Source organism: Mobula birostris, chromosome 10, assembly GCF_030028105.1.
Source record: "Mobula birostris isolate sMobBir1 chromosome 10, sMobBir1.hap1, whole genome shotgun sequence".
Lineage (NCBI taxonomy): Eukaryota > Metazoa > Chordata > Chondrichthyes > Myliobatiformes > Myliobatidae > Mobula > Mobula birostris.
Window position 1 is genome coordinate 121,448,085 of NC_092379.1, and position 262,159 is coordinate 121,710,243.

Sequence of the window (262,159 nt, forward strand, 5' to 3'; positions counted from 1 at the left end):
TCCTTTACCTCCAGCTCCCTAATCGCGTGAGGTTCATTACACAGCACCCAATCCAAAACAGCCGGTCCCCTGGTGGGCTTCTGGACAAGCTGCTCCAAAAAGCCATCCTGTAGACATTCTACAAACTCCCTCTCCTGAGATCCATTACCTTCCCGACTTTCCCAATCCACTTTCATATTAAAATCCCCCATAATTATCTTGACATTTTCCTTCTGGCACGCTTTTTCTATTTCCAGCTGTAACTTGTAGTCCACATCCCGGCTACTGTTTGGAGGCCTGTATATAACTGCTATTAGTGTCTTTTTACCCTTGCTATTTCTTAATTCTACCCATAAGGATTCTACCTCTTCTGATCCTATGTCCCTTCTTTCTAGTGATTTGATATCGTTACTTACCATCAGGGCCACGCCACCCCCTTTACCTACCTTCCTATCTTTCCTATACACTGTGTATCCTTGGACATTCAGATCCCAATCACATCCATCATTTAGCCATGACTCAGTGATGGCCACAATATCATATCTTCTAACCTGTAGCTGTACAACAAGGTCATCCACTTTATTTCTAATGCTGCGTGCATTTAAGTACAGTACATTTAGGTCAGTATCTGTTACTGATTTTGCTATATTTCTATCCACAGCAAATTATCCTGCCCATTCACCTGCCTGTCCTTCTTGCCATCTTTGCTGCACAGTATCTTTGACTTATTTCTATTTTCCTCTTCCTGGACCCTAACACCCTGGTTTCCTTCCCCCGCCAACTTAGTTTAAACCCTCCCTAACATCTATATTAAACAATCCCGCCAGGATATTAGTACCCTTTGAGTTCAGGTGTAACCCATCATTTTTGTACAAGTCATGCCTCCCCCAAAATAGATCCCAATGACCCAAGAATTTGAAGCCCTGCCCCCTGCACGAGTTATTTAGCCACACATTCATCTGCTTAATTCTGCTATTCTCACCTTCATTAGCATGTTGCTCAGGCAGTAATCCTGAGATTATTACTCTGGAGGTTTGGCTTTTCAATTTTCTTCCTAGCCCCCAGTAATCTTTCTTCAGAACCTCCTCTCTTTTTCTGTCTATGTCATTGGTACCAACATGTACCAAGACTTCTGGCTGCTTGCCCTCTCTCCTCAGAATACTCTGGACCTGATCTGAAACATCCGGTACCCTGGCACCAGGGAAACAACACACCATCCGGGTATCCTTGTCCAGCCCGCAGAATCTCTTGTCTGTTCCCCTCGCTATGGAGTCCCCTATAACTACTGCATTTCTCCTTGCTCTCTTGATCACGGCACTAGGCAGAGTGCCAGAGTCCCGTTCGCTGTGGTCTTCCTCTGTCAGGTCAATCTCTCCAGCAGTATCTAAGATAATATATCGATTTCTGAGGGGGACTGTCCACTATCTCTCTATAGGTATTATCAATCACCTCCTCACTTTCCCTAATTAGCTGAATTATGTGTGTTTTCTCCAGGTGATCCAATTTCCTCCCACAATCCGAAGACATACCAGTTATTAGGTTAATTGGTAATTGTAAATTGTCCTGTGAATAGGCTAGGGTTAACTCGGGAATTGCTGGGCAGTGTAGCTTGAAGGGCCAGAAGGGCCTATTCTGCACTGTATATATAATATTTAAAAAATTAAATTATGGATAGAAACATAGAAAACCTACAGCACAATACAGGCCCTTCAGCCCACAAAGCTGCACCGAATATGTCCTTGCCTTAGAAATTACCTAGGGTTACCCATAGCCCTCTATTTTTCTAAGCTCCAGGTACCTGTCCAGGAGTCTCTTAAAAGACCTTATCGTATCCGCCTCCACCACTGTCGCCGGCAGCCCATTCCACTCACTCACCACTCTCTGTGTATAAAACTTACCCCTGACATCTCCTCTGTACCTACTTCCAAACACCTTAAAACGGTGCCCTCTCGTGCTAGCCATTTCAGCCCTGGGAAAAAGCCTCTGACTATCCACATGATCAATGCCTCTCATCATCTTATACACCTCTATCAGGTCACCTCTCATCCTCTGTCACTCCAAGGAGAAAAGGCTGAACTCAACCTATTCTCATAAGGCATGCTCTCCAATCCAGGCAGCATCCTTGTAAATCTCCTCGGCATCCTTTCTATGCTTTCCACATCCTTCCTATAGTGAGGCGACCAGAACTGAGCACAGTACTCCGAGTGGGGTCTGACCAGGGTCCTATAAAGCTGCAACATTACCTCTTCATCAATCCCACGATTGATGAAGGCCAATGTACTGTATGCTTTCTAAACCACAGAGTCAACCTGCGCAGCAGCTTTGAGTGTCCTATGGACTCGGACCCCAAGGTCGCTCTGATCCTCCACACTGCCAATAGTCTTACCATTAATGCTATATTCTGCCATCCTGTATAAATCATAAGATGTAGGAGCAGAATTAGGCCAGATGGCCCATCAAGTCCACACCACCATTTCATCATGGCTGATCCCAGATCCCATTCAACCCCATACACCTGCCCTCTCACCATGTCCCTTGATGTCCGGACCAATCAGAAATCTATCAACTTCTGCGTTAAATACATTCGCGGACCTGGCCTCCACTGCAGTCTGTGGCAGAGCATTCCACAGATTCACCACTCTCTGGATAAAAAAAAATTACTCTGTCTGTTCTAAAAGGTCGCCCCTCAATTTTGAGGCTGTGCTGTCTTGTTCTGGTTACCCCTACCAGAGGGAACATCCTCTCTACATCCACCATATCTAGTCCTTTCAACATTCGGTAAGTTTCAATGAGATTCCTAGGCATTCTTCTAAGTTCCGGAAAGTACAGACCCAAAGTTGTCAAATGCTCCTCATATGTTAATCCCTTCATTCCCAGAATCATCCTCGTGAACCTCTTCTGGAGTCTGTCCAATGACAACACATCCTTTCTGAGATATGGGGCCCTAAACCGTTGACAATACTCTAGGTATAGCCTGACTAGTGTCTTATAAATGCTAAGCATTATTTCCTTGCTTTTATCTTCTATTCCCTTTGAAATAAATGCCAACATTGCATTTGCCTTCTTTACCACAGACTCAACCTGTGAATTATCCTGGGAGTCTTGCATGACAACTCCTAAGTCCCTTCGCACCTATGAGGTTTGAATTTTCTCTCCATTTAGATAATAGTCCACACTATTGTTCCTTTCACCAAAATGCATTACCATACATCTCCCAACACTGTACTCCATCTACCACTTTATTGCCCATTCTTCCAGTTTATCTAATTCCTGCTGCAATCACATTGCTTCCTCAGTACTACCTCCCCCCCCACCTATCTTCGTATCATCCACAAACTTTGCCACAAGGCCATCAATTCCACTATCTAAATCATTGACAAACAATGTGAAAAGTAGTGGTCCCAATACTGACCCCTGAGGAACACCACTAGTCAACAACAGCCAACCAGAAAAGGCTCCTTTTATTTCCACTCACTGCCTCCTGCCTGTCAGCTATTCTTCAGTCCATACCAGTATATTCCCTTTAACAATGCAGGATGTTATCTTTTTAAGCAGCCTCCTGTGAGACACTTTATCAAATGCCTTATGAAAATCTTAGTAAATGACATCCACTGCCTTTCTTTTGTCCACTCTGCTTGTTACTTCCCCGAAGAATCCTAACAGATTTGTCAGGCAAGATTTCCCTTTACAGAAACCATGCTAACTTTGACTTATTTTATCATAGGTTTCCAAGTACCCCAAAACCTTGCCCTTAATAATGGAGTCCAACACTTTCCCAACCACTGAGGTTGGGCTAACTGGCCTATAATTTCCTCTCTTTTGTCTTCCTCCCTTCTTAAAGAGTGGAGTGACATTTGCAATTTTCCATTTCTCTAGAACCATGCCAGAATCAAGTGACTCTTGAAAGATCATGACCAATGCAACCATTATCTCTTCAGCAACCTCTTTCAGAACTCTGCGACGTAGTCCATCTGGTCCAGGTGACTTATCCACCTTAAGGCATTTCAGTTTGTAATAGCAATGGCACTCACTCCTGCTCTCTGACACTTATAGACCTCCGGCATACAGCTAGTCTCTTCTACAGTGAAGACTGAAACAAAGTACTTATTAAGTTCAAACAAGAGAAAATCTGCAGATGCTGGCAATCTGGGCAACACACACAAAATGCTGGAGGAACTCAGCAGGCCAGGCAGCATCTTTTTCCTCTCTCACCGCATCTCACTAATCAACTTCCCAGCTCTTTACTTCATCCCACCCCCTCCAGGATTCACTTATCACCTAGTGGCCCTCTCTCCCCCATGCCCCCACTTTTTAAATCTACTCCATAGCGTTTTTTTCTCCAGTCCTGCTGAAGGGTTTCAGCCCAAAATGTTGACTGTAATTTTTTCTATAGGTGCTGGCTGGCCTGCTGAGTTCCTCCAGTATTTTGTGTGTGTTATTTATTAAGCTCACCAGCCATTCCTTTGTCCCCCATTACTATCTCACCAGCAGCATTTTTCAGTGATCCAATATCAACTCTCACCTCCCTTTCATTCCTTATATACCTGAAAAAACTTCTAGTATCTCACTTTATATTATTGGCTAGTTTGCCCTCATATTTCATCTTTTCCCTTTTGTATAGCTTTTTTTAGTTGCCTTTTGCTGGATTTTAAAAACTTTACAATCATCTAACTTGCCACTCACTTTTGCTACCTTACATGCTCTTTCCTTGGCTTTTATGCAGTCCTTACCTTCCCTTGTCAGCTACGGTTGCCTAGCCTAGCCATTTGAGAACAACAACTTCTGTGGGACATACCTGTCCTGCAACTTGTGAACTATTCCCAGAAACTAGAGCCTCCTCGGTGAAGTGGCTCTGCTAGTGTCCCTTTCCAAATCAAATTTGGCCAGCTCCTCTTTGTAATTCCCTTTATTCCTCTGTAATATGGATACATCTGACTTTAGCTTCTCCCTCTCAAACTGCAGAGGGAATTGTATCATATTTTGATCACCGCCTCCCAAGGTGTCCTTAACCTAATCAAATCTGGTTCATTACATTAACACCCAATCCAGAATTGCTTTTCCTCTAAAGTCACCTTATAGATATTCTACAAATTCTAACTCTTGGGATTCAGCATCAAACTGATTTTCCCAAATCATCTGCATATTGAAATCCCCTATGACTTCCGTAATTTGGCCTTTTTACATGCCTTTTCTATCTCATTTGTTCTCCACCTCCTACCTACTGTTTTGAAGCTCGTATATGACTCCCATCAGGGTCTTTTTACCCTTGCAGTTTTTATAATTCTATCCACAAGCATTCTACACATTCCGGTCCTATGTTACCTCTTTCTAAGGGTTTAATTTCAATTCTTAAGCAACAGAGCCGTTCCCTTCCCTCTGCCTACCTGCCTGTCCGTTCAATACAATGTGTATCCTTGGATATTAAGCTCCTAACTATGATTTTCTTTCAGCCATGATTCAATGATTCCCACTATGTCACACATGCCAATCTCTAAATGCACTACAAGAACACCTAATTCTGTCTACTACATGTATTTAAATATAACATCTTCAGTCCTGTATTTATCACCCTTTTCGATTTTGCTCCCATGTTACACTTCAGCTCATCTTACTGACTGCAATTTTGCCCTATCATCTGTCCGTCCTTCCTCACGTGCTGCATCTACTTGTACACCAGCTTCCCCATCCTCAGCCCCATCACTTTGTTTCCCATCCTCCTACCCAGTTAGTAGAAACCCTCCCCGACAGCTCTAACAAACCTACCCGCGAGGATATTGGTCCTCTGCGGATTCAGGTGTAACCCATCCTATTTGTACAGGTCATGCTTTGCCCAGAAGAGATCCCAATGATCCAGAAATCTGAAGCCCTGCACCTTGCACCAATTCCTCAGGCATGTGCTCATCTGCCAAATCATCCTATCCTTACCCCCACTGGCACATGGTACAGGCAGTGATCCAGAGATGACTACCTAGGAGATCCTACTTGTCAGCTTTCTACCTAATACTCTCTCTTCAGAACCTCCTCCCTTTTCCTACATGTATCATTGGTACCATTATGCACCATGACTTCGGGCTGCTCACTCGTTAGAATGCTGTGGATCCAATCAGTGACATCTCCGACCCTGGTACTGTACCTGGGAGGGAACATACCATCTGGGTGTCTCTTTCATGGCCATAGAATCTGCTGTCTGCTCCTCTAAATATGGACTCCACTGAATCCTTTATCACTACTGCATTCCTCTTCTTCCCTTCCCCCCCACCTCCACAGAGGGCTGGACTCAGTGCCAGAAACCTGCCTATTGTGGCTTGAGGAAACAGCCACAGTGGTACTCTGCACTGGCTACCTATCCCCTTCCCCCCCCCGCCCCCCCCATCGTCACCCAGTTACTGTGTCCTGCACCTAGGGTGTAAGTACCTCCCTGTATGTCCTGTCGATTAACCTCCAACTCCCAAATGATCCGGAGTTCATCCAGTTCCAGCTCCAATTCCATAACATGGTCTGAAAGGAGCTGCAGCTGGATGCATCCCTTGCATGTGAAATTGTCAGGGACGGTGGAGGTCTCCCTGCCTTCCCACATCCTGTGAGGGGAATATTCCACTACCTTGCCCGGCATCTCCACTGCTCTAACAGTGGAACAAGAGAGCGAGAAAGAAATTAAATGAAAAAAAAATCTACCTACATCTTTTGCCTCTTCTGGGCTTCTATGAGCCAAAGTCTAACACTGGGCTGCTCTGCTTAAACCAGACTTCTTTTTGTTGGCCCTTGTCAAGTGCCTGATTATACACAATCCAATGTCTCCTTGGGAACTGTGATGCACACAGTACTCTGACTGCCCCGCTCGCTATTTGTGCACTCACCGGCTAGGGAGTCCAACGTCTCCTCTGGAACTGAGGCACGTGGAATGTCTTGAGAGAATAGGTTGAGCAAGCTAGGGTTTTTCTCTTTGGGGAGATGGCGGATCGGAGGTGATATGACAGAGCTGCATACAATTATAAGAGGCAGAGATATCACGGACAACCATCAACTTTTTCCTAGGGTGATAATGGCTAATACCCGTGGGCACGTGGCCAAGTGGTTAAGGCATTCGACTAGCGATCTGAAGGTTGTAAGTTTGAACCCCAGCTGAGGCAGCGTGTTGTGTCCTTGAGCAAGGAACTTAATCACACAGTGCTCTGTGACGACACTGGTGCCAAGCTGTATGGGTCCTAATGTCCTTCCCTTGGACAACATTGGTGTCGTGGAGAGGGGAATCTTGCAGCACAGGCAACTGCTGGTCTTCCATACAACCTTGCCCAGGCCTGCGCCCTGGAGAATGAAGACTTTCCAGGCGCAGATCCATGGTCTCGCAAGACTAACGGATGCCCTTATTAATGGCTAATACCAGAGGACATCCGTTTAAGGTGAGTGGAGGAAATATGTTAGCTGAGGAAGTTTTTTTGACTATAACCTGCAGTGAATGCTTGGAACACACTGCTGGGGGTGGATGTAGAGGCTGATTCAATAGGAACATTTACAAGATTCAAATAGACAGATGGATGTAAGAAAAAGGGAGTGTTCTGGGTTGTGTAGGAGGGAAGGGTTAGATTGATTGTGGAGAAGGTTTATGATAGTTGGCAGCACATCATTTGCCAAAGGGCCTGTACTGTTCTGTGTTAACCCTTTGTACTAATTGTCTTTCCAAAAAGGAAACTAAAGCACACATCAGACAAGACCCATGAAGAGAAAAGTTAATGTTTTGGTTAGAAATTATACAATTGAAGTTGGTGGGTGGAGGGGGTGGGGTGGGAAAACAAAGGGAGTATCTACCTATCACAGCTTGGGGCATCGGAGTTTGGAGTTCAAACCCAGCATCTTCTCTACGGAGTCTGTACGTCCTCCCATGGAATGTGTGGGTTTTCTCCGGGTGCTCCAGTTTCCTCCCACAGTCCAAAGACGTCCCGGTTAGTAGGTGAATTGGTCACTGTAAATTGTGCCATGATTACATTAGGGTCAAATCGGAGGTTGTCTGTGGTTGCTGGGCAGAGCTACTCAAAGGGCTTATACTAGGCTGTATCTCGAAATAAAGATAAAGAGAATTGACCTGTGATAGAACGGAGACCAACAGTCACACAGTGAAAGGGTGACGAGAAGTTTAGTTATATATCTAGAGATGCAACCAGAAGGAAATAAATGATCACATGGGGGGGTGAATGGGATGGAAATTGGAAGGAACAGGTGAGATTGAAAGTAAGTGCTGGGAAAATTAACCAGATCGGATAGTAACAGTGGAAAGAGAAACAAGAGCTGACATCCCAGTTCATCAGAACCAAGTACGAGCACCTGCCAATTGCCACAGTGCCCCTGGATCCACCTATCACTTGCTAGCTCTTGCTCTGCCCCTCTCCTTTATCAAGTATGCTGGCAATCTTTCAGTTCAGATGAAAGGTCTCGACCTGAAACATTGACTGTCCACATTCCCACCCACCCACAGATGCTGCCTGACCCACTGAATTCCTCCAGCAGTTTATATTTTGCTCCAGTATCCAGTATCTGCATTCTTTGTTCCCAAGTTTTAGTTTGGTTGGAGGGGAGGAAATGTAATGGGCTGAGACCAGTGTTGCCATGCTGACAGTAATGGTCAATTGATTAATTTTTGTAGTTATTGTAATAATACAAAGGAGTGCTAACCGTTGTGGAATGTGAGGGCACAGGACATGCCCAGCAGGTCGGGTTGGGCTAATGGAGAATGGAAAGCCTGTGCCAATACCACAGCCGGACAATTTGGAGAAAACGGCCAGTTCGTATGCAGGTTACCATAAGTTTCCACAGTTATCATAGAATTGAAAATAAAGTCTGACAAGTGGCAAAGCATTTGAAATGGAGGATGAGATGCTGTTCCTCAAGTTTGGAATAAACCTTATTTGATTAGCAACTTGTTAACCCGATCAGCATTTGGTTTCTCCAGTGTGGATGAGACCACATTTTGAAGACTGACAGCAGTGCAGGGTACTGAAAGTACACATGAATCGCTGCTTCAGTTGACCATTTGGATTCCTGGAAGATGGAAAGAGAAGAGGCAAAAGGATAGGTGTTGTATGTCCTCTGGTTCCATGGGAATGTGCCAATACAAAGGCACTTGATTTGTGGGGACCCAGAAAGCAAAACTAATTTCGCGACTTGCTTAGGGCACAACATATGCCATTTTCTGTTTAAAATGAAGCCGCAGGAGCAAAATGGGCTGTTTTAATCAGGACACATGGCATATATTGTGGATCTGAATGATGAATATGCAGACGTGGATGTACGCATGCTGTTAATTCGGAGCAAAGCCAACTGGCCTACCATGGAGGCACAAACAATGGTGACCACCAACGAAACAAAAGGAATGATCCCTTTAACATGCAGGGAGGGTAAGAGGTGGCAAGTGAGAGAACCTTGCTGAAGATGGTGGAAAAGGTTGAATGCAGAGGCTAGTGGGTGGAGGGTAAGGGCCTTCAATCCTTGCTCTGTCCGGGAGGAGGTGAGACATGGTGCAGGAAACAGACGAGATCCCGAGGTTTATGCCAACTTGGTTGGGGACATGCGAGCCACTGTTCAGGAAGAAAGAAAACCTCAAGCACCCTTGAGGAAAATCTACTAGAACAAATGAATGAAAAAGATGTAGCTGGAGGAATGGAATAGAGTTCTGACACAAGCCATTGTGCAAGTCTGTAACTTGTCCCTGAAAATGGAGGTAATCTAGAAAAGGAAGGGAATAGTAGGAAATCAACTTTGAAAGTAACAGCAAGGTGGAAATAGGAAGCAAAAGAATGGAATTTGAATTCTTTGTGAGGGTTGGGGTGAAGGAAAGTAAATAAGAAAAAGTAAAGTGAGGCAAGGATTGCTACGGCAATAAGCTGTGGTCAGTGGATTAGTGGCAGTAATTAGAGACTAATAACAGACAAATGGAATGAAAAAAAAATTGCAACGTACAAGATCTGCCCAGCAAGTCAGGCTGTGCATATGGAGAGCAAAAACTGAGCCAATTTCACATATGGATGACTTGGCAGCAGAAGTGGCTATTTCTGACAGAGAGAAAGGCAGGTTACTGAAGTCACAGAGTTAACTATTCAGTCCAAAAGGAAGGAAGGAAAACTGTTAGAATTGTGATTAAATCTTTGCAATCTTTTAGCAATAAAGTTGTCAGATCCACTGTAAGAGCTGAGCTGCAAGGTTTCTGGCAGTAATTATGAGCAGTACAGTGATTATGAGTCAGCAGTAACCCACACCAGATCAATCCCTGATACTGGCAATTTTTCAGTTTCTAACAGGTATGCATGTTGCATCAGTATATCATTTCACCAGTTAAATGGTCTGCTTATTCATGTCCTCGGCATCCATCCCCAATTACAAATCTCCCTCTCCTGCCCTACCCCAAGGATTACACTCCCTGTTCGCCACTCTCCAAGGACTCTGGCTACCAACACCATACATCCTCAGTTGTGCCAGGTTTGATTGTGTCATAAAGAATTTGTGTTCCTCATTTCTTCGAACTTAAATGTAAAGATTGCTTCCAGTTTCTCTTCACAGGCCTTTTCCTGCACACTCACACCTACTTTACCTTTGCTTCAAGTGTGAGGGGCTCCGCAAATCACATGTTTGGCCATTTCTGCTGAATCGCTTTCTCTAACCATGGATATTATTCAGATTTCCTCAGAAATATGCTTTTCTCATTTCCCTTTGATCTGTACTAAATTTAAAGCTTGATTCACCATCTGCTCCTGTCTTGTGCCCACCAACCTCCTGCTGGCATGTGGATGGTGTTGCTAGTTTCCTATCAGCTCTGCCCCTGGCACCCTTCTCCATGACCTCACTTTGCTCTTCCCACCATCCACAGCTTTTCTCTTGAGCATACCTGATCTCGACACTACGTTTCAAGGCTAAAACTGGCAGGTTGGGTTTCTGCTAATACCACATCACCCTCCAACACGCTCTGAGATGGGAGGGAGATGCTCCGTCTGTGACTGGTTGGGTAAGAGTGATCATGTTTCGCAGTGACTGTCTTCTCCTCTCACACTCAGTTGGAAGCTGCTTTAATTTTTCAGTCAGGCAACGGAAACTACGAACACAAGATCAGGTCATGTGTACACTCGTGCAGCCAGACTCTTTACACCACAGCTCTCAATCTCCTGCTTGCAGCTTAGTCACCTCCCTGTCCAGTACTGGATAAGTAAAATTGTAGTCTAATTAAATGTGGGAAGACTGAAGACATAGTTTTCATTTCCCATTACAAACTCTATTCCCGACTTTATGACTCTCTGAGAGTGGCCAAGGAAAGGGGTGGAAAACTCTTTCCCAACCTTGCATCCCACCTGGAGGCTGGAGGCCAGAGACTTCCTGTCCTGAGGGTTGGAGGATTGTATGTATGTGGGTGGTGGGTGGGACGGAGGGAGGGAGAGAGGAAAGGGGCTTGTTTTGTTGGCTGTTGTGTTCTGTATTGTTCTGCCGAGCATCGTGGGCATGCCATGTTGGCACCAGAATACATGGTAACACTTGTGTGTTGCCCCCAGCACAACCTTGGGTTGTGTTGGTTGTTCATGCAAAATGGCGCACTTTGCGGCATGTTTCAATGTACATGTGATAAATAAAACAAATCTGAACCTCTACCTTCACCCTGAGCCATTTCCAACTTCACACCATCTCTATTGTCACTTAACTGTGTAAAATTGCTTGTCTCAGTAAGGATAACCAAGCTGCTGTAAACAATGTCCTGATTTGATCTGAAGGTAACTCCGGATCTCTTCTGCTTCAGTTTGTCAAAACCACCACCCTTTTATGCTCTTAAACTTATAAACTCAACTAGCTCTTGCCCAGCTATCTAGCTTCACACCCTTCATCCTCCATAACTTTTATTTAGAGATACAGCACACTAACAGGCCTTTGCGGCCCAACCAGCCTGTGCTGCCCAATTACACCCTTGTCATCACTTAACCTACTGGCCTGCATGTCTTTGGAATGTGGGAGGAAACCCGTTGGGTAACGGGGAGAATGTACGAAGTCCTTACAGAAAGTGGCAGAACTAAACCTGGATCACTGCCACTGTAATCACGTTACGCTGTACTACCGTGAACATTCGAAACCTGTCTGAGGTCCAAATTATGTTGAGCTGCATAACACCAAAACAAGCATCTCAAAATTTCCCATTGTGATTGCAAAATCCCTCTGTAGCCTTGCCCTCCTCCCTATTTTTCTAACCAGCTGCAAATTCCTCAGGATTTCTTCACTCCTCTAGTTGTGGCTTCAGAGCAGCCCTGATTTTCTCTGAGAGCCACACCCTCAGCTGCTGAGGCACCGACCCTACAGGCCGTGACTTGATTAGTGCCACATTGGTGTTACGTATGTTGCAGGAAGACATCAAATTGAAAAATGGGGAACCACAATGGATGGAAATAATTAATTAGAATAACATGCAACACTTGTAAATTAAAATATTTTTGATCAGAGTAAGTTCTTGATCTTCTCTAGAAGTTAACTAAAAACAATCCTCAATTTTCCTGTACCAAGTACACATTTTCCTTAGTGGAATTAATTGCAAGATTGGAATAGTGTATTTCAAAAAAAATGCTGTACAGAGGTAGTAGAAATGCCAAATGTTAGATCATCTTCCCCATGATGTGTATAAGTTTGCAGACAAAATTGTAGATTCTGTATAATACCAAATGATGTGAAAAATACTACAATCTGTAACATTTGTTATTAAAACACTGATTTATGGCTTGAGATTGATGGCACAACTAACAAGGCAGTTATGAAAATGCAAAACTTTTAATAACCAATTTTCTATAAACATAGAAAGCAAACTATGTTTAGAAATATGTGGCTTGTGATAAAATGCTTCCAATAATAACATAAATTTCACTATGCAGACATAATTGTAAAAGCAGCAGCTTGAAGTGATTCTTTATTTAAAAACTACACAAGTGGTAAATCTCACTTACAATATGCGACATTCTCCAAAAGTAGCTACAAACTTCCTTTTTCCCTATAAGTCTGTAAGTATCAATATTCTATTTTAAAATTTTCATTAAAAAACATTCTAGTTGAGGTACACACCTGACCAAAGCCACAAGTATTGGATGCCAGTGAAATTTCAGAATAACAAGACAACTGAAAACATCTGTTTGAAATATTAAAATATAGCATTGTCATCATCACACATTTTTTTTCTGGCCCTTGATATTCCCTAGCTAAAAGCAGTAAAAGGGAAAGTCCTGGAAATAAATACCTCTAAGACATTCATCTAGTTTTCAGTTTTACTGACTAGATGATTCCAAGCAGTTCCTTGTCTCCCTGAGTTGGCATATCAGTACTTCTAAAAGGTTTACAGATATATTTAAGAAGGCCACATAATCTTGAAGCTATTCAGCAACTTTGAAAAGTATCTTATCAAAATATGGGGGGGAGGAAGCAAAACTTAGGTTTTTTTTTACAGCTTCTAGGGTTAAGTCCTCTTTCTCACCCCAACCCCCGAAATATCATCTCAACACAGGCATCCTTATTTTGTGGATTTAGTTGTGTCAGCCATAAGGCCTTTGCACAAGTTTCCAGCTTCTGTTGTGCCTTTAATATTACAGAGAGATCACACTGTGGATTTGGAACATCTTCAGTTTGAACTTCCCCGTGGGGCTATAAAAAAAGCAGTGTAGAAGAAGCCATTTTATAAAATGTACCCCAAAGGCACAAATCCATTGAAATGTAAAATGTCATCCATTCTCTACCAGTCATTTAGGCATTGCAAAATTCACACATGGTTTTTGACTTCTCAAAACTCAATTTCCAACTAATGCCTTAGTTTGCAATTAATAGTTTCAAATAGTATTACATTGATACAATTTTTTTTCTTAAAAATCCTGAATCTGGGTTAACTATTTAAAAAATACAGTTAGTAGAGCACAGGTTCTAGAGTGTATATTTCTGATATTTAAATCCCATTTTCCTGAGATAGGGATTGTTGTATGAGGAGTGATGTGAATAAGGAGTTTACAGGCGATGTCAATGACTCTGAGGGAAACAAAGGGACAAAACTCAATCTGCGGAATTGCATATTTAGGAGACAGTCTCAGGCTTTGCTATTTAGGAGACAATCTCAGATTAGGCCATTTGGAATTGAGGAGAGGTAAAAATTTCCAAACACAGAGAGTTATTAATTTTTGTGATTCTAGAGGGTTAACCATGTTTAGTCACTGAGCTGATATTCAAAATAATTTTCTACATCAAGGACATCATAACCAATATGGTGACCAGGCTGGGAAGTGAACTTGAGGAGGTGGGCTTGCCATAACTTCATAGAATGATGGCAAAGGCTCAAGGAACCTAAGGCTGATTCCACTTATACTTAATATTTTCTCATTGTAGGAAAATTACATGGCAATGTTGAAACTTAATGGCTTATTCCCCCCCCCCTACCCACCATCCTTCCCTTCTGAAGGACCACTTTACAATTAACAAGCATTTTTACTTCAAGAACTAACAGCCCTCTGAGGGTGAGGAAGCCACTTTAACTGAAGAGGGCACCTTGGCCTAATCTGTTCGCTCATCTTTACAGTACATATAGCACAGTGATGAATCACCTCTAGAATTTCCTCTTATGGGCTTGAGGCTGCCAGTTGCATTGTGTCATTGTTAACAGGGTGGAAATAGCACAAACTATGTATCAGATGCAGAATTGCTTTATGTGCAGAAAACATGAAAAGTGAATGAAGCCTTCACCCACTAAACCACTGTCTTTTGAAGACAGTTGACCATCAACAAACCAGTGTCAGAAGATTAAAGTCCCTGAATGATGGAGTGGGCCTAACACAACTCGTTTTGGGAAAGTTGCTTTTTTGCTAATTCCAGTGAGCTGAAATCCCACCTGGAGAAGAGGAAAGGCACCGTCTCAGATTCTAAAATGCTTTCCACTGCATTCCTAGAGAAGCAGCGTTAACTAACTATCGAAACATTCTTGTGATAGACTGCCAGAATCACGTAGTGGGAAAAGGAGGGAATAGCAACACAGTGATTTAGTGGCAATTTCAATACAATTTACAAGCCCAATCACAAAAAAAAAGCTCCAACATAGTAAAAGAAACAAATCAGTAAGGGAGAATTTAATAATAAGCACAATTTAAAAATATCAATGTACTTCCCACCAAAAGGATTCCAACTCAAACTTTTTTTTTCCTGTGTATTGAGATAAGTCATGTTAACTTTTGATTATAGTAAGAAATTTTAAATTGCTTTCATGAGGAATTATGTTGTACAGGTGAAATGGAGGGGAATAAGATGCTGGTTAGCTTGTACTTATGCTTCTTCAAGTTATCCACATCACTGAAATAAATTATCACTGCAAGATATTTCCCCACATTGAAAATGAGGCTTCTTTTTTAAAAAACCATTGTGCTTATTCAATTTGAGCATCAGCAAAATTCTAGAAATGGGATTTTTCAGGAATACAAAATAAAACCCCTTAGAAATTTGCACAGATGCCTTCCTTGCAATGAAGACTGATACTATTTGCAGCAGATAGCCAGTCAGATGAATAAGAAATGAGTCAAACACTGATTATAACTCAGCCTCATTTCTTTCAGTCTTCTCATTGCATGTACCATAAAAATATAAAACAAGGTCTAAATGACATTTCACTGTATCAATAAAACATTAAGAACCTTTAGATTACATATGACAGCTATTTTAAATTTGAAAGATGTTTTCCTGTTAATGCAGTGGGAAATCAACATGATTTTGGAATATGCTTGCTGAGCTGCAGACCAAGGTTTACTTGTCTGACCACGTATAAACCATTTTAACAGGTACATCAAATTTTTGATAACTTAAGCAACACATCAAAGCACAAGTGACCATCATTATTAAACAAAAATGGATGAAATTTCAATTTTTAGGAGGAATTAAATGCAGCAAATGCATCTAAAACATTGTTTTCATACATGTAAAATAGCACAACCCATCTTAACGCATTTCTCTCCAAAGAATCATCTGGGTAACAGCATGTGGCAATGCGAGGCGGAGCCATCGTCTTTCCTCACAATATAAGTATTTATGTAAGTTCAGCAACAGGCAAGTAAAACTGGGTGCTGAGAGACAGTGCATTAGGTTTTCAAATGGGCAGCATGTACTCAACTTGCACATGCTCCTGGCCAAGTCTTTTTTTTTGTTGGGACATCTCCCGGGATGGCAAGCAGAGCGGAACAAACTAATTCCTTACAGTAACAGCCATCACACATCCTTTAAGGCCAGGAAGCAGGTTGTCGGTGCAGGAATATGATCAATACAACACATCAGTTGGAAACAAAATTAATCAGTGATGGAAGAATTAGGAGAGTTCATGCAAGTTGATTGCAAATGCCACCACCTTCCACATTTGAACTCTGTGATCTTGCAGTATTCTCAGTTCTATTTGAGTAAACAAGCTTCATTCATTTAACTGCATGGATAAAAAGTTAATATAAATAAACAGAATCAATTTTTCATCAATGTTGTTTACGAGTCAGACACAAGTACGTGATCCATCTTTTTCAAATGTACAAGCAAAGATATTTGGGTGGGGATGTTCTAGATACAACACTCGCGACTGAGGTAATGAATGGCAATGGGAAAAGAGCAAAGTATCTGGCCCAGTATTTTCCCTCTATCTGTCTCTGAAACTTGTTTTGAATGACAACTTCCCTTTTTGAACTTGCTCATTTAATCTGAAATTTTAAATCTCTGTGCACAGCCACTTTCATTATGCATTACAAAAGTATAAAACTATTTCAGATAAAGCTCCCTTAAAGCTCCTGAGTCATTGACTGCAGTCAACAAAATATTTTTAAAAAATCCCCCTTTTAGAATCTTCTCTTTTCCAGTTTCTAACATTTGCCTAAGAGATGTACATTTCTGGAGAGCATTTGCTGCATTGATTCAAACAAATTTCTTGATTGGCAGCTTGACCACATCCACCAGATACTTGCGAGCAGGAGCAGCGATGTAGAACAGGAGAGTGACCAGTTTTCCGTGCGTCACTGTCATCACCGTTTGATGTCCCGATGCCCAGATCCGATACCAGGAGCTGTAGAAGGGGTCGGATATCGCAGGACAGAGCATGTTGTTCAGGTTAACCTCCGTGACCTTAAAATATACAACAAAATAGTCAAAACTTACACTTTGCCATTAAACGGTCCTCAAGGCACTATGGGCCATTTTATTGACAGCATTATTTGTTTGTGGAGCAGGATTTTATTTTACATCTTTAAACAGGTATTAACACACAGTAGTGGATTTACGCCTGCAACAGTTATTTGGAGTCATCAGTCTTGACTGGAACATTAACAGAAGCAGCCAACCCAGTAAGTATAGCTTCTATTTAAAGACATTTTCCTCTATGACAAAAATACAAGTGACCTTTTTTTAAAAAAAACACTTCTAATGCCTTGCTTTTTTACGGCCCTGCCAACTTGAGATTGTTTATTTTATAGCTGGGACATGGTGTCCTTGGTGGTATAAATTCTGGTCTACAGACGAGAAGTAGCAAGTGTAATCCATTATCCCACAAAGCAGGAAAAAAAAAGATTCTTTTGAAAAGGAAGGGTGAGACATTGCTGAGTAGGGAGAGGAGGAAGTATTAGGAAGTGGGAGAGAGGGTAGATGGGCTGCCCCCCACACATCCTTCGACTTATCTATTTTTTTTATTTCAAGGCACAGTGCAGAACGGGCCCTTCTGGCCCATCAAGCCGTGCTGCCCAGCAACCCACTGACTTAACCCTAGCCTCCCCAGAAGACAACTTACAATGACCAATTAACCAACTAACTGGCACATCTTTGGACAGTGGGTGGAAAGCAGAGCACCCAGAGGAAACCCACGCACACAGGGGAATGCCATACAAACTTTCTTACAGAAGATGCCGGAATTGAACTGCAAATTCTGATGCCATTGTGCTAACTGCTACGCCACTGTAGCGCCCCGAAGGAACGCTGTCAGGAGTGGGTTGTGTTGACACATTTCATTCTACACTTCGACAGGTATACGAATCTGAACCCGACTAGGGAGAGAAGACTGCAGAGAGAGTGTGACAACTATCGTCGAGAGTGGCAGAGAATTCAAAAATCAGCTGCTTCACAATTTTTAAACAGGCAGCACAGATACAAGTAAGTTCAATAATTAATGCTAAATTTGTTTTCTACACCAGAGCAATTCTAGGGGAGGAAGGTTCCATGTTCTTGATTCTCCAAACAGCATTAAAACTATTAGGGGAGCCCCCAAGGTTTTAGCCCAATGGTGTTTCTAAGCTCCATCTACATAAATTCCTGATACCGATCCTCTGAGCTAATGTCTGCCTTCACCGTCACATTCATCTCCTCTTTTACAAACACCATCTCATCTCTTTTTCTTTGTTCATTTTCCTTCTCAAATACTGAATACTCCAGGACGTTGAGTTCCCATTGTCAGTCGCCCTGGAACTACGTCTCCAACAGCACCAATATAACTCGATGTACCTATTTGTTCAACAGGTTGAAACTCCAGCCTGAACCCTTGTGACTTCCCACATCACATAAGGCTTCCAAAAATTGTAACATACATGCTTCAGAAAATTGAAACGCTTTTGGCTGACATCACAAAAGTTGCACTAGTACATTAATTAGCTACAGACTAGTATATATATAGGTATTTTTCCAACCAAGTTAATTAGTAAAAACAAGCTTAGTAAGAACTCCCCCTTGCTATTCTAGTTTAAAACCTCTTAACAGACTAGGAAGCAGCCCATCTCTCCCAACATAGCCCAAGGACCACCCGTTTGTCCACCTTCCTCAGTGGTCCCAATATCCCAGGAGTCAGAATCCCTTCCCTAACACCATCACTCCGGCCACCTACTGATAGATACATAGTCCTGCTCTTGCTAGCACATGGCACTGGATGTGGCTTTTATTTCAAGAGCTATTTATTTCCTGAAGCTCAAACATCTGATGTTGGGGAAACATTCTCTTCACTGTTTTCCCTGCCTTGATGGGAAGCACTCTGACACTAATCAGAAGATTGTGGTTTCAAGCTGTGAGAACAGAACACAACAACTGAAGCTAACATGTCAGTGCAGGACTGATGAGCTGGTACTGCTTGAGATGCAACTGTCTAGATCTGAAACTAAAAGTCAAGTTTGCATACTCAGGTTACCCTCTTCCAAAAAGGATCAGGAGAGTCCTGACAAATATTCACCAAATGAAGCCAAGAAAAGAGTCTATTCCATGAGTATATCACTGGATGTCCACATCTCAAAGGATTTATCCTGGGCCCAACACATCCATGCAATCATTTCCTCTATTTCCTTACGAATTTGAGAAGATTTGATATGTCACAAAAGACTCCAGCAAACGTTTACAGATGTATGCTGGAGTGCATCGTGACTGGTTGTATCACAGCATAGTATGGAATCTCCAATGCACAAGACTGGAAAAGGCAGCAGAGGGTTGCAGACACAGCCAGTTCCATCATGGGCATAAACCTCCCCACCACTGGCTCTTCAAGAAGGCATTAAAAACCCTCACTATCCTGGGGTATTACCTCTTCACATTGCTACCACTGGGGTGGAGGCACACGAGCCTGAGCACCCACACAGGTCTAGTTACAGCTCCTTCCCTTCCACCAGCAGATTTTGGAACCATCCAAAAACCCATAATTACTATCTCATTGTACAAATTTTGCACTATTTATATTAGAAACATAGAAAACCTACAGCACAATACAGGCCCATCGGCCCACAAAGTTGTGCCGAACACGTCCCTACCTTAGCAATTACTAGGCTTACCTATAACCCTCTATTTTTCTAAGCTCCATGTACCTATCCAAAAGTCTCTTAAAAGACCGTATTGTATCCGCCTCCACCACCGTTGCCGGCAGCCCATTCCATGCACTCACCACTCTCTGAGTGAAAAAACTTACCCCTGACATCTCCTCTGTACCTACTCCCCAGCACCTTAAACCTGTGTCCTCTTGTGGTAACCATTTCAGCACTGGGAAAAAGCCTCCGACTATCCACATGATCAATGCCTCATCATCTTATACACCTCTATCAGGTCACCTTTCACCCTCCATCACTCCAAGGAGAAAAGACCGAGTTCACTCAACCTATTCTCATAAGGCATGCTCCCCAATCCAGGCAACCTCCTTGTAAATCTCCTCTGCACCCTTTCTATGGTTTCCACATCTTTCCTGTAGTGAGGCGACCAGAACTGAGCACAGTACTCCAGGTGGGGCCTGACCAGGGTCCTATATAGCTGCAACATTACCTCTCAGCTCCTAAATTCAATTCCACGATTGATGAAGGCCAATACACTATACACCTTCTTAACCACACAGTCAACCTGCGCAGCTGCTTTGAGTGTCCTATGGACTCGGACCCCGAGATTCCTCTGATCCTCCACACTGCCAACAGTCTTACCATTGATACTATACTCTGCCATCATATTTGACCTACCAAAATGAACTACTTCACACTTATCTGGGTTGAACTCCATCTGCCACTTCCCAGCCCAGTTTTGCATCCTATCAATGTCCCGCTGTAACCTCTAACAGCCCTCCACACTATCCACAACACCTCCAACCTTTGTGTCATCAGAAAACTTACTAACCCATCCCTCCACTTCCTCAACCAGGTCATTTATAAAAATCACGAACAATAAGGGTCCCAGAACAGATCCCTGAGGCACCCCACTAGTGATCGAACCCCATGCAGAATATGACCTGTCTACAACCAGTCTTTGCCTTCTGTGGGCAAGCCAGTTCAGGATCCACAAAGCAATGACCCCTTGGATCCCATGCCTCCTTACTTTCTCAATTAGCCTTGCATGGGGTACCTTATCAAATGCCTTGCTGAAATCCATATACACTACATCTACTGCTCTTTCTTCATCAATGTGTTTAATCACATCCTCAAAAAATTCAATCAGGTTCGTAAGGCACGACCTGCCTTTGACAAAGCCATGCTGACTACGCCTAATCATATTATACCTCTCCAAATGTTCATAAAGCCTGCCTCTCAGGATTGCCTCCATCAACTTACCAACCACTGAGGTAAGACTCACTGGTCTATAATTTCCTGGGCTATCTCTACTCCCTTTCTTGAATAAAGGAACAATATCCGCAACCCTCCAATCCTCCAGAACCTCTCCCGTCCCCATTGATGATGCAAAGATCATCGCCAGAGGCTCAACAATCTCCTCCCTTGCCTCCCAGAGTAGCCTGGGGTACATCTCATCCAGTCCCGGTGACTTATTCAACTTGATGCTTTCCAAAAGCTCCAGCACATCCTCTTTCTTAATATCTACCTGCTCAAGCTTTTCAGTCTGCTGCAAGTCAGCACTACAATCACCAAGATCCTTTTCCATAGTGAATACTGTAGTAAAGTATTCATTAAGTACCCCTGCTATTTCCTCCAGTTCCATACACACTTCCCCACCGTCACACTTGAGAGGTCCTATTCTTTCACGTCTTATCCTCTTGCTCTTCACATACTTGTAAAATGCCTTGGAGTTTTCTTTAATCCTGTCCGCCAAGGCCTTCTCATGGCCCCTTTTTAAGCTCCTTCCTATTAGCCTTATAATCTTCTATATCTCTAACATTACCTAGCTCTCTGAACCTTTTGTAAGCTTTTCCTTTCTTCTTGACTAGATTATTACAGCCTTTGTACACCACGGTTCCTGTACCCTACCATAACTTCCCTGTCTCATTAGAACGTACCTATGCAGAACTCCACACAAATATCCCCTGAACATTTGCCACATTTCTTCCGTACTTCTCCTTGAGAACATCTTGTTTCCAATTTAAGGTTCCAATTTCCTGCCTGTTAGCCACATAACTCCCCTTACTCCAATTAAATGCTTTTCTAACTTGTCTATTCCTATCTCTCTCCAATGCTATTGTAAAGGAGATAAAATTATGACCACCATCTCCAAAATGCTCTCCCACTGAGAGATCTGACACCTGACCAGGTTCATTTCCCAACACCAGATCAAGTACAGCCTCTTCTCTTGTAGGCTTATCTACATATTGTGTCAAGAAACCTTCCAGAACACACCTAACAAACTCCACCCCATCTAAACCCCTTGCTCTAGGGAGATGCCAATCGATATTTAGGAAATTAAAATCTCCCATCACGACAACTCTGTTATTATTACACCTTTCCAGGATCCGTTTCCCTATCTGCTCCTCGATATCCCTGTTAATATTGGGCGGCCTATAAAAAAAACACCCAGTAAAGTTACTAACCCTTTCCTGTTCCTAACCTCCACCCACAGAGACTCCGTAGACAATCCCTCTATGGCGTCCACCTTTTCTGCAGCCGTGACACTATCTCTGATCAACAGTGCAACCTCTTTTGCCTCCCTCCCTCCCTGTCCTTTCTGAAATATCTAAAACTCGGCACTTGAAGTAACCATTCCTGTCCCTGAGCCATCCAAGTCTCTGTAATGGCCACCACATCATATCTCCAAGTATTGATCCACACTCTAAGCTCATCCGCTTTGTTCACAACACTCCTTGCATTAAAATAGACACATCTCAAACATCGGTCTGAGCGTGTCCCTTCTCTATCACCAGCCTATCCTCCCTCACACACTGCCTACAAGCTTTCTATATTTGTGAGCCAACCTCCTCTTCCCCAGTCTCTTCAGTTCAGTTCCCACCCCCCAACAATTCTATTTTAAACTCTCCCCAGTAGCCTTAGCAAACCTCCCCGCCAGGATATTGGTCCCCCTGGGATTCAAGTGCAATCCATCCTTTTTGTACAGGTCACATCTGCCCCAAAAGAGGTCCCAATGATCCAGAAATCTGAAACACCTGCCCCCTGCTCCAATCCCCAGCCACGCATTTATCCTCCACCTCATTCTATTCCTATTCTCACTGTCTCGTGGCACAGGCAGTAAACCCTTTGCCGTCCTGCTTCTCAACTTCCTTCCTAACTCCCAGGACTCTTTTTTTCAGGACCTCTTCCGTTTTCCTGCCTATGTCATTGGTACCAATATGTACCACGATGTCTGGCCGTTCTCCCTCCCACGGCAGGATATCTTGGACGCGATCTGAAACATCCTAGACCTGACATCTGGGAGGCAAACTACCATCCAAGTTTCTTTCCTGCATCCACAGAATCGCCTGTCTGACCCCCTAACTATAGAGTCCCCTATCACTACTGCCTTCCTCTTCCTTTCCCTACCCTTCTGAGCCACAGGGCCAGACTCTGTGTAACTTATAGTCATTTTTAAGTCTTATGCTGTACTGCTGTCACAAAACCATAAATTTTATGACATATGGCAGAGATAATAAATCTGATTCTAATTGCAAAGTGTGGCTGTAAAGTTTACTGGAAAGCTGCTATATATTCTCTTTAATAAATAGGCATTCGTTAGTCTTGTGAGACCATGAATTTGCGCCTTGGAAGGTTTTCCAGGGCGCAGGCCTGGGTAAGGTTGTATGGAAGACCAGCAGTTGCCCATGCTACAAGTCTCCCCTCACCACATCACCGATGTTGTCCAAGGGAAGGGTACTAGGGCCTTTACAGCTTGGCACCAGTGTCGTCGCAGAGCAATGTGTGGATAATTTCCTTGCTCAAGGACACAACACACTGCCTCAGCTGAAGCTCGAACTAGTGACCTTCAGATCACTAGACTGAAGCCTTAACCACTTGGCCATGCGCCAACACTCTAATAAAAAGGAGCAAAACTATTGAATAAAACTAATGTTCTACTGATTCTTCATAGATCAAAAGAACATTAGTGATATTTGTATTCAATTTCACAGATCTTGAGATTGTATTTAGTTTGTTTTCATGGGAAGTCAGCATCTCTGTCAATGTTACATTGATTGTCCATCCCTTTTTGCTCCTGGATTGGCAAGGTGGCGAAGAGATAGTTCCACTAGTAGGTCTGCCAGATTTCTTTCTGTGGAAATAGGAGGTGTAGGCCACTTGACTCCTTGAGCCTAGCCCCTTCACTTAATAAGATTACAGCTGATCTGACTACATCTGAACTTCACATTTCAATCTCCCACTGGTAACCTTCACTCTAGTTGCTTATCAGGAATCTATGTAGCTCTTTCCTTAAAAAAATTAATTTTTTTTCGTTGCAAGACTCATGATTGACAAAGAAAAGGGTTACCACATCTCAGTGGAATGCCGGAAGACTTTTTAAAGAAAGTTCCCACATATATGCTGTATAATCGGTGTCTGCTCCTTGTGAGAACTCCTTCTGACTTTCTAATTATATTTTTGACTGTAGTGCATTGGCCAGACTTAGTTCTTTCCCGCAAAAGGCCACCCTGCCATGAAACTGGAAATGAATTATTCTACATTCCATCCCACATTTGAAGGGCTAAAATGGAATTAACTGGCCTTGCAATACTCATCCTCCTCTACAGAGATAATTAATATCCACTTGAAGTCGGAGCTCCCTTTGGAGAATGACAGCTGCAACACACCATGTTATTAACATAACAGCTTACAACAATAATTGCCCTTTCTGCTGAACACTGTCTCTCAAATGAGCAATCCCATACCCATGCTACATGGTCATGCATCCACGCAACTAAAAATAGCTCCAGTCTCTAGCCTGCTTTTCAATTTCTTTACCTTCACTTTTGCTCCAGTTAATGTTTAGAGGCTTTGGAAAATATAAAAACCCTACTAATTTACAATGACTCACTGCGAAGAGCCAGTCAAAGTGTTAAATAAACCTAAGTTTCACTTTCATTGCGACATTAAAAATGAAATCCCTGATTAGGGTTTGCAGATACGCATCACGTACGCAAACACAGTACTGCACCAAAGCCTTAGGTGTATATGCATCTAGGTACCCAAGACTTTTGCTTAGTACTATAGTAATTTTATGTATTACGCTGTAATGCTGCAAAAAACACACAAATTTCATGACATATGTGTGTGATGGTAAATCTGATTTTGATACGGTTCTATTGTGGACTGAGAGTGGGAGGGGGGTGGGGAGACAGGAATTGTGGTTGGGAAAAGGGGAAGGGAGAGGGTGGGGAGTGGGATGCACCAGAGACATTCTGTAATGACCAAAAAACCAATCAAATGACTTTTACCTGGTGTCTCAGGGCTGGGTGTGTCTACACTCACGCGACTCCCACCCCTGGTACTCCTCTGCCACCTGTCCCACACCCCTCCCATGATGCTCCACCCTCACCATTCCCAGCATGCTTTGCTCCTGCCAGATTTACAAACTTTTCTCCGTTCCACGTTGACTAATACAGTACTGTACTGTTCAAAAGTCTTAGGAACCCTAGCCATATATATGTGGCAAAAACTTTTGTACAGTACCGTATATTTCCAAACCCACTATGTTTAACTTGCTGCATACAGCAATAGATCAGTGGGTGCGTGTCCTATAAATATACACGTGGTCCTAGAACAGCTATAGTGACAGAATATTTACTCTTAACTCTGGAAGATACTTTGAGTTAATAAAGAACTTCATGTGTACTCACTTTTGCAATGAAGCAAAACAAAGCAGCCAATTTGTACAGAGCAAGTAACAATGAGGTGGTGTGATAATGACCAACCATCTACAAAGGTCTATTTGCTAAGACTGTCGGTACACCTTCCTTGCTTTTCTTCAAATTATTAAACAGGTTAACTGGCCACTAGAAATTATCCCCAATGTGTGGAAAAGTGGTAAAACTTGAGTGGGAAAGAACAGAATTAGTGTAAATGGGTGCAGTTGGTTGATGAGTGAACCAGTGGGCTGAAGTTTGTTTCTCCGATGTATCATCACCATGGAGAACCTTCTACAAATACCATGGAGCGCAGTCGAAGCTTCAGTTAAACCTCATCTTCAGATAGCAGCACCTATGCTGCAGGGAAGGAAAATCACAGCGGCCTTTCTCGAGATATTTGCTTCTTTGTTCACCACTGGTGAAGTTCCAGAAGACTGGAGGGTGGTTAATGTTGTTCCACTGTTCATAGAGGGTGGGAAGGACAGGCCAGAGAACTACACATGGTGAGCCTACCTTCAGTTGCAGTTATTGGAGGTAATTCTGAGGGACAAGATCTACCACCACTTGGCTAGTCAAGGTCTGACCCGGAATAGTCAGCATGGTTTTACAAGTGGGAGGACATGTCTGAGGAATCACTTGATGTCTTTTGAAGAGGTAACTAAGGAGTGAGATGCAGATAGGGCAGTGTCTGTTATCCAAATAGACTTTATCACGACCTTTGACAAAGTCCATGGCAGCTGATCTGGAAGATTAGATCACATGGGATACAAGGGAGGTGAGTAGATTCAGAACTCGCTCGATGATAGGAAGCAGAAGATGATGGTTGAGGGTCCATTCTCCAACTGGAGGCCTGTGCTGAGTGGGAAGCCCCAGTAGTCAGTGTTGGGGCCTTTTATTCATTATTTATATAAATCATTTGGATACGAATGCATATGGCAAGCATGCTGATGGTACTGAATTAGGGGATCTTGTTGATAGTGAAGGATACAATGAATTACAAATTGATCTTGATAAGTTTGAGAGATGGGCTGAGGATGTCAATGACAGGACATTGACAAGTGTTGTGAAATGGAGCGACCAGGGAGTACAAGTGCACAGCAAACTGAAAGCATCTGTGCAAGCAGGCAGGATGCTGAAGAGCGTCTTCAGCATGCTGGCCTTCATCATTCATTTCTCCAGGGTTGGGAAGTTAAAAACTAAACAGCATAGCTACAAGATAATAGGGAGGCAATTTTACAGAGACCTGCAAGGTAACTTCTTTACACAGAGTGTAAAAAGTACATGATCCACCATCTTAGACCGTAGGACCTGAAGATATAGGAACAGAATTAGGCCATTCACCCCATAGAGTCTGCTCTGCCATTCCATCATGACTGATTTATTCTCCCATTTAATCTCATTTTCCTGCCTTCGCCCCGTAACCTTTGGTGCCCTTACTAATCAAGAACTCATCAACATCCACTTTAAATAAACCCAGTGACTTGTCCTCCACATTATGTGACAATGAATTCCACCGATTCACCAACCTCTGGTGAAATAAGATCTTCCTCAACTCAGTTCTAAATGGACAGCCTTCTATTCTGAGGCTGTGCCCTCTGGTCCTGGACTCCACCACTATAGAAAAAAAATCCTCTGCTCATCCACTCTATCTAGGCTTATCAATACTTGATAGGGTTCAATGAGAAATGCCTCCCCCCCCACCATTCTTTTAAACTGAGTACAGGCTCAAAAGCATCCAATGCTCCTCATACCCTTCCATCCCCGGAATCATTTTCGTGAACCTCCTCCGGACCCTCTCCAATGCCAGCACATCTTGCCTTAGAGAAGGGACCCAAAACAGCTCACAGTACTCTGGGTGGTCTGACCAAAGCCTTATAAAGCCTCAGCTTTTATATTCTAGTCCGCCGGAAATTAATACTGACATTAGTCTTCCCTACCACTGACTCAACCTACAAATTAACCCTTAGGGAGTCTTGCCCAAAGATTCCAAAGTCCTTTTGCACCCCTGATTTTTTAATTTTCTCCCTGTTTATTCCTTCTACCAAAGTGCATGATCATACATTTTCCAACACTATATTCCATCTGCCACTTACTTTCCAATTCTCCCGATCTGTCTAAATCCTTCTACAGACTCCCAGCTTCCATAGCACTACCTGTCCCTTGATCTACCTTTGTATCATCAGCAAACTTGGCCACAAAGCCACCAATTCCATCATCCAAATTAGTAACATACAGATTAACATGAAAACAAGTGGTTCTGACACTGACCAGTATTATTTCATCAAAGAACTCCAACAGATTTGTTAGGCAAGATTTCCTTTAAGGAAACCATTCTGACTTTTGCCTATTTTATCAAGTGTATCCAAGTACCCCGAAATCTCATCCTTAATACCACACGGAGTACTGTGAGCTGTTTTAGATCCCTTCTCTAAGGAACGATATGACTGTCAGGGAAGGGATGGGAAGAGCTCAGATAGCAGAGAGCACCCCTGTGGCCGTCCCGCTTAGCAATCGTCATCTCATTTTGGATGCTGTTGAGGGGTGACCTGTCAGAGGACGGCCACGGCAATCGGGTCTCTGGCACTGAGCCTGGTTCTGTGCTGCAGAAGGGAGAGAAGAAGATGAGGAATGCGGTAGTCATAGGGTATTCCCTAGTGAGAGGAACAGACGGGGTTCTGTCAGCCTGATAGAGAGACCCGCATGGTGTGTTGCCTCCCAGATGCCAGGGTACAGGATGTCTCGGATCGGGTGCAGAGTATTCTGAAAGGAGAGGGTGAACAGCCAGAAGTCTTGGTACATGTTGGTACCAATGACATTGGTAGAAAAAGGGAGGAGGTCCTGAAGAGAGAATTCAGGGAATTGGGTAGGAAGCTGAAAAGCAGGACCGCCAGGGTAGTAATCTCAGGATTGCTGCCTGTGCCACGTGCTAACGAGTGCAAGAACAGTATGATCAGGCATATTAATGTGTGGCTGAGAGACTGGTGTAAGGGGCATGGCTTCAGGTTCCTGGTTCATTGGGGCCTCTTCTGGGAGAGGTATGACCTGTACAAAAAGGCTGGGTTACACCTGAACACAAATATCCTAGCAAGCAGGTTTAGTAGAGCTGTTAGGGAGGGTTCAAACTAATTTGGCAGGGGGGTGGGAACCAGAGTGATGGGGAAGAGGAAGGGGAAAACAGAAATAAGTCAAAGATAGTGTGCAACAGAGATTATAGAAAGAACAGGCAGGAGATGAGGCATAGTCACAGCCAATGGGAAAAGAGGTGTGGTGCAGTTAAAACGGAAAGCAACAAATACTGGACTGAAAGCGTTATATTTGAATGCATGCAGTACAAGAAATAAAATCTTGAAATTTAGCTACAGATTGGCAAGTATGACGTTGTGGCCATCTCTGAAACTTGGCTAAAAATGGCTGCCATTGGGAGCTGAATGGAAAGAAAGGTTAGTAGGCAGAGGGGGTGGTGTGGCCCTGTGTATAAGAAATAATATTAAATCAGTAGAAAGGGATGACATTAGATCGGAAGGGGTAGAGTCTCTATGGGTTGAGTTAAGAAATGGCAAGTGTAAAAGGACCCTAATGACAGTTGTATACAAGCTTCCAAACAGCAGTCAGGATGTGGATTACAAATTACAGCAGGAGATAGAAAAGGCATGTCAGAAGGGCAATGTCATGATAATTGTTGGGGGTTTTAACAGGAAAGTGGATTGGGAAAACCAGGCCAGTACTAGACCTCAAGAGAGAGAATTTGTAGAATCTCTAAGGGATGGCTTTTTAGAACTTTGAAATTTGAGGAGGAGAAACTAAATTCCAATGTGTCGGTGTTTCAGTGGAATAAAGGAAATAACAATGGCATGAGAGGGGAACTGGCCAAGGTTGACTGGAAAGAGACACTAGCAGGAAGGATAGCAGAGGAGCAATGGCTGGAGTTTCTGTGAAAAATGAGGGAAGTGCAAGACAGATATATTCCAAATAAGAAGAAATTTTTGAATGGAAGAAGGACACTACCGTGGCTGACAAGTGAAGCCAGAGCCAAAGTAAAAGCAAAAGAGAGGGCTTACAAGAAAGCCGAAGCTAGTGGGAAGCTTTTAACAACTTTCAGAAGGGAACTAAGAAGGTCATTAGGATGGAAAAGAAGAATTATGAAAGGAGCTGGTGACTAATAGCAAAGAAGATACTAAAAGCTTTTTTAAGTATATAAAGGGTCAAAGAGCATTGAGGGTAAATATAGGACCAATAGAAAATGATGCTGGAGATACTGTAATGAGAGATGCAGAGATGGCAGAGGAACTGAATGCGTATTTTGCATCAGTCTTCATAGTGGAAGACATCTGCAGTATATTGGACATTCAAGAGTGTCAGGGAAGTGAAGTATGCGCAGTGAAAATTAGGACTGAGAACGTGCTCAGAAAGCATAATGGTCTGAGGGTGGATAAATCTCCTGGACCTGATGGAATGCACTGTCGGGTTCTGAAGGAAGTAGCTGGAGAGATTGCGGAGGCATTAACAATGGTCTTTCAAGAATCAATAGATTCTGGCATTGTACTGGATGGCTGGGAAATTGCAAATGTTACTCTGCTATTTAAGAAGGGTGGGAGGCAGCAGAAAGGAAACTATAGACCTGTTAGCCTGACATCAGTGGTTGGGAAGTTGTTGGAATTGATTGTTAAGGATGAGATTACGGAGTACCTGGAGGCACATCACAAGGTAGGCCAAACCCAGCATGATTTCTTGAAAGGAAAATCCTGCCCGACAAACCTACTGCAACTTTTTGAGAAAATTACAAGCAGAGTAGACAAAGTAGATGCAGTAGATGTGGTGTACTTGGATTTCCAGAAGGCCTTTGATAAGGTGCCGCACATGAGGCTGGCTAGCAAGATAAGAGCCCATAGAATTACAGTTACTAGCATGGGTGGAGCATTGACTATTTGGCAGAAAACAAAGAATGGGAATAAAGGGATCCTATTCTGGCTGGCTGCCGGTTACCAGTGGAGCTCCACAGGGTTCGGTGTTGGGACCGCCGTTTTTTAAGATGTATGTCAATGATTTGGATTATGGGATTAATGGATTTGTGGCTAAATTTGCCGATGATACAATGATAGGTGGAGGAGCAGATAGTGTTGAGGAAATAGAGAGCCTGCAGAGAGACTTAGATAGTTTAGGGGAATGGGCAAAGTGGCAAATGAAATACAATTTTGGAAAATGTATTGTCATGCACTTTGGTGGAAGAAATAAACGAGCAGACTATTATTTAGATGAGGAGAAAACTCAAAATGCAGAGATGCAAAGGGACTTGGGAGTCCTTGTGCAGGATACTCTAAAGGTTAACCTCCAGGTTGAGTCGGTGGTGAAGAAGGCGAATGCGATGTTGACATTCATTTCTAGAGGTATAGAATAGAACAGCAGGGATATGATGTTAAGGCTCTAAAAGGCACTCTTGAGACCACACTTGGAGTATTGTGTGCAATTTTGGGCTCCTTATTTTAGAAAGGATACACTGACATTAAAGAGGGTTCAGAGAAGATTCACGAGAATGATTCCAGGAATGAAAGGGTTATCATATGGGAAACATCTGGCAGCTCTTAGGCTGTATTCCCTGGAGTTCAGGAGAATGAGGGGGGGATATCATTGAAACATTCCAAATGTTAAGAGACCTAAAAAGATTAGATATGGCAAAGTTATTTCCCATGGTAGCGGAGTCTAGGACAAGAGGGAACAATTTCAGGATTGAAGAATGTCCATTTAGAACAGAGATGAAGAGAAATTACTTTATTCAGAGGATGGTAAACCTGTGGAAGTTGTTACCATGAGCAGCTGTGGAGGCCAAGTCATTGGGTGTATTTAAGGCAGAGATAGATAGGTTGTTGATTATCCAGGGCATCAAAGGGTATGGGGAGAAGGCAGGAGAGTGAGGATGACTGGAAGAATTGGATCAGCCTATGATTGAATGGCACAGCAGACTTGATGGGCCGAATGGACTGCTTCTGCTCCTATACCTTATGGTCTTAAGGTCTTAATAATAGAGTCCAACATCTTTTCAACCACTGAAGTTAGGCTAACTGACTTATAATTTCCTGCATTCTGCCTCCCTCCTGTTTTAACGAGTTAAGTGACATACGGAGTTTTCCAATTCTCTTGAACTATTCCAGAATCTAGAGATTCTTTAAAGGTCATTACTAATGGCTCTGCAATCTCTTCAGCTACCCCTTTCAGTACCCTGGGGTGTAGTCCATCTGGCCCAGGTGACTCCATCTACTTTCAGACCCTTCAGTTTCCCAAGCACCTTCTGCTTTGTAATACGACACTCACTTCTGCCTGCTGATACTCTTGAATTTCTGGCATCCTACTAGTGTCTCCTTAAGGCTTTTCTAGTTGCCTTCTGTTGATTTTTAAAAGCTTCCCAATCCTCACGCTAATTTTTGCTGTATTATTTCCCTCTCTTTTGCTTTTATGCTGTCTTTGACTTCCCTTGTCAGCCACGGTTGCATCCTCCCTTTAAGATTCTTATTCCCCTCTGATGTGTCTATCTTGTTCCTCCTGAATTACCCCCAGAAACTCCAGCCATTGCTGTTCTGCCATTATCCCTGCTGGTGTCCTTCTCCAGTCAACTTTGGCCAGTTGCTTTCCCATGCCTCTGTAATTCCCTTTACTCCACTGTAATACTGATACATCTAACTTAGCTTCTCCCCCTCAAACCGCAGGGTGAATCCTAACAGATTATGGTCACTGCCTCCTAAGGGCTCCTTTACCTTAAGCTTCCTAATCACCCAATCCAGAACTGTCTTTCTCCTAGTGGGTCCAACCACAAACTGCTCTAAAGAACAATCTTGTAAGCATTCTACAAACTTCATCTCTTGGGATCCAGCACCAGCTTGATTTTCCAAATCTGTCTGCATATTGAAATTCCCTATAACTATCATAACATTGGCCTTTTTACATGCGTTTTCTAACTGACATTGTAAATTGTACCCTTCTTTCTGGCTATCGTTTGGAGGCCTGTATAACTCCCATCAGGGTCGTTTTACCCTTGCAGTTTCTTAACTCTCCACATAAGCATTCGACACCTTCCAATCCTATGTCATTTCTTTCTTTCATTTCATTTTTTAAAACATCAAAGCCACTCCACCCCCTCTGCCTACCTGCCTGTCCTTTCAATACAATGTGCATCCTTGGATGTTAAGCTCCCATGACCCAGTGATGCTCACAATGTCATACTTGCCAGTCTCTCACTGTGCTACAAGATCATCTAACTCATTCCCTATTATACATCCATTCAAATACAAAACCTCCAGTCCTGTATTCATCACCCTTTTTGATTTTGCTCCCATGTTACACTTCAACTCATCCCACTGACTGAAATTTTGCCCTATCATCTGCCTATCCTTTCTCATAGTCACACTGCATCTACTTGTACACCAACTTCCCCATCCACAGCCCTACCACTCAGTTTCCCATCTCCCTATAATATTAGTTTAAACTCACCCCAACAGCTCCAGCAAACCAGCTCACAAGGATATTGGTCCTCCTCAGGTTCAAGTGTAACCCGTCCTTTTTATATTGGTCATACCTTCCCCAGAAGAGATCCCAATGATCCAGAAATCTGAAATCTTGCCCCCTGCACCAGTTCCTCAGCCACGCATTCATCTGCCAAATCATCCTATATGTACCCTCACTGGTGTGTGGCACATGTAGCAATCCAGAAATTACTACACTGGAGGTCCTATCCTATTCTGGTTTCTGACCCCGGAGTTTGTACTCCTTCCCCTCCCCCTACCTTCTTAGTCTGGCTTTTATCCCCCCTTTATTTCCCGTGCTGGTGATGTGTCTTGGCCCGAAATGTCAACTGTTTATTCCCCTCCATCAAAGCTGCCTGATTGGCTGAGATCCCCCAGCACTTTGTGTGCATTGCTCAAGCTTTCCAGCACCTGCAGAATCTTTTGTGTTCATGATTTGTTTAAACTTACTTTTTATAGCTGGTTTCAGAGTTCACTATAAATCTCGATAGAAATCACTGTTGTAACTGGAGACATGCTTCAGGTGAGACATTAGTCATTGACCATAGCCGGATTTAAAGACCCTCTGAGAAAGGGTTATAACCTGGCTATTAGAATTCCCTTGAACAACACCACTATTAACTGGGTATCACCAAAGAACTTGTTCTGTGAAAAATGGATACTATATACCAGTAACTTGAAAGTAATTTGATTCTGTACAAGATCTGTTACGATGTCCCTGGCAGATGAAATAGAGTGTAACACAAATTAAAAAGTGCAGGCAGAATTTATATTTCAGGCAGCTGTTATTTGAAACTTGCTAAGATTTTTCACATCATTGGATTAAAAGGCAGGATGCAACCATATTCTATTTAGCATATAAATAAGGAATGTGCTAAACACAAGCAGATAAAAAGCTCCAACCTGTACAGTACTGTACTGTGTGAACCATGACAAGCTTAGTAAATATTCAAGGAAATTGATAAAACAAGGTAATATGATTTATAAATTATACCACCAAATATTCAAAAATCATCTCAGGAAATATAGAAGATATTCTATATTTTCCCTTCCAGCACCTGATATGATGAAGGAGAGATGCAAGCCAAGAAACTGATCTCTCTCTGTAATCTATACGCTTACAATTCACCTCTGTGGCTAACTGGGTCTCCCTCTCACACTTGGTTAAGTAGCAGAAGTCCATGTGACTTTTTCCATAGAGTCATAGAACACAACACAGAAATAGGCCCTTCAGCCCATCTAGTCCTTGCCAAACAATTAATCTGCCTAGTGCCATTAACCCACACCTAGACCACAGCCCTCCCTACCCCTCCTGTCCATGTACCTATCCAAATTTCTCTTTGATTTTTTCAATCCAAAAATCAAACCGACTTCCATAACCTGTACTAGCAGCTTGTTCTACACTCTCACCACCTTCTGAGTAAAGTTCTTCCTCATATTCCCCTCAAACATTTCACCTTTCACCCTTAACCTTGCTATGCACCTCCCTCTTTTTCTTAGCTGGGGCCTCAAAAGCTCTTGAAATCCAAGGTTCGCTAAACCACTTATCCTTGCCTTTTATTCTGACAGGAACATACAAATTCTATACTCTCAAAACTTCACTTTTGAAGGCCTCCTACTTACTAAGTACACTTTTGCCAGAAAACAGCCTGTATCAATAGTTACCAGATCCTTTCTGATATCATCAAACTTGGCCTTTCTCCAATTCAGAATCTCAACCTGGGGACCAGACCTACCCTTTTCCATAATTACTTTGAAACTAATGGCATTATGATTCCTAGATGCAATGTGGTCCCCTACACAAACCTCTGTCACCTGCCCTGTTTCATTCCCTAATAGGAGATCTAGTTGGGACCTCTATGCTCTTATTAAGGAAACTTTCCTGAACACATTCCATATTTGACAGACTCTTTCCCATCCAGCTCCTCTTTCTACAGGGAGTCCCACTCAATACGTGGGAAACTGAAATCACCTACCATCACAATCTTACGTTTCTTATAACAGTCTATGATCTAATAAGTTGTTCTCGGGCTTCAAGCCGGGCCAGGTATCGATTATAACTGTCATTTTGATGACAAACTCTGCCATCTTCTACAGGGGTGATGTCTGGGCATGTCTAGATCTTTTTTCAGTCTATGATCTCTCTACAAATTTGTTTCTCTAACTCCTGAGGACTAATTGGATGGTTTATAATATGGTTCCATTAACATGGTCATACCTCTCTACCCATAAATCTTCACTAGATGAGCTCTCCAGTCTGACCTGCCTGAGCACTGCTGTGACATTTTCCCCCCTCCCTTTTATCCCTCCTGCACTATGTCTAAAACAATGGAACCTTGGAATATTGAGCTGTCATTCAGCTCCTCCTACAACCATGACTCACTAACAGCTACAATGGAACAATTCCACGTGCTGATCCCTGCCCTAAGCTCATCCGTCTTTCTTACAATACTGCTTGCTTGAAATACATGCAGTTCAGAACACAAGTCCCGCCATGCTCAACCTTTTGATTCCTGACTTAACAACATCTGTCTCCACAACCTGTTCTGATGTTTCGGTTCCCATCCCCCTGCAGCTTTAGTTTTCCAATCTTCCAAAGTTCTTTAAATTACGGTTATAGCTTCTACTGTGTTCTCAGCTACTTCCTTTCATGACAAAGAAACTGAAAAATAAAATGTTAGTGTTCTAAATGTCTAAGCTATCATTCAATTGCCTCATTCGTTTAGTAAGTTGAAGCCAAATCTGAATCATAGTCATAATGTCAGAAGTCACATAGCACAGAACCAGGCCTTCGATCCACCTTGTCCATGCCAAACACCAATCGTTCATCAATACTGATCACATTTACCAGTACTTGGTCCACAGTCTTATAGGCCTTGGCGATTTACGTTCCTGTCAAGATGCTTTGAGAGTATCTGCTTCCACAGGTTTCTCGTTCCACTCAGTCTCTGGGTGGAGGAAAAATGCCCTTCAGATCCCCTCCGAAACTTCTTACCCTCTACCTCAAACTTACGCCTTCTGGTTTTAAGATATCTAGGCTATCCTGTCTAAGTTCCTCCAAGTTTCATTTGTTTTTACCAGGTTGCCCAGCAACCTCCTCTGGTCTTTAGCAAATCTAGTCTCTCCTCATAACTGAGGTGCACCATCCCAGGGAATATTGTGGTGAATCCCATCTCTGCCCTTTCCAGTATAATTACATCCTTCCTGTTACCTCTGTGGCAACAGAATGGTTCACACTACCTCAGATAACTGTTGTTGTAACACAGTCTCCCTGTTAGCTAAAGGTAAGTAGGGTGTGATATTTACCTTCAGATAATGAAGGCAAGAATCCCACATGCTTTCTTCACCACCTGCACCATAACCACCAGAGGTCCTTGGTCTCATTCACCAAGGCCCCTCTGTTGTTCTACAGTGTTTCCTGAGTCACCACTGTCATTTCAGGTGTTAACACACATAACATTTAGACTACACATACAATGGGACTGTGTACAAAACAACAGGATGCTCTGTTGTGTGAGCTGGATACCTTCTGGTCATCATTCTTGGTGGCATATATTAAGTGTACAAAATAGCTCCAAAATTCAGTTAACTGAATTCCATGAAACTGACTTAGGGAAATGTAGTAGAAAGCACAGATGAAATCTAAAAATCCAACCCTGGAAATTGTTGATGCACCGAGCGAATGCTGTGAGCGTGTGAACAGTGTCTACAGGAAATAGATTGAAGGAAGTTTCCCCAAGCAGCTTTTTATTGGTTTATTTATTGAGATACGTTGTAGAGTGGGCCCTTCCAGCCCTTCAAGTCAAGCTGCCCAGCAAGCCATGTTTTAACCCCAGCCGAATCACAGGTCAATTCACAACAACCAATTAACCCACCAACTGACTGTGGGAGTAAACCAGAGCACCCAGAGGAAACCCACACAGTCACAGGGAGTATGTACAAACTCCTTACAGATAGCAGGGGATTCTGAGTAGAAATCATGTGTGCCTTTGGGTCAAAAGGATGGGGGATGGGGGTGTAAGAACATTACTCGTGCTCGGTTTCGGAAGCACTTTTGACAGATATCTATGGATGCATGATGGAGAGTATGCTTGCTGATTGCATTACAGCCCAGTATGGAAACACTTATGCTCAGGAATGGAAAAGGCCACAGAAAGCCCAGTTCATCACAGGCAAAACCCTCTCCACCTCCGACTACACTTACGTGGAGCAATGCCACAAGAAAGCAGCATCCGTCACCAAACACCACCACTGTCCAGGCCATGTCCTCTTCGCACCGCTTCCATTGTGCAGCGGGTAGAGTAGCTTTAAGTTCTAGACCACCAGGGTCAGGAACTGGTGTAGATAACTTCCCTCACCACCTCTCTGAATTGATTCTATCACCCTCAGACTCACTTTTAGGGATTCTTTACAACTCATGTTCTCAGTATTTTCACTTTCTTCTGTGTATGGGGGGGGGTGTTCAATCAAACTTTGCCTGTTTATGTATAGATTTCAGTAAATATTGTTGTGTTTCCTTTTTTTTCCATAAATGACTCCAAGAAAATGAATATCAAGGTAGTATATGACGTTACTTTGAACTTAACACCCATTGCAATTTCAGTCCAGTGAATTTCATGCCTTATGGAGCAAGTTTGGGTTTTTCTCTTTCAAGCAAAGGAGGATGAGAGAAGAGAGAGAGAAGAGGATGAAGAAGTGTACAAGATGATAAGAGGTATAGATTGAGTTGCTAGCTGCAGATTTTTCCCAAAGTGGAAAGTGGCTAATACAATGTCCTACCAAGGGTGGCAGTAGAAGCAGATACATTAGGAATGTTTAAGAAACTCTTTGATAAGCACATGGATCATAGAAAAAAAAATGGAGGGCTATGTATTAGGAAAGGGTTAGATTGATCTTAGACACAGCTAAAAAGGCCTTGTTATATTTTATGATGAGACTGGAGAGCTGAACTTTCTTCACAAAAGTTTCAACTATCTGGTAAATCCCATTGTAAAGGATTTGATCTCTGGAGAAGCTAGTAGACAACTCTAAACTACATCAAGCCTAAAGCTCCCCTGTGTGCAACTGTGGACAGCCTAGTTTTACCATGGAACATAAAATGATTCAATACCTGATTCACAAATAAAAAAAGAGGCACTACAGTAGTACAATTATACCTGACATTATTATCTGGCTTAAACTGCTGAACACAAAAGTCTAACAGTAGGTCTACACGGACATCAGGGAGAGGAAATACTGTGAGCAGTATTCCATACAGGAACTTTATAAACACCTGCATGCAAAGAATTAATTAGCAAGGACTAAGAGATCTTATTTAAGTATGCAGAAAGACACATTTATCTTCTGTAACTTTGCTTATAAGTAGAGAGGAATTTTACACACGGTTGTAACGTCTGGCAAGCGGCCAATATTTTAAGCATCTTTTCAGGTTCTTGTGTGAGTGTGACATCTAAATAGGTCGAAATGAATTAGAGTTTAATTATCAGTGAAAATCTCCCTTCAGCCTAGAAACAGTGCCCTCTTCATGCTCAGAATTCCAAATCAAATATATTATCACAGACATGTGTCATGAAATTTATTGTTTACTATCTAATCAAAACTTCTCTATTTAATAAGAGATTTCATTTTATATTTCTTGAAGATGTAGGCCCTTCAAGCCACGTCAGCCAGCAATTCCCCGATTTAATCTGAGCCTAATAACAGGACATCTTACAATGGCCAGTTAAAGACCAACCAGTATGTTTTTGGACTAAGGGAGGAAATGGCGGTACCCGGAGGAAACCCACACGGGAATGATCAAATTCCTTACAGGCAGCGGCGGGAACTGAACTAGGGTCACCTGCACTGTAAAGCGTTGTGCTAACCACTACACTACCGTGCCACCCCAGTCTTTGTGGTTGTGACGACAAACCAAGTTATCAGACGATTGATGCTAATGAGAGAGATAAGGGAGACAATGGAGAAACGTTCAAAATGTTAATGAGAGACGAGAGAGAGATAATGGAAAAGAAACACAATTCAGAATATTGACAGACCGGTTGCTTTGAACCTGAACTGTTTGAGGTTTGATGTACAGGCGATACCCCAGCAGGGGGATAAAAAGAACAGGTTCGCTAAGGCATGACACCACGAGATTACGAGACCCTGGAAGAGCAGTGTGCCCCCACAAGTTGGTGGGAGTTTGGAGGTCTGGTTTGCAGGAACCAACCATAGACGCACAGGGTGCAAAGGTACGATCAGTGGGAACCTGGTGTGTGTGTCCGCCCTCGCCTGGGTGCCAGGTTCACCGCGGAAGAACAGTCGTATCCGGAACGGAGGGGTCACAGTCGGTGACCACAGCAGGATAGAAGACATAAAAGGGTCCGCCCGAAACCAACTGCGAAGAACATCAAAGGTCTGCCTGAATCAAATTTGCATCTCTCTCTCTCTCTCTCTCTCTCCCTTCCCAACGGCACAACAGCGATTACTGCGAACTGCACTAAGCTGAACTGAACTCTGCGTCACTTAAGACTGATCATTTTACCCCTAGACTGCGATAGAGCTTGGTTGATTCCTATTACCCTAGTTCTGTGTACATGTGTGTTTTATCATTGCTAACCTGTTGCATTTATATCCTTACAATTAGAGTACTGTATTACTTATTTCTTTAATAAAACTTTATTAGTTTCTAGTAATCCAGACTCCAACTAGTGGTCCATTTCTGCTGGTTTGGCAACCCAGTTATGGGGTACGTAACAGGGTAAGGGAGGATACCAGAGGATACCCAACCAGGCACAGGGAGAATGTGCACACCCGACTCGGACAGCACTCAGGATCATGATCATTCCAAGCTGCTGAAGCAACAGGTTGGCAATGCAATCCACTGTGCCAAGTACTTGGTACTGTGTGCACCCCTCGTGTATTTTGAGGAAAAACGAGTTATGAAGCTGGTATCCTATTAGCAAGGTTCAGAACATGTAGAATAAACAATATCGTGCTCAATTTCTTTATTTTATCTCAGGATCCCTTTCACCTCCTTCTATCGTTGTCCCATCTTTTCCTTAACTGCTTTCCTTCTGTCCCATTTCACAATCAGAATTCACATACTGTATCACCCTTCATCATAATTATTCCTCTTGGCCTCCCACTCCCTTCTCCCCCACCCCCCAGCCCCAATGCCTCCTGATTTGTGAGTAGACCTTTCTAGCAGGGGTTCCCAACCTGGGGCCCACAGACCCTTTGGTTAATGGTATAGCTCCATGGCATGAAACACCTGCTCAAGCTGACTCCATTTATCACTATAGCGTGTGCAGTCCAAGAAAGCTTGGTTCAGCCTGACCTTCTTGTAAGTGGAAACTACCCTGGGGAATTATCAGTTGTGCTGAAAACCTATCCTTCTTCGTAGTAAATTATTTCTGAGCTAATTTCTGGCTGCAGATCGACACAGTGGTGACTCCACTGCAGTGATTGCAGAATGATTAATCAAATAATATATTGCTGCTGGGAGGGCAACGGACAACAAGTGCATAAATTCAGCTAAATCCTCAAGGACAGTTATTTTAAGACTATGGATTTTAATTTTCCAGACAAGAAATTTGGACAGAAATACGGAAAAAAAAACCGGCAATATTCTGCAGCAGGGAAGAACAAAGTAATAAAACCATCTACATCTTGATCTTAATGCCATCTGGCAACTAATCAGAAAATGCCTTGGACTTGGTTTTGATGCCCTCTGATTAAATGGCCTGATATTTCTCAGAGTCAAGCTTTGATCAACAACCATGGTCCCCTAAACTGCCAAAGAGCTTCTAACATTACATGACAAGCTGCATCTGAGAGAAAGAAACTGATACTCAGTCGTTGGACTGGGCCTGTCTATGATACCACAGCATGGAGAAAATCCCCACGTATGAAACAGAGAATGAACTAGTGAGGACAACCACAAACCTCAAATTGTTTCAGCACGAACAACACCATTTGCTTTTGACATGACAGGATTATTTTGGAACATTTCATCAAAAGGCACTGATCCCAGGCAACGTTTTGCTGTACGTTCACTCTCAAATTACACTGTTATATGTGAAAGGTGGGGCACCTATCAAAGCAGCTCCCAATTTAAATTTCGATAATATGAGATCAAGCAATTGAGCATGATGGTGAGACAATTGATTAACTGTAGGATCTTTAATACAGTGTACAGAAACTGATCATAGATACAACTAGAATGTATAATTGGGAGAACAGATAAAGCAAAGGTCATAGAGTTATTGAGTCACACAGTATCTACACTGGCCCCTTCAGGCCAACTTATCCATAGCAATGGGGTGACCTCGTTCTAACTGCGGGAGTCTGGCCAATAACCCCCTACACCATGGGTTCCCCAATCTTTTATATGCCACGGACCCCCATCATTAACCAAGGGGGCCCCTCTGCACTCACCTAGATGGCTTTTAAATATTGCCCATAATGTGGCAGGACAGTAATGTAGCAGTTGGTGTAATGCTTTATAGCACCAGCGATCAGGGTTCAATTTCTGTCTGTAAGGAGCTTGTATATTCTCCCCGTGACAGTATGGGTTTCCTCTAGGTCTCCGGTTTCCACCCACATTCCAAAGATGTACGGGTTAAAGTTAGTAAGTCGTGAGCAGGCTGTATTGGCACTGGAAGCATGGTAACACTAGTGGGCACGTATTCGGACTATGTTGGTCATTGACGCAAACAACATATTTCACGGCACGTTTTGATTTACGTGTAATTAATCTTTAATATGCCTGTCTCAACCATGACTTCTAGCCGCTCATTTCAAATATACGCCGCCCTTTACTTGAAAAAGCTGTGCTTGCCGCTAATCTTAATCCTACAGTATGTCATTCGTTTTTTTTTCCCCACCCCTTTCCTGGGGAAAAACTACTATGTACTTTCACCCTTCTTTGCCTCTCATGACCTCATATACCTCTGTCAGGTCCCTCACTCTCCCATGCTCCAGGAAACAAATTGCTAGTCTACATAACCGCTCCTTGTAATTCAGGCCCCCAAGTTCAGGCAACATCCTGGTAAATCTTTTCTGCATTCTTTCGAGTTTAATAACATCTTTCCTGCAAAAGAGTGATCAAAACTGCACTCAATGGTGTATGTGTTCAACAGATATATGCTTGCACCTGGGTGCCTTCAGAATAATGATGGAATGGCAGAGTAGACTCGATGGGCTGAATGGCCTCATTCTACTCCTATGTTTTATGGTCTAAGCCAGAGGTTCACAACATCTTTAATGATATGGACCAATACCATTAAGCAAAAGGTCTGTGGACCCCAGGTTGGTAACGCCTGGTCTAAACAGTTCAGTTAACCCTCCTTTGCTCCTCTCCATAGATGTGAATGTACCTTCATTTCAACTTGCTCCATAGATGTACCGTGGAGAGCTTTCTGACAGGCTGCATCACTGTCTGGTATTGGGGGGGGGGGGGGGCGGCTCCTGCACCGGACCCAAAGAAGCTGCAGGGGGTTGTGAATTTAGTTGTCTCCATCTTGGGTACTAGCCTACAAAGTCCCCAGGACATCTTCAAGGAGCAGTGTCTCAGAAAGGCAGCATCCAATGTTAAGGACCTTCAGCACCCAGGGCATGCCCTTTTCTCCCTGTTACCATCAGGCAGGAGGTACAGAAGCCTGAAGGCATACACTCAGTGATTCAGGAACAGCTTCTTCTCCTCTGCTATCCAATTCCTAAATGGACATTGAACCCGTGAACAATACCTCACTTTTTAAATATACATATATTATTTCTGTTTTTTGCACGATTTTAATCTATTCAATATATGTATACTGTAATCGATTTACTTATTATTTTCATTTTTTTCTTCTAGATTATGTATTGCATTGAACTGCTGCTGCTAAGTTAACAAATTTCACAACACATGCCAGTGATAATAAACCAGATTCTGATTCTATTTTCCTTTCTCTCTCCTGCTGATCATTTGAAGGTCAGCTTGGCAGCTTTGATCTGCACCCTATCACAGGTATACCCTCTGTTCTCTGCACTCTTTCCCACTCTCTCTCTCTGCAGCTCAACAAGCTCGGTTTCTCACTTTTCTAGTTCTGACGAAGGATCCTCATTCAGCACTGTTGGCTGTGTTTGTCCCCTCAATGGCACAGCTGGACCTGCTGCATGGCTCCCAGCATTTTATTATTTTGTTAATAATTCCTCAGTCTTTGATCTTTGAAGGAGACTAGGAAGGAAGGAAATGTAATCCAAACCTATATGAACTCACACAAAATGCTGGACCCAGACCCAGGGTCCCAATCCAAAACATCGACTATTTACTCCCCTCCATAGAAGTTGGCTGACTTACTGAATTCCTCCAGAATTTATGTGTGTTGTTCAAGATTGCCAGTATCTGACATACCTCTTGTGTCTAGACGAATTCTGTGTTTTAGTTGGGCCCTAGTGGAATTTCATAGGTGACAATGCAGGAATAAGTTGTGCTGAAACCATACATCTTGTTGTGGACTAGACCACTTTCTTTTGTTCTACTCACCAATCCGAGGATCTGCAAAAAGGTGAAATGGTAGAAGAACAGAAGTCCAGTAGCAAGAAGGGCCCACCAGAAATCCCCCAATGGTTCAGGCTGGTACACACCTGAAACAAAAACATTTTATTTAAAGGCCAATCATTTCATCAAGGTGCCTCCTCAGATTGTCAGTTATTCACTGCCCATCATCTCTCCTCTTACCATAAAAGGGATTGCTTGTCCAAAGGCATTCTTTGTGTTCATTTCACACTAGGATAAGTACACTGGTGTAATGGTGTACCCGTGCATCCAAGGACACATATTGAGACCAACATCAACTGCAGGTCATCAATTTGGTGAAAAATGCACTCAGGTCTGCTGGAAGTTTGGACATCCAGTGTAAGGATCTGTCCGTACGTGGATGTTGCTGACTGGCACATTTCAAAGTGCAGGGATGCCTGCCTAGTAATGCACTGAAACTCAGTGCAGCCACTACAAAGGTTCTGTGGGGAAAGACCACACTCTCGGACTTTGCAGCCACTGAACACTGTGAGGCTGGGTTTTGCCTAACAGACTCAAATACTTCCTGGGTACATGAAACATGAGCCACATTCACCCAATGTAAATACAATGTACAGAGGGTTCCGGTTAATTGGGACACATCGGGACCAATAAGCGGTTGCTAGAAAGCCAAAGTTTCATGGAAATTGTTAAAAAAGTACATAAAAAAGGACAAACTACTGTTTAACTGAGTAACAATTATGTATTTAATTGAAATATGGAACAAATTAGAACACTATCGATACTATTACAATACTGTAGAACTCTGTATTAACTTCCAATAGTTATCGATGGAGGAATTCATCCAGTGTATCCTGCCATATTCTTTCGACTGACTGTAAATGAACAAAATTAGCACAGACACCTAGTACAGATAAGGACCTGCTTTCATACAATGCTTTTGATGATTGCATCCTCTGACTCTTCATTGTAATATTCTAGATGATCATTGATACCTTCAAATTCTTTGTAGTTCTTGTTGAAGTATTGTAATAACTTCATTTTCACTCCCGACCAGCTCTGGCATTTCCAAGCATGAATGCTTGAAACTGCAGTAAGCAAAACGGTTCAGAAATGTCTTACTGCTTATTACTTGCCAACTATCAGTGACAAAAAAACACACACAAATAACACCATTTAAAAACTGTTTGCTCGAAGCGTGATGCAGTGTCTAATGACCACAATGAAGTGCACACATCTGACACTAGTTAGAAACTGTTCAGCAACAGTCTTCTGGCTCAATTAAGCGACATAGTGTCCCAAATAAACAAAGGGAATCCTGGCTATTTTCTCAATTAGATTTTGTTCTTTAAGATTTGTCCCAAATAAGCAGCTGCCCTGATTAACTGATGTTCCAATTAACTGGAATCCACTGCATTTATTTGATATCACAACAAATGCAAGGAAAGACCCATAATGATTGCACTGCACACCCTGTGTTGTGAACTACCTGCTGAGAGACAGACTGAATCTAGGTGCAGTCCGGGGGGGTTGGGGAAGAATGACAGTAACTCCCCCACCCTCCAGACAATAGAAATGGTGTTAAAACTCCCTGCTTAAATGTTGCATGTCAATGATAATTGATCTCATGCTAAGTAATTGAAATGTGATGTGGTGAAAATATTGTCATTTTACACATTTGAATTTTTTATGAATAAAGGTTATCTTTACAAACTCCATACATTGTGAGAAAAATTATATTAAACACAACATCATCACTTCCTAGGAGTCACACGAGAAGTCAAAATATTCTTCAAGGTTGTAGTAACTTCACAATTTTGATTAGGATTATCTATATCTGTACCAATTTTCGCTTGGTAGCCACCTTATAGCTATTTTTGTGCAGTAACTATTGTAAAACTAAGAAATATCACCAACTAAATTGTACAGATTTATACAGGGCATCCTATAGATAATGCTGTGTACCAATGATACAGGGTGGGAATGTAAACTTAATGGCAGATTCATCATTCAAACGGACTGCTCTGTTATAAATGACTGAGAGAGACATCGAGATTCCAGTTTTGAGGTACCCAGTTAAACAAAGTATTTAAGTATGCAGATGCCTTATTTTTTTTGTTATTCACTCCATTTTCAAGATCTGGATTACTGTCCTAACAGAGTCAAGAGTTCCTCAATGTGAAACAAATCATCTGACATTGTTATTCTGTTATACATAAGGGATGGAAGATTTGATGAGAAAAGTATTGGTTTATAGAATTCACGCCAGATAATCATTTTAAGATTAAAGCTAAGAATCATCCGCTCAAGGCTGTAGCAACACCAGCTTTCCCTACATTCCAGGGAACTACACATACCAATCAATGCAGAGAGGTCCTTGCTGGATTTGTACAGTGGCTTTATCTGCATCTGCCAGCAGAAAATAAACATTTGAATCAATTTCTATTTTCATTCTATAAGAATTTTGATAGATTTCCTTTTTACCCACTCCCAATGGATTACCAGTTTCACTGAAGTCAGTGTTCTGCAGCCAACACCAAGAGGTCTTGGCCTAAAATATTGACTGTTTATTTACCTCCATAGACGCTACTTAATCTGCTGAGTTTCTCCAGCATTTTGTTTTTTTCCCCAAGATTTCCAGCATCTGCAGAATCTCTTGTATCTGAACACTAAATTCACCATGCTGATTTTGACACTCGGATACATTACCAATCCTAATTTCTCTCAGATTGCATCAGTAGGTCTTTACAAGATTTCAGAGATATACCATAAGATATAGGAACAGAATTAGGCCATTTGGTTACTGAAGGGAACAAAGAACCATATACTGTATTGCCAATTGTCACTTGCTAGGGAGGGGGCAATAAATGGATGTTAGCCTGGAGCAGAGCCAATAAAATGGAGATTTGAATTGGTAAGGAATGAGTATAAAAGTGGACACTTTGATTGTGCTGTCAGAGGTAACTCTCTCTAGAGACCCACCATCGCAAGGAAGAACCCCCATACCAGGGGCTTGGCAAAGAAAAGGTCAATCATCTGGCCAATGGAGATCCCCTTTTCCAGTATATAAATTGGACAAGTTGCCTGAGTGAGTATTGGTACAGAGGGAACAGTGGAATTCATGTTCTAAATTGTTGACCTGGAATCAACATAACCACGTTGTTGTTTATGCAGAGACAATAAAGTGTGAGGTTCGATTAAATACAAGTTACGTCATGGATGTCCTAACCTAGCTACGTTGATGAAAAGTCAATAACTTGGCCTCCACAGCTGCCTGTGGCAATGACTACTGTCTGGCCAAAGAAATTCTTCATTTCTGTTCTAAAAGGGAACCCCTCTTTTCTGAGGCTGTGTCCTCTGGTCTTAGACTCTCTCACCATAGGAAACATCCTCTCCACATCCACTCTATCAAGGCCTTTCACCATTTGATAAGTTTCAATTAGGTCATCTCTTATTCTTCTGAATTCTAACGAATACAGGCCCAGAGCCATCAAATACACTTCATATGGCAAGTTGTCAAATCCTGGAATTATTTTTGTAACTCTCAGAATGGAAACAGGCCATTCAGCCCAATATGTCCTTGCCAATCAAGTTGCTTTTCTGAGCCAGTCTCAGTTGCCTATATTTGACTCATGACCCTCTACAACAGGGGTTCCTAACCTGGGGTCCATAGACCCCTCAGTTAATGTCAGGGGTCCATGACATAAAATAAATGTTGGGAATGGCTGCTCTAAACCTTTCCCATCCACATACCTGTTCAGTGTGTAATGGGATATATCAATGTAGATTGACTGAATGAATTAAATAGCCCTAACATCACTCGGTGTGTTTCAAATCTAGTTAAAGATACTTCAAAAGAACTGAATCTATGTCAAAAATTCTTAAACTAAAGCAATATTATATTGCATTTCAACTCGCCTCTCTCTTACGATGAGTACGGTAGCAGTTGAAAAGAGTGGATGATCTATCATTCCAGGCTGCTCTTTATTGTCACCCAGGAATTGTGAGCCAGATCATATTAGGCAGGAGGAGCTACAGACTGGGTGCACCTGCCTAGACTTTGCCTGTTTTGCTCTAGGTGCCGATAAACAGAATCAGAATCAGGGTTTTAGATCACTGACATATGTTGTGAAGTTCGTTGTTTTCTGGCAGCAGTACAGTGCGATACATAAAATATACTTATAAATGACAAGAAATCCAGTGCCTTGGAAAAGGATTCAACCCCCACAACTATTTTCACATTTTACTGCTTCATTTTCTAAATTTAAAATATACTGGTGGGATTTTCTTGAGTTAATCTACAAAACATCATGCAGCATGTCAAATCAAAAGAAAAATTCTCCAAAGCCTGTCAACAATTCATTAAAAATTAAAAACCAAAATTCTGAGGCTGAAAAGGTATTTATCCTCTTTGTAATTACTATAGAACCATAGAGCACTACAGCACAGAAAACAGGCCATTCGGCCCTTCTAGTCTGGGCCGGAATATTATTCCGCTAGTCTCATTGACCTGCATCCAGTCCATAACCCTCCAGACCTCTCTCATCCATGCATCTAGAGTGAGCATGCATTTACCACGTCAGGTGGCAGCTTGTTCCACACTCCCACCACTCTCTGAGTGAAGTTCCCCCTAATGTTCCCCCTAAACCTTTCCCCTTTCACCCTAAAACCATATCCTCTTGTATTTATCTCTCCTAATCTAAGTGGAAAGAGCCTATTCCCATTTACTCTGTCTATAACCCTCATAATTTTGTAAACCTCTATCAAATCTCCCCTCATACTTCTACGCTCCAAGGAATAAAGTCTTAACCTGTTCAACCTTTCCCTATAACTCAACTCCTGAAGACCCGGCAACATCCTAGTAAATCTTCTCAGTACTCTTTCAATCTTATTGACATCCTTCCTATAGTTAGGTGACCAGAACTGTACACAATACTCCAAATTTGGCCTCACCAATGTCTTAAACAACCTCCCTATAACATCCCAACTCCTATAATCAATACTTTGATTTATGAATGCCAGGATGCCAAAAGCCTTCTTTACAACCCTGTCTACCTGTGACACCACTTTCAGGGAATTATGTATCTGAACTCCCAGATCTCTTCGTTCCTCCGCACTCCTCAGTGCCCTACCATTTACTGTGTATGTCCTACCTTGATTTGTCCTTCCAAAATACAACACTTCATACTTGTCTGCATTAAATTCCATCTGCCATTTTCTGGCCCATTTTTCCAGTTGGTCCAGATCCCTCTGCAAGCATCGAAAACCTTTCTTGCTGTCCACAACCCCTCCAATCTTAGTGTCATCAGCAAACTTGCTGATCCAATTTACATTATTATCTAGATAATTGATATAGACAACAAACAACAATGGTCCCAGCACAGATCCCTGAGGCACACCACTAGTCACAGGCCTCCAGTCTGAGAAGCAATTATCCACTACCACTCTCTGTCTTCTCCCACACAGCCAATTTCGAATCCAGTTTACAACCTCTCCATGGATACCCAGTGTCTGAACCTTCTGAACTAACTTCCCATGCGGGACCTTGTCAAAGGCCTTACTAAGGTCCATGTAGACAACATCTACAGCCTTTTCTTCGTCTACTTTCTTGGTAACCTCCTCAAAAAACTCTACAAGATTTGTTAAACACAATCTACCACACACAAAGCCATGCTGACTATCCTTAATCAGCCATTGGCTGTCCAAATACTTGTATATCCGATCTCTCAGAACACCTTCCAATAACTTATCTACCACTGATGTCAGGCTCACCGGCCTGTAATTACCTGGTTTATTTTTGGAGCCTTTTTTAAACAAAGGAACAACATGAGCTACCCTCCAATCCTCCGGCACAATACCCGTGGCTAAGGACATTTTAAATATTTCGGCCAGGGCCCCTGCAATTTCTACACTAGTCTCTCTCAAGGTCCGAGGAAATATCATGTCAGGCCTGGGGGATTTATCTACCTTTATTCGCTGTAAGGCAGCAAGCACCTCTTCCTCTTTAATCTCTATATGTTCCATGACACTACTGCTTGTTTCCCCTCCTCCCATATATGCTATGCCAGTCTCCTGAGTAAATACTGATGCAAAAAAATTGTTTAAGATCTCCCCCATCTCGTGAGGCTCCACACATAGATGACCACTTTGATCTTCTAAGGGACCTATTTTGTCCTTTAATATCCTTTTACTCTTAATATACTTGTAGAAACCCTTTGATTTTACCTTCACATTATCTAACATTTATCAGGTGCATTACTGTATATTGCCTTACCAACTTACCCAACTTGTTGATGTAGAAAATTGGAAGATCACTTGTTTTATATGCATGCGTAAGAATAAACACCCCGTCTTTATATGGTCCAACAGTAAGGTAGAATTTCAACAGACCAAACCAAAATGAAGCCAAAAGAGCATTCAAGACAAGTCAGAGAAATGATCATCCAGAAGCACAAATCTAGGGATGGGTACAAGACCATCTCAAAGGCACTAAACATACCTCAGAGCTCAATGCAGTCCATCAGGAAAAAGTAGAAAAAATATGAAACCACAGCCACACTGCCTAGGTCAGGCTGCCCCTCTAAACGTAGTCACCGGAGAAGAATGGCACTTGTAAGAGAAGCTACTGTGACACCAAGTTTCTCTGAGTAAGATGCAGAAGTCAGTGGCTGTAACTGGAGGTAATGTTCATGGCTCCACAATCTCTAAGGCCTTGCACAAAAAGGGTATTTGTAGAAGAGTGGCAAGGAAGAAGCACTGGCTAAAACAAAAGCATATCCTTGCCTGTAAAAACTTTGCAAAACATCACCTAGAAGATATGGAAGAAGGTCTTGTGGTCAGATCAGACTAAAGTGGACTTTTTGGCCTCAATACTAAGTGGTATGTGTAGCGTAAATCTAATACTGCACATCAGCCAGGTAACACCATCTCTTCTGTAAAGTATGGTGGAGGGAGCATCGTGCTATGGGGATGATTTCTGGCAGTAGGGACTGGATGGGAAGATGAATGCTGCTAAATACTGAGAGATCCTGGATGAAAGCCTGTTAGCCTCTTCGTAACAGTAAGGCCACAGTCAGTCCATGTCGGCAGCAGCGTCTCTTGTCCCATTACGCTGAGCACTGACGCTCCCCAAGGCTGATTGCTCAGCTGGTTGGCGTTCACACCGCTGACGCACGACTGTGTCGCAGGATCCAGCTCAAACCGTGTCATCAAGTTTGCGGATGACACAACAATGGCTGGCCTCATCAACAACGATGATGAGATGGAGTATAGAGAGGAAGTGGAGTGGCTGGTGGATTAGTGCGAGAAAACAACCTGAGCCTGAACATGGGGAAGACCGTGGAAATCATTGTGGACTTCAGGAAGGTTCAGACAAGCCAACCCCCTCGCGAATACACGGCTCCTCTGTAGATATCTTGGGAGTTCACATCACAGACACCTCACCTGCTCCCTTAATATCACCTCCCTGAACAAGGCGGCGCAGCAGCACCTCCACTTCCTGAGAAGATTGAAGCAAGGATTCCATCACCACCCACCTCAACCATTGAGAGCATCCTGACAAGCTGCATCTTCATCTGATATGGGAGCAGTCCAGCTTCGGACCTGAAGGCCCTACAATGAACTGTGAGAACAGTTGAGAGGATCATAGGTGTCTCCTGACCATCCATCGGGGACATTTATCAGGAGCGCTGTGTACGTAGGGCCCTTAGTATTATTAAAGATCCCACCCATCCATCCAGCATCCTCTTTAACTTTCTGTCATCAGGCAGGAGACTACGATGCATTAAAACAAGAACGGTCAGGATGAGAAATATTTTCTTCCTCCAAGCCATTAGGCTTCTGAAATCCTGGCCACATCGTATTCAAAGTGTCACTGGTTAACCTTACAATATTTAATATTAATGCACCTTAATTTGTTATTTATGTATGATCCATCTGTAAATTTTATCCTCACCTTCATAATTTATCGTGTGTTGTTACGTGTACCCTGGATCAAAGAAGAACTCAACCTCTTGACCATGTCTGCATGCTTTTATGCATTGAGTTGCTGACACGATTGGCTGAATAACATTAAAGAGGTGTACAGATGTACCTAATAAAGTGACCACATGGGGTATGACTTAACATGTTCCTGATTTGACCACAGAGAAGTAGTGGTTTGGTGGCTTAGTAGGATTATGTGATGCAGAGACACAGGATTAAAAGTTACATTTATACATCATCTTTTACAATCCCGTATAAATGCAATGATCCCAAAAGTCTCAAATGTAATCCTCCGCCTTCCCCCACCTCCTTTTTCTGGTTTCTTCCCCCTTCCTCTCCCAACCTGATGAAGAGGCTTCACCTGAAACATCGACTATTTATTCCTCTCTACAGATGCTGCCTGACGTGCTGAGCTCCTCCAGCACTTTGTGTGGGTTCCTCGAGATTCTGAGTACCTGCAGAATCTCATGTGCTCATGACCAGTGAGGTGTTTTTGCTGCGTCAACTCTATTGTAATGTAGGAAGCATAAAAGGCAACTTTTGCACAATGAACTCTGAGAAACACCAGTACTACAATGGCCCCAGATTCTGTATTTTGTTTCGGATGAGAGTTTTCAAAGCACTTGGCTTAATACGGGGAAGCGATATGGAAAATGGGTAACAATAAGGGAAGTAGCTGAATCTGAATTTAAATAGAGGTGAGGGGAGATAGGGGGATAAGAACTGGATGAAAGAAACAGGGTGTCAACAGAGAAAAGTTAGCATCAATGACGCAGGCAGCATGAGGAATATCACAGTGGTACACTCAAATGGAGGAAGAGGGTGGTGGATAGGAAGCGTGGACAAGAAATGCCTGCTTAGTTCTTGCAAAAGGGAAAAAAATGGCTGGCTTAAGGAACTCGGCAAGTCAAGTTTTCAAGCAAATCATCACGTTTCGACCTCATCCTTAATAATTGACTCCAACATCTTTCCAACCACTGAAGCCAGACCAACAGGCTCATAGTTTCCTTTCTTCTGCCCCTCTCCCTTCTTGAAGAATGGAGTGACATTTGCAGTTCTCCTTACATGTATCTAAGCTCCAGGCCTATCTACATAATCTCTCCTCATATGACAACTGATTATCCCAGGAACCAAGCTTTGCTGCAGTTCCTCCCTCACAAATACACTATCCCTTAGGTAGAGAGACCAGGCTTATTAACAATATCCAGGAGTGGTCTCGCTAAGGCTCTATATAATTGGACTTAAAGTCACCTACTCTTGTATCTAAATCTTTGTGCAATAATGTTCATATGACCATAATTTTAATCTTCAACATTTAGATTACATATCATTTTTACCTTTCAAGCAAAAACAATTTTGTAAGATTTGTCTGGCAATTGCCAAAGTCTGTTAACTATGTTTTCTCTCCTTTATATCTGCTCAGCTAGGACATTAGAGGTGCCAGGCAGGATAGTTGAATGCTTCTCTTGCAGGCTGTGGGAAGGCAGGGAGACCTCCAGTGACCCCGACGACTATAACTACGAGGAGTGCATCCAGCTGCAGCTTCTAACAATCCGCATTATGGAGCTGGAGCTGGAGCTGGATAAACTCCCAATCATTTGGGAAGCTGAAGGGGTGATAGATAGGACACAGGTAATTAAACCCAAGATACAGGACCCAGGAAACTGGGTGACAGTCAGGAAGGGGAAAGAGGTTAAGGAGCCAGTGCAGAGTACCCCTATGCCCATCCCCTCTCATCAACAGGACACTTTGGACACTGTGGGGGTGGGGGGGGGGGGAGGGGACGAGTTGGCCTAACAAAGGAAAGTCACAGTCTCTGGCACTGAGTCTGGCTCTGTGACTCAGAAGGGAAGGTGGTAGAAGAGGTACGCTGTGGTGACGGGGGATTCGTTAGTCAGGGGAATGGACAGGAGTTATTGTGGGTGAGAACAAGATTCTCGGATGGTATGTTGCCTCCTGGGTGCCAGGGTCCGGAATATCTTGGATCCAGTCTTCAGCATTCTTAAGTGGGAGGGTGAACACCCGGAAGCCATGGTCCATGCAGGTACCAATGACATGGGTAGGATGAGTGACGAGGTTCTGCATAGGGAATTCATGGAGTTAGGTGCTAAGTTAAAGGGCAGGACCTCCAGGGTTTTGATCTTAGGATTGCTACCCGTGCCATGTGCTAGTGAGGACAGAACTAGGAAGCTTATACAGTTTAATACGTGGTTAAGGTGTTGGTGTAGGAGAGAGGGCGTAAAATTTTTGGATCATTGGTCTCTTTTCCAGGGAAGGTGGGACCTGTACAGAAGGAACAGTTTGCACCTGAACTGGAGGGTGACTAATATCCTAGCAGGAAGGTTTGTTAATGCCGCAAGATGGGGTTCAAACTAGCGTGGCAGGGGAATGGGAACCAGAGCGCCAGAACAGTTAGTCAAGAGGTTGTGGAGGCAGATGTTGGCAAGACTCAGGCAAAGTTATGAATCAAAATATTGAGCATGGTGTGACCAGTGTCCTGAGCTGCCTATATTTAAATAATGCAAGCATAGGAAAGGCAGATGATAGTGCTGAAGATGAAGTGGCTGGTTTACAGAGTTAATGTGTAGAGAGGAGAGGCTATTTGAAAGGGCGACATTGTAGTCAACAGGACATAAAAGGTGGACAGAATCAAAAAAGGGTGAAGACAAGACTGAAGGTGTTATATCTGAATGTGCACAGTATACGGAGTAAGGTAAATGAACTTGCAATACAGTTGCAGATTGGCAGGTGTGATGTTGTAGGCATTACGAAACACATCTAAAAGAAGATTATTGCTGGGAGCTTAATGTCCAAGGATACACACTGTATTGAAAGGACAGGCAGGAAGGCAGTGTGAGTGGCATTCCTCAATTAGTATTAAGTGAAATCAAATCATGAGAAAAGAATGTCACAGTGTCAGAAAGTGTTGAATCATTATGGATAGACCTAAGGAACTGCAAGAGTAAAAAGACCCAGATGGGAGTTGTATACAGACCCTCAAACAGTAGTAAGGATGTGCTTTAGAAATTATGATGGGAGACAGAAAATTCACACCAAAAGGACAAGGTTACAATAGCCAAGGGAGATTTCAATATGGAGGTAGATTGGGAAAATCAGGTTGGTGCAGGATTCCAGAAAGGGGTATTTCTAGAGTGCCCATGAGATAGCTTTGTAGAGCAGCTCATGGTTGAGAGCCCACTAGGGGATCAGCTATCCTGGATTGGGTGTTCTGCAATGAACCAGAACTGATTAGAGAGCTTAAAGGTAAAAGAACCCTTAGAGGAAAGTGATCATAATATAATTGAATCCACCCTGAAATCTGAGAAGGAGAAGCTAAAGTCAGATGTATCAGTATTAAAGTGGGAATTACAGAGGCATGAGAGAGGAATTGGCCAGAACCGATTGGAAAAGAACACAGGCAGAGATGATGGCAGAGCAGCAATGGCTGGAATTTCTGGAGGCAATTCAGAAGGCACGGGATATAGGCATCCCAAAGAGGAAGAAGTATTCTAAAGGCAAGATGACACAACCGTGGCTAACAAGAGAAGTCAAAGCCAACATAAAAGCCAAAAAGATGATATATAATACTGCAAACATTAGTGGGAAGTCAGAGGATTGGGAAGCTTTGAAAAACCAACAGAAGGCAACTAAAAAATCATTAAGATGGAATACAAAAGTAAGCTAGTCAATAATATTAAAGAGGATACCAAAAGTTTCTTTAGATACATAAAGTATAAAATATAGGCAAGAGCGGATATCGGACCACTGGAAAGCGATGCTAGAGAGGTACTAATGGAGGGAGAAGGAAATGGCGGATGAAATAAATAAGTATTTTGCATCAGTCTTCACTGTGGAAGACACTGTCAGTATGGTGGAAGTTCCAGGTATCAGGAGTCATGATGTGTGTGTGAAGTTACCATAACTAGAGAGAAGGCTCTTGGGAACCTGAAAGGTCTGAAGGTAGATAAGTCACCTGGATCAGATGGTGTACACCTCAGGGATTCGTTGCCAAAGGCAGCAGTGGATGCTGAGTCTTTTTGTATATTTAAGGCAGATAGATTGTTGATTTGTCGGGGCATGAAGGAGAATGGCAGAGCAGGCTTGATGGGCAAAATGGCCTAATTCTGCTCTTATATCTTATGGTCTTATAGTTTTCACATGCAAACCCACCCTGGCACCATCAGCTTTTCAGGGACTGTGTCAGCTTATTCATTGCATTGGTCAGTTTCAATAGTTTTCAAAGTCAGCATATACGTATAATGCACCATTGGACAATGCGCATACCAGACTTATTTTTGGATTTGTTCACAATTGGGTTAAACTTTGCAAACAGATACTGCTGAAGCAGCTTTTGCCAACTTTATTTAGACTCAGCGATCAGAATTTCTGACCTTGCCTTTCTCAAGAAGAGTTGAAGGGTACTGTATCTTGTATGAAAACTGGCAATAGAGTATTAAACACGGAGTGAACATCACCACTTACACCAAGATTGAGCACTGATACCAAAATATAAATAAATGCAGGTATAATATTCAGTGTTCTTGCACAATGTAAATGCAGATTGTCCACAATCATATTATGTTTTGGAAATTTTTACAGACACTGAATTTGGAGTTATAGAGCATTACAGCACAGAATCTGGTCTCAGCCTATTAAACTGTGCCAGATTGGTCTCATCTACATGTACCAGGACCATAGCCCTCCATACCTCCCTCATCCATGTACCTATCCAAACTTCTCTTAAATTTCACGATTGAAACCACATCAACCACCTTTACTGGCAGCTAATTCAACTCACATCACCTTCTGAGTAAAGCAGCTCCTAGCCAGATTCCCTTAATTATTTCACCTTTCACCCTTAACCTACGACCTCTAGTTCTTCTTTCACTCAACCGGAGGGGGAAAAAATCTGCAAGCAATCACTCTAGATATACCGCTCATGATTTTGGACACCTCCGTATGATCTGCCCTCATTCTTCAGCGAATAAAGTCGTAACCTATTCAACCATTCCCCGTGACTTTTTTTTTCTTTTCTTCGTGCCTTGTGGCGCATCAGGCAGCATTTTTGCCATTTCCGTAGCACTTGACTGTTTTTTTTTTACAAGGCCGAGTTGCTAGCTCGATGCTCAACCCAGCATGCGTGGAAAGCGTGCAAGGCGTCAGGCAGATTCAAACTCAGGACCATTCGCCTCGAAGCCCAGTGCTGACACCACTACACCACCAGCTAGCTTTAACTCAGTTCCTTCAGTTCTGGCAAATTCTTTATTCAATAAAGGTTGCTTAATATGTGAATTTTCAGACATTATTGGTCAAACTGCTGTGGCCTTGAAACAGTCAAATTGAGCACATCACAGGAACTAGCCCCCTGCTCCATGAAGCAGCCATCAAAATCAAAGACACTACGCATCCCAGACCTTCTCCCTTCTCTCATCGCTTAAAAGATACAAAAACCTGAAAGCATTTATTGCCAGCTCAAGGACAATTTCTATCCCACTCTTATCGGACTCTTGAATGGATATCTTGTATGATAAGATGAACACTCAATCTCACTATCTACCTCATTATAATCTTGCACTTTGTCTGTAACCTCTGCACTTTATTCTGCATTGTTATTGTTTTACTTTATCCTAGCTCAATGCACTGTGTAATGTTTTGATCTGTATAAACATTATGTAAGACAAGCCTTTCACATTATCTTGGTACATGTGATAATACTAAGCCAATACCAATACAGACATCCAAAAGTACAGTTTGTGGAGCAGGAATACTTGGTCAAGCATATTAATTTATTTCAGTGCACATTCTGAAATTACTTTTAATCATTATAAATACCGTACATTAATTATATATCATTTCTAGTCAAATAAGAAGTCTGGCATTTATAGAGTAGATGAGGAGATTAAATCGCATGAGCGGATATGATGGTGCATTGCTGCCATCTCTGGCAAGAGAATGTAATTACAATATAACAATTTCTACAAGAAACAATCACAAAGAAATCTCATGTTAATATACCAGCAGTCAGTGGCTACTTTATTGGGTACAGTACAACTCTACACCAGCTCGTTAATGCAAATATATAATCTGCCAATCATGTGGCAGTGACTCAATGCACAAACCTATGCAGACACAGTCAAGAAGCTTAGTTGTTGTTCACACCAAACATCAGAATAGGGAAGAAATGTGAACTAAGTGGCTCTGACCAGGCAATGATTGCTGGTGACAGACAGGGTTGTTTGAGTATCTCAGAAACTGATGGTTTATTATATTAGTATTTAGAGGTACAGTACAGTGCAAAAATTAGACACCTGAGATTTTTTAAAAATACAAATTTGGTTTTAGATGTTTAATTTTTTTCGTCTTTTGCATTAGTGTGTCAGTAGAAAACAGTGGGGGCGGCGGGCGGTGCCAAGGCGGCCAGCAAGAACAAACTGGAGGAGAGGCTGTACTCGGCGCTGTCGCAAGATCGAAGAAGATGTTGGTGCATAGCCGCCAACCCCAGATTCGGGACGGAACCCACTGACTGACTGACTGAGAAAACAGCACATTTTAGACTTCCAAACATTCAATTGCCAAAAAATTAAATGTTAGAGAAATTCTTGTATTTCATTAAAGATAGTAACATATTAATAGACCACGATTCAAATCAGACCTCTTTCATCTCAGATGGTTGAAGTTTGGTATGGGTCCCAAAATTCTAAGGACTTTCTACAGGGGCACAATTGAGACCATCCTGACTGGCTGCAACACTGCTTGGTATGGGAGCTGTACATCCCTCAATCGCAGGACTCTGCAAAAAGGGGTGCGGCCTGCCCAGCACATCTGTAATTGTGAACTTCCCATTATTCAGCACATTTACAGAGATAGGTGTGTAAAAAGGGCCCGAAGGATCATTAGGAACCCAAGTCACCCCAACCACAAACTGTTCCAGCTGCTACCATCCGGGAAACGGTAAAGCAGCATAAAGGCCAGGGCCAACAGACAGCTCCTTCCACCAGGCCATCAGACTAATTCACGCTGATACTTTATACTTTATTGTCGCCAAACAATTGATACTAGAACCTACAATCATCACAGCGATATTTGATTCTGCGCTTCCCGCTCCCTGGATTACAAATCGACAGTAAATATTAAAAATTTAAATTATAAATCATAAATAGAAAATAGAAAAAGGGAAAGTAAGGTAGTGCAAAAAAAAAACCGAGAGGCAGGTCCGGATATTTGGAGGGTACAGCCCAGATCCGGGTCAGGATCCGTTCAGCAGTCTTATCACAGTTGGAAAGAAGCTGTTCCCAAATCTGGCCATACGAGCCTTCAAGCTCCTGAGCCTTCTTCCGGAGGGAAGAGAGACGAAAAGTGTGTTGGCTGGGTGGGTCGTGTCTTTGATTATCCTGGCAGCACTGCTCCAACAGCATGCGGTGTAAAGTGAGTCCCAGGACAGAAGATTGGTCTGTGTGATATGCTGCGCCGTGTTCACAATCTTCTGCAGCTTCTTTCGGTCTTGGACAGGACAACTTTCATACCAGGTTGTGATACACCCTAGAAGAATGCTTTCTACAGTGCATCTATAAAAATTAGTGAGGGTTTTAGGGGACAGGCCAAATTTCTTTAGTTTTCTCAGGAAGTAGAGGTGCTGGTGGGCCTTCTTGGCAGTGGACGCTGCTTGCTTGGACCAAGTCAGGTCATTTGTGATATTGACCCCAAGGAACTTAAAGCTTTTGACCTGCTCCACTTGCGCACCACCGATGTAAATTGGGTCATGCAGTCTGCACAATTACAACACAATTGTACAATTGTATTTCTATGTTATATTGACTGTCCTATTGTATATACTATTTATTACAAATCAATATTAATTGCACATTTAGATGGAAATGTAACGTAAAGATTTTTACTCCTCATGTATGATGTAAGCTATAAAGTTAATTCAATTCACATAAAAATTTTATTACTTAGTAGGTATATAGCCCAGTGCTTGATTAAACAAAGATCACAAACAGGTGCTAATGATCAATGACATAATGAGTTGAATGAACTAAACTGATTAACTGATAGAGAAATAGGTGTAGAAGGAATCAAACTGTGTGAAGGACAACCACACTGTGGCAGATGTGATAGTTTAACCTTCAAAATCATCCACCATGGCAAGAGTGAGCATAGCAACAAGACACAAGATGGTCATTCTGCATTAGCAGGGTTTCTCCCAAGTAGAAATTTTGTGGCAGACAAGAGTTTCAAGATATACTGTCCAAGCATTTCTGAAAAAGCACTAAGAAATGAGCAAGATTGAGGACTAGAAACACATGGTCAGCCACGGAAGCTGAGTGCAGCAGTGAAGAGATACATCAAACTGACGTCCCTTCTAAATCAGAAGAAGTCCATCACTGCTATCAGCTCTGAATTCACAGAAACCACTGGAACCAAAGTACACCTATCTACAGTCCAGAGAAGTCTTGTCAGAAGTGGTCTTCATGGAAGAGTTGCTGCCAAAAATCCATTCCTCTGAAGTGGAAACAAAGCCAAGAGTCTCACCTACACACAGGAACACAAGGACTGGGGTGCTGAACAATGGCAGCAAATGCTCTGGACTGCCAAGTCAAAATTCGAAATTTTTGGCTCAAACAGGAGGCAGTTTCTAGAAGAGCACTATATGAAGCACAGAGGAGGTTCCCAGCATGTTTGGGGCTGCACTTTCGCAAATGGAGTTGGTGATCTGGGCAGAATTAATGGAATCCTCAATGCTAAGAAATACAAGCAGATTCTCATCCATCATGCAATAGTTTCAGGGAGACATCTGATTGGTCCCAACTTCATTATGCAACAGGACAATGACACCAAACAACTGGCCAAGGTCATAAAGAACTACCGTCATTGAAAAGAAGAACAAGGTGGTTGCAAGAGATGGAATGGCCTCCAAAGAGCCCGATTTCAACATCACTGAGGCTGTCTTGGATTATCTGGAGAGACAGAACCAAGTGTGACAGCCAAGGTCTGCAGAAGAACTGTGGAGAGTCCTCAAAGATGCGTGGAATAACTTGCCAGCCAATTTTCTTATAAAATTGTGTGACAGTGCACCTAAGAGAATTCATGCAGTTTTAAAGACAAAGGATGTTCACACCAAATATTGATGTGATTTAGTTTTTTTTTTACCATTTTCTAATCTTGAAATATAAAAAAAACACTATAGAAACTTTTCATTTCACTATTTTTGAAAGCATCTTCACGAAAATGAAAACAACAGGAATTCTGCAGATGCTGGAAATTCAAGCAACACACATCAAAGTTGCTGGTGAACGCAGCAGGCCAGGCAGCATCTCTAGGAAGAGGTACAGTCGACGTTTCAGGCCGAGACCCTTCGTCAGGACTCACGAAAATGAATTTTTTTTCCCCACACAGGTCTAAGACTTTTGCATAGTACAATACGGAACAGGCTTTCCCGGCCCAATGAGCCGCGCCACCCAGTAATCCACCTATTCAGCACTAATCACAGAACAATTTTCAATAACCAATTAATCTACTAATCAGTATATCTTTGAAGTGTGAGAGGAAATTGGAACACTCAGAGCAAAGTCATGCGCTCAAGGTGAGAAAGTACAGATGGCGCTGGAATTGTCTCCAAACTCCAGAACTCCCCGAGCTGTAACAGACTCCCCGCTACACTACTCCACGTGCAGGGGGTACCTAATAAAGTGGCCATTGAGTGTAGCAATCTCATGGTTATATGCACAGTGAAAAGCAGAAATACATTCAGGGAAGCCATAAAGACATATGGGAAAGATGGAAACTAGGCTCTATTAGACAGGATGAAAAGACAAGGGGCAGGGGGAAGCTCACGTGGCATAAAATTGGCTGCAAAGTCGATAGATACAGGTAATGTAAAAGCTGGTAAGGCACCATGTAATTTCTTTCTTGCATTTCTTATGAATTTATGGGGTTATTAACTAGAAGGATAGAACAAAGCTACCAACAATGAGTCCCACAGATTCATGGAATGGAATGCATTACAACGGCAACTTCCAGAGAATATGAAAAGACATAAGATTTTAAATACAAGAGGCTCTACAGATGCTGGAAATCTCGAGTATAAGGTATGGCTCTATTTCTTTCAGAGCAATGATCCTTCCCTTAGCACTACGTATTGATCTGTTGTCTGTGCATGTGCATTGTTTTCGCTCTCTCATTGCAATGTGATTACACCAGTTAAAACCATCTCCTGCTTGTGTTTTTATTTAATCAATATGTACTTGTGCACAGACACAACAAATTGACGAGTACGAACCTGAACGTCAGAAAATACCACGAACTGCACCGACAATTACGGCACGATTATGGGACAAAACACTGAGAGGTAAACAGCACAAGAAGGCCATCAGGGACACTAACAAACGCGTGAGGACAGTGCATAGTAACAGTGAAAGAAGCGCTGAATTTAAAGTGAAAATAATGTGGTGAAGGCTTCAATTAGAGAAGGACAAATTTGATAGTGCTAATGAAGGCTGGGAGTAGTATATTGAGAGGATGGAACTGTATTGTAACACGAACGATGTGGAGGAGAAGAAGAAAGCCCCTATGCTTTTTAGCTTTAATGGGCCAAGGAATGTACAGTCTCTTACTCAACTTAGTAACCCCTGCAAAACCAGCAAGCAAGATGGTTGAGGAAATTGTTACAATTTTACAAAGTCTCTTGAGCCCTAAACCAGCTGTGAGATTTAGAGTTTAGAAAAGGAGCCAGTCAAAAGATCAAAGCCTTTCCGAATACTTTGCAAAACTGCGCAAACTTTCCCAATACTGTGACTTTCGAGATGGACTTTCTGATGCATTAAGGGACAGGCTTGTTTGTGGCATGCATAGTCAAAGCACTGAAAAGAGGCTACTGGCAGATAGAGACTTAACCTTAGAACAGGCATTGACCATTACCGTATCAGTAGAGACTGAAGCAAAGGATGCAGCAGAACTACAGGAAAGGCTAGAATGTGAAATGCACAAAATGTGTCTGAATGCTGCAAAAAGCCAAAGATGCTATTTATGTGGCTAATCCTCTCATGATGCAAACAACTGATAGTTCAAAGAAACAGTCTGCAGAAAGTGTCACAGACAAGGTCACACAGAATGTGCAAGCCAAACAAAAAGCACAACTGAGTGAAAACCCTCAAACACAAAACTAAGCAAATGCGTAAAGTTATTGAATGTAAAATAGAATCAGACAACAAAGTCTGACAAAGGTGAACCGTCATGCCTTGATCTGCATAGGTTAGCAGAAGCAGATCACAAAATCATTTTGGTCACAATAGATGTGTCTGGTGGAAAACTGAAAATGGAGCTGGATACAGGGTCAACTTTGTCCATAATTCCAGAGGCCGACTACAACAGACTGTTTTCTAAGATACCACTAGAAAAGGCCTCAGAGATGATAAAGAACTACACAGGTGAAAAAGTGTCTCCCAAAGGCAAACTGAAAGTAAATGTGACTTATGGAGGCCAAACACAGCAGTTGGAGGTTTATGTATTAAAAAGTGGAGGGCCAACACTTTTTGGATGTGAATGGTTGAGAAAAGTTCAACTAAACGGGCACTCATTCAAAGCTCTCAGTTTGGCATCAACAGGCAACTGCAAGCCCAACCGGTAGCAACTAACCAGAGGCTGTCACAGCTGCTTAATGCTAATCAGAAGTTGTTTGAGAAGGGAATAGATAAACAGATCGAAAACTAGGCCAAAAGCTACTTGGATGTCAAAAAGTTCAAAATGTGCTCCTACAGGTACGGTTATACCCATGGGAGTGGCTGTCCTCACCATGGTGAAGAGTTCATATTGACTTTGCTAGGCCACTCATGGACTCCATGATTCTGGATGTTCCTTCAAAGTGGCTGGAGGTCACACCAACAAGGACAACCACCTCAGCAAAGACTGCCTCCACTCTGAGGATTATCTTCACCAGAAACGGCTCACCAGAACAAGCTGTGAGTAACAACAGACCACAATACACATCAGAAGAATTCTGACTGTTCATGAAGGAAAATGGCATCAGATATTTCAAGTCAGCTCCTCACCACCCAGCAACAAATGGGTTAACTGAAAGGTTTATCGAAACCTCCAAGAAGTCCATTAATGTGATGGACAAGGAGGACATTTCCTCTACAGCACAAGGTAAACAACTTCCTTTTTGTGTATCAAAACTCTGTTCATGCAATGACAAATCAAACACCTGCAGTGACGTTCATGAGCAGTAATCTGAGATCTCACACAGACCTCCTGAAACCAGACCTCCAGAGGGAAGTGCAGAATAAACAGTTCAGCCAGTTGCCAAGTGAAACAGCAAGGAGCTTTGAGATCGGACAGGAAGTCCTGAAGCGTGATTACCAAGAAGACAAGTGGACACCCAGTAGGACAGCAACAGGAACTGGACCACTGATATACACAGTGGATGTTGGAGATTAGACATGGAGACGTCATGTGGACCAGATGCTGGATGCTCAAGCGAAGAACACACCTGAGGCGACTGCATCTAACACGACGGGCACATTACAGTCACCAGACATACCTCTCAGTGATGATGTCACTGACAGCAACGTGACACTGGAAAACGAGAACATTGTCTTAGACAAGACACCTACAAAATCTGACGCCATTCCACAGGTTCAGAGGCGCTATCCTGAAAGAAACAGAGTACCACCCAAAGGACTGAATCTTTAGAACTGTGAAGGTACTTGTGGACTGTTATTGTGAAAGCATATTTATTTGGAATATGGGTTTATGAAAGGGAAATTGAATGTTTTGTACATATACAGTTCTATATTGTATTAATCTAAAGGGGGAGGAAGTGTAACATATGGATCTATTTCTTTTAGAGCAATAACCGCCCCCAGCTTAGCACTATGTATTGATCTGTTGTCTACGCATGCGCATTGTTCTCTCTCTCTCGCTGCAATGTTAATACACCAGTTAAAGCCATCTACTGAGTGTGTGCTTTTATTTAATCAATATGTAAGCTGTGCAGAGACATAACATTGAGCAAGGGACACAAAATGCGGGAGAAACTCAGGTCAGGCAGCATCTATGGATGGAAATATACAGTCGATGCATCGTGCTGACACCCTTCTTCAGGACTGGAAAGTGACAGAAGCCAGAATAAGTTAGTGGGGATAATAGGAGAAGGAGTACAAGCTGGAAGATGATAGGTGAGTGTGAGGGGATGGTTAGTAGGTGGGTGGGGGAGGGGGATGAAGTAAGAAGCGGTGGAAGAGTAACCAGAATGGAGAATGGAAAGAGCGAAGGAGGGAGGTGTGGGGTTTTTGATTACAGGAGGTTAGAAAAATCAATGTTCACGCCATCAGGTTGCAGGCTACACAGACAGAATAAGAGGAGTTGCTCCTCCAACCTGAGTTGGCTTTATTGTGGAGGTGTAGGACAGGTGTAACACTCGTCTCCCTTACAGGGGCACTTGCCAAGAGGGAGATCAATAGGGAGGGCATGTGTTTGGAAATACAAAGTGTAAAAGGGCATTCTCATAAACATACTGTGTACGTGATGTAACTTGCACAGAGGTTGTTTTGACACTGACTCAAAGCTTGTCTTCAATAATAAGTAAAATGCAGACATTCCTTAATGAAGACATCTACCCTGTGCTTTCCCCTTAAACATTCAAACAAGCAACATCTCCTGCCCTCAATTCATGCAGAGGTTCTTCTGTTCCCCAATGTTTTAATTGTTTGAGGTGCTTAACCCCAGGATGACCTCCCTAAACTCAGAATCAAGAAATTGTGGAAATTCGAGTAATAAATTCCGATATAGAAGGGAAGCGAGAATGGCCTGCAGAGTTCATGCAGAGGGGCTGACAGAGGTAGTGAAGGTTTAATTTGAAATGATGCAGATGAGGTTTTTGGAACTTGCACAAGAGAAAGGTTTTAGTCAGGCAATTCAGAACATTCTTAATTCTTTGAACAAAATACCCACTGCATTATACTGCCTATTCATGCACATTATTCTGGCCATAAACATTCCAGAAGGCCATTAAGGTGGGAAAAGAACTATTTTCAACCTAGTATACCCCATGCAGGGAAAGCTACAGACAACTGACGATAAATAAACACAAAAGGTGATCGGAGGGAAGTAAAGGGGGATGTGAAGGGTAGTTTTTTTTTAATACACAGAGAGAGGTGGGTGTGTGGAACACACTGCCAGGAGTGGTGGCGGAGGCAGATACATTAGGGGCATTTAAGAGACTCTTAGATAGGCACATGGATAATAGGGAAAAAAAGGGTTAGGTTCATCTTGGAGCAGGTTAAAACGTTGGCACAACATTGTGGGTCAAATGGCCTGTACTGTTCTATGTTCTAATCCAAAATTTACACTTACATTCATTTTGCTTCAAGAATGACACAGTGACTTTCAAAATGCTTGCATGCACAACTGATCACTGCCATCTGTTTGTGGGATGTGCTTGTCACAGACTAAGGCAAATGCAGACATAAATTTTAATGATACATTGCATGGAATGTAATTACATACATTTATACTGCAAAAGACAAAAAGGCCATATCAAAACTAAAACATCATAAGGACTTGCGAGCAAAGAGTATTGCTACGGAAGTTCTAAAATCTCAATAGTTCTTATTTTATTAAGAGCTTCAGTCATGAAACCACAACCTCGGCCACATTCAAGAAATGACACAATTGGCAAGGGATTCTGCTGTCTGTCATGGGAAAAGTCATCACCAGGGTCACCCTCATCTGGCTCCCACCACTACACTTGGCCTTTATCAACCTCTCTAAAGCCTTTGATTCCATTGATCAAACAGGAATATGGAAGGCTCACCCCAAATTCAACTGCCTAGAGGAATTTTCCCTCAAATCCTGCAATATGTGTTCCTGGCCAAAAGGGTCTATAATAGAACCAATCACTGTGTAGACCAGTGAAAAACAAAGCTCCAGCCAGTACTTGCAGGTTTCCTTGCACCACAATCTCCCCAGTGTCACATCTCCAACCAACTTCCAGGAGGAGTGGAGCTAATCTGAAAGGAAATGGTTCAGCTATACTTGAAAACTAAAGTCATTCTAACTTTAGGGGCTTAATTACAGTATGGAGACAATACTTGTATTTGTACACAGTATGAGGCCTAATTCCAAACCATCATCAACTCATCCACTGAAGCATGATAAGACCTGCCTTACACTGAATATTCACAACAGGACACCCCTCTACCAACCTGCTTCAGTTACACCACAGTGCCTTCTGACAACAAAGATTTACAGTCACACCTGGGAATAGGAGCCAGTTCTCTTCTTTCAGAATTCACTGCTCAGCAGAGGCAGACAGTGAAGAGGATATGCACCTTTGATCGTTTGAGGAAAAGGGCATCTGAGCATCAGGACCTTACATTTGGCACAAGAATTATGCTCAACCAGGCAGCAGTGATCCCTGCCCTCCCAAATGCTTCTGGGACTTGAAGCAATTGAAGACCCAGCAGGGCATTGGCAAGATACTTTATTTAGAAATGCAGCACTGTAACTGGTCTCTCAGGCCCAACGATCCTACACTAATTACATTTATGTGACCAATTAACCTTCTAATCCATATATCTTTGGAAAGTGGGAGGAAAATGGAGCACTTGGAGACAAGCCGCACGTCACAGGCAGAACGTACAAACTCCTTACAGACAATGGTGGATTTGAACCGAGGTCACTGGTGCAGTAATAGCGTTATGCTAACCTCTGTGCTACACCATCTCCATATTCACTGGAAGGATAACTGAACTAATAACAATGTCCTCCCTCAGATCAACATCTCCACCATTCAGACTTGTTACACTTAGTCAGCTCCACACGATAGGGCAAACCGTTCAAATTCCCAAGGAGCTTTGGCACAGAAAGAGATTACTTGGCAAAGAGAGGATACAGTTCAAGGACAGGCTGAAAGGCTCCAGGAAGAAATGCCAGATCCCCACTGCCCACTCCTATTCCAAGTGGAGGGGCATTTGGCATGGCATTGTGAAGCTGGAGTACATTCATCAGAAGCACACAGAGGTCCTGAATAAATAGTGAAGGGACTGTACTGTCTCATCGATTACCCACCCAACTTGTCTGTCGGGGACTTCCAGTCCCACCCGCACAGAAGTCTGCAGTTCCCACACTGCCCTCACCAGTCCGAAAAGATCATTGCAACTGTTAACTCAAATGCTTATTACAGAAAGTATTAAGTTATATTAGGACAGAAGCTAACATGTACAATTCAGCACCAAAACAATTTATATTTCCAAGTTACAGAAAAGTGTCAAGTTAAGATAAACCCTTCCCAATGAACTAGTAATTGTACAAAACATAACAGCAAATTAAGGGTTCAGGAGTCTGACTCTTCCAAAGTAACTGCTCCCTCTCCTGGCTTAATTGGTGAAAGGTACCAAATAAATGGTGGGCATTATTGTGACTAAATTCTAAATGTGAAAGTGTATTAGTTTAAATTAGAATACCTTTATTTGTCCTTAAGACACAGGCGCTGAAATAGGCCATTTGGCCCATCTAGTCTGCTCTGCATGTCACGTACGCACATCTAAACATAGTCAAATTCATCATTTTGCATCAATGACCAACACAAGCTGAATATCTGCTAGCAGCAGCCCACAAGTGTCACCATGCTTCAGATGCTAACCCAGCATCCCCACAATTTACTAACCCTTACTAATCGGTGCTTTCTGGAACTCTTTTAAGTGACTAAACAAGGCCACTGTGGGAACTGCAGACACTTCTGCAAATGGGCCAGGTGGTCGGCAACTGGGAAGTTTATGAGGTGGTGTGCTCCTCCCAGTGAACTGCCTTGAGTTTCCCAACACCATCTGGTGCCTTGCCAGGGAGAGATGAGCAGCCATGTGGCTTGAAACTGTCATCCAACTGATGGGGTGCAATGGGTGAATTTCATCCTCAATGTCTCAATTACCAAGCGGTGAGTCCCAAGAATAGGAAATGGTCCACGCTTGCCATGGTGCATTTGTGGATGTAGCTGTATGCTGTACTAGGGTCTTACCCCATTTATCTGACTGTTAAACATCAGCTTACATGAAAACTGGAACAAAGCAGAGAATGGTACGCATAGCTGCTGAAGCACTGGATCTTACTCCCTGACCTTGAACATACAAGGTCAAACACCTCAAAAGTTTAAGGAGGGGATATTTCATTGAAATGTATCAAAGTTTAAAGACCTAGACAGAGTAGATATGGAGAGGATGTTTCCCATAGTGGGAGAGTCTAGGATGGGAAGGCACAATCTCACAGTACAAGGATATCCCTTTTGAACAGAGATAAAGAGGAATTTCTTTAGCCAGAGGGTGCTGATTCTATGGAATTCATCATCACAGACGGCTGTGGAGGCCACGTCATTGGTACGTTTAAAGCAGAATTTGATAGGTTCGTGATTAGTAAGAGTGTCAAAGGCTATGGGGGGGGGGGGGGGAGGCAGGAGAATGGGGTTGAGAGGAATAATTAATTGGCCCTGATGGAATGGCAGAGCAGAGTCAATGGCCTAATTCTGCTCCTATGTCTTATGGTCTTAAAGAGAATTGACATAAATAATCATCTAAATGAAGACAGTACCGACTTTTATTCTGTCTTTAGTTTCAATACTCTTTAAAAAGCTTTTATAACATTATCACCAGGAAAAATAGAATAGGGTTGTGGAAGCACCGATTTAACAGACAGATAGAATAATGATCTTAGTGCTAGCCCAGCTTAATTAACTGTTGTCAAATTTGTTTCTTCATACTATTAGTCCTAGTACTTTCCATGACTAGGTCATTAGTACATTCCAAAAATATTCCTTCCTTATTCAAAACAAAAGCCAGGAAAAGAAAATGTTGAAAGAACCATAATTAAAATGAACCTGTAAAATCTTTCAAGCAAATTGGTGCTGATGACAAGTTCTTTTAAAAGAACCTAAACAACTTGTTTGGCAGGGCATAGTTATCTACACACATACACATAGAGTACTGCCTCCCACAGGAAGGTTCCACTGCGATTAAATAATATTAGCAAGAATGTCGATTAAATTACAACCTTCTACCATATGTCATCCAACTATTGTTTTTAATTTTCTATTTTCTATTGAATATTTCTCTTTAAAGAGACAGTATCTGCATTATTGGCAAACTTGTTAGAGTCAGAGTACAGAAACAGGCCCCTTGGCCCATCTAGTCCATACCAACCTGATTTTCTGCCTTGTCCCATCTATCCACTCTTGCACCATAGCCTTCTAATCTATATATCTATCCGAACTTCTAAATGCTGCAATTGAACCCACATCCATCATCTTTGCTGGCAGCTCTTTTTATACTCCCACCATCCTCTGAATGAATTTCCCCTTCAGGTTCCCCTTAAATATTTCATCTTTCACCCTAAACCCATGTCCTCTTAGTTCTAGTCTCTCTCAGCCTGATGGAAAAAAAAGCCAGCATCTATTTATCCCATCCATATCCCTCACAATTTTGTATACTTCTGTAAGATCTCCTCTCATTTTCCTATCACTCCAGTGAATAAAGTCCCAAGCTATTCAACCTTTCCCTAGAACTCAGGTCCTCAAATCCTGGCAACATCCCTGTAAATTAATTACTATGGATCTGTGAGATGCTTTGGCATTCTTGCCAAACCAGAAGAGTGGATGGTTCTTGTAACATCTTCAACTCAGAAAAGAATTGATTAGTGAGACAGTACACTAATGTACTTACACATCGACTTTAACATTGTTGCATTGCAGCAAACCAACCATACACAACTTGGCTGTACAAACAGAATCATAGGACAAACACAAAGACACAGTTAAGAGCACATCAGTGCAAAGAGACACTGCAGACCCCAATGTCTCACTCTTCTTTTATTCTTTCATAAGTATAGATCAGACAAAATCATTTTTAATTGTTACATTATTGAAAAACCATAATTGTGGGTTTGAACCTTTTCCTTGACCTCTTTACAGGTTTTGATAGTGAATTCACTTTTGGCGGCTTGGTTCTAGATTTGAAATTGGACTCATCAGCCTTGTTTCCATTCTGAGCCTCACCTCCCAAGCTCTGCATTGAATCCAACTCCGGCACAGCATCATGCATGAACAGCTCAAAATCCAGATTTGGTTCATATCCACCAGGGATCACTTAAGCTACATGAACCTTTTACGATTTTGTCACCAATTTCAACCATATATCTCTTGGTTCCATAAAACCATGTCATGTTTACCCCTGCCCCCCCCCCACTGTGACAACTCAAATTCCTTGGGAGTAGAGTAGCAAGCAATCATTTTGCTGAAAACTTCTGCCCATCTGCTCAATGTCACTATGACTCAACAGGTTCCATTCAACTCAATCCACTCTGTCTGACTATTAATGTGTGCCAGTTCTCCTCCTCACAGAAGTCTATATAGACTCTTTCTCAGAAAAGTTGGCAGTTCGTAGAAACCCTCATCAACATTATTTAAACAGAGGTCACATATCAGCTGCGAACAGGGTTTTCTTGTGGTAGCTGCAAGAGCACATCTACAATAGTGTTTTCTTTGATCCATCTACACTCCAATGTGTAGTCATATTGGAAGGTTCCTATTTTTGCAGCTTTAAGGCCACTGCAGCGGGACTTGCCAATGTGGGATATAACATTGACTGTAAAATAACTTTTATGGTCATTTCCTACAATTTTAGCATGTTTACTTCTCACTGCTTCAATGTCACTGTCCAAATGGAGGCCAGTAAACAAAACATCACACATTGGTTTGTAGATCATAAGGCTATTCAGCCCATCAGGTCTGCTCCACCATTCCATCATGGAATTTATTATCCCTCTCAATTCCTGCTTCCTCCCAGTAACCTTTGACGTCCTTACTAATCAAGATCCCAACAACCAACTTGGCCTCCACAGCCAAGTCCACAAATTCACCACTCTCTGGCGAAAGAGATATCCCTCATCTATTCTGAAGGGGCATTATTGTATCCTGAGAGTGGTCTTTTGGTCCTAGACTCCCCCACTAGAGGAAACATCCCCTCTAAGTCCACTCTATCTAGGTCTCAATTGGTCTCAGTGAGAACTGTTTTCATTTTGATATTAACACTACGGTGTTCAAGATAAAATTCAACCAAACTTCTTTTCTTGTGTGTTACAACCAGGATCCCATTAGAAAAAGTTCCACTTTATCCCTCCCTCCCCCTCCTGTCTTCTCCTATCATTTCGGATCTCCCCCTCCCCCTCCCACTTTCAAATCTCTTACCAGCTCTTCTTTCAGTTAGTCCTGACGAAGGGTCTCGGCCCGAAATGTCAACTGTACCTCTTCCTAGAGATGCTGCCTGGCCTGCTGCGTTCACCAGCAACTTTTATGTGTGTTCCACTTTATGTGCTTACTTTATTTGTTTGTTAAACCACAATGACCCCACTTGGCACACCCCTAATCACATAAAAACTGACTGCAGTAATCACCATTTAATTCTCTTCCTTCTCAATTTTCGCACAGTCTCAGTCGCTCTTTGAGAAAACAGAAGCAACAGCAATGCATTCCTCTAGTCCATCCGCCATCTCACACGCTGATCACTGTAACATCACCATAACTTGACACATCACATACCAACTTCAACTCACGTGTTGTTCCATAACGAACAACAAGACCCCACTTTGCCAATCCTTTCTTGCATTTTTCACTTAAGCTCCATTGCATCATTGTCCACATCCATTTCACATTCTTTTCCAAAAGCTCATCGAAAGGTCTCAGCACCATAGAACCATAGAAACTACAGCACAGAAACAGGCCTTTTGGCCCTTCTTGGCGGTGCCGAACCATTTTCTGCCTAGTCCCACCCACCTGCACACAGACCATATCCCTCCATACACCTCCCATCCATGTATCTGTCCAATTTATTCTTAAATGTTAAAAAAACCCCACATTTACCACCTCGTCTGGCAGCTCATTCCATACTCCCACCACTCTCTGTGTGAAGAAGCCCCCCCCTAATGTTCCCTTTAAACTCCCCCCCCCATCCTTAACCCATGTCCTCTGTTTTTTTTCTCCCCTTGCCTCAGTGGAAAAAGCCTGCTTGCATTCACTCTATCTATACCCATCATAATTTTATATACCTCTATCAAATCTCCCCTCATTCTTCTACGCTTCAGGGAATAAAGTCCTAACCTATTCAACCTTTCTCTATAACTGAGTTTCTCAAGTCCCGGCAACATCCTTGTAAACCTTCTCTGCAGTCTTTCAACCTTATTTATATCCTTCCTGTAATTTGGTGACCAAAACTGAACACAATACTCCAGATTCGGCCTCACCAATGCCTTATACAACCTCATCATAACATTCCAGCTCTTATACTCAACACTTTGATTAATAAAGGCCAATGTACCAAAAGCTCTCTTTACAACCCTATCTACCTGTGACGCCACTTTTAGGGAATTTTGTATCTGTATTCCCAGATCCCTCTGTTCCACTGCACTCCTCAGTGCCTTACCATTAACCCTGTACGTTCTACCTTGGGTTGTCCTTCCAACGTGCAATACCTCACACTTGTCAGTATTAAACTCCATCTGCCATTTTTCAGCACATTTTTCCAGCTGGTCCAAGTCCCTCTGCAGGCTCTGAAAACCTTCCTCACTGTCTACTACACCTCCAATCTTTGTATCATCAGCAAATTTGCTGATCCAATTTACCACATTATCATCCAGATCATTGATATAGATGACAAATAACAATGGACCCAGCACTGATCCCTGTGGCACACCACTAGTCACAGGCCTCCACTCGGAGAAGCAATTCTCTACTACCACTCATTGGCTTCTTCCATTGAGCCAATGTCTAATCCAATTTACCACCTCTCCATGTATACCTAGCGACTGAATTTTCCCAACTAACCTCCCATGCGGGACCCTGTCAAAGGCCTTACTGAAGTCCATGTAGACAATATCCACTGCCTTCCCTTCATCCACTTTCCTGGTAACCTCCTCGAAAAACTCCAATAGATTGGTCAAACATGACCTACCACGCAGAAAGCCATGTTGACTCTCCCTAATAAGTCCCTGTCTATCCAAATGCTTGTAGATTCTGTCTCTTAGTACTCCCTCCAATAACTTACCTACTACCGATGTTAAATTTACTGGCCTATAATTTCCCGGATTACTTTTCGATCCTTTTTTAAACAACGGAACAACATGAGCCACTCTCCAATCCTCCAGCACCTCACCTGTAGACAGCGACATTTTAAATATTTCTGCCAGGGCCCCTGCAATTTCAACACTAGTCTCCTTCAAGGTCCGAGGGAACACCCTGTCAGGTCCTGGGGATTTATCCACTTTGATTTTCCTCAAGACAGCTAGGGCCTCCTCCTTTTCAATCTGTACAGTTTCCATGATCTCACTACTTGTTTCCCTTAATTCCATAGACTTCATGCCAGTTTCCTTAGTAAATACAGACACAAAAAACCTATTTAAGATCTCCCCCATTTCCTTTGGTTCCGCACATGGCCGACCACTCTGATCTTCAAGAGGACCAATTTTATCCCTTACAATCCTTTTGCTCTTAATATACCTGTAAAAGCTCTTTGGATTATCCTTCACTTTGACTGCCAAGGCAACCTCATGTCTTCTTTTAGCCCTCCTGATTTCTTTCTTAAGTATTTTCTTGCACTTCTTATACTCCTCAAGCACCTTATTTACTCCCTGCTTCCTATACGTGTCGTACAACTCCCTCTTCTTCTTTATCAGAGTTGCAATATCCCTTGAAAACCAAGGTTCCTTATTCCTATTCACTTTGCCTTTAATCCTGACAGGAACATACAAATTCTGCACTCTCAAAATTTCTCCTTTGAAGGCTTCCAACCTACCGATCACATCCTTGCCAGAGAACAACCTGTTCCAATCCACGCTTTTTAGATCCTTTCTCATTTCTTCAAATTTGGCCTTCTTCCAGTTAAGAACCTCAACCCTAGGACCAGACCTATCCTTGTCCATGATCAAGTTGAAACTAATGGTGTTATGATCAGTGGAACCAAAGTGCTCCCTTACACAGACTTCTATCACTTGTCCTAATTTGTTTCCTAACAGGAGATCCAATATTGCATCCCCTCTAGTTGGTCCCTCTATATATTGATTTAGAAAACTTTCCTGAACACATTTTACAAACTCTAAACCATCTAGACCCCTAACAGTATGGGAGACCCAATCAATATATGGAAAATTAAAATCCCCTACCACCACAACTTTATGATTCCTGCAGTTGCCTGCTATCTCTCTGTAGATTTGCTCTTTCAATTCTCGTTGACTATTGGGTGGTCTGTAATACAATCCCACTAATGTGGCCATACCTTTCCTGTTTCTCAGCTCCACCCATAAGGACTCAGTAGACAAGCCCCCTAATCTGTCTGGCCTGAGCACTGCTGTAATATTTTCCCTAACAAGCAATGCTACTCCCCCACCTTTCATTCCTCTGCCTCGATCCCATCTGAAACATCGGAACCCTGGAATATTAAGCTGCCAGTCCTGCCCCTCCTGTAGCCAAGTTTCACTAATTGCTATAACATCATAATTCCACGTGTCAATCCATGCCCTTAACTCATCCGCCTTCCCTGCAATACTTCTAGCATTGAAATATATACACCTCAGAAGATTTTTACCACAACTCACAACCTTTCTATTAGCGGATTTGCTTGAACTTTTAACATCATTTATTTTCACCCCAGCCACACTGTCAGCTCTGGCACTCTGGTTCCCATCCCCCTGCAAATGTAGATTAAAGCCTCCCCAATAGCATTAACAAACCTCCCTGAAAGGATATTGGTCTCCCTGTAGTTCAAGTGTAACCCGTCTCTCTTGTACAGGTCCCACCTGTCCCAGAAGAGGTCCCAATTATCCTGAAATCTGAAACTCTGCTCCCTACACCAGTTCCTCAGCCACTTGTTCATCCTCCAGAGCATCCTATTCCTACCCTCACTGGCATGTAGCACAGGTAGCAATCCTGAGATTACCACCCCTGCTTTTCAACTTCCTACCAAGCTCTCTATACTCATTCTCCAGGACCGCCTCACTCTTCCTTGCTATGTCATTGGTACCGATGTGCACCACGACATCTGGCTGATCACCCTCCCACTTCAGAATGTCATGCAATCGATCAGAGACATCCTTGACCCTGGCACCCGGGAGACAACAACCCATCCTGGGTTCTCTGTCACTACCACAGAACCTCCTATCGGCACCCCTAACTATCAAATCCCCTATCACTACCGCTCTCCTCTTTTCCCCCCTCCCTTCTGCACTGCAGAGCCAGACTCAGTGCCAGAGATCCGGCTACTGCAGCTTGTCCCAGGTAAGTCATCCCCCCACCAACAGTATCCAATGCTGTATACTTGTTGTTGAGGGGAATGGCCACAGGGGAACCCTGCTCTGCCTGCCCTTTCCTCTTCCCTCGCCTGACAGTGACCCAATTTCCCGTCCTCTGCTCCTTTGGCGTAACTACCTCCCGGTAGCTACGATATATAATCTCCTCATTCTCCCGAATGATCCACAGGTCATCCAGCTCCTGCTCCAGTTCCCTAACGCGGTTTGTTAGGAGCTGCAGCTGGATGCACTTCTTGCAGGTGTCGTTGTCAGGGACACCGGAGGGCTCCCTGACTTCCCACATCCTGCAAGAGGAGTATTCCAACATCCTGCCTGGCATTCTCACTGCACTAAACAACCTGAACAAAAAAACTTACCGGAATCTACCTTGGCCTCTGCCTGTTCTCGCTGAAGCCTGTTGAGCCAAAGCCGTCCCACTCTGACTCAGTCCACTCCGACGATGGCCACTACAATGATGACCGCTGTATATGGTGGTCTGCTTTTTAAACCTTGGCACGCTACATCACGCGCCTGCGCAGTGCAGACCCTTCTCCCAGAGCAGTGTTTAAGAAAAAAAAATGACTTTTTCTACCCGAATTCTTCCACTCTCTTCTTCAGCTGCTTGCTTCGACTGAAACAAGAATCGTTGAAATTTTCTCTTTTTAAACCTTGGCGCGCTACGTCACCATTCTAGTCAATCCAATTACTCTTGAAGTTGCTCAAAAAACAAACTGCTAGAGGAACTCAGCGGGTTGGGCAGCATCTGTGGAGGGGAGTGGACAGTCAATATTTTAGGTCAAAACTCCTTATCAAATCTAGCTAAAGGGTCCTGGCCCAAAACACTGACTCCCCATTTCCCTCCACAGATGTCCAGATGAAGGGTCTTGTGCTGAAAGTATGTTGTCAATTTCCCCCAGTGCAATGTGCCCGACTTGCTGAGTTCCTTCAGTTTGTTCCTTGCTTCATTCTCCAGAATCTGCGGTCTCTTGTGTCTCAGTTTCTCATCATGGTTCTTTATAACACAAGGGATTAGTCTGGGTTTGCAGCTAATCATTTTTGTGTCTGACCCAAAGCAAATGTCTGGAAAGAGTGTTGTGTCAGTCTAGCCACCCCTGAACATGTAGTCATTTTCAAGGTGTAACTTGGGAACATCAGTGCTGGGAACATTCTTCCAATCTCACTGGACTCCCCTCACTCCATCCTTTCCATAAAAGCTGGCCTATATCCGTATCCTGCTAAATGATGAGTGACTGCCCTCTTTCTCTTTGCAGTGCTATACGCAACTCCTCACCAGAGAAGTTTTCCAGTGTAACAGTGCTTTAGACCATAAAACATAGCAGTAGAATCAGGCTCTTTAGCCCATCAACACTGCTCCACTATCCCTTCATAGTTGATGTATTATCCCTTTCAATCCCATTCTCCAGCCTTCTCCCCTGTAACCTTTGATGCCCTGACTAATCAAGAACCTATCCATCTCTGCTTTAAATATACCCAGTGACTTTGCCTCCACAGCTGTCTGTGGCAATGAATTCAACAGGTTCACCACTCTCTGGTTAGAGGAACTTCTCACTTTTGTTCTAAAGGGATGTCCCTTTAGACTTTGTTAACAAAACCTGCCTGTTATCAGTCTTTGGCAGCTTTGATTCAAACTTAATTGGTTGTTAAATTACACCTTTCCTTGGAAGTTTGTTCGTCTACTTCCAGTTCTTCTCATGGCAACGATGTTAAACAATAAAAATGTGTAGCAGTAAGCATAACACTATTACAGTGTCCTCTATCAGGGCTTGTTTCCCACCGCTGTCTGTAAGGAGTTTGTATGTTCTCCCTGTGACTGTGTGGGTTTCCTCCGGGTGCTCTGGTTTCTTCCCACGTTCCAAAGGCATAAGGCTAGTAGGTTAATTGGTCACATGAGTGTAATCGACGTCGCTGAGCCGTAAGGGCCTGATACTGAGCTGTATCTTGAAATAAATATAAGTAAATTAATATAGCTTCTTCAGCCTGGAAAATAATTAAAGTCATATGTTCACGTCAGTGACTGCAAATCACCAGGAGATGGCTCCAGCTAACCACCAGTCAGCGATCACTGACAGTTTCTAGGAAAGATTATATTTCCCCACAATTCAAAATTCAAAGTCCATTTCCAAACCACTTCACCAATGATCCACAAATGATCTCCTCTGATATCCAAGTTTACTTGCTAACTAACGTTGGAGTCTCTTTGTCCTGGCTCTAAACAGTTGCTCTTCCTTAAGAGCTTTCATGATATTAAGAACTCAGACACTTAATGTCATGAAAGCATGATACACATGCAGTGCCATGTATCTGAATCGTGTCAAATATTCCATTCCATACTCCTCGTCTCCCTGCCCCCATCATGTCTGTTCCAATGATCAGACTTCCCACATCAGAGCCTTAGAGATAGATTCCTCTCTCCTTGTCCTTGGCTTTCTTTCATAGGTGACTGGGATTTCAACTGCATTTCATTTTCCACACCATCCTACTGATTCTAGAACTCCCATTATCATCACTTTCCATCCTACCAGACTCCATACTCTGTAATTCTCTATCTCCTTCAAGAAGATTCCACTTCTTGACACATCATCTTCCCTTTCTGTATCACAAATGGACCATCCTCCTCATGAATCCCTGGTTTGCTCTTCTATCTCCAACCATTCCCCTGTTCATGACACTTTTCCAAACAACAGCAGGAGAGACCAATCATACCCTAGTACCTCACCCCCACCCCCCCCATCACACCGTCCAGCAACCCATGAAATCCTTTCAAATGAAGCAACAACTCACGTGCAATTCTTCCTCTTGTTGCTGCATTCAAAGTACATTTATTATCTAAGTATGTATACGCTATACAACCTTGAGATTTGTCTCCTTACAGACAACCACAAAACAAAGAAACAAAGAACCAATTAAAAAACAAGATCATCAAACACCCAATGTGCGGGGGTAAAAAAACAACTTGTGCAAACAAACGACTGAAATTCATGGAAGTGAGTCCACAGCCACGAAGCCAGTCATCACTGCAGCCAATCAGGTAGTCCGTTAGTGGCAGGCCACAGCCTCAGTTCAGCGCACAGACGAGTAAATCTCGCAGGGCAGCAAGCTCATGAGCTTCAGTGCTCATGACACAGTTTCCGTCATGTTGAAGAAGCTAAACACCATATAGGTGACTGCTTTGCAGAACGCCTATGTGCAAGAGCAAGCTTAAATTCTAATCGCTGGTCAATATTATTTTCCATCCCGTCTGTCTCTTACTGTGGCCTCTCACATCTGCTTCAAAATAACTTCAAGCAACAATATCCCACATGTTGCCTGGGATCTTTCAGACCTTGGGACTCAATATCGAATTCAACAATTTCAGATAACCAGCCTTCCCTGTTTGAACAGTCTGGTGCAAGTTCACTGATCTATAACACCAACTCAGCCTATCTATCCCCATTTATGCTGCCTGGCCTGCTGAGTACTTCTAGCATTTTGCTCTTATTCCACACCTTTTGTTTTCAAAAACTGAAGCTGCTTTGATTTGTCTTATCACCTGATTGCTCAAGATTATTCAGGCATGTTTTTTTTAATCGCCGCAGGATGAGTGTTGTATTTCCATGTCAGACGATGCATTCACTCTCATCAATCTACAGTCAGAGTCGGATGGCACCAGAGATTTTTGCAGACCCAGGCGACTTCTTCTAGTTCATCTGCAAAACAGCTTATTCTTCTTTTCTTATGTCGCTCTTTCCTTTTCAAGGTGGCTGGGGTCCTGTTGCAGTCACTGATCTACAGCTGCAGCTCAAACTACGGTTCTCCACCAGTGGCGCACTCTCATTCTCACTGTGTGGCCTGGCGTTTCGATATTTCCAGATGCCCTCTGGAAGATGTGCGCCTTCGGGGAGCGTCCTCGAGGATGATCCGGTTCCTCACCCACGTCGCCAACTGTAGCGTTGCAGGAGACTGAAACATCGAGACGGGAGGCGGTGTGCACTGCTGTTGCAAGAAGGCCCCTGCACTCAAGAGATCCCCCCACCCCTCTCTCTCGATGATGAGTGAGAGCCTGTCGGTCCTCGAGCCGGGGTGGGGGGGGGAGCGGCTCGGAGAAGCCTGTCTGAGATTCTGAAGTGTTGGGAGTTTTTCTGATGGACTCTGGATCATGGTCTCTTTGGGGGCTTTGCTACTGCTTGTATGGGGGGGGGGCGGGGGAAGGATCAATGCTTTGGCTGCTGCCTGTGCGTGAGGGGGAAGGGGGGATTTTGGAGTTCTGACTTTTCTGTCATACTTTCTTTATTTTTTTTTTCTGTTTCCTGGAGGTCTGTGAAGAGTAAGAATTTCAGGCTGTACACTGTACACATTCTCTGGTATTAAATTGATCTATTGAACAGTAAAGTGTGTATTATATCAATTACATAAAGGAGAAATAAATGGCAAAATGGTAGGTCAATAAAAAGTTGCACTAGCTTACCCCCTTTCTGGAGCAGATAAATTGGAACAATATAAAGTATGACATGCTGGATATAGTAGATCTCCATCTCAAAAGGAAGCTGGACAGGAAAAAATAGAAAAGACTTGTCAAACAACAATGTTCTTCTTAATCTAACACTTCAACCGTTAGATTAGCAAGATCCTATCACAGTGCTTGCTTTTAAAGGCGGCGTCCAACTCATGAAGCTGCTTCATTAAAGCAATGTGTAAAGCAAGGCCAACATTAACGTCACACTGATACAACACCAACCTTTTCAACAAATGGAATCACATCCCTTGCATTCTGTACCATGTTACATATTTGTAATTGCTATGAGTAAGATTTTTTTTGGAGAAACAATTTCTCTTGTTGTCATGCTCAGCTCCCGACACAGAAGGCCGCAAGTTTGTCCAAGCTGCTGATTTACCGATCGTGGGGTGCTTCCTGTGTGTGGCACTGGGTACAATCTGTAGAACAGAGAGCCATGTGTTACACAGCTGCTTTGGCGTGAACCCCGACACCACACTCCTGCCCAGACCTTCTCGGCCAATGGATATTTCTCAAGGAGCTGCATGTGTCCATGTCCTGTGTCTCCGGGATTCCAGCTGTAAATAAAGGCTTTGCAGATATTCCATCCTAACTGACCAAATCTACAGGAAGTGGCAGATACACTCCAGTCCATCACAGGCAAAACCTCCCCATCACTGAGTACATCTACACAGAGCGCTGGCAGCATCCCTCATCATCCAGGCCATGCCCTCTTCTTGCTACCGCCATTAGACAGAAGGTACAGACACCCCTTAGGTCTGAACACCACCAGGTTCAGAAACAGTCAGGCTACAACCATCAGGCTTCTGACCCAGACCCAGCGTGGGTAACTTTAATCACCACTTCTCCGAACTGATTCTGAGACCGACAAATGCACTATCAAGGACTCTTTACAACTCATCTTTTCAGTGTTATTTTTAGTTGCACATTCTGTGTTCTTTTGTACGTTGGTGTTTGTCAGTCTTTGCTTATTACAGTTTTTCATAAAATTCCGTTCTTTGTTTTTCCCATAAATGCCTGCAAGAAAATGAATCTCGGGGTATTACCTGGTGACATAAGCACACATTGATAATAAGTTTACTTTGAAATTTGAATAAAAGGCATTTTTCTGCACAAGCCTTTTTACAAGGAACAGTTGTTACAGCACACTCCCACTTAACCGGACGTCCCGCTTCCAGACAGACATACTCCTCCCCTGCCAGAGGCACCTCCTGCCCGCCCAAGAACCAGGACACGTGCTTGAGGATGCACCAACACTTCAGGGCTAGTTGTCATTCAACCATATATAAATACAGCTGAACTAAACAGAGTTCTTCTGGGACCAAGGTGAAGGACACAGGACCAACAGCACACAGCACATATAGCTACGACTGTGAGAAGATATACAGTCACACAAAAAAATTAAAGCCCAAGTCCCGCAGTGGCATGGCCTATAGACTGATGGTGCATGGGGTGTTGTCCGAGTCCAGCTCATCTTCCACTGAGGTGCCACAAAGTGTCCAAGATGATAACCTACCTAGCATGTCACTTAACTTCATGGAAATGTACATAAAAGGAAGAACAATCATGCAGATGTAAACTTAATCTTGATAATAAATGGCACCACAATGTGCCACAGACTGTACAGAATGTTTTGTGCATTTGCAAAATGTATAAAGTACATTCATGGATATTGAAATGGACCAGGGGGTGGGGGGTGGGGGGAGGCAGCTACCCAATGATAATTCTGATGACACACATCTGGTGTGGTAAATTGGACTCAGACTGAACAATCTACCTTGTTATGATCTTGCACCTTATTGTTTATCTGCACAGCACTTGCTCTGTAGCTGTTACACTTTATTCTGCATTGTTATTATTTTACCTTGTTCTGCCTCAATGCACTGTGTAATGATATGATTCTGTACGAACAGCATGCATGACAAGCTTTCGACTGTCCTCCGTACTTGTAACAATAATGAACCAATTCCAATTCACAACATCTCAAGCTCAACAAATAGCAATCTCCTCCCTCAGATACATCCAAACCTGACTCCTTAATATTAGCTCTGACTGGATGCCACAGACAGATAGCAACAACAGTGCTTTGCACATAGGAAACCAATAAAAGTTTCCATCATGAGCTGGATAATCTTCCTTTCTGAGACAACTGAGGTTACCCATTAATCTGTGCACAGACTGTGATTGGGGTTAATTCCCACTTTAGGAGACAATGGCGCCTAACGGTGACTCCTTTCCTTGCATCTTCGGAAACAGCTCTATTTCCACCTTTAATATCTCTATTGTTCCATTTTAGGATTCTTTTGAAACTGGAGGTTTCCGTTGTTTGCGGGAATGGGACCTGATCTTGGGGTTCCACGACAGGCCGTTATTCGACATGCCAAGGGTTTGGCCTGAGAGTCTCAATCGTGTTCGGAAGCCTAAGATCTCGGGGCTCTGGAGACGGGCGGATCGAGGGTTGGTGTCACAGCAGGAGACTCGTGTGTTGTCGGGGAGGCTAGAAAATCTTTCGCTGTAGGCCCAAAGACCTGAGGTCTTTGCGATTTTTGGACACAGAACTCAAAAAAAAGTGACGAAACGGACTTTTAACATCGTAAACCAGTGGGTTGTTGTTATGTCTCCCGCTCGCTGTGAAAATGGGGGACACCTCCTTCTCCTTTGCCAGGGAGAGAGAGAACCTGTGGTTTGTCAAATTTCAGATGAAATGTGAAGCCTTTGGGGTAATTTTGGTCTGTGTTTTTGCTACTGCTTAGCGCACGCTTGGGCTCGATGATGGTACCGATGCGCTTTTTTTTGCTGGAGGGGGAGGGAGGGATCGTTGCTCGCTGCTGCTTACGTGCAGGAGGGGGGACTTTTGGGTTCTCATGTTTAACTGCCGTACATTCTTTGGGGCACTTCTGTTTTTGTGGATGTTTGTGAAGAAAAAGCATTTCAGGATGTATATTGTATACATTTCTCTGACATTAAATTTGACCTTTGAACCTTGAACGACTGTCTGTAAGGAGCTTGTACATTCTCCCCGTGACCATGTGGTTTTCCTCTGTGGGTCATAGAGTAATAGAACAGTACAGCACAGACGCAGGCCCTTCAGCCCCTTCTAGTCCATGCTGAACTATTAACATGCCTGGTCCCATCGACCTGCACCCAGACCATAGCCCTTCATTCCCTCACATCCATTTACCAATCCAAATTTCTCTTAAATATTGAAATCAAACCCAAATCCCCCACTTGCACTGGCAGCTTATTCCATACTCTCACCACCCTCTGAGCGAAGAAGTTCCCCATCATGTTCCCCTTAAACATTTCACCTTTCACTCCTACTCCATGAACTCTAGTTGTAGTCTCATCCAACCTCAGTGGAAAAAGCTTGCTTGCATTTACCCCATCTATACCCCTCATAATTTTGTATACCTCAATCAAATCTCCTCTCATTCTCTTATGCTCCAGGGAATAAAGTCCTAATCGATTGAACCTTTCCCTATAACTCAGGTCCCCAACTATACCTATTTCCTCTCACATTTCAAAGACACATGGGTTAAGGTGAGAAAGTCGTAGGCATGTTATGTTGGCACCAGAAGCATGGCAATATTTATGTGCTGTCCCCAGCACATATCATCAAGTTTATTATCATTTCACTATATTCACATATATCGTCAAACAAGACAATGTTTCTCCAGACCAGGGTGTAGAGCAGAGTAGTAGACATAACACACATATAACACAATAACTATTAAATATTAAATCTACAAATGAATTACACATGGATAAACAAAGTACATAATTTGCATAAATTAAATATTATAGGCTATAGTACAAATAATCTGGTGACACTTCAACTGTGATGTGGCAGGGAGCTCAGAAGCTTAATGGCCTGAGTTGTTTCCCATCCTGACCGTTCTTGTTTTTATGCATCGGAGTCTCCTGCCTGATGGTAAAATGTCAAAGAGGATGCTGGATGGATGGGTGGGATCCTGGATAATACTAAGGGCCCTATGTACGCAGAAAATATCCCTGATGGATGGTAGGGAGATCCCTATGAACTTCTCCATCAATCTCGCAGTCCTTTGTAGGGACTTCTGGTCCAATGCTCGACTTCTCCCTTACCAGATGGAGATGCAACTTGTCAGGACATTCTCAATGGTGCTCCTGTAAAATTCAGTTAGATAGGGGGACGGGGCGAGGGAGGACCTCACTTGCCTCAATCTTCTCAGGAAGTGGAGGCACTGCTGTCTATGCCTTCTTATTCAGGGAGGTGATATTGAGGGACCAGGTGAGGTCGTCTGTGATGTGAGCCCCCAGGAGCACATAACTCTGTCTCTGGAGGAGACACGTATGCACAGAGGGGGATGGTTCATCTGCACCTTCCTAAAGTCCACAATCATTTCCTTGGCCTTCTCCATGTTCAAACTTAGGTGGCTTTTCTCACACCAGTCCACCTGCTGCTCCACTTCCTCTCTGTACTCCGACTCATCATCGTCATTGATGAGGCCAACCACTGCTGTGCCATCCGCAAACTTGATGGCACGGTTTGAGCTGAATATTGCAACAGAGCCATGTGTCAGCAGTGTGGATAGCAGCAGGCTGAGCGCAAAGCCCTGAGAGCGCCTGTGCTCCCCGCGGTTTTGCTGCCCACACCGACTGACTGTGGCCTTTCTGTTACCAAGTCCAGGATCCAGCTGCAGAGGGAGGTGTTGACACCCAACGAGGACAGTTTCCCCACCAGCTCCTGCATTATGATGGTGTGCATGTGGCCAAGTGGTTAAGGCATTGGACTAGCGACCTGAAGGTCGTGAGTTCGAGCCCCAGCCGAGGCAACGTGTTGTGTCCTTGAGCAAGGCACTTAATCACACATTGCTCTGCGACGACACTGATGCCAAGCTGTATGGGTCCTAATGCCCTTCCCTTGGACAACATTGGTCTCGTGGAGAGGGGAGACTTGCAGCATGGGCAACTGCTGGTCTTTCATACAACCTTGCCCAGCCTGTACCCTGGAGAGAGGAGACTTTCCAGGTGCAGATCCATGGTCTCGCAAGACTAATGGATGCCTTAAAAGGCCGAAGTGAAGTCTATGAACAGCAGCCTGGCATATGAGACCCCATTTTCTAGGTGGGACAGGACAGAGTGGAGGCATCATCAGTGGATCGATTTGAGTGATAAGTGAATTGGAAAGGGTCCAAGGCATGAAACGACACATTTCATTTATGCTTCCATGTTTCAATGTGCATGTGGCAAAAAAAAACTCATCTTTAATCAGCCTCAATGAGCAGTTTGAAAGCTCCTCCATCAGTCAGTGCTCGAGTTAAAGGAAGTTTTTTTTAATGCAAATGGAACTTGTGCTGCAGCATTAGCTAAAGATTGAAAGATAAGCTTTATATGTCACACGTACATTGAAACATACAGTGAAATGCGTCATCTGCTTCAATGACCGACATAGTCCAAGAATGCTCGGTAGGCAGCTCGAAAGTGCTGCCTTGCTTCCTGCGCAACTTACTAACCCACAGGTATTTGGAATGTGGGAGGAAACCAGAGCAGTCAGAGGAAACGGGGAGAACGTACCAACTCCTTACAGACAGCGGTGGGAATTGAACCCTGATCGCCGGCACTGTAAAGTGTTACACTGACTGCTACGCTACTGCGCTGTCCCCTTCAGCTATCAGTTTCAATGAAGCAGGGGTGGGTAAAGCCCTGGGAAAACTAGGGCTCATTCAAGTATTTAAACTTAAGAGAAAGACCGCTTCCTGTTCAGCAGTCCCTTGCTCAGACTGAGCTGCTCTCAGCAAGGCCACGTGGAGGGGCTGGCCTCTGCTGTTCTGGCCCCGATCCTTCTCGCGGTGAATCAAATGCCAAGTGGCCATCGGGCAGCAGTCAGGTCAGGTTTCTATGGCAGGACTGAATCTAAACACAGGGGTCGGCTTTTCAAACTCGGGAACTGATGGGCACCAACACCTCGGAGGGGTTAATTTCACTCAGAGGAAAGGAACTGACAAAGGGAGGGAGAACAGATGAGCTGACATCTACTGGTGCTTTCACCCTAAAGGGGCCTCAAGCTCTGGCTCCGACCACAATGCAGCAGAGGGCACGGTGACATTTCAAATCATCTGTAAACAGACACTACAGCACAGCGGCGTGGGATCTAGCCTGCTGCCTCAGAACTGCGAGCCCCAACCTGATCTTAGGTACTGTCTGTGTGGAAATTCTGCAATCCCCTTGCGACCACACATCAGGGGCTTTTCCCCTGGGTGACTTGGCCTTTCCTCTCATATCCCTAAGATGTGCTGGCTTGGTTAATTACCTGCTACAAACAACCACCTAGGGACAGATAGCAGAAATAAAAGGGGTAGTTGATGGACATATGAGTGAATTGAGTTGCAGGGCTCCAATGAAATTAGCCAGGCTTTGTGGAAAAACTGATGGGATTGCCCAACATCCCAGGCCTGAGAGCATATCAAAAGCATCGGGGCTCGGGTTCGAGAACAAGGAAATGAGCTGCGATTTGGCCAATTTAATGCCAGGCCAGATCGAGAAGGCCAGAGTGTTGGGCTGGCGGCAAGGGGCGGGCTGGGGCTCAGCTCACTGCTCAGCGAGGTACACTCCTCTCTGTGCTGAACTGAGGCTGTGGTCTGCAACTAGTGGGCTCCTGGATTGGCTGCGACTGGCGTCGTGGCTGTAAACTCACGCTTGTAAACTTCAGTCCTGAATGCTATTTGCTTAGTTTTTATTGTTTGCATGATTTGTTCTTTATTTTGCACGTCGGGGGTTTGACAGTCTTTTTCAATGGATTCTATTGGGTCTCCGTATGTTGTGGCTGCTGTAAGGAGACAAATCTCAAGGTTGCATATAGTACACATACTTTGATAATAAACGTATTTTGAACCAGCAATCTAGAGGCCATGACACTCAGGGACTAAAGCTACATAATTTTTCTTTGAAACTCTAATGATTTTCTGCTAGAATAATTTTAATAATGAAGTAGAATAGAAGGGGGGGGGAAACGGTAGCATAGTGGTTAGCACAACACTTCACAGTACCAGCAACCCAGGTTCAATTCCCACTGCTGTCTGTAAGGAGTGTGTGTGTTCTGCCTGTGACCGTGTGGGTTTCCTCCAGGTGCTCCTGTTTCAGCCCACAGTCCAAACACTTAGCAGTTGGTAGGTTAATCGGTCATGGTAAATTGTCTCATAATTAGGCTGGGATTAAATCAGGGGTTTCTGGATAGGGTGGCTCAAAGGGTCTACTCTGTGCGAATCACCACAAATGCTCTCCCACAAACATCGGCAGGAAATGTTCACATCACAAGATTTGTACCAGCAGGCCAGCCTCAAGAGCACCATATAACATCAAATGAGGCAAGCATTCTGCAGGTTGCTCGGGATTGGAAAATGGACGTGGACCTGGATAAAAAGCTTGTGTTCCCCCCAGACATTGCGGCTACAACACTCCAGCCAGACGTGGTCCTGTGGTCCACAACAGCCAAGCTGGCATATGATGTGGAACTGACAGTACCATGGGAAGATGGTGTCGAAGAAGCTCATGAGAGGAAAAAGACCAAGTACTCTGAACTGGCAACTGAAGCTGCCCAGAATGGCTGGAAGACCAAGATTTTCCCTGTAGAAGTGGGATGCAGGGGATTCATTGCTACATCTACGACCAGTCCATTGAAGAAGATGGGTTGAGGGGTCACTCCCTCCAACAAGCAATCAAGTCCTTGTCAAACTCAGCAGAAGAAAGCAGCAATAGGATTTGGATTAAAAGGAAAGACAACAACTGGGCTGCAAGATGAAGACAGGAGGGTATGGAACTGAGGGGGGTGTATCTGGGACACCAGGTAGCACCGTTGAGCCCTCTGGAGACGTCGTGGGCTTATCAACGAAACGTCAAAGAAGGAGGGTGCCCACCTGATGATCCCGATGACGTACCTACCCTCCCTCCTTGTCACCACTCCAAGCCCACTGCCAACATCGAGCGTGCCGACTTCCCATAGGGATAGAAACATCAAGTCCTAGTAGCTCTACTCTACTGTATCGCAATAAATAAATAAACAAAAACTATAAGTTCCATATGTGCTGTGTACTGTGTTTTGAACCATGGTCCCAGGGGAACGCTGTTTCATTTGGCTGTGTTCATGTATATGGTTAAATGACAATTAAACTTGAACTGAGTGGCTTTCTTCTGTGTTGCACAAAGTATATGGTGCAAGAGGGGCAGGCGCAATAAAAACCATGTACGCAATGTCTATACAAAAGTAAATGAGGCTTGCTGAAACTTTCTTGAACAGGAAATAGGAGTTTCCTCCTTTCCAATGTAATAAAGGACTTTATCCTTCTTCATCACGCACAATGTTTTTATAATATGAGAACAACCAACAGTAACGTTTCACACAGCTGACCCAGTGCCCCCGTTATGGGAGGGGCTGCGCTCCTAGAAACCAGACTGTATCGTGATTTCCATCAAGAAAGCAAGATAACTTTTCTGATGTTGTGTTTACTTTTCTACCCCCACACTATTTTTGTGACAGCAAATTTTATTCCATGTCATGGCTTCTAAGCGTGCATCAAGAAACACAAGTTGGGAAAAACACATTGTGATTTATTTCTTCCACTCCCATGCACAGATTTCATGGGAGTCACCTGAACAGCACCAATGAATGGACCAGCTATTTTGGTTTTCATTTTTTACTAAATCAATTGCACAATTGCCATTGAACTGAAAGAGAAATGCAGAACAAGATAGATATACACATTAAATGAAAATTTAAACCCAGATTTTCCAACCAGAATTATGCAGAATGAGACTGTTTGAAAAACTGGACTGCATTTGAAAATGTCAAATCTCTGAAATTTTGACGAAGTTGTCTACGAATGGCTTGAATTCTGCAGAGGGCAACCCTCATCAGGATATGGACTCAAAATACACTAGTACAATACCTCCTATGCCTAATAAAATGGCCCTGAGTGTATGTATACTCCTGCTGCTTTAGCCCATCCACTTCAACATTCAACATGTTATGCACTCAGAGATGCTCTTCTGCACACCACTGTTGTAACAGGTAGTTATTTGACTTACTGTCATCTTCTGGTTAGCTTGAACCAGCCTGGCCATTCTCTTCTCACCTCAACAAGGCTTTTTCGCCCATTGAACTGACCCTTAACTGATGTTTCTTTTTCCCCATGCTGTTCTCTGTAAACACTGGAGACCGTTGTGTGTGAAAATCCTAAAGAGATCAGCAATTTCTAAGATACTCAAACCACCCCATCTGGCACCAACAACCACTCCACAGTCAAAGTTACTTCCCCATTCTGTTGTTTGGTCTGAACAACAACTGAACCTCGTCACCATAGCTGCATGCTTTTATGCATAGAATTGCTGTCACATGATTGGCTGATTAGATATCTCCATTAACAAAAAGATGTACCCAATAAAGTGCCACTAAGTGGCATCCACATTGGAACTTCAAGCAGAATGTGTTGAAAAACCCAATCATTTAGTACTAAATCACTTAGTCTAAAATGGCCATATGGCTATTTGAGCACAACTTGTGAGAAGCCAGTTTAAAGCAGCACATTGTGAAATGTAGCAGCTAAAACAGCTCTGAACATTTTAATTCCAGAGCAATTTAGTAGTTGCCTTGGTGGGGCAACAAGCAAGGTGCTGCAGGAAATCCGTTGGTCAGAGAGCTGATGTTTCAGGTGCAGATTCTTCTTCTGGACCGATTCTGGCACCTGCAGTCTCCTGTGTCCCAGGATGACTTATAGGGGATGGCTTGCATTCTAATTTAGCCCAGCTAGAGATTCTGGCAATGCCAATGCTTCCAGCACAATCCTACCCACATGGAAGATGGGCACTGAGTGAAGGAGAAGCCCAGCAATGAATGTAGCTACAAAAAACTAAAACCACAAGTTACTGCAACGAAGAGACACAGGCAGTGAAAATGGCACAGCTTGTTTTCATTCACTGTCAGGAGTTGAGTTTGCTGGCAAAGCCAGCGTTCCTTCCCCTAGGAATGTGGAGGCATGCCAGCTTCTTAAACAGCTGCAAGGCATCTGTGTTAATGTAACACCTTTAATACAAGTGGAAACTCTGGCCAGGGTTTGGAGGAGATTTATCAGGATGCTGCCTGAACTAGAGAGCATGTCTTAGGAAGAGGTAGGGCTTTTCTCTCTGGAGTAAAGGAAGATGAGAGGTGACTTGATTGAGGTGTACAAGATAATAAGAGGCATAGATCGAGTGGATAGCTGGAGACATTTTACCAGTGCAAAAGTGGCTAATATGTGGGGGCATAATTTTAAGGTGATTGGAGGGAAGTAAAGAGGTCAGAGGCAAGTTTTTTGTTTTACAAAAAGGGTACCGGGTTGATGGTAAAGGCAGCTACATTATGGGCATTTAAGAAACTCTGAGATAAGCACACAAGACCATAAAACTTAGGAGCAGAATTAGGTCATTCAGCCCATTGAATCCACTCCGCCATTCCATCATGGCTGATTTACTATCCCTCTCAACCCCATTCTCCTGCCTTCTCCCCATAACCTCTGACACCCTTACTAATCATTATCAACCTCCAATTTCAATATACCCAATGAAGAGGCCTCCAGAAATATGTGTGGCAATGAGTTCAACAGATTCACTACCCTCTGACTATAGAAATTGCCCTTCATCTCTGTTCTAAATGGGCATTCCTCTATTCTGAGGCTGTGCCCTCCGGTGCTAGACTCCCCCACTAGAGGAAATATCCACTCTGTCTAGGCCTTTCAATATTTGATACGTTTCCAAGAGATCCTCCCCTCCCTCATTCTTCCAAACTCCAGTGAGTACAGGCTCAGAGTCACAAACGCCCCTCATATGTTAACACTTTCATTCCTGGAATCATTCTCATGAACCGTCCTTTGGACCTTCTCCAATGCCTGTACATTTTTTTTAAAATAAGGGGGCCAAAATTGCTCACAAGTATGGTCTGACCAATGCCTTATAAAGCCTCAGTATTACATTGTTGTTTTTATATCCAAGTCGTCACCAACTCAACCTACAATTTAACCATCAGCGAATCCTGCATGATGACCCTTTGCACCTGACTTTTCAATTGTCTCTCCGTTTAGAAAATAGTATACATCTTTATTCTTTCTATGAAAGTGCGCGACCATACATTTCCCTACACTATCTTCTATCTGCCACTTCTTTGCCCATTTTCCCAATAGTCTAAATCCTTCTGCAGACACACTGCTTCCTCAACACTGCCTGTCCCTCCGCTTATCTTCGTATCGTCCCCGATCTTGGCCACAAAGCCATCAATTCCATCATTCAAATCACTGACATACAGTATAATGTGAAAAGAGGTGGTCCCCAACACCAACTCCTGCAGAACTTCACTAGTAACCAGCAACCAACCAGAAAAGGCCCCCTTTATTCCCACTTCTTGCCTTTTGCCAGTCTGCCAATATTCTACCTATGCTGGTATCTTCCCAGTAATACCATGGGCTCTTAACCTAGTTAAGCAGCCTCATGTGTGGCACCTTGGCAAAGGTCTTATGAAAATCCAAGTAAACAACATCCACTGACTCTCCTCTGTCTATTGTGTCTGTTAGTTCCTCAAAGAATTCCAAAAGATTTGTCAGGCACAATTTTCCCTGAAGGAAACATGCTGACTACGGCCTATTTTATCATTCACTCCCAAGTACCCTGAAATATCATCCTAAATAATGTACTCCAACATCTTCCCAACCATTGAAGTAAAGCTAACTGGCCTATATTTTCCTTTCTTCAGCCTCCCTCACTTCTTAAAGAGTGGAGTGACATTTGCAGTTTCTTGTCCTCCGCACCCATTCCAGAACATAATTATTCCTGAGTGATCATTACTAGTGCATCAACAATCTCTTCAGCTACCCCTTTCAGAACCATGGGGTATTGTCTATCTGGTCCAAGTGACACATCTACCTTTAGACCTTTCAGCTTCCGAAGCACATTCTCCTTAGTGATATCAACTACACTCACTTCTGCCCCCGACACTCTCCAATCTCTAGCATATTACTCGTGTCTTTCACAGTGAGGGCTGATACAAAATACATTAAGTTTGTCCGCCATTTGTCCCCCATTTCTACCTCTCCAGCATCATTTTTCCAGCAGTCCAATATCCTCTTTCACCTCTCTTTCACTCTTTACAGGTCTGAAAAATATTTTTGCTATCCTATTACTGAAATAGACATTCAATGGAGAGTATCCCTGTGGCCATTTCTCTCAGTTTGGGTGCAGAATGCAACCACCCAAACTGGACCCCCTACTGTTCGTCTACCGACACAACCGTTCGACATACAATGCAATAGCCACAGCTCCATACACCATCCTTATACATCTGGAGAAGAAGGATGCTTATGTGAGAATGATGTTCTTTGACTACAGCTCAGCATTCAACACCATAATTCCATCCAGGCTCGACAAGAAGCTCAGAAACTCGGCCTTCACCCTGCCTGGTGCAGCGGGATCCCGGACTTCCTGTCAGGTCACCAGCAGGTGGTGAGAGTCGGCTCCCTCATCTCTGCCTCTCTGACCCTCAACACAGGAGACTCTCAGGGCTGTGTCCTAAGTCCCCTCCATTACTCCCTGTATACCCATAACTGTGTCGCCACCCACAGCTCCAATCTGCTAATTTTAAATTTGCCGACAGTACATAGATTGGCCTAATCTCAAACAATAACGAGGTGGCCCACAGGGAAGAAGCCATCACCCTGATACAGTGGTGTCAAGAAAACAACCTCTCCCTCAATGTCACAAAAGCAAAGGAGCTGGTTGTGGATTACAGGAGGAATGGAGTTGGGCTAACCCCTATTGACATCAGTGGATCTGGGGCTGAGAGGGTAAACAGCTTTAAGTCCCTTGGGATCCACATCACCGAGGACCTCACGTGGTCTGTACACACCAGCTGTGTGATGAAAAAGGCACTACAGTGCCTCTTTCACCTCAGATGGTTGAGGAAGTTTGGTGTGGGCCCCCAAATCCCAAGAACTTTTTACAGGGGCACAATTGAGAGCATCCTTACTGGCTGCATCACTGTCTGGTATGGGAACTGTACCTCCCTTAATTGCAGGACTCTGCAGAGAGTGGTTCGAACAGCCCAGCACATCTGTAGTTGTGACCTTCCCATGATCCAGGCCATTTGCAAAGACAGGTCTGAAAAAAGGGCCTGTAGAATCATTCGGGACACAAGTCACCCTAACCACAATCTATTCCATCCAGGAAACGGTACCACAGCATAAAAGCCAGGACCAACAGGCTCTGGGACAGCTGACTATAACTTCTTCCACCAGACTATAAGACTGATTAACTCATGCAGATTTACTCATGCTTCTTCCACCAGACTATAAGACTGATTAACTCATGCAGATTTGAGTGTATTTCTATGTTACATTGACTGTTCTATTTATTATAAATTATTATAAATTACTATGATTGCACATTGCACACTTAGACGGAGACGGAACGTAAAGGTTTTTACTCCTCACGCATGTGAAGGATGTAAGAAATAAAGTCAATTCAGTAATAAGTATACTGCCTTGGATACTTTTGGTGGGGAAGCAACCTACCGGGTGGGGGGGGGGGGGGGGGAGACTGCAGTGACTGGGTCTGTGGCACCGAGTCTGGGTTCTGCGGCTCAGAAGGGAAGTGGGGAGGCGTTGTTGAGAAGAGGAATGCAGTGCTGATAGAGGAACAGACAGAAGATTGCAAGAGACAGCCGGATGGTATGTTGTAGGTCATAGAAAAATGGAGCGCTATGTTGGAGGGAAGGGTTAAATTGGTTGTAGGGTGAGTTACAACATTGTAGGCTGAAGAGCTTGTATTATGTTGTACTGTTCTATGTTCTGTAAGTGAATGGTGTAGAAATCCATCCTAACAGAGCAGTAACCAGCATTCTATATCTGTAGTCACATAAAGGCCAGATTTCTCCCCTGAAGGGTACTGGGGAGTTAGCAGGATTTTTACCGAGAGATCATTTAGCAGTGTCTCCGGTTTGTACGCTCAGCTTTCCAGATTTCTCGATGAGTTGTGTAACCACAGCACAACACTGTGAACATTCAGCTGTGCCCACTGTATGAATCACCTCGCTGACATTTCTCCATTCCCGCTGCACATAATTCCCCTTCCAGTCTTACATGCAACTTTCACCAAACCAGCTCAGAAAATTTCCCAGTGAAAGAAACGAGACCAAAGTGCCCAGCTTGTGGTTTCACCGGCACTGGGACCATTTAGTTACAGATCTCACCCCAGCCTGGATCCAAGGGCCAACTTCCAGCAGAGAATGACTGTCCTTAACATCAAGGCAGCACAGAAGCACAGTGGTCAGCGTAACACTTTATAACACCAGTGACTGGAAGATCAGGGGTTCAATTCCCGCAAGGACCTTGTATGTTCTCCTTCAGACTGCGAGGGCCTCCTCTGGGTGCTCTGTCTTCCTCCCACATTCCAAAGACACGTGAGTAAGTTCTGGGCATGCTATGTTTTTGCAGGAGGCATGGTGACACTTGCAGGCCGCTCCCAGCACATCTTCAGGCTATGTCGGTTGTAGATGGAAATAACACATTTCACTGTATGTTTCGATGTACATGTGATAAAGCTAATCTTAAAAGTCAGCATTTGAACAACCATGGCATCATGGAACTTGGATGAAACAGAAGCCAATATACACCAAAGGGGAGAAAACTAACAGTTGGAGTCATACCACATGCACAGGGACATGGCTGTTACTGTTCAAGGTCAATCACCCTAGTCCATTGCAGGAGTTCACCGAAGCAACATCCTGGACCAGACCAACTTCAGCTGCTTCATCGACGATCCTTCTTTCCGTCCAAAGGTCAGAAGTGGGGATGTGTACTGATACTTGTACAATGTTCAGTTCCAATTATAGGTTCATGACCATGCTTGCAGCAACACTTGGACACCAATCTATTGCTCTGCCCATGAGGGTCAGTGTTTTAGCACTGAGACTATGGCGCATTAGCAGCCTAGTATAGGTTTGGCTTATTCCACAACACCGAACCATCAGCAACCTGAAACTGTGGAAATGCAGGCATCAAAGTATCAAAACTGCTGATCTCTCTACAGGGGGCTCAAAAAGCAGAGTTTTCCAAACACCACTCATGCTCCAGCGACCAGCGGTCACACAGTACATTTCAGCAGTGGCCATCAACCTGCCTATTTCTCTGTGTTATGGGAAGGGAGATATCAAACTCTGCCATATTCGGTTCTCTTTCATTTTCTAAAGACCACATCTCAGCACTGAGCAGTGCTGGGGACACAGTTGAATGCGTCACATATTGGTTCAGCTGAGCACTGGCGTGTCATAGTGTGGCTGTGTGTTGGGAAGGGTGGTGGTGGTGGGGGTGAGGGCACGAGGGGGAAGAGAGAGCTGCAGTAAAACATCCTGCACTTCACAAATCCACAGCTTAGATACGGTACTGTGAATGATTTATTATGCTGCTCTTTGTGTCAGGGCAACATGACTGCAAACAAGCTGCAATGTCAAGGGGTAAACGCCAAAGCTAGAAAAAACAAAGTGTCACTTCCACCAAGGGTGAGAGACAATTTTATCAGCCGTGCCAAATAACTGGCCTCCTGCTCTCGATTCAATTCTTGACCACAAGTACACAGTCAAATCCAAATGAAAGCTTCTTTCTCTCTTGCAGATCAAAATCACAATTAGAATCTGCATATGTTTATTATCACTAACATATGTGTTGACATTTCGTTTTTTTTTTGGTAGCAGTACAATGCAAGATTAAAAAAAATTCCTACCCAGTTAAAATAAGAAAAAATTCCGCCATGGATAGTCCCAAACCCAGTTACGAAAGGAAGAGGGTTGGTCATGGGGCCAGCAGCCCCATCCCGTAAAGACCCAGAGCACAGAAATGGCAACAGAAGCTCCAAAGACCTTTTCCCTGAGAGTGCAAGGGTTTAAGATGGGCTACATCTGTGGACAACTTGACAGACTGATCCAGGACAGAGGACTCCAGCTAGCTGCTGTCAGTAGGGTTGATAGACTTAAGTAAAATAAGAAATAAAATAAATAAATAGTGTAAAAGAGGAATAGTGAGGTAGTGTTCATGAACCATTCAGAAATCTGATGGCAAAGCTGTTCGTTAAATATTGAGTGTGTCTCTTCGTCCCTGCTGGTAGCAATAAGATGAGGGCATGCCCGGAAGATGAGGGTCCTTAATGATCAGTGCCACCTTCTTTCAGAAGCACTTTTTGAACATGTCTGCAATGTTGGGATAGCTTGTGCCCATGATGGAGCAGGCTGAGTCACAACCTGGAGTAGCTTCTCTTGATCCTGTACATCGGAGCCTCAATATCAGGCAGTGAAGCGACCAGTGAGAACGCTCTTCACAGTACATCTGTACAGATTTGCTCGAGTCTTTCCTCCTCCTCCAACTCCTCATGAAGTAGAGCCACTGAGGAAGTCGTGACCGCCACTGAACAAGCCGGTTAACCCATCAGATCAAGAAACTGATGCAAGAAAACTGACCAGCAGTGAGAGGGTTAAATACCAAGTCTGAAAAGTTAGCAGCTTAGAAATTTAACAAAATGAAGTCAGTTAGGATTTTATTCTCTTCCTGGGAACAAAGCATAAGCAGATCCCAGTGAACTTCCAGCCAATTCCTGCAAAACCTGAGAGGTAGATTACCAGATTCGGTGTGACTAATGCATCTATAAAGGCATGTGCAAACCTGGTTCCTTACTTCAATCATTTGTATACAACATATTATAAGTCACTGTGGAATTGTTTATTAATAACCTAAATCATAAATTCTGCAAATACTGGCTGACATTGCTCTGCTGGTGCATTGGAGATGGGCTGAATGGCCTGTTTCTGTACTCTACTTTTCCATGACCATGACTTCTCATACGCTGAGCACTATCTGCCCCTTGTGATAGAGTGATACAGCACGAAAGAGGCCAACTCATCCAAACAGAGCAAGTTACTTACCTGAGCTCGTCCCTTTTGACTGTGTTTGGTTCATATCCCTCTAAACCAGCAGTTCCCAACCTGGGGTCCATTGTCCCCTTGCTTAATGGTATTGGCCTATGCCTTAACAAAGTTGGGAAACCCTGGCCTAAACCTTTTCTATTCACATACCCATCTGAATGTCTTTTGAATCTAATTATGCCCACTTCCATAACTTCCTCTGGCAGCTCATTCTACACAGCCTCTACCCTCTGTGAGGAAAAACCTGCCCCATGGGGTCTCCTTTGAACCCTCTCCAAGGTCAGCACATCCTTTCCTGGCCTGCTGAGTCCAGCATTTTGTGTGTGTGTTGCAAAGGGCATTAGGTACTTGCACAAGGAATTCTTTCAAGCCTCAAATTTCTGCAGCACCAGGTGCTTACTTAAATCTTAGCAACTGCGATCGATGCGAGTTAGGGGTTAGTACTGGGTTAGAGGAGAAAAGAATTACACAGGCTTGTTTTAGCAGTTGTGTAGGGTAGTTTCAACTCTGTCCCTTAAGTGTATTAATAGGATCTGCAACATTACAGTGACAGTACATCTCTTATAGTGAACATTCAACGCCACCATAATGTGCTGCTTTGTGGTCACTCAGTCAACAGCCACAGGCTTTCATTGTGAACACAATGACATCATTCCTGGTTAAGAACATGACAGTGACTGCACTCTGAAAGACAATTGGGATCTTCAGACAGTCAGTGCTTTAAATATTTTGGAGAAGATCCTTCCCAGCCACAAATGAGCACTGTTTGAAATACATGTCAATGACTAATACTCAAAATACATGCAATTGAATGATACTTGATAATTGAATTGAAAGCTTTGAGATTTACGTTTATCGTGATTCCTTTGATCCCATATAACTCTAAATCAGAAGACTGCAGAACAAGCCCCCATATCAAAAAACGAGTTCATAATCAATGTAAATCAACAAGGCTATAATTTATTTTATTCAGTAAGATGATAACCCATTGCTAATAATATGCTGAATTCATGGCATTTCTGAAAGAATGGTAGGCCAAGAAATGCCAGTGTCTTTCCTAAAATTCCATTTCCATCAAAACAAAAATCACAAATACCAGACTGACCAGACTTTCAACTGGGGGATATTAACTAAAGATTTTCAATAGCTATTACTTTAGTGAAAAACATGAGGATAACTGACAATGTCCTCAAGTACCATATACTGTATGGACTATATGCACTCAGTGGCACTTTACTAGGTTCAAGAGAGGAACCCAGTGTGGTCTTCTTCTGTTGTAGCCCATCCACTTCAAGGTTCGATGTGCTTACATTCAGAGATGTTCTGCTTCAACATGTGGTTATTTGAATTACTGTCAGCTTGAACCAGCCATGCCATTCTCCTCCAACCTCTCCCATTATCAAGGACTTTTCACCCACAGAACTGCTTCTCACTGGACAATTTTTTTGTTTTTTTGCCCCATTCTCTATAAATTCTAGAGACTGGTGTGTGTGAATATCCTTGATCAGCAGTTTCTGAGATACTCAAACTGCCTAATCTAGCACCAACCATCACTCCATTGTCAAAGTCACTTTGTTCACCTTTCTTCCCCATGCTGCTGTTTAATCTGAAGAACAGCTGAACTTCTTGATCATGACTGCGTGCTTTTATGCACTGAGTTGCTGCCATATGATGGGCTGATTAGATATTTGTAATCTAATAAAGTGGCCACTGAATGTATAACCTGTACCTGTGCTTTACAAAATGCCTGTGGTATGAGATTTTACTTACTTTAAATGATCAGTCACACCCCCATTGCTAAAGAGTATCAGTGATTTGAACAAAGACCAGAAGGTTCAGACAGTTATGAGTGCGGCAGACATGCAGAAGAAAGTACTCACCAGCCTGGTATTAACAACAGGAAACAGCAATGCCAGTAATGCTCCATTTAACATGTGCATTTGCAACCTGCCAAGAGTGATGAACAGAAAACAAATGGTTATATTTTTTGTCAAGTACCAACCTAATTTATAGTAATTATTCTGCTAAATTGAAAAAGTGTGATTAAGTCTAGCACTACTGAGTTTTAGACCTTAAGATATTGGAGCAGAAGTAGGCCATTCGGCCCATCAAGTCTGCCCCGCCATTCAATCATGAGCTGATCCAATTCTCCCACTCCCCTGATCCCATACCCTTTGTTGCCCTGGCTAATCAAGAACCTATCTATCTCTACCTTAAATGCACCCAATGACTTGGCCTCCACCGTCGCTTGTGTCAACAAATTTTCATAGATTTAACACCCTCTGACTAAATTAATTTCTCTGCATCTTAGTTCTAAATGGACGTCTTTTAATCCTGAAGTCATGCCCTCTTGTCCTAGACAACCCCACCATGGGAAGTAACTGTGCCATATCTGATCTGTTCAGGTCTTTTAACATTTGGAATTTTTCTATGAGATCCCCCCCTCATTCTCCTGAACTCCAGGGAATATAGCCCAAGACCTGCCAGACGTTCCTCATACAGTAACCGTTTCATTCCTGGAATCATTCTCGTGAATCTTCTCTGAACCTACTCTGACGACAGTATATCCTTTCTAAAATAAGGAGCCCAAAACTACACACAATACTCCAAGCAACACACATAAAAGTTGCTGGTGAACGCAGCAGGCCAGGCAACATCTGTAGGAACAGGTGCAGTCGACGTTTCAGGCCGAGACCCTTCGTCAGGACTAACTGAAGGAAGAGTGAGTAAGGGATTTGAAAGTTGGAGGGGGAGGGGGAGAACCAAAATGATAGGAGAAGACAGGAGGGGGAGGGATAGAGCCAAGAGCTGGACAGGCGATAGGCAAAAGGGATACGAGAGGATCATGGGACAGGAGGTCCGGGAAGAAAGACAAGGGGGGGAGGGGAACCCAGAGGATGGGCAAGGGGTACATTCAGAGGGACAGAGGGAGAAAAAGGAGAGTGAAAGAAAGAATGTGTGCATAAAAATAAGTAACAGATGGGGTACGAGGGGGAGGTGGGGCATTAGTGGAAGTTAGAGAAGTTGATGTTCATGCCATCAGGTTGGAGGCTACCCAGACGGAATATAAGGTGTTGTTCCTCCAACCTGAGTGTGGCTTCATCTTTACAGTAGAGGAGGCCGTGGATAGACATGTCAGAATGGGAATGGGATGTGGAATTAAAATGTGTGGCCACTGGGAGATCCTGCTTTCTCTGGCAGACAGAGCGTAGGTGTTCAGCAAAGCAGTCTCCCAGTCTGCGTCGGGTCTCGCCAATATATAAAAGGCCACATCGGGAGCACCGGACGCAGTGTATCACCCCAGCTGACTCACAGGTGAAGTGTTGCCTCACCTGGAAGGACTGTTTGGGGCCCTGAATGGTGGTGAGGGAGGAAGTGTAAGGGCATGTGTAGCACTTGTTCCGCTTACACGGATAAGTGCCAGGAGGGAGATCAGTGGGGAGAGATGGGGGGGACGAATGGACAAGGGAGTTGTGTAGGGAGCGATCCCTGGGGAATGCAGAGAGAAGGGGGGGAGGGAAAGATGTGCTTAGTGGTGGGATCCCGTTGGAGGTGGCGGAAGTTACGGAGAATAATATGTTGGACCCGAAGGCTGGTGGGGTGGTAGGTGAGGACCAGGGGAACCCTATTCCTAGTGGGGTGGCGGGAGGATGGAGTGAGAGCAGATGTACGTGAAATGGGGGAGATGCGTTTAAGAGCAGAGTTGATTATGGAATACTCCAATACACAATACTCCAAGCATGGTCTCATGAGTGCCTTATAGAGCCTCAAGATCACATCCCTGCTCTTATATTCTGTGCCTCTAGAAATGAATGCCAACATTGCATTCGCCTTCTTCACCACCGACTCAACCTGGAGGTTAACCTTAAGGGTATCCTGTACAAGGACTCTGAAATCCCTTCGCATTTCTGCAATACTAGTTCATTAATATGGTGTTTTACCTGCCTTCTGCACCAGAAGTGTAATTCAGCTACCCATTTTAATTCCACTTCCCATTACGATATGTCTATCCATGGCTTCTTCCACTGAGGCAACACTTAAGTTGGAGGAACAACACCTCATATTCCGTTTGGGTATCCTCCAACCTGATGGCATGAACATCGATTTCTCAAACTTCCAGTAATGCTTCCCACTCCTTCACCATTTTCCATCCCCTTTATTTGTACAGTATTTGAGCTCGCTCTTCCTCATTTCTCTCAGTAGTTCCGCCCTTGACTTGTAATCAACTTACTTCCTTTGTACATATGAACATGCATTATGGGTAGAGAATCACCACTCATACAGAATTTGGCAAAAACTATTCAAAGTAAATTTCTTTTTAGCAACTTATAGGCAGGCCCTCAGTCAAGCTGAATGCTAGACCCAGGACTGAGAGTTAAGAAGACTAGGCAAGAACATAATAAGATGCACAGTCTCCCAAAGGCCTGCACAAGGAAGTCTCTGCTCCCCAAATATTTGCAGAATTATTATTACCAGTTAAATTATGCAGTTATTGTACTAGGTGCTGCTAAACCAAACATTAAAGTAAACCTGCTCCAGTAGCAAGTCTGTTCGAGTCAGAGACCAGTTTGATGGAGAAGTGAAAATGTATTTAAATCTGCAATTCCACTTTCATCGCGCAACACTCTTGATTAGCTGCTACTCACATTTCATAAAAAGCTTGCTCATGGGATGAGGATGTCATCGCTAAAGCCAGCATTTATTTCTTATCCCTAATTGTTACCGCATTCCCACCCCACTCACACCCATACAGCTATACTATTTCTTGGTTGGATTCAAAATCATCACCAGATCAACAGTCCAGGTCTCTGGCTGGTCGACATTCACTGACACCAGAAAATTTGTACTTGTTGGAAATCCAAAGACAGACAGACAGACAGACAGACACACACACACACACACACACAATGCTGGAGGAACTCTGCGGGCCAGGTAGCATCTATGGAAGAGAGTGAACAGTCGCCGTTTTGAGCCGAGACCTGAAACTGAATTCATACCACTTTCTTTCCAGCCTTGCGGGTGTTACATATTATTGCCCCACAATCTAATTTATTAAAAGGTGCTTACCCTGTTCACATTTACCCAAATGTCAGGAATCCCCCTTTTTGCAATGTAATCAGCACATTCTTTTAGCAACTAGCAAAAAAAAATCTAATTGTAGTTAACAGGTTTTTGCATGTCCAATGCTCCAGAAAATTAAGGCTAATTCTTCTTCATAGCAACCTCCAAATTTGCTGCATTTGCTTTCCTTGCGGAAATCACGACATCACAGACTTTATGACAGCACCAGTTCCAGCTTGAGTAGGGTTTCATTTAGTAGCACCCAAGTACAACAACTACATCATTATTCAGGAAAGCCAAATAACCTGTCTTAGCATTGTCGGTCAAAGTCAGACGGACAAAGGTTCTTAGACATTACAAGGGGCACGTTCTCAACTCCATCCATTTCCCCACCTATTAAAAAGCTGGTATAAATATACATTCAGAGGCCACTTTAATCAGTACACCTGCTCATTAATGCAAACATCTAATCAGCCAGTCACATGGCTGCAACTCAATGCATAAAAGCATGCTGACATGGTCAAGCGGTTCAGACCAAACACCAGAGTGGGGAAGGGAAGTGATTTGAGTGATTTTGACTGTGGAATGATTGTTGGTGCCAGACAGGGTGGTTTCAGTATCTAAGAAACTGCTGATCTCCTAGGATTTTTAAGCACAACAGTCTCTAGAACTTACAGAGAATGGTGTGAAAAACAAAAAAAAATGTAGTGAGCAGCAGCCCTGTGGGTGAAAATGCCTTGTTAATGAGAAAGGTCCAAGATAAACGGCCAGAGTGGTTCAAGCTGACAGTAACTCAAATAACCACGCATTGTAACTGTCACAAACAAGAGAAAATCTGCAGATGCTGTAAATCCAAGCAACTCACACAAAAATGCTGGAGGATCTCATCAGGCCAGAAAGCATCTACGGAAAAGTGTAAACAGCTGATGTTTTAGGCCGAGGCCCTTCATGAGGACTGGAGAAAAAAGATGAGAAGTCAGAGTAAGAAGCTGGTGGAGGGGAGGAAAAAAATACAAGGTTGTAGGCGATAGGTGAGGGATGAAGTACAGAGCTGGGAAGTTGATTGGTGAAAGAGATAAAGGGCTGGAGAAGGGGGAATCTGATAGGAAAGGACAGGAGGCCTGATGGCATGAACATGGCATGATTTCTTGAACTTCTGGTAATGGGCCTCTCCCTCTCCTTCACCACTCCCCATTCCCATCTCTCACCTTCTCTCCTTACTTGCCATCACCTTCCTCTGGTGCTCCTTCCCCTTCCCTTTCTTCCATGGCCTTGTGCCCTCTCCTATCAGAAACCCCCTCCTCCAGGCCTGTATCTCATTAACCAATTGACTTCCCAGCTCTTTAATCACCCCTCCCCTTCCCAGTTTCGCCTATCACCTACTACCTTGTATTTCTTCCTCCCCTCTCCCCACCTTCTTACTCTGACATCTCATCTTTTTTTTCTCCAGTCCTGACGCAGGGTCTCGGCCCGAAACGTCAATTGTTTGCTCTTTTGCACACCTGGCCTGCTGAGTTCCTCCAGAACTTTTTTGTGGGTTGCATTGCCACTGTGGCTTGCATAAGAGTATCTCTGAATGCACAACACGTTGAACCATGAAGTGGATGGGCTACATCAGCAGAAAGCCACAAACATACACTCAGTGTCCACTTTATTAGGTAGAGGAGATACCTAATAAAATGGCCACTGAGTGCATGCAAAGGCATCTCAGACAACGTTGGCAGCATGAATTAGTTATATATGGATTTTCTATTTAGAGTTGTTCTGCTGTCAATGCATGGGCAAAGCATTAATGATGGAAGGTCACATTAGAAATAAACATGCCCTACAACATTAACAATCAACCCTGTGTGCTCACTTTTACAGTTCAGACCTTTAGAAAAATAATTAGAACTTTAAAATGACAACTTCTCCAAAAACGTATGCAATTCTGTTCAGCTAGGTACAAGGCAGCAGGGAAATAGCCTTCTCCCAACTACAGATATAACTACAGAAATCTCATAACTCAACTGAGTTTATTAGCTACGTTTCTATCATTTCTACTGATCAGCTCTTCTGAAGTGTTGGATTGGAGTATAGAATGGTTATTTTTCTTGTACTTTAACTTTAGTATGCGTGCTTGCATTTTTACGTAATCACTAAGATAAATGTAGTTCTTCAGTGAAATTTCCAGTAATTAGAGTACAGTTGCTTCCGTATTTTACTAGCTGCTCCTTAATTTTCTGTGGCAGTTATCATAACACTTGAATCTGGCTGTTTTATAGGTTATTGTTATCACTGAAATTTTTTGTTATCTCTAGTCTGAGACAACCAAGGCTATTTTTTCCTTTTCTTTGTTCTCTTGACACTTGTTTTTCTTCTTTGCTCTTCTAATATGTAATAAAATGATCATGAACAATAAGCTTTATGCCTCGTTCTTGACTTCCAAAAAAACCCAGCATCAGAATCCAACAAAAGTGATGCAAAACATCAAGAAAGTCCGACAAACCAGAGCTCCAAATCCCACTCTGCAAAGCTCTGGGCAAGAGGAACTTGAGTAAGTGACTCACACAATCCACAGCCCAAACGTAGCAAAGGAAATGAGTAGAAAATGCCAAAAACATCTAATTATAAATTCATTACGAAGTACATCATTATGCATCGTGTCGTGTAAGGTAATCATGGCCTTCTGTCTGTCTTTAATCTGAGAAGTTCTAATAAGCTCTTCAAAACTTTTGCCTGTCCATCCCTTCATGTAACTCATGAATGTCATGCACTGTCAACCGTAACTTTTTCTTCCATCTCATCACTGCAAGATGCTTGAGCTTCTCTTTCGTCAGTACAGGTCCCAGAAACTCCAGCTGCCATTTCCCGATTGATGATATCAGCCCTCTTGTTATTCCGGCTTTTTGTAGCACTTCCTCATTTGTTACTCTGTCCTTCCACAATATTTTTATCATTCTTCTCAAAAGCCACATTTCTACAGCTACGTCTTCCCTTATCTTGCTTTGATTTTGTCCACACGTTGATATTATTCCACACTAACATATGGAGGCAAATGTTGGACAATATCCCCAAGGACATTCCTTCTAATCTGGTTCCATCTTTGACTAAACTCAAATTCGGCATTCAAGGACAAGGTGAGCTTGAGAGAAGAAAGGATTATGCCCTGCAGATAGTAGTTGGGGGTTATTGCTCATATAATTGCCTCTTTTACAATTTATCAGAAACGATTAGGATCATTTCCCTTAATAAATATTTATAAGGGTAAAATGAAGTCATTTACAACCAAAGCACCTCAAATACCAGTTCCACAGCTGCTGAGTACAAGGTCAGCAGCTTAGTAGCTATATATAATGGTAGGACCAATATGCTCATAAATCATATCAAATATATGAGTAAAACTGAGAAGCTGTCTGGGACAGAAAAAAAAACCCCAAAGTGAAAACCTGTCTTTATCCGTAGTTTTTCATGTCTAATACTCCAACTCAATTTTGTTTTCTTTTGATTCAAATCAGGGGAAGATGAAATAAGGTGCCAGTTCTCTCCCTCCTGCCTGACAGTCATAAAGCACTACAACACAAAAATCAGCCCTTCAGCCCATCTAGTCCATGCCAAACTATTATTCTGCCTAGTCCCATCGACTCGCACCTGGGCCCATTCCCCTCCATACCTCTCCCATCCATGTATTTATCCAAACTTCTCTTAAATGTTATAATCAAATCTGCGCTCACCACTTCCGCTGGCACCTCACACCACATTTGCACCATCCTCTGAGTGAAGAAGATCCCCCTCAGGTTACCTTAAATATTGCACCTTTTACCTTTAACCTATGATCTCTAGTCTCACTGAACCTCAGTGGAAAAAGCCTGCTTGCATGTACATTATCTATACCCCTCATAATTTTGTATACCTCCATCGAGTCTCCCATCATTCTCTTATGCTTCAGGGAACAAAGTCTTAACCGATTCAACCTTTCCCTGTAAGTCAGGTCCTCAAATACTAGCAACGTCCTTGTAAATTTATTCTGCATCAATGCTTTGCTGTTCTCTGTTAATGAAAGAGGTCATAGGAGAATGGGGAGACTGGTTTACGCTGACAGGAAGGCGACAGTCACCTTACCACCGTGGTGTGCTGAAAGAGCATCTCTGACTGCACAACACATCGAATCTTGAAGTGGATAGGCTGCAGCAGAAGGCCACGAACATACACTCAGTTCAAGTTCAAAGTATATGTATGTCACCTTATACAACCCCAAGATTCGTTCTCTTGCAGGCATACACAGTAAATCCAAGAAACACAATGAAAGACCGCATTCAGCAGGATGGACAAACAACCAGTGTGCTAAACGCAACAAACTGTGACAATACCAAAGGAGGAAAAAATAATAAAAAAAGCAATAAATGTTGGGAACAGGAGGTACCTAATAAAGTGGCCACTGAATGTATAAACTTCTAAGCAGTTGACCCCTCATCCTCTTGCACACACCGGAGAATAAATATCCAGCATGACTAACCTCTCCCTATAATTCAAGCCCTTTGCCTCAGGCAGCCCTTGTAAACCTCTTCTGCACCCTCACCAGCTTGGTAATGCCTTTTTCTTATAACAGGCTGACCCAAACTGTACACTATACTCCAAGTGCAGCTTCACCAGTGACTTGCAGAATAATATACCCAATCTTAAATTTGATGCCCTGACTGATGAAGGTTAGCATGCTAAACGCCTTCTTCAACACCCTCTTACTTGTACAGCCACTTTCAGCGAACTGTGCAATTCTACACCAAGGTCTCTCTGTTCCATAACACTTGTTGATATCTTGCCATTCGATGTATAGTTCTATCCTGGTTTGACTGTCCAAAATACACCATACACTGATCCAAAGGGAAATCCATTTGTGTTCCTCGGCCCATCTCCTTAACAGATTATGAACTTTTTATAATTCATTCCAACCTGCTTCACCATCAATGAGACTCCCAAATTTAGTGTCATCAGCAAACTTGTTAATAGTGCCAAGGACATTCATACTGACATTATTTACATAAATAATGAATAACTGAGGTCTCATCACTGACCCACCAGTCACAGGCTTCCAGTCGGAGAACTGCCCTTCAACCATCATCCTCTGCTTCCTATCATCAAGCCAATTCCGCATCCATCTCGCAACCTCTCCCTAAATCCTACTTGACCTAATCTTCCAGATCACCCTGCCACGCAGGTCCCAGTCAGAGACAAAATCCATTGTTCCACCATCATCTGTTACCCTCTGTCACCTCTTCAAAAAAAAAACTCTAGAAGATTCATGAGACATGGCCTCCCATGCACAAAACCATGTTGACCATTCCTGATCAGGCCTTTGCCAACCAGGTGATGGTAGATCTCGTCCCTCATAACTCCAGTAACTTTCCGATAACAAAAGAGTCTCAGTTGAAACATGCTGCAATAAATGTGACTTTACTGGTGACTTTCAAGAGATACTAATTGTTCTTTTAAATACTATTATTTTAAAGAATACAAGTGCTCCTAACAGCATGAGTTCTGGGGAATAACCATGGGTACATCCACAACAGTGACTAAGCCAATTGCAGACACATAATACCGTTCTTATCTGCGCCAGAGCTGTGGCAGTTCTACTTTGTAATCTACTACAGCATTTGTGGCTGAGTAACGATGGAAATCCCCTGGCATTCTTGGCTGCCACATCTATGCAAATGACAATTCTAAATGCCGAATAAATGCAAGATTCACACACTGGTCCCCAGGTGTGCAAATCCATAAACTCTTAAAAAAAACCTCTGAATCCTTGTTAAGTGCAATATTGTAACCAGTCAGTTTATCCCCCTAGTTTTTGGTCTGAATTTACAGCTGCCTATGGATTCAAACAACAGTGCTTTGAAGAGTTCTTCCAGCCTTATGATGACTCCTACAAATGGGCTACTGGCAGCTTTCTGTAGAGTAGCGTAGTGCAGTACCGTACCTCAGAGCTAATATATGTAACTAAATACCCTCCAGCCAGTCCCTCACTGGAGCTTGTGCTGAAATCATGTAATTTCCATATCAACAACATTATAGGCCACAAGAAACATTTGCAGCTTTCCACAGAAAACGTGAGTGGTCCACACCCTCTATCATTCTCCTGTTTGAGCTTCAGTTCATCCCCCACCCATAAACCTACCCCCTCACCTGTCTTCACCTGTCCCCTTCCACCTCATACCCCTTCTCCTCCCCGGCCTTATTCTAGCTTCTTCCCCCATCCTTTCCAGCCCTGATGAAGGGTCTTGGCCCAGAATGTCATTGATTTATTTCTCTCCATAGATGCTGCCTGACCTGCTGAGTTCCTCCAGCATTATTACTCTGGATTTCTGCATCTGCAGGATCTCTTGTTTATTACTGCTTGGGCTTCAGCAGCCATTTCCTTTCCCCTCTGCCAGTGAAGCACTGTTCTAATCTTTCGCCACTGTTTGTAAACCACACAGCCTGCCTTTCCTTCATTCGACTTTATAAGTAATTACTGAGACATTAAAGTCGAGTGCCAAGTCTAACAAACACACGCCACTGCTTGGAATTTTCAATGTCAGCCTTTGATCTCACCCACACATGTGCACGTACTAGGATGTGATCAGGGAGGCTGAACCTTCAGAGACACGACAGCTACAGTCCACAAGGTAAATGTATCATTTTTTTAAAAAAAGTACGAATTTGCTTTTCTTTTTAAAAATATTTTCAGTTCCCAAGACAAACTGCAAAGGTGCATTTGCACACTGCTAGAATTCTGGTAAATCTATGGTAGTTTTTTAGATTATGAGGACACTCAGTCCTCACTTATTGTCATTTAGAAATGCATGCATTAAAAAATGATACAATGTTCCTCCAGAAAGATATCACAGAAACACAGGACAAACCAAGACTAAAACTGACAAAACCACATAATTATAACGTATAGTTACAACAGTGCAAAGCAATACTGTAATTTGATAAAGAGCAGACCATGGGCACGGTAAAAACAAAGTCTCAAGTCCCGATAGCCTCATCATCTCACAAAGATGGTAGAAGGGAGAAACTCTCCCCGCCATGAACCTCCAAGCGCCACAAACTTGCCGATGCATTGGAAGCACCCGACCGCAGCCGACTCTGAGTCCGTCTGAAAACTTTGAGCCTCCGGCCAGCCCTCAGACACCAAGCAACGAGCACCATCTCTGCCGAGCGCTTCAACCCCGCCCCGGCCGCTGAGCAACAAGCAAAGCCGAGGACTCGGGGCCTTCCCCTCCGGAGATTCTGGATCACACAGTAGCAGCGGCAGCGAAACAGGCATTTCAGAAGTTTCATCAGATGTTCCTCCGTTATCTCACGTCTGTCTCAATCAAATCAGGATTGTGCACGGCACCCTACTTAACAGATAACAGGTATCATTCACCGGAGTGGCCGCTGCGAGCTGCGTCGCGTCGCCATCTTCTCCTCCGGATAATATTTATTTATTAGTTAGCGATACAGCACAGTATCTGACACTTCTGACCGAACACACGCTGCACAATTACACCCTTCTGTCCAACTAACCTATATGTGGTTGGAGTGTGGGAGGAAACTGAAGCTCCTGGAGGGAGCCCACGTAGTCACAGGGAAAACGTACAATCACCTGACAGACAGCAGAGGGAACTTTAACCAGGTGCTGGTACTGTAATAGTGTTACACAATCTGCCGTGCCATCATGCCACCCAGACGACGCAGAACCTCTTGATAATGATAATTATTCCAACTCTAGCTACAAAGAAGTGCCTAGGTGTACTACTTACGTCATAAAGATACGTGATGATGTCACGTCACTTGACTGCATAACTTATGGACATGACTATATACAAATAATCCATACAAAAGTTGATCCAGTTTTAAGTTGACCCGGACCTGGGCCATACCCTCCAAATATCCGGACCTACCTCTCGGTTTTTTTGCACTACCTTACGTTCCATTTTTCTATTTTCTATTTATGATTTATAATTTAAATTTTTAATATTTACTAATTTTTACTATTTTTAATATCTTTACTATTTAATATTTGTAATCCTGGGAGTGTGAAGCACAGAATCAAATATCGCTGTGATGATTGTATGTTCTAGTACCAATTGTTTGGCGACAATAAAGTAAGTATAAATTCAATGCACCTTGATTAATCCCGTGGAGCCCGTGGAGGGTCAGACACCCTGAGCCAATAGGCGGGTCCTGGATTTATTTCCACCTGGCATAGTTTGCATATTGTTGTTTGATTGGTTGTGGTTTTTGTATTGCTATGTTTATACTCTATTCTTGATTGGTGTAGCTGCAACGAAACTCAATTTCCCTTGGGATCAATAAAGTATGTCTATGTCTACGTCTAATAAATTTGGTAACATTTATGATAATCGACTATGGCATAAATATGTGTCAGTTTTTGACAATCTAGGTTTGCAGAAAATTATTCATAATTTATTAATTCTTGTTGCATCTGATTGAAAATGGTGGTAGGCCGTCAGGGTGAATGCAAAAGCACACTCCAGGATATGGCTCTGAATTCGACCAGGGTTTACTACGTGGAAATAATTTTGTTGAAACACAAAGGTGTAAGAATTGCTACATTCAATAAAACCTTTGATCACAGGCTATGGAAGGTACCGAGTAAAATTTGGCTTCAATGAATGTAACTAACTATCTTCACAGAAGGAGCCACTTTGACTTGAAAGTAATTAAGATGGTCATGTGGAAAGAACACTGTCTATTTAATTATGGTGTCAATCCTAAGATAGCTAATGAGGCCAGTGTGGACATGGTGGAGGATTACAAATACCTGGGGATACGAATTGACAATAAACTGGACTGGTCAAACAACACTGAGGCTGTCTACAAGAAGGATCAAAGAGGAGAGAGAGAGAGATAGAGAAAGAACGTGTGTATATATATAAATAACGGTACACACATTCATTCTTTCTCTCCCTCTCCTTTTTCTCCCTCTGTCCCTCTGACTATACCCCTTGCCCATCCTCTGGGTCCCCCCCCCCTTGTCTTTCTTCCCGGACCTCCTGTCCCATGATCCTCTCGTATCCCTTTTGCCTATCACCTGTCCAGCTCTTGGTTCCATCCCTCCCCCTCCTGTCTTCTCCTATCACTTTGGATCTCCCCCTCCCCCTCCAACTTTCAAATCCCTTACTCACTCTTCCTTCAGTTAGTCCTGACGAAGGGTCTCGGCCTGAAACGTCGACTGTACCTCTTCCTAGAGATGCTGCCTGGCCTGCTGCGTTCACCAGCAACTTTTATGTGTGTTGCTTGAATTTCCAGCATCTGCAGAATTCCTCGTGTTTACGTACATACTGTGGCCACTAGGAAACATACTGAACAGCTACATGCATACAAGCAGTTATATGAAGTACAAGCAGGTAATTAATCATTAAGCTGCAAAGAAATTAACAATTTAATAGTCTGATCCAACACTTGCATTCAGTAACAGGGATTTCAGCACTGTAGCCTATCCTGAAACTAGATACAAGCAATGCGCGTAGGTCATGCTGAACAAACTATCACACAACACTCAGGCTAGAAGAAAGTTAGGGTTAACAAATGGCAAGTTAAAGTCAAAATAAAAGGCAATCTCATTCATCAATTTAGATTTCACAAGAAATTCCTCCTTTAAAAATTTACAGCATGTTTCTACAGTCAGAGGCATAGAATGAGTTATCATAACTACAGAAGCAGACATTCCAATTCCCTACAGAAGAAGTCTCCAGCTGATTTCCAAACAAGCAACAATGTTCATATGAACACAAGCAAGAGTTCACATTGCTGCAACTTGATCAGGAGTGTTCACAATATTTTGAATGGCACCGATTATTTGTTGGTTGATTCGGCTCTGCTATGTTTGAATATCTTCAAAATTTTACCTCTACTAATTCCAGATTTATCTGCGTGTGTCACATTTCACACCTGAAACTGTACTCAGGGCTGCAAGAGCTCGAAATGAATTTGTAAAGCACGTTTCTTACCTGAAAACAATTAGGGCAATTCTACAGGGAGGACATGCAAGGAGGAAGATCTGTAATTGAAACAAAGTGATTAGTGTTCCTGCGATTCTTAAAACTTCAACGTGTATTCATTATAGCAATCCTTTTATACTCCTCGATGGAAATAATTTTATTCAAACAGTTCCTAGGGGATTGACATTAATTCTGCAGATCCTGTGCAAAGTGAATCTAGACAGCACACCTTGAACGAGCCAATTCTAACTTTAGAGGTTCTGTGACCCGATCCCTGTCACAAACTAGTGGGAAAGATACAAAGGCTAGAGCGGCTATTGGAAAAGTTTGAATATTATTTACTTCATCCTCTTCCAACCAGTGCAGTGCCTGCCAGGAGTTGGAGACTCTGACTTGTTTCCATGTCCTTGTAACAGTGGCTAAGGGGGCGGCACAGTTAGCACAATAGCTTTACAGCTCCAGCAATCTCCAGTTGGAGTGTAATTCCACTGCTATAAGGAGCTTGCACGTCCCACCCGTGACTGTGTGGGTTTCCAACGGGTGCTCCGGTTTCCCCCCACCTTCCGGAGATGTACGGGTTGGGGTTAGTGAGCTGGGCTCATGCTACGTTGGTGCCAACTGTGCCTTAGCACAATCCTCGGGCAGTTGACACAACATGACACATTTCACTCAATGTTCTGATATACAAAATTTTTAGCACTGATTTAACACAGCAAATCAGTCTCCTGAATACTGTGCCAGCCTTGCTGGCATGAGTGACCAGGGTCATCAACAACATATTTCAAAAATGAAATGGGTAGCTCTGACCTCTGCTATCCCTGTCCCTCTCCTCCCTCCCTCTTGCAGCACCAGGCGAACAGCAGGATTATACAGTAATGATAGCCTGAAGGTCAGGAGCACAGCTTATCTATCGGTCAGTTTTTCAGGGGGAAGGCCTCGCTCTGCCCCCTGAAAACAAGGCTAATATAACTCTAGTGTCATTGCTGTTAATGGTATTGTCGTGGTCACTGTGTCTGCTGGGCGTCTCAATGGTCAAGGGTTGTCCCAAAGTCATCAGCTCCACACCAACTCACGGCTCTTTTCTTCACAGATCAGATGTCTGGTTTGTGACTATTATACTGGACAAAAGCACCTATATTAGTACCACACAGGGCAGTCAATATCCCCATTTAAATATGGGGCTGTCAACATCCCGAATACGGACAGATTTTAATCACTTTCTGAACATATTCAGCTTCTTGTAAATCATCACAGAGGATGACTGCTGTCAATCTACTTCAGACTTCGTTAATTCTCTGCAACAGCCCATTCTTGGTATTTACACTAGTACTTTTTTTAACTTGTGTAACTTAAACTTTGCATCCTCAATTTTTCCACCTTGTTTGCTGGTCTATGCATTTTATTATTATCATGATGGGTGCAATCTAATCTTGAAATACAGTATGCAACTTCCTACTGCCATTATTATGCAGGAGCCTTAAACAGCCTGGACTGAAATAAAATGTCAAGCTTATTAATAACCTGGGTCAATTAGAGATAATGTCACGAGAGAAAATGAATGTGCAACAAGGATTTGGAGCTGAAGATAATGGCTTTCACATTGCCAATGTTTGAGTGTGTTGATCCATCACATAAGTCTACAGTATGAGATATGGCATATCATAGAACACTACAGTATAGAACATAGAATAGTACAGCACAGTACAGGCCCTTCGGCCCACAATGTTGTGCCGACCCTCAAACCCTGCCTCCCATATAAGCCCCCACCTTAAATTCCTCCATATACCTGTCTAGTAGTCTCTTAAACTTCACTAGTGTATTTTCCTCCACCACCGACTCAGGCAGTGCATTCCACGCACCAACCACTCTCCGAGTAAAAAACCTTCCTCTAATATCCCCCTTGAAATTCCCACCCCTTACCTTAAAGCGTTGTCCTCTTGTATTGAGTAGTGGTGCCCTGGGGAAGAGGCGCTGGCTATCCACTATCTATTCCTCTTAATACAGTATCTTGTACATCTCTATCATGTCTCCTCTCATCCTCCTTCTCTCCAATGAACTATGACATATCATCATAGAACACTACAGCACAGCAACAGGCCCCTCGACCAAACCAAACTATTATTCTGCCTAGTCCCATCGACCTGCACCCATACCATAGTTCTCCAACCCTTCCCATCCATGTATCTATCCAAATTTCTCTTTGAATGTTGAAATGAAACTCACATCCACAACTTCAACTGGCAGCTTGTTCCACGCTCATCACCCTCTGAGTAGAGAGGCTCCCCCCATGTTCCTCTTAAAACATTTCACTTTTCACACTTAAACCAAGACCTCTAGTTCTAGTCTCATCCAGCCTCAGTGGAAAAAACCTATGTGCATTTACCCTATCCACACCCCTCATAATTGGGTATACCTCTGTCGAACTCCTCTCATTCTCCTATGTTCTGGAGAATAAAGTCCAAACCTATTCAACCTTCCCCTATAACTCAGGTCTTCAAGTCCCAGCACCATTCTTGTAAATTTGCTCTGCACGCTTTCAATCTTAATGATTTATCATTCCTGTACGTAATGTAAGTGACCAGAACTGCACACAGTACTCCAAATTAAGCCTCACCAACATCTTACAGCTTCAACCATATGCCAAAAGCTCTCTTTATGACCCTACCAAGCTGTAATCCCAGATTCCTCTGTTCTATCACACGTCACAGTGCCCTACCACTCACAGTCCCAGGTCCTCCTAAAGTGCACCATCTCACACGTGTCTGCATTAATTTCCATTTGCCAATTTTCAGCCCATGTTTCCAGCTGGTACAGATCCCATGCCAAGCTTTGGTATCCTTCCTTAATGACCACTACGCCCCAAATCTTGGTGTCATCCACAAATCTGCTGATGCAGTTTACCACAATATCATCCAGATTGTTGATATAGATGACAAACAACAACGGACCCAGCACCGATCACTGCCATATATCACTAATCACAGGCTTCCACTCAGAGACACAACCATCTACATGTCCAGCTAAATTAAAAGTGTAAAGGAGTACTGCAATACCCGATTTTACTGAGGTAGAATATTACTATAATTTAACTTACAAAATGAAATTTGTGTTGTTACTAATGATAAATATTTAGTTGGTAGAGATTAGATTACTATGGGCCCTGCACATTTCAGAAACTGCTTTCCAATAGGATAGACAACCTCCTGGAAGGGATTTCCCTGTTCCAAATCCTCCTCCCCTGACCCTTCCCATCATTCCCCCGTAGCAATGATTATACAAGAGGCTGAGTAACAAGACTCAGAAGAATATTCAGCTATTAGGGATTTGAGAATCAGATCCAATCTTCCCCTCTTTCATAAGAAATTATGCCTTTCAGAGACAGACCAAGTGCAGAAAGAACAGAAGAAGATGTATACGTTCGGGATGTCACAGGAATAACTCAAGTTCTATTGCATTCAATATTTCTAATAAGCTAGGAAATTTAGAAAACAGAAAACAAAATATTTCCCATTCCAGCTGATTGTGTTGCCAGGCAACTACGCAGCAAGTTGTTGAAAGAAATAGGAAGTCTAAGCACAAAGAGCAGGCAATAATGTCGCAACCAGCAGAAGAGGCTTCCCTAAGCAAATATGATCTTTAGTTCTATCCTCCCGCTTTTCTGCTGTCCTATCCACATGCCAACAAGTTCTTCAAAAATAGATGGAAGGAAACATTTCAAACTCTTTGGAATTAAATACTTTTTTAAAAAATACACTCATAATTCAAAGTCACTGCTCCTTTCCCTCCAGCAATCCCTCAATAACTGGAATCAGGATTAGACTCCCAACCAGAGAACACAAACTTCTGACTTTCCACCAATCATCTGCCACTCCAGCCAACAACAGAACAGCCAAAAGACTTACAGATGTTGAAAGTGTCAACTAATTAAGCCATCAGAAAAGTCTCAGAAAAGGAAAAGAGGATTGCTGAATCATGATTTTATTAAACTAGTTCTGAAATGAAAACTTGCAGTTCTGAAAATCCAAAACAAAAAACAGGAATATCTATATATACTTAGTACAGATGTTGATTGTCCAACAGAGAGAAATAGTTAACGTATCAGGTCAATAAGCTTTTAACAGAATTGAAGTTAAAAATTAAACAAATGGCAGTGAGGCGGGCAGGGAATGGAGAGGACAGAAGAAACGTCCATGAAAGGGGCTTCCATGCTGGGACCCCAGTTGTTTACAATATATATTAATGACTTAGACGAGGGAATTAAATGCAGCATCTCCAAGTTTGCGGATGACACGAAGCTGGGTGGCAGTGTTAGCTGTGAGGAGGATGCTAAGAGGATGCAGGGCGACTTGGATAGGTTGGGTGAGTGGGCAAATTGATGGCAGATGCAATTTAATGTGGATAAATGTGAAGTTATCCACTTTGGTGGCAAAAATAGGAAAACAGATTATTATCTGAATGGTGGCCGATTAGGAAAAGGGGAGGTGCAACAAGACCTGGGTGTCATTATACACCAGTCATTGAAAGTGGGCATGCAGGTACAGCAGGCGGTGAAAAAGGCGAATGGTATTCTGGCACTTATAGCGAGAGGATTCGAGTACAGGAGGAGGGAGGTACTACTGCAGTTGTACAAGGCCTTGGTGAGACCACACCTGGAGTATTGTGTGCAGTTTTGGTCCCCTAATCTGAGGAAAGACATCCTTGCCATAGAGGGAGTACAAAGAAGGTTCACCAGATTGATTCCTGGGATGGCAGGACTTTCATATGAAGAAAGACTGGATGAACTGGGCTTGTACTCGTTGGAATTTAGAAGATTGAGGGGGGATCTGATTGAAACGTATAAGATCCTAAAGGGATTGGACAGGTTAGATGCAGGAAGATTGACCCCGATGTTGGGGAAGTCCAGAACGAGGGGCCACAGTTTGAGGATAGAGGGGAAGGCTTTTAGGACTGAGATTAGGAAAAACTTCTTCACACAGAGAGTGGTGAATCTATGGAATTCTCTGCCACAGGAAACAGTTGAGGCCAGTTCATTGGCTATATTTAAGAGGGTGTTAGATATGGCCCTTGTGGCTACGGGGGTCAGGGGGTATGGAGGGAAGGCTGGGGTGGGGTTCTGAGTTGGATGATCAGCCATGATCATAATAAATGGCGGTGCAGGCTCGAAGGGCCGAATGGCCTACTCCTGCACCTATTTTCTATGTTTCTATGTTTCTATGAAAGGGCGAAGATCAAGACGAATGAACACAAAAAGGTGAGATGGTGGTGAAGGTTAGGTAATCACATCTGATCTCTGGAGGAGACTTTTGAAAGCAGAAGAGGAAAACAAAACTTTGAAGTCTCAAGATACGAAACAATACATCTAAAAATAGAATAAATTCAGAAAAGACACAGCCTGTCAGATTAGGAAAAAGAAACTGAGTTAACCTTACAGGCTGACAACTTTTCCTCAGAGATGGCCAATTTATATATAAACTGAAAAGACGGGTTATCTGAAAATGGGGACAAGAATATTAAGTTCTGAGATCTCTAATATGTCAACTCAGAAGATAATGTCATTGCTCAAGTTTATTTTGGGCTTTTTTTGGAACAGGTTAAGGAGGCCCAAGGTAGAATGGAGAATTAAAGCAACAGATAACTGGAAGACTGGAAGGTCAGGATCATCCCTGCAGAATGATGGCAGTATTCTGCAAAAAGATCACCCAGTCTGCAAAGGAGACTACACCATGAGCTCCAAATGCAGAAGTCTAAGCTGGCAGTAGTACAACCACTATTTTTTCACCTGAGAGGCAAAAAGTATTGTGCTATGAGAAAGAGAGTGGGTGTTGGTGGAAATTGGAGAATATATCAGGCAGTCATATCTTCCCCTCGACAGGAGTTCAGTGAAACCCTTCCTCGTTGTGATTTCTGCTTCCCTCCAACTCTTCGCGATATGCTTATCCAGACCCACTACCACAGCCAGGTATCCTTTCACTGCAAAGTCATGGAGGGATCAGTCTGGAAATCTACTGGCAGACAAGATTCCCACCTACACTAAAATATTATTGAGGAAAAGAGTTTAGTTTGGTGGAGGGCTTCAGTGATTATCCACGGAAACTGGAGGACACTATCAGGTTTTAGTTAGCCATTTCTTTAAATGAAAAAAAAAAACAGACTGAGATTTTCCTTCCAGGATTTCTATGCTCATTTTCTAACAATGAATAGCCTATATATACACACACAGTGATGACCAACAGCCCAAGACAGATACCAGGATCCCTCATACAGAAATAGACTTTTGCAATGTTCAAGACCTGCTTCAGCAGCACTTAAATGGAACCAGCCCAACTGGATCTTAGCTCATGATATCCGGCACTGAGAAACCACCCAAGGTCAGCCCTTGCTAAATAACATACTTATCTGTGCTAATATCTGGCTCTCTGATCATTCCCCACCCACAATTTACACAACCTCAATATCATCAGCCCAAAAACTGCTGAGCTCCCATCTACTTCTGACCACTGATCTCCACAGTGATGTCAACCAACCCCACCTCCCAACCAATATTCTGCTTCAATCCATCTTGACCAACCCACAGATCTCATTCCCCATTGACCACTCTATCCTATCCACTGAACATGTATTTATTAGCACGTTTCAGATTAGCCTCCTCTTATGCACAGCCATATGCAATGACCTGCGCAAAGAATCAAACCCAAGTATGACCTGGTCCACATGGACCCATTTATGTCCTATTTCACTTCAATTTCATAACATCCAACTAAAATATTTGATCAAAAGTGAAACAATTACAAAGACAAGAAATTGAAAAATAAACAGAATGCTAAAAGAAGGGTCTTAGCCCAAAACGTTGACTGCTTATTCCCCTCTATAGACGCTGCCTGATCTGCTGAGTTTTTCCAGCATCTTGTGCTTGTTGCCCTGGATTTCCAGCATCTGCAGAATCTTGTGCTTATGTTGCTGAAAATACTCAGCAGCTCAGACAGTATCTGTGGAGAAAGGGTTGACGTTTCAAGTTGACGTTAGTGGATTGTAAATATTTGGTCCTTGAATCTTTAAAACGGTAAATTATATCCATAGATGTCAGCTGGATGGGATGTTAACATGGAGGAATATGTGGATTCTGTGACCAGCTACATAGAGAAGTGCACCGAGGATGTTACCATCACTAAACACATCCAGGTGAGGGCAAACCAGAAACCACGGCCTACTGCAGAGGTCTGTACCAGGCTGAGGGATCATGACGCTGCTTTTAGATCGGGGGATGTGATGGCTCTCAGGGAAGCAAGAACTGTGCTTTCCCGCTCCATCAGGAAGGTGAAATGGGGACATTCTCAGAGAATTTACAGTCACTTCTGCGATACCAGAGACTCGAGACGCATGTAGCGGGGAATTCAGAGGATTATAGACTACAAGTCTACCCTGCATGTCAGTGACCAGGATGCTTCACTCCCTGAGAGGCTGAATGCCCACTCCGCCCAGTTTGATGCGCAGAACAAAGTGCTGGCGAGGAAGGCACACCTCCCCCCAGGGGAGCAGGCACCCTGTCTGGTTGAGGATGAGATGAGGAAGATCCTGGCCCGAGTCAACCCATGCAAAGCTGTGGGGCCCAATAATATACCAGGTCAGGTTCTGAAACACTGCAGCCCAGCTGACAGAGGTGCTAACAGATAAATTGAACATCTCTCTGGAACAATACATTGTCCGCTCAGTTTTCAAGGTGGCATCCATCATTATAGTGCCAAAGAAGACGACAGTAACCTGCCTAAATGACTATCGATCGGTGGCATTCACATCTACCATAATGAAATGCTTTGAGCAGTTGGTTATGGAGCACAATAAAGCCTTTCTCCCGACTATATTGGACCCTTTCCAGTTTGCTTATATCGATCCATTGGCCTTGCCATAGCCTCTGCCCTCCACTCTGTCCTGTCCCATTCCACCTGGAAAATGGGGTCTCATATGCCAGGCTGCTGTTTATAGACTTCTGTTTGGTACCAAACACCATCATACCCCAGAAATTGGTGGGGAAACAGTCCTCACTGGGTCTTAACACCTCCCTCTGCAACTGGATACTGGATTTAACAGTAAGGCCGCAGACAATCTGCGTGGGCAGCAATGCCTCTTGTCCCATTGCGATGAGCACTGGCACTCCCCAGGGCTGTGTGCTCAGCCTGCTGTTCTTCACACTGCTGACGCACGACTGCGTCACAGGATCCAGCTCAAACTGTCATCAACGTTGCGGATGACACAGCAGTGGTGGCCTTATCAAGAATGATGATGAGATGGAGTATAGAGAGGAAGTGGAGGAGCAGGTGGATTGGTGTGAGAAGAACAACCTAAGCCTGAACATGAAGACAAAGGAGGTCATTGTGGGCTTCAGGAAAGTGCAGGCAAAACATCCCCCTCTGCAAATACACGGCTACTCCAGAGAGAGAGTTAAGTGCACCAAGTTCCTGGGAGTCCACATCACGGATGACCCCACCTGGTCCCTCAATATCACCTCCCTGAACAAGGCAGCATAGAAGCGCCATCACTACCCAAGAAGATTGAGGCAAGCACAGCTCCCACTCCCCACCTTAACTACACTATTGAGAGCATCCTGACAAGTTATATCTCCAGGCAACACACATCAAAGTTGCTGGTGAACGCAGCAGGCCAGGCAGCATCTGTAGGAAGAGGTGCAGTCGACGTTTCAGGCCGAGACCGTTCGTCAGGACTAACTGAAGGAAGAGTGAGTAAGGGATTTGAAAGTTGGAGGGGCCGGGGGAGATCCAAAATGATGGGAGAAGACAGGAGGGGGAGGGATGGAGCCAAGAGCTGGACAGGTGATTGGCAAAAGGGGATACGAGAGGATCATGGGACAGGAGGTCCGGGGAGAAAGACAAGGGGGGGGGGACCCAGAGGATGGGCAAGAGGTATATTCAGAGGGACAGAGGGAGAAAAAGGAGAGTGAGAGAAAGAATGTGTGCATAAAAATAAGTAACAGATGGGGTACGAGGGGGAGGTGGGGCCTAGCGGAAGTTAGAGAAGTCGATGTTCATGCCATCAGGTTGGAGGCTACCCAGACGGAATAGAAGGTGTTGTTCCTCCAACCTGAGTGTGGTTTCATCTTTACAGTAGAGGAGGCCGTGGATAGACATATCAGAATGGGAATGGGATGTGGAATTAAAATGTGTGGCCACTGGGAGATCCTGCCTTCTCTGGCGGACAGAGCGTTCTGACATGTCTACCCACGGCCTCCTCTACTGTAAAGATGAAGCCACACTCAGGTTGGAGGAACAACACCTTATATTCCGTCTGGGTAGCCTCCAACCTGATGGCATGAACATCGACTTCTCTAACTTCCGCTAAGGCCCCACCTCCCCCATCTGTTATTTATTTTTATGCACACATTCTTTCTCTCACTCTCCTTTTTCTCCCTCTGTCCCTCTGAATATACCTCTTGCCCATCCTCTGGGTCCCCCCCACCTTGTCTTTCTTCCCGGACCTCCTGTCCCATGATCCTCTCGTATCCCCTTTTGCCTATCACCTGTCCAGCTCTTGGCTCTATCCCTCTCCCTCCTGCCTTCTCCTATCATTTTGGATCTCCCCCTCCCCCTCCAACTTTCAAACCCCTTACTCACTCTTCCTTCAGTTAGTCCTGACGAAGGGTCTCGGCCTGAAACGTTGACTGCACCTCTTCCTAGAGATGCTGCCTGGCCTGCTGCGTTCACCAGCAACTTTGATGTGTGTTGCTTGAATTTCCAGCATCTGCAGAATTCCTGTTGTTTAAGTTATATCTCCATCTGGTATGGGAGCAGTCGAGCATCAGAAACTGAAGTCCCTACAAGGGACTGTGAGAACAGCTGAGAGGGTCATGGGAGTCTCCCTAATGCGGGGATATTTATCAGGAACACTGCGTATGCAAGGCCCTTGGTTTTATTAAGGATCCCACCCATCCATCCAGCATCCTCTTTGACATTCTAACATTAGGCAGGAGTCTACGATGCATAAAGCCAAGAATAGTCAGGATGAGAAATAGTTTCTCTCCCCAGGCTATTAGTCTCCTGAACTCCTGGCCGCATTGTATTCAAAGTGTCACTGGTTAATCTGTTCCATACCTTACAATATTTAATATCAATGCATTTTAGTTTGTTATTTATGTGTAACATGAGTGAAGAAGTGAGCATCGTCGAGCATTGATTAACCATTTCCACTGATGTTCTGCCTGTTCATGACATGCTTTGTATGGTTGTGCAAAGGTACTTGAAGCCATCTGAAGAATCAAGGAAAGATTTGTGCCGTGGGCCGGGTGGGTGGATGGCGGACACAGCAAACTGGGGAGGGGTTAGACAGTGTGCGCCAGGTCAAAGCAAATTCTGCACTGTTGGGATAGTGTACTTCAGGTGTAACTTTACACCAAGCCTTCTTCTAGCACCTCCTTGTCATAGTCATACTTTATTGATCCTGGGAGGAAATTGGTTTTCATTACAGTTGCACCATAAATAATTAAATAGTAATAAAACCATAAATAGTTAAATAGTAATATTAGCCCCAATGCCCTGTCCAATATTTCCCTCGCAATCTACATGTCCAAAAACAGACCATGAGCCTATAAATCAGATTTCTGTATGCAAGTAAACTGCAATGCCAGATGCGTCACCATGACTCCACTGCTAAGACACACCAGGATGTCACAAACACGATGTCACAAAAGCTGCACTCTTCCACGATGGTTCCATGCTGTTAACTCCATGTCCCTGGAGTCCTGTCGCCCGACACAAACAAAAAAAACTCATCAGGCACGATGGGAATCTAATGCTGCTCTAATAATTGTCACAGGGTAAGGATAATGGAATGGACAAGTGACACAGATGTCCCTGCTTGCATTCACTTTCCAGGAAACGTTTTTACGTCCTGTTTCCGCTGTTCCATGAGGAACAGGTCAGCAAAACAGTTCCAGGAAAGTAAAAGCAAATAGTGACATCTGTGTCAATGGTCACTGGATTCAGCACGCTAATTCAAAACCAAAATAAGGAGGAGGAAGGAGCAGCCCTGTTACAGCACTTGTTCTACAATCCTCAGTATGGGTTGAGTCATAAATTCTCCTCACACAACACAATGAAGTCAGTCATTTGGTAATTAGGCATAGGGCATCTAAAACAGTATGCACTCAGACACAACACGTGACCCTCAGGGCTGTGTCCTAAGCCCCCTCTTTTACTCTCAGTATACCCATGACTGTGTCGCCACCCACAGCTCTAATCTGCTAATTAAATTCACTGACATTACTACGTTGATTGGCCTAATCTCAAATAATAATGAGGCAGCCTACAGAGAAGAAGTCATCACCCTGACACAGTGGCGTCAAGAAAATAGCCTCTCCCTCAATGTCGCAAAAACGACGGAGCTGGTTGTGGACTACAGGAGGAATGGAGACGGGCTAACCCCTATTGAAATCAATGGATCTGGGGTTGAGAGGGTGAACAGCTTAAAGTTCCTCAGCATAAACATCACTGAGGATCTCACGTGGCTGGTACATACCAGCTGTGTGGTGAAAAAGCCACAACAGCGCCTCTTTCACCTCAGACAGTTGAAGAAGTTTGGTATGGGCCCCCACGTTCTAAGAACTTTCTACAGGGGCACAATTGAAAGCATCCTGACTAGTAGCATCATAGCCTGGTATGGGAACTGTACTTCACCCAAATGCAGGACTCTGCAGAAAGTGGTGCGGACAGCCCAGCGCATCTGTAGCTATGAACTTCCCACTATTCAGGACATTTGCAAAGACAGGTGTGTAAAAAGGGACTGAAGGATCACTGGGGACCCAAGTCACCCCAACCACAAACTGTTCCAACTGCTACCATCCAGGAAACTGTATCGCAGCATAAAAGCCAGGACCAGCAGGCTCCGGGACAGCTTCTTCCACCAGGCCATCAGACTGATTAATTTACACTGATATAACTGTATTTCTATGTTACATTGACTGTTCTGTTGTACATACTATTTATTACAAATTACTATAAATTACACATTGCATATTTAGATGGAGATGCGATGTAAAGATTTTCACTCCTCATGCGTAAGTCATAAAGTCAATTCAATTCAGAAAAGAGGGGCAGAGCACTACACTTCATGTCCACATAGTTAAAATGCTTCCTCACTTAAGTGTTCAAAGTTCAAGGCAAATTTGTTATTAAAGTACATTCTGCAAATGTCACTATATACAACACAGAATCATTTTCTGCAGGCATGCTCAATAAATCCTAATAATAATTAGCGTAATCGAATCAATGAAAGACTACACCAACTTGAGCATTCATTTTGCAAAAGACAACAAACTGTGCGAATACAAAAAGAAAGAAATAATAATAATAAATAAATAAGCAATAAGTAGAGATGAAGAGTCCTTGAAAGTGAGTCCGTAGATTGTGGGAACATTTCAATGATGGGGCAAGTGAAGTTATCCCCACTGGTTCAAGAGCATGATGTTGAGGGGTAATAACTGTTCCTGAACCTGGTGGTGAGTCCTGAGGCTCCTATACCTGCTTCCTGATGGCAGCAGTGTGAAGAGGCATGTCCTGGATAACAGAGGTCCCTGACGATGGTTGCCGGGAAAGGCAAAGGGGTAGAGAGGAAAGAATCTGAGAAAGGAAAGGAACAGGGGACCCCAAGGGAGGTGATAGACTGGTGAGAAGAGATAAAGAGAAGAAGAGAGAGTGGGGAATAGAGGAGTCGGGGGGGGGGGGTGGCATTTCTTAAAAACCGGATTGGGAATCGGAATTAAAATGTTTGGTCACCAGGATTTCAATTTTGATGGATGGAGTGAAGGTGCTTAATGAAGCGGTCCCCCAATTTACGAATGGTCTCACCAATGTAGAGGAGGCCACATCGGGAGCACCTGACACAATAGAGACCCCAGTAGATTCGCAGGTGAAGTGTTCTCTCATCTGGAAAGACTGTTTGCAGCCCTGAACGGAAGCGAGGGAGGTGGTGAATGGGCAAGTGTAGTACTTTGGCCGCCTGCAGGGATAAGTGCCCAGAGGGAAGGACAAATGGACAAAGGAATCACAGAGGGAGCAATCCCTGCAGAAAGTGGGGAGGGGGAGGGGAGAGAGATAAAGATTTGTTGGGAGGGAGGATCCATTTGAAGATGGTGGAAGTTGCAGAGTTTCATTTTCTTCCACTGACAATCACAAAGTGAACGCAGATGGCTTTACTCATAAGCAGGCAAAGAGGTAGACACAACTGCTTTTATTTGGGACCAATCACAGCCATTTCAAAATATCCTAAAGCACTTCACAGCAAATGAATTTTGGAAATCTGGTTGATCTTGTAATGTGGGAAATCACAGTAGTGAACCTGCACTCTGAAAGATCCACCAACACCGAAGAGATAATAAGGTGGCTCGATGAAGGGTCTTTGATCCAGAGTACAGATTGTGTCTCCCTCCCCACTGAAGGTACCAGACCTACTTCCAGCATCTTCCAGGATTTCTAGTCTCTGCAGTTTTTCTGTCTCAATCTGTTTTAGTAATAATCATTGAATGCTAAGTATTAACTAGAATGATAGATAGATAGATATACCTTATTGATCCTGAGGGAAATTGGGTTTCGTTACAGCCACACCAACCAAGAATAGAGCATAAGTATAGCAATACAAAAACCACAAACAATCAAACAACAAAATGCCAACTATGCCAGATGGAAAATAAGTCCAGGACCAGTCTACTGGTTCAGGGTGTCTGACCCTCCACGGGAGGAGCTGCAAGTTCGATGGCTACAGGCAGGAACGACCTCCCGTGCCGCCCAGTGTTGTATCTCGGTGGAATGTGGCCGAAGTCCAACAGTAAAAAGTTCAATATCCGGTCTACAAACACGTTCCTCGATCGTAATATGACCCGGATTGCACCATCTGTTGTTAACCAGAACGGTAAGCACCCAACTCCTTTACGCTTACCGCTCTCAGTGCACTTCCGGTCAGCCGGAACGGTCTGGAAGCCGTCCATGGAGAAGTTTTGATCGGGTATGTCCTCGTGCAGCCCCGTTCCAGTGAAACACATAACACTGCACTCTCGAAATGTTCTCTGACGCCTGGCTAGCGCCGTGAACTCATCCATTTTATTACCCACCGAACTCCTCTTCTCCATAAGTCTCCATTGTCTCGACCCGGTCCTCTTTCCTCCACTTTTTGATCTCCCTCTGCATCCTCTGTGTGTTTTCCTCCAGATTTCAGTGGGGGTGTCTGCCGCTCTGCTCACTAAACCGGCCGGCATTAGCGCAAGCAGCTGGTCCCTGGAATGAACAATGCGACTATGCTTCTGTCCCGCGTGTCGAGATGTAACTATTTCCAGCGCTAAAAACCCAAATAAAACTCTCTCTTACAGCATGTTAGAGAGGGTGCAGCTTCGACGTGTTACCGTGAAAAAAAATTCAAAAAATAACATAAGTTAAAAAGTAAGAAGAAAAAAGTAAGGATACTGATTGGAACGGCTGTACCTGGCTGCATGCACGACCGGCGCATGCGCACTAAGTGAAGTAATTTATTTTTATATTCACCCAAGAAAATAGGCAGAGATTTTGGTTTTAGTCTCTGCCAACAAATAGGGCGGAGGTCACGCTCCATCATTACTGAACTTGATCAGTCTGTGAGCGAGCTGACCCACAACGTCTGCCTCAGAGGACTGCCCAGGAACATTGAGATATACAAAAGGGTGACCAGTGAGTGAAACAAGAGAACACAACTGCTGATGCGGCCCACAACAGTGGTGTCATCAGCAAACTTGTGTGCGGTGTTGGATCTGTACTTAGCCACACAGTCATCAGTGTGAAATGAGTACAGCAGGGGGCGAGGCACACATCCCCGCGGTGTTCCTGTGCTGATGGAGATTATGGAGGAGATTTTCTTGCCAATCTGAACTGACTGGAGTCTACAAGCGAAGAAATCCAGAATCCAATTGCACAAGGGGGTATTGAATTTGCTAATTGTGGGCCGTATCAAATGTGATGATGAATCAGCAAACAGGAGGAAGACTGAAAATTTGGCTGAGTGGTGTAATGACAACAACCTCTCACTCAATGTCAACAGGACCAAGGAACTGATTGCAGACTTCAGGAGAAGGAAACCAGAGTCCATGAGGCAGGATCAAAGGGGGAGAGGTCAGTAACTTCAAATTCTTGTGTGCCACTATCTCAGAGGAACTGTCCTGGACACAGCATATAAATGTAATTGCAAAGAAAGCACGACAGCACCTTCTCTTCCTCAGGAGTCTGTGGAGATTCGGCCTGTTATCAAAAACCTTGACAAACTTCTATAGATGTCTGGCACAAAGTGCGCTGACTGGCTGCATTACGGCCTGGTATGGGAACACCAATGCCTTTGAGCAGAAAATCCTACAATAAGGTAGAGAATTCAGCCCTGTACATCACAGGTAAAGCCCTCCCAACCAGTGGGCATATCTACATGAAACGTTGTTGTAGAAAAGAAGTTTCCCTCATCAAAGATCCTCACCAACTGGGCCATGCTCTTTTCTCATTGCTGCCGTCAAGTAGAAGGTACAGGTGCCTCAGGACTTGCACCATCAGGTTCAAAACCAGTCACTACCCCTTAACCATCAGGCTCTTGAACAAAATGGAATAACTACATTCAATCCGTTCCCACAACCGATGGTCTCACTTTAAGGATTCTTTATCTTGTTATTTCATGCTCATTACTTACTGCTATTTATTTATATTTGCATTTGCACAGTTTGCTGTTCATTTATCATGCTTACAGTTACTGTTCTGTAGATTTGCTAAGTATGCCCACAGGAAAAAGGATCGCAGGATTATATGTGGTGACATGTACTGCATGTGCTCTGATAATAAACTTTACTTTAAACTTTAATAGCATCCTTCCCTTAGGAAGGTGACAAAAACTACAGAAAATGCTCCAAATTTGGTCTCACCAACAACTTGCACAGTTGTAATATGACTTCCCAATTCATGAACTCAATACTCTGTCTGAAGACAAGTATGCTGAATCCAGTTCCCAGCTTCTCACTTCATCCAATCTCCCCGACCCACACATCTTCCCCCATTCATCTGGCTTCACCCATCACCTTCTAGCCTGTACTCCTTCCCCTTCCTCACCTTCTTACTCCGGCTCCTTTCCCCTTCCCTTCCAGTCTTGATAAAGGGTCTCGAACCAAAACGCTGACCATTTATTCTTCTCTGTAGATGCTGCCTGACCTACTGAATTCTTCCAGCACTTTGTGCACGTTACTCTGGATTTCTGGCATCTAGGAGGAGGAGAAGATGGTGGTGTGACGGCAGCTCGTGCAGCCACTTCAGTGGTGATGTCTGTTATCTGTCAAATAGGGGACCGTGCACAATTCTGATTTGATGGAGACGGACATGAGAGTACGGCGGAATATCTGGAAAACTTCTGAAATGCCCGCTTCGCTGCCGCTGTGTGGTAACCGGAATCTCCAGAGCAGAAGGCCCCGAAATCCTCGGCTTTGCGTGCTTCAGCGGCCGGGGTGAGGTCGAAGGTGCTTGGCAGAGGATGGCGCTCAGGAGGCTGTATCGGAGAGGCCAGTCGGAAGCTCGAAGTTTTCGGACGGATGGACTCAGGGTCGGTTGGGGTCAACTGCTTCCAAGGCATCGACAAGTTGACGGTGCCTGGAGGTTTATGGCAGGGAGTTTCTCCCTTTTGCCGCTGCTATCTGGGACTCGGGAGTCGATCGACTCGGGGACTTTTGAGACTTTATTTACCATGCCCATGGTTTGTTTTTCATCAGATTATGGTATTGCTTTGCACTGCTGTAACTAAATAATTATGGGGTTCTGTCAGTGTTAGTCCTGTTTTCTGTGATTGTGTCATTTCTTAATGCATGCATACATTTCTAAATGACAATAAAAAGAGGACTGAGTGTTCTCATAATCTAATCTACCGAATCTCTTGTGTTGAAGCATGCCAAATGCCTTCTTCACCATAACGTCAGGGAAGCATAACTTATTAATTATAGAAAGAATATTTCTTGTCCCTATAAACACAACTTTCCTCAGGGGTAAATATTGCCGCTGCCAAGGATTTTAGCAGCTCAGGTACCACATGTTGTAATTAGTTCAAGCCCAAATCAAACAAAAACATTTGATGCTTTTGTTGAAGCACACATTAATTAAATAGGCTTCTACCTTGCCTCTGAGGAATTCTAGCTTGGCTTAATTTCCTAGGTTACAATAGTGCATCATCTTTACTGTATTCAATACCTGGGAGCCTCCAAAGCAAGTGAGTGAGGTACAAATTGGGTAAATTCTACACCTTCCATCCTCTTGTTGTATAGGAACTGGCCATCAAGGGCCCCTTTTATAGTGTTGGAATGATTAGCATTCTTGGTGTCAACTGCTTTAAGTAACAACGTGTCGTCTCATGTGAATGATGAGGTACTCAGCCCCCAGTCCACAAGCCTGCTCCACTGCTCAATTAGACAAGAAACAAATGAGAAAATCTGCAGAAGCTGGAAATCCGAGCAACACACACAAAATGCTGGAGGAACTCAGCAGGCCAGGCAGCATCGATGGAAAAGTACAGTCGACGATTCGAGCCAAAACCCTTCAGCAGGACTGGAGAAAAAAACTGAGGAGTAGATTTAAAAGGTAGGGGGAGAGGAGAGAGAAATACAAGGTGATAGGTGAAACCGGGATGAAGCAAAGAGCTGCGAAGTTAGTTGGTGAGATAGACGAAAGGCCATGGAAGAAAGAAAAGGGGGGAGAAGCACCAGAGGGAGGCGATGGGGGGGCAAGGAGATGAGGTGAGAGACGGAAGAGAGGATGGGAAATAGTGAAGGGGGTTGGGGGGCATTACCCGAAGACTGAGAAATCGATGTTCATGCCATGAGAATGGAGGCTACCCAGACGAAATACAAGGTGTTGTTCCTCCAACTCATGTGTGGCCTCATCATGACAGTGAAGGAAGCCATGGATGGACATACCGGAATGGGAATGGGAAGTGGAATTAAAATGGGTGGCCACTGGGAGATCCTGCTTGTTCCGGCAGATGGAGCATAGATGCTCGGCAAAGCAGTCTCCCAGTCTATGCCGGGTCTCACCAATGTACAGGAGGCCACACTGAGAGCACCAAACACAGTAAGTGACCCCAACAGGCTCACATGTGAAGTGTCACCTCACCTGGAAGGACTGTTTAGGGCCCTGAGTGGTAGTGAGAGAGGAGATGTAGGGGCACTTGTTCTGCTTGCAGGGATGTGCCAGGAAGGAGATCAGTGGGGAGGGACAAATGGGCAAGGGAGTCGCGTAGGGAGCCATCCCTATGGAAAACACAAAGGGGGGGGGAGGGAATTATATACTTGGTGGTGGGATCCCGTTGGAGGTGGTGGAAGTTTCGTTGAATTATGTTCCGGATGTGGAGGCTGGTGGGGTGGTAGGTGAAGAAAAGGAGAACCTTGTCCTGGTAGGGTGGCAGGAGGATGGGGTACCAGCAACTATACTTTTCCCCCCCATAGCTGCTGCCTAACCTGCTGAGTTCCTCCAGTATTTTGTGTTTATCAATTAGATAAGAGTTATTCTGCTCACAACTCCACATCCCTAAGATAACCATGACAATCATTCCAATCCAGTCCTAAAAAGTATATTCTATGCAGGGGAGGGGTGTGATTTCAGAGTGATCCAGATCTCTGCTGAATTGTGTGAATGAAAGGGGATTCATGAAGCCTTTCCCTTGCTTCCCCAGGGCACGGTAATATGTGAATTTGCATATTTTGTGTGAAGGTCACTGCATCTGCCAGACCACTTCAATTGTTACTTTCTTTTGGAGATAAATGCATCTTTCTGCAGGTCTGGCGAGAAAGCTAAATATGAAATCAGCTGATTAAAACAGTTGATTGGCATTGCATGGGAGGGGAGCATGAGGCTTTGGAGTGCATACACATGTTTTTTGTCATTCATTTTTGGGGGGTTTCTTCTGTTTTGAGGACATTTGTGGATAGTGAGAATTTCAGGTTGTATGTATTCTCTGATATTAAATGGAACGATTGGACCATTGAGATCATTTTTTTTTAAATCTGAAATATTGAATAGCATCACCAGGGTAAAATTACAGTGTACTAGCTCAGCTTCAGATTCTAAACATTGGCTTTAAAATACTTCCATCGTTTTACTGGTTGTGAGATTTGTCTAAGGGCTATTAACACTGTCGTAAAAATTATTTTGCAATATTATCAGACATCATTGCTGTGGAGCTTTGCTCAACAATTGCTGTCCCCCCGTGGTCACGAGAACAGTCAGAAATCTGTGCAAAATTGCTCTACTTCAGGCTAACAGAATTTTCCACACCGGCACTGGGTGTGTTTTGGGAGGAGATGTTCAAGGGAACTTCTGTCATTGCCACAAGCCTCACACCTCCATATCAGTGTCTGCGCAAACATAACCATTCAAACTAAACTACCCCAAGGTACAACATGCTAGAAATTCACTCTCACTTTCAAGCCCAATGAGATGAGGAAAAGCATCACTGTTCTTGGCTCTCAAATCACCTTCTCAGGGCCCCACTTTATCTTCTAATCCATAAACTGACGCAGCGCAGAATTGTACTTCCCCTCTTTTACATTACAAAATGACAAGACATATGGTTGTTACAACAGATATCTATGAAAAACAACCTGGCCAGCAAAATAATTGCGACAATGGTGCAGCCACTCAATTTCACACACAGAACTATTAGTTTATCACCGAGTAATTTAGAGGAGAAGTCTGGGAAAACTCAAATAGAGAGGTCTGTAAAGGTTTCAGATGGTGACATCGTCAGCTAGGCTACAAACCAAGGTTTTTGGGGATTCACCAAAGAATGAAATACAATGGAGAGTCTACCAAGCAGCGGAATAATTCTTGACATTCAATGAATAATTGCAGCTTGGCACAGGGTTTTGAATGGAGATTTTCCCTCCTTTCCACCATACACGCCAATGCATCCAACACAGCGTAGTAGCTGATGAATCTGTGAATTTCTCTGCCCAGGGAAGCAGTAGAGACTACCTCATTAAGATTTCAAAGTACACTTATTATGAAAGAATGCATAAATTATACAACCTTACAGGCAGCCACAACTCAAGAAACCCAAAAGAACCCGATTTTAAAAAAAATGAAAGACCAACACCCAATGTGCAGAGAAAGCAACGAAAACACGAAGCCTCAGTATCAGTCCATTATATTAGTGGGCAAAGAGCACAGCAGCCAGGGTCAGTCTTCACAGCCTCAGCACCTTGGAGAAAGGGGTGAACATCGCGGGACAGTGAGCAAAATCAGCTCTCACCTCCAATCCTGACATCCTGCCTTTCCAGTCTACCTGGGCTGGCGTCTAAATTGTCTGAACAGCATATCATAACACCTCGCACTAGGACCTGGGCACCGCTACAGCGAAAGGATCCAGGCCTAGAACACATTACCCAGCACCTCGCTTTGGGCTTAGATTTCACTGCCCACCCCGAAGCCGCTCTCGATGTCTCCAAATCGGCTTGGCGACCACAGCCATCTAACCTCGCGCCCGAGCCAGTTGTCCAAGCATCAGAACTCCTCTGCCTCGACCTCTCCTCTCCGAATGGCTCACTCCATCTCTGTCAATTTTGCAACGTACCTACATGGCTCATCTCCCGAATTCGCTTCGTCTCTGCTCATCTCTTCATTGTTTGTGGTGATAGTTTACCACAATTTACTGCAAAAAGGTGTTATTGGTAATGTTTTTAACTGAATGACTTGCCTTTGAACTAGCAGTGTGCTGTCACATGCGTTTGATATCATCTTAAAGCAGAAGTTTAATTATTTAATTAAATATATTTCATTAAATATTTTTAAGGACAGTTAGATAGATTTTTGCATAGCAGTTCTGTGGCGAAAGGGCAGATAGGTCCACTGCCAGATCAGTCATGATCTTACTGAATGGCAGAGCAGCTAAAGGGCCAAGTAGCTTACTCCTGCTCCGATTTCTTATGATTTTATGGATAATATCTCAGCCCTGAGACAGGAGGGGGCAAATACAGGAGGCAAGCACTGCAGCAATGTTTACATTTTATATGCAATAAAGATTTAATTATTTTTGTTTGGAATATTTTGTATTGGCTGTTATTCAGGGCTAATGGTGCCAAGGAAGATGCAAGAATGACAGGCAGTCCTTCCAGATGAGGCAACACTCCACCTGTGAATCTACTGCGGTCGTCTATTGTGTCCAGTGCTCCTGACGTGGCTTCGTCTACATTGGTGAGACCTGTCATAAATTGGGGTATTGCTTCATCGAGACCTCCACTCCATCTGCCAAAAGCGGAACTTCCCGGTGACCAAACATTTTAATACTGATTCACATTCCTGTTCTGACATGTTGGTTCACAACCTCGTCTTGTGCCAGGAGGAGCCACACCTTATATTCCGTCTGGGTAGCCTCCAACCTGATGCCATGAACATAGATTTCTCCTTCTGGTAAACCTATCTCTCTCCTTCCCCCCCCCCCCGCTCCCCACCGTTTTACCTCTTCTCACCTACCTACCACTTTCTTCCCCTTCCCTTTTTCCTATGGTCCACTGTCCACTTTGAATCTTCTCTGAACCCTCTCCAATGTCAGTATATCTTTTCTACAATAAGGAGCCCAATACTACACACAATAAAGTGTGGTCTCATGAGTGCCTTTTAGAGCCTCAACATCACATCCCTGCTCTTATATTCTATACCTCTAGAAATGAATGCCAACATTGCATTTGCCTTCTTCAGAACCGACTCAACCTGGAGGTTAACGTTTAGATCCCAAGTCCCTTTGCATCTCTGCATTTTGAATTCTCTCCCCATCTAAATAATAGACCACCTATTTATTTCATCCACCAAAGTGCATGACCATACGTTTATCAACAATGTATTTCATTTGTCACTTCTTTGCCCATTCCCCTAAACTATCTAAGTCTCTCTGCAGGCTCTCTGTTTCCTCAACACTACCCGCTCCTCCACCTATCTTTGTATCATCAGCAAATTTAGCCACAAATCCATTAATTGTGTTAAAGCTCAGAGGTTAGAGCACAGAAGCCTCATGTCCCCTGGTGGTCTGCAGAGACCATATCAACACAAGTACTTAAAGTTTGCAGTTGCACCCTCCAGCAAAATCCCCCTCCTAGGGTGTCCCAGCTAAACAGCCATTCAGCAGCGAGAAATATACTTCCACGCAGAACTGTTTAAACTTGCAATCTAGTTACTAGATGGTATTTTTTCTAGCTGTTTCTAGAATTCTGCAAGTTTCTGGTTCTTCCAATGGTCATTTAAACCTCCTATAGGAACTGACCTGGGCACGTGCATAACCAGGCGTCCTAGCAGGCACTGCACTCAACCAGAATCTGAACCGACGTCATACAGTGTAGGGCAAAGTTTAGGAGAGGGAAGAGGAAATGGAGAAAGGCTTGGTGGGAACAATCTTTTCACCGTCTGTAGCTGCCATCAGGGAGGAGGTACAGAAGCCTGAAGCCTCACACCACCAGTTTCAAGAAAACTATTTCCCTTGAACCATTCGGTTCTTGAACCCGATGGCAAAACCCTAATCACTACAACTTAGCAGCACTATAATCACTATACATTAAATGGATTTTTTTTTTGGTCTTTTTTTTTAAAAACAGTTTATGTTTTTCTTGTGAACTCTGCTCATGCGATGCTACCTGCCTGTGGTGTTCCATTTTTGTACTGATTGAACCTCTGCGTGCATGTACTTGTGACAATAAATTGGACTTTGACTTGAACTCAAGTTTTTCTGAGGGAGACATTTTCCTACTTCGTCCTCAGACAAAAGCTGGTGCTTGGGTTTCTCTCGGGAGATTGTAACAGAAACAACTCCCAGCTTCAAAGTCAGATGCATAAATGTTCACATGTGGCAATATGGTCCTTTTGGAGCTGGGAGGTATTAGCAAAACCTTGCTGTTGACTCTGTAGAAAGGATGTTCCTGAAACTTTTATGATTTTGTTTCTTTGTTCTGATGCAATCTTTTTATTCTTCATAGGAATTCTACAATCCTTGCCCAAGTAGGCCTCAGGATTTGAGGATGCCTGTGGTCTGCTGTAACCAGATGAGGGAAGTAGAGCAGGGTACAGGAAAAGGAGGAAGTGGAAGGGGGAGGGGGAGGCAGTCTGCACAGAAATATTTCCTTTGCATTATGCATAATTTCAACTTGATCATGAACAGTCTTCCTCATGTAAACACAAGAAAGCCTGAAGATGTTGGAAATTCAAAGGAACAGACAATGCTAGAGGAACTCAGTAATTCAGGCAGCATCCATGGAAATGAATAAACAGTTGCTGTTTCTGGCCCTTCTTCAGAACTGAGAAGGAAGGGGGAAGATGCCAGAATAAAACGGTTGGGGGAGGGGAAGGAGGCCAGCTGGAAGGTGATGGGTGAAGCGGGGTGGATGAGAAAGGTCAAAGGCTGAAGGAGAAGGAATCTGATTAGGAGAGGAGAGTGAACCTAATTTTCACTTTAAATTCAGTGCGTCTTTCACTGTTACTATGCACTGTACTCACACCTTTGTTAGCATCTCTGATGGCCTTCTCATGCTGCTTGACACCTGCTGCTTTGTCCCGTAAATGTCAGTGCAGTTGGTGATATCCTCTGACATTTATGTTTGTACTTGTCGGCAATTTGTTGTGTCTGGGCACAACTACATATCGATTAAATAAAAGCACTCACGTGGGAGATGGTTTTAACTGATGTGAGAGACAGAGAGAGACAGAACGAACAATGTGCATGTGTAGACAACAGTGCACGCACAGACAATGGATCAATATGTAGCGCTCAGGGCGTAGGTCATTGCTCTAAAAGAAATAGATCCATATATTATACGTAGCACTCAATTTTCCCTCAACACTGCGTCCAAGTGCAGAAACTCCCTCCAACAAAATCCCCCAAACCAAGAACCTCTGCTCTTCCAGCCTCCAGATTGGTGGAGACACCATCCCTTCAAATCAACTACACTTCAAAAATACTTTCATGAAGGACTGAGTTAAAGAGTGCAATCTCCCACAATTCATCACACTGCTTGTCTTCAAGTTCTTCCATTTGACTGAAGCACTCTCCCCTCCTATTTCACTTAGAGATGTTTTAACACGTCTCATCACAACTTGGAGACAATCCTGTTGATTCAAAAAAACAAGTTGTTTCAGAGACAAATCTCCTTTTCCAAACCTACCCTCTTCTATACAGACAATTTACCCTTTCAATTCCTGCTCTGTAAAAATGTTTTCCCTCTCCACACACCTCAGCACACAACCACTCAAACCCTTTCAAGCAACAAAGCTGCTCCCCTCCCCAGCCCTCTTTAATACTTGCCTCTTCAATCAGCTGGTCTAAGACATAGAATTCACACTATTCAGTACAATGTCACGGAACACAGCGGTACTGAGAGCTGCAAGCTGCTAATAACCACATTTCCTGGCCTTTCTCTTGGGTGGGTGAAACAGCAAGTAAGCCACAGAAACACAAGCTGGAGTGGGGGATGGGGGTACTTGGGCAAAGATCCTTCCCGGGTTTCACCATCCGGGGTATCAACATGAATGCATTTTTTTTTTAAAAAAGACTTTAATCAGTGAAGTGGACAAGGAGTGCAAGAACTTGATATGTTCTAACTTCCCTCGGAATACTTGAAGCAGCAACGAGCACATCCCATATAAAGTACCTGGTAACTCAGTCAAGGGGCAAGCTCTAATGAAATGTGGTCAGAATATTTCATTCATGAAATTTGATAACTGATACTTGCCTTTGTACAGTTTCTGAATATTTGCAATACTGAACAGGGCTACTTAACTGTTGAAACGAATAAGCGGCTGTTAGTTAGATCAAGTGCATGTGTGTTTCATTTAGCCCACGGGAGATAAATTCTGCTGTTTCTCAAATGGCCAGAGATCAGTATAGGACGGTGTTGCACTATATCTTCTTTATTTCCAACAACGTTCTCCCACAGAGCCTCAAGTATAACGTAACAGGTTAACCATCTATGGTATCATAACATAAATAAGAAATAGGCCGTCTGGCCCATCCAGCCTGCTCCACCACTCAATAAAATCATGGATGATCTGGCCCAGCTGACTCAGCCCCACTTGCTTGACTTACCCCACCCCCCACAACCCTTATTTTCCCTATTATATATAAATCTATCTAACTGTCTCAAATATTTTTAATGAGGTAGCATCTACTGCTTCTTTGAGCAAAGAATCCCACAGATTCACTACACTGGGAATAGCAGTTCTCCCTCAACTCCATCTTAAATCTACTCTCCTGAATTTTGGGGCTTTGTCCCCCAGTTTTCACCCTTCAGTGAAAACAACTTCCCTGCCTCTATTTTATGTATCATTTTTATAATTTTATATTTTTCTACAAGACCCCCGGTCATTCTTCTGAATTTCGGCAGGTATCATCCCAGGCAATTCAATCTCTCATATTGCTAAACCCTCATCTCAGGAATTAACCTGTTGAATCTCCTCTGTGCCACCTCCAAAACCAGTACATCATTTCTCAGCGACACACACACACACAAAATGCTGGAGGAACTCAGCAGGCCAGGCAGCATCAATGGAAAAGTGCACACAGTCAACATTTTGGGCCTAGTCGTCTCAGCCCGAAACATCGACTGCTTACTCTTTTCCATAGATTTGTCAGACCTGTTGATCTCCTGCAGCATTTTGTGTGCGTTGCTTTGGATTTCCAGCACCTGCAGACTTCGTGCTTGTGACACTACGTATTTTCTCAAGTAAGGAGACAAGAACTTACACAGTACTCCAGGTGCAGCCTCACCAGCATAACGTGCCTGCTCTTAAATTCAATTCCTCTAGCAATGAAGTCAACATCCCATATGCCTTTTTAATAACCTGTTGCATCTGCAAACCAACCTTTTGCAATTCAAGTCCATCTCCATTCCACCTCCCCATCGCAATGACATCTACTGTATCTTTGGCCAACCCTGAGGTCAGCATCAATCAGCCAATGCCAGCCCCACGCCATTTCCACAGATCCTGTTGAAAACTGTTGCTGAACCCATTCTCCCCACTTCAGCTTCACCCTGGACAATCAAACCCACCACCCATCCAGCTGCTTCCCAAACTGATCTAGACCCAAGCCACTGGCACTCTAACCCATCTGACTGCAACACCTTGTGACACATTTTCATCTGTTGTGTAGAAATCCAGTTCAATAACATCTGAAGTACAGTGTCCATACAACACAACCTTAACTCACACATTTCAAACACCAGATTGGCTGCACAAACTCAGACTACTTTAAAGATAAAGATTAGCTTTATTGTCACATGTATATCAAAATATCAAAAATTACAGTGAAATGTGTCGTTTGTACAAAGTTAAATCTGCAAGGATTGAGCTGAGCAACCCGCAATAGTCACCATGCTTCTGGTGCCAACACAGCACGCCCACAACTCACTAATCTCAAGCGGTACCTCTCTGGAAAGTAGAAGGAAATCGGAACACCCAGTAATAACCCAATGGATTGTGGGGAGAACATACTAACTCCTTACAGACAGTGGAGAGACTGAACCTTGATCACCGATTCCTGACGCTGTAATAGTAAAACGCTGACCACTACGCTGCCATACTACCCTCTGAATCTGATCAAAAATTCTGTCTTCATCCACCAGTCAAAGGATACTTTACAGTTTCATTAAATATAGTGAGGAAATTCCACCCCCCCCAAAAAAAAATTTCAAAAGGTGAATTATAATCATTGTTCAGCAAAGGAGTTAAAACCCACTTAAATGTTGAAAAAGGATGCAATGCTATACCGGCATATATGACGAATAAACTCTTCTTGGGCTTCCAGCTGGGTACGAGTATCAATCGAAACTGATGTTTTGATGACAAATTCTGCCACCTTCATCTGCAATGATGCTTAGGCATGTCTAGTCCAGTAGTATTTATACCCCTGTTGTGCATCCCTCTTGATTGGTTAGTCCTCATCCAATCAGGTTTCTGCTGTCCCACTTTGTTTACAATCAAATTCCAGTTCTTATTTAGAGTGAGACCTTTGTCTTTGTGACAGCTCTTTCTCTTTAGTTTTATTTCAGTGGTTTCCTTCACTAGACAGCCTCAAAACCGATTGGCGTGGCACAGCGGTTTGGTGCTGTCAAAGTCAATCCTATGGCCATTGCGAGTGCACCTATTTCTCTGGGTAACCCAAATGGATGTACCTCCCGTGCTCCTTGACGCGGGTTTCCACCGTACACTCTGCCTGGCTGATATAAGCTGCTCTGTATTCAGAGGGAATCCTGTAAACGCCAGCCGTCCTGAGTCCCAGGTCAGCCTTAACCTGCACAGGTTGCAATTTGAGCTTCTTTATGGGTTTGTGGATGGTATTAACCCGGTATTTCTTCAGGTGGGACAGCAGAAACCTGACTGGATAAGGACTAACCAATCAGGGATGGACGTCAAGGGTATATATACCACTGGACTAGACGTGCCTAGGCATCATCCCCAATGAAAATGGCAGAGATTGTCATTGAAACGTTGGTTATAATTGATATCTGTACCTGGTTGGAAGCCCGGGAAGAGTTTATTCACCATTTAAATGTTATCTTTAAATCCTGAAAATGAAATAGACTACTTCACAATATCTGATATATAGATTTCCAATTCCTATATAAATTCCTTAATTTTTTTGATAAAAGTTACATTAAATTGAAAGGATTATAATCTAGCAAGAATCATAGCTTTTTAATTTCTGCTATTTCTTGATACTGTTTGATTTTTTAACTCCCTATTCTGCTGTATGGCGAGTTCAGGTCTTTGCCCAATGGACACATGAACATTCATGCAGTAATATCCCAGAACCACTGGCATCCCCAGAGTACTGGGGTTTTTAAGAGCAGCTGCCCCAATCAAAACCCTCTTAATTGTTACATATAACAAGAGAACACGTGTAAAATATTGGTTTATAAATGCTTTGATAAGACATCAGACTAGAGGATTTCCTGCAACACAACCCAATTTTTCTGTGGGACAGCAGCTGAGAAAGTTGTGGAAGTTCACTCTCCCTACCTGCTGTGAGAGTGGACATTCCAGACTCCCAAATTTAGTTAGCACCAACAATTATCTGCAGAGCAACATGGGTAAACCTGGTCATTCTGAACAGAACTGCCAGCTTGCATGTGGAATTTCCATGCTGAAGTTATAACCTCAGCTCGATAGCTCTGGTGCTATTTGACTAGAGTAGTTTTAATGATGGGTTCACGCTACAAGTAATTAAAAACAGGATCACTCATTGCAAACATGAGATAATCTGGAAATACTGGAAATCCAAAGCAACACCCACAAAATGCTGGAGGATCTCAGCAGGCCAGGCAGCATCTATGGAGAAGAGTGAACAGTCAACGTTTCAGGCGAGGAGCCTTCCTCATTGCTGTGAAGGACGGAGATGCCTGAATAAAAAGGTGGGTCCGCCTCCTCCTTCCCTGTCCACTATCTTCTCCCAGCAGATGCTTTCTTCTCCAGCCCTTGACCTTTCCCACCCACCTGGCTTCCACTACCACCTTCCAGCTGGCCTCCTTCCCCTCCCCACTCCTTTTAATTCAGGCATCTTCCCTCTTCCGTCTCAGTACTGAAGAAGGGTCTCCACCTGAAATGTCAACTGTTTACTCTTCTCCATAGATGCTGCCTGGCCTGCTGAGTTCCTCCAGCGTTTTCTCTGTGTTGCTATGGATCGCTCATTGTTTTGCACCGCTTCATTCTGCATAAAAAGTAGCTTGAGATAACATCTGTTCTCTAGCTTTAAAAGAACAATCAGTACTGCTATTACATATTGATAAGCCAGCTGTCAACTGCCCACTTAAGGGAAAACAAACTATTTATTTAATGTCTCAAATATTTCTGTAAAACACACATTATATTTCAGAGCATTCATTACATCTCCCTTTTGTACTCTTGTTTATGAGCACAGTACATTGTAAAGTATTGGCCTTCACACCCAGTATTTTCAACCCAAATTCAAAATTTTAGATGGTCATCAAAGCAGCACACAAAAGCATAGGTAACATGTCACAATGTAGAACAATTGAGAAAACCATTATAGAGGCCAGAATAAAAAAGTTGGCGGGTTGGGAGGCAGTAGAAGTGGGACCAGGTGAGCTGGGTAGGTGGGTAGGTGGGGGGTTGAAGCAAGAAGCTGGGAGGCGATAGGTGGAAGAGGTAAAGGGATGAAGGAGTCTGACAAGAGAAGACAGAGGACCATGGGAGAAAGGAAAGGAGGAGGAGCAGGTGATGAGAAGTTGAGGAAAAGAGAAGGGGTGAGCTAGAACAGGAAATAGAAAGAGAGAGAAGGGGGAAGGGAGACATGTCCAGATATGATTGAAATCTTCATTGCCCCCTCCCCCACCCACTCACCTTGCCTCTCACCTGGTTTCACCCGTCACCTGCCAGCCTGTACTCCTTCCCCTGCCCCCACCTTCTTGTGCTCACTTCTTCACCATTCCTTTCCAGTCCTGATGAAGGGTCTCAGCCCAAAACCTTCAAATGCTTATTCTTCTCCATAGATGCTGCCTGCCCTGCTGAGTTCCTCCAGCATTTTGTGGGTGTTGCTATAGCTTTTCTAAAGTGTGTTAATTTGAAAAATGATGGAAAATGACAGAGATTCAGAATTAAAGCAGGGCTTGGAGCAGTTAGGCAAATTCCCCCATTAGAAAATCTCACGGGTGAGATGAGATAAGCTGATACAAATTGACTGCATGCTTCCACATGAAGAGTAGACAGAACAAATAGGCTGGAATTAACCATTCCCATCAGATCTCTATCATGTGTACCCATATGTCCTGTACATATGACAAATGAAAACACCGTGGTATGTGAAAGCTCACTGCAATAGAAAGGCTTATCAGTTCATGTTCCAACACATTTGGGAATTTTTAGGGAAATGAAGCATCCAAATTTTACACCTTGAATCACACCTGGGCATTCTCCACAAACTTTTAAAGACACGGCAGTAGTATAGCGGTTAGCACAACGCTATTACAGATTGAGGTGTCAGAGTTCAGAGTTCAAATCCGGCATCCGCTGTAAGAAAGTTTGTATGTTCTTCAACTGCATGCAAGTTTCCACTGAGTGTTCCAGTTTTTCTCTCACCGTCCAAAGATGTGCCAGTTAGTAGGCCAACTGGTCATTGTAAATTGTCATGACTTAGTATGTTTCAGCAGCAAATGTTTACCTGACTGGCAATGTCACAAATGCTTCCAAAAGTTACAGACTTAACAAATCTCCCAGAAAAGAGACTTTTCATGAATTTTTAAGAGAAGCTTCACTAGTGCACATTTCGCTCCGCTTTATCACTTCCGTCTCAAACTTCTTAAAGGAAGATTGCTTCATAGTGTTGGAAATCCTAAGCTAACATCTGAATATTATAACTAAACCAACCCATTATAACCCATTTTTAGATGCTTTATATCTTTGTAAGAACTCCTAAAATGCAATGGTCTTACATCTCTTTACTCCTTCACCAGTAAATGTAAACAATGCAATTTAAGGTGTTAGTGTTATTAATGGATGTTGCAATGCACAACGCAACTTCCTTGTTTACACCCACACCTAACAGCCACCATTGGTATCTGTACCTGCAAGTAATCTTTGCAAACCTACGTTGTCTGGTTGCCTCAATTGTTAACACAAGTGATTCTGCAAATGCTGGAAATCTAAAGTTAACACACACAAAATGCCAGAGGAACTCAGTAGGCCAGGCAGTACCTATGGAGAGAAATAGACTGCAGATGTTCCAGGCTGAGATCTTTCATCATCAGCTGTTTATTTCTCTCCATGGATTCTGCCTGACCTGCTGAGTTCCTTCAGCATTTTGTGTGGGTGTCAGCCTGAAATATCAGCTCATTATTCTTCTCTCTCTATAGATGCTGCCTGACACTTGGTGTGTGTTAGCCTTCATTGTTATTGCTGCTGGTAATCCCCACTGGCCACTCAATCATTTGTTGTCTTCAAACTGCCTTAAAGTGGAAGATACTCATTAATCCAGAACCTCCTCCATCAAGAACGAAGGCTCCTTCCCACCTGCTCAAGGGAAACATTGCCTCCTTACTTGTTGGAAATAACTATATATTGTGGTACTACATGGGAAAGATCAAGCCTTACAACGAAGAAGTCAATATCCAAGAGAATGCAACTAATGTACATGTACAGAACAAACCATAATTATTAAGAATTACTTTTCCTATCTATATTTTTACATAAATGAATGCTAAGTCATTTTGTGTCTGGTCCTAATATTGACTTAAAACTGCTTTGTTTTATACATTAATATAAAAATAGTAATATTTGCAAGCATTTTTAATATATGTATTGAATTCTGGTTAATTGAAACAAATCGGTTCAATACACTTTGGCCCAATTAAGTGGCTGCCCAAATTAGCTGAAGTTTCTTGGAAATAGTTAGAAAGGTATAAAAAAAGACAAACTACCATTTAACTGAGTAACAAGTTATGTATTTAAATGAAATTCAGAACAAATTAGAACACCATCAATACTACTACAGTACTATAAAACTGCGTATTTGTTCCTAATAGTTACTGACTAGGAATTCATATAGTGTTCTTTAGATTGACTGTAAATGAACAAAATCAGTTCAGCCACCTACTGCAAATAATAGACTGCCTTTATATAATGCTTTTGACAATTGCATCCTCCAAACCTTCATTGTAATATTCAAGATGATTGTCGATACCTTCAAATTCTTTGCAGTTTCTAACTTGTTTAACTGGTGAAATCATTTCAGTTCACTCATGGCCATTTCTGGCAACTCCAATGCTTGAAACCACAGTTCAGAATTGTCTTACTGCTTATTTCTTGCCAACAATCAGTGATAGCAATCACTGCTTTTTGAACACAAACACACACAACTGATGCCATTTAAAAACTGTTCACTCTAAGCATTCTGTATTGTCTAACGGCCACACGATCTGCTGTGAATGACGCTAAATAGAAACTGTTCAGCAACAGTCTTTTGTCCTAATTAAGTGGCATAGTGTTCCAAATAAATGATGGGAAACCCAGAGACTTTCTCAATTAGTTTTTATTCTTTAAGAGTTGTCCCAAATAAGAGGCTGTCCTGATGAACTGACAGCCCATTTAAACAGAATGCACTGTATTTATTCTGAAGCACTCAAACTGTGGACAGCCTAGAGATCAGAGACTGAGAACACTAAAGTTTAATCCCTGATCCGTATAAAATGAACTGACCTCAATCACTGAGTCTGTGTGGCATAATCTGCTTTAGAAGAGCCACACTGGGGATGTGGATACATTTCAGACCTACACAATCAAACCGCCACATCTGAGTCATTCTGCATGTGGATGTCGGGCAAGGACAAATTTGGAATTAAATCCACCACAGGACCTCAAACAGTACAGTACAGGAACAGGTTCTCCAGCTCACAATGTTGTGTTCACCTAAATAAGTCAATGATACCTAATCAGAATAATCCCTTCTGCCTGCACGTGGCCCATATCCTTCCATTCTCTACATACTCATGTGCCAAAAAGGGTCTCTTCAATGACTCCATCACCATCTTAACAATGCATTCTAGGTGTCTACGACGCTGTGTAAAAAGACAATAGTCACTTTAAATGCATCTCCTCCAGTATTAGACATCTCAACCCAGGAAAAAGATACCAGTTTGCTACTCCAGGTCTCACATCATTTGTAAATCTCTATCAGTTCTCTGGTTCCTTGATGTTGTTATAGCTGGGGTTGAGGGGGGTAGTGAGGAACAGCTCCCACCACCTATTGAATGCTCCCAGTGGTGTGAGTCTCAAATAGCCTCTTACACCTAAGTCCAGCTCCTGGCTTTCACGTGTGGCTTAGCTACGAAGCCCAACAGAACCGTTTCTATTGACAGGAAAATTGGCAAAGACAAGTTACTGGTGCCTTAAAACCAATTGCTTCAGGCAGATAGAGCTCATCAGCCATAAGCTGTGGTTGCCAGCTCATTCAGGAGAAGGAAAACTCTGACCTCAAACCGCCACTGCCTTTCGGCTATTCCCACTCGGGGGGGGGGGGGAAGGCTCTGGGAGTAAGTCTGGAGGAAAAATCTGGAGTCCAGAAGGCAGTCCTACATCGATTTCAACGCTGCCTGTTAACTCCTGCAATGCCGCTGGTGCCAAACTGGTCTCTGCCGGTCCTTTGGATTCATCATCTGCGTGGAGAGGGGGGAACAACGACTTGCATCGATATCATATTGGCTTGTGTTCGCCCCTTGACTGCGCACGTTTCCTCTCTGTGCTTCTGTTTTCTCCCATATTCCAAAAGCCTATAAGGTTTTGGTAGGCAAGCTGTGAGCATACTATGTTGGCACCGGTAGCAAGGCAACACTTGCGGGCTGCCCCTGCACATGTCAAACTGTGTTGGTCATTGATGCAAAACAATTCATTTCACTGCCTCTTTCAATGGAATAAATAAAGCTAATCCTTCTTTGTAATTTTTTAAAAATAGCCACCATGCCACCATGATCATTAATATTTATTGGAGAAGAATGCTCACTTCAATAACTATCAAGGAGGGCTGGAAATAAAAAGGAATTCTACATACACTATAAATAATGTATTTATTAATGCACATATTTAATAATGGATGACCCAGGCTGTGACATTTACAGGGAAGTAAGGCCAGGAATCAGACCAGGTAAAACAAACATCAAAACCATTTCTCGGGGCAAGCTTCATTTTCGATTTACCAGATTCTCCTAACAGGATAGAAATTAAAAATCCTGATGTTCCTTCCATTGTCTTATTCTGTAGGGAAAGTGCACCACAGCCAACCCAACAGCTGGGATCATTACACTTGCTGTATATCAAGCAGAGCAGACAGTCCTGATACCAGGTTTTTCCCGCGTACTACACATCAATCATTATTTGGCGGTAAACTCAGCTCAGGACCCAATTTGGCCAAACAGAATCAACATACCGTCAGATTTTAGTGTACACTGGCAATTTCACAGCAATATTTTAAAATCAATTTGATCTTGAATGTCTGACATTTTGTTTTGTTAACAGGTGTATACTTCATTCTTGAAAATATGAAAAGCTTCAGAAAAATCAAATATTTTGTGCAAATTTCAATTTAAAACACAAGAGATTTTGCAGTTGCTAGAAATCCAGAGCAACACACAAAATGCTGGAGGAACTCAGCAGGTCAGTAGCATTTATGGAGGGGAATAAACAGTTTATGTTTTAGATGGAGATTCTTTATCAGGATAATTTTAAATTTTTAATTATATATATATTTTAAGTATAACAGGCCCCCCCCATCCCTTGAAACACATGGATCATGTCTCCTCTATTGGCAGTGAGTGAAATTTCCCTCAGAATTTTAAAGGATTATGGTAGATTCCCTCAAATTATATTTATTTGCTGTATTGGTGGAGGTGGGGGGGGAGAGAAAGAGGGCTAGTGTAAAGTCTCCAGTGTAACAACCCTGATGAATATGTCCATAAACAAGCACTGTTTTCTCATTTAGATGGACCAACATTTCCTTGAAGCCATAATCTCTGTTCTCGATATTTATTGCGTATTTATTATTAATTTATTTATTTTGTATTTGCACACAAGTTGAATGCCCAAGTTGATGTAGTCTTTCTTTGATTCTGTTATGGTTACTTTCTATTACGGATTTATTGAGTATGCCAATAAAATGAATCATGATTTGTATATGATGACATGTATGTACTTTAATAATAAATTTACTATGAACTGTGAACTATGGCAGCCTTCAGCACAAAAGCTAGCATAGTGCACACCATGTAAATCTGATTATTATGGCACTGCTTGGGTTAATATTCAGCTGTACAGATTCAGAAGAACAGATGAAGAGACCATAAAACTTCTCAAACCTGCTCATAGCTTAGTAAGTAATATGATCAACGCCTATATCAAATTCAAAGGCCTTTGAGGTAACCATATAACAATTACAGCACGGAAACAGGCCATCTCGGCCCTTCTAGTCTGTGCCGAACTCTTATTCTTACCTAGTCCCATCGAGCTGCACTCAGCCCATAACCCTCCATTCTTTTCCTGTCCATATAGCTGTCCAATTTAACTTTAAGTGACAACATCGAACCTGCCTCAACCACTTCTGCTGCAAGCTCGTTCCACACAGCTACCACTCTCTGAGTAAAGAAGTTCCCCCTCATGTTACCCCTAAACTTTTGTCCTTTAACTCTCAACTCATGTCCTCTTGTTTGAATCTCCCCCACTCTCAACGGAAAAAGCCTATCCATGTCAACTCTATCTATCCCCCTCAATTTTAAATACCTCTATCCCCCCTCAACCTTCTACGCTCCAAAGAATAAAGACCCAACTTGTTCAACCTTTCTCTGTAACTTAGGTGATGAAACCCAGGTAACATTCTAGTAAATCTTCCCTGTACTCTCTCTATTTTGTTGACATCTTTCCTATAATTCGGTGACCAAAACTGTACACAATACTTCAAATTTGGCCTCACCAATGCCTTGTACAATTTCGACATTACATCTCAACTCCTATTCTCAATGCTCTGATTTATAAAGGCCAGCATACCAAAAGCTTTCTTCACCACCCTAGCCACATGAGATTCCACCTTCAGGGAACTATGCACCATTATTCCTAGATCCTTCTGTTCTACTGTATTCTTCAATGCCCTACTATTTACCATGTATATCCTATTTTGGTTAGTCCTACCAAAATGTAGCACCTCACATTTATCAGCATTAAACTCCAACTGCCATCTTTCAGCCCGCTCTTCTAACTGGCGTAAATCTCTCTGCAAGCTTTGAAAACCTACTTCATTTTCCACCACTCCACCTACCTTAGTATCATCTGTATACTTACTCATCCAACTTATCACCCCAGATCATTAATGTATATGACAGAAAACATTGGACCCAGCACAGATCCCTGAGGCACACCACGGGTCACCGGCCTCCAATCTGACAAACAGTTATCCACCACCACTCTCTGGCGTCTCCCATCCAGCCACTGCTGAATCCATTTTACTACTTCAATATTAATACCTAACGATTGAACCTTCCTAACCAACATTCCCTGTGGAACCTTGTCAAAGGCCTTACTGAAGCCCATATAGACAACATCCACCACTTTACCCTCGTCAATTTTCCTAGTAACCACTTCAAAAAATTCAATAAGATTTGTCAAACATGACCTTCCATGCACAAATCCATGTTGACTGTTCCTAATCAGACCCTGTCTATCCAGATAATTATATATACCATCTCTAAGAATACTTTCCATCAATTTACCCACCACTGATGTCAAACTCACTCCTCAACCCTCCTGAAGAAATAACTTCTCACCGCAGTCCTAAAAGACTACCATTTTATCCCAAAACCAACTCTTAAGTTAACATTTTCCAGCTGGAGGTTTTGATGCAATTGCTCTATTCCCTCTGAACCTTGGAACACAAACCTAGTTGGAGTCTGCCTACCAAAGCTGAATTCTGACTACAGTATACATGTCAGCATCAGGATAGGTCCTGCCCAGGTTCTGCTGACTTAGACAGGTTTAGGTCATATGTGGACAGTCACTGATTAGAAACATTAATTCTGCTCCTCTCTGCACAGATGTGCCTGACCTCTGGGCCTTTCCAGGGCAGCGCATTTTCATCTTACAGTCCAGTCAGGCTTCAGGAAGGGGAAGTCAGGAGAACCCACACCAGTCCTCTTTGAGGGGTCAGCGGTGGACATGGTGAGCAGCTTCAGGTTCCTGGACATCAGCATCTGACAGAATCTATCCTCGGCCCAACACACTGATGCAACCATGAAGGCAGCATCCCAGCAGCTCTGGTCGATTGCTTGAAGAGATTTGGTACGTCAAAGACTCCATAGAGTTTCTATATTTCTAATCAAATTTCTGTGCATGCATGGAGGAGAGCAATACACAGCCTGGTATGGAGGCTCTTCCAGCTTTCCATCATGGGCACAACCCTCCCCACCATCAAGGACATCTTCAAGAGGCAGCAACCATCATTAAAGACCCGCACCATCTGGGAAACGCCCTCTTCATGTTACCACTTTTGAGCAGGTGGAACAAGAGCCTGAAGATCTGTACTCAACATTTTACGACCACTCCTTCCCCTCTGCCATCAGATTTCTGAATGGTTCATGAACCATTGATTCACATTTTGCACTATTGTTTTTGTGACATTGTAATTGTTATGTCTGGCACTGCACGGTGAACACCTCAAATTTAATGTCCTTCCTGGCACTTATCTCTGTAAGCAGCCAAAGTGCCCATCCACTTCCTCCCTCACCTCCATTCAGAGTCCCAAACAGTCCTTCCAGATGAAGCAATACATTGACTGTGAATCTACTGGTGTCATCTATTGTGTCCAGTGCTCCCAATGCAGCCTCCTCTGCATTGGTGAGACCCATCGTAAATTGGGGGAATCACTTCGTACAGCAACTCCACCCATCCACCAAAAGCAGAAATACCCAATGTCCAAACATTTTAATTCCAATTCCCTTTCCAACATGTCAGTCCATGGCCTCCTCTTGTGCCAACATGGGGCCACTGTCAGGGTGGACCAGAAACACCTTATATTCCATACGGGTAGCCTCCAACCTGATGGCATGAATATCAATTTCTCCTTTCGGTAAAAATATTCCTTCCCCTCCCCTTGTTTTCTATTCCCCACTCTAACCTTATATTTCTTTTCACCTGCCTACCACCTCCCCTGGGTCCCCTCTTCCTTTCATTTCTCCTACGGTCCATTCCTCTCCTATCAGATTCCTTCATCTCCAGCACTTTACCTTTCCTATCCACCTGGTTGAACCTATGACCTTTCAGCTACCCTCCTAACGCCTCTTCTCCATTTTTTCCTTCTGGCGTCTTCCTCAGTGGCCTGATCAAGCAACGATGCCCACCCTTTGTGTGGTGAGAAAGGTACTTTACCTAGGCTCAGAGGCCTTTTCAAGAATGGTTATCAAGTCTGATTCAGTATCAGTAAGCAGGCACAAAATCCTGCAAATGCATCCAGGTTTGGTTGCTCAAGAAGAAAATGCTGAGGCTTTATAATGCCTTGATCAGATCACGTTTTCTGACTTGTTTTGGGGCCCATATTTTTAAAAAAGTATGTGCTGGCATTGCAGAGAATGGTCCTGGGAGTCAAAGGGTTAACAAATAAATCAGGAGAGCTAAATGAAGGCATGAAGTTGCCCTTACAGGCAAGGTGAAGGAGAGTCCCTGGGGATTCTAGATGTGTTAAGAGCAAAATGATTGCAAGGTACAAAATTGATCCTCTGGAAGATCAGAATGGTAATCCATGTGAAACACCCTGGTTTCCTTGGCTGTGCAAGTCTAGGGAAGACACTCTCAAGTCCCACCAAACTTGTGAGACTAAGACGGCTCGATCCCACCACAAACACAGGTTTGTGTGGGCGCTGTGTAATTTGATACCCTGTTACAAATTAGTGTCACAAAATAACCAACAGTACACTGTATACGATTAAAGTAATTATAGTTATGAATCTTAACTAAAGGGTTAGTAAAGAACAACAAAAAGGGCCCATTCTAATTAAACAGTCAAATGTGCACAAGTTGAAGCTCAGCTTAAACTTCTCTGTCGCTCATGCACTGGGCTCTTGGTCTGCGTGAACACCCACACCACCTTCCGAAGGTCGCTCGCAATCCAGCTCAAACAAACGGGTCTCCCACCGGATCATATGCTACGACCGGTTCTCCCCAGCATCTTCTCTCTTCATCTCCCGCCCTAAGCCCACCTTTAGTGTCCTTCACCAGAGAAGCCTCCCCTTAATTCCACCATCCTAATTGGATGGCACACATTTCTCCTCATCTCTCATCTTCAACAATAACCCAAGCAAGCTGAAAACACGCTGCTCTTACAGAACTGCCACAATGAAATACATACCGTATAACAGTGAAAATATGAACCAGGGCATTACACGTGTGGTCAAAAGAGATGGGGCAGATCTTCAATGAGTTTTTTTGCATCTGTATTTACCCAGGAGAAAGATACAGGTTCAATAGAAGTGAGGCAAAGTGACATCAACTTCATGGACCTATAAAGATTGGAGGAGGAGGTGCTTACTGTACTGAGGCAAATTATGGTGGATAAATCCCCAAGGCCTGACGAGGTGTTCCGTCAGACTCTACGGGAGGCAAGTGCAGAAATTGCAGGGGCCGTAGCAGAGATACTTAAATCATCCTTAGTGACAGGTGAGGAACCAGAGGATTGGAGGATAGCTAATGTTGTTCCGGGAAGTTATAGGCCGGTGAGTCTGACATCGGTAGTGGTAATGTTATTGAAAGGTGCTCAAAGGGACCAGATATACAAGTATTTGGATAGTCATGCACTAATTAAGGACAATCGCCATGGCTTTGTGCGTGGTAGGTCATGATCACCAACCTTATAAAGTTTTTCAGGGAAGTTACCAGGATGAAGGCAAGGCAGTGGATGTTGTCTACACCGACTTTAGCAAGGCATTTAACAAGGTAGCGCAAGGGAGGCTGGTGAAGAAGGTTCAGTCGCTTGGTTTTCAAGCAAAGATAGTAAATTGGATTAGATATTGGCTTTGTGGGAGAAGCCAGAGAGTGGTAATAGATGGTTGCCTCTCTGACTGGACGCTGATGACTAGTGGAGTGCCGCAGGAATCGGTTATTTCTGCGTCACCCATTGTTGTTTGCCATCTATGTCAAGGATCTGGATGATAATGTGGTTAACTGGATCAGCAAATTTTCAGATGACACCAAGATTGGGGGTGCAGTGGACAGTGAGGAAGACTATCAGAGCTTGCAGTAGGATCTGGACCTGCTGGAAAAATGGGCTAAAAATAGCAGATGGAATTCAATGCAGACATGTGCAAGGTTTCGTATTTCAGCAGGACCAACCAGGGTAGGTCATACACAATGAACAGTAGGGAACTGAGGAGTGGGTTAGAACAAAGGGATCTGGGAATACAGGTCCATAATTCATTGAAAGTGGTGTCACAGATAGATACGATCGTAAAGAAAGCCTTTGGCACATTCCCCTTCATAAATCAAAGTACTGAGTGCAGGAGATGGGATGTTATGTTGAAGTTGTATGAGATGTTGGTGAGGCCTAATTTGAAGTATTGTGTGCATTTCTGGTCACCTTCCTACAAGAAAGATGTAAATAAGGTTGGAAGAGCACAGGGAAAATTTACAAGGATGTTGCCAGGTCTGGAGGACCTGAGTTATATGGAAAGATTGAATAGACTCAATTTCCTTGAACATAGGAGACTAAGAGGAGATTTGATATAAGCATATAAAATTATGAGGGGTATAAGAAGGATAAATGCAAGCAGGCTTTTTCCACTGAGGTTGGCAGGGATTATAACCAGAGGTCATGGGTTAAGGGTGGAAGGTGAAAAGTTTAAGAAGAACATGAGGGAAACTTCCTCACTCAGAGGGTCATGAGTGTAAGGAACGAGCTGTCAGCACAATTGGTCCATGTGAACTCAATTTCAATGTTTAAGAGAAGTTTGGATAAGTACATGGACGGCAGGGATATGGAAGGCTATGGTCCTGGTTTAGGTCGATGGGAGTAAGCAACTTAAATGTTTCAACATGGACTAGATGGGCCGAAGGACCCATTTCTGTGCTATACTCTTCTATGACTCTGTGAATCAGTGATGTTTGTTGGCTCAGGGACTGTACTTGCTGCAGTAGAAGAATGAGTGGAGTTCTCATTGAATCTTACTGAATACTGAAAAGGCCTAGATAGAGCAGATTTGCAGCGGATGATGTTTTCAATAGTGGGACAGTCTAGGAACAGAGGGGATACCCTCAGAATAAAATGATGTCCCTTAAGAACAGAGGTAAGGAAGATTTTCTATAGTCAGAGGGTATGAATTTATGGAATTAATTACCAGAGACAGTTGTGGGGGCCAAATCATTGGACATATTTAAAGCAGAGGTTGATAGGTACTTAATTAGTAAGGTTATGGAAAAAAGGCTGGAGAATGGCATTGAGAGGAAAAATAAATCAGCTATGATTGAATGGTAGAAAATACATGATGGGCCGACTGGCCTAATTCTGCTCCTACGTCATGGTCTTGAAGTACTAGTCCTCTGGCTTACGCAGGTTCACATTGGCCATGGCTAGGTCAAGTTTTAATTTGTATCTGAACACTTGACTCACTCTTCTTCGTAGCGATATGATCAGGTACAAAGTTAAATTCAATCTGGACATGCCCAACCTGAACCCAAGAAACCAAACCTCACATTGGGTGAAGTTCTATTCTGAACCACTGAATCACTCCAGTGAACATCCAGTACATTCCGTCCAGACTAACACATCGTTTCTTAGGCAAGGAGAACAAAGGAGTAGACAGTTCTCCTGGTGTGCTCACACCTACTTCCCTCCACACAGCTGCAGCAAAACTTCCTTATTCTGAGGTCACAACCATTTTGCAACAAGCTGAACTTCCATCTGATTGCCTTCCTCATTGCTTGAACTATACAATACAGGTTGACATGAAGCTTGTGTTAACAAAAACAGGACAAGCCTCAAAATAAAATGTTAATAGTAGTTTCTACTACCAAGCGGGATATTTTTATGAAAGGAAATGAAAGATGATAGCTGGGAACTTATTACACATAAGTTCCACATTAGTGTAGCCTTGTGCTGTCTCACATAGCCTAGTGTAGTTTTGTGTTGTTTCATGTAGCACCAGGGATCTGGAGGAACGTTGTTTCATTTTTACTGATCTATCCCTCGCTCTTTGGATGGCTTCCATTTCCTCGATGTGTAGCCACCTGGCTATGCTTTTGATGTACATAAGCCGAGGTCTTCCTCTAGTTTTGCTCCCCTCGATCTTTCCAGAGAGTATGAGTTTTTCTAGTTCATCTTTCTGCATGATGTGTCCTAGGAATCTGAGTTGTCTTTCTCTTATTGTTGGTATGAGTGATCGAACTGCTTGGGCTCTTCTGAGAACTTCTTCATTTGATGTGTGTGTGTGTGTGTGTGTGTGTGTGTGTGTGTGTGTGTGTGTGTGTGTGTGTGTGTGTGTGTGTGTGTGTGTGTGTGTGTGTGTGGTCCATGATATTTTTAACATTCTCCTGTAGAACCATAATTCCGCTGCTTCTAGTCTCTTTTCCATTACTGGGGAAATGGTCCAGCATTCACTTCCATAAGTCAGGATAGATTAAATGTAGCACTGCAGTATTCTGTTTTTAGTGTACATGCTCATCTTTGTCTGTTAATATGGTCTTCATTTTTTAGAAAGTTTCTTTCGCCATTGCTATTCTGTATTTGATACTGTGTCGCACCTGCCGTCACTTTATTTATATATTTATTCACAAGATGTAGCCAGTGTTGGCAAAGCAAAATTTTATTGACCATCCTCATACTGAGAGTCAGTCAAGGTTGCAAGATTGGGTGAGGGCAGGAGATTTTATACCTATGATTATCATTAATGAGACTACTTAAACTCCACTTATTTAATTGCTCAAGTTTCCCATGGTGGCATTCAAATTCATTTCCCAAGTCCAGAATATTGTCCAGTAACTTAATCACTTTACTAAACTACTACTATAGTTATTAACACGGAATATAAACATATGTTAACATATGTGACACAATATTACTTCCAGCAACTGACTATTACATCAAATGCATCTGTTTGACCATTTTTAGAGCTGCAAATACCATTTTCCAACCATTATATTTATTTTCATCCACCAATAGTCTTTCAATCAATTAAACCCTCTTCCAAACTTGATCTTGGAGGTGATAACGAACCAACATTCCCTCTATTTTTGTTTTACAGCTGCGCGGACTAACCATTGCTCCAAGCAGGATTTTTAAGCACAGCAGTTTAAATGTTTTTTTTTGTAATATGCAGGTTACAGCATCAGAGTTCAGCAGGCCAGGGATTTATTAACAATGAGCTACAGACTTCCATTCTGTGTATATTGTTACAATTTGTAACAGTGTTGTAACTTGAAACACTGACAATGTAAATACATTGAAGCTCTAAAACGTCTCAAATTAAAGGTTGTGGTATGTTATTTAGAAAATCTATGGATTATATTCATTACCACAACTGATTGCAGGGTATTTCACAATTACATTAACATAATTTTAAAATTATATTATTATATAAAAGAAAATTCTTGCTGTGATGCAACAAAGGCTACGTGCATGGGAATATTTCAGTCACAGTGAAGCTGTACACCCATGCTGCTTAGAGGGAACAGTGCAAAGAACTATTGCACATGCTGAAAACCTCCAGTTAAAAAGAGGAACTTCTTGAAAGTGCAAGCAGAGTTCCTGGATTAATTCAGGCAGAGTAATGGCGTTTTCCTCCAAAGCATTTGTGGAAATGAGCAAGGTCCTCAATGAATACTTCTCTTCGGTATTCACCAACGAGAGGGAACTTGATGACGGCGAGGACAATATGAGTGAGGTTGATGTTCTGGAGCATGTTGATATTAAGGGAGTGGAGATGTTGGAGTTGTTAAAATACATTAGGACAGATAAGTCCCCAGGGCCTGACAGAATATTCCCCAGGCTGCTCCACGAGGCGAGGGAAGAGATTGCTGAGCCTCTGGCTAGGACCTTTATGTCCTCATTGTCCACGGGAATGGTACCGGAGGATTGGAAGGAGGCAAATGTTGTCCCCTTGTTCAAAAAAGGGAGTAGGGATAGTCCAGGTCATTATAGACCAGTGAGCCTTACGTCTGTGGTGGGAAAGCAGTTGGAAAAGATTCTTAGAGATACGATCTATGGGCATTCAGAGAATCATGGTCTGAACAGGGACAGTCAGCATGGCTTTGTGAAGGGCAGATCTTGTCTAACAAGCCTGATAGAGTTCTTTGGGGAGGTGACCAGGCATATAGATGAGGGTAGTGCAGTGGATGTGATCTATATGGATTTTAGTAAGACATCTGACAAAGTTCCACCCGGTAGGCTTATTCAGAAAGTCAGAGGCATGGGACCCAGGGAAGTTTGGACAGGTGGATTCAGAATTCGCTCGCCTGCAGAAAGCAGAGGGTCGTGGTGGAGGGAGTACTTTCGGATTGGAGGGTTGTGACTAGTGGTGTCCCACAAGGATCGGTTCTGGGACTTCTACTTTTCGTGATTTTTATTAACGACCTGGATGTGGGGGTAGAAGGGTGGGTTGGCAAGTTTGCAGACGACACATAGGTTGGTGGTGTTGTGGATAGTGTAGAGGATTGTCGAAGATTGCAGAGAGACATTGATAGGATGCAGAAGTGGGCTGAGAAGTGGCAGATGGAGTTCAACCTGGAGAAGTGTGAGGTGGTATACTTTGGAAGGACAAACTCCAAGGCAGAGTACAAAGTAAATAGCAGGGTACTTGGTAGTGTGGAGGAGCAGAGGGTTCTGGGGGTACACGTCCACAGATCCCTGAAAGTTGCCTCACAGGTAGATAGGGTAGTTAAGAAAGCTTATGGGGTGTTAGCTTTCATAAGTCGAGGGATAGAGTTTAAGAGTCACGATGTAATGATGCAGCTCTATAAAACGCCGGTTAGGCCACACTTGGAGTACTGTACCCAGTTCTGGTCGCCTCACTATAGGAAGGATGTGGAAGCATTGGAAAGGGTACAGAGGAGATTTACCAGGATGCTGCCTGGTTTAGAGAGTATGCATTATGACCAGAGATTAAGAGAGCTAAGGCTTTACTTTCTGGTGAGAAGGAGGATGAGAGGAGACATGATAGAGGTATACAAGATATTAAGAGGAACAGATAGAGTGGATGGCCAGCGCCTCTTCCCCAGGGCACCACTGCTCAATACAAGAGGACATGGCTTTAAGGTAAGGGGTGGGAAGTTCAAGGGGGATATTAGAGGAAGGTTTTTTACTCAGAGAGTGGTTGGTACATGGAATGCACTGCCTGAGTCAGTGGTGGAGGCAGATACACTAGTGAAATTTAAGAGACTACTAGACAGGTATATGGAGGAATTTAAGGTGGGGGGTTATATGGGAGGCAGGGTTTGAGGGTCAGCACAACATTGTGGGCTGAAGGGCCTGTATTGTGCTGTACTATTCTATGTTCTATTTCTGACCTGAAGTATTAACTGGTTCACCTTGCCAAGATATCCCCCACTTAGCACTTCAAGTTCTTTATTTCATTGTGCTCTCTTTACCAATTGCCGAATTACATCAACCAGAATCTCTGTCATCCAGACCAGCCCCACTGATCTCATACTACAATGTACCCTGTCATTACCTATACCATCACTGAATACAATCCTTCCCTCACACAATAATTTCAAAGTCCTCATTATTATTTAGGCCCATTAATGGCCATGTACACTTCATCTTCCGTCACCTAACAGGAGGACACTTCTTCCTCCTTCACTTCTCTAGACTAGGTGTTTGGGAACTTAAATATCATCAACAAATAAATTGCTATTGCAATGCTTATTTTTATCATGATTAGAACCTAAGGGTGTTCAGTTGTGAACAATTCAAATAGTGAACACATTGGCATTAAAACATTAAACGGAGACTCTAATCGGCCCTTTCAAATTAACAAATACAATTTTATAGCACCACTTTGAAAAGCAGAGAAATCCCAGCCACTGTTCGTTCCTCTGCCAAAAAATGAAGAGATCATTTGCTCTGTAAATTGCTGCCACATTTCAACACTCAGAAATGAAATTCCGGTCAAGCACCACATTTCAACACTGATAACAGATATGAACCTCTGGTTAAGCGAAGCTTTAGAGATCTAATTTGCAGCTCTAATTCTGGTCAAACAGGATGCATTGATGCAACAGCAAGGAATATTGTGCCATGTAAGGTCGTTAGCAAATATTTATATTCCATGTTAATAACTCTATAGTAGTCTCGTAGAGTGGTTAAGTTGCTAGGCTATCAGACAATATTTGGACTTGAGGCATGAATTTAAATCCTACCAAGGGAAATGCAAGTAGTTAAATAATTATGGACTTTAAGTAGTCTTACAAATGGCGTCCATGGACATAAAATCTATTGTCCTCACCCAATCTTGCCTTTATGTGACTGCAGAGCACTAAATGTTAGAGACATATGGATGTGTACAAAACAAGTGATGGAGCTGAGAACATTGACCCCTTTCTCAACGGCTACAATGTAAAAGAATGCAAGTTATACTCAAGGCGTACAGAGCTAGGTCTGTACAGGGAGAATATCATCCTCTAAGGTGAGCAGGTTTGACATATGATACAAGTCCAAAAGAGTTAATGTAAGAAGCCAGGAAATTGAGTAAGCTTGTATCCCCTTCTCTAATGAAAACTGAGAGAACAAGCTTGAAGGTGCTAACAGGGTAAAGACAGAAGATGTTTTTTTACTGAGGAATAGCTAGAAAGGAATAACCTTACAATCAGGTGTTAAACTGACATAAGTGATGGCAGCTAAAGAGCAATTCTGGAAAACTCTCAGCGGAGGAGTTTTTAAGCACGTGTTCAATTAAACATTTTAAAACTGTGTTGAATAGAATTTAAGTAATAGTTACGGGAACAAGGCAGGTAGATGGAGTTAAAATGTGAATTGACCTGAAGTCTAAACTTATTCAAATCACTGTTGTCTGTAAAGCACAGGGGGACATCCAAGGCTGTTGAAAAAACTTATTTAAAATCAATTGACAGACTCATCCTGCACTAACATGAAAAACAGGCACACTGGCCCCTGAACTTCAACTATCTTTCGGCCTCAAGATCTAATTTTTAGTGGATTTCTATTTTTTTAAAAAAACAGAAAGGCAGACGTGCATTTATGAATGATAAAAGAAAAATCTGAAGTTGCAGATGCTGGCAACCTAAAATAAAAGCAGAAAATCATGGAGACATCAAACAGGGTAGGCAGAAACTGCAGAGGAAAATGGACCGTCAATGTTGCATCTGGGTTGACTGTTGGTGTTTTGGGTCAAGTCCCTTCATCTGTTATGCTGTCAAACTTACACTGAGTTCAGCACATTCATTCCATCTTCAGCAGACAGGACTTTCTGGTGGCCAATCATTTTAATTCCTCAGCCCAAAACCTTTCTGATCCATGGCTTCCTCCACTGTCACAACAAAGCCACTCTCAGGTTGGAGGAGCAACACCTCATGTTCCATCCAGATAGCCTCCACATGACAGCATGAACACTGATTTCTCCTATTTCTCCCCACTCCTCCTCCTCTCTTTTCCCATTCCTCATTCGGGCTCTTCCATCAGCCCTTTTCTTCGCACCTGCCTATCACCTTCTTCTGGTACCCTCCTCCCTCCCTTTCTCCCACGGTCCACTCCCATATTCACTTTTCTTCAGTCCGCCTATCACCTCCTGCACCTATCACCACCCAGCTTCGCATTTCATTTCTCCCCTCCCCACCCACCTTCCCCTGACCTTGCTTTACTATACCTGCCAGTTCCCCCCCACCCCCCAACTTTCTTATTCTGGCTTCTTCCCTCTTTCCGGTCCTGATGAAGGGTCTCAGGCTGAAACATTAGCTCTATTCCTCTCTGTAGATGCTGCCTGACCTGCTGAGTTCCTCCAGCATTTTGCGCAATGTTATACTGGGTTCTGTTATAAAGTGAAGCCAGGTCACGGACAGGACAGAGTTGGAACTAGATAGAGTTAAAATGGCTGGCAACAAAAAGTTGAAGGTTTAGACCAGGTGTTCCCAACCCGGGCTCCACAAACCCCTTGGTTAATGGTAGGGGTCTATCGGCATAAAAAATGTTTGGGACCCCCCCCCCTCCCATTTTGGAGTAAAGGCACATTCTCTGCAAAGCAGTCATTCAGTCTTTCCTGGCTCCTTCTGTGTAGAGGAGCACAAATTGCAGCACACTGGGTCTGGAGAAGTGCAAGTGGACATTGGCTTCACTGGGAAGGTTTCTTTGGGTCACTGGATGTTGGGCAGGGAAGAAGTATAGGTGCAACTTGTAACGGTCATATTGCTTACAGAGATGCACCCCATCAGGGCGTTCTATCCACCCTGCAATTTAAAGCTAATCTTTCCCAGTTCTGACAAAGAGTTTTCTACCTGAAACATTAACTCACTTTCTGCTTCCACAGATGCTTCATGACCTGCTAACTATTCCCTGCAATTCCTCTCGTTTCTATTACATCGCTCTTTTCACTTTCCTTTCTAGAGGCCCAACTTAAGAGTGTAAAGAGTCCCCTACTTTGAATGCAAAATCTATTCTATTCAATTACATTTAACAAATTTAAGTTGCATTTATGGGACCATTGTAGTTCTGTCGTCACATTTTAACTTCCACTGAATCCACATGCACAGTCTTCAGGTTTGTGCGGCTTCAGAGCTGTGTGTCAGACATGGCTTTAAGCAGCACTGTGTCCCCACAGGGGACTGTATTGGCTCCCTTCCTGTTTGCCCTGTATACTTCGGATTTTAGATACAACACTGAGTCATGTCATCTGCCGAAATTCTCTGATGACTCAGCAAGAGTTGGATGTATAAAGAGAGGATAAAAAGAAGAATACAGGGCCCTGTTGGAGGACTTTGCCAAATGGTGCAAGATGAATCATCTACTGCTGAACATCAGTGAGACAAAGAAGATAGTGACCGACTTTAGGAAGACTAAGCCTTCATTGCTCCCCATTACTACTGATGGTGAGGACGTGGCCGTGGTGAGGATCTACAAGTACCTGGGGATGCACCTGGAAGATGACTTAAGTGGAACACCAACAGAGAGTCTATGTACAAGAAGGGCCGGAGTCTCCTCTACTTCCTAAAGAGACTGAGGTCCTTCAGAGTTTGCAGGCCTCTCCTTCACATGTTCTACCAGTCTGTTATTGCCAGTACAATCTTCTATGCAGTGGTGTGCTGGGGCAATGGCATCAACACAGGTGATGCCAACAGGCTGGACAAACTGTTTAGAAAGGCTGGCTCTGTTATAGGAAGCAAACTGGACACACTGGAAACTGTGGTAGAACAAAGGATTCTATAGAAAATCCTGACAATTCTGGACAATATTTCTCACCCTCTGCAACAGAGAACACTCTTAGTAACAGACCAAGACAACTGCGCTGCTGAAAGAGCGCTAAATGAGTCCATTCTTACCCTCAGCCATTAGGCTCTATTATGAGTCAATCTATAGCCCGGGAAGTTATGATCCCCTCCTGTTAAACTGTTCGGGGTAACTTATTTTATATTCTTTCTACTCCTATCTGTGCACTTTTAGTGCTACTGTGACACTGTAGTTTCTTCTGGGGTCAATAAAGTATCTATCTAATCGCTGCAGGTGACCTACCTGTAACATGGTGACAACATGACACGGATTCAGCAGATAAATTAAGGTCTTGGTGGCGAATTTAAAACCGACTTCAACGCCAAAGGTCAGGCACAGGGCGACCAAGAGCAGGTTCTTGCCCAGGCTGTCGTTTTTCTGCTGGAATTCTACACTCAGCTCCTGCCGCCTGATCTTGCGAATGGCCACAGCCATCTCCAGCAGGGAGATAGTCACGAAGACAATACTCTCCACCCAGCGCTGCCTCAGGGGCAGAAAAGCGGCGCACTCCGCTCCCCCGTTCCCCTCGAACTGGGGGTCCACGCCCCCGTAAGCCCAGTCCAGCAAGGTGCACACGTTGTACCGAGACATGATCCTCTGCCCTCCTTATTCAGAGGCACAAGGCTGCGCTCAGGCTACACGACAACGTTTCGCCGTAGAAACATGAACTTTGCAGAAAGGCCTTTCTCCTCTCAGGTCCACGGTGTGGACTAATCCGCTGCTGCGTTTGAAATCCCGAATTGATGAGGTATTTCAAAGCGCTTCCTCCCCTCTGTCTACTTCTCCTGCTTGTTTACCCTCCCTGTACACGCGTGTGTAGTGAGTGTAAAAGCATCCCGCCTAGCCACAGTATGCACTGGCTGCTTCATCAGAAACTTGCAGGAGCAATTTCGCGGCACAGAAAACACTAGCGGCTAAACTGATCCGAAAGAGGATTGGCTGAAACAGACTCGTTTCCCACCCACTTTAGACGTTGACAGATGGTCCTCAGCCTCCAACGTTTAAAAGGGCAACTCCGTCGCGAATGCTTCCCCCCCCCCCCCAAAGGGTTCATTTGCTCGGTCCCCTCCGCTAGCCCGAAGAGGCCGTGGAAGAGAAGGCAATAAAATCTTGCATATTACTGGAGAGAAGTGTCGCCTGTCTGTGTGGGGAGATACTGTTTATGCTTTATTTTTAAACTTGCAGTATGTTACAAAGAGGGAAAGGCGAAGCGGGCGTATCAGAAGACCCTGTGATGAGTTTCTTTCGTCAAATGTGCTCATTTCCTCTCGGACCAAATATAACCGAACGACTCACTTCACCAGAACCTGGACCTGTTTCTATTTGCCGAATACTCAGCCACCCACACCCTTCAGAATCTTTATTCCACCTATTATCTAATTTCGGGTATGGATTCTAAGGTTCAAAGCTGTTGTAAATATATTTTACCTAGGCCGGATAATTAAATTTCATCGTCTGATTTTGTTTAAATCAATTTTCCAATTTTTCTGATTAAAGAAGATTAGTCCGTTTCCACCCTGGATTGTTACACGGGGAGGGAGGACTCCTCCAGGGATTTTTTTCTGAAATTGCATATAATTTTGTGGAAATTTATATAGAGGAAGCAAACGGTCTGGAACCTATTCCATTGTTTTCGTTTATCTTTAATATATATGCGCGATTTATCACAGGGAAACGTTTCAGGTAAGAGGGAAAACGTGTAGTAATCCATCAAAAGTCCCGGATAAACACAGCGCAAGGATCTTGTAAAATGCTGGGGAGATTCAACAGGTCAGTCAGCACCCTGGAAAGGACAGGCGAGTAGACATGTAGGGTGCTTATCTTTGAATTACGACTGCAGGGAATACAGAAAAGGGGAAGTATGAAGAAGGGACTGGGCACACGCACACGTACACTGATGAAGATGTTCGGCGTTTTGCAAAGTGCATCGTAGCCGTGTAAGGTTAAATAGCTAGCCTTATTCACTGATTTTTTATTTGAGAAAGCCGAATGTGTCAGCAGGAACTTTATCTAACACTTCTTCCCCACAAGATGTTCCGCGGTTCGAGATCTGGAAACGCAGGGAGCAGGTTTCCAAACAGTAGATTTGTTTTTTCGCTGCATCTGCTTAGATCTTGTCACCTGGCGAAATACTAGCCGGGGGTACCGGGGAGAATTCTGTTCGTCAGATAGTGCAACGGGGTCTTATACCATCACTTGAAATGAAATGAAGTCTCATCCGAAATCTAATACTTTTAACAGCCCTCCCCACCCCCAGAACTGTTAATAAGATATTAGTCAGCATTATGTGTTCGAGTGTCTAGGGGCTGGTGATGATCTTAAAGTCTCCTGAATCAGAGCTGAGCTGGACGACAAAGAGAGAATGTGTAGCCAGTGGGGGATGAAGACAGTAATATTGCTCTGAAATGCAAAACTGGAAAACTTGTAATGAGGATGCAACAACACTAGAATGAAAATGGAAGTTCGTGAAAAGTGTAGGAAGTGTCAAAGTTAATTTATTATTGAAGGACGTACATGCTATCATATACTACCATGAGATTCATTTTCTTGCAGGCATTCTCAGAAACAATGAAAAAATTCAGTAGCGTCTGTGGAAAAAAAGCTGCAGTGTATATAAAGGAAGACTTATAACTACTGTGCAAAAGAAGACATTGTGTACGTACACAGACAACACCAGCAACACGCATCAGAGTTGCTGGTGAACGCAGCAGGCCAGGCGGCATCTCTAGGAAGAGGTACAGTCGATGTTTCAGGCCGGGACCCTTCGTTAGGACGTACACACACACACACACACACACACACACACACTCACACTTGCAGTTAATTGGGACATATCAGGACCAGTTCATTTTGGCCCAATTAAGCGATTGCCCCAGTTAGCTAAAGTTTCATAGAAATACGTAGTTTGAAAGGTACAAAAAGGGTAACTACTGTTTAACTGAGTAGCAAATTATGTATTTAAATGAAATACAGAACAAATTGAAATACAACCCATACAGTACTATAAAACTATGTATCAGTTTCTTCTGGTAATGGCCCCCACCCCCCACTTCACCATTTCCCATCCCCTTTTCCCTCTCTCACCTTATCTCCTTGCCTGCCCATCACCTCCCTCTGGTGCTCCTCCCCCCTTCTGTCCTCTCATATCAGACTCCCCCTTCTCTAGCCCTGTATGAACTTCCCAGCTCTTCATCTCTCCCTCTCCCGGTTTCACCTATCACCTTGTGTTTCTCACTCCCCCCCCCACCTTTTAAATCTACACCACATCTTTTTTTCTCCAGTCCTGCAGAAGGGCCTCAGCTCGAAACTTCAACTGCACTCTCTTCCATAGATGCTGTCGGGCCTGCTGAGTTCCTCCAGCATTTTGTATGTGTTTATAGTTTCTAATGGTCATCGACAAATGAAGTAATCTGGAATACACTGCTGTGCCCCTTTGGTTGACTGTAAATGAACAAAACCAGTGCAGACCATAAGACACAGGAGCAGAATTAGGCCATTCAACCCATCGAATCTGCTCTGCCATTCCATCCTGGCTGTTCCCGGATCCCACTCAACCACATACACCTGCCTTCTCACCATACATCTTGATGCCCTGACCAATCAGGAAACCATTAATTTCTGCCCTAAATATACGCACGGACTTGGCCTCCACCGCAGTCTGTGGCAGAGCATTCCACAGATTTACTACTCGCTGGCTAAAAAAATTCCTCCTTACTTCTGTTCTAAAGGGTCACCCCTCAATTTTGAGGCTGCATCCTCTAGTTCTGGATATGCCCACCATAGTATACATCCTCTCCACATCCACCTTATCTAGTCTTTTCAACATTTGGAGGGTTTCAATAAGATCCCCTTGCATCCTTCTGAATTCCAGTGAGTACAGGCCTAAAGCTGCCAAACACCCCTCATATGTTAACCCCTTCATCCCCAGATTTTTAAACCACAGATTCAAACTGTAAAGTAAACTTCTGGGAGTCTTGCAGAAGGTCTCCTAAGTCCCTTTGCACCTCTGATGTTTGAACCTTCTCCCCATTTAGATAATAGTCTGCACTATTGTTCCTTTTACCAAAATACATTATCATACATATCCTATCACTGTATTCCATCTACCACTTTTTTGCCCCTTCTTCCAATTTGTCTAAGTCCTGTTGCATCACGTTGCTTCCTCAGCACCACCTACCCCTCCACCTATCTTTGTATCATCCACAAACTTTGCCACAAAGCCATCAATCCCACTACCTAGAGTATTTGCAAACAATGTGAAAAGTAGCGTGCCATTACTGACACCTGAGGAACACCTAGACATCTAGTTCAGATAATGGACTGCCTTCATACAATGCCTTTGCCAATTGCATCCTCGAAATCTATTTTCTGGTCAATTTTTTTGCTTTAAGAGTTGCCCCAAATAAGCGGCTGCCCCAATTAACTGATGGTGCAATTAACTAGAATCAACTGTGTATATATCATCCTGAGAACATGAGTTGTAGAGTCCTTGAACGTGAGTCTGTAGGTTGTGGAATCACTTCAGTGTTGAGGTGAATGAAGTTATTGACATCGGTTCAGGAGCCTGATGGGTGTAAGTTGTACAGTGGTTGTAAAGTGGTGCACCAACTTGCTGTGCTGACTGAGAACAGCCCCTCTGCACCCCAGAGGAACTAATTCATTCCTTTCTCTGTAGGCCTCTCCTGCCAGAAACTGTGGCTGAAGTTAAAACAAGCATATAAATGCCATTATTAAAGCTAATGGGTTAGAACTAGCCAAACAAGATAACATTCTCAAACTTCCACTGGGCTTCAATGAACTTGTTTAATAGGCAATTCATGAACAAGTAAGAGTGCTAATAACATAAAGAAAGTGAAAAGAAGAGGATATAAAATAAAATGATTATTTAGTATTCTTTCCGTTCTCCCACTGCACAGGAAGATTCGGTTCTTGTATCTGTGCAAGTTCTTTGCACAGCCAGGAGTGGTGGTAGAGGCAGGTACATAAGGGCATTTAAAAAACTCTTAGATAGACACACTCGGGGTGTATGCAGGGCTGGACTTTAGGCAGGGCTAGGCTGGGCTGCAGCCCAGGGGCCCAAGCTGCAGAGGGGCCCAAAATAGGTAGCTATCATCATGGCAGACAAAAAAAAATGAGAGTGGAGCACAGAAAAGAAAAAAGAATCAAGAGAAAGAGGACCGTGAGAAAGAAGCGTTAAAAAAAACATTGAAATTGACAGAATTTTTTAGACCTGTTCTCGATGATGCAGCAGTATCATCCCTCTTGTCACAGTCTGAGACCGGTGGACAAATGGAGACTTGTTCAACAGCTCGCACTAGCGCTAGCACGGGACCACCGTCCTTGCCACAGTCAGCAGCTAACGTTGAAGAGGCAGAAAGCATGACTGTGGGATTCCCGACCACAGAGGCCTCCGAACAAACAAGTCGGGCTGCCATTAATGTTAACGTTACCGCTACTGAGGATCCTTACAGCACTGATCCTGCTCGCTGGGGAAAGGAAACGATAGATGATTCAGTCCGAGCATACTGGGCTAAGAAAGGGCCGGAGTCTTGCCAGAATAAGGATGTGGATATCAAAGCTTTGGAACGAGTATACAAACAGCAGAGAGGTTTTTTCTCCAAATTTCACTTCAAACACAAGCTCATAAATGGTGAATACAAGGCAATTGCTCTTATACTCCCCTTCCACCGGCTGTGTGGTTTGTTTTGTCACATCTTCAGTGAGAACTGTCAGTCCGTCATCAAAACTGGCTTTAGCGACTGGAAACATGCCGCTGAGTGCATAGGAGAGCATGGAAATAGCCAACACCACAGGAAAACGATACTGACCTACGTTACACTAACGCCTGACAGCGGAAGAATAGATACAGAACTGCAAGAACAGTTCGAGTCAGAGTGTGTCTACTGGACCGGCGTATTGAGAAGAGTGTTGGTGGTTGTGAAGTTTCTGGTCGAGAGGGGACTGGCTATCCGAGGCTCCAGTGACATATTTTGTAGTCCTGATAATGGCAACTACATAGGTTCAGATCCACAATGGGACAGGACTGGCTGAGTCATCTTACTCTGATGTCACTTGAAAGTGATCTTGTTCGGAAACTGGATTTTAGTGATCTGATCAAGGACTTTGCTGCGAAGAAATCCAGAAGAACTAGGCTTTAATTTTGAAAAACGAGCATCTGACTTTGTAAATATCTAGGCTTGTCTGTTAGTGCTGTTCCTGTTTTTGTGGCAATAGGCTAATAGTTGACTGTTTACAAACCTAGTAAGTAATAAGTGGTCTTTACTCTGCAAGCCACACAGCACAGCAATAGGTTAGTATGTGCTAGATCTCATTTTTCAAAGAGATTTTTGGAGTATTGTCAAGTTTCCTAGTTTGCCACAGTGCCATCTCTCTTGGCCTTTTTGACTCTCATTTCCATTTTACTTTCTCAGAACACACGGTTGAGAAAATACCTAGATAAAAATGCTTTGGCATTGTTTGAGAAATGAGGCCTATGGTATATGCAGCAATAGCTAAGTAAAGATTTACGATTGGGTACCTCATACTTCATCTCCCTCATAACTTTACTAAGCCAACTAAGCCTAGGTCAATTTTTGAGTGCTTTAGATGCTATCCTTCAAACTAAGAATCTGCATTACTTTCTGTCCTCCCTCTTAAGGCCTGTTAGTTTATAGCCTACGTATTGTACTAAACCATTGTCTTGGTCCACAGCTTTGATATTTAGACCAGTACGTCCTTTGCTCTTGTTTTCGCCTTTTTTTGCTTGGTACAGCAGCGTTTTACGGTGTCAGCAGGGGCCCATCAGGGCCTCCAGTCTGGGGGCCCAGGCCCCACTAAATCCGGCCCTGGGTGTATGGAGTATCCAGAGAGGGGCAGCACATCTGTGAAGGGGCTTGTTGTGTCCATTCCAGGGCAGCTCACTCACCTTTGGTCCCAAACACACACTCAGCTCTCACCTGCGGCTCCAAGTAGCTGTTTGCATGCGACAGCGGCCACACCCTGGTACACCAATTCGACAGGCAAGCTAAACAAGCGAGGGTAGCCGGCGGCCGCAGACCCCGGTGAGATAGGGACATGCCTGTGCTAGCATCTGAAGTCAGCTCTGGCGGACTGGGCGGATGAGATCTACAGAGAGATCCAACGGCCAGCCAGGAATGTGGTACTGCAATACTCCATGGAGAGTGAAGGACTTGACAAGGCACAGAAGACATAATGGTCATCCACTGCAACAAAGGAGATCCTGGTGTGTGATGAGGTTTCCTGTCATCTTTGGACATGATGGACAACTACCAGATACACACTTGGATGATAGAAAAATGGAGGGTTATGTAGGAGAGTAGGGTTAGATTGATCTCAGAGTAGGTTAAAAGGTTGGTACAACATTATGGGCCAAAGGGCCTATACTGTGTTGAATGCTCTATGTTCAGTTCCTTTTTGCATATCGATTGATATTGCTTACAGCCATTAACTTAAGGGCACTGCTCAGGATAGATAAGATACTGTAAGTGGCAAGTAAAATTCACACTACAAGGGCAAAACTATAGCCTTCTTCTGCATTGTGAAGTGGCTACTCACAACATGGTGTGTAAGAGAGCCTGTGTTCCTTTTCCTGTCAGGTTGAGGTTGTCTCTGCAGAGCACTGTGGTACTTCCTTGATCCAGGAAAGTACCATCTTATTACTCTTCTTAGACTTCACCTGAACTGGAATCATATGAAGTTTGCAATAATGATTACAGGCCCCCATAAGGGAATTGGATACCTGGGCAGTATTTGCCACTGTGTTTGCATTCATGGCTTGTTTCAAATCTGCACCCTTCTGATCAGCTCTGAGATCAGTTTCAACTTCACCTTCCACAGTCAACACAACGTTGGTAAAGTTGCTTCCTTTAGCTTGAGAATGAATTTGAGATCCAGTGAAGGCAGAACTCTGATATAGGGTTTTTTGAACTGAAGCATTAGCTCTCTTTCTCTTCCCAGAGATGTGACCAGACCTGCTGAGTATTCCCAGCATTTCCACCTTTACTCCAGATTTCCAGTATCTGCAGTTTAAAAAAGAACTTCATGTACCCAGAGATCCTTCACTAGATTACCTCCTCGATAAGTCCATCCTTCTGTCAATAAGGGAGGTTGTAACCAGTACAGAAGTTGTGGTTTCACTAAAACCCTGTAATATCGCAGCAAGGCTTCTTATCTGGCATTGCATCTTCCTTGCCACAGGAAACACTTCCTGACCCACTCAAAGCAGCATCTATCACAGTCACAAAATGCTCTTCAGCCTCCTCTGGATGGGGTTCGAACTGAAGTGGCTCAGGATTTCCAGCATCTGCAGAATCTCTTGTGTTTAACAATTCTATCATTTTGATCATTCCAGGATTTAATCTTTCCAGCTTTGACTTTTGGGGCTTCAATTGCCAAGACACTTAAATTTGCATTCCCTCCCTAAACATCTCTGGCTGTCAACTTTCCACTTTTAAGAAACACACAAAATGCTGGTGAATGCAGCAGGCCAGGCAGCATCTCGAGGAAGAGGTACAGTCAACATTTCGGTCCGAGACCCTGCGTCAGGACTAACTGAAAGAAGAGATAGTAAGAGATTTGAAAGTGGGAGGGGGAGGGGGAGATCCAAAATGATAGGAGAAGACAGGAGGCGGAGGGATAGAGCCAAGAGCTGGACAGGTGATTGGCAAAAGGGATATGAGAGGATCATGGGACAGGAGGCCCAGGGAGAAAGAAAGGGGGAGGGAAGCCCAGAGTAAGATGGAGAGCAGGCAAGAAGTGATTGTGAGAGGGACAGAGAGAGAAGAAAGAAAAAAAAGGTGGGGGAATAAAAATAAATAAGGGATGGGGTAAGAAGGGGAGGAGGGGCATTAACAGAAATTAGAGAATTCAATGTTCATGCCATCAGGTTGGAGGCTACCCAGACGGAATATAAAGTGTTGTTCCTCCAACCTGAGTGTGGCTTCATCTTGACAGTAGAGGAGGCCGTGGATAGACATATCAGAATGGGAATGGGACGTGGAATTAAAATGGGTGGCCACTGGGAGATCCTGCTTTCTCTGGCGGACAGAGCGTAGGTGTTCAGTGAAACGGTCTCCCAGTCTGCGTTGGGTCTCACCAATATATAGGAGGCCACACCAGGAGCACCGGATGAGGATATCACACCAGCCGACTCACAGGTAAAGTGTCACCTCACCTGGAAGGACTGTCTCACCTGGAAGGATATCAATCCATGGCCTCCTCTACTGTCAAAACACCCATTTTAACTCCACATCCCATTCCCTTTCTGATATGTCAATCCATGGCCTCCTCTACTGTCAAGACTCCCATTTTAATTCCACATCCCATTCCCATTCTGACATGTCTATCCACGGCCTCTTCTACTGTCAAGATGAAGCCACATTCAGGTTGGAGGAATAACACCTTATATTCCGTCTGGGTAGCCTCTAACCTGATGGCAAGAACATTGATTTCTCTAATTTCCATTAATGCCCCACCTCCCCTTCTTATCCCTTATTTATTTTTATTTCCCCCACCTTTTTTTTTCTTCTCTCTCTGTCCCTCTCACAATCACTCCTTGCCTGCTCTCCATCTTACTTTGGGCTCCCCTCCCCTTTTCTTTCTCCCCAGGCCTCCCGTCCCATGATCCTCTCCCTTCTCCAGCCTTGTATCCCTTTTGCCAATCAACTTTCCTGCTCTTAGCTCCATCCCTCCCCCTCCTGTCTTTTCCTATCATTTTGGATCTCCCCCTCCCCCTCCCACTTTCAAATCTCCCACTATCTCTTCTTTCAGTTAGTCCTGACGAAGGGTCTCGGCCTGAAATGTCGACTGTACTTCTTCCTATAGATGCTGCCTGGCCTGCTGCGTTCACCAGCATTTTGTGTGTGTTGCTTGGATTCCCAGCATCTGCAGATTTTCTCGTGTTTCCACTTTTAAGATGTTTCTTTGTACCTACCTTTTGGCAAACAGATTTGATATGATGAATCCTGATGAAGGGTCTCAGACCAAAACATTGGCTCTCTATTCCTCTCCATAGGTGCTGTCTGACCTGCTGAGTTCCTCCAGCATCTTCTGTGTTTTGCTCTGGATTTCAGCATCTGCAATCTCTTGTGTTTTTGATATATCCTCTATGGCTTAAGGTAAATTGTTGCTTGATAATCATTCTGAGAAAACATTGTACTAAGGCACTGCATATCATGGAATATGCAGTGAACTCCTTGTTCTAACTCTTGATATTATCTCCACATTGTGTTAAAAATACTTCACAGATTATGTTATGCACAATGAGATTTTAGAACTTGTGGTGGGTTACAAAAGTCAATACACATTAATTAACGAAGATGTTTCAAATTAAGCTCTGCAGATGATGAGTATTCTCCAGGTCAGCAAAGTAGCACAAGGCAGAATCCACTTAATATAGCTTTGCCCCCACTGCGCCACCCTGGAATTTTCTGGGCCTTCTCTAGCATTTGCAGTTGACCCTCTAATTGGCACGGGCTTGAATTAACAATGAGCTGGATTGTCCAATCAGTTACCCAAGTTACGGGTACTAAAGCTTATCAATAACTGTTCTTGGAACGAGACTTTGACCATCTACTCCAAGCAGGAGAGGAAACTCAATAGTTTTCACCTGCACAGCCTTTGCCGCATCCTCAGCATCACCTGGAGAGACAAAGTCCCAAACTCTGAGGTCCTCTCCCACGCTGGACTTCCCACAATGTTCACACTGTTAAGACAACGCAGACTGCGCTGGCTGGGCCACGTCCGTCGTATGAAGGATGGTAGACTGCCAAAGAACATCCTCTATGAAGAACTAGCAACAGGCAAGAGGAACGTTGGTAGACCCCAGCTTCGCTTCAAGGACCTCTGCAAGCGCGACATGAAAGCCTTAAAGATCAACGCAGAGTGCTGGGAGGATACAGCAGATGACCACAACAAATGGCGAGGTACTCTTCAGCAACACCTAGAGCAAGGCGAATGAGTGATCCTGAGTCAGTTTGAGGAGCGGAGAGCTAAATGGAGAGCACAGCGGACAGCGGACAATTGCATGACGCCCTACACATGCAGCAACTGTGGCAGAGCCTGCCGTTCCAGGATCAGCCTTAATAGCCACAGTCGATGCTGCTCGACAAACCAGTGACTACCAGTGGCACAGTACCAATGGTCGACCACGACTGACGGAGGGCACACACAGGTCTTCAGGTTAGGAGGGTTTATCCTCAGATTACCATGCCAATGGCTATATCACTCTTCCCAGACATCAAACATGTTCCCTTGTTGTGTTATGGAGAGCTTGGGATCTCCTGGCAAGCAACCTGCACTTCAGGTGGTCTCAATTCTGCTCAGATTGTTTGGCAGCTGAATAGTGAGAGGCCTTTGGCTGAGTGAAACCAGGAAGGAATAGAGTCCAGGCATTAGCGGAGAATGAAGGGGGACAGAGGTGTGAGGCAGGGGGAGCAGTAGAGAAGGAAAAGTGTATAATTTTCCAGATGTCCATTTTGAAATCTCCTTTACTACAATAGAGAAATTTGCAGAGTTTAGTTAAATGTGAGCTACAAATCAGCTCATGTGTAATCATCTTATCCCCATGTTGTTCAAAGTGCTGGTTACATTCATTGCAAATTTAAAATAAAAGAGAAAAGCAACTCTCAAAACAGATCATTGTTGTAGAATATTTGAATTGCAAATGAGTTAACCAATATCTTTGGATATGTACTTCTGTTCCAGAGAGCAGAAAAAAATAACTAATGAACTATAAGTACATCATAATGCTACAGGGGAAATACCGTGTGTGGTTACAACATGGTAACAAGAAGACCCATAATGATGTATTATGCCCGCCAGTTGTGTAGGGGCATCAGCACTGGACTTTGAGGCAAGTGGTCCGAAGTTCGAATCTGGCTGGCTCCTTGCACACTTTCCATCTGTGCTGGTTTGAGCATCGAGCTAGCCACTCGGCCTCGTAAAAACCAGACAAGGTGCTAAAGCAATGGCAAGGTTGCCGCTCGGTGCGCCACAAAATGCAGAAAGGAATAACGATGCAGGAAATGACTCCAGAATGTCCATAATGATTGGAACAGTCCATCCATGCAGTTACCATGCATTAGCTAATGCTCAGACTTGTATGCTAAGCCTTTCAAACTTTCAAAGGCTTCAAAGGTACATTTAATGTCAGAGAAATGTATACAATATACATCCTGAAATTCTTTTTCTTCGCAAATATCCATGAAAACAGAGGAGTGTCCCAAAGAATGAATGACGGTTAAATGTTAGAACCCAAAAGCACCCCCCAGCTCCTCCCTCCCACGCATAAGCAGCAGCAAAGCAACCACCCCCACCAGCGAAAAAAGCATCGGTGCCCCTCACCGAGCACTCAAGCGCGCAGCAAAGCATCGATTAAGACACAGAGTTGCAGTACCCCAAATATCACAAATGACCTGACTTGGTCCAACCAAGCAGAGTCCACTGCCAAGAAGGCCCACCAGCACCTTTACTTCCTGAGAAAACTAAAGAAATTTGGCCTGTCCCCTAAAACCCTCACTAATTTTTATAGATGCACCATAGAAAGCATTCTTCTAGGGTGCATCACAACCTGGTATGGAAGTTTCCTGTCCAAGACCGGAAGAAGCTGCAGAAGATCATGAACATGGCACAGCACATCACAAAAACCAATCTTCCGTCCTTGGACTCACTTTACACCACACGCTGTTGGAGCAGTGCTGCCAGGATGATCAAGGACACGACCCACCCAGCCAATACACTTTTCATCCCTCTTCCCTCCGGGAGAAGGCTCAGGAGCTTGAAGACTCGTACGACCAGATTTGGGAACAGCTTCTTTCCAACTGTGATAAGACTGCTGAACGGATCCTGACCCGGATCTGGGCCGTACCCTCCAAATATCCAGACCTGCCTCTCGGTTTTTTTTTTGCACTACCTTACTTCCCATTTTTCTATTTTCTATTTATGATTTATAATGTAAATTTTTAATATTTACTATCGATTTGTAATCCAGGGAGCTGGAAGCGCAGAATTAAAATATCGCTGTGATGATTGTACGTTCTAGGATCAATTGTTTGGCGACAATAAAGTATAAAGTATAAAGTACTACTCGTTTACCCAGTAATTCAACATACCACAGGTTCCCTCTCTCCTTAATAAGGGAAAAAGGGGTGCCCCCATTTCACAGCGAGAGGGGAGACATAACAGACAACTTGCTGATTTACAATGTTAAAAGCCTGTTGCATCGCTTTTTCTGAGCTCTGTACCCAAAAAAACTCGGGTCTCTGGGCACACAGCCAGCAGCCAGCCTGCTACTTTCAATCTTCCGTGTACTGCCACGACACAACAGATGGCAGCACCGACCTCGATTCCGCCTGCCTCCAGAGCCACAAAATCCCGAAAGCCTGAAGGCAAGCTAGCCTTCTAGGCTGAGTCCTTGGTATATCGAATAGCAGCCAGTCATGAGACCCCGAGAGCAGGTCCCATTCCTGCAAAGAACCAAAGTCAGTGTGTAACTCCAGGTCAGGGTCTTCAAAAGAACCATGAAAGGAAAAAATAGAGATATTAGAGATAGAAGTAGAGCTGTTTCTGAAGACGCAAGCAAAGGAGGCGCCTTTAGTAATATTCTGCTCTCATTCTCATTATGAAGCTAGCTTTACAGAATGAATGCCCGTTCCAATCATCAGAAATATAAAGCAATCCACATAAAATACCGCAGGAACTCGGCAGCCTCTGTGGACATGAATAAACAATTGCCGTTTCGGGCTGAGACTCTTCTTCAGGACTGAGAAGGAAGGGGGGATGATGCCAGAATAAAAATGTTGGGGGAGGGGAAGGACACTAGCTGGAAGGCGATAGGTGAAGCCAGGTGGGTGGGAAAGGTCAAAGGCTGGAAAAGAAGGAATCTGATAGGAGAGGACAGTGGGCCACAGAAGAAAGGGAAGGAGGAGGGGATCTTGGGGGAAGTGATAGGCAGGTGAGAAGAGGGAAAAGGTCAGTGGGGAATAGTGGAAGGAAGGAAGAATTTTTTTTAACCAAAGGGAGAAATCAATATTCATGCCATCAGGTTGGAGGCTACCCAGGCAGAATATAAGGTGTTGCTCCTCCATCCCGAGAGTGGATCTTATCTTGGCAAAAGAGGATCAGCATGTCAGAATGGGAATGGGAATTGGAGTTATAATGTTTGTCCACCTTGCAGTTCTGCTTGTGGTGGACGGAGTGGAAATGCTCATAAGAATCCATGAAGTATGGTCCTCAAATTGAAGTTGAAAATAATTAGTGATTCGTGCTTGAATAATGTCACACAAACAAGGTGCAATACATGAAGCGTTGGAGGATTTCAGTGGGTCAGGCAGCATCTGTGGAGGGAAATGGACAGTTGACATTTTGCTTAAGGACCCTTCATCTAGTGCTGATGCCTCCAGTAACCTCGGGTCAATCTTGACCTTTGGTTCTATCTGTGAGGAATTTGTATGTTTTCCCATGACCATGTGGGTTTTCTTCAGCTTCCTCCCATATTTCGAAGACATGTATGTGGATTGGTAGATTACCCCTAGTCATGGAAGGATTAGAGGTGAGTTGATGATCATGTGAGAGAAAATGGGTTACAGGGAAAGAAGTAGTGGAATAGGATTGATAGGATTATTCTGCAAGCCAACACAATGGGCTGAATTACCACATTCTATTTTGTAAGAAATAATATAAAGTATGAGTTAAGCAAGAACAGTGAGAGGTATGGCTATACATAGACCAAAAACATCCAGTAATCTGAGGATCAGTATCTAGCTCAGTGCTAGACAGACCAATACTATAAAAAGGCAGCTATGTAAACCTGAAGACTCCTGACTCTTATAAATTGGAGACTTCTCAGGGTTTGGGGTGGGATTGAAATACATTTCTGAAAATGCTTGCAATTTATATTTTTGCAACTTACCCAATATCAACAATCAAATGAAGATCCATGCTATCTCAAGCCATCAGCAGTCAAAAGACAATGGACTTAGAAACTTGATAAGGCAGCACAGCATGCCTTTTTTATTGTTGCTCTGATTGTTATAGACCAGTGGTTCTCAAACTTTTTGATTTACTACCCCCTTGGCTCTAAGACCACAACCACAGCGCCTCCATCTCCCTTTCTAACCATTTCATAAAAGCTATAGAGTTTTGATTTATGATGTGCAATGAAAGAATATAGGAACTGCAAATTCAAAGCAGTGACAAATAATTGCAAAAACTATTCAAATCTACTTAACACTGTAAATAAAAATATTTATTTAATTATAGTAAAAATCAATGTTTGTCAAAATTTTAGATCGAACATTAGTAGTCCAATTATTCACTGCTTCATTGCTTTTTCACCTTTAAATGAGAGTTTTTGGGCTTGGTGCAGTGATATCAGCTTCTCAACATCAGACTGAATGTCACTCAGGAGGAATCTCGGATCCCCACGTTCAGTAACTTGCTGTCTGTTCTGTTGCTTTGAAACAAATTGGACGACTGCACTGAAATTGCACTGCACTAAATATGGTGCTGGAAAGGCTATAAAGAACATCTTGACTTTTTTCCACAGTGCAAGATGGTGTTCAGAGATTTCTTTCTACAGCCAAAAGTCTGGATATGATTTTTTGATCCTCGGCTTCAGTTCAAACTCACTTTTTAGTGAGATCAGTACTTCCTCCATGCTTCCTGTTAATTCCCCATTACAAGTGTTCAGGAATGGATTTATTACCCAATCTGGAATTTAGAATGAAATCTCTCTGACATGTCTTTATGCAGCTCACCCAGGTGGGCAGAGACATGTGAAGATCATCATTTGGCTTTCTTTCTTTCTCTTCCAATTCAGAGAGGCACAAAGATTGGATAATGTGGCGTCAGCTGATGTTGCACTTAAATGGACAGAAGTACGGAGATGATTGATTTGACTTTGTTGAGATTCACATCATATTCTTACAATTGAAGAATGGTTTCATTAAACTTTGCAAATAATTCTGGCAAATAACTAATGCCATGCCTAATATTCTTGAGTTAATTACTAAATGAAGCAGTTGGGTCCTAAAAGAACTTTATCAGTTTCAAAAAGTGCATAAAAGCATCTCAGGCACTTTCCTTTTGAGAGCCCTCTGATTTCTATGTGCAGCAGAAAGCATTTAGACTGTTGATCATTCTCAATACAAAGCTCTGAAAATTGTTGAGAATTAAGAGCATGGGTCTAGATTTTATTTACTGCTGTGATCACAGTGTAATAACTTAGCTCCTTTGCTTCAAGATGTTGTCTGTGGTTTACACAGTGAATGGTAAATATGTTAGGTACAGCTTTTTTCAAGTAAGTAATAACCCCACAGTGGCATTCTGTCATTGATGGTGTCCCATCTGTTGCATCAGCAACAATGTTGGTGAGTGGAATGTCCTTCTCTTGGAAAAATTGCTCAACAACCCAAAATGTATTCTTCCCCCTTCATATCTGTTTCTAGTCCCATTGAATACACACACACACACACACACACACACACACACACACACACACACACATGGTGCAGATGCTGACTGTGAACACCAGCAAAGTTCTGCAGGCTACATAGAATACTTAAAAATATACCTCTTCTGAATTATTCTCACTGCAATTTGCAGCACATAATTTCCATTTAAACAATGTACTTTAAATCAACCTAATAATCAACAGATTTCACCATCTTTTGAAGGACTCAGTGGACTTAACTCTCAAGCAAACAGGTACAGCACCTTTAAGTGGATGCAGGTTTATCGCCATGGCCAGAATTAAGACATCGGGAGCAGGGATGGGGGTGGGTTCCAAGCCAGGCTGAAATGCAGAAAGAAGAGGTCACCTCTACCCAGCATCTTGTTAGCAAATATGCAGTCGCCGGACAACAAAATTGAGGACCTGAGGGCAAGATATCTGTATTGGAGGGAAATGAGAAATTGTTACCCTTTATGTTTGAATGAAACATGGCTTACTTCCAGCACACCAGATACAGCGATCAGACCCAAGGGCTTCACGATTCACAGAATGGACTGAACTGCTAATTCGGAAAAGGCAAAAGCTGGAGGTATGTGTTTCATGATAAGCTCTTGGTGGCACTGTGATGTGCCGGTTTTGTTGAACTTGTGTTCCCCAACCTTAAACACCTAATAATCAAATGCCATCCATTCTATTTACATAGAGAATTTTCCTCCATAATCCTAACCATAGTTTACTCACTACAAGCAGCTGACTATAATCATGTGCTTGAGAAACTGCATGATGCTTTCTCCAGACAAGTAACAGCTCACTCTTACGCATTTCAAATCATAGGCAGGGACAACCCTGTTTGAAGACAACCCTGCCCAATTGCCATCAGCATATGACCTCTACCACCAGAGGTCCCAATACACTAGACCACTATTCTACTAAGATAAGGAATGTCTACCATTCCATGCCCAGACCGCATTTCAGTAAATCTGATCTCTTGGCTGTTGTTCTCCTACCTGACAACAGGCAGAAGCTAAAGAACAAAGCTCCAGAGATTAGGACAACAAGGAGGTAGTCACAGCAGGCAGAGGGGCGGCTACGGGATTGTTTCAAGTCAGTGGTCTGGGTCCATGTTCAAGGACTCATCTGTGGATCTGAATGAATACATCACGGTTGTCACAGACTGTATTAAAACAGTTGTAGATGAGTGTGTCCCCTCAAAATCATTCGATCTTCCCTAACCAGAAGCCCTGGATGAATGATGAGATCTGCAATCTGCTGAGGGCTGAATCAGAAGCATTCAGGTCTGGTGACCGAGAAGGTTAAAAGAGATCCGGGTACAATCTCCGGAAAGCAATCTCACGAGTGAGGTGGCAATTCCAATCTAAACTTGAATCAATGAGTGATGCTCAGCAGTTGTGGTGGGGCTTGAATGCTATCACCTCTTATGAAGTTAAATTGAGCAACGTAGCTTCCAGATGAGCTCAGTGCCCTCTATGCTCACTTCTACCATCAAAACATGGAGGAACCATCACAAACTCCCACGGCCCCCAATGGTCCTGTGATTTCAGTCTCTGAAGTCGATGTGCAAACAGCCTTCAGGAAGGTGAACCCACATAAAGCATTCAGCCCAAAGGGGTAACCTGCCTCAATGACTATAATCCAGTAGCACTTACTTCCACAGTGATGAAGTGTTCTGAGAGTTTGGTGATGAAACATATAAATTCCTGCCTGAGAAGCGACTTAGATCCATTCTAATTGGTCTACCAGAGCAACAGGTCCACAGCAGATGCCATCACATTGACTCTTCACTGAACCCTGGAACATCTGGACAGCAAAGATACATACATCAAGGTGCTCTTTATTGACTACAGCTCAACACTCAATACCATCATTCCCTCAAAACTAATCAATAGACTTCGAGACCTTGGCCTCAATACCTTTCTGTGCAATTGGATCCTCAATTTCCTAACTTGTAGACCTCAGTCAGTTTGGATTGGCAACAACATCTCCTTCATGATCTCTATCAGCACAGGTGCACCATAAGGCTGTGTGCTTAGTCCCCTCCTCTACTTGATTTACGCTCATGACTGTGTGGCTAGGCACAGCTCCAATGCCATATTCAAGTTTGCTGATAACACCACTGTCGTAGGCTGAATCAAATGTGGTGATGAATCAGCATGTAGGAGGGAGGTTGAAAATCTCGCTGAGTGGTGCCACAACACCAACCTCTTACCCAATGTCAGCAAGACCAAGGAGCTAATTATTGACTTTCAAGAGGAGGATGCACTTTCAAGGACACTTCATCTCATATTCTCAATGTTTATTCCTTATTTATTTATTATTATTATTTCTTTCTTTTTGTATTTGCACAGTTTGTCATCTTTTGCATATTGGTTGAACACCCAAGTCAGTGCGATCATTCATTGATTATATTATGGTTATTATTCTATTATAGATTTATTGAGTATCCCTGCAAGAAAATGAACCTCTGGGTTGTATATGGTGATATATATGTACTTTGATATGTACTGTTGAACCATGTTTTCATTTTTTAAGAACCAAGCATAACTAAGAAGCAAAGATTTATTGCCTGGCAAAGTCCACTCATCCAACTGCAGGGCAAATTCTGTTATCCTAGTATGTTACACGATATGTCTTCCACAATCTCAGGTATTTCATCTATTCATTTTTGAACAGAGTTGTCATCACAAGACAAGACAAAGGAGCAGAAGTAGGCCATTCGGCCCATCAAGTCTGCTCTGCCACTCCACCATGAGCTAAACTATTCTCCCCTCTGGTTCCAATTTCATGCTTTTTCCATATATCCCTTGATACCCTGACTAATTAGATACCTATCAATCTCCTCCGTAAACACCCTCAATGATCGGGCCTCCACAGCTGTATGTGGCAACGAATTCCATAAAGCCATGACCCTCTGGCTAAAAAAATTTCTCCTCAGCTCTGTTTTAAATGGGTACTCTCTAATTCTAAGACTGTGGCCTCTTGACCTGGGCTCACCCACCAAGGGAAACAGACTTTCCACATCTACTCTGTCCAACCCTTTCAACATTCAAAATATTTTTATGAGATCCCCTCTCATTCTTCTATACTCTAATGAGTGCAGTCCAAGAGCCGACAAACGCTCCTCATATGTTAGCCCCTGCATCCCAGGAATCATCCTCGTAAATCTTCTCTGAACTCTCTCCAACATCAGTACATCCCTTCTAAGATAGGGGGCCTAAAACTTGCACACAGTATTCCAAACGAGGTCTCACCAGTGCCCCATAGAGCCTCATCAATGCCTCCTTACTCTTATACACTATTCCTCTTGAAATGAATGCCAACTTAGTATTCGTTCTCCTTACTGCCCATCCAACCTGGCGGTTAACCTTTAGGGTATCCTGCATGAGGACCCCCAAGTCCGAATTTTGAATTTTCTCCCCATCTAAATAATAATCTGCCCGATTATTTCTTCTTCTAAAATGTACAACCGTACATTTCTCAACATTGTATCTCGTCTGCCATTTCTTTGCCCACTCTCCTAAACTGACCAAGTCTCTCTGCAACCTTTCGGTTTCTTCAACACTTCCTGCTCCTCCACCTATCTTGGTGTCATCCACAAATTTAACCAGAAAACCATTTAATCCATAATCCAAATCATCGAGATACATTGTAAAATGAAGCGGCCCCAACACCGACCCCTGCGGAACACCACTAGTAACTGGTAACCAATCAGAATAGGGTCCCTTTATTCCCACCCTTTGCTTTCGGCCTATCAGCCAATGCTCCACCCATCCCAATATCTTTCCTGTAATTCCATGAGCTCTCATCTTATTAAGCAGCCTCTTATGCTGCACCTTATCGAAGGCCTTTTGAAAATCCAAATACACAACATCCACAGCCTCTTCCTTGTCAATCTTATTTGAGATTACCTCAAAAAATTCCAATAGGTTGGTGAGGCAGGATCTTCCCTTCATGAAACCATGCTGGCTTGGGCCTATCTTGTCATGCACCTCGAGGTATTTCATAACCTCGTCCTTGAAGATCAACTCCAATAACTTTCCAACTACCAATGTCAGACTAATAGGTCTGTAATTTTCTTCTTGCTTCCTCCCTCCTTTCTTAAACAGCGGAACTACATTTGCGACCTTCGAGTCCTCCAGAGCCATGCCAGAGTCTATTGATTCCTGGAAGAATGCCTCCACAATCTCCAAAGTTACCTCCTTCAGAACCCATGGGTGCACCTCATCCGGTCCAGGAGATTTATCTATTCTTAGTCCATTTAGCTTCCCAAGCACTTTCTAGTAATCTTGACCGTACCTAATTCTATTCCCTGAGACCTCTGACTATCAGGTCTGTTGCTAATGTCTTCCACTGTGAAGACTGATGCAAAATACTCATTTAGTTCCTCTCCCATCTCTTTGTTACCCATTATAATTTCTCCAGCATCATTTTCAATCGGTTCTCTATCATGAGCAGAATCACTTTAATTATTTGGTCTGGTGACTTATACAAAACTACACAAAACCTCTCTTCCTGCTAGCAGAACTGGTTGTTCTCCAATTGCATGGGGCTTTCCAGATTTAGCAATGAGCCATGGAATATTGTCTGAAGCACACAAACCATCACTGCTTTGTTGTGAAGTGATGGCAAGCATGTTTTGATGTGCTTTTCTTTTCTTAAAGTTTTCACAAAGTGACTGAAAATAATCCAAGCTCCTGTTTGCTTTATCATAGGTTGTTCCCTTCAAATGTTCAAGGAGCCAGGATGGTTTCATTGCTTCATTTGAAAAAAATCTTTTTCACACAACAGACACATTGGCAGCTGTTCGTTGCTTGGTGCTGATATAAATTGATACTGTATTTCAAATACTCTTCAATATACTGTCTACACTTCTGTTTTGTTTGGTGTGCTTCTGCCATTTTCATTGTGGATTAAAGATCACAGTCAATTGCCTGTTATTTAAGTTCAACTTCGAGTGCTGCAATCAATAAACAGGAAATTGTGCTATCATTATAGCTCAGGCAAAATCTGACTCTCTGCCTGAAGGCACATAAAGTGGAACCACAATATCTCAGTTGGGGGCCAAGGCCTGGAGAAGTGCAGTCAAGACCATTCAAAAGTGCAGATTCTGAACGTTACCCCATTGAATGCCATACCCTAACTCACAGGAATTGTGTCACTCCGTGATTAGCGTATGGGAATCGAACCAGCTAACACTGTACTGCGGTAGTGTACGGCAATAACATGCAGAGCAAGCCTAGAAATAACTTGATTTCTTCAGTCCAGATTTCCCAGAATACTCAAAATATAGAAGTGTTACATTGCTCTTCAACAGCTATAACACGTTTCGAGCAATGTGAACACATGATCATTGTAGTCAGTTATGAGGCATTGAGGATCAAATGCTTATAATAAGTAATTTATTTCATAAATTAAGCCTGTAAACCCTCAGCTGCCCTACTGAGCAACCCCCCAGCCCCCCGCCCCCTTGATCGTTATCACCCTGTTGGAAACTCTCACAGTCCCCAAGGCCAAATCACCCACTTTGGGAACCAGTGTTTTAGACTGTGCCTCAGCCAATGAGTGGACCAGTGCCTACAGTTCCACAGAACACTATCAGTAAATCAGTGGTGCTGGGGAAGAGGAGATGGAGGAAAGATTAATGTTCTTGTCTTTCTCACAGTCAGAGTTCAACTTCAGTTCATTGCCTGTCACTTGCAATATAGAAAAAAAAGTCTACCCTTGCAAGAATCTGCACACAGAACAAGGAACATAGCCCTACGGTTTCACTCTCTGCACTCCCACTATTGCTCAGATATGCGGATTCAAAGACATAGAAAAAAATCAGAAGGAATACACAATTGTTCTCGGGCCACAAGATTAATTTGTCACTTAGGTATACTCTCAATGGCCACTTTATTAGTACTCCTGTACACCTGTTCATTAATTTGTTAATTTATTTAATATACAGTGTGGACAGGTCCTTACAGCCTTTTGAGCCGCACCACCAGCACCCCACTGATGTAACCCTAGCCTAATCACAGGACAATTTACAATGACCAATTAGCCTACTAACCAAATGCCTTTGGACTGTGGGAGGAAACTGGATCCCTGAGGAAACTCACATGTTCCGTGGGGAGGACGTACAAACTCCTTTTGTCTCCACAGACGCTGCTCGACCTACTGAGTTCCTCCAGCAGATTGTTTGTTGCTTGAGCTAAAATGAGTTCCGTTAGATCACATTGTTTATCAGTTCCCCACAACACAGAATAATATCGGTTGGCCGATCTATACACCAGAAATGAGTAAAGATCAAATGACACTTCAGTTTGCAAGATCACTTCAGTTTGCATTTATATACAAGATCATCTTCACTTATGCACTTAAGTCAATTATTACAGGGTTAAACCATTCATGCCCCTTTGAAACCTATCCAAAAAAATTGCTGTTTTTGGATAGAAAGTTGGTAAAGGATGAGAAATTGTGCAGTTGGCAATAAATTTCATAATATAAAAGACTGCCACATTCCAACTCATAACTATAGAACCATGGTTTCTGTCTGACGCAAGTCGTAATCATTAAATGTCACATGCTTACTGTAAGTAACGTTGCCTTGCACTGAATACCATTTTCATGGAGCTTATGATATGAAGGAATAATATGCTTCTATCCTCAAAATGTGGCAGCTAGTAGGAGTAGTCCCTGGACACTGGTAATTCTCCTGTATCTCACTCAAGCTATAATTATTCATGTGCTCTGACTTATAGCCCCCAGAGTTGTATTGCTTCGAAGTTACTGCACCTTCATGCCAGGTGATCAATCAGTTCCCTAGATTGTGACTTTTACTTCTTCATCCCTATGGCACTAAATCCAGTCATGGCTCCCTTTCCACCGGTCTCTGTATAGGTCAGTCAAATCCGGAATATTCTGTTAACGGGTCACAGGAACCGAGGAGACAAACTAGGCCATGTAATTCTCTGAGCCTGTTTCAGCATTGAATGAGGTCATGTTTGAGGTGTGGCCAGTCATGTGTTGATGCAATGGGCTCAAAGCACACCAAAGATTAACAGCAAGTTGATGGCCAGTGCCAAATCAAGCTCATGGAATGGCCCTTGGGACAAAAAACTGGTCCTCTGGATCTATGCCCTAGGGTATACAGAGAGTAAAAAAATAGCATTTAAATCGTTTGTTCATTCCAAATATTAATTTTCAAGCATGATGTTATGACTTATTCACTCTCCATTGCAATATTTCCTTGTTTGGCCCTGCAGAATTTGAAACAAGCCCAACCATTAAAAAGTAGTGGGGAAGATAAGAACGGTATTGAGCATTCAGACTAACATCACTAACAAACAGTATGTCATGAACTTTGTTGCTTTCTGGCAACAGTACAGTGCAAACCATAAAATACTATAAATTACCATCACAAATATAGATCAAAAAATAAATAAATTAAGTAATGCAAAATGAGAGTAACAATAGTGAGATAGTATTCATGGGTTGGTTCATTGTCTGTATCTCTTACCTGATGGTAGTAATAAGAAGAGTGCATGTCTTAGGTGACAGGGATCCTTAACGATAAATGCCGTCTTTTTGAAGCATTACCTTCTTGTCTGGTTTCTGAGTCTGGATGTGCGGTGTTAGGCCCCAGTCTTGTACTACATTGTCTTTTTATGCACCAGTGGATGGTGAAAGTGCCATCTTTCAGCAGGGATATTTACTGGAAGCCACTAATAACTATCTGAATGATCCATGAGTTTTTACGCATTGAAACACAATATGCTGACCTGAAATCTCCCATCATTTCCAATGGCCCATATTTTGGGTAATCCATACAATTCACTGAAGACAGCGCAGAGGAGATTCACAAAGATATGCATACAGTAGGCTGTTAGACACATGTTTATGCAGGGAACTGAGGGATATGGATCATGTACAGGCTGAAGAGATCTAGTTTAATTCAGTATTATGTTCACGCAGACCTCATGGATTGAAGGGCTTGTTCTTTTGATGTACTGTTCTATGATATCACAGTACTGGAAGACTTTAGCTATGAAACAGTCTTGAAATGGGCTGGACTTGTGTTCTTTGGAACACAACAAGCTGAGGGAGGCATGTAAAATTATGAGGAGTTTATTTTTCTTAGCATGGGCGACAGAAGCAAGAGGGGATAGATTAAAAATAATTGGTAAAGGATCAGATGCAGGACAAGGGTAAGCATTTTCTCAGAGGGAGATTAGAGCCTGGAACTCACTGCCTGGCACTGTGGTGAAGGCAGAACCGTCACCACAATTCAACTTTGCCTGGAGTTGTAATGGAGAACCATGTCCTGAAGGGCCATGGATCAATTACTAGAAAGTGGGATTAGAATGAATATTTGTTAGTTTGTTATGTGCTGTATCATATGACATGGACGATCATGGTCTTTCCATGACCGCGATTGTTCTCGGCAAATTCTTCTACAGAAGTGTTTTGCTATTGCTTTCTTCTAGGCAGTGTCTTTACAAGATGGGATACCTCAGCCAATATCAACACTCCTCAGAGATGATCTGCCTGGCATCAGTGGTTGCATAAGCAGGACTTGTGATATGTACTAGCAGTTCAAAGGACCACCTGCTCCTATGGCTTTACATGATTCCGAGTGGGGGTGGGGGGACTAAGTAGGTGCTGTTGGACCTATTGAACCTACACCTTGCTCAAGGGTGACCTGCAGGCTGGTGGAGGGAAGGACGTCCTTTGGCAGAGACATATCTCCACCCTGCCACCTTAGGATGAATATACTTACCTACAAATTAGAAACAGGAGTAGACCACTCAACTTATCAAGTCAGCTCTGTAATTAAATATGATGGTATTCCCTCCCATCTACCTACAGTATACATTCAACCCTTTGCTTAACAATTATCTATCTACCTCTACCTTTAAAATGTTCAGACTTTGACTGCAATTTGAGGAAGAGAATTTCAAAGATTCATATTCCTCTTGTGAGGGGATCCAGGAGTGCCCCTATTAACTGTTTGAAGAGAGACAGAGTGAGTCATTTGTCATTGATGGTTTGTTTGGAAAAGAGAGAGAGACGAAGATTTACGTTTGGACTGTCACGGGAGGTAACTTTGGAGTTTTACTTTGCAGATAATAACTGAGCAGCTCGAAGGTTGCTCTGGTGACCAACAGGACATTATTGATGTTACTTCCAAGGACTTGTTGCCTGCTCGCATTCCTTTACAGACAAAGGAAGGATGGACTCTTTGAATGACAGGTGATGCTCAGCACAGGGAAATAAATAGTAGGTCAGATGATACGGACCTCAGACACATGACCGGGACACTGAGTGAGCATTGTTGTGCCCACAGAGAAAGTGGGTTTTGGAGGATTGATCAGGCGGATTGATCCAAGTGCTCTGCCAGTGAAAATTCAAAGGCAAGACCGGTGGGGAGTTGTCCATGTGTCTGACCCTGGCCTGGGTAGACAGCTCAACCACACCGAAGTACGGTCCCTCTTGTTGTTAAAGTCACAGTCGGTGAGTTGTGAAGGATTTTGGAGGACGACGGGGAAATCGACAGTGACAGCTCACCTGAAGACTCAACTCACTCTCCCTCTACCGCCATTCAACTATATACCACGAACTGAACTGAACTGAACTTTGATCAACATCGTAAGACTGTATTTTTTTACCCCTAAACTTAAAGAAGCTTGGTTTTCATACATATTTTTCCACACTTACTGCTTTACTTACTTATATATATAATTCTTGCTAAGCTGTTTGATTTATCTTCACTTAGTTTACTGTATTGCATAGTTATTAATAAATATTATTAGTTATTAGCAATACTAGACTCCAAAGTGGTTTCTATTTCTGCTGGCTTCTTTATTCCTGTCATGGGGTACGTGACAAAACTGGGGGCTCATCCGGGATATGAACAAAATGGTCAGGAGGCTGGTTTGAATTGTTTGGGGAAAACCCCTTTTGATTTGGACTTTTGATTTGGTTGTGTGAAAAAACAGCAGAAATGGATGTTGCAGGATGTCTGGAATCGCCAGACCCCGTGTCCTTGAAGAAGGCTAGAAGAAATGAGTTGCGGAATATTGCTCAAGAAGTGAATGTTGAGGTAAAGAGAGGTATGACAAAAGCAGAAATTCAAAGGAAAATAGCTGAATATTATGTCTCTATACAGATATTTGAAGAGGGGGAGTTAGGGAGATTTCCTGTAGTGAAAGAGGAGGTCGAGGTACACCTGGAACAGTTAAAGTTAGAGAGATTGAAATTAGAGAGAGGAGGCACAGAAACAGAGAGAAGAGGAAGAGAAACAGATAGCGTTTGAAAGGGAGAGATGGCAACAGAACACTCAGGTGGTGAACCGTGAGGAGGTGATTAGTGTCAGTCGAGAAATTAGGTTGGTGCCTCCATTCGATGAAGCAGAAATTGATAGGTATTTCCTACATTTCGAGAAAGTGGCCCGTAATCGTGAGTGGCCACGGGGGCAGTGGGCGGTGTTATTACAGAGTGTGGTTAAGGGGAAGGCTCAGCAAGCATATGCAGCCCTGTCTCTCGAAGACACAAAGGATTATGATAAAGTGAAAGATGCTGTGTTTAAGGCTTATGAGTTAGTCCCGGAGGCGTATAGACAAAGGTTTCGAGGTTTGAGAAAGTCCTGGAACCAAACATATGTGGAGTTTGCCCATGAGAAACGGGTATACTTTGATCGGTGGTGTGCTTCAAAAGAGGCGAATGAGAATATTGGCAACTTGAAAGAGTTAATATTGATTGAAGAGTTTAAAAAACTGCGTCTCGGCTGAGATAAGGACGCACTTAGATGGAAAAGGGGCGACCACACTGTCAGAATCTGCTAAGTTAGCAGATGAATATGCCCTAACTCATAAAGTTAAGTTTTCCCCCACTAAGAGTAACCCACAAGGGAGTAGAGATAATCCACTGGCTAAACCAGAGAGTAAATCGGGGATTAGTGATAAAAGTAAGGAGGAAGGGAAACAATTGGAGGGAAAATTTCCCAGTTTTAAGTGTTACTCTTGTGGAAAACCTGGCCACGTGGCGTCAAATTGTTTTGCTATGAAAAGGGGAAAAGGAAAGGAGAAAGAGAAAACCCCCAACTGGCTGCATTCAGATGGCTAAAATACCACCGAAGAAGTGGGGTGGGGGGGGGGGCTCGAACCGTGTTCAGGAGGGACTCGAAAGAGTTATTTCAGAAGGGTTTATGTCTGTGAAGGAGGGGTCAAACCCAGTCGCAGTAAGAATCTGGAGAGATACAGGAGCTTTCCAGTCACTGATATTAAAGAATGTTTTGGAATTCGGTGCTGAGACAGAGATTGGGGAAGTAAACATCATTAAGGGCATTGGAAAGGGAACAGAGGCCATGCCTTTGCATAAGATAATCTTGAAATGTGACTTGGTATCGAAACCAGTCATAATAGTGATCCAATCTGAGCTACCGATAGACCATGTTGATGTCTTACTCGGTAATGACCTTGCAGGTGGGGATGTTTACCCAGCAGTTCAGCTCACAAGTAAGCCTGCTGCTACTGAGGACCCGCCCATAGATGCTGATCTGTATCATGCATGTGCAGTGACACGAAGCATGTTCAGAAAGGCTGCTGCTGCTAATATTGATTTGTCTGAGACTTTCCTACCGTCCCTATACCAACAGGATTTAGGGGGTATTAAGGCTGAGGAGAGCAAGAAGGAGAGGAAAGACCTGTCCTTGTCAAGGAAGAAGTTTATAGAGGAGCAAAATAAAGATCTGGAAATTGTGACTTTAAAAGAGACAGCTCTCTCTGAGGAGGAAATTCAGAAAAATATAGTGGGGTATTATCTTAAAGATGGGGTGTTGATGAGGAAGTGGAGACCAGCCACCATGCCTGCGAGTGAGGATTGGGCTATTGTGCACTAGGTGGTGGTTCCAAAGGTTTATAGGGTTGAAATTTTAAACCTGGCCCATAAGAAGCCTTTAGGGGAACATTTTGGAGTGAAAAAGACAGTGCACAGGATCATGAGGGAGTTTTATTGGCCTAACGTGAGGAGAGATATTGTCAATTACTGCAGAGGATGTCATACATGTCAGGTGGTGGGAAAACCTAACCAGGCCATTCCAAAAGCACCACTTTGGCCAATACCTGCTCTTGGTGAACCTTTTTCCAGGGTCATAGTGGACTGTGTAGGTCCTTTGCCAAAGACTGCAGCTGGTCATCAGTATTTGTTAACAATAATGTGCGCTGCATCTAGGTTCCCGGAAGCTGTGCCTCTCAGAAACATCCAGGCCAAGACTGTGGTAAAAGCACTCAGCAAGTTTTTCGCACTGGTAGGTTTACCTAAAGAAATTCAGTCTGACTAGGGTAGCAACTTCACTCCAAAAATGTTCCAGCAAGTAGTGTCTGAGCTGGGAGCTCAACAGATTGTATCATCTGCCTACCACCCGGAGCCTCAAGGGGCTCTGAAGAGGTTTCATTCCACTTTAAAAACCATGATTAAGACCTACTGCCATGAGAATGACAAGGACTGGGATGAGGGGATACACTTACTACCTTTTGCTGTGAGGGACACTATTCAAGAGTCCCTGGGGTTCAGCCCGTTCGAGCTCATTTTCAGCCAGAGGCCCAAAGGACCTTTGACCCTGCTCAGGGAGCAATGGTCTAACCCAGAAGTGTGTGTCAGCGTGTTAGACTATATTTTAAAATTCCGAGAAAGGCTTAACAAGGCCTGTGACCTTGCCAGGAAGAATCTGCAGCACTCCCAAATTAAAATGAAACATTGGTTTGATAAGAGAGCAAGGGAGCAGGTATTTGAAGTGGGAAACAAAGTACTGGTGCTGTTCCCTCTTGTGACCAACCCCCTCCAAGCAAATTTCCATGGGCCCTACCACATAATGAAGAAAATTGATTCTTTGAATTATGTTATTGAAACTCCTGACAGGAGGAAGGCTACACAGCTGGGGTGCACGTTAATATGTTGAAACCATATCATGATTCTGAGGCGGTACCAGTAGGTATGACCACGAAAACAAGGGAGGCTGAGGAATTTGATAATGAGGAAAAAAATCATTTCACTAAACTGAGTATTGTGTCCACGAGACTTACGAATTCCCTTATCTTAAAGGACCTTACTGATAAGGTTTGTCATCTGGGGCCTGCACAAAGAGAGCAATTGCAGGAACTAACTAGGAAGCACAAAGATTTATTTCCTGACACATCAAGAATTGCACCGGGGCGGTGCATGATGTCATTATAAATCCAGCCCAGCCCAGTAAACAGCATCCTTACAGAATGAACTTCGAGAAAAATAAAGAAATTGAAAAAGAGATCGGGTACATGCTAGCAACCAGCATTGTTAGGCCACCTACCTCAGACTGGGTGTCACCATGCGTCTTTGTGCCTAAACCGGACGGTAGCATGAGATTCTGTACCAACTACCAGAAAATTAATGCCATATCCAAGATGGATGCTTATCCGATCCCCAGAGTGGGTGACTGTGTTGAAAGGCTAAGTACCTCACGAAGATTGATCTGTTGAAAGGATACTGGTGTGTTCCATTGACTGACAGGGACAGAGAGATCTCAGCGTTTATATGAATACAATGTTTTGCCCTTCGGGATGAAAAATGCACCAGGGACATTTCAAAGAATGATAAATTCGGTGATTAGAGGGTTAGAAAACACAGAGGCCTATATTGATGACCTAGTGGTCTGAAGTGACACATGAGAAGGACATATTGCAGCGGTAGAGAAACTGTTTGACTGACTTTCTAGGGCCAATCTTACGGTGAGCCTTGCTAAAAGTGAATTTGGCCATGCCACAGTCCCATATCTGGGTTATGTGGTGGGCCAAGGCCAACTGGCTCCTGTATAGGCCAAGGTTCAAGCGATTGCTGAAGTTCCTGTTCCAACTAGCAGGAAAGCTTTAAGAAGGATTTTAGGGATGGTTGGGTACTATAGAAAATTTCGTAAGAACTTTGCTGACATCGCTGTCCCCCTAACAAAGCTCCTAGGGAAGAGTGAAAGGTTTGCATGGAATGACCTTTGCCAGGAGGCATTTAAAAGTTTGAAAACCACCCTGTGTTATCATCCTGTGCTCAAAGCACTGGATTTCTCAAAACCATTCTCGATTGCCACAGACGCTAGTGACGAAGCTGCTGGGGCAGTACTGTTACAGAAGGGTGTGGATGATATTGAACACCCAGTAGCTTATTTCTCAAAGAAATTTAATGTGAACCAGAAAAATTATTTGACCGTTGAGAAAGAGTTATTGGCACTTATTCTGGCCTTACAACATTTTGAGGTTTATACTTGTCCTGCTCAAAGACCTCTTGTGATTTACACAGATCACAATCTGCTGGTGTTTTTAAGTAAAATGAAGGATAAAAATAGGAGGTTGTTAAATTGGAGTCTAATATTGCAGGAATTTGATTTGGTAATCAAACATGTAAAAGGTACTGATAACATCATAGCTGACTGCTTATCCCGATGTTAAGTTGGAAACTGTAACCATTTTTGCTTTGTCACTTGATGTTTTTCCTGTACTGTTTAAAACTCTGTGATGTATACTTAGACAAAAAAAAACATCTTCGACAATTTTTTTCCCTGAGGAAGGGGAGTGTGAGGGGATCCAGGAGTGCCCCTATTAACTGTTTGAAGAGAGACAGAGTGAGTCATTTATCATTGATGGTTTGTTTGGAAAAGAGAGAGAGACGAAGATTGACGTTTGGACTGTCACGGGAGGTAACTTTGGAGTTTTACCTTGGAGATAAAAACTGAGCAGCTCGAAGGTTGCTCTGGTGACCAACAGGACATTATTGATGTTACTTCCAAGGACTTGTTGCCTGCTCGCAATCCTTTACAGACAAAGGAAGGAGGGACTCTTTGAATGACAGGTGATGCTCAGCACAGGGAAATAAATAGGAGGTCAGATGATACGGACCTCAGACACATGATCGGGACACTGAATGAGCATTGTTGTGCCGCAGAGAAAGTGGGTTTTGGAGGATCGATCAGGCGGATTGATCCAAGTGCTCTGCCAGTGAAAATTCAAAGGCACGACTGGTGGGGAGTTGTCCATGTGTCTGACCCTGGCCTGGGTAGACAGCTCAACCACACCGAAGTACGGTCCCCTTTGTTGTTAAAGTCACAGTCGGTGAGTTGTGAAGGATTTTGGAGGACGACGGGGAAATCGACAGCGACAGCTCACCTGAAGACTCAAATCATTCTCTCTCTCTATGGCCATTCAACTACATACCACGAACTGAACTGAACTGAACTTTGCTCAACATCGTAAGACTGTATCTTTTTACCCCTAGACTTAAAGAAGCTTGGTTTTCATACATATTTTACCACACTTACTGCTTTACTTACTTATATATATAATTCTTGCTAACCTGATTTATCTTCACTTAGTTTACTGTATTGCATAGTTATTAATAAATATTATTAGTTATTAGCAATACTAGACTCCACAGTGGTTTCTATTTCTGCTGGTTTCTTTATTCCCGTCACAGGGTACTTGACACTCTGAGAGAATAAATGTTGCCTCCTCACTACCATAAATGGGTGACCCATATTCTTAAACAATGACCCCTTCTTCACACTGTGGGATGCTATTAATTTTGGAGAATTTCAGAGTTTGGTGCTTAATTCTGGTGCCGTTTGTAAGGAGTTTATATGTTCTCCCTCTGAACCATGTGGGTTTCCTCCAGATGCTCTGGTTTCCTCCCACAGTCCAAAGACGTTCTAGTTAGTAGGTTAATTGATCATTGTATATTGTCATATGGTTAGGTTAGTTTGAATAAGTGGGTTGCTGTGTTGCTGTTCCACACTGTATCTTCAAATAAATCTAGATAGTCCTAGAAAGAACATTCTTTCCACATCAAGACCCTTCAGGATCATATTTGTTTTTCATCAACTCCTTTTCCTCTTCTAAGTAGTTACAAATTTAGTCAATCCGACCCTTCCTCATTGGATAACCCACCCACTCCAGGCATTAGTTTAGTGCTGTTCCTCGGAATCACTTCTAATGCATTAACTTCCTCCCATAAAGAAGGAGACCAATTTTGTGGATAGAACCCCATATGAAGTTTTACCAACACCCGGTATAACTGTAATATCAAGTATTCAATGTTGTATTCAATTCCTCTTGCAATAAGACATAGATTTTCAAATTACTCACCAGTATCTGCATGCAATCCATTTGTGAATCATGCAGTAGGGCTCTCAGATTCAGACTCTGATCCGATTATGTTTACCACGTGCACATCAAAACATACAATGAAATGTATCTCTTCCAGTCACAACCAAAACAGCCTGAGGACTCTCTACATCTCAGAACGCTACAGTTTCTCACCATTCAGACAATAAGCCTTTTTCATTCTGCCTGCCAAAATGGGCAATTGTACATTATTCTAAATTATATCCCTTTTGCCAGAATGATGCCCATTTACTTGACCTGATAGAAGAATTTATTATAAGCACTATACATTGGGTAGATAGCAAAAATATTTTTCTTCCATGGTAGCAGTATCAAAAACAAGATGACATAGTTTAAGGTGAGAGGAGTGAGTATTAAAGGGAATCTGGGGATTAAGTTTTTAATTCAGAGTGTAGTTGGTAACTGGAATGCACTGCCAGATGAGGTGGTGGAATCGTATGTAATCACAATGTTTAAGAGGTATTTAGACAGACACTTCAATAGGCAAGGTGTGTGAGAGTCCTGTCCTAATACAGACAAAGGGGATCAGTGTAGCTGGGCAATAATGTCAGCAGAGACATGACAGGATGAAAGACACTATTTCAAGGCGGAATTATATCTAATTCCGTATCTGTAGAACACATTTAAATAGTTGAGGCAGGTACATTATCAATATTGATAAGGTACTTGGACTGGCACATGGATAGGAAAGGTTTAGAGCAATATGCTGTCATGATGATCGTTGGCAATATCAGAACACAAGTGTGAAGGAAAGACAGACTCAAATGTAGGGATGGCGACCGGAATTTAGTTATAAGAATCTCAACAGAACATCGACGCCTTGGCTGAGCGACACCACAAGACATAACAGTCTCAAAACTAGGACCCGAGGATTAGTGCCAATTGGCTGTATGTTTAAATAATACCAGTAGCACGGAATCCACAAGCCTATCAAAATAATCTTAACAAGTTTAACAGGAAGCACTAGGAGACTACTTTACAAAGAGCGAGTTGCTCAAGAAAGACATAGGGAACTCAAAACAATTAACGACTTTTATTGAACAACAATTAACCAGCTCAGGTACTGTAAAAATCTTGGCACTCAATGTTCTCCAGTGCCCCATACGGGCCTGAAGAGTTCATTACATCAGCAAGAAAATGGGACCAACTGAAATGAGAATCTTAGTTGGCATTGACCAGTTGAGCTGAAGGGCCTTTATCCACCCTACGACTTTAACTGCATAGTGTAAATCTTAGGTTAAGAAACAGGATAGGAACAGGCAGATATATTTACACACAATACAGAATTTCATCAAGGCAGCCAATCAAATACAGGTTCCTTTGTGCCTAATGCGTTCTTTTGTATTTTAGAAAACACATATATCTGTTTGTCAGTGCTTAGCTGAAAAGCCCTCCAGACTTGTTTTGATAGGCCTTTTATTGAACAACATAATCACTCATTGCTTCACCCATTTTCTGATGCAAATATTTAGTTCTCTATCTCTTTAGACGAGAGTGGCTTTCTGATGGGACAGATAATGTTGCTGCTTCACAGTCCCAGGTTCCAGATTCAATCTCACCTCTCCATTTGAATTAATGTGTTGGTATTTGTTCACACTGAGCAATCATATTCCCAAATCTGAGTAATGCTACCAAGGCCAACAGTAACTGCCCAACCTGAATCAATGGAGTTGAGGAGTTTTCTGAATGCAGCTGTCCTTTGGTGAAGGTGCTCCACAATGCTCTTGGATAGGAAGGTTCAGGATTTAGACCCAGGAATGACAAGTGATCATAGTTATAGTTCCAAATCAAGATCCGGCTAAGAAGGGACCAGCAACACACATCAAAGTTGCTGGTGAACGCAGCAGGCCAGGCAGCATCTCTAGGAAGAGGTACAGTCGACGTTTCAGGCCGAGACCCTTCGTCAGGACTAACTGAAGGAAGAGTTAGTAAGAGATTTGAAAGTGGGAGGGGGAGGGGGAAGGGACCAGCAGAGGTTTGAGAGGTTGGTATTTGGGATGATTTTCTCTGGAAAATGGAAGGAATGTTAGCTAAAAGGGTGGTAATGGGATATGGTGATTGCTTTTCAGGGAAAGAGATTGGCAACACTGGAGGCACAATTGGAGGTGTCAGTTAAAAAAGTAGGGAGTGAAAAACTGAAGATATTTGGAAAATCACGGGAAGCTTCTCGACTGGTGAACTGGTTAGGTATCCCGACTAGAAAATCCATGTTTCCAAAAGAATGTGGATCTCTAGGATAAAAATCTAAGAGAATATGGATGGCGGGGAAAGGGAAAAGTATTTATTTATTTCTCCAATGTGATCTTATTAATAAACACACACAAGGAATGAAGAGTTGAGGTAATCATACGTGTGAGAAGAAGAATATCTGTAAAAGGTGAAGTCAGGGAAGAAAGTTAAAGATATTAAGTAAAAATATACAGCCACCATTGCCTGGACTTAACTGCTCCTTCATCCTGATATTGTCTCTCTTATATCCACAGCAAAAGGAACTGTGCTTAAATTTTGGCAAGTGAATGTTGGTGAACAAATGGTGCAAAAACATTTGATAAAGGGTTTCAATCCAACCATCTCTTGCCACTTTTCTGCAAAAGCAATGCCACCCGGTGGCTGAGGTGAGGAAACTCACGTTAAATTATTCATGGTCAAGACTCAAGATTGCTTAATGTCTTTTCCTGTATACAAGCATAAAGGAGAACAAAATAATTGTTACTCTGGATCCGATAAAGCAGAAATAAAAGATCCAAAAAAGATAAAGAACAAATAGTGAAAAAGACAGTAATAAGAAGCTGAAGACACGCCCTCAGCGATTCAGGAACAGCTTCTTCCCCTCTGGCAACCAATTTCTGAATGGGCATTGAACCCATGAACACTACCTCACTACTTTTTAAAATTTATTTCTGGTTTTTGCATTACTTATTTTAACTTAACTATTTAAGATACATATTTATTATTACTGTAATTCGGTTTTTGAAATATATTTATCATGTATTGCATTGTACTGCTGCCACAATGTTAACAAATTTCACGACATTTGCCAGTGTTATTTAACCTGATTCTGAAAACACAATAAATATAAATACATAAGATAGCTTCTATACATAGATTGATTCTAAGTCCATAAAGTGACGCGGGGCAGTGCATAAGGTGACTGATGGGAGATAATAAAATGATTAAGTTGGGGGCCACAGTGGATAAAGGTGTTGAACAGACTTACTGCTATAGTATGACTATATAAATAGTAACAAAGCTGAGTTTATTGTCATATAGAGGATCAAAGATCAACTAATTCATATATATATTAACGTATATTTGGAATCTGTTGTGGTACAATGGTTGGAGCACAGCATACAAAAAAAACCAACACCATTCAACAATTGGAAAGAATAAAGAACTATATAAAAGTAAATTTTGAGGTTAAGATACAGGTATGGAATATGTACACAAATACATGTATGCACAGGTTCAGTAAGAAATTGACTTGCAGCATTCACAAGAACAAATACTAATTAGACATAAATTATACAGACAATTATGAAAGGGGAATGCATATGGGCTTTTTCCCGTCCGGTTGGGTGAGACTAGAACTAGAGGTCATTGGTTTTGGTTGAAAGGTGAAATATTTAAGGGGAATCTGAGAGGGAACTTCTTCACTCTGAAGGGTGTGTGTGTGTGTGTGTGTGTGTATAACACATTGCTAACAAAGGCGCTAGGTGTGGGTTCAGTTGTAACATTTAAGAGAAGCTTGGATAGGTACGTGGATGAGAGGGGAATGGAGGGCTATGGTTTGGGTGCAAGTAGATGGAACTAGGCAGAAAACCGGGTCAGCATGGACCAGATTGGTTAAAGGGCCTGTTTCTGTGCTGTAGTACTCTATGACTCTATACTCAATTTTTGCAATAAAGGGCACAATTAGAACAAAAAGAAATCCATTTTAGTACAAAGTGATTTACTGTAAAGTGATCAAGCACCAGTAACTTCCAGTTTTGCAGCAAAATGATGGTCCTGCTGAGAAACCCAGCAATAAAATCATGAGCTAATATATATCAAGAGACTTACAAATGGATTGGTCTAATTGATGGATAATAAGAAGTTCCGAAAAGAAGGTGGCGAATAAGTTTAGGGAGAGAATGTAGAAGTGTCATGCCAAAAAGACCAGGATTTAAAGATTAGCTTTATTTTTAACAGGAAATTGAAACTTACAGTGAAATGCAATAGTTGGCCTCATATCAAATCGGTCAGTATTGTGCTGGGCAGCCCGCAACTTACTAAACCATTCGTCTTTGGGAAGTGAGAGGAAACAGGAGCAGCCGGTGGAAACCCACACAGTCACAGGGTGAGTGTACAAACTCCTTACAGACAGCAGCAGGAACTGAACTCTCATCTTACAGCTGGCGATGTAAAACAACTATGCTAACCGCTACGCGACCGTGCCTGCAGGGTGAAAGGTCAGTGTTGATGGACCAAAGGTTTTCCTTTACTTGGAGGGCTGGATAATGTTCCAGAGTTAGCACAAGGCAAGGCTATGATACAACTTCAACTTGTTTTAAACTTGAGGAATGAGGTAACAGGCATCTGTGCCAGGCAACGCGACAGCAGCACCAGATTAGCGAGAGTATGCAAAGTAGTATTTGGGTGGATGAAGTTAGAACTGAACTTTACAAAGGGCGGTGGTTGCAATGCCAGTGAGGAAACCGTGGAAATTGTCAAGTGTGGAAGTAGTAAAGCAATAAATAAAGGTTTCAGAAGAAGATGGGCAAAATTAATCAACAAAAGTTGGGATTCACTCATTGCAGAAGCTGGGAGGAAAATGGAAAACCAGGATCTTGCACAAAGTCCTGTCCCTAAAATGTCATTGAGAATCTGACCCTTATTGAGAGTCTGCAGATTGTTTGGGTGTTCCAGTGCTTTGCAGTCTCCGAGAGGATTCTGGGCAGCAGAGGCAGCATGTGAGAACATTGTGGTGAGAAGGCTGTGAGCCGATGTTCAACTTCATTTTGCCAATTAAAGTTTCCATCGTTCGCTGATTAAAGCGACGAGGGCAACTGAAAAATTGAGGTGAATGCAGAAGGTGAGCGCTGGCTGTTTACCTTTTGATCGCTGGTGGGATCACTCTGCTACAGAGAGGGAGACTGCCTTTTGATCGCTGGGGGAGAGAAAGGCCTGCCTCTGTGTCTGGAGAATGTTCCCCAGGTTTTCTGTGTTTTGGATATGGACTTGGACTGTGGACTTTTTTTTCAGACTTATAGCTTTTTATATTCTGTATTTTCTGCCTGATTTTTCTAAATTTTTTGTGTGCGGTGGAGAGGGCTTCGGGGTTGATGTGTTTGTTCCATTTTTTGGGTAGGGAGGAGGGATTTGGGGGCTGATGATTGTGCTGCATTCTTTTCTTTCTTGGTTTCGAGGCTATCTGGCAAAGAAGAATTTCAGAGTTGTATACTTTGATAATAAATGAACACTTAAACTTTTTAAACCTTTGGACCTCAGACAAAAGCATTGAAAATTTCCCTATTAAATCTGTTGATATGTCTGGGTTCTGATGTAGGTCAATGCCCATCTGGTAAAAGTCACCTTAGGATTAAAGTATTGGAAGGGCTGAGGATGACCTGCACCTAGTTGTTTCAATTAAATAAAGTACCATCCCTATTTTCATTGTAGGTCCCGACATAATGAAGGATGCCCTGGATGAAATGTCAAGATCATTATTATCAGAAGGTTGTTAGTGTAAGAGTTACCTCAGCCAGAAAATCTTTCTATCCACTTAATGATTTTACATCTTATGATTTGTTCAATACACAATAGAATTGGGAAATAATTGTAGCTTAAGTCCCAAGTCCTCAATATATTAGAATGACGGGCAGTTTGAACAATTCTTCAGAGTCCCGATGAAGGGTGTCAGCCTGAAACGTCAACTGTTTACTCTCTTCCATAGATGCTGCCTGACCTGCTGATTTCCTCCGGCATTTTGTGTGCGTTAGTTTGAACTATAGTCTGTTGTATAATATACAGAACTAAAGAAAGTGAACGCAAATGAAAAGGCAAACACTTTGCATATTAAGGCTCAAACATCATTTGTTAGTAAAAGTAGCAACCTCAAGAAAGGAATAAGTACAGTACGTAGGGAATGGCATATCGGTTAATGTTCCTTTGCATATCTTGGTATCAATCAAAATAGCTTTATATCACTCATCTCTGAACAATGTGTTTCCTTCAGTTTTATTATCTTTTGCTGAGAGCTGAGCTCTGCTATGATAAAATCATTTCCTCAAATAGCTCTTTGCCACATGCAGAGAGAAAAAAACATGAAATGATTTTATTAATTTTTTAAAAATATTCTTCCTGTTTATCTGAATTTTATTTTAAAGATTCTATATTTCCATAACTCGAACACCTTGGTTTCTCAGAGGAGTTACAAATGGAAAGCAAACTGTCCCGATTCCCGTGTGAATGTGCTGTGCATATTTGTTCATGTCTGTGGACTCACTTGCATTCTGGATTCCTTTTGCTGACTTGAGGAGATGAATCTCAAGGTTGTACAATGTATGCTTACTCCTGTGAGGAGATGAATCTCAAGGTTGTACAATGTATGCTTACTTTGATAATAAATGTACTTTGAACTATGAGACATAGGAACAGGCAAAGGCCCATTATCTTTTCCCTTTTAGCTAGAGCATTGGTGGCCGGGGGGGGGAAGTGACCTTATAGAGGTATATAAAATCATGATGGTTATGATGAGGAATTGAGGATATAAAAAAATCATTCTGAACCTATGTAACCTCTGGCTAAAAGAATAATTGGGACTGAATAGGAATTTTTGAACTGAAGTAGTCAGCTAAAAAACAGGCTTGTACCAGTTCTCCTCGGCTTGCGGGGAGACATTGAGAGTTTGTACATTATACCCTCACTTGAGTAGGGAGAGGAGGGCTCACCATTAAGGACAGGAAGGAACATCCATCTGCAATTAAGTCAGGGCCTAGCAAAGAGGATAACTGATAAGAACTGGACAACATATCCATCTGTAATTAAGCCTTGATCTAACAGACTCTCTTATCTGTAACTAGGTTTCCACCAACAGACTTGGTGGGCGTACCAGTTCAAATAACATCTTGCAACAATAATGTATGGGGCTTACTATGTATAAATATATGGCTGTAACCTGAGGGAGCGGGCCCACTTGTCAAATGGTGGCAGTACTTACCTTTGACAACTGGGTCTCAAACTCCTGCAGGAGGGTGCTCGATAAACTGTTGTAACTATAAGAAGCTGGTCTCCCGAGTTTTTTTTTAGATTATGAGGACACACAGTCCTTTTTTTATTGTCATTTAGTAATGCGTGCATTAAGAAATGATACAATGTTCTTCCAGAATGATATCGCAGAAACACAAGACAAATCAAGACAGAAAAACTGACAAAAACCACATAATTATAACATATAGTTACAACAGTGCAAAGCAATACTGTAATTTGATAAAGAACAGACCCTGGGCACGATAAAAAAAAGTTTGAAAGTCTCTTGAAACTCCCATCATCTCACGCAGACAGTAGAAGGAAGAAAAAAAACTCTCCCTGCCATGAACCTCCAGCGCCGCAAACTTGCCAATGCAGCGCCCTGGAAGCACCCGACCACAGCTGACTTTTGAGTCCATCCGAAAACTTCGAGCCTCCAACCAGCCCTCCGACACCGAGCACCGAGCACCGTCTCTGCCGAGCGCTTCAACCCCGGCCCCAGCAACAGGCAATAGGCAAAGCCGAGGATTCGGGGCCTTCTCCGGAGATTCTCGATCACACAGTAGCAGCAGCTGCGAAGCAGGCATTTCAGAAGTTTCTCCAGATGTTCCTCAGTGCTTCTCATGTCTGTCTCCATCAAATCTGGATTGTGCACGGCCCCTACTTAACAAATACGATATCATTTCGGAGCGGCCGTGCGCTGCGTCGCGCCGCCATCTTCTCCTCCCATCAGTTTTATTCAGATTCGACTTTAACGATGATAAGGTGAATGGTCACAATATTTTCCTAGGATAAGGTTAAAACTAGAAGCCATAGTTTTAAGCTCAAAGGAGAAAGATTTACAGTGGATCTGAGGGTTAAGTTTTTCACTCAAAGGGTGGGTACATGGAATGAGCTGCCGGAGGAAGTGGAAGAGCTGGGTACAGTTACACAATGTTTAAAAGATATTTAGACAAGTATATGGATAAGAAAGGTTGAGAGAGATATGGGCTAAACAGGACAAGGTAAGGAAACCAGCTTGATCAGCATAAATAAGCTGAGCCAAAGGCCTGTTTCTGTGCAATACAACCTTGTTCCCCCTTATTCTTTCTTTTTAAATCTTTTTATTAATTTTTCAAAATTATAAACTCAACAACAAAGTTGGTACAAAGAGAATGGAAAAATGTTCATCAGCATATATAAAATGAATTTTAAGTAACATAGAAATAAAAGAATTCCAAACTCACAATGAGAATAAACATTAACAAAGAAATAAAAAGAAAAAAAATATATAAACAGAAAAAACCTCAAAAGAAAAAGAGAAAAAAACCCCAAAAAAAGGCAAAACAGGGCTAGACCAACAGCTTGTATCAGACACGTTCAATAATGTCGTTAACTCCGCTCCTCACGTTCCTCCTTATTATGACCATCTCTATAATCACACATTCTTAGTTTATAACATCATCCTCATCCCCAATTCATAACACTGCATTTTAAACACATTTCAGATGTCTTTCCTCTAGGTAAGATGGATGCCTATTGTTATACTGTTCGTGCAACAATGCTATTCTGTGCAGGAATTGTATTAGTATCCAAATGATCAACAATGCTGTTCTGTGCTGGAATTGCATTATTATCCAAATGATCTCTTAATATACATCATAGATATTTGTTTAATAAGTTGTAGTTATTCTTTCTCCAGGAAAAATTAAGCTTTCTTCATCAAGACTCTTAACTCAGACTCACTTATATCAGTAAAATATTAAGCAATATTAAGTCATTAAGGCATGTCCTTGTTTTTCTTAGGTTCCAGGATGATAGTGGTCTTCTTAAAGCAAGTTGAGACCTCAGACTGAAGTAGAGTGTGCTTAAGATTGTCTGAAACACCCCCGCCAGCTGATCAGCATGGGATCACAGAACAGGATCTAAGCAAACTGTTCTCAGATATTTTGCAAGTCTCATAAGATGATGTTACAATCGACCTAAAGACTGAGTTAAAGAGGCAGTTTTTACAGCGTGCAAGAAGTGGTGTTAAGAGATGGAAGGGACCAGGGAAGTAGGTCTCAACGCTGAGTCATTGTCAGCTAAAGAAATCTCTCCACTGCTACATCTTCCACCTTGTAGCAATGAAGCACAGTTGCAGAGAACTGTCACAAGTTATTTTGTTCTTAATGACTCAGTCTGACTCTCGTCTATGTGTTACAGATGTCAACAGGAAGGAATCACAATCAGAGTTGTTATCACTGACGTATGTCCTGAAATTTGTTGATTTGAGGCAGCAGTACATAAAAATACTGTAAAAATACACATAAAAATACTGTAAGTTACAATAAGAAATATAACAAATGAATAAATAATGTACGAAGAGAGCAAGTGGTGAGGTAGCGTTCATGGGTTCATAGACCATTCAGAACTCTGATGGTGGAAGGGAAGAAGCTGTTCCTAAAATGTTGAGTTTGTGTCTTCAGGCTCCTGTACCTCCTATCTGATGGTAGTAATGAGAAGAGGGCATCAATGTAGAGTGAGTAGAGCAATAGGCTAAGCACACATCCTGAAATGTGCCTGTGATGGTTGTCAATGAGGAGGAGATGTTATTACTGATCTATCCTGGCTATGCTCTTCTGATGAGGAAGGCAGGAATCCTGGTGCAGAGGGAGGTCCAGAGGCCCATGTTTTGAAGCTTGCTGATTAGTACTGAGGGGATGATGGTGTTGAACTCTGAGTTGTAATGAATAAGCAGCAGCTGGTGTAGGTGTTGGCACCAAGCGCCATACCCCGGTAAACCGCTTCAGCTAGCGGGCTAAACCACGTGAGGGGTTGGTGTTAACACGGCACCACCAGGCGAAAGGCTTCCATGATGAAGTTACCGGCCGGGGCGGGAAGGTTCTCAGATGAACTATAACGGCCACGTGTTCACGACCAAGGCGAGCCACCTAGTTGGGGGAAATCGTCTGTGCTCAAACCTGGAGAGGGATGGGCTCCGCCAGGTTTCAGATGCCCAAGACACGCCGCATGATGAGCACACCAAACTGGTGCAAAGCTTGTCATGACGGAGCCCCGACGAGTCCACCAGGTCACAAGAAGAAGAAGAAGAAGGTGTAGGTATTGCTGTTGTTGCGGTGCTCCATGGCTGACAGGAGAGCTAGTGAGATTGCATGCACTGTAGACCTATTGTGGAAGATATATTTGATGAAGAATTAATGCTGTACATTCTCCTGAAGCAACCACTAGTCTGCAGTGTAGCATAAGGTGCAGCTGCAAGTTAGCACATAGATAAAGCATAGATACAGTATAAAGAAGTGCGGAATAGTCATACAGTCCATCTAAACCCACTGAGTCTATAATTCATGCATGATTACACAGTCATAACATCTCTATTTTGTCCCACCTCTGCTGGATTCCCCCCCCCCATAATACGAAGCCTAATAATTATCAAACCTAATTATCCAATATCTTCTGATCGAATGTCTAATACATTACCTGAGGCTTATGCAACCCAACAACCTTTCTATTTTAAGCAGTTATCTAGAATCCAATTTATATTTTTCAAAGATAACACTAATACCAATGACTTTCATGTCAATAGATCACCATTAGTGAAATGAAACCATGTCCTCACTAAGATTTAGATTCTGATTCACTCATTTATTTATCAAATATGTACATCAAAGCGTACAATGACATGCATTGTTTGTGCTGACATCGCCATACATTTCGATGCCAACATAGCATACCCATAATGCTTGTAGCACACACAAGTGACAACAACGATGGCAAAAGGAACAAAATAGCAGAAAGCAATCTCCTTAATTCCCTGTCTCAGTCAGTCTCTCTCACACACACACACAGAGACACACACACACACACACACACACACACACACACACACACACACACACACACACACACACACACACACACACACACACACACACACACACCCCTACCTCAGGACAGACCACCCCTGGGCCTCCAGCCTCCAACGGACACAGAATCACAAGGACTCGCAGAGACTTGCAGACACAGGCTTTGGCCTTTATACCTTGACATCTGGACTTTCGAGTGACCTTTGGTTTCTATGTTCAGTGACAACCCAGGACGATGAATGAGGATCCTGGGTAAGGGCCCCGAGCTACAGGCCTCTAACTCCAGTCTCACCGACTCACATACCTCGGGGCCACCAGCCCCCGTGCCTCCTGCCCGCATGAAACTCCAATCCTAGGGCCCACCAACGACTCACTGGCGTGGGGAGGCGGGATAGGTGGGGAGCCACTAGACCTTAACTTTGCTGATCTGCCAGCGCGACATTTGACCACGGATGTCCTTCATAAAGAGCGCTATATGAGGTCATTCTTACCCTCGGCCATTAAGCTCTATAAGCCAACCTATAGCCAGGGAAGTGATGACCGCCCCCCCCCCCCACCCCGTTAGACAGATTGAGGTAACTTATTTTTTTATTCTTTGTTACTTCTTTTCTAATATTTGTATATCTGTGCATTTGTAATACTACTGTGACACTGTAATTTCCTTTGGGATCAATAAAATATCTATCTATCCTACATCCACATTGCTAGTCATCAAACATGGAGTGCAGAGTGGAGGCCTAGACTCCAGCCCGACCTCTAACTCCCTCTCATCCCTGTCTCTAAACCCTAACCTGACCACTACCCCCCAACCGCCTCTCTGTCACCAAAACCATACCTATAAACTTTCTAAGTCAGAGCGGCAAGGACAAAAAGCAATGGCAATGGGCACGTGCCTAGTACTAAAGTAAACTAGCTGGCCTTAGCATTGAATACTACAGTATAACTGGTTTTAATCAAGTAACTGGATTTCCCTGTCTGTGCCAGCGATTAACCTGTGATACTGGCTCAGATTGTTTGTTATCCTGCCTTTATTTTCCACTGAAATTGAAGGACGTGACCAGCCTGGCCTGCGGGGCATGTCTTCGCAATTTACATTCTGTAACTTCTACATTCTTTTCTCTCTGTTGTCACTCGCCAGCTGCTCCCATTCACCAACCACCAAGATAAACTCCTTTACAGCTTATCTTCATGGTCAAGCCAGCCTTACCCATCCTTCCTGCAACTTCACAAGCTTCTTTATCTCATTCCCATTTCTGATAGAGGACCTTCTATCTAAAATATCAACTCTATTTCTCTTGCCAGCCTACAGTGCATTTCCTGCATTTTCGGTTTTTATTTTACATTTCCATCATCTGAATATTTTTTAAAATTCTTAAATAAACTCTTCTTCAACAGGCAAAATTCAAATGAAGGCCAATTCACCTTAGGAACGATGAAGCAGCTGAACATTAGGAATTCATGGGGTTGAGATAGGCAAGCAAATAATTATGTAGGAGCCATGTGTCTATTTTCTGTCTGACTGTATTGTATTTTGTGTTACGTGTTTGTTATGGTAATTTGTCATGAGGGTTGGGGTGTGGTAGAAGCAAATAAATATGGTTATGTATTCTTGCTTTATCTTGGTTAATTCAGTTTAGTCTAATTGAGAGAGGATGAGCCAGGGTTAATTTTTTTTGTTCACCCTTAATTTCATTATTTAGCTTATTTATAATATCACTATAAGATCGTTCGTCTTGGAACTTAGTTATTCTGGACGTGTGCCATACAGTACTAGCTCCCGTACTCAGTGGTTTTGCTTTGTTTCCAAGTAATCACTACAAATTTCGGAAGTACTGAATTGGTAAAGTTTCTCAAAAAGTGGAAGTTTCTGATGAAAAATGCAGGCACACACATATATACACACACACACACACACAAACTTGCACTCACACCCATCCCCATATGCAAATACTCGGCTGCATTTGTTTTCATATCTAGCAAATTCTCCTTTAGTTCCAACCTATGAACTTGTAGCTATGGAAACACCTACTGTCCGCAGGTACATCGTTTTCTTTCTGAAATATGCAAATCATTCCACTCATCTCCTCCGTTCCTGCTGTGTTATGACTGCACATCCAGCTCTTGCACTGAGTTAGAAAATTTCATTGCCTTTACTGACATTTTCTCCCCAGATTGCATTGTCTCAGGGCACACCCCAAATCTGTTTCCCCTCCTTTAATTTTTTTTAGCTCCATTTCAAGAAATGGGCCAGTGACCATTACAAACACAGAATCCTATAGTTACCTCCTTCCATTGTGATTTCATTCTTTTAATTTCTCTGTCTCTGTCATATTTGTTCTGTTGCCACCATCTTTCAAGTAAGTGCTTCCAATCTTTTATCTCACCAATTTCTCCCTCCAGCTGTGTTCACTCCATTTCCCACATTCTTTCCATAAAACCATAAGATCTAGGAGCAGAATTAGGCCATTTGGCCCATCCAGTCTGCCCCACCATTTCATCATGGCTGATCCATTTTAATCTCAGCTCTAATCTGCTGCCTTCCACCAATCCCCTCCCCGTATCCCTTCATGCCTTGACCAATCAAGAATCTATCAACCTCTGCCTTAAATATACATAAAGACTTGGCCTCCACAGCTGCCTGTGGCAAAGAACTACACAGATTCACCACTCTCTTGCTAAAGAGATTCCTCCCCATCTCCATTCTAAAAGAACGCCCCTCTATTCTGAGGCTGTGTCCTCTGGTCTTAGACACTCCCACCGTAGGAAACATCCTCTCCACATCCACTCTCTATGAGGGCCTTTCACCATTTGATAGGTTTCAATGAGGCCATTCTTCTGAATTCTGGTGAATACAGGCCCAGAGCCATGAAACACTCTTCATATCAAAAGCTGTTTAATCCTGAAATCATTTTTGTGAACCGCCTTTAAACCCTCCCTAGTTTCTACATATCCTTTCTAAGATAAGGGGCCTAAACCTGCTCACAATACTCCAAATGAGGCCTCACCAGTGCTTTATAAAATCTCAGCATAACACCCTTCTTCACCACAGACTCAACCTGCAAATCAACCTTCAGAGAATCCTGCACAAGGGCTCCCATGTCCTTTTGCGCCTCAGATTTTTGTATTAACTCTCCATTTGGAAAATAATCAATCGTTTCATTCCTTCTACCAAAGTGCATGACCATACACTTCCCAACACTATTCCATCTACTACTTCTGTGCCCATTCTCCTAATCTGTCTAAGTCCTTCTGTAGCCTATCTACTTCCTCTAAACTACCTGCCCATCCACCTATCTTCCTATCATCTGCAAACTTTGCAAGAAAGCCATCAATTCCATCATCCAAATCGTTGATATATAACGTAAAAAGAATCAGTCCCAACATAGACCTGTGTGTAACATCACTAGTCACCGGCAGCCAACCAGAAAAGGTTCCCTTTTTCCCTCTCTTTGCCTCTTACCAATCAGCCACTACTTTATCCATGATTGGATCTTTCCTGTAATACCAAGGGCTCGTAGCTTGGTATGCAACCTCATGTGTAGCACCTTTTCAAAGGCCTTTTGAAAAATCAAAATACACAACTTCAACCAATTCTCCTTTGTCTATCCTGCTTGTTATTTCTCCAAAGAATTCCAACAGATTTGTCAGGCAAGATCTTTCCTTGAGGAAACCATGCTGACTATGGTCTATTTTATCATGAGCCTTCCAGTACCCTGAGACCTTATCCTTAATAATCAACACCAATATCTTCCCAATCACTGAGGTCAGACTAACTGGCCTATAGTTTCCTTTCTTCTGCCTCTCTCCCTTCTTGAAGAGTGGGGTGACATTTGCAATTTTCCAGTCTTCCAGAACCATTCTAGAATCTAGTGATTCTTGAAAGGTCATTACTAATGCCTCCACAATCACCTCAGCCACCTCTTTCAGAACTCTGATCCTACATCATCTGATCCTGTTGACTTATTTACCTTCAAACAAGAGGAATTCTGCAGGTGCTGGAAATTCAAGCAACACACATCAAAGTTGCTGGTGAACGCAGCAGGCCAGGCAGCATCTGTAGGAAGAGGTGCAGTGGATGTTTCAGGCCGAGACCCTTCGTCAGGACTGCACCTCTTCCTACAGATGCTGCCTGGCCTGCTGCGTTCACCAGCAACTTTGATGTGTGTGACTTATTTACCTTTAGACCTTTCAGTTTCTTAAGAACCTTCTCTCTAGGTATGGTAACGTCACACACTTCATGGCCAGTGAAACCTGCTTCTAGTGTCTTCCACAAAGAAGATTGATGCAAAATACTTATTCAGTCCATTTCCTTGTCCCCCATTACTACCTCTTCAGCATTGTTTTCCATTGGTCTGATATGCACTTTTGCCTCTCTTTTACACTTTAGGTACCTGAAAGAACTTCTGGTATCCTCTTTAATATTATTGGCTAGCTTACTTACATATTCCATTTTTACCTCCTTAATGACTTTTTTAGTTGCCTTCTGTTGGTTTTTAAAAGCTTCCCAATCTTCTAACTTCCCACTAATTTTTGCTCCATTATATGCCCTCTCTTTGTCTTTTATGTTGGCTTTGAATTCTCTAAAGTGGTTGAAGTTAGCCACGGTTGCGTCATCTTTTCTTTAGAATATTTTGTCTTCTTTGGGATGTATATATCCTGTGCCTTCCAAATTGCTTCCAGAAATTCCAGCCATTGATGCCCTGCCATCATCCCTGCCAGTGTCCTTTTCCAATCAACTCTGGCTAATTCTTCTCTCGTGCCTCTGTATCTCCCTTTATCCCACTGTAATACTGATACATCTGACTTTAGCTGCTTCTTCTCAAATGTCAGAGTGAATTCAATCATATTATGATTACTTTCCCCTAATGGTTCTTTTACCTTAAGGTCTCTAATCAATTCTAGTTCTTTGCACAACACCCAATCCAGAATAGCTGATGCTCTAGTGAGCTCAACCATGAGCTGCTCTAAAAAAACCATCTCATAGCACTCTAGAAATTCCCCCTCCTGGAATCCAGCATATTGGTACCAAGTGCATGATGATAATTTTACTCTATTTTTTTTTACAGCTGCGCAGACCAACCATTGCTCTGAGCAGGAAATTTTTACATGACATGAAAACTATGCAACACTTTAAATATTTTGTTTTGTAATGTTGTTGTTCGTCCATCGTTGACGTCGATGAGGACCTCGACACCATAATGATGGTGTCGAGACTAGCGCGTGATTTGGATTTAAGTGAGGGAGAGTTGCGCAGCGTCAGCCTCACTCTCTCTTCCCAATTCCCATCTGGATCCAGTGGCAAGACAGAGTCTAGACGGCTGGAGATGGGACTAGGTGCAGTGGATGACCAGAACGTCTTCTGTGTCTTGTCCTGCTCTACACGTTCCACGATGCTTGCAGAGACCACCTTCTTGACCGTTGGACCTTCCATTGGTCTCGTCCACTCAATCCGCCGGAGTCTGTCTTCACATGCTGGGATAGACAACTCCCTATCTCACCGAGGGTTTGAGACCCGTCGGCTACCCTCACCTGGTTTAGCCGGCTTGTCGAAGCCGTTGCCCAGGGTGTGGCCACTGTCGCATGCAAACAGCTACGGGGAGCCACAGGTGAGAGCTGTTTTGTAATATGCACATAAACAAACACAAACCACAACTCACAAAACAAGTAAACAGTATCAGGTTGACAAAACAACTGAGGCACAATGACAAAAGTAAAATGTTTTGACTAGATGGCATTGGCATTCAGCAGGCTGGCGGTTTATGAACAATGAGCTACCGACTTTTATTCTGTGTTTTTTGTTAGAATGTGTAACAATGTTGTAATTTGAAACACTGTCAATGTAAATATGTTGAAGCTGTAAAATGTTTCAAAGTAAAGGCTGTGGTACATTTATTATTTAGGAGATTTATGGATTACATTCTTTAATATACAATTAATTACAGGGTACTTCACAATTATTAACACAGATTTCAAAAATATACTTTGAAATCTGTGTTAATATAATTGTGAAGTACCCTATAATTTGCATAATTTTCAAATTATAGAAACATAATATAAAAGAAAGTTCTAGATGCATGGCAAAACAGGTTATGCATGTAGGAGCATTTCAGTTACTGCACAGCCACACATACGTGCAACTTAGATGGAACAGCGCTTGTGGGCTACCCCAGCACAATCATCAGAACTGTATGGGTTGTTGACATAAGATGATGCACTGCACTAAATGTTTCGATGTTTCAATATAGATGTGACAAATAAATTTAATCTTAGTTTATAATTTCATATAATTGTTCCACTTTTTAATTTCCTCCACTTGACCTTTAGTTATTCATACATCCCTTCACCATCTATTTTAACTTCCTTTCCCTGCACATTATCTGGCAATAAAAAACTGAAACAAACAGAGCATTTTTCTTTAAGTTTATCAATATCTGTAACATTTTGATTTGTCCTAAGTTATGTTGAGTACTTTTCATCAGCACTTGATCTCTGTCAGTACATTGTGTTTATGACAAAAGCCAGCCTTCTCTCCATTGATTCTGTCTGCACTTCCAGCTTCCTCGGGAAAGCACTCAATATTATCAAGGACCCCCTCCCATCCTGGTATTTCTCCCTTCTTCCCTCTGCCATTGGGGAGTGGGGGTGGGGGAGGGGATATCACAAAAATTTGAGAACACAAACCACCAGGCTCATAGACCTTTTCTATCTGCTGTTATAAGACTCTTGAGCAGAACATTTATACAATAAAGATAAATTCTTGATCTCTAAGTCTACCTCGTCCTGGCCCTTGCACTTTATTGGTCCAACGCCACTGCACATTTTCTGTAAATTCTCCAATCTGTTCTTTATATTACCTCGATTCTCCAAACTGTTCTTTATATGTGGGAGGAGACGACGGCGGCGCGACGCAGTGCGTGCAGCTCTCCGGTGAAATGATATCGTATTTGTAAGTAGGATGCATTTGTAAATGATATCATATTTGTAAGTCTGATTTGATGGAGACAGATGTGAGAAGCAGAGGAACATCTGGAGAAATTTCTGAAATGCCCGGTTCACTGCTGCTGCTACTGTGCGATCGAGAATCTCCGGAGGGAAGGCCCCAAAATCCCCAGCTTTGCCTGCTGCTGGCGACCGAGGCTGAGGTCGAAGTCTCTGGCAGAAATAGTGCTCAGTACTCGGTGTCGGAGGGCTGATCAGAGCTCGAAGTTTTCAGATGACTCAGAGTCGGACTGTGGTCGGGCATGGCAGGGAGAGCTTTCTTCCTTCTCCCATCTGCGTGAGATGTGGGACTTTCGAGAGACTTTGAACTTTTTTACTGTGCCCATGGCCTGTTCTTCATCAAGTTATGGTATTGTTGCACTGTTGTAACTATATGTTATAATTATGTGGTTTTTGTCAGATTTTCAGTCTTGGTCTGTCCTGTGTTTCTGTGATATCACACCAGAGGAACATTGTCTCATTTCTTAATGCATGCATTACTAAATGACAATAAGAGAGGACTACGTGTCCTCATAATCTAATCTAATCTAATCAATGAATTTAGGTTCAAAACAATCTGCCTGGATGCCATGCAAACAAAAGCTTTTCAATGTATCTTAGTACGTGCAACGGTAATAAACCATCATCAATCCCCTGTCAAGAGTCATGTGAATTGCTATGATCAGGTTCTATTTGCTTCTTCTACATTGAACAGTAGTACTCAGAAGGTAATTATATATTATAATTAGTGTATAATTACACTATAGTCCAAACTATGTCACAGGAAGTAATTACCAGGTGGCTAGAGAATGTACTCAAAATCTTCCTGATAAACTTGCTGACCCTTTGGAATAGCTTGCCCAAGAATGCTCAAAATGGAGGAGGATTTAAAATAATATTGTGAACCTTGACATCATTCAGTCATTTATTCATTCAGAGCACACAGAAGCCCGAAGTAAACAGCAGAAAAAGTACACCACCTCATAAAGTGCCCATCTCCCTGCCCCATCTGTGGGAGAGTCTGAAGTTTCCACATTGACCTCATCCATCTTTTTAAGATCACTATACTTGAGTAGAAACGTGTCATCCTTGGTCCCAGGGGACTGCCTAAACAGAAGGAGGCAGCTTGAAAAACAGCTATTAATTAAAAAGGAGAGGCAAAACAGACCCAAGATCTTGCAAGATGAATATGTAATTGCAAGCACAGAAATTAGAATGCAAGAAAATTGTTAGAACACTTCAAATTAGATTATGCCTGTAACCAGTTAGGTGATAACCTGAAGCCTTATTTAACACGTTACAATCATGCTAATATATATTAGGCCTTTTACAGTTTGGAACAAACCTTTCAAGCTTCTTTGTGCAAGAGATATGCATTCCACATGGTGTCAATAAAAGGTTAATTATCACCGAACATGGTAAAGGCTAGGGGCATTGAAGACAGCCTGACTGCAGTGAGGAAGACATAGCCAAACCTCTAACCAGCCAAAATACTGTTTTTAACCCAACAGTGAAATCAAATCACACAGGAGTGTCCTGTCGACCAAAATGTTTCTCTGGAATTTCTCAATTCATAATGCACTGCACTTTATAATCTATAATGTAATATAAAGGTAGAAAAAAGTTGGGAAGCTGATTATCAGTGCTGTGGCACACCCATTAAAAGTATTTGTTGTTCAGAAGAAACACTTGTAAATATTGAATGTATTCCTCCCTCTACAAACAGAATTTACATGGACTTGGTTTTGGCAAACAACGTCTTAGAGAGAGAGAGAGAGTAGAATTACTGGATATACAGCTGAAACAAGCAGAAGCAGGTGCGGCGATCTCTGCAGCTAGGAATGGATCAGCACATAAGGAAAAACCAGTAGTTTATTGGGCTAATCAGTAGAAATGAGGCAGGAGGGGGGACTCCAAGCCAAGCTGAAACACAGAGGAATGCGATCACTTCTACCCAGTATCTTGTTAGCAAATGTGCAGTCGCTGGAGAACAAGAGTGAGGACCTAAGGAACACACACAAAATGCTGGAGGAACTCAGCAGGCCTGTCAAAGTGTCTCCGCCTGAAACATCAACTGTACCTTTTTCCGTAGATGCTACCTGGCCTACTGAGTTCCTCTAGTATTTAGTGTATGTTGCTTGGATTTCCAGCATCTGCAGATTTTCTCTTGAAGACCTCAGGGCAAGTTTGATGTTTTGGAGGGAAATGAGGAATTGTTGTAGTCTGTGTTTTACCAAGACGTGGCTCACTCCAAACGCACCAGATTTGGCGATTCGGCCCAAAGGCTTCTCAATACTCAGGATGGACCTGTCTGCTGATTTGGTAAAGGCAAAAAGTGGAGGTGTGTGTTTCATGATAAACGCTCTGTGGTGCTCCAATGTGGCAGTTTCATCGTACTCATGTTCCCCCAACACAGAACACCTAACAATTAAGTACTGACCATTCTATTTACCAAGAAAATTCTCCCCTGTGATCCCAACTGCAGTTTGCATACCATCATCGGCCGACTGTAATCAGGCTCTTGAGATTCTGCGGGCTACCATCATCAAACAAGAGACGGTGCACCCTGATGCATTTCAGATCATAGTTGGGGACTACAATCAGGTTTATTTGAAGAAATCTTTGCCCTGTTACCAACAGCATATAAGCTGTTGCACCAGATGTCCCAACATGCTAGGCCACTGCTCTACTACGAAAAGGAATGCCTACTGTTCCATGCACAAACTGTATTTCGGGAAAACTGATCACTTCTCTATCCTTCTCCAGCTGCATACAGGCAGAGGCTAAAGAGAAAGGCTCTTTATAATTAGGGTAACAAAGACATGGTCACGGAAGGCAGAGGTGCGGCTTTGGGATTGCTTTGAGTCAGTGGACTGGGCTGAGCTCAAGGACTCCGAGGATTTGAATGAAAATACCGTGGTTGTCATGGAGGTTATAAAAATAGTTACAGATGAGTGCGTCACCACAAAATAATTCAGTCTCCCCCAGTTAGAAATGCTACATGGCCCATGAGATCTGCAATCTGCTGACAGTGGCTTTCAAGGTCTGGTGACCAAGTAAGTTACAAGTCTGGCTACAATCTCTGGAGAGCCAGCTCATGGGCGAAGTGGCATTTCCAGACTAAACTTGCACCACCGAAGGATGCTCGAAGGCTGTGACAGGGCTTGAATTCTATCACCTCCTTACAAAGTTGAATCAAGCTCATCCAGATGTGCTCAATGCCTTCTTTTCTTGCTTTGAATGTCAAAGTATGGAGGAACCGTCACAAACTCCCACAGTCCCTGATGACCCTATGATTTCCATCTCTGAGACCAACGTGAGAGCATCGTTCAGGAGGGTGAACCCACAGAAAGCATCCAGTCCAAATGGCATACCTGGCTGAGCACTACACCCCTGTGTTCACCGATACCTTTGACTTTTCACTCCTGAGGTAGTCTGAGGTAGACTGCTTCAAACAGCCTTCAATTATAGAGCTGCCTGAGAAGAATGTGCTAACTTGCATCAATAATGATCATCCAGTAGCACTTACGTCCACTATTTTGAGAGGTTGGTGATGAAACATATAACTCCTTAAGTTAAGTCCTTTCATTCTTACAGCTTCAGTGAACTTGGTTCAATTCTGCCGCTGTCTATAAGGAGTCTGTACGTTCTCCCAATGATTGTTGGGTTTCCTCCAGTGCTTCAGTTTCCTCTCACATTTCAAAGATGTACGGGTTAATAGTTTAATTGGCCACATGGGTGTATTAGGGCAGCATAGGCTTGTTGGGCCGGAAGGGCCTGTTACCATATTGTATCTCTAAATTAAAATATTAAATGCCTTTATTACTACATTAACAAAGAAAATAAAGGATGCTGTCAACAGCAGTAACCACATCTTGTTGTTAAGTATAATCTAAGATGTATTGCCAAAATATAACTTGTAGAGTATAGGAATACATTCCATGTGTTATGCATGGTGATCATGCAGAACTTGCAAAAGGCGATTTATTCTTGGAGATAATGAGGAAACACACATTTCCTCTTTAAAAATACAAAATGCTTAGGATGTGGGTGTCTCTTGCATGTTCAGTATTTATTGCTCCTTCCTCATTGCTTTTGAGAAGATGGTGGTACAGTAGTTCTTTCCTTTAGAGTCCGAAATAACAAGGTGATGGATCAGGCCTCTTTAGCAGGAAGTTGAAATTTAATCACAAAGCAAAAATCTGCATTTTTTTAAAAGTAAGAAATATTCACAGGTGACACTGGGTCTGTGGAAATATACAGTTAATGTTTCAGGAGGATGACTTTTCATTATAATGGATGACGTCAAGACAATAATTCTAGTAAGAGACTTGTGTCACATCTGGGCCAAATCAGGAAAAACAGGTTTCCTTTACTTAAACATTTAAGGAAATAACTCTCCATATCTGGCAGCATTGTGGTCACCTTTATTAATATCAGCTTTGCATTTCCAGATTTTATAAACAAAACTTATTCAATTATTCAAACAACCACATTGGGATTTGAACTCACTTTCACCAGATTACTCATTACATTTGCCAATTTTGAATTCTGAACTTTGAATTTCATTAGAAAGCCAGAATGATTGTGTGTCTGTTATGATATTATTAATCTCCTCATACAATCAAAGGCACTCTGTGACAGAGCTTGAAAAGTTTTCTTCTTAGTCTGGGTAACGGTTCCAAGTTCAGGAAAAAAAGTCTTTACCCAAGGTTTTATTGGGAGAAGGGGAATTTTGCATCTTTCTCTAGTTTTAGTTACATCAAACACCATGGTTTTCCTTTTGAGTTGGTTGAGATGCAAAACATGGAAACCTGGTCTCAACTCATGGTATGAAAGGAATGAAGAATGTAACATTAGGTTGAAATCCTCAGCCATGTTAGCACCAGTCTCAAATTTCTCAATACTCTTTTGGCTGCACTACATATTGACTATCAATCAATTTGAACTCATCCAAACATTTACTGCTAATGTTCAAACCCAAACAAGCCTTATTTATATTGGGACTTAGCTCAATATTCTTATTTTAGAATCAGAATCACGTTTATTATCATTGTCTTATATGACATGAAATTTGTTGTTTTGCGGCAGTAGTACAGTACAAGCCAAAAAAAGCTAAGTTACAAAGTTGGAAAACTAAATAAATAGTGCAAAAAAGAAATTATGAGGTAGTGTTCATGGGTTCTTGGACCATTCAGCAATCGGATGATGTTGGGGAAGAAGCTATTCCAGGAGTGTGGATATCAATTTGAATTCTGGTCTGTTGTTCTTCCCTGATAAAATTAGCAGCCTTGTCTTCAGCTGTCCATGCCTAAGCATCAAATTCTTTATGCAAATCAATGATGTCAGTTAAAAGGAGAAATAAATGTTTTCATTGAAAACAACATCTCTGTCACTAGATACAAAATCGTTTTCATTCCAGGCACAAAAAAAAAGCACAGCATTGCAAGAAATCGAATTCAGACATTCAATATTCCTGACAGTAAAGAGCCCCATATTTAGCTTTTCAAAACTACAGTACCTGTAACTTCAATCATGGATTTGTAGCCAAGCCTATAGGAAATATGATAGTATCCAAAGAAAAGGGTCCTGACAACTGTATGGTAAATGCAACGTTGTTGGCCATATATAGCATGCACAAGCAGACTAAATTTAAGACCCAACATGCTGTGAAGACCCATGGGTCTCTGTAATGATCTTCTAAAGAACAGCGAGCTGAAAAAGAAACAAGAAAGGCCGACACATATTTAATGAAGTTTAACTAAATGATTTCTTCCATACACCCTATGGCTTGGCTGTTCACACGACTCTTAAGTTCACTGAAAAATAACAATATTCACTCCAACAGGTCTACGTTCATTCCCCAGTGCTTCTGGAAATATGAATGCTTAAATTCTTGAATCTGAGGGGAAAACTTTGCTCGTCCCAACAGTGAAACGATTCTACAACCTATGGACTCACTTTCTTGGGCTGTACAGCTTATTTCTCAATATGTATGTATGTATTTATTTATTTATTATTCTGCTTTTTTTCTTTCTTCTTTGTATTTGTACAATTTGTTGTATTTTGCACAATGGTTCTTTGGTCCATCCTTGCGTGCAGTTTTTCATTGATTCTGTTGTGTTTCTTTGCATTTACTGTGAATGCCTGAAAGGAAATGAATCTCAGGGTCGTATATGGTGACATATACGTATTTTATCATCGAAACGTCAGTTAGAATTGATATCTGTACCCGGCTGGAAGCCCAAGAAGAGTTTATTCGTCATTAACACCGGGAAAGTACAAGGTCCTTTCTTGTATATGTATTTTGACAATAAATTTACTTTGAATCTTTTTGAACCTTTGATTGTTACTGGCCATTCATAAACTCTTAAGAAAAATGATAATTTCCATGAAGTCTCCTTGGGGTGACAGCAGTCAATGATCCAACAGAATGGGAGTTCCTTCATGACAATGAACAGGTTAGTTCATTCATTAACAATGATGTGATAATGGAGAGAGAATGGATGAGTAAAGTCAGATATGTAGATTCACCTGATGGATTTTCTTACCTGGTGTGGAATCAAATTGCAAAGCAGCGATCTACTAAAATCGCACCAAGGCAATGCAAGACTGACACAAGATAGACATAGATGAATTACATGTGAGATGAGTTCCTACACACTGGTGAAGTATCATGCAGGATTGAGAGCATGAAAAGACACAAGAGCTGTTGCGTAGCCAAAACTTTATTCAGAGATCAAAGGGAAATCTGATGATTATGGCCTTAACAGGATGGCTTCATGGCATGGAGACATTCTCATCAGGAGAGAGTGATCTGCTCAGTGAACAGAAGACTTTGACAGATTTACCATAAAGGTGAGCTGCAGAAGCTGCTAGTCTCTGGATTGTTGGATTAACCATCAAAGAATCTACGAAATGTGGGGTCAAACATGACAGAAAGAGAGACAGGGTATGGGAGGTTGTTGTGTCAGACATTAGTTAAAGTATTGTACCCTCTTATTTCAGGTAAAGGTGGATCATCAGAGAATAAAAATTCTAGTTGTTGTCACTTCTTAAATCCCTGGATTAGATCTTGAACAGCCAGCAGCTGTTCGGTTCTAGCCCATTGCAAATATGATCAGGCATAGGGCGGATACCCATCTAACAGGTTGGCACAATGCTCTAAATGTTATGAATACAACTTTGCTTTTCAATAAACCCTTTGTTTCCTTCTTTGCTCCATAAATCTTGATGTACAACATTGGTGTTTCAACAAAGCAGGTGAATTATGAGTCCATTGACCCACCAAGTACATTGCCACTACAGTATAGAATCTGACTGTCAGTATTTCCAGGCGAGGGAATAAAAACCTTTCTGTGAGAATGAAAGAAGCCAGATTTTAAAAAATAAATATCACTTATCACACTGACAAAATGCTGGAGGAACTCGGCAGGCCAGGCGGCATCTATGGAAAAGAGTAAACAGACAATATTTTGGGTCGAGCCCCTTCATAAGGACTGGAGGAAAAAAAGATAAGTAGTCAGAGCAAGAAAGTGGGGGGAGGGGAGGAAGAAATACAAGGTAGTCGGAGTAAGTGAAACTGGGAGGTGGTGGGGGGCAGTGAAATAAAGAGCTGGTAAGTCGATTGGTGAGAAAGATAAAGGGCTGGGGAAGGGGGAATTTGATTGGAGAGGGCAGAAGGCCATGGAGGAAAGGAAAGGGGGAGGAGCACCAGAAGGTGATGGGCAGGTGAGAGAGGGAAATGGGAATGGAGAATGGTGAAGAGGAGGGGCATTACTGAAAGTTCGAGAAATCGATGTTCATGCTATCAGGCTAGAGGCTACCCAGACGGAATACAAGGTGCTGCTCCTCGAGCCTGAGTGTGGCCTCATCGCGGCAGTAGAGGAGGCCGTGGACTGACATGTTGGAATGGTAATGGGAAGTGGAATTAAAATAGGTGACCACCAGGAGATCCTGCTTTTTCCGGTAATGCCCCTCTCCCTTCACCATTTCCCATTCCTATTTCCCTCTCTCACTGTTTACTCTTTTCCATAGATGCTGCCTGACCTGCTGAGCTCCTCCAGCATTTTGTGTGTGTTGCTTGGATTTCCAGCATTTGCAGGTTTTTTCTTGTTTGTGATTTATCACTCTGAGTTGCTTGGAATCAATTGTTCTGGATTGATTCAGTGATGTAGCAGAATACTTCACTGACTTGTTTTAACCAAAACAGGTCAACTGGTTAATGCAATAACTACCAGCTGAATACATTTTGAATCTGAATAATGTCAGGCCACGGCTCTTCAATGGCAGACCTCAGAATGGCTCCCCTGTGATAGCCCTGTTGAACCAATGAGTATTATTATTTCAGGTAGGACAATGCTACTCTTTAGATCTGCTTCTGCAATGGATACCTTGATGGCCACAACCTGATTAATCCTACACTCTGCATGTGATGAGAATCCATGTACACCTGATAGCTTAGCTCAGTCCCATATCTACAAGTATAATCTTATAATACCAGAATGCCAGCGGTCTTTAGTGAGAGTGGTTGCTGTTATTAAGGAGAAGGTACATGGGAAGCTGAAAGGTCACTTGGACCAGATGAACTAAAGATCAGGATTCTAAAAGAGGTAGCTAAAGAGCTTGTGGAAGCATTACCAGCGGTCTTTCAAGAACCATTAGATTCTGGAAGATTGGAAAACTGCAAATGTCAGTCCACTTTTTAAGAATGGTTGGGAGACAAAAGACAGAAAGGCCAGTATAGACTTAAGTTAGCCTGACTTCAGTGGCTGGCAAGATGTTGGAGTCCAGTATTAACAGTGAAGTTTCAGGGTTTTTGGAGGTACATGATAATATAGGCAGAGGTCAGCATGGTTTCCTTAAGGGAAAGTCTTGACTGACAAATCTGTTGGAATTCTTTGAGGAAATAACATGTAGGATAGACAAAAGAGAATCAGTGGATGTAGTATCCTTAGAAATCTCAGAAGCCCTTTGACAAGATGCTATACAAGAGGCTGCTTTACAAGTAAGTGCTCATGATATTACAGGAAAGATACTAGCATGGATAGAAGACTGGCTGATTGGCAGAAGCCAAAGAGTGGGAATAAAGGGGGCCTTTTCTGATTGGCTGCTGGAGACTAGTGGTGTTCCACAGGGGTTGGTCTAGGGCCCATTTCTTTTCCTGTTAAATGTCAATGATTTAGATGACAGAATGGATAGCTTTTTAGACAAGTTTGCTGATGATATTAAGATAGGTGGAAGGAAAGGTGGTGTTGAGGAAACAGAGAGTCAGCAGAAGGACTTAGACAGATGAGGAGAATGGGCAAAGGATATGCAATGGAATACCATGTCAGGAAGTGTATAGTCATGATCTTTGATACAAAGAATAAAGGCATACATTATTTTCTAAACAGAGAGAAAATTCAGAAATTAGAAGTGCAAAGTGTCTTGGGAGTCTTCGTACAGGATTCCTTTAAGGTTAGTTTGCAGGTGAAGGCAGTGGTGAGCAAGGCAAATGCAATTAAGTGTATAAGATGATGAAAGGCATTGATTGTGTGGATAGTCAGAGGCTTTTTCCCAGGGCTGAAATGGCTAACACAAGAGGGCACAGTTTTAAGGTGCTTGGAAGTAGGTACAGAGGAGATGTCAGGGTAAGTTGGGTTTTTTTTACGCAGAGAGTGGTGAGTGTGTGGAATGGGCTGCTGGTGACGGTGGTGGAGGCGGATACAATAGGGTCTTTTAAGAGACTCCTGATTAGGTACATGGAGCTTAGAAAAATAGAGGGCTATGGGTAACCCTAGGTAATTTCTAAAGTACATGTTCGGCACAGCTTTGTGGGCCAAAGGGCCTGTATTGTGCTGTAGGTTTTCTATGTTTCTATGCAATGATGACATTCTTTTCGAGAGGACTAGAATATAAAATCAAAGGTTAAGCTGAGGCTTTAAAAGGCATTGGTCAGACCGCACTTGGAGTATTGTGTGCAGTCTTGGGCCATTTATCTAAGAAAGGATGTGCAGTCATTGGAGAGGAGGTTCACGAGAATGGTCCCGGCAATGGAAGTTAAAATATGAACAGCATTTGATGGCTCTGGGCCTGTACTTGCTTGAGTTTAGAAGAATGAGGGGGAATGATGAGGGTGAATATGGAAAGGCCTAGATAGAGTGGGCATAGAGGGGATGTTTCCTATAGTCGGGGAGTCCAGGAGCAGAAGGCACAGCCTCAGAATACAAGGACATTCCTTCTATGAGAGATAGAAGATGAAGAGGAATTCCTATAGTGATAGAATGGTGAATCTGTGGGATTCATTGTCAGAGACACTGTGGAGGCCAAGTGACTGGGTATATTTAAAATGCAGGTTGATAGGTTCCTGATAAGTAAAAGCATCAGATGTTACAGGGGGAAAGCAGGAGAATGGGTTGAGAAGGATAATAAATCAGCCATGATGGAGTGGCAGAGTAGGTGGAATGGTAGACTGAATGGCCTAATTTTGTTCATATGTCGTGTGCTCTTAACGTCTAATAAATAGTGCTCTGTATCATCTTCTCTCCCTGAAGCCCTAATGCAGATCACTGATTGCAATCAAATCATTTCTGCTGGAAAAAGCCAGGATAACTGCTGTTGCTAATTAAAAGTCTCACTGAAGAATATACAGATGATTAACAACAGATTTAGGAATTTAATAAAAACAGAGAGGGCTGCACAAGGTGGTATTCAATGGTCACTTAACTATCTAAGAGCTCTGAGGGAACAAGATAAAAAGCATATTGAAAGCAGGTGTTGACCAACTGGCAACTTTCTTTAAATAATTTAAGTACTGATTTTCTAAGCGCGCATTCCCTCCAAGTGGAAAGCTCCAATTATAACAAGTTGCAGATGTCTTGCTGATCTATTTTGTTTTTGTGCTTGGCCAGTTTAATTACTTTCATTCACCTTTCACTAGGCCAAAATGCAACGAGCCTTTCAAGATTCACGTTTATATTTTATGCATGCATCAAAACATATGGTGAAAAGCATTGTTTGCATTCACAACCAACACACCCGAGGTTGTGCTGGGGCAACCTGCAAGTAATGCCTCACATTCTGGTGCCAAAACATGAGAAAGTCTGCAGAAGCTGGAAATCTAAAGCAACACACACACACACACACACACACACACACACACAGTACTGGAGCAACTCAGCAGGTCAGGCAGCACCTATGGAAATGAAGGAAATGAATAGATAGTCGACTTCTTCAGGATTAAGAATGAAGGAGGAGATACCAAAATAAAAATGGCGGGGCGGGGGTGGGAGAAGGAGCCTAGATGGAAGATGATGCATGAAACCAGGTGGGGAGGAAAGGTCAATGGCTGGAGAAGAAGGAAACTGATAGGAGAGGAGAGTGGACCATGGGAGAAAGGGAAGGTGGAGGGGACCCAGGGAGGAGTAATAGGCCGGTGAGAAGAGGTAAAAAGTCTGAGGGGAGAATAGAGGAGGAGGGGAGTGGTTAAATTTGTTTGCCAGAAGCAGATATCGATATTCATGCCACCAGAAGGAGAAATCCACGATGCCCATAATACTCGACAGAACACAGAACACAACGAGCAACAGAACAACAACAGCAAACCAAACACTCGCCTCCACCTAGTGGGCCGCGACTTCTGGACCTCCGATTCAACCTAACATCTTCCTCATTCATCCCACAGAATCAACTATTTTTTCATGCAAACTGATGAAATCTGGGTTAATGAATGCTCATAACTGTTTTCACTGCACCTGGAAATTTCCCTTTCAACATTTCTGTGCTAATTTCTAAATGTTCTCTGGTCTCGGGATATATCTGAACCAAAACTTGCAAGGTGTTTTACTGCTGCAGTGTGAAACTATCAATGCTCACATAGCACACCAATATTTTGTGGCAAATAGCTCATTGTAATATGAATAGAGTTTGTGCCAGGAGTAGTAAAGTAGAAGTCACCAGCAAATACAGGAGATCTGTTCACGTAGCATAAAAGAAAAATTTGGGTAAACATTTGAGCATTTCATTGAAACACCTGGCACAAAGGAGGTTAATCAGCCCATTGTGATGAAACCTACCTTTCCACATTATCTGTGGCCTTGGTTACAGCTCTTCAAGAGTGCTTTGAACACAATAAGGTTGGGCTTTCAACACCCTTTCAAGCAGTGAGATTCAGCTCCCTAGAAATTTTCCAGCGAAAATAAATTGTCTTCATTTTTCTCTAATACTTCTCCAATTATTTCAAATCTATGGTCCCTGGTTTTTGACCCCTCTGACAAGATCATTAAGTTGTGCCTATTCATTCTCTTTAAGCCACTCATAATTTTAGACCCTTTAAGTTTAATTCCCTCTCCAATGAAAGCACATCTTTCTTGTTGTGTAGGGTCCTGGAGACACTCATCATTTGCAATATAACAACTTGAACTGTTTTTGTTTTATTGACTCTTCACTTTAAGGGAAAGTTGGGAAAGATATCTGGAGAATTCCATTGTGAATATTTTTATAAGATAAATTATTATCTTACTCAGCTGTTTGATGTGTGGTGGACCATTGAATGCATTGCTATAGACGTGAGCAAAGTGGGAATGGTCAGAGCAATGAGAAAGAGCTTTCAAGGAAACAGAGACAAATAACATCCGATGAACTGATAACCCATTATGACCGATCTCTGCCCATCAGACTGGCATGCAATATGCCCCCTTATGGCATTGGAGCCATTTTGTCACACACTGTGAAAGATGGGTCTGAGTGCCCAAATGCTTTTGCTTCAAGATCACTGACGAGTTCAGAACGCAACTACGCACAGATCGACTGAAGAAGCCCTAAGTCCAGTATGGGGAGTAAAGAAGTTCCACCTACGTTACCTCTATGGAGAAAAATTTACACTAGTGACACATCACCAGTCCCTCGTGTCTATTTTCAATCCCAGGAAGAGAATTCCAGTGATGACTGCTACCCGGTTACAACGTTGGGCACAATTTCCTAGGAGCCCACTCTTATGACATAGAGTTCAAGGGCACCAAACAACACAGCAATGCTGATGGCTTGTTACGTCTTCCACTGCTGGCAACTGAAGAAGAAAAGTCTTCACACTGTGACCCAGCAGATATGTTCCACACTGCATTGGTGGACCAGTTGCCAGTAACAAATTCTGAAATACAAAGAGAAACAAGGAATGACCTGATATTGTCAAAAGTCTATGACATCACCATGCAAGGATGGCCAGCTCATGGTAGCCCTATGTTTCCAGAGTTCTCAGCGAGATGAGACCAACTGTCAGTCTATCAAAGAACGCTGATGTGTGGATCTCGTGTTGTGTTTCCCTCTAAACTGTGCAGCAGAATGTTAGAGAATCTGCATGAAGGAAACCTGGGTACAGTCAAAATGAAGAGGCTCACCGGAACTATGTGCAGTGGCCAGGAATAGATAAACAGATTGAAAGCTTGGCCAAACGCTGTTTGAGATACCAAGAAGTTCAAAATGCACTGCCATAAGCAATATTGCATCCGTGGGAGTGACTGGCATCACCATGGCAAAAACTGCACATTTCTGATTGCTATCGATGCTTATTTAAAATGGCCAGAGGTTACACCAATGAAGTCAACCACTGTCTCCACTCTGAGGACCATCTTTGCCAGAAATGGCTTACCAGAACAAATTGTAAGTGACAATGGACCATAATACATGTCAGAAGAATTCTGACTGTTCATGAAGGAAAATGGCATCAGACATTTCAAGTCAGCTCCTCATCACCCAGCAACGAATGGGTTAACTGAAAGGTTTATCCAAACCCTCAAGAAGTCTAGTAAAGCGATGAACAAGGAGGACATTTCTCTACAGCACAAGGTGGACAACTTCCTCTTTGTGTATCAGAACTCTGTTCATGCGACAATAAATCAAGCACCTGCAATGCTGTTCATGAGCAGGAATCTGAGATCTCACATGGACCTCTTGAAACCGGATCTACGGAGGAAAGCGCAGAATAAACAGTCAAGCCAGTTGCCAAGTGAGCAGCAAAGAGCCTTGAGATTGGACAGAAAGTCCTAGTGTGTGATTACCGAGAAGACAAATGGACACCCAATAGGATAGCTACAAGGACTGGACCACTGATATACACAGTGGATTTTGGAGATCAGACATGGAGATGTCACATGGACCAGATACTGGATGCTCAGCTGAAGGACACACCTGAGTCGACCACATCCAACCAGACCGACACACTACAGTGATTGGACTTGCCTCTTGGTGATGATGTCACTGACAGCAACATGACGCGGGAAACCAAGAACATGGTCTTAGACAAGACACCCACCAAACCTGATGGCGCTTCACAGGTCCAGCGGCACAATGAGAACATTATCGTTAACAAGATACCTGCCAAACCTGATGCCATACGAGAGGTCCAAAGGAGCTATCCTGAAAGAAACATAGTGCCACCCAAAAGACTGAACCTTTAGAACTATGAAGTTAGTTATGGACTGTTATTGTGAAACCATGTTTATTTGGGATATGGGTTGTGAAAAGGAAATTTAATGCCTTGTACATATACAGTTTTATGTTTCATTACTAGAAAGGGGGAGGAAGTGTAATGTATGGATCTATTTCTTTTAGAGCAATGACCACCCCCCTCCCTTTAGAACTCCATATGGATCTGTTGTCTATGCATGTGCATTGGTCTCTCTCTCTCTCTCAGTGCAATGTGAATACAAATACACCAGTGAAAGCCATCTCGCACATGCGAGCTTTTACTTAATTGATGTGTAGTTGTGCACAGGCACAACGATGACCATAAATTGTAAACATATTTAAAGATCCTAAGACATAATCCAACTGAACGTTGTCATCATAATCAGCAGTGTGTGAACATATTGAAGAAGAAAGTACTCAGTGTTTGAAGAATTAGCTTAACTTCCTTATCATGCATTCCTTTGATAATTCATGAAAGGACTGATTACAGTATGTGGACGGCCAATGCGCCAACTTACAACTCACATGATATTATCTGCATTGCACCATTCTTTGTGAAATATTAAATATTAATGCTCATGAATCACCTCCAGCTGCAACCCTATTCCGTCTACTTTGCATTAGAATGTTTATCTGACTTTGTTCTTTGCTCGAATGGGTTTTGAAAACATAGCTGCAGTGGATGTTCACAATGTGCTCTCCTCATCACTGGAGACAGCAGACACTGGTTAGGTGATTGCTCGGTAGAGCAGTCAAGTTCAGGGTTTGGAGTTTTCTGCTGCCTATGCCACTTAAAATCACCATTCCACTTTCTCTGGGCATTTAGAGTTCCCATCACCCAGGACATGCCCTCTCCTTTTTGTTACTGTCAGGAAGGAGCTACAGAAGTCTGAAGATACACACTCAGCAATTGAGAAACAGCTTCACCTCCTCTGCTGTACGATTTTTAAATGGACCTCGAGTCCATGAACACTACCTCACTTTTTTAATTATTCCTGTATTTGCATTATTTTTAGTTTAACTATTTAATATGCATGTACAGTGCCTTTAAAAAAATATTCACCCTCCCCCCCCAGGAAGTTTTCATGTTTTATTGTTGTTTTACAACATTAAATCACAATATATTTAAATCGGCTTTTTTGACACTGATCAGCAGAAAAAGACTTACATGTCAAAGTGAAAACTGATCTCTACAAAGAGATCTAAATTAATTACGAATATAAAACTCAAAATAATCGATTGCATACATATTTACCCCCTTTAAAATGACACAGCAAATCATCACTGGTGCAGCCAGTCAGTTTTAGAAGTCACATAATTAGTTAAATGGAGATCTGTTTTTGGAGACCTGTGAGCAGATGGGAGAGACTGAGCATACAACAACTATTGTCCCAGTGCTTCACCAGTTGCAGCTTTATAGAAGAGTGAGAAAGAGAAAGCCAATATTGAAAAAACTCACATGTAATCTCGGCTAGAGTTGGCCAGGAGGCATGTGGGAGAGCCTGAAATCAACTGGAAGAAGGTTCTATGGTCTGATGAAACCAAAATTGAGCTTTTTGGCCATCAGACTAAATGCTATGTTTGATGTAAGCCAAACACAGCACATCATCAAAAACACACCATCCCTACTGTGAAGCATGGTTGTGGCTGCATCATGCTGTGGGATGCTTCACTGCAGCAGGCCCTGGAAAGCTTGTGAAGGTACAGGGTAAAATGAATACAGCAAAATACAGGGAAATTCTGATGCCGTCTGCAAGAGAACTGCAACTTGGGAGAGGATTTGTTTTTCAGCAAGACAATGACCCTAAGCATCTTCTCTCTCTCTTTGGTTGTCCATCGAAATCCAATAACGACGTCCACTCCTTTAACGGTGAGATCTTTGATGACTATACAGTCCTATCCTGGACCCACAAGCTCTATTGCAGGTGGGACATGTATAAGTGGTAGTGGTGGCAACCATGGCCGCATTTCTCCTGGCTCTCTTCTGCTGTCTTCTGGTTGTTCTTTCCATCTCCAGAATACTAACCCCATCCCTATGCAGCTGTCACCAAGTGGTACGGTCAGCAGCAACATCCTCCAGGTCCTCGGGTCTGATCTTGCACTTCCTTAAAGCATTCTTCATCTGATCCTTGCAGCGCTTCTTTGGCCCTCCAGCTGAGCGTCGACCATGATGTAGCTGGCCGTATAACACTCTGCGGGGTAGCCGACATGGGGGCATCCTTATCACGTGCCCCAGCCACTGCAGCTGATGCTGGGTGATCATGGCCTCAACACTCCTGCAGTTGGTCTTTCCAAGTATTTCAGTGTGAGGCACCCGCTCACGCCAGGTAATTCCCAGGATGCGCTGGAGGCAGCTTATGTGGAAGCGCTCCAAGAACTTGATGTGACCCTAGGCATAAAGCCAAAGCTACACAGGAATGGCTTAAAAACAAGAAAGTTTATGTCCTGGAGTGGCCAAGTCAGAGTCCAGTCCTCAATCAAATTGAGAATTTGTGGCTGAACTTGAAAAGGGCTGTTCAGTCACAATCCCCATGCAATCTGACAGAGCTTGAGCAATTTTGTAAAGAAGAACTGGAAATAACTGCAGTTGTGCAAACTATTAGACAGCTATCCACACAGACTCAAGGCTGTAATTTCTGCCAAAGGTGCATCTGCTAAATACTGAAAGGGTGTGAATACTTACGCAATCAATTATTTTGTGTTTCATAATTGTAATAAATTTAAACCAATTTGTAGAAATTAATTTTGACACGAAATTTGACAGAAAGGTCTTTTCTGTTGATCAGTGTCAAAAAAGACAAATCAAATCCACTGTGATTCAATGCTGTAAAACAATAAAACATGAAAACTTCTGGGGGGGGGTGGTGTGAATGCTTTCTATAGGCAGTGTATATACTTACTGTCATTCATTGATTTTTTTCTCGATGTTTATAATCTATTTCATTGTACAGCTGCCGCTAAGTTAACAAATTTCACGACATTTGCCAGTGATATTAAACCTGATTCTGATTCTGAGTCCAAATCTAACAAAGGATGTGCTCATTGGAGAGGGTCCGGCCGAGGTTCACAAGAATAATCTCAGGAATGAAACTTAATGTATGAGGAGCATTTGATGGAGTTCAGAAGAATGCGGGGAAATCTCATTGAAACCTACGGAATACTGAAAGGCCTGGATAAAGTGGAAGTCAAGGTGATGTGTCCAATAGTGGGAGACTCTAGGAGCAGAGAACACTGCCTCAGAATAGAATAACATCCCTTTACAAAAGTTATGAGGAGGATTTTCTTTTAGCCAGCAGATGGTGAAACTGTGGAATTTATTGCCACGGACAGCTGTGGAGACCAAGTCATTGCATCATTGCCAATGACTCAAGTATTGTTGGCAGAATTTCAGATGGTGATGAGGAGTACGATAGATCAGCTAGGCTGAGTGGTGTCACCAATAACAGCCTTGTACTCAATGTCGGTAAGATTAAGGAACTGACTGTGGATTTCAGGAAGGGGAAGTCAAGGGAACCCACACCAGTCGTCACCAGAAGTGGAAAAAGAGAGCAGTTTCAAGTTCCTGGGTGTCAACATCTCTGAAGATCTATCCTAGACTCAACATGTTAATGCAATTACAAAAAAGGCATGACAGCTACTTCATTTGGGGTTTGAGGAGATTCAGTATATCACCAAAGACTGGCAAATGTATGTGGAGAGCATTCTAACTGGTTGCATCACCATCTGGAATGGAGTGACCATTGCACAGGATCAGAAAAGAAGCCCACTGCAGAAAATTCCAAAATCAGCCAGCTCCATTAGCCTCCCCAGCATTGATGACATCCTCAAAAGGCAATGCCTCAAAAAGTTGGCATCCATCATTAAGGAACCCCATCAACCAGGACATCTTCTTCTCATTGCTGCCATCAAGGAAGAGGCACAAGAGCGTGAAGACACACACTCAACACTTTAGGAACAGCTTCTTCCCCTCTGCCATCGGATTTCTGAATTTACACTATCTCCCTATTTTTCCACTCTCTCTTTTTGTGCTAATTTAATTTATGATATAATTTATAGTATTTTTATTATGTATTGCACTGTACTGCTGTCACAAATTTCATGACATATGCCAGTGATATTAAACCTGATTCTGATAAGTACATAATTAGTAAGAATGTATGGGTAAAGGCAGGACAACGGTGTTAAGAGCGAAAATAAATCAGCTATGATTGAATGGTGGAGCAGACTCGATGGGCTGAATGGCCTAATTCTGCTCTTATACCTCATGGCCTTCTGGTCTCTGGCCAACTTTTGGCCTTCTGCACTATTCAACGAGGCTCAATGCAAGCCTGAGAAACAAATATCTTCCATCTAAGCACATCAGTGTTAATTTTTTAGCCACCTTGAGGTAACTTGTTTTCTCTGTTGGGCCATTTCTGCCACTAGCTGTCCACTATGGATATTGTTAAATAGTACTGAATGTCCTGCTAGGCAAGTCAGACATCCCTGAAGACATCCAAGCATGGCTCCCACCCCCCATCTTAACTGCATTTTACAGAAGCACCATTGAGAGCATCCTGACAAGTTGCATCTCCATTTGGTGTGGGAGCACTCGAGCATTGGACCCAAAGTCCCTACAAAGGACTGTGAGAACAGTGTGGGGTCTCCCTACCATGCATCAGGGCCATTTATCAGGAGATTTGCGTACACAGGACCCTTAGTATTATTAACCATCCAGCCTCCTTTTTGACTTTTTACCATCAGGCAGGAAACTACGCTGCATAAACACAAGAACAGTCAGAATGAGAAACAGTTTCTTCCCCCAGGCCATTAGGCTTCTGAACTCCCTGCTGCATTGTATTCAAAATGTCTCTGGTTAATCTGTTCTGTAACTTTCATTATTTAAAATTGATGCACATCAGTTTGTCATTTATGCATGATTCATCTGTAGATTTTATCCTTAAGTTACCGTGTGCTATGTGTGTTATGTGTACTACTGTGCTGCTTCAAAGAAACGTTGTCTCATTTCTATACGTTATATACATGTATATAGTTAAATGGGAATAAACTTGACTTGACTATTCGCAAATTTAACAGGGATAAAGAAATGGGGTTTGGAGAGACAGGCTGATCCAGGAGTCGAGTTGTGACTGGAAAATGGCGGAGAGAGAGAACATCAAGGAAAGAGCCAAGGTGTTGAAGGAAGTTTTTGGCGAGAGTGGAAGTGAACTAGAGATGGAGGTCGGCGGGAAAGAGGAACAGAACGGAAACAGGGAGAAAAGAAAGCAGAGCTATAGGATATCAAACTCTGAGGAGTCGGCAGATGAGCAAAACAGGACAGCAAAACAATGGAAAGAGGATGAGATTAAAGCAATTATAAAACTAAGTGAGGACGGGGCGTCTTTTGGTGATTGGAACCCGATTCGTTTGACGAAGATGCTCAACAAAATTATAGGCAAGATTAAAGGAGCAAAGATTTTACCAAATGGATCGCTATCTGTGATTTGTTGGGATAGTGCTCAGCAAGGTAAAGTGATAAGGTTATGTAAAATAAACGGCAAAGAAGTACATTGCTCAATACCCAACAATAGAAAGTGGACCAGAGGAGTTATTTCGGGACTACCAGCAAAAGTTACTATGGATGAGATTAAACAGAACATAAAAGGAGCAAAAATTATTGGGGCCAAACGTTTGAAAGTTACAAGAAATGGGAAAAAGTGTGATAGTTTATCGGTAATGATTAACTTTGATGAAGAGAGATTGCCAACTAACGTTTACTTAGGGTATATGTGTTATGCGGTTAGAATATATATACCACCGCCTTTAAGATGCTATAAATCTCAGAAATTCGGACACATTGTGGCGGTCTACAGAGGAAAACAAAGATGTGGGAGATGCGCTGGAGAACATGAATATGGGAAATATGAAATGGGAGCTAGGCCGAAATGCTGCAATTGTGGCGAGGAACACAGCGCAGCTTATCGAGGGTGAATTTATAGCAAGAAGGCGGCTGAGATACAATATGTAAAAGTAACTCAAGGAATCTGTTATGCAGAGGCAGTGAAAGAATTTGATGGAAAAAATGCTGTCAAGCAAACAAATACAGGGAATAATAAACTGGAGAATTGTGGGAGCTGTAATATGAAAAATAAGGATACACTATTAATGAGTAGAAAGGATTTCATGCTTTTTATGGTGGATGCAATTAATTGTTCAGAGCAAACAAGCAAAAGAACTGAGAAAATTAAAATTATTGTCAAGTCTGCAGAAAAGTATCTTGGTATTAAAGGGATTAAGTGGGAAGAAGTCAAAGAATAGTCATATTCATAGTCATAGTCATACTTTATTGATCCCGGGGGAAATTGGTTTTCGTTACAGTTGCACCATAAATAATAAATAGTAATAGAACCATAAATAGTTAAATAGTAATATGTAAATTATGCCAGTAAATTATGAAATAAGTCCAGGACCAGCCTATTGGCTCAAGGTGTCTGACCCTCCAAGGGAGGAGTTGTAAAGTTTGATGGCCACAGGAAGGAATGACTTCCTATGACGCTCTGTGCTGCATCTCGGCGGAATGAGTCTTTGGCTGAATGTACTCCTGTGCCCACCCAGTACATTATGTAGTGGATGGGAGACATTGACCAAGATGGCATGCAACTTAGACAGCATTCAGACACCACCGTGAGAGAGTCCAGTTCCATCCCCACAACATCACTGGCCTTACGAATGAGTTTGTTGATTCTGTTGGTGCCTGCTACCCTCAGCCTGCTGCCCCAGCACACAACAGCAAACATGATAGCACTGGCCACCACAGACTCGTAGAACATCCTCAGCCTCGTCCGGCAGATGTTAAAGGACCTCAGTCTCCTCAGGAGATAGAGACGGCTCTGACCCTTCTTGTAGACAGCCTCAGTGTTCTTTGACCAGTCCAGTTTATTGTCAATTCGTATTTCCAGGTATTTGTAATCCTCCACCATGTCCACACTGACCCCCTGGATGGAAACAGGGGTTACCGGTACCTTAGCTCTCCTCAGGTCTACCACCAGCTCCTTAGTCTTTTTCACATTAAGCTGCAGATAATTCTGCTCACACCATGTGACAAAGTTTCCTACCGTAGCCCTGTACTCAGCCTCATCTCCCTTGCTGATGCATCCAACTATGGCAAACGCTGAATGGAGGATCCAACAGTTCACAGGCAGGGGAGATGGAATCTTAATGGCAGTATATTTATCGCAAATGGTCAAGAATTTAAGAAATATTTCAGAATTTAAGGAAAATCCTCAGATTTTATGGTTGAAGCCCAGGGTAAATGTGCAGAACTCCAACAACAAATAGAAGTACCCGACAAGAACAACAGTGAGTTGGAAAATGGAGGAAATTATTACAAGGATACAAAAGGAAAAGGAATTTGTTGCAAAGTGAATTATCTACATTCAGATTATAAAATGAAAACATGGAAGCAAATGAAGAGGAACTCCGAGGTCTCAGTGAACAACTGCAGACTATGATCCAAGAAAAGGAAAACCTGAAAAAGCAGATAGACTTGGAAAAACAGCAATTATAAAAGTATAACGTGCGATAATTACTATTCTTTAACAAGAAAATTTGAGTCTTACAAGTGATGTAGATGAAATCAATGTAATTGAAGTAATGCAACCACACGAAAACATGACAAAATTAGGGAAGAATAGCAGTTTGTGGCATTATCTAATGAGCGTATTAAGCATTCACGAGGAATTGCAACTACAGAGTGATGCTAATAGAGAACTGCAGGCTGAACTAGACTGTCTAAAGTAGAGAACTCCAGGACATATTTGGTTGAAACACAAGAAGTCTAGCAGGTGGCGGTAATGCACTGAAAACTGGTTGCCAACTGCCATAAAACAAAAAAAAGAAGTAAAGAAATGTCTATCTAATTCCCTACATTCATCTATGTGGTCTGGCTTTACTGTCATCATCTTTGTCCTGATCATTTCTAAAAGCTAAATCCACTTCCACCCACTTCACCACCATCACCCCGCCTTCATCTCTGCAGCATAAAACCTACTCATTTTTCTCTTTCCCAATTCTAATGAAAAGTCTTCAATTTTAAATGTTTATCTTGATTCCGTTCTTACAAATACTGCCAAATTTGTTGAGTGTTTCTGTTTTCAAACCATAATGTTCTGACTCAAAGAGAGAGGACTAACCACTAATTCAGTAAAGCTCTGGCCTGAATTTTGAGTCTAGGTCAATGGTACACTTATAGAGAAAGACCAGACTCAACTTGCACAGATCACTCAGAGTTGACTTGTGATCCCAATGTGACATGATTCTCAAAGTGAGGCCCAGCATGACATAAATTGGTTCAATCACTAAACGAAATGCCCGGGAAGGGATAGAGTAAGTCTCACTCACTGAAACCCTAAAATAAAATTTCTTTGGCAGCCAGCTAAGTTGCATCCTCAGACTTTGACACGTATCAAAATATCTGACCAATGTGGATGCTTCTAAGCATTTCAGAAATTCATAGCTGGATTCTTAGAAGTCTTCAAAGTTCAAAGTAAATTTATTATCAAAGTATATATATGTTACCATCTACAACCCAGAGATTCATTTTCTTGTGGGCATACACAATAAATCCATAAAAGAATAATAAGTATTATAGAATCAATGAAAGACCGCTCCAACTTGGGTGTCCAACCAGTGTGCAAAAGACAACAAACTGTGCAAAGACAAAAAGAAAGAAATGGTAATAATAAATAAACAAGCAATAAATATCAAGAACATGAGATGAATAACCCTTGAAAGTGAGTCCATGGGTTGTGGGAACATTCCAATAATGGGGCAAGTGAAGTTATCCCCTTTTGTTCAAGAGCCTGATGGTTGAGGGGTAATAACTGGTACTGAACCTGGAGGTATGATACGTAATTGTTTCTGAATTTGGAGCAGGTTTACAGGTCGGCACAACATGTGGGCTGAAGGGCCTGTGCTGTAATGTACTGTTCTATGTTTAGAAATAGTCAATGTGTCTATTAATTGTATTAAAAATACTTGAATGATGAAAATTATATCACCTACTTTTAGAAAGTTAGAAATTTAAAATTGACTTGGAAACAAAGAACAACTTTATATAAACCCAAGCTACTCAAAATATGATGATTAATTAGACTGATTTAGTTCTTCTGAAGTAATTTCTTCCCATTCAGATGAATGAAATATTCTAAGTTGAACCTGACACTAGACGCTTGACTGATCTCCCCAACCTAGGTGCTCGTAATCTCTAAAAGTTCATGTTCCAACAGAGTTCATGAGCAGTCCAACACCAAAAGCATTCTCAAAATATATCAGGGGTGGTTAATGTTAACTTTAGTAGTTTGGGGGGGAAATGTTTGTAAAACCATACATAATTGCTGGTGCATCAACTGCAATATCCAAGCCAGAATGGTACTTGCTGATTATGTGAGTTTGAGGTGTGAAAACTAGGTGCCATTTTTCTATACAACAGATGGCACCTCAAGAATACTTGATTGATTCAGGTTGAAAACTAGTTTAAAAATGTTGTAGTGTATTATCAGGAGCTGAAGCTGATGCTCTAATACACAACAGTCAAATGTATCATCAACCGTGGGATTGAGTTTAAGAGCCGAGGGGTAATGTTGCAGCTATATAGGACCCTGGTCAGACCGCACTTGGAGTACTGTGCTCGCCTCACTACAGGAAGGATGTGGAAACTATAGAAAGGGTGCAGAGGAGATTTACAAGGATGTTGCCTGGATTGGGGAGCATGCCTTATGAGAACAGGTTGAGTGAACTCGGCCTTTTCTCCTTGGAGCAGTGGAGGATGAGAGGTGACCTGATAGAGGTGTATAAGATAATGAGAGGCATTGATCGTGTGGATAGTCAGAGGCTTTTTCCCAGGGCCAAAATGGCTAGCACGAGAGGACAGTTTTAAGGTGCTTGGAAGTAGGTACAGAGGAGATGTCAGGGGTAATTTTTTTTTAAAACGCAGAGAGTGGTGAGTGCGTGGAATGGGCTGCCAGCGACGGCGGTGGAGGCGAATACGATAGGGTCTTTTAAGAGTCTCCTGGACAGGTACATGGAGCTATACAAAAAGATGTCCGAGGAGGAGTCAGGAAAGAGTCAGGAGGGTGATTACAGTGAATTGCTGAGGCTGCCTAGAACAGGGTGGATGTCTCAGATTCCCTTGCAGCTGCCCTTGTGGGAATAGACTTTGTGAATAACACTGAGGCCAGCCACCAGTCCTCCTGCTGAGAGCTGAGGGCGTGCCCAATGAAATGGCACATTGGATCCTTTTCTAAATCAGAAAGCAGGCGACTAGAGCACAAACCACTCAATAGGCCATGTGTCCCAAAAATCACATAGATCTGCCAACTATAGTAGAGTAGAGCTAATGGGACTTGATGTTTCAATCCCTATGATAAGTCGGCACTCCCGATGTTGGCGGTGGGCTTTGAGTGGTGACAAGGGGGGTAGGTACCTCATCGGGGTCATCAGGTGGGCACCATCTTTCTTTGACGTTTCGTTGATAAGCCCACGATGTCTCCAGAGGGCTCAACGGTGCTACCTGGCGTCCCAGATACACCCCTCTCAGTTCCATACCCTCCTGTCTTCATCTGCACATCTGCTCTCACTCCATCCTCCCGCCACCCCACTAGGAATAGGGTTCCCCTGGTCCTCACCTACCACCCCACCAGCCTCCGGGTCCAACATATTATTCTCCGTAACTTCCGCCACCTCCAACGGGATCCCACCACTAAGCACATCTTTCCCTCCCCCCCTCCTCTGCTTTCCACAGGGATCACTCCCTACGCGACTCCCTTGTCCATTCGTCCCCCCCATCCCTCCCCACTGATCTCCCTCCTGGCACTTATCCTTGTAAGCGGAACAAGTGCGACACATGCCCTTACACTTCCTCCCTTACCACCATTCAGGGCCCCAGACAGTCCTTCCAGGTGAGGCGACATTTCACCTGTCAGTCGGCTGGGGTGATATACTGCGTCCGGTGCTCCCGATGTGGCCTTCTATATATTGGTGAGACCCGACGCAGACTGGGAGATCTTTTTGCTGAATACCTACGCTCTGTCTGCCAGAGAAGGCAGGATCTCCCAGTGGCCACACATTTTAATTCCACGTCCCATTCCCATTCTGATATGTCTATCCACGGCCTCCTCTACCGTAAAGATAAAGCCACACTCAGGTTGAAGGAACAACACCTTATATTCCGTCTGGGTAGCCTCCAACCTGATGACATGAATATTGACTTCTCTAACTTCCGCTAATGCCCCACCTCCCCCTCGTACCCCATCCGTTATTTATTTTTATACACACATTCTTTCTCTCACTCTCCTTTTTCTCCCTCTGTCCCTCTGACTATACCCCTTCCCATCCTCTGGGTCCCCCCCCCCGTCTTTCTCCCTGGGTCTCCTGTCCCATGATCCTCTCATATCCCCTTTGCCAATCACCTGTCCAGCTCTTGGCTCCATCCCTCCCCCTCCCGTCTTCTCCTATCATTTTGGATCTCCCCCTCCCCCTCCCCCTCCCACTTTCAAATCTCTTACTAACTCTTCCTTCAGTTAGTCCTGATGAAGGGTCTCGGCCTGAAACGTCGACTGTACCTCTTCCTAGAGATGCTGCCTGGCCTGCTGCGTTCACCAGCAACTTTGATGTGTGTTGCTTGAATTTCCAGCATCTGCAGAATTCCTGTTGCTTGCGATTGAAAGACTCTTAGCTGGCTACAGAAAGCATTCCCAAGCTGGAATACTTGCCAAAGGGGGTGTTACTAAGAACTGACCATGCAGGGTGCCCAAACTTTTGCTTTGGGCCCTTTTCCTTTTTTGTTATTTTGAAACTGTAAAAGATGGAAATAAATAAATTTTCTTGCTTAAAATATTAAAGTAGTGTGTCATCTTTAACTTTATGCCTTTTGGAAATCAGTTCATCTTGTACTCGCTTAGCTATTCACAGTAACAGAAATTTTGACCAGGGGTGCCCAAACTTTTGCATGCCACTGTGTGTGTGTGTGTGTGTGTGTGTGTGTGATATAAATAAGAATATGTAGAACTGAGGCTATGAAAGTAAATGCTCCTCTCCAACAGCTGGCAAACCTAAATTCCAGCCCTTAAACTTGAAATTTCCTGATCCTTTGTCCTTAGTAATTAATGGAAATGCACCAATGATCCCCATACTTTTCCATATCCTTTCTGGAGAATTACCAAGCTAAACACCAGTGCCCAGTTATAAGAATAAGTAAATATCTAAGAGGTTGCTGGAAATTATGGGAAATGTTATCATGTAGACTTCCCAGAGGATTTTTTTTCCAAATCCTGGGATTGATGAGCTACGGCACAAAATGGAGCTTTTATATTTCCTCTAAATCATTATTCATCAAATCTGTTCGACAATTCATGCTGATTATTTACTCCAGCGTATTTCAACCAGATTCTGGAAAGTAATCAGCTATTGTAATTTGCTATGACACTGAACATTGAAATGCACAAACACATTCCAAAGAATATAGCCATTATTAAATGGAACAAATTGCTGCCAGCACATGAACATGCTACAGGATAAAATCAAGTGTTTTGACAAAGGACTTCTGGGCTCCAACAGTACCGCATTAAAAGATTAGCTGTATTCCAAGAAGTATTTGTACTTCTTGTATCTCAGATAAGAGTTATTCCTTCCTCATCATTCATTAACATAAGAAATGATTGCTTAACTATTTTAGTTTTGTGCAAAGCACTGGGAAGTATTGTATATGAATGTAGGAATGTTTACCTCCCTCTGCTGTAGAAGAGCTTCACATTATCATCTGAGGGGTCCTTATCTATGTCTTTCTCAGCTCCCAATTATAAGCATTTAATCTAGTCAAAAGCAGCATTCTCTGGGGTACTGGAGGTATAGTTTGTCCATCTGTGCTGATCTCCTCATCCTTGACTAAGCTGTTCCACCGTGAACACGATCTGTTATGAGTCAACATGATGCTCTCAGATCAGGTCACGCATAGCACATACCTCCGCCGCACTGCTCAGCTCAGGTGTGTTTCTGGGGTACAGGGGCTAGCGACCCTCGTGCCTGTTTTGTGTTCTATCGCTGAGCAGCAGTGAACCATCTGATTGGCCTATCAGAGTTCTCTTTGGGAGCTAGTTGACTTGATCAGCATTTCTGATCTGGCTATTGTTCACGTTTGCACTTAATAAAAAAAATATTCCTCACAGTCTATCCTGAGATCTCCTGTAGATTTTTGACTTTGCCTTTCCACCACAGTATCCCCGTTTCCAGTCAAGTTTTTTTAAACTCTCTGCAACCCCTCCACAAGTTGAAGGAATGTTTTCTTGGTTAATATTTCTAAGTAAATATTTCCATTAACATGACTTGGTTAATAATATTTATACTGAGCACTTAGAGCTTCAGAAAATACTCATGGACATGACCCAGCTTGATATTTAGAAAGCAGAAGCTTACTTGGCTCCAAATCATCTCTTCTGTTTATTCCACCTAATTATATACACATTTGAAAGAAAATAAGCAATATTGTATTCAAACACTTAATTTTTGGCAATATAAAAAAGGGTAAATGATTTGTCATAGAATAACAACCCACAGCCAATCCCATCAATATCTGCATGTATATCATGATTTGCTGTTAGGAGCTCCATTCAACAGCACCCAGTAACCTACCACAATAAATCTCCTTTTTTTTTTCTCAATTCTGAAGGCCTACTCTGTATGTCCTTAGCAAAACTTCCTCACTTTCTTTCAAATTGCAGCCCCTATTCTAATTATGAATCTATTAACAAATCTAACTTAATGTCAAATATCCTAGTTTTCTTTCAACAGACTATGGAACATCAATTTGTTACAGAATTTGCCAAATCTCAGCATCCAATGACCCTTGACAATGTCTCACTCTGCAACTTATGTAAACGTAGTCCCTTTCCCTTGACCAATCAGTGCCTCTGGCTGGTGGCAGTCTGCACTTGCTTGTGACAATCTTCACCTGCTTATTGGCCAACTGTTAATTTATGGAGGCATGTATATAAAGGCTGGAATATCACCTGGGTCTCATATCGCCTGGGTCAGGATAGTTTGTTGTCCTCATTAATTCTCATCATGGGACAAAATCAGGTGATAGTTGATCAACTTAACATCATTTGATATAAATGAGCAGGAAATCAGGAAGATCTATGTAGGACTGTTAATATAAACTCCTGTGGGCTCCTGTCTTCTACACAAGAGAAAATAATGTCCTAAAGTGAATAAAGTCAAATTTGGAATGTTTATTGGGCAAATACTAGAAGATACTTTTTGTGCTTGTGTTGGGAAAAACTATTAAAGAAACATATGGTAAGGCAAAAACTGTGGGGAAAAAAATCAAAATTCCTCCCCTCTGCTAAACAATAAAAAATGGCGAGGAACAAAGATGATAGTCAGGATATAAATAAAGATAACTATAATTTTTTATTGCTGACTTCCGATAAGTTTCAGCTGTTCTCAAATGATCATTCTAATTTTCTGGAGTTATAGGTCATGGAAGAAAATTGATGTCAGCTCGTGCAGAATCCTATCATGCACACAAAGCCAGCAAGGACATTGAAGCTTGCGTCAGCCAAAGGGTTCTGGCCTGCCTCAGTGTTGATCAATAAGGATTACCTGTTCCCTCCAACAAAACACATGCATAAATGCACAATTTCCCTGAACTTTAACTCCATTTACCCAACCTCAATCCCAAAAGCCCAGAAGCCTTGCACAGACTTGCCCTCACCACTTGTACCTAAATGACCCCATTCCACAAGCAACTGCCAGCAATTTTCCACCTTGCTTCCCATCTTCCACCCAGCTGGACTTCTCCCCCAATCATCTGCTTGGAACTCGCCCATCACCTGTCTGTCCTGAACCCTCAAATATCTCCTGAACAAACTACCTTATTATCAATGTTCCCTCTCATTTGTAATGACCAGTGTGCGCAAAAATCTTGTACTGCACAATTTTTTTGCCCAGTGGCAATGACATGTGCTCACTGAATAATTTCTTCAATAAAAAGTATAAATAAGCCAGTTCTAAAATCTGCAAACAAATCATCACGAACTCCACACTATCAACACTATCTGCATCAGAGACCGGAAAAGGAAATGTGATTGTGTACAATCATGAAATATACTTAATATGCCAATGAGGCAGAGGGTAAGAACCTTTCGGGTGCAGTTTAAATTCCTTTGCGAGCGAGTAGAAAAAGATACGTGTGCGTGCATGTGCGCACCTGAGAGGTGAGCATTGCCTATTATCCTTCCTAATACAAATCCTCTCTCTCACCCAACCAGACAGAGTTCACACTCTCATCACACCTCTGGGATCTTTCCTAATGGCAGCAGATCACGTTGGAAAGGTCCATTTTACCAAACATGACATCTCTGGTCTTGTGTACGGTGGAATATCAGAACCTCTCCTTCTCCCCTTTATATATTTTCATATATAACACAGTAGCCCCTCAGGGCTGAGTCCTAAGCCCCCTCCTTTACTCTCTGTATATCCATGACTGTGTTGCCCACAGCTCCAATCTGCTAATTAAATTTGCTGATGACACTACACTGATTGGCCTAATCTCAAATAATAACGAGGCAACCTACAGAGAAGAAGACATCACCCTGACACAGTGGTGTTAAGAAAACAACCTCTCCCTCAATGTCACAAAAACAAAGGAGCTGGTTGTGGACTACAGGAGGAATGGAGACAAGCTAACTCCTATTGACATCGATGGATCTGGGGTTGAGAGGGTGAACAACTTTAAGTTCCTCAGCATAAACATCACCGAGGACCTCGTGTGGTCTGTACAAACCGGCCGTGTGGTGAAAAAGGCACAGCAGCTCCTCTTTCACCTCAGACGTTTCAAGAGGTTTGGTATGGGCCCTAACATCCTAAGCACTTTCTACAGGAGCACAGTTGAGAGCATCTTGACTGGCTGTATCACTGCCTGGTATGGGAACTGTACTTCCCTCAATCGCAGGACTCTGCAGAAAATGGTGTGGACAGCCCGGCGCATCTGTAGATGTGAACTTCCCACTATTCAGGACATTTACAAAGACAGGTGTGTAAAAAGGGCCCAAAGGATCATTGGGGACCTGAGTCACCTCAACCACAAACTGTTCCAACTGTTACCATCCGGGAAGCGGTACCGCAGCATAAAAGTCAGGACCATCAGGTTCCGGGACAGCTTCTTCCACCAGGCTAACAGACTGATTAATTCACGCTGACACAACTATATTTCTATGTAATATTGTTGTACATACTATTTATTGTAAATTAGTATAAACTGCACATTTAGATGGAGATGTAACGTAAAGATTTTTACTCCTCATGTATATGAAGGATGTAAGTAGTAAAGTCAATTCAATTCATGTCCTTGGTTCAGACAAAAAAAATGTGATATAGTTTTATATAGGGGAGGGAATATCGACTCAGACCATGAGAGGCCTGCGTCGGGCATTTTCATGCCTTACAAGGCACAGATTGGAAGTCTGTGTGGGCGCCCCTCCTCGCACAGACACTGGAGCAATGTGTGTTTAAATGCCTTGCTCAAGAACACAAACATGCTGATACAGCTGAGGCTCGAACTAGCGACCTTCAGATCACTAGACGAACGCCTTAACCACTTGGCCACATGCCTTTGTTGCTTTGTTTTATGTAAATGACATACAAATATATTATATGGCATAAGTAGGCATGACAGTTAGTTACTAGTCCTCAATAAAGAGTTAACTTATGAGCAGCATCTACTTACAAGAAAGAACAGTCAATGTTTCGGGTCAAGGCCCTTCATCTGACTGGTGGGTAGGTGGTCAAAGAGATGGAGGGGAACAGAGATCACGAAGGGGGAACAGTGAGAGAGGATCTCACAGATCTGCCATTGAAGTGAGAAGGAAAACTTTTTCAATGGACATCGACTGCCCGGACAGAGGCTGGACAATGCGTGACCTGCCGAATTCCTCCAGCTCCTTAGTGTGTTAACTTACTGTATGTCCTGAACCCTTCGATGCGCCCTGGAGTTACATTTAATGTGGCATTCAAAAACTCCGTAAAGGCAGCACAAAAACTACTTTCAATACATTCCGTAAAATGTTCCATTTCTATGATTTCACCAGCACAAACAAATCTCACCTTCCTTTTTTCATGAAGAGCAACAAATCCATTTACACAGAATATTTCACAACATCAGGAAATCAGGGCCACATGCACAGGAAACAAAATACTTCTTGTTTTAGCAACGTTGCTTGTGAGGAAAATATTGCCTAGGACACCAGGGGATATAGTTCTGCAGGCAGAGCAAATGGCTCCAAAAAGAATTCCTGGTGTAACCCGTGTTCCTAAGACTGAGTTGAAAACTAAATACCAGTTCCCAGTTCAAATAGGACAGGTGATTACCCTTCCAAGGAGAACAGACTATTAGTATTCAACTAGGCTCAAACTTGGAGAAGTCTTGTAAAGAGAATCTCCCGAGGCAGGAAATTATAAATTGAAGAGAGCATACAGAAGGATGTTTAATAAAATTTAAGGACATATAAACCAGTATTTTACACACACACACACACACACACACACACACACACACACACACACACACACACAAACACACACATATATATATATAGTATTATTATAATAAGGGGCATCATGGTAGTGCAGTGGTTAGCACAATGCTTTTCAGTACCAGTGACCCCGTATCAATACCCGGTTTTCAGTATCAATTCCCGCCACTGTCTGTAAGGAGTTTGTACGTTCTCCCCGTGACTGCATGGGTTTCCTCCTGATGCTCTGGTTTCCTCCCACAGTCCAAAGATGTACCGGTTGGTAGGTTAATTGTCGAGTGATAAGGCTTGAGATAGATCGGGGATTGCTGGGCGGTGCAGCTCGAAAAGGGCCGGGAGGGCCTACTCCGCGCTGTATCTCAATAAATAAAATAATAAATTATATAATATGAGTGTATAATAGGAAAATGTATATAAAGACGTATATAGAGGATCCCACCCACATGCACGTAGATTGCTTGTCCCACTCCCATCAAGAAAAAGGCTATGCAACATCCAAATCAGGACCACAAGACTCAACAACATTTACTTCCCCCGAGCCATCAAGCTAATCAACACCACCACCCATTACCCACTCATTTCCTATCAGAGTTACCTTATCTACTTCATTCCTGTTCCCAGTGTCACTATATGGGCATACGATTCCTCTATGCATATAAACCAAATGCTTATTTATATATATTGGGCTGTTTTATTGTGTCTTTAGGTTTGTTGTGTATTTTTTTGCTGCATCAGATCGGGAATAACAATCATTTTGTTCTCCTTACACCTGTGTACTAAAGAATAACAGTAGACAATCTTGAATCAATGTGGAGCTCGGAGTGATTCGCTTGTCTGAGAAACAGGAACTCTGAGTAGATATCAGCCATCAGAAAAGTTGCTCCAAATGTCCATGAATCCATGGCCTTCTCCTTCCCTACCTCCTCCAGTTTTACAGCCCACCAATAATTCTATTTCCCTCCATTCCTGACCTCATGCGCTTTTCCTGTCTCCTTCACCCCATCCTGGTCTTCAGTTGCATAAACCACAAGGTCTTAATCCCCTTTTAATACAACTAGTTAGTTCTGCTGTAACGCATGTTTCCATAATGCAAATTTATTATAATGAGATTGATGGATTAGTATAACATTGGCCTCGTTAATTATATTTTAATTGGGAAAACCACTCTAAATCAGTGTTTCGAAGGCTACAACAGCCTGGTCTGCTCTAACATGGCTTTCTATAACTTGTGGTCTCACAGGAATGTAACTATCGCATTATAGCAGAAGTGTCGTTACATTTTATTCCTACCTGCTTTTCCTGCAAGATTCTCCTGCTTAAATCCCCTATCTGTGTTAATCTTGATTGTCATAAAGCCCAGCTCGCATGTTATAATTTTGTATCCATATTTCTGGGATTCAGGATGAACTTCTGCAATTTTCTCTTCCCTAAAGCCATACATATTTTCCAAATTGAAGCATTTTTCTTTGAAAGATTCAAGTTAGGTCTCTGTCATTTGCTGCCTACAGCAAAACCTGCCATGCTCCCTTTGTAAAAAAGGAAAGGAAAGATACGTCGCATCCGGAGTTTCTCCAGTTAGCAGACGATTTCCCTCCACGCCTCTCTGACGTAGTGGGGAACCGCGTACGAGGCAAGTTTCAGCAGTGGTTTGCCATTGCCTTCTGCCGGGTGAGTTTCCAAAGAGATCACCAGCTCATAACCCAGCATGGATGGAAAGCGTTCAGGGGAGCCAGCTGGATTCGAACTCGGGACCTTTCATCCCAAAGTCGATGCTGATGCCACTACGCCACCAGCCAGGTCGTTGTAAAAAAAAAAGCCCCATAATCTCTCTCCGTTATCTTCACATCGAGGACCTTTTACCACAGAAAAAATAATGCAGCACTACATGCTGTATAATAATCATAATAATTTTGAAAAGTTGGACAGCATTCCCTCCCTGCCATCTCTGCTACAGTGGGAGAATTCCGCGAAGTAAAAACTCATCGTATGGTTATTACCTTTTGGAACATAGGAGCAGGTGAAGTCCATTTAGTTTCAGCAAGTACAGTCAGATTCTCGTTGAACAGTGACCTTATCAGATGGAATACAAGAAAGAGATTGCGAGCGGTACGTCATGGTATCAGAACAACAACCTAGGCCTTGACGTCAGCAAGACAAAGCAGATGGTTGTTGATCTGAAAACACAACCCTGTCCTCATTAACACAGTTACTACAGAGATAGTTGATAGCATCACCTTCTTGGACATCCATATTACCAACAACTTTGATAATACTATAACCTCTGCAGAACGGAAACCTCAGCTGGAGTTCCCATACTAATGCAGTGATGAAGAAAGTGCATCAGTGTAAGTGATTTCTTTGGCATCAACTTGTCTACAAGGTTTCACCTGAACTTCTACAGATGCTCTGCAGGAAGTATCCTGATGGGTTGCACCTTAGCCTGGTGTGACAACTGCTCTGCTCTGGATCATTAGAACCTGCAGTCCATCACAGGCTCGTCACCACGTTCCATCTTCACAGTGTGTTCCTTCAGGGAGTCCAACAGTATCGCCACGGATGCATGGCACCCTAGCGTTCCCTTTTCTCTCTTTCCTTCTGGAACCCTGAAACCAGGAACAACAATACTCAGGAACAGCTTCTTTTCCACTGCAGTCAGACTTCTGAACCAAACACAACTTTCACATCCCCTTCCTTTGGAGCTTCCACTTTCACAGAATTTTAATGCTATTGTTCTCAGTTATTCTGTCATCGTCACTTTAGCATTTAGCATCCACTGCATTCCCTGAAGCCGTCAGGAGTACACCCCACCACCACTGCTTCATCCTTATCCTGTTAGAGCCACTTTGTGTTTAGACACACCTGTACCTAGCATCACTTTATGTACATACAATCAATATATATAAGCTAATCTTATGTACAAGGGGTGATTGATAAGTTTGTGGCCTAAGGTAGAAGGAGTCAATTTTAGAAAACTGAGCACATTTACTTTTCAACATAGTCCTCTCCTACATGTATACACTTAGTCCAGCGGTCGTGGAGCATACGGATCCCTTCTTTGTAGAAGTGGTCCACAGCAGGGGTGATTGATAAGTTCGTGGCCTAAGGTAGAAGGAGATGAGTTATTAACTTCAAACTTTCTGCATTATCACTCAAAGAGTTGAACTGCACATGTATGTAACGAGAATGTCTTGGACCTCCAGGTGGTCCACAGCAGGGGTAATTGATAAGTTCGTAGCTTAAGGTAGAAGGAGATGAGTTCTACAGCTCTCATTACATGCACGTGCAGTTCAACTCTTTGAGTGAAAATGCAGAAAGTTTGAAGTTAATAATTCATCTCCTTCTACTTTAGGCCACAAACTTATCAATCACCCCTGCTGTGGACCACTTTCTGGAGGTCCAAGATGCTGACTTCTACAAAGAAGGGATCCGTATGCTCCACAACCACTGGACTAAGTGCGTAAATGTAGGAAAAATAATTGTGCCTAGGTTTTCTAAAATTGACTCCGCCTACCTTAGGCCACGAACCTATTAATCACCCCTCGTACTTACTGCCTGTTACGCCGCTGGCAGCAATGAAGGTCCTCCATCTCTGGTGGTGTTCAGAGCTTCCTTCATCATGTCAGCAGCTTCCTCTCGGTTTCCACTACTGTCAGTCAGACAAGTTCTGGGTGGAGACTCAGGAATACAGTCGCACTCAGATGTAGAAGGATTCTTCAACACTGTTTCCGTAACAATTTTGTTTTACCAGTCAGGATTGTTAGCCCTGAGATGAACCCCTGAACCTGGAGAACCAGTGGACTACTCTTTGTCTGTCCCTTTACCTTTGACTTATGGGTGAAAGGAACACACAACACGCTGGAGGAACTCAGCAGGTCGGGGCGCATCCGTGGAAACGATCAGTCAACGTTTCAGGCCAGAACCCTTCATCAGGACTGAAGAGGGAAGGGGCAGAGGCCCTATTACCAGGAGCCAAGTCATAAAGCCCTGATTCCAGCCAACAGTCAGTAGCTCTCTGGGTGATTGAGGCACACAGGCCTACTCACTACAACAAGGAGAAATCCTGGAAAAATCTTATGTATTTACAGTATATTTATTGTGTTCTTTATGCTGATTGTGCTTATTATGCAGCATCGGATCCAGAGTAACAATCATTTTGTTCACCTTTACACTATAACAATAAACAATCTTGAATCTTTGATTGATGGAAGTCTGTCAACCTCATTTTCAAAGTTACCGACTCAGAGGTGTCAACTATGGTCAATTAGCAGTCACCACCAAGTCAAGGATTGTAGATTCAATGTGAACACCAAATCTGCGTTAAACTTTAAACATCATCCTCCCTACGTAAGGAGTTTGCCATTAACTGAGTTTGACAAAATTAATAAAAAGTACATCTGGTAACATAAGAAAGAATGTTAATTATTATTATTATTATCTTAATATCTAACTATATGGGGAGGAGATTAGGGAGGGGTGCTGCAAAACAGCCTTTTTTTTTGTTTGCAATGCATTAGTGGCAGGTCCATTTGGGAAAAAGAATTACCAACAGTAGCAGCCATTGCCATGGCAACTGTGACTAACCTGCAGGAAGTTATATTGATTTATGTTTACATGCTTTCCAAGCAGACAGTAGATCTGGGAAAATTTGAGCCCGGCGAAAAAGATGCAGAGATAGCACGGAGGAAACAAACATACAGAGAGTGAGAAGAAAAAGTCAGACCTGGCTAGCCAAGGGAGAATTATAGGTTGGGGAGGATACAATTACACTAAAAGAGATATTTATTTTCCTTTGACTGTGAGTAACCCCACAGGGACAATTATTTTCTGTTTGTTATTGCATCACTTTAGTTTGGCAATGAACAACACAAACAGGAAAGTCTCCACGTCAATCCCCAGTCTGTACTTTCACAGCATTGCCTGCTTGGGTGGCTATGACCTCAATTACCTTAAGCAGCCAGGTACCTGCTTCTATTTTGTACTCAGCGAGCTTAACTTGAATCAACATTCGATGTGGCTGTGAAAATCAACAGCCTTGCAAATTCAGAATAGCTTCCTGCTCAGAACATCTGGGACCACACAGAACTACACCTCAGTGTGGGTCACCCCCTAAACAAGTGGAAATGAGCATGGAAACATGAGGTAACGGTTCTTACTACAAAATGACCTGGGAACTTGTCTCCCAAATGTAAATTTGAGTCGGCCACAATAAATAAATACTGCCGCAATCTCCTTTGTATTGATATAGACCAGCACAATGCACCACCCAGGGGCAGCCAGCACTGCAATGAAAGGACTGTAATGATTGAGCAGCTATACTTATAGAGTGAGATTTTTTTCCAGCCTTTACATTGAGATAAGGGTCATGAGAAGAATCAAAACTACCTTAGGAAATATCAGAAATTCAAAAAAATGTTTAATTTAAGCAACTTTAATTTCTTCCAGCTAAATTAACTCGGCGTTTCCCTCTTATTTACACATGTCTCTTGAAATCCAACAATACTAGAAAGTGATTATATTTTTATTGGAACAATTGTAAGTTCTTTTTCCAGTCAGCTTTCCCTCAATAAACTAATTTTGAAGGTACTTCAAAAGCCAACAGCTCTGGCTAAGATTAACATATCTACCCACATGAGTCAAACAGCTCTGTGTCTGCATTCCTTATTCCAGTTCAGGAGCAATTAATGATGGACAATGGACATTGAACTACCCAGCAACATCCAAAAAGCTGGATGCAAACATCTACTGAACTACGCAATATTCCAAATGTGACATCAGCAAGTCTTTATATGAGTTGAACGTCTCAAGATCAAGATGCACCAGCTAGAAGCCGAGAAAGGAAAAGAAAGATTCAAGATTCAAAGATTCAAAGATTCAAAAAACTTCATTGTCATTCTAACCGTACATCAGCTCTGCAGGGCAGAATGAGACAGCGTTTCTCAGGGGCAGTGCAGTCATAACATAACAAAAGGTGCCCAGAGCTATTAGAACCATGGCCTGCAGTCTCAGAACTTGGGTTTGCTTTCACAGACACAAGGCTCACCCGCCAAGCATGTTGATATTAAGGGAGAGGAGGTATTGGAGTTGTTAAAATACATTAGGACAGGTAAGTCCCCGGGGCCTGATGGAATATTCCCCAGGCTGCTCAACGAGGCGAGGGAAGAGATTGCTGAGCCTCTGGCTAGGATCTTCATGTCCTCTTTGTCCACGGGAATGGTACCAGAGGGTTGGAGGGAGGCAAATGTTGTCCCCTTGTTCAAAAAAGGTAGTAGGGATAGTCTGAGTAATTATAGACCAGTGAGCCTTATGTCTGTGGAGGCTGTCTACAAGAAGGGTCAGAGCCGTCTGTATTTCCTGAGGAGACTGAGGTCCTTCAATATCTGCCGGACGATGCTGAGGATGTTCTATGAGTCTGTGGTGGCCAGTGCTATCATGTTTGCTGTTGTGTGCTGGGGCAGCAGGCTGAGGGTAGCAGACACCAACAGAATCAACAAACTCATTCGTAAGGCCAGTGCTGTTGTGGGGATGGAACTGGACTCTCTGACGGTGGTGTCTGAAAAGAGGATGCTGTCCAAGTTGCATGCCATCTTGGACAATGTCTCCCATCCACTACATAATGTACTGGTTGGGCACAGGAGTACATTCATCCAGAGACTCATTCCACCGAGATGCAACACTGAGTGTCATAGGAAGTCATTCCTGCCTGTGGACATCAAACTTTACAACTTCTCCCTTGGAGGGTCAGACACCCTGAGCCAATAGGCTGGTCCTGGACTTATTTCCTGGCATAATTTACACATTACTATTTAACTATTTATGGTTTTATTACTATTTAATTATTTATGGTGCAACTGTAATGAAAACCAATTTCCCCCGGGATCAATAAAGTATGACTATGACTATGACTATGACTCTGACTATGAAAGCTGTTGGAAAAGATTCTTAGAGATAGGATCTATGGATATTTAGAGAACCATGGTCTGATCAGGGACAGTCAGTATGGCTTTGTGAAGGGCACATCGTGTCTAACAAGCCTGATAGAGTTCTTTGAGGAGGTGACCAGGCATCTAGATGAGGGTAGTGCAGTGGATGCAATCTACATGGATTTTAGTAAGGCATTTGACAAGGTTCCATACGGTAGGCTTATTCAGTAAGTCGGAAGGCATGGGATCCAGGAAAGTTTGGCCAGGTGGATTCAGAATTGACTCGCCTGCAGAAAGCAGAGGGTCGTGGTGGAGGGAGTACATTTGGATTGGAGGGTTGTGACTAGTGGTGTCCCACAAGGGTCGGTTCTGGGACCTCTGCTTTTCCTGATATTTATTAACGACCTGGATGTGGGGGTAGAAAGGTGGGTTGGCAAGTTTGCAGACGACGCAAAAGTTGGTGGTGTGGTGGATAGTGTAGAGGATTGTCGAAGATTGCAGAGAGACATTGATAGGATGCAGAAGTGGGCTGAGAAGTGGCAGATGGAGTTCAACCTGGAGAAGTGTGAGGTGGTACCCTTCGGAAGGACAAACTCCAAGGCAGAGTACAAAGTAAATGGCCGGATACTTGGTAGTGTGGAGGAGCAGAGGGATGTGGGGGTACATGTCCACAGATCCCTGAAAGTTGCCTCACAGATAGATAGGGTAGTTAAGAAAGCTTATGTAGGGTTAGCTTTCATAAGTCGAGGGATAGAGTTTAAGAGTCGCGGGGTAAGATGGAGCTCTATAAAACTCTGGTTAGACCATATTGGGAGTACTGTGTCCAGTTCTGGTTGCCTCACTATAGGAAGGATGTGGAAGCATTGGAAAGGGTACAGAGGAGATTTACCAGGATGCTGCCTGGTTTAGAGAGTATGCATTATGATCAGAGATTAAGGGAGCTAGGGCTTTACTCTCTGGAGAGAAGGAGGATGAGAGGAGACATGATAGAGGTATACAAGATATTAAGAGGAATAGATAGAGTGGATGGCCAGCGCCTCTTCCCCAGGGCACCACTGCTCAGTACAAGAGGACATGGCTTTAAGGTAAGGGGTGGGATGTTCAAGGGGAATATTAGAGGAAGCTTTTTTACTCAGAGAGTGGTTGGTGCGTGGAATGTACTGCCTGAGTCAGTGGTGGAGGCAGATACACTAGCGAAATTTAAGAGACTGCTAGACAGGTATATGGAGGAACTTAAGGTGGGGGGTTATATGGGAGGCAGGGTTTAAGGGTCGGCATAACATTGTGGGCTGAAGGGCCTGTACTGCGCTGTACTATTCTATGTTCTGTGTTCTAAGCACAGTGATGCCCCTTGTTAGGAAACACGTTATTCCAGAAGAGGAAGAAAGCCTCCACAGTGATTAAGTCTTTAAGCCTGAATGGGACAATTGAAAATTTACTATGCTGTGGATGTCTGTATATGGTAATTGTATTATATAGTATATTGTGTGTCTAATTGAGATATATTCTCTTTTGAGTTGGAGTTTATAGCTAAGCTGTGAGGAGTGTTGTGTATTTAATATTTCATTAGTATTTGAGTAATCTTGTAAATATATTGTTTGATTAAGCATTCTTTGCAGTTTAAATCATTCATTATGGTTATATGCAAAAATGTGAATTGCATATGTCATCACACTACCAGGTGATACATGCGCACCTCACTTAAAGTAAACACGAAGTTAGACTCACCCTTTGGACTCTTATGTCTTCCCTGGAATCCATTTGATGGTTTGAAGTTGCAAAACATAGCCACCTTCCAGTTTAATCAATTTCCCCCGGGATCAATGAAGTATGACTATGACTATGACTAATCACATTCTTTCTATGACAGTTACCAAAACTGAACACAATAGTCAAAACGTAGCCTCACCAACATCTTGGACAATCGTAATAAAACCTCCCAACGTTTACGTGCAATGCCACGACATGTAAACTGTCTTCTTTACAGCCACATATACCGCTGACTCCACTTTAAGAGAACTTCTGGTCACATACACCAAGGTCCCTCAGTTCTACAACAGTAGCCAGAATCTTTTCGTTCAATGTAAAAGTCCTACCTTGATTTGTTGTTCCAAAATGTAACACTTTGCACTTAATCTGAATAAAATTCCATTTTCTTTGCTGATGTTAAAGTATCTCCTCCATTATATCCAAGTTTGTTGCAGCATAGACCCCTAATGAGGCTAATGTGATGCAAAATTGCTGAGTGTGTGGTATCACAGAACCAGTGGCTGACTTAAGCACATATTCAGCACATGCTCTTCAACTTGGCCTTCCATATTAAATCTGTGCTGATTCTAAATGATAAGTAAAATGAAGATTTGACTCCAATGATTCCCAAAGGAAGTGTTCAGAGTGGAAAAATTAACAAGTTGCTAATTTATCAGTCTGGAGGAATTGATGGAAGACGTGACATGGAATATAAATTAATATTATTTTAAGGAGTTTATCATTTGCATTTCGAATGGAGATTCTGTTTCTTTATGTTGACTAAGTTTTGAGAGGAAATGACCAGAACTGATGGCAAGCCGTCACTAAAGTGGAAAAGATCAGATTTTTACGGGTTAAGAGTAGCTGGAGAAACAGCTGTTGAAGTCATGTGTACAAGGTTGTCAATTTTGCACATGTTAAAGAACGTTTCCACAAAACACCCTATTCTTGAAGTAAATCTTTTCAAAGGGAATGTTCGAATAATACTCTTACTATAGAAGGGCCTTGTTCAAGGTTGTAAAGGGTGATCCTGAGATAACATTTGACAAATTATTAAAAATGTGCAGTTACAAGAGGTAATTATATGAAAAATTGAGGTATACTACTGGGATGAATGAATATAAAGCAAAGTGTACTACAGCTTTGGTACATAGATGTCAAAGTAGTGTGTCCATATTTAGTACCGAGTGAAATTTAAGGGGCTCTGAAGATTGCTGTTCGAGCGGAAACATACTTCTAAGAACACTTTGTTATCAGAATAGACCCTAAGGATTAGGGGTTATTGGTTCAGCTTTTAAAAGTGAGAAAAACATTACATTCAGATTATTTGAGATGGATGGAATCAATTAAATCAGCAGACATTCATGTAATATACTAATTCTCAGAGTTAGGTTAGGATTTATTCTCAGAGTTCTTTTCCTCTAGAGTATGTTGTAAGCATACTTTCCTTTAAAGGAACATTACATATTCCTGAGTGAAAAAGTCACCTCCATTTATCAAAGGTAAACTAGATAATTGAGATGATGATTGATGATGGAATATCCTTGTGTTTTTTAACGTTTTGTGATTATTTAATGCAGAAAATAGCCATTTACTTCAGAATTAATTTTATTTCTATCCCACGCTATGACTGCTTGAGAACATTTGGTTAATATCTTGCGGTTGCATAGGATTGTCAGGCATAGATTTCCAATAATTCAGACACCTCACCCTGCAAAAACTCATTTCAGGGAGGTAGCACCATCAACTTGCGGGAGACTCCCAGAACTTCTGGGAGAGGTGGGATGTCTGCAATAGAGTAGCTCCTTTGCAGCTAGCCAGCTAGTTTAAATAATGTTAGCTGTGCTAATGAATGAATGACACCTGTTAAACTCACCTCAACATGTCTTTTACTATCTTAACCCACCATGGGCAATAGAAAAGTCACTGTTGCAAACAGTGCAGTGAGCAACACTGTCATTATTTTTGACCCCTATTAGGAAAGGTACACTTTAGTGTAGTCTGGGGTGAAGTATGTTTTATATTTTCTTTTTTTGGAACACTCTGCCATGGCGCGCTCTTTCTCTCTCTCTCCTCTCGTGGTTGCTCTTGCGCTCGCTCTCTCTCTCGCGTGGTCACGCTTGCTCTCTCTCTCTCTCGCGGTTGCTCTCATGCTCTCAAAAAAATTGATTTGCGGGATATTGTATATAATTTGCGGGCATCAGGGAGCAACTATTAATATGCAGGAGACTCCTGGAACTTCCGGGAGAGGTGGGATGTCTGAATATGTAATTGGTTAAAAACATAGTCCAGATGAAGGGTCTTGAATCGAAACATCAACTGTCCATTTCCCTCCACATATGCTGTCTGACCCTCTGAATTCCCTAGCATCTTGTTTTTTGCTACAGGTTGCCACTAGCCTCACCTCTAAACTTCTTACTTCATCCTCCTTCCCCACCTATCCACCTTCCCCCTCACTTAGTCTAACCTATCACCTGCCATCTTGTACACCTCCCTGTCCCCCTACCTTCTTATTCAGGCTTCTGTCCCCTTCCTTTTCAGTCCTGATGAAAAGCCTTGGCCCAAAATGGCGGCTGTTTGTTTTACACCATAGATGCTGCCTAACTTGCTGAGTTTCTCCAGCAGTTTTTGCGTGTTACTCTGGCGACAGGAAAGAAACCAACATGGATAGAAAATTGGATGACTGTCAGGAGACAAAGAATGGGAACAAAGTGGGCCTTTTCCGGTTGGCTGCCAGTGACTAGTGGTGTTCCGCAGGGGTCGGTGTTGGGACGGATTCTTTTTATATTATGTATCAATGATTTGATTGATGGAATTGATGATTTTATAGCCAAATTTGCGGTTGATGCAAAGATAGGTGGAGGGGATAGGTAGTGTTAAGGAGGAAAGGAGACGCCAGAAGGATTTAAACAGATTCGGAGAATGGGTCAAGAAGTCGGCAGGTGGAATGCAATGTAAGAAAGTCTACGGTCATACTCTTTGGTAGAATAAATAAAGGCAATTTTCTAAACAGGGAACAAATTCAGAAATCAAAGGTGTAAAGGGGCTTGGAAGTCCTTGTGCAGGATTCCCTAAAGGTTAACATGCAGGTTGAGTTGATGGTAAGGAAAGCAAATGCAATGCAGCATTCATTTCAAGAGGACTAGATTATAAAAGTAAGGATATAATGTTGAGGCTTTAAATAGCATTGGTCAGACCACACTTGGAATATGGTGAGCAGTTATCTCACTATATCTTAGAAAGTATGTGCTGGAATTGGAGAGTCCAGAGAAGGTTCACAAGAATAATCCCAGGAATCAAAGGGTTAATGTATGAGGACTGTTTGATTGCTCTGGGCCTGTACTTGCTGGAGTTCAGAAGAATGAGGGGAGTTCTCATTGAATCTTATCAAATACTGAAAAGTGTAAGTAGAGTGGATATTGAGAGGATGTTTCCTATAGTGGGGAAGTCTAGGACCAGAGGGCACTGCCTCAGAAAAGGATTTCTTTAGCCAGATGGTGGTGAATCTGTGCATTTCATTGCCACAGATGGCTGCGAAAGCCAAATCATAGAGTATATTTAAAGTGCAGTTTCTAGGTTCTTGATTAGTAAGAGTGTCAAAGGTTATGGGGAGACAGCAGAGAAAGGGTTTCAGAGGAATAATAAAAAAAGCCATGATGGAATGGCAGAGCAGATTTGATGGGCAGAATGGCCTAATTCTGCTCCTATGTCTTATGGTCTCATCCTGTCCAGCACCGGGGACTTATCTTCCTAATAGTCTTCAAAAGTTGCAGCACCTCCTCTTACTAGGAAGTTAATCTTCCTTCAGTTAACTCTCAACCAACTAGCATGTAATTCTTTTTAAAAGTAAGACTGAGAAAGTAGAACATTTAAAATGGTAACAGTTGTTATGGAAAGGTCATTATTAACCAATTTGATCAATTTGTTGTGGGGGTAATTTTTTTATAAAAAAGGTCATTGTGAGCAGAGCATCATGGATTTTAATGAGGCTTTTGACAAGGACCCACAGAAGGACAAAGAGGAAATGCTGTAACTGTATGCAGCTCCTCTTAATCCAAACAGGAGTAGAACTTAAGAAAAATGAATAGGAGGAGCTTGACTAGTCTATAGTCTAATTAAAGTAAATTTCCCTTTGCAGTGAGGTCAAAAACCAGAAGACACTGATTTCAATCTAGATCAAGGTTTCCCAAACTTTTTTCTGCTATTAACCGAGGGGTTCATGGAGCCCAGGTTGGGAACCCCTGATCTACAGGGTGCTATGGGTTTGAAACACACTGCCCGACAAATAGTAAAAGCCTCCATCACGCTCAAACAGCACAGGTTACCTACTGTGTGACCTGAACTCTGACCTTACACAAATTCTCCCATACATTTCAAGGCATTTTCAAGCTACTGATAATAAAAACAATAATAATATGATATTATTTCATGGTATTAGTAACAGGAGATAGTATATATGCCAATATTTTAATTATGGATAGTGCTAGAGTAATTATTCAGAGAATGAAAAGATTATAGCACATGTATATAGATCGATATAGCCGGCTGGTGGCGTAGTGGCATCAACGCCGGACCTTGGAGCGAAGGCTCCCGAGTTTGAATCCAGCCGGCTCCCGCGCACGCTTTCCATCCCCGCTGGGTTGAGCATCGAGCTAGCAACTTTACCTCGTAAAAAAGAAATTGCCTGCCGCAGAAATATCAACAGCAAAAAGTTGATGGCCTATGCTCTCTCATGAGATGAAAGGCAATTTCTCTCTTCTCTTCTCTACATAGATTGATAAGAACAGATTGCTAAAGAAAAGTAACTTTTCTGACTTATAGGAACTTGACTTACAGATAGTTCTCAGGAACAGAATGCTAACAGAATCCAGATAAGTATATTGTACTGCCTATACCTAGATTTGTATCTGAAGAGTTGTGACCTAGTATTGGATGGTTGGATTAGGTGGGGCAACTCCCTTTCAACCAGTAGGTATTTGATGGAGCAAATAGGCATATAATTGTCCAGCCCAGGGTCAAACTGTCTAATTCTAGAGAGCATGCATTTAAGGCTAGAGGTGGAAGTGTTCAATGGAGATGTGCGAGGCTGTTTTTTCCCACATAGAGACTGGAATACACTACCAGGGATGGTGAAAAAGGTAGATGTGAAAGAAGCTCGTAGATAGGCAGATGAATATGGAGGGATATGGACCATTTATGGTCAGAAGGGCTTCAATATCGCTGGCTTGGCTTAATTAGTTTGGTACAGCATCATTGACTAAACGGCCTGTTCTTGTGCTATACAGTTCTAGGCTTCTGTGTTGTAGGTTGTCTATGATTTAAATGGAGTAGAGGAATAGAGTTAGTGTTTGCACACACATCAATAAACTTGCAAATTTATATGTGGTACATGTGCCTTGTGCTGTGTATGACTGTGTTTTGCACCTATGCCCCGGAGGAATAATGTTTCATTTGGTTCTATTCATGGATATTCATCTATGGTTGAATGATAATTAAACTTGAACTTGAAAATACCCACAATGGCCATAAAAACAAACAGAACTCGGGATTATGCACAGAAAATAGAAACAAACAAGTTGTAGCTGCCTCAGCGAAACATTTCCCCACAATGCTAGACCTCCCGTTTTTATCAAATATAAGCTCAATGTGGTTTGTTAATTGTTGTATTTTACTGCTACACATGTCATTCCCACAGGAGTTATCTTTTCTCCAGTATAAATTCCTAGTTGGATATCTAGGAATATCTAGGCTTCAGTTTGGTGTTTTTGAAATGCTTTTCAAACTCTTTTTGTGGAATGACTGAAACAACTAAACCAGTGTCCAATTCCAGTTTAACTAATTTGTCATTCACTGCTGGTGTAAGCCATATTGCGTGTCTATTGTTAGTTTTCATATTGTAAATCTCAAGGCAACTCAGTCCTGCATCACTGTTATCATAATCAGATTTTTCATCAATGGCATGCACACTGGTGCTCTTTTTCAAACTGAAACTTGACTTTTTATTTTTTCTCTTCTCTGTGCAATCCATTTATTGTTGTCTGTCTAACATGCTCTTTGTATGTGACCTACTATGTTGCACTTTCTACAAGTTTCGCCTTTAAATCTACATTGGTCTGATATATGTGAACAAATGTCACAACGGTAACACAATTTGTTTGCCCAGGTTGACCAAGATGCTGCAATTTTGTTCACGCTCCTTCATTTCTGACTGCACAGAGACTCAATTGTGTCTCTGTGTTTTCCATTGAAACAGCGATTTCAACTGCTCTTTTAAGTGTGAGCTGTGCTTCAGTTAGGACCCATTTTTGAAAGTTTTCTTGTAAGAGACCACAAACAAAACGTCCTCTCAGTGCATCATTAAGCCCATTACCGAACTGACAATGCTCAGACAATTGCTTCATTTCAGCCACATACACTGAAATGGATTCCCCTTCTTTTTGATTTGGTTTATGAAACCTAAAGTGTTCTGCAATTAACAATGGTTTTAGTTCTAAATGTGTCTGTATTACTTTGACAATATCAGTAAAACTCATTCTGCTGGTTTGGTTGGAGCAGTCAAACATCGAAGCAAATTCTATGCCTTTAAACTTAATGCACTTCGCAAGATTGGTAACACACACAAAATGCTAGAGGAACTCAGCAGGCCAGGCAGCATCTATGGAAAGGAGTACAGTCAACATTTCGGGCTGAAATAAGTCAGTGCTGGGAAATGACATTAGCTTGAATATGCATCTTGGTTAGTATGGGCAAGTATGGGCTCGAGGGCCTTTTTCCGTGCTATACTCCATGTGTCAATTGGTTGTTGTGACGCATCTCGTCTGGTAGTGTAGTGGGGAGAGCTTGTCGCTCTAGCACCACGAAAAGGAGAGCTGAATGCGTAAGTCTCTTCCTGCCGATACATAGCCTCTCCAACAGCAAGCCTCAAGTAATGCCTCTTTGCTGATGACACACAGGAGAGACAAAGGCTTCAGGAGTAAATCCAGTCAGAAAATATGGAGAGGAGCCCCTAAGGTGGCTGGACGCCACTGAACATCTTTCCGGCAACTCCTGCAGCCAAGCTGGTGCCAAACGTATTGCTTCGCTTTCCTTTGGACCACACTGGTGAAGCCAAGAGGGCGATCTTGACGACTGGGCATCACAGGAACTCCACACCTTCCACCCAGGCTCAGGCTCTGGAGAGGTCACTCCAGTACCCCTATCCTTTGTCCTTCAAGGATGCCATCACCCCATAACTCTAAGGCAGGGGTTCCCATGCATTTTTATGCCATGGAGTAAGGGCTCCATAGATCCCTGGTTGGGAGCCCCTCCTCTAAGGGGAGATAAGTCATCTGTACTGTCTTATGTGAAAGAAAGGATATAACTTTGTTTTTCCTGGTATCCTTCAACCCTTTCTTGCCAATGAGGTACTTCATGAACTACAGTCCCTTTGTAGTATAAGAAACTAATTTGTTCACAGCAAGGCTCCATAAATAACAATATTGTTATCACTAGATTACTTTGTAGAAACTCAACTGCATTGAGTTTTTTTTTTAGTATTATGAGACTTCATTTCTTTTTGTGTAAAATGCAAGCTATCCATTTCCAAGTTACATCAGGAAATTTCTGGCACAAGGCTTTACTTGTGTATTGCAGAGGAACGGGGACCGTGAATGTGCAGTCCTGGAAAGTGAGACTGAAATACATGCTGGGCAACTCTGGGGAATTATGCAGTCGACAATCATTTGCAGCTTAGTCACCTAATCCACACGTAATTATTAACAAGCATTTTTAAGTAACTTTATTTTAAGTATTGCTATTTGTAATTACCAACAATTTAGTCCAAGCTTATTCAAAATGAATGATGAGGAGAAAATCCCTGAGGAAACTGAACCTCAGATTTGTATATGGTGACATATCCGCACTTTGATAATAGCATTTACTTTGAACTTTGAATCACTTCCTCGATTGTGGAGATATGAGAAAAAAAAAGCTTTGTCTTCCTGTTTCTCTTTAGTTGAACGCTACAGGGTTAAGATGATATTTTCCACAGCAGCTCACAGTAATTTCTAGTTATAGCATAGCCTTCACAGATTAACGAATGCTGTTATTATTTTGGATTCCTGCAGCATATCTCAGTTTAAGGTCAATGGCAAACTCATAGTTGGAGGAACAATTGAGCTAGTGGATGACCTTGTTGTATAAGGTACATTCTAGGAAAATGTATTGGTTAATTAATACCAATCTTTCTTTCTATCTCATCATAATTTGAAGATAAATCCATTATTAAGATTGCCGGGTATAGATACTGAGTATCCCTTATCCGAAATTCCACAATCTGAAAACCTCTGAAATCCAAAATTTTTTTTGAGCGCTGACATATCATCACAAGTTGCTCGAGTGTGGCCTCATTGTGGCAGTAGAGGAGACCGTAGACGGACATGCTGAAATCAGAATTGGAATGTGAAGTCGAATTGAAATGGGCAGCTGCTGAGCTATCCTGTCTTTTGTGGCGGACAGAGTGATGGGTTTTCTTTCTGTTTTTGCTTCAGATTCTTAGCATTTGGAGTTGTGCTCCTTGTTGCGCTTTGCACTATGTCGCAGCTGGGTCGTTGATCTGCAGCCATACAAAGCAAAGGAGGACGTGTACAGTTCTGGTTGCTACACAACAGACGGAATGTGGCAGCAATAGAAAGCGTGCAGAAAAGTTTCACCAGGATGTTGCCCGGAATGGCGGGCCTCTACGTATAACAAGAGACAGGATAGGTTGGGTTTCTACTCACTGGAACATAGGAGGCTGAGGGGTGATCTTATAGGGGTTTATAAAATTATAAATGGCATAAATAGGATCTTCTTTGTCAGGGGAGGGGTGTCTGGAACGAGAGGGCAACAGTTTTGAGAGTTCCAAAAGAGATACATCAGTAGCTCTGGGCCTACTATTATCTTAATAGCTCATTACTTTAATTGGAAGTACTGTAATGCCATCAGGCATTTGGCATTCAAGTTCAGGCCCAACTTCTAAATTTCAGAGTTTTATCTGACACTACATCTCAATACTGTTTGACTCATATGTCAGCCTGCTGTTTATCAAGTACAGCTCAGCATACAGCACAATCATCCCATCCAAGTTCATCAGCAAGCTTCAAGACCTGGGCCTCTGCAACTGGACACTCAATTTCCTCATCACAGTCCTCAATCAGTGAGGATCTGGAACAACATTTCCTCCTTGCTGGTAATCAACACAGGTGCGCCTTGTCCTCCATCTCTACTCGCTATACGTACAGTGACTACGTGGCTCAGCACAGCTCCAGTGCCAGCTTCAGTTTCGCTGACGACACTACTGGTGCTGGATGAATCGCAGGGTGGTGCTGAGTCAGTTTACCGAAGAGAAATAGTACACTGGCTGAGTGGTGCCACAAAAGCAATCTCTCGCTCAACGTCGGCTAAACTAAAGAGCTGATTGTTGACTTCAGAAAGAGTGCCAGTCCACATTGGGGAATCAGCGGTGG

General features: G+C 42.8%; 1 protein-coding gene and 1 long non-coding RNA gene across 5 annotated transcripts; one reads left to right on the forward strand and one right to left on the reverse strand.

Moving 5' to 3' along the window:
• Positions 1–12,869: 12,869 nt before the first annotated feature.
• LOC140204292 (transmembrane protein 164) lies at positions 12,870–162,294 on the reverse strand. Of its 2 annotated transcripts, XM_072270887.1 has the most exons (6): positions 161,514–162,294; positions 112,305–112,354; positions 99,144–99,210; positions 80,250–80,328; positions 43,490–43,590; positions 12,870–17,103 (listed from the first exon to the last, which is right to left on the reverse strand). In XM_072270887.1, the coding sequence occupies exons 1-6, from the start codon at positions 161,859–161,861 to the stop codon at positions 16,897–16,899; spliced, it is 852 nt and encodes a 283-aa protein (XP_072126988.1). In that variant the 5' UTR covers positions 161,862–162,294; the 3' UTR covers positions 12,870–16,896. The 2 variants fall into 2 exon arrangements, with proteins under 2 accessions (XP_072126988.1, XP_072126989.1); XM_072270888.1 differs by lacking the exons at positions 112,305–112,354; positions 161,514–162,294 and adding an exon at positions 101,205–101,277.
• On the forward strand, positions 162,104–203,026 carry LOC140204293 (uncharacterized). 3 transcript variants are annotated; one of them, XR_011887582.1, is made up of 4 exons: positions 162,104–162,656; positions 163,824–164,005; positions 178,245–178,330; positions 202,956–203,026. It is a non-coding gene; the product is annotated as an uncharacterized lncRNA (long non-coding RNA). The 3 variants fall into 3 exon arrangements; XR_011887580.1 differs by lacking the exon at positions 202,956–203,026 and adding an exon at positions 186,870–187,491; XR_011887581.1 differs by lacking the exon at positions 202,956–203,026 and adding an exon at positions 182,472–182,661.
• Positions 203,027–262,159: the final 59,133 nt, after the last annotated feature.

Excerpts from the sequence above, each read along its gene's own strand:
- LOC140204292 (XM_072270887.1), bottom strand. The coding sequence starts at position 161,861 with ATGTCTCGGTACAACGTGTGCACCTTGCTGGACTGGGCTTACGGGGGC. Across the intron at positions 112,355-161,513 it reads ATGTTGTCACCATGTTACAG|ATCTTCCTCCTTGCATGTCC; the intron begins GTAGGTCACCTG and ends TTTCAATTACAG. Across the intron at positions 99,211-112,304 it reads ATTGCCCTAATTGTTTTCAG|GTTGCAAATGCACATGTTAA; the intron begins GTAAGAAACGTG and ends CACTCTTGGCAG.